The sequence below is a fragment of the Macrotis lagotis genome, chromosome 7 (assembly GCF_037893015.1).
Source record: "Macrotis lagotis isolate mMagLag1 chromosome 7, bilby.v1.9.chrom.fasta, whole genome shotgun sequence".
Taxonomy (NCBI): Eukaryota; Metazoa; Chordata; class Mammalia; order Peramelemorphia; family Peramelidae; genus Macrotis; species Macrotis lagotis.
In genome coordinates, this window is record NC_133664.1 from 56,238,578 (window position 1) to 56,464,903 (window position 226,326).

The 226,326-nt window shown below is 35.5% G+C and overlaps 3 protein-coding genes across 3 annotated transcripts in view; all 3 read left to right on the forward strand.

The window, feature by feature from the left end:
- The first annotated feature begins 7,927 nt into the window (after positions 1-7,927).
- LOC141494052 (transmembrane protein 236-like) lies at positions 7,928-9,944 on the forward strand. Its single transcript, XM_074195227.1, has 2 exons — positions 7,928-7,994; positions 9,388-9,944. Exons 1-2 carry the CDS (start codon positions 7,928-7,930, stop codon positions 9,942-9,944), a joined length of 624 nt encoding a protein of 207 aa, XP_074051328.1.
- Positions 9,945-32,933: 22,989 nt separating this feature from the next.
- On the forward strand, positions 32,934-154,364 carry MRC1 (mannose receptor C-type 1). The gene is made up of 30 exons (XM_074192943.1): positions 32,934-33,149; positions 57,843-58,244; positions 63,362-63,535; positions 76,448-76,612; positions 87,695-87,808; positions 91,625-91,771; positions 98,854-99,036; positions 105,774-105,931; positions 109,361-109,468; positions 110,855-110,970; positions 112,669-112,817; positions 113,993-114,192; positions 115,136-115,260; positions 115,775-115,862; positions 117,713-117,857; positions 119,162-119,203; positions 119,695-119,858; positions 121,296-121,363; positions 123,773-123,873; positions 125,779-125,921; positions 126,973-127,087; positions 131,053-131,219; positions 131,354-131,456; positions 136,249-136,478; positions 142,943-143,108; positions 145,165-145,314; positions 148,497-148,610; positions 152,335-152,502; positions 153,375-153,416; positions 153,768-154,364. The coding sequence occupies exons 1-30, from the start codon at positions 33,089-33,091 to the stop codon at positions 154,013-154,015; spliced, it is 4,356 nt and encodes a 1,451-aa protein (XP_074049044.1). The 5' UTR covers positions 32,934-33,088; the 3' UTR covers positions 154,016-154,364.
- A 13,853-nt stretch (positions 154,365-168,217) lies between these two features.
- The window catches only part of SLC39A12 (solute carrier family 39 member 12), a 102,649-nt gene continuing 44,540 nt past the window's right edge, over positions 168,218-226,326 (forward strand). The window contains exons 1-8 of the mRNA XM_074195228.1: positions 168,218-169,793; positions 171,241-171,583; positions 183,986-184,267; positions 189,932-190,139; positions 199,573-199,751; positions 211,232-211,403; positions 224,147-224,319; positions 226,274-226,324. Coding sequence (XP_074051329.1) covers positions 171,317-171,583; positions 183,986-184,267; positions 189,932-190,139; positions 199,573-199,751; positions 211,232-211,403; positions 224,147-224,319; positions 226,274-226,324 — 1,332 coding nt within the window. The 5' untranslated portion in view covers positions 168,218-169,793; positions 171,241-171,316. The remainder of the gene's footprint in view (positions 169,794-171,240; positions 171,584-183,985; positions 184,268-189,931; positions 190,140-199,572; positions 199,752-211,231; positions 211,404-224,146; positions 224,320-226,273; positions 226,325-226,326) is intronic.

The following is a 226,326-nucleotide window of genomic DNA, read 5'->3' on the forward strand; positions in this document are numbered from 1 at the left end:
TTTGTCTTATTAGCCAATCTGATAGGTATGAGGTGATATCTCACAGTTGTTTTCATTTGCATTTCTCTGATCACTAATGATCTGAAGCATTTTTTTTCATATGACTGCAGATAACTTCAGTTTCTTAAACTGAAAAATTGCCTGTTCATATCATTTGACCATTTGACAACTAGGAAATGATTCCTATTCTTATAAATTTGACTTAGTTCTCCATATATTTGAGGAATGAAGCCTTTATCAGAGACACTAGTTGTAAAAATTGTTTCCCCAAGTACTATATTTCTTTTAATCTTGGTTGCAGTGGTTTTGTTTGTGCATAAACTTTTAAATGTAATATAATCAAAATTGTCCAGTTTGTTGTTCATGTTCTCTATCTCTTCTTTGGTCACAAACTCCCTTTCCATAGATTTGACAGGTATACTATTCCTTGTTCTCCTAAATTGGCTTATAATATTATCTTTTATGTCTAAATCCTGCACTCATTTTTGACCTTATCTTGGTATAGGGTTTGAGATGTTGGTCTATGCCTAGCCACATTACAGTTTTCCCAACAGTTTTTATTGAAGAGTGAGCTTTTATCTCCGAAACTGAAATCTTTGGGTTTATCAAACAATATATTACTATAGTCATTTACTGTTGTCTCTTTTATTTCACTGATCCACCACTTTATTTCATAGCCATTACAAAACAGTTTTCATGACTGATGCTTTATAATATAATTTTAGAACTGGTATGACTAGGCCACCTTCCTTAATATTTTTTCAATAATTCCCTTGATATTCTTGAACCTTTGTTCCTTCATATAAATTTAGTTACTATTTTTCTAAGTAATTAAGTAATTTTTTGGAAGTTTGAATGGTATGGCACTAAATATGTAATTTAAGAAGAATTGTCATTTTTATTATCTTAAATCAGCCTGCCCATGAGCAATTGTGTTTTGCCTATTTATTTAGAGCTGATTTTATTTGCGTGAAAAGTGTTTCATTATGTTACTTTTAAAACTATCCATCTTGGTGGCATTTCCTTCTGAACTTCTCTCTTATTTTCTGATCATTGAAAAAATTGTCATGACTGTCTTCTTTCTTTTCTTGCTTTTTTATTACATAAAATTGAAAAATTCTTTTGAAAATGAAAACCAATGAAGTTAAAATTAGAAGGGAAATGTTTAACTGGAGAAAAATTTGCAGCAACCTCCCTGACAAATGTCTTCTAGTTATATAAAAATGAGATGCATTTTACAAAACTAGAGCATATGAGTAGAAAGTTTTCAAAAGAAGAGATAGATTCTATCTCATATCTATTATCTTGGTAAATGGGACATGTAAGCCTATCTCCTATTCATATCAAAGAAAGAGGAAATGGACTCATTTGTACAAAATTTATATTTATAGCAGCTCTTCTTTCGTTACAAAGAACAAGGAACAAAGAGGATTGGCATAAGTTTAGGGCAGACAGCCCCATTGCTAGCTTCTCTTTTCCTTCTAAATCCTCTCCCACAAATATAACAAGAAAAGAAAAACCTTTTAAGGAAATGGCAATCATGTCCACAAATTCTATACCTTGAGTTCATCATCTCTCTGTCTAGAGGTGGGTGGGCTGCTTCTTCATCAGCCCTCATGAATTGTGGCTGCCCATTGTATGGATCAGTCAGTAGATCATAAGTCTTTTAAAGTTGTTTCTCTTTACAATGTTCCATAAACTATTCCTTTTGTTCTGCTCACTTCACTCTGCGCAAGTTTCTCTGCAAAAGTTCTCTTTTGTCATATGGAACAATAATATTTCATTGCATTCATATCCTGTATTATTTATTCAATCATTCCTCAGTTGATAGTCATGGCCTATCCCATCCCCCCCCACCAGTTCTTTGCTGCAACTAAAAGAGCTATTATAGGTATTTCTGAACATATGGGGCCTTTTCCTTTTTATTTGACCTGACAAGAGATAAATGTAGTTGTAGTATCACTAGGTCACACCACAGTTTGGTCAGTTTTTGGTTAGTTTCAGTTACTTTCTTGAACAGCTTCACTAATTCACTACTAATTCATTCACTAATTCAAGCTACATCAACAGTGCACCCCTGTATCAGTTTTCCTGTTGTCCCTCCATTTTCCAATTTTGCATTTTTCTCACTGTGTTGAACCTCAGAGTTGTTTTAATTTGAATTTCTATAATTATTCATGATTTGAAGCATTTTAATATAGCTATTGTTATAGTTTGGATTTCTTTGAGAACTGCCTATCCTTTAAGCATTTTTTCTTTTGAGAATGACCATTATTATTATTATATAATTGAATCAGTTCCTTATACATATTGGATATTAGGTCTTTATCAGAGGATCTGGTTGTAAATTTTTCCCCCAAATTAAATTATTTCCCTTCTTATTTTAAGTGTACTGGTTTAATTTGTGAAAGAATTTTTTGATATTATGGAATCAAAATTTCCCACTTTATTTTCTATATTCCTCTCTATGAATTCTTCCTTGAGCTTTCCTTTTATCAAAATATATAAGGTTTCTTTGAAAATCAAATATATAAATAAAAAATTAAGGCTAAGTTTATTACAGGGATTCTTAACCTGAATTCTCCAAGAAGTCCATGGATGCATTTCAGGGGCTTTATAAAAGTGAATGGAAAACAATTAATATCTTTATTTTCACTTCTCTCTAATTGGAATTTGGTATTTCCTTTAGTTTTGAACAATTGAATTTTTGGAAAAAAAACACATTATTCCTATGAGTCCAGAGTCTTCATTAATTTGTCAAAGGGGTTGGTCTATTTGCCTGTCTCTCACAGACAGACACACATACACACACATACAAGAAAGGTTAAAAACCCATGATTGAATGTATTTCTCAAATTAAATTTGTAGTAATAAATATTTTGTTAGGCAGTAGTCAAAGAAAACAAACTGCTTACAAATAATTGTATTTGAAATTGTTGAGTTTATTATTACAGAGTTGTGAGGGCTAAAGGTGCAATCTCAGTTTTCTAATCATTTAAATTCAGCAACTTGGAATATACCCTGAATCTGCTTTATCGTGCCTTGATAATTTATTTATTTATTTTTATCAAAATTATTGCTGAAACTGATGCTTACCTGGGTAAATGTTTGAAAGTGAAAACATTATTACTTATATGTGCAGCCCTCTATCCTCATCTCCACTAGGGCTCTGTGAGAGGACAAGTATTTAGAGCTATCCTCCTTCCCTACCCATATACATATGTTGTGGTACAATGATTAGACTATATATTCTTCATATGTTCTTTGAGATTGCTGCTATGTCTTTGTTTTGATCTGTGACTCTGGATTAGAATTTTTTTCTGCGTGAAACAAATGGGTACAGACAGATCAAACTTGTATTAAAGAAAACAGCTATGCCTAATTGAGTTCATTAACCTCAGAGGGCAAATCTCTTCTAGGTATCTACCATAGTATTAGGGTACAAGGGTTCTAATCATGATAAGAATCTTAATGTCTACATCTCTTTTCCCTCTTCTTTGATCCTTCCTCACCCCTTCCAACTCACTCTTTGAACAATTATTAAATCACTCTAACTATTGTAACTGGACAAGTCACGACTATCTCTTGTCCCATGGGGGCCATTCACAGTCCTGCTGACTGCCTAGACAAGGTTCCATCTTAGTAAGATATAGGGATCTTAAGTACAATTTTTTTTCGCATTTATTCTCTTATTTCCAGTACCAAGTACAGCATTTGTCACATATAGAGACTGGGCTTGTGATTTCATGGTATGGAAACCTCTCAAATAAGAAAACTTCCATGGTTGATACAAACCTTCTTGAAATGTATAACCACTTGGCAAAGGACTTTCCCAGAGAGTGTGTGTCAGATGTTGATCTTTTGGACTCCATAGTCAGTTCTCTAATCATTACACCAAGAAGCTTCTCTTGATGATATTCTGGAGGAAAGGACACACCAAGTTTAGGGTACATTGTGGTTATTTCCTGCCATGACAGGAAAAGACTTTGGTTGGGCCAAATTGACTTCTCCCAACAAATTCCAACTATTAGATTTTGAAGAAGGAAGCAAACATTGGTGGCTGTTATGGTGGTTTACAAACTGTTGCTAAGTGCTAGACAACAAGAGTATGCAATTATCAGATGTGGGTTTACAACATTTTATTTCCTAGTCTGTCACTGTGAGAAAAAGGATACTGGTGATAAAATATATTAACAAAGACCTAATTCTGTGTTTTGAATTTGTAGGGGTGAGTGTTGGATCAATATATACTTTATTCAAATTATTTTAGCATAATGATAACCTTTAGCCTTTGCAAGCAGAGTGGATGATAAGGTGGTAAATCCTAATATGAGGAAGGGATGTAATTCATTTAATGTATACTGAGATAGAAGCTGGTTCTAAAAGTGGAATGATTTCTGTTGAGAAGAAAAATACAGAAACTCTTACTCTTTGACCCCACAAGTAATAGAGAAAGAACAACTTTGGAGTCTTTTCCCTCAAGATGCTCATCTCCAGTATTTATACATGTATATGGTTGCCAAAATCAACTTAAAATTAAGATGTCAAATTAAGATTAAATTAAATTACAATGAAGATATTCAAATATTTGACATTTATAGAATATAGTAGAGAACCCTGGAATAAGAGTAAGGGAAAGAACGTGATTCCACTAACAAGCTGACCAGATGACATTGACAAGTGGCTTAATCTCTCTTGGTTTTAGTTTTCTTATCTATAAAATAAGAGATATAGTTCAAGTAATTATGAGATGAAAACTACCACTAAGACTGGGTGGAGCATTTTATGATTAAGGTCTAGAGTTCAAATCTGTTCCAGCAGCAGCAATAACCAAAAGACTTTATTTTGGATTTGAGATTGTTGCCATTCAGTTCCATTCAATTCAAAGGTATTTTATTGATTTATTATGTGCAAGGTGCCAGAAGCACAAAGAAAGAAATGAAAATACTGTCTGAATTCAAGCAGCTTACATTTTTTACATCCTACACCTCTCTGGGCCTCAGTTACTTCACAAAAAGGCTTTTGGCTAGCATTCAATTCTATCTCTAAATCTATGATCTAGTTAGATTATCCTTACATTTCCTGCTAATATTTTTGACTAACCCTTCCCACTGGATAATATTTCCTTTCTTGGCTTTAGAGATATTAGTACTCATGTATGATTGGTTTATTGAAAGTATAAATGCAAAAATTTTAATTAAATATTTATTTGGTGATCTGACTCTATCTTGTTGATAAGGAATCTCTGACCCCTCTTTTTAGCACTAATTGCTTTACTATGGGAATATGAGTTCATACCCTTGACTCACTGGTGGGGGTGGGAATATCAGGACATGCCTTGTTTCTCACTGCCATGTTCAGGCTCTCCATCTTGTCTTCTCCAGGTGTTTAGCCCTTCCCTGCTACCTGCAAAAATATCTACATCTTCTCCATCTTCAAAATCCCTCATTAATTGTTGTTTGAAACTTTTCTCCCTTTCATGGCTAATCTTTAGAAGATTGTCTCCAATTGGTACCTCTCCCTACCTTTTAAATTCTATGCAGACCAGTCTTCAATCCATCATTCAACTGAAATTAGTCTCTCCAAAGTTACCAACAGTCTCTTTTTTGCTTTAGTTATTTTATATTATTACAATATTTTTGTTGTGAGAGTAAACATACCCCCCCCAAATAGATGAGAAACCTCAAGAATAGTGAGAAAGAAAAAAATGTACTTCAGTCTGTATTCAGATTCCAATGGCTCTGTCTCTGGGAGGAGTTGCCTTCTTTATCATGAGTCCACCAAAGAAGTTGCTTCAATATTTTTCCTACAGTTGCTTTTACTAACTGTATTTCCCTCCACTCTCATTCTCTCATTTATTCAATTTTCTCTCTCTCTCTCTCTCTCTCTCTCTCTCTCTCTCTCTCTCTCTCTCTCTCTCTCTCTACCTTGTCCACAACTGCATTGTATCAGAATACCCTCTCTCACAATCTTCCCTCTCTTCTATCACCTATTCCCCCCCTTCCCTCACCCCATACCCCCCTTATCCCATCCCTTTCATCTCATTTTTCTCTAGGGTAAGATAGATTTCTATGCCCTATTAAGTGTGTGTGAGCCTTTCTGGCGAGAATGAAGTCTCACTCATTCCCCCTCACCTTCCCCCATTCCACTCCAGAAAAAGCCTTTTCTTGACTCTTATGTGAAATATCTTAGCCCCTTCTTCCTCTTCTTTCTCTTCCTCCCAATACTTTCCTTTATCACCCATTGATTCCATCTTTTTACTATATTTTACCATTATGTTAAACTCCTTCCTGTGCCTTGTCTATATATGCTCCTTCTAACTGCTCTTATAAATGAGAAAGTTCAGATGAGTTATCAGTATCTTTTTCCCTTGCTGAAATACAAACAGTTCTACATCATGAAGTTCCTCATAATTAGTCCTTCTCTACCCCCTCTATGTTTCACCTGAGTCCTGTACTTGAAGATCAAACTTTCTGTTCAGCTCAGGATGTTTCAATAGGAAAGTCTGAAAGTCCCTGTTTCTTTGAAAATCCATCTTTTCCCCTGAAAGAGGATGTTCAGTTTTGCTAGGTAGTTGATTCTCAGTTGAAAACCAAGATCTTTTGCCTTCTGGAACATCATATTCCAAACCTTATGAGCCTTTATTGTAGATATTGTCAGATCCTGTGTAATCCTGACTATAGAGCCATGGTAGTTGAATTGCTTGTTTTGGGCAGCTTTTAGTATTTTCTCTTTTACTTGGGATTTTGGAATTTGACTATAATATTCCTGGAAGTTTTTCTTTTGGGATCTCTTTCAGAAGGTAACTGGTGAATTCTCTCAATTTCTATTTTACCCTGTGCTTCTAGGATCTCAGGGCAATTTTGCCATATTATTTCTTGAAAAATGAAGTCTAGACTCTTTTCCTGGTCATAAGTTTTAGGTAGCCCAATAATCTTTAAATTATCTCTCTTGGATCTGTTTTCAAGCTTGGTTGTTTTTCCAATGAGATATTTCACATTTTTCTTTTAAATTTTGATTATTTTTGCAATAGTCATTGGCTTCCTTTAGATCCATTCAGCATTTGAAGGATTACTTTCTTCAGAGAACTTTTTTAAGTCCTTTTCCAGCAGGCCAATTCTGCTTTTTAAGGCATTCTCCTTATTTTGCCTTTTGTGTTGCTTTTTCCATTTGGCCTAAACTGGTTTTTAGCATATTTTCTTCAGTATCTTTTTGTATTTCTTTCACCAAGCTACTGATTTGGTCTTCATGATTTATCTGCATCACTCTCATTTCTCCTCCTAGTTTTTCCTCTAATTCCCTTAATTGCTTTTCAAAGTCTTTTTTGAACTCATCTATAACCTGAGTCCATTTTCTATTTCTCTTGGAGGTTTTGAGTACAAAAACTTTGATTTTGTCATCTTCTGAATCTTCCAAGGGACCAAAGTAATTTTCTATGGTCAGATTCTTCTTTTTCTTTTGTTTACTCATTTTCTCAGCCTATGACTATTTTACCACACTTCCAAGACTTTGGGTATTTTTTGGGGGGCAACTCACAGGGACCTTAATTTCTCCAAGGTCTTATGAGAGGCCCTAATTGCTCTCTTAGCCTGGTATGTGGATGACCACAGGCCCTCCCCTCTGCCCTGGAGCTATAAGAAGAGTCTGGGGGCCCAAAGTATGGGGGCCCAAACTGCAACCTGGATTTCAATGTGGGCAAACAGATGAGTCCTGCCCCAGGGAGAGCAGAGGAGCCTCTGCAATCTCCCCCAACCTCCTTACTGTCTGTGGGCTGTGCTCTGGAGGTTCAGGCTGTTCTCACTGCAGGGCTGCTCTGAAGCCAGAGCTTGTTCTGCCCTCAGTCTGGTGTGGCAGAGTTCTCTCACCAACCTTCCAGTTGTTCCTGGTGATCCCTGGGCCAGGAGGTCTGGAAACTGCCCACTCTGCCATGGACCCAGGTGTCTCCCAGGGATTTAAGCACTTGGCCCGGCTGCACTTCACTGTGACTCTGGCTGGTTTTTTCCAAACCCGGATCCTGATGAAACAGACCTTTCATGCAACACTTGTAAGTTGTCTTGGACTGGGAAATTGTATCATTTAGTCTTTCTGTGGGTTCTGCCCCTCTAAATTTCAGCTAGAGTCATAATTTGATGACTTTTGTAGTTTTGGGGGGAATGAGTTTCTGGGAATTCCTGCCTTAATGCCAGCATCTTGGCTCCCCATTCTCCTAAATGTCTCTTAAATGCAGAATTTAATGGCTTTTTCTTAATCTTTATCCTTCTTGACCTCTTTGATACTGTCAATAATCCTCTTCTCCTTGATACTTTCTTCACTCCTCTTTCCTGGTTCTCCTCCTACCTGTCTGATTACTCGACAGTCAAAGACATTCTATTTCACTCCTCTATCCCTAAACTATTTCCTTATATGCTCTGGCAAGAAACTTTAAGCCACTCCACATTCATGCACAGACATGATGCTATTTTTTATGTTCAATAATCTCCAATAGTTCCTTATGGTTCCTTGAGCAAAACTGAAAAACTTCTTTGACTGTCTTTCAAAGTTTTCTTCTAATCTAACCATAGCTAACTAAACATATTTCTTTGTTTCATGCATAATAAAAATTCAGCTAACTATGCTCTTTCTGTTAATTTATCTTTCCTCTTCTGTTTTTATTCATCGTATCTCTGTATCTGGAATGTTTTTCCTCCAGCTCTTTGCCTTTTTATCTCAACTTAAATGCTACCTCTTTTTTATGAAAACTTTCTCTTCCCCCCCTTAATCTACTCCCATCATCCTATCAATAACAACCTTTCCTTGATTTCCCCCTCTCCTCTTGACATCTCAATAATGCATTTATTATATCATCTTGTACATTGGGGTGCCAAACTCAAATAAAAATGGTGGCCACTAGACTGTATATAAGGTTACTTACAAGCTGCATATATTTTTAGAAAGCCACATATTAACATTATTTATGTTCTATTGTATTTTTATTTATTTTGTGAAATATTTTCCAATTCCATTTTAATTTGATTACTCAGGAGTATGTGGACCACACGTGTCTCATCAGTTCCATGTTTGTCACCTTTGGTTTATGTTACAGCTATTCTTTTTGAGTTTTATATCCTTGTTGGACTTTCTAAAAATTCCAGTTTTAGTAATCTGAGAGTCAAAGTATATACCTTATCTAATTTTTTAATTTCCCCCAAAGCTTTGCAGGCAAGATCTTTAAGAAATGTTTGCTTGATGATTTTTGATATTATATTGAAATCATTTGATCAATAAGTTAATAGCCAATTTTAGATCTGTGTCCTACTAGATATATAGAAAATATGTTAAAAGTTCTACCTCAAATTACTGTATAATAATAACTTTTTAATTGACAGCTTAATATTTGATTTATTTCAGAAAATGAAGATCCACATATTCATACAACTAATTTGCAAGAAGTGAAAACTGTGACTGAGCAGGTAAAACCAAATGAGGTAGCTAAGAGGACTCCCATGCCCAGACCAAGAACAATTGCCCAGAACCATCAAGCTGGATCTGCTATAGCTGAGGAGCCACCTTTCAGTTCTGGAATTTTGAGAACCGTGGCCTGGCGAGACAAGCGAGCGGAGATTTTTGTGAATAGTTTCATCATGTGGTCTGACACAATTGAGATGCTGCGAGTGTCTGGGCACCCTGCAGTGTTTAAGTCGGGGTGGTTGTATCCTGTTTACATATTTAGCTATATCTCTCTGCTTCGAATCATAGTCATACCTCATAAAAGTCTCCTAAGTTCCTTAGGTGTCTTTTTACAGGATTTCCCTTTTATATTTGTTAGAATTAGTTTGATTGCTGCTTTGGGGCCAATCACTCCTGTCCTAGGTCTTTTAAAAAACATTCTAGTGACTCTTTCTTATTTATACTTCAACTACTTAACTACATTCAGGTTTTTCTCCACCAATGAAACTTCCTTTTAGACAGAAAATGTCCTAGGAGTAAAAGTAAAACCTTATTCTGGGCATTCCCATTCCTATTCCCTACTAGATCTGGGGGTCTGGTTAAAAAAGGAAAACAAACTAAACCCTAAAATAAGGATTTGTTAAGCAAAACTATTACTAAACAAGGATTTAGATGAAATATTTTACCTTCTTGGGGAAGAATTTTTTAAAATACGAACTTTTCAATTATTTGCAATATAATGGATGCTATTTACAAATGAAGCTTTATTTATTTTTTTTAAAATAGTTCCCCCAGGACCCTATCCTCCTGGAAAAGCCTTATTAGCAGTTTAGAGTTAGAGAAATAGAATTTTATTATTTTCAAGCGTAACTCATTATATTACAGTTGTACTGTTTTCATTAATATGGACTTCTCAATGGCAAGTCCTACAATGAAGTTTTAAGATATGCTATTGTTATATTATATCTAAGAAAATTAATGACAAACAGTTGGAAATCATCTTCTGTAAAATGTAGTGGCAGTATTGAAATAATGTGTAGTTTACATTTTTTATAATCTTGAAAATCTCCATGTTTCATTTACATATCATGTAAGCCAGGCAATGTATATGGTCACCTCCAATGCCAATTAACCTTTCCTTCAAAAAGCTAATATCAATGAGAAAAGCAAATTTAATTGCATAAGTATGTGTGTTCAATGCTTAACTATTTGGATAATGAATGCCTCAATTCCTGCTTAAAAATTATCAGATTGTTATTTTTAAATATTATGTACATGCTTGAGGGAAAAGAATTTTAAAATTTTGTCTCTGTATCTCCAGCACCCAGCATAGTGCCTTTCATCTGTATCTATTCTACCTTGAGAGTTTAAGTGACTTGCCCAGGGTCACACTGACAAGTATGGGAACTGTATGTGAAAACAAGTCTTCCTAACTTGTAGGTCAGCTCCTTATCCATGAAACCAGTTGCAGCTTTGCTTTGTACAAAGTAGGCACACTTAATAAATGCCCTTTGAATATTGAATAAATAATGATGTCATATTAAACAAGAACATGGTAAATTATTATTAAGATAAGGCAGGGTTCATTAGCAAAATATTGAAGAGATTTCTATAGCATGGAATTCTGTTTTGTGTGGTACAGGGGAAGGGAATGTTGGATTTTGTCTCAGAGGTCTTAGACTCAGTGGTCCAAAGTACTTTTTTTGGTTCATTTTGTTCAACCACTAAATGAATGAAGGTCTCTTTGATCTCTGAATCTATGATCTTAAATTCAAGTAGGTTTCAAATTGTGATTTTTTTCTTTGAGTTTTTAAAACTTTAAATTAAAAAAATTTTAAAACATTCTGCATTTAAGCTGTTTTAAATTAAAATTCTGCATTTAAATTTCAAAGTGATTTTTTTCTTTGAGTTTTTTAAAACAATCTAGCAATCATTTGTATGTGTCTTTAGAAGGCTTTAAGTCCAACTCATGAAAGTAATACCAATTCCTTATCATTATATGTGTTGATATGGTATATGTTCCCATGTAGACATTACATGATTAGAGGTATATAGCTGATATCATTATTATTGTGCATAGGTTAGGTTGTTTTCCTGGACTGATCCCCTCTTCTTTTTGCATGCATTGTGGGAGCAATTGGGATGACCCTTGTGTATCTTGAACCATGAGATAAAGACTTACTCATGTGTATGTAATACAGTACCCTTTCTCAGTCATTTGCAATAATGGACAGCAACGGATTAAGTAAAGCAATATGTTGCAGTGGAAAGTGTGCTGAATTTGGAGTTGGGAGACAAGGGTTTGAATCTCGCCACTTCCACTTAACTATGAGACATTGAATGTCACTTAATCTTTCTGGGCTTCAATTTCCTAACATAGTAGTCTCTTATGGGCTCTTCAAACTCCAATTTTTATTTTCCTAGATAACTTTCCAAATCTTATTTTAGTCATAAAATATAATACTTTTCCCATGTCTCCTCTGAGAAGGAAGAACAAATCTTCAAATGTTTCAGCTTTACTGTCAGCATTTTGCCTTTTCCTGTCCCAATCTTTCCTCTAGTGATGATTTTAATGATAATACCGAGATGTTCAAAAGACAAAAAAGTAGTCATTAGGGGCCTGAACTAGTCATTTGGTCTAAGAACAAGTGTACACATTACGCGTGCGCACGCGCACGCGCACACACACACACACGCATACACTTTCTTTTTTTTTTTAACTTTTTTTTACATGTTCTTTCTTTGTTACTTTTCCAAAACCCATTTTCACAAACCATTTTGGACCATGTTTCTCCACTCATCCTTATTCCATTTAATCCAACCAAGTTTTACAAAGTACCTGTTGTGGATCAAAGCAGTGTAATAGACCATGCTGATAAAAAAGACAAAAAATAGAGTCCACGAAGACTCTAGCTTGCACTCTCTATTTAAAGAGATACACAAATACATATAGTAATACAGATAAAGACACACTTATCATGGGCATAATCAACTGGGCATAAAGACACAAAAAGAGACATGATTATCTAGACATATATAGATCTATATGGAGACACATTGAGCAAAAAAAGCAAATAAAAGTACAATATTGGGACTATTGTTAAAACCCAGAAATGTAAAAGCAGACATACAGGATAGAGTTCCTTTAGAATATTGTTTGTTGTTACTGGAGTTTGAACAAGGGTGGGTTCAGTCTGGTCCCTGAATTATTACTGTAGGTGATAATAGCCCATGGCATCAGAATTCACATTCTTTCCCTCCTTTATTCTAATTTACCAAATCTATAAGGAATTGCACTGCATAACAAAAGCTATCTTTTTTTTTTTTTGACCTTTGTATCTCCAATACTTGGAGCATAGAAAAAAAACCCCACCTTATTATATGTTGAATTGGGATCTTTTCTCATAGCATTCTATTCTACAAAATTTGCTTTAGTTCATTTGAACTAATAAAAAGAATTATAGGGGCAGCTATGTGGTGCAGTGGATAGAACACTGGCCCTGAAGTCAGGAGAACCTGAGTTCAAATCCAACCTCAGACAATTAATAATTACCTATTGACCTTGGGCAATTTGCCTTGCAAAAATGGAAAAAAAAGAAAAGAATTCTAGTTTAGATAAACCAATATTTTATGCTTGCCTTCTGGAATTTATTTTTGTTTTTATATTTCAATGTGGGTGTGCCTGATGTTTTGGAAACTTTAAACAAAATGATGAAACCACTCAGTTTAAGAGGCTATATGAAATTGTTCCACTTCCTCATTTAATTAATAATGGAATACTATATTTTGTTTAAACAATAAGATCCTAGAGCTTAAAAAGTGCTTAATAAATTTTTGTTAAATTGGAATGAATTTCTAACAAAATTCTAGTCCAAATAAAGTTACCTCTGCACATTTGAACTAAAGAGAGGTAGTTCAGTTATACAAGTATTAAACTCTACAATATTGAAATAATGTAGGAGAGTATATTAGTGAATTATTGGGTCTTAAATTCAGTGAGATTAGATGAAAAACTGTATTATTTAGTTTATATTGTATCCTAACTTCTGGGAAGAGTTTTTGTGCCAGTTCCCAAACCAAAGCTAATATGATAAGTAGGAATGTGAGAATGAGAATGCATGGATGTAATTACAGTACATTTACTAGTGCTTATGATATATTTTGGTGTGTTTTGGACCCAGCTAAAGGATTACATTCAATGAGGAATCTGAAGCAACAGGGTTAAGTGACTTGCACAAGGTCAAACAGCTAGTAAGAGTATGAGACCAGATTTGGATTCAAGTCCTCCTAGCTCTAGGTCTCTGATTAAAGATCAAACAGTCAAGGCTACTGGCAAGAAAAGTCAGTTTGCAAATTTGTCATCAAGTTGTTTATATTTCTAAGGTCAAGTTTAACTAATTGGTTAATTGAATATGCCTTGATCATCTTCTTTAGACAAATTAGTGATAGTAAGTTAAGAATAATAAGCCAATATTTAAAAGTGGGTGTAAACCACTAGTTTTATGTCAGTAGCATGTAAACCTGCCTCATCTTTTCATAAAGTCAAAGTTGTCAAAGTCTTAAGTTGGTTGCTACATAAGGGAATGTGGGATAATCTTTCACAATTGAACTAGAAATAGGACCCTTCTTCATGCATGTATCAATTGTTCTTTCTTGTTTAAAGACTTTTTCCTGCATGTATTTTATTTATATGACTACAAATCCAAATTACTTCAGTAATGAGAAATTATTAGGAAAAATATATGTAACATTGTATCTTAAAATACTTTGCAAATTAATTATGTTTGGATTTCAAAGTAGGCACAAAGAGTCAGGTACAATTGAAAACGACTAAAGAACAACACACCTGAGTTGTAACTATTGTACCTCAGAAAATTTTGGTTACCGTGCAGGGCAACAATGACAATATCTCAGAGGAAAGTACCATCATGGGTGCATTCTTGCCACTAAAAGGGGGTAACCCATCCCTCAGAGAATGAGATTCTTTTCCCTCAAAGATTTTGAAGGGGAGGACATGGCTTACTGGAATAGAACATCATGATACCAAGATCTTGGAACCCATATGGTACTTGTAGCACAAGCTGAGGCATAGGGAATGTTCACTATGGGGAGTGAGTGTACCCATCTTGGATAAGGGAATAATTTCCAATTTAATTTCAGTGCTCTGAGGGCAAAGTCCTTTTGCCTCATTCTAGTGGATCTAATTCACAGAGAAACACGCACACACACAGACATGCATGTATACTGACAATAATTCCTACCAAAACCAGATTAGAGCCATAGTTATGTGTGTCTTGGATATCAAACCCTAAGAGACATAGGATGCAAAGAGATTTTTTTTCCCCTCCTAATTCACACCTTCCCTTTTTATCCTTACTTCATTGTTTTGGTTCCTGCAGAAGCTTTTCAATTTCCTATATTTAACTGACCTATTTCTTCTTTTGTGACTACCTCTATCTAGCACCAGATCGCCCTAAAACCATCTTGAGGCTAACTGACCTGTAGGGGAGTTAAAGGGATGTCTTCTCAAGCATGTGAAGACTTTCCCCCGTGGAATGAGTATATGATAACAATTTCTTCCAGTTCCAATGTCATGAAGGCAACTGAAGCAAATGGTGTGGTGTGTTAGAGCTTTGCAGAGATCATCCATTGCATCCCTGGCCTTCATCAGTCTTCTTGACTTATGTCTTGCCACTGAACTTTGATAACTCTGGAAGAAAAAAATTAAGATGATGATTTTGTGCAACTCTACTTCCCTTCAATCTAATTCATGCATAAGTCAATATATCATCTATGTTGCCATCGGTCCTCTTCAAAACTGAAAAATGAATGAAATACCTTATTAAGAACTCCATCAAGCTCTACTGTGAAAGGTGCATATTCTGATTTTCTCACTTTATAAAAATGGTATAATTTTTAGTATTCATGCTGTATATCCATTTTGTTGTGGTTGGCACTGTATAATATTCATCTAAACCCAATTTCTGCTAAGCTGTTTTTCTAGTTTTCCCTGCAGTTATAAAATAGAGACTTCTTTCACAAGGAGCTCATGTTCTCAGATCAATTAATTAACATATTAAATGACTACTGTATATCAGACACTGTCTGATGTGTTAAAATACTAAATTTGCTTATTTCTGTCTGTTTCCCTATTCTCTCTCTCTCTCTCTCTCTCTTTCTTTTGTTTTTGTTTCTGTTTTTGTTTTTGGAAGGTTTTGTTTTAGACTATCTTATAGTTAAATCATCAGAGAGAGCTTTTGGGGAGCAGGTTTTCCTTTCCACGCAGATTGGCACCTGCTCTGTACTCCACTCTTAGGAAGTTGTTTGGGTCACTGAGAGGTTAGGTAAGTTCCACAGGATCACACAGCCAATATATGTCAGAGGTGGGACATGAACTCAGATCTTTGTGACTGAGGTCAGCTCTCTATCCATTACTCCATACCTCCCTCTCTTTGATATTTTTAAACCATTTCTAAATAATTTTTGATTACCTTGTTTTGCAACATAATTTGAAGTCTGTAAGTCTGAATAAGACTTCTTCATTTCTACTTTGTTTCACCATTTTGATTTCATCATTCTCAGACATTAATTAGTTTTGTGTTGCTGGGCAAATCACTTCAGCCTCAGTTCCCTTGTTTGCAAAATGAGCATCATCATCATCATCATCATCATCATCACCATCATCATCATCATACATGTTTTGTGACATTGGAATTAAATGACATAATTAAAGCAATTTGGAAATCTGAAAGTGCTATATAAATGCTAGTTATTATTATTATTTTCCCTAAAGTTCTAGTCCTTTTATCCCTCCAAAGTTATTTTGCTTCATTCTCTATAAAATATCACCTTGCTGGTTTGTTGCAGTACTAACTCTATAACTTAATTTATATAGAATCATCATTTTTATTATTTTGTTATGACAGAATGACTAATGGATATTCTTTTAATTTTTTGTCATTTTTTATTTTTAAAAATGCTTTGTAATTATATTTATATCACTCTTGCGTATATCTTGGTGAAATCGTAGACATTTTATTCAGTTTTTTGTTATTTTGAACAAGATTGTCCTTTCAATTATTTCCTCTGGAACTGTTATTGTCACATAGAAATTCTGGTGATTTTGGTGGATTTATTGTGTATCCTGCTTTCTTATTAAAGCTGATTCTTTGCTCTCCTATAGTGTCTTTGCTGATTCTCTGAGGCCTTGAAGGTATAACATATTTTTGACAAATGAAGGTACCTTTGTTTCCTCCTTGTGAATATCAATCACCTGCTACGTGTTGGACTTAGAGGTGCTGGGATGTATACATCAAGTAGAAAGTTTCTGTCTCCAAAAGGCTTACATTGTATTATGGTAAAATATATAGGTACACAGATAAGAAAATACATTTTACATACAAAGTAATGAAAAGGTAGCACTTATATCAAGAAAGATTTGTAGTACAAGATGGATACTTGCAGTTAACTAAGAGTTCCAAGAGATTGAAGGTATTGCAGGGGGAATTTTTTTCAAATCTGTTTTTATTATAAACTTAGAAACACTAGGGGCGTCTAGGTGACACAGTGAATAGAGCACTGGCCCTGGAGTCAAGAGAACCTGAGTTCAAATCTGACCTCAGACACTTAATTACCTAGCTGTGTGGCCTTGGGCCTTGGGCCTTGGGCCACTTAACCCCATTGACCTTGAAAAAACTAAAAAAAACAAAAATACCCGAAGAAAACAAAAGAAGCACTAGCATTCCAGTCTATCAAGAAGAATCTCAATAAAAATGATTATATCTGAAACTACCTAAATATCTTATAACAATAACATAGTCCAGGAGGAAAGAATAGAAAAGATAGTCCTTTTTCCTCCACTCCTCTCATCCCTCCCTCCCTCTCTGTCTCTCTGTGTCTCTGCCTCTCTCTCTCTCTCTCTCTCTCTCTCTTTCTGTCTCCCTCCCTCTCTCTCTCTTCTTCCCTAGTGTTTTAGCTCAGTGTCTGTTTCATAGTAAATGTTTAATAAATATTTATTGACTTAACTATGAACTATTTTGTTAAGTATAATTTGTTTTTAAATTATTAAATTTAAGAATGTAGGGTCCTCTCTGAACAAAGAAAATATCCTATTAAGTCAAGGGAAGATTTATGCCTTTTCAAAGGTAGGGTAGTGAGGTGGGACATCATGTCTGGGGAATAGGAAATAGGCTAGTGTGACAGAAAATTTAAAGAAGAATCATGTGAAGTCAGTCTGGAAGAGGAGGTTAGAGTCAGATGGAAAGACTTTAGATACCTAACAGAGAAGTTTGTATTTGATCCTGAAAATTCTTTATTGATAGGATCAGAATTGTGCTTTAGGAATATCATTATCAAGGGCTGAGGGCAACTTTCATTCCTAATTATTTTTTTCTTAAAGGTGATGTTAATTCTTGTTGTTTTTGTGCTATGTGCATTTGACAGTGGCTTGACTTTTATGTATCCCATGGTTTCTCTACCACCATTAAAACAGGTCCTCATTGGATGATCCTAAAATAATGTCAATATTCCACAATCATACTTTTGATTTTTAAGTGGCAGAACATTGGAAATTAATTTTTGAAATTAGCTTCCCCCTTAAATAAATAACATGTTAAGCAGAAATATTTTCCCCTATCTGAGTAGTTTCTCTTATTGCTCTTTAATCATCATTACCCTATTCAAGGACAAATAATTTAGTGTTATAGTTTCTCATACACTTCTTTTATTTTAGGTTTTTGCAAGGCAATGGGGTTAAGTGGCTTGCCCAAGGTCAAAACAGCTAGATAATTATTAAGTGTCTGAGGCTAGATTTGAACTCAGGTACTCCTGACTCCAGGGCTGGTGCTCTGTCCACTGCACCACCTAGCTGCCCCTTTCAGACAGTTCTTACTTGAGGTGATGGTTTTTTGCAAAAAAAAATTGAAAAAAGGAGTTGGGATAAAAGTCATCCAGAAAATGTATGATCTCAAATGGAAAAAGACTAAACAGTGAGGGACAATTGAATGGACAGTACACATACTCAATTTGTACCCTCATGATACCAAGAGAAAATAACAAAGATTTTTATTGGCAAATCTGTGAAAGGATATAGACAAGAATTTCACAGGTTAGAGAGATACTGTATGATCTGTAAAAGAGGGTACATTCACATTGATGAAATCACAGATCCATTTGGATATTTATTTGTTGAATTTATATTCCCATTTCATACTCAAGGTTCTGGCAATAGTGAGTTGAACCAATATCTATGCCTTTTTTTTAGACTTGCTAATATCAGAAGAAAAATAAAAAAAAAAGGCCCTTGGATCAGTTGTGGAATACAGTTTTGATATCTCAGGTGCTTTTCCTCTTTCATAATCTGTTAATTTTTTATTTCCATGTATTACAACTATAGCCACAATAACTACAGCCATGTTGATGCTAGCTTCTTCTGTTGGGGAACATCTGTTAGAAACAGGATGTTGTTGGTTGAACAGCTGGTGATTGTTGCAGTTTTCTCATAATGTTCTGTTTCACATCCAATCTCAGTATCAGAATGACTACTGGTAAACTCAAGAATCTTTCCCTTTGGAGAAGACCTAAAATAGATTCTATGCTTCTTTTCTCCCTGAGGAATAACTATGTACTTTATTTTCCTGTTTGTCTATGTTTCAGCAACTCTAAAACATATTAGTCAACTCAACTGCATTTTCCCATATATTTTTACAAAATAAAGTCAGACTTTGTATAGAACAGTGGCATTGAATGCCTTGAATTATAGAGCATTATTATTTTTGTTGGTTTTGGTATTACCCCCAGTCAGTAATCTAACATTTATTTCATAGCTACTGTGGGCCAGCACTAGGGATACAAAGAAAGGCAAAACCAAACAAAAAAACAAGGAATTCATGTCCTCATAAATGTCCTCAAGGAATTCATAATCTAATGGAGGATATAACATGCAAATAATTACATGTGACCAAGTTTTATAGAACCAAAAAGTTAGGTATGTCTCAGAGGGAAGGAACTAAGATTAGATTGAATGGAAAGGGAAAGATAGGGAGGGAGAGCATTCCAGATATGGGCAGAGCCCTTGAAAGTGTCCAAAGTTGGACTTCCAATGCCAAAATGGCAGAGTGAGGATGGAACCTTCCCTTAAGAAGCCTTCCTAAATTCCCCTCCAAATAACAAAAAAACTGTCCCAGAAATGATCTAAGAGCAGGGAAGCAGCTTTCCAGATCAGCAGGAAAGGTTTGTCTCACTAAAGGAGTAAGAGAGAGGAGGGGAATAAATAGGAGAAATAGCATGGAAGGAAATACATTATAATATAGTTATCATAACTATAAATGTGAATGGAATGAACTCACCCATAAAACAGCAGCAGAAAGCAGAGTGGATTAAAAACCAGAATTATTCAATATGTTGTTACAAGAAAAACATTTGCAGCAAAGAAGTACATACAAGGTAAAGGTGAGAGGCTGGGGAAGAATTTATTATGCTCCAGTTGAAGCAAAAAAGCAGAGGTAGCAATTGTGAGCTCAGACAAAGCAAAAACAAGAATAGATCCAATTAAAAGAGATAAGGAAGAAAGGTATATCATGCTGAAAGATACTACAGACAATGAAGTCATATCAATACTAACTATATATGCACCAAATGGTATGGCATCTAAATTTCTGAAGGAAAAGTTGAATGAGTTACAGGAAGAAATAGATAATAAAGCTATATTAGTAGGGAAGTCAACTTTCTCTTCTCAGAACTAGATAAATCTAACCAAAAATAAATAAGAAAGAAGTTAAAGAGATGAATAAAATTTCTGCAAAAGTTAGACATGAGAAATCTCTGGATAAAATTAAATGAAGAATAGGCAAGAATAGGTATGGCATCTATTTATTAGAGCATTTATTATAAATTATAAACCTCACTACCCAGTGCAAAAAAGCAGAGGTACAAAATACAGCCTTTTCAGATCATAATACAATAAAAATCACATTCAATACTGAGCAATTGATAGAGATTAAAATGTAACTTGAAATTAATCTCATCCTCAAAAATGAGAAAAAAAATCAAGGAAACAATTAATAATTTCATTTTAAAATTGCAATGAGACAACATACTAAAATTTATCAGATGCTGCCAAAGTAATATTTGGGAGAAAATTTATATCTCTAATTACTTATATCAGTAAAATAGAGGAAAAAGTAGAAAATTGAAATGGGCATACAAATTAAAAAACAAAACAAAACTAGAAAAAGTGACTGGGGGGGTAGTTGCTGCTACATCACCAGAAGCAATCAGTAAATCTCAAGCTTCTGAGAAAGAATCCTAAAGAGCAGGTTGAATTTAGCTACATATAAGAAGAATCCATCCTCTCATGATACACCAGAGGAGAAACTGTATATCCTCCTAAATTTAGCAAATTAGCAAGGAATCAGTGCCTACATTTGTTATCCTATCTGATACCTGTGAATATTAGCATTCTGTCCATTTTGCTATTTTACCTCTCCAATATAGTCAGAATTAGGTTTAAAATGTGGAACTCAAATGGAATTGTATAATATTGTGTGAATTTTAGAAATATGAATGTTATGAGATAGGTCTAGTTAATATAAAAGGTTAATTAAATGGTGCAGTGAATAGAGTGCATGGTTGGTAGTCAGGAAGACTTATCTCCCTGAGTTCAAATCTGGCCTCAGACACTTACTAGCTATGTGGCACTGGGCAAATCATTTAATCCTATTTGTCTTGGTTTCTTCATCTATAAAAATGATCTGTAGAAGAAAATGGCAGATTACTTCAGCATGTTATTCAAAAAATAGCAAATGAACCATGAAAAGACACAACTAAAATGACTGAACAACAATGAAAGTTAATATAAAACATTAATCATATTTGAATTCTTAAAGGGTTTGATTATAAGAAATTGTGTGCTATATAAAACAGTCAGGCCTGCAATTAGGTTGAGAGTTATTGAGAAAAGTACTGATATGATTTGTCCTCAATTTCTTGGCTATAGGATGAAGTTGGAAATGTAGTAGTTATAACTGCTCTCATTTTTAATTATACTTTTAAATTATTCTTAAAGTTCATTGAAAAATCCCAAGTTTTTGTTATAAATGAATGAAAGAAAAACCTGCTGGAATGAGAAAAAATTTTAGAATTGTAGAATTTTATTCATGAATCCTGCAGGATATGAGTACCTCACCTGGCATAAGGCACGAGGTGGCATTCAAACATCAGGTATTTTATAGCTTTCAGAAACTCTTTCCCCTCCCTCTTGGATTTCCATAGGCTCTCAATTACAATCTAGGTCCACCCATTCCATGACATGCCCTTAATATGATCCCCTCCACATCATATGATGCATGATATGCTATTGAACCCCAATCATCACAGGGGGTATGTGGGATAATATTCAATCACCTAATTGCATGAACTCAGTTGCATTAAGTCAAGATCTCTAGGTCACTCTTGACCATCAGCAATGCATCAATGTCCTAATCTTCCCATAACCTCTCTAACAGTGATCATCTTACCTTTTTCTCATCTAGGCTAATCTAATAGGTATGAGATGATACCTTATTGTTGTTTCAATTTGCATTTCTCTAATCAATAGTGCGTTGGGTCATATTTTCATATGATTGTATATAGCTTTAATTTCTTTATTTGAAAACTGTCTATTCATATCCTTTGATGATTTATCAATTGGGGAATTACTTGTGACCTTATAAATTTGATGCAATTGTTTATATATTTTAGAAATGAGACCTTTATCAGAAGTCCTGGTTGTGAAAATTGTTTCCCAGATTTCTGCTTTTCTTCTAACTTTGGATTTTTTTTAGGTTTTTGCAAGGCAAATGGGGTTAAGTGGCTTGCCCAAGGCCACACAGTTAGGTAATTATTAAGTGTCTGAAACCAGATTTGAACTCAGGTACTCCTGACTCCAGGGCCAGTGCTTTATCCACTGTGCCACCTAGCCGCCCCTTTTTCTTCTAACTTTGGCAGCATTGATTTTATTAGGGCAAAGATTTTTTAATTTAATATAGCCAAAATCAATTATTTTCAGTTTATTATATGCTCTAATTCTTGTTTAGTCATAAATATATCCCTTTTCCATAGAGCAGATAGATGGAATATTTTTTAGTCTATATTAATTTATGGATCCTGTACCCATTTTTACCTTATTTTGCTGTAGGGTGTGAGGTGGATCTATGTCTAGTTTTTGCCATACTATTTTCTAGTTTTCCCAGTAATTTTTTGTCAAATAGTGAGTTCTTATCCCAGAGGCTGATGTCTTTGGGTTTGCCAAATAGTAGATTGCTGTAGACATTTCCTGCACCCTCTTTAGAACCTATCCTAATCCACTGATCCATTACTCTGTTTCTCAACCAGTACCATGCAGTTTTTTTTGACAAGGCAATGGGGTTAAGTGATTTGCCTAAGATCACACAGCTAGGTAATTACTAAGTGTCTGAGGCCGGATTTGAACTCAGGACTTCCTGATTCTAGGGCCAGTGCTCTACTCACTGAGCCACCTAGCTGCCTCCTCCCACCAATACCATGCAATTTTGATGACTGCTGCTTTATAGTATATTTTTAGATCTGGTAGACCACCTTCCTTTACATTTTTCTATCAGTTCCCTTGCTATTCTTGCCCTTTTCTTGTTCCAGATGAATTTTGTTACTTATTTTTTTTTCTAACTTGGTAAAGTAGTTATTTGGTAGTTTGGCACTGAATAAGTAATTTAATTTGGGGAGAATTGTCATTTTTATTATATTAGTTCTACCTAAACATGAGCATTTGACATTTTTCCAATTATTTAACTCTGATATTATTTGGGTGAGGAGAGCTTTATAATTATGTTCATACAATTTCTGGGTTTGTCTTGGGGGGGGTAGATTCCCAAGTAATTAATGTCTACAGTCATTTTAAATGGAATTTCTCTTTCTATCTTTTGTTCGTGGGGTTTGTTGTTCATATATAGAAATGCTGATGATTTATGTGGGTTTATTTTATATCCTGCTACTTTGCTAAATTTGTAATTGTTTCAAGGAGTTTTTAGTTGATTTTCTTGGGTTCTCTCCTATACTATCATATCAACTGCAAAGAATGAAAGTTTTGCTTCCTCATTGCCAGTTCTGATTCTTTCCATTTCTTTTTCTTCTCTTATTGCTACTGTTAGCATTTCCAACACTATATTGAATAGTAATGGTGATAATGAGTATCCTTGTTTCACCCCTGAATTTACTGGAAATGCTCTGAGTTTATCCTATTAAATATAATATTTGTTGATGGTTTTAGATAGATACTATTTATTATTTTAAGGAAAACTCCATTTATTCCAAAACTTTCTAGTGTTTTTAATAGGAATGGATGTTGTATTTTATCAAAGGCCTTTTTATCATCTAATGAGATAATCATATGATTTCTGTTGGTTTTACTATTGATATGCTTAATTATGTCAAGTGTTTTTCTAATGTTGAATCAACCCTGCCTGCCTGTTATAAAACCAACTTGATCATGGTGTATTATCCTGATAATAACTTGCTGTAGTCTCATTGCTAAAATTTTATTTAAGATTTTTGCATCAATATTCATTAGGGAGATTGTTCTGTAATTTTTTTCATATGTTTTGGTTCTTCCTGGTTTAGGTATCAGCACCATGTTGGTGTCATAAAAGGAGTTTGGCAGAACTTCTTCCTCTCCTGTTTTTAAAAATAATTTATGTAGAATAGCAATTAATTGTTTCTTAAATGTTTGGTAGAGTTCACTTGTAAATCCATCTGTACTGGAAGACTTTTTCTTAGGGAGTTTATTGATGGTTCCTTCAATTTCTTTTTCTTAAATGGGGTTATTTAAGTAATTTATTTCTTCTTTTGTCAATCTGGGAAGTTTCTATTTTTGTAAATATTCATCCATTTCACTCAAGTTGTCCAATTTATTGGCATATAGTTCGGCAAAATGGTTCCAAATTATCTCTTTACTTTCCTCCTTATTTCTGATTAGTTCACCCTTTTCATTTTTGATTCTGGTAATTTGCTTATCTTCTTTCTTTTTTTTAAAAAAATCGGATTAACCAGAGGTTTTTCTTTTTTTTTTTTAGCTTTTTCATAAAACCAACTTTTTGTTTTATTTATGAGAGCAATGTTTTTCTTGCTTTCCATTTTATTACTCTCTCCCTTGATTTTCAGAATTTCTAATATGGTATTTAATTGGGATTGTTTAATTTTTTTCTTTTTCTAGCTTTTTTAGTTGCATACCCAATTCATTGATCTCCTCTTTCTCTATTTTATTCATATAGGCATTTAGAGATATAAAGTTTCTCCTCAAAACTGCCTTTGCTATATCTCATAAATTTTGGTGATGTCTCATTATTATCATTTTCTTGGATATAATTATTGATTGTTTCTATTATTTGCTGTTTTATCCACCCATTGTTTAAGATAAAATTATGTATTTTCTAATTAGTTCTTGGTTTATCTTTCCCTGATCCTTTATTATATGTAATTTTTATTGCATCATGGTCTGAGAAGCATGGATTTATTATTTCTGCCTTTCTGCATTTGATTTTAAGGTTTTTGTGCCCTAGTACATGGTCAATTTGGTGAAGGTGCCATGTACTGATGAGAAAAAGGTATATTCATTTTGTCCCCATTAAATTTTCTCCAGAGATCTATCATATATAAGTTTTCTGAGATTTCATTCACATTCTTAACTTCCTTTTTGTTTATTTTGTTGTTAGGTTTATCTAGTTCTGAGAGAAGAAGATTGAGTTCTCCCATTATTAAAGTTTTGCTGTCTATTTCTCCTTGTAATTGAGTTAGCTTTTCCTCTAGGAATCTTGATACTATGCCAGTAGGTGCATACATATTTAGTTATAATTTAGCTTCATTACCAATGGTGCCTTTTAAGAAGATGCAGCTTCCTTCCTTATCCTTTTTAATGAGATTAATTTTTGCTTTTACTTTGTGATTAAAATTGCTACCCCATATATTTTTACTTCTGCTGAGGCATAATATATTTTGCTCCAACCTTTTACCTTTACTCTGTGTATATTTCTCTGCTTCAAATGTGTTTCTTGTAAACAACATATTGTAGGATTGTGGTTTTTAATCCATTCTGCTATCCACTTCCATTTTATGGGACATTTCATCCCATTCACATTTACAGTTAATATTACTAAGTCTGTATTTCCCTTTATGTTATCTCTCTCCATTTATTTTTATCTCTTTCTTTTTCTCCTTCTCCTCACCAAAAATTTACTACCTTTCCCCTTGACTTTTCTTTTAGAAACTTAACTTTCAGTTTGTTTTCACTTATACCTTTCCTTCCCTTTTTATCAGTTCCTTCTTCCCTTACCTTTCCCAGTTCCCCCTCCCCTGTAGATTAAGTTAGATTTTTAAGCCCAAGTGGGAATGTATCTTATTCCATCACTGAGCTAAATCAATTGAATAGAATTTACTCAGCATTCACATTCTCCCTTCTTTCCTTCTAAAATTATAAATCTTTGTGCCTTTTCCCTTGGTGTTATAATATTATTAATGAGGTATCATCAATCACAGTTTGATTATTTAATTGCTTGATAAGCTCCTATTGTTATCAAGATATCACCATTTACTTTATTGCTTGATAAACATCATTGATTCAAATTGCATCAAATTATAATTATAATCATTTTTTACCTTTCCCCTTTCAAGTATCTCTCAAGTACACACAATCCTCCATACAAGCCAAAGTATCATATAAAGTTATATCATTTTTAAAACTATTTGTGCAGCTTGCCCCAGGCCTATTTTCCTTCATACGTTACCCTGCTCCCCCACCCCAGGTACTTAACCCCTTGTTAAGTTCTGATCTAATTAATTGTAAAAATCTTGAAGATCTCTGTGTACTGGGAGGCTCTGGAGGTCTCACTGAGAACTTTACAAATGATTATAAGTAACAGAGACACTGTCTCAGGTCCTCGCAATTTATGATGCCCTCATTGGATGAGGTGCTTAGTACCTTGTGATTAAAGTATTAAAGTATAACAAGACACTTAGGTTAAATATATATATATATATATGCATATATATATATATATATAATATATATATATATAGTCAAAGTATAATAAGACACTTGAGTTAAAGTTAACACCCCCTGCTTTTTTTTTCAGGGCTTTTTGTCTCAAATATAGTGTTGGTGAACTTGGTCCTCTTCAACTGAGAGGCAAGACCCAACCATACTCATATCCATTAGGTTCATTCTCTTCAATTATATTCTACCCTCTAATTTTTCCTTAGAGAAGTAAAGTTCTAGAGAATTAGAAATGTTATAGCTTCCCTTTTAGGGATCAACATTTGTTTAAAACAAATTTGTTTTTTGTCACCTTTTTCATTTACCTTTTTAATGTAACTCTCCAGTCGCATATTTGGCAATTGAATTCTCTGTTCAGTTCTGGTCTTTATATCAGGAAATTCCGGAAGTCCTGTATTTCATTGAACATCCACCTTTTTCTCTGACAGTATATGCTGAATTCTGGACTGTAATCCCAGGTCTTTAGCTTTCCAAAATATGTTATTCCAGTTCTTCTGATCCTTCTATATTGAAGCTGATAGGTCCTGTGTTAATCTGATTGTGTTGCTTTTGTATTTGAATTATTTTCTTTTGCTGCTTGCAATATTCTCTCTTTTATTTGAGGATTCTGGAATTTGGCTACTATAGCCCTTGGAGTTTTTATCCTAGGGTCTCTTTCTGGAGGGGTTCTGTGGATTCTTTCAATTGTTATATTGTTATATTGTTCTTGTAGATTGGGGCAGTTTTCCCTTATAATTTCCTGCATGATATTTTCCAGGTTCTTTTGTTGGTCCAGGCTTTCTCATAGTCCAATGATTCATAGATTGTGTCTCCTGGATCTGTTTTCAGGTCATTCATTTTCCCAGAAGATACTTTATATTTCCTTCATTTTTTCAGCTTTTTAAATTTTGTTTGTTGGAATTTATAGTTTTGTGGATTCATTTGTTTTTAAATATTCAATTCTAATTTTTAGGATTTTATTTTCTTCAGTTATCTTCTGTGTTTCCTTTTCCAGTTGGTTATTTTTACTATTAATGGAGTTGATGTCTTTGGTCAATTTGTCACAATTTTCCTGCATGATATTCATTTCTTTTTCCATTTTTCTTCTTCCTCTCTTCTTTGTTTTTTTTTAAATTGTTTTTTAAACTCTTTGATGAGCTTTTGAATTTGAGTCCAATTTATAGAGTGTTTTGATACTTCTCCTGTGAGGGATGTTTCACACCTTTCTTCGTACATGGCATTGCTGTCATCTTTATCTGTGAAGTATTTTTCTACAGCGAGTGCTCTTTTAGCTTTTTTTTGTTCATTTTTAATTGTTGTAGTTCTGCTCCTAGGGTATATGTAGTATAGATCCAAGCTTTTATTTTGCTGGGGCTGGGGTCTGATCCCTGACTTGTTGTTGGCCAAGATGTTGCCTATGCAGTCCAGGCCTTGCCTTTGCAGAGGTTTGTTTCCTCCTTTATGTCCAGGTTCTGACTTAACAGAGGACTGTTCCTGACCCAGTCTTGTCTTTTACCCCAGTGCTCTCAGGGTTCAGACTTTGTTTGGGGTTGGGGTCCTCCCTGCTGGCTTGCTATCTAGCTGTGGGTCCTCTGTTATTAAGCTGGATTGCACTGTGACTAAAAGCCTCCTTCTGGCTTCCCCGCCTCCTGCCTCCTGGACTTTGCTTCTCCTTTCCCTCCAAAGAGACAGATCTTCATCAAAGATCCTCCATAATCTCTAAAGGTGAAAACTTCTTTGAATCCCCCCCCCACCTTCTTTTTGGTGGGATCTGAAGTGTGAATGTCAGAGTAGAGGCTTCATTTGTCTTTGGTAGGGAAAGGCTCTGGGAGCAGGTTAGCTTCACGCTGCCATCTTGGCTCTGCTTCAGAAATCCCTTGTGATAAAGTTTCTAAAAAGGAAAAGAAAAGAAACTTATGGTTGCATGGAGCTGGGGCCATATTGATCCAATAGCATGAGAATATTTGGATCTAGCTTAGATAAAGGAAGAGAGGGGAGAAGTCAGAGAAGCAGCAGCCCAACTGAGTTAGCAGGAAAAAGAAGCCCTGCCTGGGAAGACCCTTGCTCAAATAAATTTCCATAGAGGGTAGAATAAGGGTGGTGCTTGAGGAGTGGTTTAGCACTTGGTTTCAGGTATTCTCCAATGTACATGCCACAGTGGAGGTCCCCAAGGAGTAGCTAATTCCTGAGGGAATAGCATTCACTGAGCATGAGCAACATTCATTAGCAATACACCATTTGCTCCAAAGGGTGTGACCAAGATCAATCTTATAAAGTCCATTTTGGCTTAGGAAATGGAAATCACAAAAAGTCATACAGAAAGGAGACCCCTCCCCCCGAACAGAAAAATTTTCAGTACTAAAAGATTTTAACATATCTCTGTGCATAGGGTTCCCCTGCTAAAAACTGAAGGAAGGTACTGAAATTAAGAGGGGTTGGGGAAAGCTTCTTGGTAGAAGTTTGGTTAGATGCTTCTTTATAAATAAATAAATTTTTGAATTATTAGATCAACATTTTAAATTATAGTATAAGGAAAAAGTATCTGTATAGCCATTTTAAATGATTTAGATACCTGTATTATTTGAAAATCTATTCTTCCATTAAATAGTAAAAAAAAAAGAAATAGAGAATCTTGAATACAGATAGAGTAATTCATTTAAAAATTATTTGTTTCAGGGGTGGCTAGGTGGCGTAGTGGATAAAGCACCGGCCTTGGAGTCAGGAGTACCTGGGTTCAAATCCGGTCTCAGACACTTAATAATTACCTAGCTGTGTGACCTTGGGCAAGCCACTTAACCCTGTTTGCTTTGCAAAAACCTAAAAAAATTATTTGTTTCTTTAAAGGTTAAAAATACTCAGTTAGTTGCATATTGCAGAGATTTTCTGCTGGAAGGGTTCATGTAGTTCAATTCCTTAATTTTACATAAAAGCAAACTGAGGCCCATAGAGATAAAATAACTTATCTGAGGTCACACAGTTAAGTGACAGGTGATTCTCAAAACCAAGTCTGAAAATCTAGCCTGGTAGGTTCCTCACTATACATCATTGCCCTTTTCATATACCAAGTTTTTTCAACATCCATTTTTCTTTTTCTCTTTTTTTTTCAATTTCACTATCTGCTCATTTATTATGGACTGCAATCACTTCTTTTTTGTGATTTATTTTATTTTATTTTTTTAGAAAGATTTTATTTATTTTGAGTTTTATAATTTTTCTTCTAATCTTGCTTCCCTCTCCTTACCCCCACAGAAGGCAGTCTGTTAGTCTTTACATTGTTTCCATGGTATACATTGATCTAAGTTGAATGTGATGAGAGAGAAATCATATCCTTAAGGAAGAAAAATAAAGTATAAGAGATAATAAAATTGCATAATAAGATAATGCTTTTTTTCTAAATTAAAGGTAATAGTTTTTGGTCTTTGTCTAAACTCTACAATTCTTTTTCTGGATACATATGGTATTCTCCAATGCAAACAGCCCCAAATATTCCCTGATTGTTGCATTGATGGAATGAGTGAGTCCATCAAGGTTGAGCATCACTCCCATGTTGCTGTTAGAGTGTACAATGTTCTTCTGGTTCTGCTCATATCATTCAGCATCAGTTCATGAAAATCCTTCCAGGATTCCCTGAATTTCCATCCCTCCTGGTTTATAATGGAACAATAGTGTTTCATGACATACACATACCACAATTTGTTAAACCATTCCCCAATTGAAGGGCATTTACTTAATTCCCAATCTTTGCTACCACAAACAGGGCTGCTATGAATATTTTTGTATAACTGATGTTTTTACCCTTTTTAATCATCTCTTCAGAGTATAGGCCCAGTAGTGGTATTGCTGGATCAAAGGGTATGCACATTTTTAACTTTAAGTATTTTTTTTAAGGCTTATGCAAGGTAAATGGGGTAAAGTGGCTTGGGGCATAATTCCAAATTGCTGTCCAGAAAGGTTGAATAAGTTCATAGCTCCACCAACAATGTACTAGTGTCCCAGATTTCCCATATCCCTTCCAGCATCTATCCTTGTCCTTTCAGGTCATATTGGCCAGTCTGAGAGGTGTGAGGTGGTGCCTCAGATATGGTTTAATTTGCATTTCTCTAATAAATAATGATTTAGAGCAATTTTTCATATGAATATGGATCACTTTGATTTCCTCATCTGTAAATTGCCTCCACATATCCTTTGACCATTTTTCAATTGGGGAATGGCTTTTTTTAAAAATTTGACTCAGTTCTCTGTATATTTTAGAAATGAGTCTTTTGTCAGAAATATTAGTTGTAAAAATTGTTTCCGAACTTAGTACATTTCTTTTGATCTTGATTACAGTAGTTTTGTCTGTGCAAAAGCTTTTTTAATTTAATGTAATCAAAATCATCTAGTTTGTTTTTAGTGATATTCTCCATCTCTTCCTTGGTCATAAACTGCTTCCCTTTCCATAGATCTGACAGGTAAACTACTCTTTGATCTTCTAGTTCACTTACAATATTGTTTTTTATGTCTAAATCCTGTATCCATTTGTATCTTATCTTGAGGTGCTGGTCTCATCTAAGTTTCTTCTACACTAACTTCCAATTTTCCCAACAATTTTTATTGAAAAGAGAGTTTTTATCCCAATAGATGGACTTTTGGGATATAATCATTTCCTGCTCTTGCACCTAGTCTATTCCACTGATCCAGTGTTCTATTTCTTAGCCAATACCAGACAGTTTTGATGACTGATGCTCTATAATATAATTTTAGATCTGGTAAGGCTCATTTTTTCTTTTTTTAAATTTATTTATTTATTTTGAATTTTATAATTTTCCCCCTAATCTTGCTTCCCTCCTCCACCCCCCCACAGAAGACAATCTGTTAGCCTTTACATCAACATCCATTTTTCAAAGAGAATAATTTTGCTAATATGCCAAAAAAGCTTAAAATATCTAATTCAAACAATAAATGCAAAGTTAGTGAAAAAAGTGGTCTCTATAGGAAGGAACACAAAAACATAACATAGAGTGCCTATGTATTTTAAATGTGGAAGTGATTTCTGAGGTCCCACTTGTATCATCTTTTTTTGGCCTTTGATTTTTCACCTCAACATGTTTCTTTGTACTTAAATTTCCTCTTCTCCCTTTTACCCCTTCTCAAATCCTATCTCATTCATACCCATTCATTGTGCTGCCAGAAAAAAAAGGACAAACCTTTCTCAGAGTCTTTTGAACAGAAATAAGACAGTAAAAGAAGAGGAGAGAGAAGGAGAGGGAAAGAGAGAAAAAAAAGAGAGGGCAGAATGGGTCACTTTGTTTCCTAAACTTAGAAAATTGTGAGACAAGCATGTAACTATGGAAAAATTCAGAACTCTTTTGAGTATGATCCCATGTCTCCACCTCCTCTTGACTAAATATCATTTCTTTTTTTTTAGGGTTTTTTTTTTGCAAGAGAAATGGGGTTGAGTGGTTTGCCCAAGGCCACACAGGTAGGTCATTATTAAGTGTCTGAGGTCGGATTTGAACCCAGGTACTCCTGACTCCAGGGCTGGTGCTCTATCCGCTGCTCCACCTAGCTGCCCCTAAATGTCATTTCTAACACTCTAAATAGAGGAGTAATTTAGTCAGCCAAGCACAACTGAATTTGAAACCTAAGGAACCGTCTCCTCCCTGTGCCAACACTTCAGCTATACAGGGATTATGATAATACTATAATACCTCTGACTGCTCATCTATCTCTCTTGATTTTTCCCCCTTCTTCATTTTACTTTCATCCTTGCCTTCTCTCTTTCCCCACAATTTCTTTTGCTGTTCACCTATGTCCCTTACATTCTTTCCTCCTTGCTTTTCCATCATCCTTCTCTTTTTCTTGAAACTATCCTATTAGCTTCTCTCTTTGTCTTTTTATGTCTCTGTCTCCCCCTCCACCTGTGTCTCTGTCTTTGTCTCTGTGTGTATGTGTGTGTTTCTTTCTCTGTCTTCTTTCTTCTCTCTCCCTTTTGCTGTCCCATCTTTTCCCTTTTTCTCTCTCTTCTCCTGTATCTCCTCTCTTGACCTGTCCTGTCCTGTGCTCTCCTCTCCTTTCTCTTTTTCCTCAACTCTTCTTATTCAGTTCTTTTTCCTGCCTTTCCATCTTTCTACTCCTCTTTCACCTGTACCTACCTTTTGTCTCCAGATTTCTATCTCATCTCTCCTTTTAACTTTTCACCTTCTTATTCTCTTTTCTCTCTTTAACTTTTCTTTCTCAAACCTCTTCCCATCTCTGTCTTTGTCTCTCCACCTCATCACTCCCCATGCCTTCCTAATCCCTCTCCTGCATCTGTCTTTCTCTCAGTTTCTTCCTTCTCTTCCTTTCTATCTGTGTTTCTCAATAGTTAGCTTACAAAGCAAAGTTGTAACTGAATTCCTGTTTTTCCAAACACCCTCATGTGACAGGATATCTCCTTATTGGAGGTTTCCCCTCAATTCACTAGCTCTTTAAAAATCAGAGCTAACCCTGCAGTTTTTTCTTTGACAGGCTGTTCTGAGAAGGGAAGGAGGTTGGGGAAGTGTTTGTCCCATCCCATTAAGGTGACTGCTTTCAGGGCATTTGGCATCTTTTTTTCCCTCTATTTCCCTGATTTCTTCAGAAGAAAAGAATGAACTATTGACCATGAAGGTTTCACTGTTTTTGATCTTCCTTTCTTTCATTTGTGGCTCTTCTCAGCTTCTAGGTAAGACTTACGAGATGTGTGTGTGTGTGTGTGTGTGTGTGTGTGTGTGTGTGTGTGTGTGTGTGTGTGTGGCGGGGGGAGTCACTTCAGTGAGTGTGTCCCAAGAACATCCATTCTTAGGTCATCTTCAAGGGATCAACTTAGAGATTTCCACAGTGTCCTAGCTTCAAAGAATGTATTGCTGACTCATATTCTTGAGAGAAGGTTTGGGTTCCAGTCTTGGCTCTGACACTGGCTGGGAACCCTAGGGCAAATCATTTAACCTTTTGGAGCTTAGTTTCCTCGTCTATAAAATCCGATGATCGAATTTGATGGATTCAAAGATCTCTTACATTTTCTAAACCCATAGATTCATTCTGTTTCACAATGTTGTAAGGAACTTGGTTTATAAACTAAGGACTATGTGAATTCAGGTTGTTATTATTCTGTTCTATATTATTATTTAGTTATAAGATTTCAAAATGAGGAAAAAAGATAAGTAATAGATAAGGAAATTGATATACTGAGGAGTAAAATTATCTCTCCAAATATTGCATTACTATTGAAGCAAAACTGGATCTCACATCATCCTGTTTTCCTCATTTTACACATGGGGAAAATGAGACCCAGAGAGAGTGTGACTTACCTAAGATCACCAAGCAGACACATCTCCCTCTCCCCACCATCTGTCTACCTCTTTTGATTAGAATTAGAAGGTGGGGAAGGGAACAAAACTCCAAAGATTCAAAGAGCTTACTTGTCCTGCTAGAGCAGAGAACTAGATGGGAGAGAGGAAGAATCAGTGATAAAAAGGGAAAGTGGAACCTGCTCTGCCCGTCATGGGTGGTACCTCTGGAATGAAACTTCTCAAATCAGCCTGGCAGCTGAAGGGCATGAAAGTATCAGTGATTCTTGGCTAAGAGGAACAGTCAGGTGATGGCATGGGTTGGGCACTGAGGCTGGAGTCAGGAAGATCTGATGGAGAAAGTAAACCTTCTAGACCAAAATCACAAGAAACAAAGAGACAATAAGAACAAAAGCCCTCAGGGATCTAGTCCAACCCCCTTCTTGTATATAAAGTAATAATGACAGTGATGATGGAAGACATTTCTATAACACCAACATTTTCTATAGAACATGTAGCACATAAATGAATTTCTTTGGTGCCTCACAACAAACCAAGGAGGGAAGCGTTATCATTCCCATTGTATATAGAAAAGGCAACTGTTATAAAAAGGTTCAATGACTTATTGAACCTAGTTGAACATCTGGTAAGTGCTAAAGGTAGAATTTGAACCCAGGTCTTTCTGACTCCTAGTTCAGAATCCTAACTATTGATGAGTAAACAGACAGAGAAGGAAAGCTATTTGCTCAAGGCTACATTGAAAGTAGTAGACAAAATCAGGTCTTCAATCATTCAATAATCCAATTAGTATAGAAGCTTTGATCAAGCACATGCTATATGTTAGGCAGGGACAGCTTGGTGCCACAGTGGATAGAGCACTGACCGTGGAGTCAGGAGGACCTGAGTTCAAATTTGGGTTCAAATATTTAATACTTACTTAACTGTGTGACCTTGGACAAGTCACTTTACATTACCTTGCAAAGATATATATATATATATATATATATATATATATATATATATATATATATATATATATATAGTGGGTTTTGAGTTATCTGGAGGAGGTGAAGGTGAGGAGAGAACATATTGCAGGCAGGAGATACATTCAGTGAAAAGGAACAGGGAAATGAAGCATAGAATATGTAGAAAAGGATTAAGCTGTTAGCAGACAGGAAAAGTTAGGTGGAGAACTTTCAAAACAAAATAGAATTTTTCCATTTGACCACAGAGGTAATAGGGAGCCAATGGGGTTTATTAAGGGGAAGGGTGGGAGAGACATAGTCAATCCTGCCCTGGAGACGATCATTGTGGCAGCTGAGGGAAGGATGGACTGGAATGGGGAGACTCCAAATTCATTGCTTTTGCCATACTGGAATTGGGTACTTTTTTCTAAGAAAGAATATTAAAGACTAACTTAATAACCTAAAAGCGTATTAAATGACTCTTACAAGGAGAATGCTGACAACTGTTTTCCATTTCCCAGAAGGACATAAATAGAGGAAATGAGTTAAAATTTCAAAAGAGAGTGTCTTGTGTTTGGTTGAAACAAATTCTCAATGAAAGGAGTGAAGAAAAATAAAAGAGGTTGCCAATTCAGTATAACAATAAATAGAAGACAATTCTTCTTACTTTCCCTAAGACAATTGCATGGAGTTGGTTGTGGGGAAGGTTAGGGAGAGCGTGTCTGAAAGACTTGGGGTTGAGGTGTTCTGAACCAGTAACTTGATTGCTCTCCAAAATTTGCATGGATGTAGGCCCTGAAATATCAAGGGAAGAAAGAGAGGGCTGACTGTCTCTTCTGACCAAAGTGTGGGACAGTTTTCTCCTTGTGAGCGACCATATTCCCTCTGGCACGGTATCTGCAAATTCATTGAGTATAGTCTTCATTTGATTATCTGAGTGGTTTGTTCCAATATCAAGTACTTAACTAGTTAAATATCTGTGGAACTTCATTTGCTATCATTCCTAGGGGGGCATGGGGGGAGGAGAATTTTCCAGGAACCAATTTGAGTTTGGGTGAGTGAATGACTGGCGTAAGAGAAAAGTTAATTTTGTCCAAGTATGGTTTGAAGGCAGTCCAGTGCAATCTTATTTTATCATTTAGGGTTGGCTAGTGCAAAAATTATCTGCCAGATTGGAATTTTGGAGACTTACATTCCCCTATTTATGGCATGGTGTCAATGAAAAAGGTGCTGAACTTGGAGGTAAAGGACCTGGGTTCAAATTCTGACTTTGCCACTTAATAGTTATGAAATAGCTCTTCGTCTGTAAGGGAAGAAGTTGCTTTGCATACTCCATAAAGATTTGTCAAGCTCCACATCCTCTGATCCTATGGTTGTACCTAGTGACCTTAGTAAGTCATTTCACTGCTTTGGACTGGTCTTCCCCAAGCTATCACATGAGATGAGTTTCACCTCGATGACCTCTAAGGTCCCTTCCCAGCTCTAAATTCTATAGTCCGAGTTTTCAAGATGACAAATCACCAGGTCCAGCTGTCTTTGAAAGATTAATCACTTCCATGCCTCTTAAAAATAGTATTAATTTGTGATAAGGAAAGGCACAGTGAGTAGAGTGCTGGATTGTCAGACTACTTCCGACATTAGGTATATAACCATGGTCAAGTCACTTAACCTCTGACTGCCTCAGTTTCCTCATCTGTAAAATGAAAATAATAATAGCACCCACTTCTCAGGGTTGTTGTGAGATCAAATGAGATATTTATAAAATGCTTTGCAAATCTTTAAGTATTTTTAGAAATGTTTTTTACTACCTCTATCACCACCACCATCACTGCCACCACCGCCATCATCATCAATTACCACCATCCTAATACCCCCCATCATCAATACCCCTTTCCCCCACTACTGCTACTACTAGTACTACTACTACTAGTACTACTACTACTACCACTACAGAAGCATGGAGGGGAAGAGTGTGGTGAAAAGGATCAGGAGAGCTAGGGTTTGAATCCTGATTAGCACTAGTTCCATGTGCAGTCACGGGCAAGTCACTTATCCCCTCTGAGCTTCTGTTTTCTCATCTGGAAAACAGAGATAACAGCTCTGTACTACCTGCCTTTCACAAGGGAAGTGTTATGAGAAACTTGCTTTGTAAACCTATAAGTGGCATATAAATGCAAGTTATTACTATTATTAAGTATTTGTATCCTTTTATACTCATTTTCCTCTCCTAATTAGTAAACATCTAGAAAGTGCATTAACAAACGTTGTACCGTTTCCTCCCTTTAACTGCACCTGTTATTTCATTGGTATCAGGTGCTCCTATTCAGAAACTTTGTCTAGCCAAGCATATGGGCATCTCCTCTTCAAATTACTGGTCCCCCTTGCCTGGGGACCTTGAGAATTTCATTTGCCAAGGATCACAAGCAGGTCTTGAATGACAGTCTTCCTGATTCTGAGTCTAGCTTTTTTTTTTTTTTAGGTTTTTTGCAAGGCAAATGGGGTTAAGTGGCTTGCCCAAGGCCACACAGCTAGGTTATTATTAAGTGTCTGAGACCAGATTTCAACCCAGGTAGAGGCTAGCTTTTAATTTATTACTCCAGGCTGTTTCCTCTTCCATTCTAAACTTATTATTAATATCTGTTGATAAAAATCATGCACATTTTCATAATTTAAAAATAAAAAAGCTAACAATAGCTGATATTTTGATAACATTTTTATGATTTCATTTGATCATCATAATAAGCTTTGGAAGTTGGCTTCGTTCCCATTTTATATAGGAGGAAACTGAGGCTCAGAGAAATTAAATGAAGGACAGATAGAAAAGATCAAATCCAAGTTCCTTTAGAGTCCACTCCTTTCCAATTATACAATGGTACTTATTTCCTTATTTTTTTATTTTATTTTTTATTTTTTAACTTTTTTGTTTAATATTTATTCTCATTTTGTACAAATAATGTTTTATACATTAATAAAATATTCTTGTTTAAGAGTAAACAAAATACCCTCTCCCCCCAAAATATAGACTCACTTGAGCAATAAAGAGGAGAGGAAAAAATTACAATTAAAATAAAAAAAATAATAGTAATAATTTTAGGTATGGCCAAGTGGTGCAGTAGATGGAGCACCAGCCCTGGAGCCAGGAGCACCAGAGCTCATATCCAGCCCCGTATACCCAACAATCATTCAGCTGTGTGACATGCAAGCCACCCCAACCCCACTGCCCTGAAAAAAACAAAAAAAAAAGAAAAAAAAAGACCTAAAGTAAAATAAAATAGTAGGGGCAGCTGGGCAGTGGACAGAGCACTGGTCCTTGAGCTAGGAGCACCTAGGTCCAAATCTGGCCTGAGACACCCAATGATCACCCTGCTATGCAGCCCCAGGTGGGCCACCCAGCCCCATTTGCCCCACACCCCCCTCCAACAAATAATTATAATAAAAAATGTGCTTCAGTCTGTGTTCCAACACCACCAACTCTGTCACAGGGGGATCACATTCTTTATGATAAGTCCATCATGAAAGTTAATTCCATATTTTCCCACCATTGCCATTGCTGATCGCATCTCCCTCCTTTCGTATTTCTCCACTACCATGTACTATATTTTCTCTCTCCTTTCACTCTGGCTCTGCTGTAGGGTAGCTGAGTGGTGTAGCAGACAGAACCCTGGTCCTGGGGCCATGAGGCCCCGAGCCTCCCTACCACCCCTCAGACCCAGCATCCATCTGGTCCTGGTCCTGGACAGGCCATCCAATCCCAGCCCCTTGCAAGAAGTAAAAAAAGAAAATGTGTTATATCTGACCACTCTCCCACCATGGCCCATCCTCTCCTCCATCATTCACATCCCCACCTTCCCCCTGTCCCCCTTCTCTCCTCCTTACTCCAGAGGTCTATAACCCATTGAGTATATATGCTGTTTCCTCTCCTAACCACTTCTGATGAGAGCGAAGATTCCCTCATTCCCCCTTGCCTTCCCCCACTTCCATATCATTGCAATAGCTCATTGTAATAAAGAAAAATCTTATTATATGAAATATCTTGGCCTATTCCCCCCTCTCCTTTTTCTTTCTCCCATTATATTTCCCTTTTTTTTCTATTGACTCCATTTTTATACCATATTTTATCTTTGAATTCAGCTTTCTCCTGTACTTCAACTATAAAAGCTCCCTCTACCTGCTCTATTAACTGAGAAGGTTCATATGAGTATTATCAGTGTCATTTTTCTATGCAAGAATACATGCAGTTCATCATCATCAAGTCCCTCATATTTTCCCCTTCTCCTCCAATCTCTATGCTTCACCTGAGTCCTGTATTTGAAGATCAAACCTGTTCAGCTCTGGCCTTTCCAACAGGAACATTTGAAATTCCCCTGGTTCATTGAAAGTCCATCTTTTTCCCTGGAAGAGGGCATTCAGTTTTGCTGGGTAGTTGATTCTCAGTTGCATTCTAAGCTCTTTTGCCTTCTGGTATATTATATTCCAAGCCCTACAAGCTTTTAATGTAGTTGCTACTAAGTCCTGTGAGATCCTGGTTGCAGCTCCATGATATTTGAACTGTGTCCTTCTGGCTGCTTGTAATATTTTCTCTTTGACTTCGGAGTTCTGGAACTTGGCTATGATATTCCTGGGGGTTGGTTTTTTGGGATCGCTTTCTTGGGGGGATTGGTGGATTCTCTCCATTTCTATTTTGCCCTCTGCTTCTAGGATATAAGGGCAATTTTCCTGTAGTAATTCTTCGAAAATGATGTCAAGGCTCTTTTCCTGATCATGACTTTCAGGTATTCCAATAATTTTTAAATTATCTTTCCTACATCTGTTTTCCATATCAGTTGTTTTTTCAATGAGATGTTTCACATTTTCTTCTAATTTTTCATTCTTTTGGTTTTGAAGGATTGAGTCCTGATTTCTCATAAATTCATCAATCTTCCTGATTTCTATTCTTTGTCTGAAGGATTTGTTTTCCTCAGAGAGCTTTCTTATCTTTTTTTCCATCTGGCCAATTCTACTTTTTAAAGCACTCTTCTCCTCAATAACTTTTTGAACTGTTTTATCCATTTAACTTAAGCTGGTTTTTAGCATGCTATTTTCTTCAGCATTTTTTTGGATCTCCTAGACTAAGCTGCTGACTTCATTTTCATGTTTTTCCTGCATGTCTCTCATTTCTTTTCCCAATTTTTCCAATTTTTCCTCTATCTCCCTCATTTGATTTCAAAGTCCTTTTTGAGCTCTGTCATAGCCTGAGCCCAATTTCTCTTTTCCTTGGAGTCTTTAGATGCAGGAGCTTGTGCTTCCTCATCTTCAGACTGAGTATTTTGATCCTTCTTGGGCTCACAGGCAAAATATTTCTCAATGGTGTTCCTCTTGTTTCTCTGCTTGCTCATTTTCCCAGCCTAAGCCTGTTTTTGGGTTGCTTCCTGAGCTTTTGGGATACTCCCACAAGGATCTCAGTGTGTGAGGCTCTGTTCTCCCTCCTGGTCTGTGAATGACCATAAGTGCCCCCCTATACCATGGGACTGAGGTAGGGGGAGCCCTGCTCTTCTATGAGGGGGCCTAGACTGCGATCAGGATCCGAATGTGTTCAGAGCCACAGAGTCCTGTTCCAGGGACAGAGGACAGAGCTGAGCAGTCTCTTTCTCTTCACTCCCCTCCCTAGGTTCACTGGGCTCATGCCCTGGGGGCTCCTGCTTACTGGCTCCATCTGCTTCTGTTTCCTGGACCTTGGTTGCCCTGGCCATGTTGCTCTCTGTGTGCCCTGAGGGCTGGGCTTCATGTGCTTGCTCTGGCAGAGGTCACCTGCTATGCCCCCCAAGTTGTGCCCAGTGCTCCCCAAGGCATAGGTCAGGAAACTCCCCCCCCCAGCCGAGGCTCCCAGTGCCCTGGGGCTGCCTCCAGGAGGCTGAAGTTCTTTCACTCTGGCAGGCCTCCCCTCCAACCCTGGGGAACAGAGCCTTTCTACTGTTTTCCAAGTTACCTTGAGTAGGAGAACTGCCTTATTGGGTGCCTTTGTGGGTTCTGTCTCTTGAAAATTTAGTTAAAGTCCTTAGTTTATAAGATTTATGAGAGAGAGCCTAAGAGAGGATGCTCTCTTGTTGCCATCTTGGCTCCATCCCCCTTTCCTTATTTTTTTAATGAAATATTTTATTTATTTTGAGTTTCACAAATTTACCCCTATTCTTGCTTCCCTCCCCCCACCCCACACAAAAGGCATTCTGTTAGTCTTTACAATGTTTCCATGCTATACATTGATCTAAGTTGAATGTGATGAGAGAGAAATCCTATCCTTAAGGAAGAAAAATAAAGTATAAGAGATAGCAAAATTACATAATAAGATAATGATTTTTTTTCTAAATTCAAGGTAAGTCTTTGGTCTTTGTTCAGATGCCACAATTCTCTCTCTGGATACAAATGGCATTCTCCATCACAGATAGCCCCAAATTATCCCTGATTGTTGCACTGAATGAGCAAGTCCATCAAGGATGATGATCACCCCCATGCTGTCAGGGTATACAATGTTTTTGTGTTTCTGCTCTTTTCACTTATCATCAGTTCATGAAAATTCTTCTCTTCCCTGAATTCCCATCCCTCTTGGTTTCTTTTTTTTGTTTGTTTGTTTAGTATGACTTTATACATTACTAAAATATTCTAGTTTAAGAGTAAACATAATACCCCCTCCTCCACAAAAATATAGAACCTCATGAGAAATAAAGTAAAAGAAAGAGAAAAAAAATGTGTTCCAGTCTGTGTTCTGATACCATTAGCTCTGTCTCAGGTGGATCACATTCTTTGTCATAAGTCCATCACAGAAGTTACTTCCATATTTTTCCACAGTTTGCTATTGCTTATTGTAATTCCCTCCATCCATTCCTCCCCACTACCATATATTATATTTTCTCTCTCCTTTCACTCTGTTCCTCTTCTAAAATGTGCTGTAGGGTAGCTGAGTGGAACAGCAGACAGAGCACCAGCCCTGGGGCCAAGAGGCCCCAAGCCCACATACTACCCTAGAGACCCAGCAACAACCCAGCCCCATGGTCCCAGACAGGCCACTCAATCCCAACACCTTGCAAAAAATAAAGAAAATGTGTTATATCTGACTATTCTCTCCTATGATCTACCCTCTCCTCTATCACCCACATCCCCTGCTTCTCCCTGTCCCCCTTCTCTCCTTTTTACTCTAGATGTCTATGCCCTATTGAGTATGTATGCTGTTTCCTCTCTGAGCCATTTCTGGTGAGAGTGAAGGTTTCCTCCTTCCCCCTCTCCTTCCCCCTTCCATATCATTGCAAAAGCTCATTGCCAAAAAGTATCATTTATATGAAATATCTTAGCCTATTCCACCTTTCCTTTCTCTTACTCCCATTACATTTCCCTTTTAGCCATTGACTCCATTTTATACTGTATTATATCTTCAAATTCAGCTCTCTCCTGTGCTTCATCTATAAAAGCTCCTTCTACCTGCTCTATTAAATGAGAAGGTTCATATGAGTATTATCAGTACCATTTTTCTATGCAGGAATACATGCAGTTCATCATAATTAAGTCCCTCATAATTTACCCTTCTCCTCCACTCTCTATGCTTCACCTGAGTCCTATATTTGAAGGACAAACTTTCTGTTCAGCTCTTTCCGTTTTAACAGGAACATTTGAAATTCCTCTGTTTTGTTGAAAGTCCATCATTTTCCCTGGAAGATGATTTTCAGTTTTGCTGGGTAGCTGATTCTAGGTTGCATTCCAAGCTCTTTTGCCTACAGGAATATTATATTCCAAACGCTATGAGCCTTTAATGTAGTTGCTGCTAAGTCCTAACTGCAGCTCCACTATATTTGAATTGTGTCCTTCTGGCTGTTTGTAATATTTTCTCTTTGACCTGGGAGTTCTGGAACTTGGCTATAATATTCCTGGGGGTTGGTTTTGGTTTTTTGGATCTCTTTCCAGGGGAGATTGGTGGATTCTCTCAATTTCTATTTTTCCCTCTGCTTCTAGGATATCAGGGCAATTTTCTTGTAGGAATGCTTTAAAAATGAGGTCAAGGCTCTTTTCCTAGGCATGACTTTCAGGTGTCCCAATAATTTTTAAATTATCATTCCTGAATCTGTTTTCCAGATCAGTTGTTTTCTCAACAAGATGTTTCACATTTTCTTCTAATTTTTCATTCTTTTGGTGTTGAAGTATTGTGCCTTGATTCCTTGTAAATTCATTGGCTTCCTTTAGCTCCATTCTACATCTGAAAGATTTGTTTGCCTCAGAGAGCTTTCTTATAGCCTTTTCCATCTGGTCATTCTTCTCCTCAATAACTTTTTTGAACTGTTTTATCCATTTGACTTAAGCTGGTTTTTAACATGTTATTTTCTTTAGCATTTTTTGGATCTTCTTGATCAAGCTGCTGACTGCTTTCATGTTTTTCCAGCATCTCTCTCATTTCTTTTCCCAATTTTTCTTCTATCTCCTTTACTTGATTTTCAAAATCTTTTTTGAGCTTTGTCACAGCCTGAGCCCAACTTCTATTTTTCTTAGAGTCTTTAGATGCAGAAGATTGTACTTCCTTATCTTCAGATTGAGTATTTTGATACTCCTTGGTATCATAGACAAAGTATTTATCAATGATCAGGTTCCTTCTTTTTCTGTTTACTCATTTCCCCAGCCTGTGCCTGGTTTTAGGGTGCTTCCTGAGCTTTTGAGTTTTATTGGGACACCCCCATAAGGACCTCAGCGTGTAAGGCTCTGACTGCTCTCCTGGTCTGTGAATGACCACAAGCACATCCATCTGCCATGGGACTGAGGGAAGGGTGTCTATTCTATGGGGGGGCCTAGACTTTGATCAGGATCTGAATGTTGTCAGAGCCCCAGAGTCCCAGGGACAGAGGACAGACTTTGGAAGTCTCCCTCTACTCCCTTGCCTTCGGTGGGCTGAGCACTCAGGGCATAGCTGCCTAGAGGCTCCTGCTTGCCAGCTCCATGGGCCTGCTTCTGTGTCCTGGATCTGGGCTGCCACAGTGCCACAACTGTGCTGAGGGCCTGGGCTTTGCCCTGGCTCTGGCAGAGGTCTCCCTGCTGATCTTCCAAATTGTACTTGGTGTTCCCTGGGGTGCAGGTCAGGAAACTGCTTCTGCTGTTGGGAGCCACTGCTAGGCTTCCAGGTGCCCTAGGGCTGTTCCCAGGTGGCTGAATTTCCTTCACTCTGGCAGGGCCGCCCCTCTAACCCCATGGAACAGAGTTTTTCAACTATTTTCCAGGTTACGTTGGCCTGGTGAATTGCCTCATTGGATCTTTTTGTGGGTTCTGACTCTTGAAAATTTAGAGTAATAATTTAAAAATTTTTGAAATATTTTGGAGAAAGCATCTAGGAGAGACTCTTCTCCTGCCAACATCTTGGCTCTGCCCCCTATTTCCTTATTTTTTAAAAAAAATTCAGACCATTGATAACAAATGGAAATGGAAGGGGTGATCACAAAGAGTCAATTGGGCTTTAACAAGAACAGGTCATGCCAGACTAAGCTAATATCCTTTGTTTACAAAGTTATTAGGCTAATAGTTTATGTTCTCACTGTTATTGATCTGTGCAAAGATCAAAACGAAATAAAAAAACCCTATACACATTTCACACATGTATGAATAGGACTGACCTTCAGAAAACTGTGAATTTGCTCATATTTTTCTTGGCATCCTCAATCTCTTCTTTCCCTGTAGCTTTTTCTTTTCCATGATGACTCTCTTTATTTCCTCTCACTTTCATGGACCCCCTGTCCTTCTGCTCTCATTTCCTCAGCAAAACAGTAAAAAAATCCATTGCTTATATATGTTGATTGACTAAAAGATGTTTATTAGGAATGAGCTTTAGGCAGTTATTAATTGTTTCATTTATACTCCTGCATGTTAAGCCTTTTCTGTCTTTCCCATATGATTTGGGTTTTCCTAACCTTAATCATATCCTTTGCTCCAATACTTCTAGATACTTACCTTTTCATTTGCTTTATATTTATTTTAGTTAGTAATTAATTATACTTATTTTCTGTAGCTTCCCCCTTTTGGATATCCTAAGACAACTGATCTCAGACTTTTACTCTGGACCCCTTTATATATTTAAAATCATTGAGGACCATCCTCCTCCAAAGAGCTTTTATTTATGAGGGTTATGTCTATAATTATTTACTTTACTTATATTAATAATTGAAATATTTTAGTGTTATGATGGAAATACTTTGCTATTGTGGAATTATGGACCACCTGAAAGGATCTTGTAGATCCCTATGGGGCTCTAGACTACACTAACAACCACTGTTTTAGAATATATTTTTTGCTATTTTATTTCAGTCTCTGATAAGTTACACAAATAAACAGCAATAAAGCATGCATTTAGAATGGAGTTTCAATAAAAGACCTAAGTCCCCTCCTCATAAATGTTCCATAACTCCCCATTGCTTAGTGAGTAAAACCACCTAGAATAGCAATCAAAAAACTTTATAATTTGACCCTTATCTATGTTTTCAAGGTAGTTTGTCTCTGTTCTTCTTTATATGAAATGATCCCTTTTGCATAATTGGGGCACTGTGTAATGTGTGATGTCATGAAATGAACATTGAACTTGGAATTATTTGGTTTGATCTTACTTCAGGGCTCACATTCAGCTGTATGAATGTAGACACATCATTTAACCTTGCTCAGTCTCAGTTTCTTCATCTGCAATTTGAAATTAGCTATACCTTCAAACTCTAGTTTTCTCAGTGGATAGAGCACTGACCCTGGAGTCAGGAGGACATGAGTTCAAATTTGGCCTCAGAAACTTTATCTTACTAGCTGGGTGACCTTGGGCAAGTCACTTAACCATGACTGCCCCATATCCAGGGCCCTCTCCAGTCATCTTGAATTCCTCTCTGGCCACTGAACTGAGATGGCTCTGGAGGAAAAAGTGAGACTAGGGATTTAGCACAGTCATCCCACTCAAATCCAGTTCATGAGCTTTTCATGGCATCACCTCCCTGATGTCATGATCTTTGAAATGAAGAACAGACAATATTATAAAGCTTCCCCTGATACCATTTCAGATTTTCTTCTCTGTTCTAACCCACAAATTCTTCACAAAATTCCATTGTCAAACATTTTTCTCCTTTTACTCTCTTTCTTGGACAACTGACTCGAGAGCTTATGGCCCCTATTTAATCTATGCCATCCAGTACTTTTATGTCTTCTAATTAGGTACCATAAATAAGTCGGTTTATTTCATCCCTTGAATCTTCCTCTGCTTTTTTTTCTTCTTAAGTGGCAAAGAATTTTGCATAGCATAGATTCCAGAAAAGAATTCACAATTAAAAATAAAAGGATGACTGACTGTTGCATTTCATACCATTGACACATTCTATAAGGAGAATTGAAATGTTCTGGCAGGATCTGAATCCTTAGGGGAATCCCACCCAAGCTACCTATCGATTTTTATATCCAAGACTTCTTGGCAAGTCTTGACCCCATAATGATATATATATATATTATATATATATATATACATATATATATATATATATATATATATATATATATATATATATGTACTTCCATATTATGGAGAGCAGAATTTTCTGATATTCCAGAATTGCTGTATATTATAATAATTGGATCAATAGCAACCACAGCAGTAGCAACAACAACAGATTTAAAACTAAGAGAGTCTTTAGCAGGCATTCTGTCCAACCTGCTCACTTAACAACTGAGAAAGCTAAGGCCTAGAGAAGGGGAATGCCTTGGGCAAGATCACAGTGAGTAAATGGCAGTCACTTAGAATCAGGTTTTCTAGACTCCCAGTCCAATGTTCTTCCTACTTCTCTATGCTTTTATATTTGTAATAGTCATATATTCAGAAGAAAATTTGTTGTGATCTCCCCCTCTCCATCTACTCTGTACCATTTGGACCTTATATTCTTCACCTAGCAGTGGGTTACATAGTCATTGTCTGAATTCTAAAGAGACAGTATTAAGTTCCCATGATTTACCAGATACCATACTTGAGACCGGAGATAAGAATGTAGGAAGAAGACAGGAGCATAAACCAATTCTATTGTTATAGGACATTTGTTCTTATCTTCCAAAGTGGATCTAGAGATTGTATGGTCCCTCTTCCATCATCTTCCTAAATTATCCTATACCTCCCCCCCCCAGTTGTATAGGTTCAAAGGGGAATCAATATAGGGGATATGAGCTGGAAGGACCTGATGGAAGCTGGTAGACAGGGTCAGAATTGCTAAGGTATCAGATTATAGTTTTATTATTTGGTGATCGTGGGAAAAGTAGAGAATGACTAGGACAGCTAGAGGGCACGGTGAATAAGAATGGTGGACCTGAAGTCAGTAAGATTCATCTTCCGGAGTTCAAATCAGACCAGATTAGCTGTGTGATACTGGACAAGTCACGTATCCCTGTTTGCCTCCATTTCTTCATCTATCAAAAGAACTGGAGAAGGAAATGTCAAGTCACTCCAGTATCTTTGCCAAGAAAATCCCAAATGGGGTCAAAAAGAGTTAGACACAACTGAAATGACTGAACCAGAGCCAGAAAGTTAATTTGACATTTGTGTATCATATCCCTTAAGTGTTCTAACTCATGACTTTACATTCTCTGTTTTTCAGATATAAAAAATGTTATTTGTTGAATTGATAGTGAATAAATAGTTGATCTCAAATCTTAAAGACTTATGTATTCTAGTTTTCGTTTTGACACATGCTGGCTATGTGTCTTTGGGCAAGTCACTCATTCCTTTCAGTGCCTTAGATACTTTAAATTAAAAGGAATGTGCAGATATGCATTGATAGAGGAAGTTCTTCCCCAGGCACTGCTTTGACTGATCAAATTTAGAATTGGGAACAAAAGAAAAAAAGAAAAAGAAAAGAAAGGGGAGAGAGAGACAGACAGATGGAGAATTATTAGGTTCTTAAGAGTCTGCTTAAGAGACTCCTCAATTACATTCCTAACCCACAAATTGAAAAAACTTATCTTTGTTTTTTTTTCCACATATAGGAAGGAGCTATTGTATCATGTCATGATTACTTTGCAATTAGTATAGAGGTGTCTTAGAAGCAACTATGAAAGACTTTAGAGCCAGAGGACCTGTATTACATCCTATTCTACCACTTACTATCTCTGAGACCTTGACTTGTCTTCTCTTGGACTCAGATTCCTCCTCAGTAAAATGGAGAGGTCTGATTACCTGTCTTCTAAGGACCCTTACACGTACCCTCCATCAAACCAGTTCTAAATCTCTGAACCTAACACAAATATGAACTGCTCATATCAAAGAAAAATTAGATTAAGCCCGTGTTCCTTAATAATAACAGCAAATATTGTCTTTTTTTAAATCCCCTGAGAACTTTAAATTCATTTTTTTTCAGGAAAAAGAGAATGTTAAATTGGTAACTTCACTTATTGAAATGTCCAAAAGCAAAACTGCTTTGATTGGCAGTAGGCATATAATGTGTGAATTTTCCACCTTTGATGATATCTGTTTATTTCTTTGTATGTTCAAGAATTTAATGGACTGGCAAGGGATTACAAATCACGTCTTCCATAAACATGAGATTTACCCTGATAGAAACCCAAAAGGTGATTGAACAACATAAATATAGATGAGATGAGTGTAGAACAATTTTTGCATTCAAAGTTATCATCTCTAGTTCATCTTTTTATAGGAATAGGATCTAATCCTGTGATTGCTTTGGTATGGGGAACTTCCAGTATAGGAAATCCACTCCACCAATATAGATTATTACCTTTCTGCAACCTAGAGTGACTTAAAAGTTGTTATTCTACATGTTTTAAATGAGAAAATTTAATTTGTAAAGTGCTATATCTGTAATAACTAAATTACAATAGTAACTGTGTGACCTTAATTAGTTCTCTGGGCTTCAACTTTCTCATGGATAAGGTAAAGGAGGGCAGGGTGGTACTAAATTATACTTAAGGTCCCTCCTGCCTGACATAAAATAGACACTTAAAACCTGTTTAATTATTTGAATTATATTTATTGGTATGTTTTAGGTTTCATGGATAAGTATTCTTCCCCATTAAAAGCCATTTACATCTAATCCAATGTTGATGTGAGCAAAAGGAGTATCTTTGTAGATAAATCCTAGATCTATGATTTCATTGATGGAAGGACTCTGGGATAAGGCACCTCTCTCTGCACATTTAGGTCTGCTCTTTCTCTGCCTAGATAAGATTGAGAAGTTAACAGCCTTGAGGTCCTATATCAGTAGTTGCTAAAGATGAAATTTGAACCCAATTCTTTCTGGTTCTGAGCTCTCTTCTCCTTTTCTCTCTTCTTCTCCTCCTCTTCCTCTTTTCTCCCTCCTCTCTGTTCCACTCTTTCATTCTTTCTCCTCTCTTTTTTCTCTTTTCCCCTTCTCTTTTCTCCTCTCTCTCCTCCTCATCTCTGTTTCTGTCCATCTGTTTTTCTATCTCTCTCTCTGTCTCTATCTCTTTTCCCACTATCCAACTTCCTCTTATACAGGATAGCCCTAACATCTTGGTTCAGTTTTAAGCCTAAAACCACAGAAAGACTTTTGGTTCACCCTGGATTTAGAACTGAAATTAAATAATAATGGTTTACATTTTTAAAATGGTAGTAGCTACCTTTCTATGACTTTCCTTTTCTATAATAGAGAGGCAGCGAGGTATATTAGTGGATGTTGATATTTGTCCATCCTTATCAAGGAAGACCATGACATCAAAGAAGTTATGTCATGACAGGTGGGTGAATGGGATTTGCTGAGGGTGCGATGCTAGGTCATCAGTATCACTTTCTCCTCTAGAGCCATCTGAGTCCAGTGGTCAGAGATGAATCAGGACTATTGGAAATAAGTGACTTGTCCAAGGTCACACAGTTAGTTAGTATCAAGTGTCTGAGGCTGAATTTGAACTCAGGTCCTCCTGACTCCAGGGCTGGTGCTCTGTCCACTGTACCATTTTGTTGCCCTCATCAGTAGATGAGACTTTGAACTTGGATTCAGGAAAATCTGGTTAAAATCTGGTCCCAGAGATTGATTGGCTGTGCAAATGTGGGTGAATCACTTATTCTTTCTGAGTACCAGTTTCTTTACATGTAAAATGGGAATATGTAAACCTTTTACTAGGTTGTTGTGAGAAGTAACAAATATTAAGTGCTCTATTAACCTTTACAGATAGGGGCAGCTAGACTTAGAATCTAGAAGACCTGATTTTAAATCCTGTTTCTGATAATTATTAGCTATGTGACCCTAGGCAAGTCATTTAATCTCTGTTTGCCTCAGTTTTCATATCTATAAAATAAGTTTAATAATGGGATTTGTTTTCCCCACATTCTTTCCAATACTGATCATTTTCCTTTTTTATCGTCTTAGTCATTCTGATATGTGTGAGGTGGTACTTCATAGTTGTCGTTTCTTTCTTTTTTTTTTTTTGACAAGGCAATGGAGTTAAAGGACTTGCTGAAGGTCACACAGTTAAGTAAATATTTAGTGTCTGAGGCAGAATTTGAACTCATTTGACTCCAGGGTCAGTGCTCTATCCATTGTGTCACTTCGCTGCTCCCTCATAGTTGTTTTAATTTGCATTTCTCTAATTAATAATGACTTGGAGCATTTTTCCATATGACTATAAGTAACTAATTTCTTCATTTGAGCACTGTCTATTCATATCATTGGACCATTTCTCAATTGGGTAATGACTTGAAGTCTTATAGATTTGATTCATATCTCTATATATTTTAAGACATGAGTTCTTTATCAAAAACATTAGTTGTGAAAATTATTTTCCAGCTTTTGGCATTCCTTCTAATCTTCGTTGCACTCTCCCTTAGTTCTTGACTCCCATCTTTCCTACATTGAAAGTTTTATGGAATAAAGTCTCATCTTGAACTCAGTTAAAAAAAAATCACTCTTGTAGCCTTGGGTTCTTCATACAAGAATCAATTCAATCTTCATGCTAACCTTCCTGATAGTGTTAATATAAATCCATGTTGCTATTTGCTTTTCTAGTTTAGTTTAATAACTCTTACTCCAGAGTTGCGATCAGCAAATGGCAACGGTAGAAAAATATGGAAGTAACTTTTGGGATGGACTTATCCTAAAGAATGTGATCCACCACAGAGTTGGTGTTGGAACACAGACTGAAGCACATTTTCTATTATTATTATTATTTTGGGGGGTGCAGGGCAAATGGGGCTGGGTGGCCTGCCTGTTGGGTGTCTGAGGCCAGATTTGGACCCGGGTGCTCCTGGCTCAAGGGCCACTGCTCTGTCCATCACCCCGCTGCCCCTACTATTATCACTATTTTATTTTATTTTTTCTTTTTTTTTTGGTTTTTGCAGGGCAGTGGGGTTGGGGTGGCTTGCATGTCACACAGCTGGGTGATTGTTGGGTGCACGGGGCCAGATATGGGCTTGGATACTCCTGGCTCCAGGGCTGGTGCTCCGTCCACTGTGCCACTTGGCCATACCTACAATTATTACTATTATTTTTTTAATTTTAATTTTAATTTTTTCTCTCCCTTTTACTTTATCACTCAAGGGAGTCTATATTTTTTGGGGGAGGGGTATTTTGTTTACTCTTAAACAAGAATATTTTATTAATGTATAAAAAGCATTATTTGTACAAAATGAGAATAAATATTAAAGCAAAAAAGAAAAAACCCAACTCTTCCTCCAATACTTATACTTGTCTTTTTTTTCATTTTTTTGAAAGTAAGATTTATTTAACAAGTTTCAGTTAGTGAAACATATCTAAGAGGAAATCACAATACAATGAAAGATTTAAATCAAGGCCTCAGAATTCAACACAAACACCAAGACCAAATCCTAAAGTATTTGTCTTGCATCTCAAAATTGTTCCCATTAGTTTAAAAGAAAGCTTTAAACATATGTGTCTTACAAGATAGTGAATGAAATGAAACTATAACAAACATGCCAAATGTTTCACTTTTGAATCAAAGTCACAAATCCTATATTTGTTTTATAAAAAAGCATGGCTCTCACATGCATCTCAAACAATGTTCCATATAATATGGTATAAGAGCAACATTTAACATAATTGGAAAACTAACTCAAATATACTGTTGTAGGTAGGTAGATAGGTACATTCCTTCTAAATAACTACCTTGAGGACTGAAGTTATAGTCTTTATTCAACTTGTTAAGATATCCTAGATGAATGTTTTCCTATGTTCAAAAATATTGAATCTAAAGTTTTTAAACAATCCTGTTTTCACTTACAGTAAATATAAGTCACAAGCTGGTATTGTGAAACTGTTAAATTTTATTTTTATTTTTTTTAATTGACCAAGAGTCAGTGACAAGGATTACATCCCTCATCCATCACTCCTGTTGGATGTGTTAAGACATCCCTCCCATTCCATTCACTTCCATGAGTAATACAGTTCCCGATACTGTGTAGCTACTGTCATCACTTCTGATTCCCTATGGCATGCTTAATTGAAAATCACTAGTTTCCCTATAAAACTTGATGATATCCATTCATACTGTTGTGACCACTGGAACCTCCTCCGTAAACCCCATTCGGCTGCTGATTAGTAACTGGATTGGGGCTTTTATTTTCTTTTTAAGGTACCCAGGAAGTATTGGTTTGTCCCATTGGCCTTTTAAGATGTTTTTCTCTTTTCTTCCTTATTGGGGCCATTCACAATTGCGCTGTATTTTTGATAGTCTTTTGGGAGCTGTCTGTTTTGGAATTCTTGATATTTTATTTGAATAGCTAAAATTTTGGTTTTTTTTTTAAATTTTAGGGGATTTGCCTGATATGCCTGTTATCCACAAGCTTATTTTGTTTTTCTATTTTTTGCCTGACCCAGAGTAAACTTGTCTTACTTTTCTGCCTTTAGGAGATTGCCTGCAAGTGCCCAATTTAGTGCCAGTCCATTTGAGGCTGAATAGCTATGGAGGCAAGACCTGATCTGGTCAGGATGGAGGATTTGGTGGCCACTCATGAGAAGTGACCCTGGGCTCTTTGCCACTTATCTGCCTCATGCTGGCCTTTGTTTCGATCTCCTGATAAAATTCTAAGTGGTGGCACCTGATATCTCCTATTGCTAATTCTCTTGTTTAACTGCCTGGTCCATGCTTTTACATTGCTATTATAAAGGCTCCCTGTCCACACCCTTTACACTGGTCTGGTTTTACTGGTGATAAGTAGTCCAGGTGTGAATAGACAATAATTCACAGCTATCTGTCCAGGTCCCCCCAAACCTCTATCTCTTAAATAAACAGCAGACAGGTGCAAGTATTAGTTGAGCAATTATGTCCTGCTCTCTGGGCCAGCTCAAATCAAAATTGTGGAGTAGACAATTTGTCTGTAACATCCTCTTTTCTCTCTCTCTTTCCGACTTTTCTGAATAGCTCCCTCCTCCCATCTTAGGCACTAGATAATCCTCTCTGTCTCTTTCTGCCCTTTTGCCAGTTGACCTTGGGGCCTGAGCCAGATAAGGTGCAAGAGAGGGGAGGACAATTAAGGGAGGAAGTTCAGAAATCAGTTTGGAAAAGCCAAGGAGGAACAGGACGTTTTAAGTTGGCAAGAGGTCAAGAGTCCAGTGAGGATGGTAAATAGGAATCTATTGAGTAAGTTAGGAATCTGATGGAGGGTCTGGCTCCCATGCTAAGAAGTTGGGCGAGATGTTAGCATCTATGAAGGAGCATAGGGCGCCAGGAGCAAGAATGGAATTTGAAGTGGAAAAACTGTTTCCTTCTGTGGCCAATATTCTATATCTTTTCTGGCCGAGGCCAGACCTAATTTTGGAATGTATAGCACAGAAGTGTCTAGTTGGATTAAGGGAGTAAAGGGCAAGCAGTCAAGCTTCTTATTAGTTTTGCTTCCTAGTGTGATTTTAAAATATCAATAATTTAAATTTTTTCTCTAGTAGATGGATTTTTCAGTTTTAGAAGAGGAAAAAAAGGGGAAATAGAATTTCACAGTAGAAACTTCTCTTCTGCTGTAACATTTTCCCCATAAATGAGTTACCTAATAAGTATTTATTTTTATCTATTCAATTGTCCAAGGTCCTTTGTAATCATTTAAACCCTGCCTCAATTTCCTCATTTGTAAAATGGGAATAATAGTATCAGCTACCTTCCAGGTTAGTTGTGAGAATAGAATAAAGTGTTTTATAAAATTCTAGCTATTATTATAATATAATAATATAATATAAGACACAGGATATTAAAGGGAGGGCAGCTAGGGAAAGTAGTGGATAGAACACTGTCCCTGGAATCAGGAATTCTCTTGTTGAATTCAAATCTGGCCTCAGACACTTAATAGCTGCATAACCCTGAGCAAGTCACTTCACCTTGTTTGCCTCAGTTTTTTTAACCTCTAAAATGAACTGAAGAAGGAAATGACAAACCTCCACAGCATCTTGGCCAAGAAAATGAGGTGATGAAAAGTCAGACACCCTTGAAAAGAACTGAACAATAGCAACAACAAAAACCTAACACAGTCCGTTACACACAAGAGATGTTTAATTAATGTTTGTTGTCAAATGAGCTCCCGTAAGTGTCATTCTAACACTTTCTGCTCAATTAATCTCCTAATACCACTGTGATAAAACATACTTTTCCATTTGGCTATAAAGTCTTTCACACCTGGCCCTTCACACGTGGGACTCTACTTCCTATATACTAGTCTTGGATCGACTGTCTGTCATTCCTGGACAGATGTTCCTTCTAACTGGTCCCTTCGGAATCCCTTCCCTAAGACACAGCTCATACATGACCGTCTGCCTGCAATGTTTCCTGATCTCCCAATTGCTTGTGTCCTCCATTCAAAAATATCTTTGGATTAAATTGTGTAGTGATAAAATGTTAGATTTGGTGACAGTAAGACTTGAGCTCAAACTCCACCTTAGACACCCGTTCTGTGATGCTGGACAAGTTTTCTCAGCCTCGAATTTTTCATTTGTGAATGGGTAGAGCATCTATCTCACAAAGTGGAGAAAATATATAAAATCTGAAAGGAGCTCACCCTTTCCAAGGTATAAATTCAGGCCAAACAGGAGGCACTATTGCATTTCATTGCTTCTGTTAGTTTCTCCTTACACCTGGAAAACTTGATTGAGTATGAAAGGGACACGTCCTAAAGATGGAGGAGACTGAGGCATGTGAGTTATTAGTAGTACCAGTAGTGGTACTTTTACTACTACTATCACTTCAACTGTTACTACTACTACTGCCACCACCACCCCTGCCACTAATAATGATAATGTTACTAAATTGTTAATATTTAATATAAGTCAATACCATATCAGTATGCAATGGAATAATATTAATAAGAATAATGACTACAAATTATCAATTATCTTATAAAAATAGCAAAATCATAATATCAATTATATGATTATATAATCACAATTGTTTTCTTCTTCCTTTTCTTCTTTTTTCTTCCTTTTTCTTTTTCTTTTTCTCCTCCTCCTCCTTCTTTTTTCTTCTTTTTCCTTCTTCTTTTCTTCTTCGGTAAGTGCTGTGCCCACTTGTCTCCCTAATGGAATGTAAGCTCCTACAGAATGAGGACTTTTTGGCCTTTAAATCTCCAGCACATAGGAGATGCTTGAATAAATTCTTATTTCATGATAATAACTCCCAATCACCTCTAGAATTTTATTAATATATTTGTAAATATTTATAGTACTTCAAAATTGGCAACATTTTTGCAACTATCAGTCCACTTTATTGTAAATCTCTGTGAAGTAGATGCTATTATCATCTTACAAATGAGGAAACTGAGCCAGGGAATGATGAAGTGACTAACTGAGGGCCACCCAATTAGAGTCTGAAGTCAGACTTGAATTTTGGTTTTCCTGACTCCAGGAAACTGTATTGTGGTGCTCCCTGGCTACTGCTGATTGAGTGATTGATTAATTAATCATCTCTACCAATCCTACTTTGCTGCCCCATCTGGGCATGGATAGGAGTATGACCCTAGGTTCTCAGAAGCCTGACCATTAGTTGTGGCTGTTCCCAATAAGCTGGGAAATTGCTGTCTTCTGAAGGCCAGCTTAGCTAGTTTGGAAAATGATCCTGGGAAGGAGGCTGCTGGGTGATGAATTGTGAGACCCTAGCCTTGACTTTTGAAGACCCTCTCCTAAGTCATAGAGGAGTGGTGAGCTACTTCAGAAGTGGAGAGAGTTGTTACAGTGAAATCATTTGTGGGGAGGTGAAGGTAAGGGTTGTAGTCCTTACTTGACTGACATTGGAGTCTGGGGGAGGAAGAGGAGAAAAGAATGAAGCTTAAAATTCAATCCTGCCAATGTACAAGCATTTACTATGTGTTAAGCTCTTAGTAAGCATCAGAGATGCTAGGAAAGGCAAAACCAGGAGCCTGGAGCTCCTGCCAGGAGTCAAACAATGTGGGAAATACAACCAGTAATCTTTAAAAAAAGCTAAACCAAAACAAATTAAGATCTTCCATCACTTGATTCAAACTTGGTCCACATATTTCCAGGAAAACATCTATTACATCTGAGCAGGATTATGGCAGACTCTTTTCAAAGTTCTCCCATAAGCCTCCAAATGAAGGAAAGGCAACAGTTTAATAAATATCATCAGTCACAGAGATGCTTCCTTTATAGTCTTTTGATACAAGATGAAAAAGAGGCTTCCCCACAGTTTACCTGGACTTTGATGAAAGAAAGCAATAATTTATTATTCAGCTTTCATTTGTTAAATGGCTAATATTTGCAAGCCCCTTTCCTCAGCGGTAAAGCATTTAACTACATCTATTATTTCATCTGAGTTACACCACGGCTCTGTGGGTTAAATATTACAGCAATAACTATCTCCAGGTTCCCGATGAAGAAATCTAGGCTCAGATAAAGTAACTGATTTTCCCAGGGTTCCCCAGCCAGAAGAACCCCAGGTTTCCTGACATCAAGTCTAGTAATTTTCCCACTCATGATAATAATTCTTAGCATTTACATATCACAGGAAATTTTGCAAAGCATTTTACAAATATCCCATTTTATCCTTGTAATAATCCTGGAAAGTAGATTTTGTTATTTTTATGCCCATTTATGGATGAGGAGATTTGGGCAGAGAGAGAGATTAAATGACGTACCCAAAGTCATGCAACTGGTAAAGTCTGAGATGGGTATTTTAACATGGGTCTTTCTAAGTCCAGGAAGAACACTTTCCCACCTTGCTGCTTACACCATACTACTTCTCATTGTGTCTTAATGACTTAAAATAATGCAATTGTCAATAGACTTGACCAGCCATTTATTTCCTGGTGAAAGTTTATGGTAATAACTCTGCTATCCTATAAGTAGGTATTATAAGAATTTTGGCAATCTAGGGGGCTGTGTAAATTCTTTCTTTTGCAAAGCAAACAGGGTTAAGTGACTTGCCCAAGGTCACACAGCTAGGTAATTATTAAGTGTTTGAGGCTGGATTTGAACTCAGTTCCTGACTCCAGGGCTGGTGCTCTATCCACTGTGCCACCTAGCTGCCCATCTATGTCAATTTTTTTATTTTAGATTTTTCAAGGTAATGGGGTTAAGTGGCCTGCCCAAGGCCACACAGCTAGGTAATTATTAAGTGTCTGAGGTCGGATTTGAACCCAGGTACTCCTGACTCCAAGGCTGGTGCTCTATTCACTGTGCCAGCTAGACACCCCTATGTCAATTCTTGATAAGAAATATCTGATATTTGCCATCTTTGACAGTGGCAAAATGATTTTGTTCTGAGAACTGGCCCAACTTGAGGATAATTTTCTGTTTTATCTACTAAGCCACATAAGACAATGGATGGAGTGCTAGACCTAAGTTCAAATCCTGAATCAGATGTTTGATAACTGTGTGACTTGGGACAAATCTTTGACTGCCTCAGTTTTCTTATCTCTAAAATGGGTATAAATGCAATGATGATGATAGTTTTCTGGAGCAGTCCCTTTCAGTTCTGAATTTGCTTTTGGCAGGTCAGCAGACAAACTGCCTTCTCTACTCCACTCAGTGATTTAATTCTTAATTCCTCCCTTTCTTCTTCTTTAAGGCTACTAAGACTTCCAGAAAATCAAAGGACATTGCTTCTGAGAAGGGTTGAGAACCTCTGCCTCAGTATATTTCCTTTGTCAAATTTACCAAACTAAACCCAAGTTTTGATTGTTTTGTTTTACAGACACCAACCAATTTTTGATCTACAACGATGATCACAAGCGCTGTGTGAATGCGATAAGCACCAATTCTGTTCAAACAGCTCCGTGCAACCCAGACAGCGAATCACAAAAATTTCGCTGGGTGTCCGAGAACCAATTGATGAGCATCGCATTAAAATTCTGCTTGGGAGTAGCCTCTAAAAGTGACTGGGTTCAGGTCACTCTTTTCCCCTGTGATTCAAACAGTGATCTTCAGAAATGGGAATGCAAAAATGACACCCTTTTTGGAATCAAAGGAGAAGATTTATATTTTAACTATGGAAATAAACAAGAAAAGAATATTATGCTTTATAAGGGATCAGGGCTGTGGAGCAGATGGAGGGTCCATGGAACTAGTGACAATTTGTGCTCTCGAGGTTACGAAGGTAAGCTCCTGAATTTATTGTCACCTACCTACTTACTTATGAAGGCAGTGTAGTAGGGTGGGGAAATGTGCTGTTCCTGTAATCAAAAGCACTGGGTTCAAATTCTTGTCTGCAACTTATTACCTAGTGACATTGGGTGGGTCAATTAGCTGACCTGGGCACCAGTTCCCTCATCTTTTAAATAAGGGGTTAAACTATAAGACCAAAGAAGTCTTCCACTTCTAGAACTGCTGTATAATATGACTCTATGATTATTTTTTAAATTTGCTCAATCAAAAACTAGTTTCTCATTCCTAATTGTAAAAAAAGTTTTTGGCTGTCTTGGAGGAGGTACTTCTTTTAAATACAGTACTTTGCACAGCACCCCTTCACTTAAATCCAGTTCACTTGCATGTTATGTCATAACCTTCATGATTATCATAACCTTCCAGAATGAAGAACAAACAGCAACAAGAACACTATAAAGGCATCATGGAGGAATGGGCAGATATCCAATCTCAGAGTTAGGAACACTAGCAAAATGAATCCCATTTCTCATGACTGTGGGATGTTGGGCAAATGACTTACCCTGTCAAATGCATAAGTTGTAAAATTGTTGTCCATCTTCATTAGTGGAGTGAATTTACACACTGGGAGTTCCCTATACCCATGAAATCCCAGATCTAAACCAAAAATGAAATTATAGAAAGAATTATTAATATTTCTACTTAATTGATCATTACTACCAAACAAAGAAACATTAATGAGAGGATGGCGGTGCTACATAGAAAGGAAGAATGCTTTTAATAAATATCACGAGTAGATACTTCCTCACCAGAGAGTGCTTCCTCATTCAGACAATGATGAGATGAGTGAGGGTCCTTGATAGTTGAACTTTAAGTCTGGCTGACTAATTTTGTTTTTCCCCTCTTCATTTTTTTCTAAGAAAATTTGTTCTGTTTTTGAGAATATAAGTTGTTCATAAAATTATCTGACCATAACAAGTCTTAAGGCATCTTCAACTGGCTTAAGTTGACACTATTTTCATGGTATATTTGTTAGTTTTTGTTTGATTGACTTGTGGCCTTTTTGGTGGTAGAGGCAAAGACAAGATTTGGTTCTTATCCACAAGGAGGATAAACTTAAGTATTATAGGGATTCGGGAGAGAGGGAGAGGAAGATAGAAAAAAAAGAAAAGAGAGAGATGTAGATGGAAAGGAAGAGATTTGTAGGAAGACAAAGGAGATTTTCATTTGTGTTGGGTTTTGAAGGAAACGGGATTTTGATAGAATAAAATGATTAATGATAATTTTCATTGATACAGATAACTCAGACAAGAAAATTCCCTATATCACTGCAGATCAGTGATTGCCTAGACTCTTAAGAGGGCAAGTGACTTGCCTAGGGTCCCACAGACAGTATATATTACAGGCAAATCTTGAGTCCAGATCTTCCTGGCATGGTGAACAGTTCTTTTTCCAATCTGGCTCATATTACTAATGATGTTGCTGTTATTATTGCTATTATTGCTACTTCTACTACTACTACTACTACTACTACTACTACTACTACTACTACTACTACTACCACCACTACTACTACTACTACTACTACTATAAGTACTACTACTACTTCTACTGCTGCTGCCATTTCGACTTCTGCTACTACGACTACTGCTCTATACTACTCTTTATTACTACTATTTCTCTACTACTACTACTGCTGCTGCTACTACTACCACTATTACCACTACCACTACCACTACTATAACCACTACCACTACCACTACTACCTACTACTACTGCTGCTGCTGCTACTACTACCACTATTACTACTACTACTACTACTACTACCACTACTACCACTACCACTACTGCAACTACTACTACTACTACTACTACTACTACTACTACTACTACTGTTGCTGCCATTTCAACTTTCACTACTACTACTACTACTACTACTACTACTACTACTACTACTACTACTACTACTAGTACTGCTCTCTACAACTCTATTACTACTACTTCTCTACTACTTCTGCTGCTGCCACTGCTGCTACTACTACTCCAATGAAAATGATAACTAGCATTTATATAGAACTTTAAGATTTGTAAAGCATTGTGCAAGTGTTATCTCATTTGATACTCATAATAGTCCCATGAGGTAGATGAATGGTCTGGGGATGACAGAATGACTTACCCAGGCTCACCAAGCTATTAATGGTCCAAAGCAAGCTTCAAGCTCCGATCTTTCTGATTCCAAGTCCATTGTTTTTTCTCTATGGCATGTAAGTGCTTCATTATAAGCAGAGGAAATAGTGTGAACAAAGGCATTGAGATGGGAAAGTTGTTCATTCAGGTATATTTAAAAATGAAGTGGCCCAGTTTGGTTAGCACATAGAGCACATGAACTGAAACAGTGTGAAGCAAGACCAGAAGCAGTGAATGAGACGAATTGGCTCTTATTGCTTTGATCAAGTAGCCCAGAGATTAATCTTGTGTTCATCTTAACCAGAGTTAATTTGTTATATGACTCGGTTGAGATGGCAAGGCCCAAAACAATGAATCTTCTAGCGTTTCTATCTCTTCAAGGCAGATGATATTAAATTCCTACAGGAAAGTCAAAAGGTCATGATCTTTGGCTTTGCTTCCTAATCCCATTATACATTTCAGTGTAGGATATTTATTCACTGTGAGGTACACTTGAGAACAACCTTAGGGTTGAGAAATTAACACTCCATTTATTTTGACAACTTGAGATTTCAGGATTCTTTGGATATGAAAAATGACTGATGATCATAAATTTGGGGTGGTGAGAATGTAAGTTCCTTAAAGGTTGATTTTCATTTTGTTTCTGTATCCTAAGCACCTAACATCCTAAACAACTTGGATACAGGTGAATAGTTAGGTGAGATTTCATGAGACTAGACAATACGGGTTTGGATTGAAACACTGATGAGTTTGTTTTCTCCTGCTTACTTTCAGTGATAAAATATAGAACTGGAAACTACCCCAGTGGTAATTATATCAATTCTTATGTGTTTTAAAGATATATACTAAAAACTATACTATTGGGGCACCTTAATTTATTCTTCTCAGAATTAGATAAACAATGATAAAATGAAATAAGAAATAAGTTAACATGTGAATGGAATTTTAAAAGTTTAGATATGATAAACTTCATAAAATTGAATGGAAGCAGAAAGGGATATAGGAAGTATACATTATCCTCAGCAGCTCGTGACAACTTCACAAAAATGACCATGTCTTAGGACACAAAAACCTCACAAACAGATGCAAAAAAGCAGAAATATTACATGTACTCTTTTCAGATCATAATGCAGTAAGGAATTACATTCAATAAAGGGCCTTGAAAGATTAAAAATTAATTGGAAACTAAATAGCCTGATCCTAAAGATTGAGTAGGTCAAAGAACAAATCATGGAAAAAATAATTAATGTCATTAAAATAATAATAGTAACCAAAATATACCTAAACTTTTGGAATGCAGTCAAAGTAGTATTTGTGGGAAAATTTATGTCTCTAAACACTCGCATCAGTTAAAAAGAATGAGTAGATTAGGGAATGAGGCATGCAATATTAAAAAGTTAAAAATCCCCATTAATTACCAAATAGAAATTCTGAAAAATCAAATGATAGATCAATAAAATTTGATGTTAATAATTCAATTGATTCTATAAAAATGTTTTGTAACCTAATTGAAAATTATTTTTTCATACTACTATATATATCTTTCAGTTTTAAGGTACAGAAAAAATGCATAGGAGTTGAGGGAAAACGTTCAGGTAAAAAGACTGAGAAGGAATTCAGCTCATTCTTCTGAGTATAGATTAATAATATTCATAAGTATATAGTATACATGTATATGCACAAATATAGGCATATTTCTATTTTTATAAACCTCCTTTTTTTGGATGAGTCAAGTTAGTGATTCCTTTTGATGAAGTTGTTTATATAGCTTTATAGTATGGTAGTATAGTAGCATTTACTTTGGAGTCAGAGAAAGTTTAAATCCCACCACTGATAGTAACTGATACTTGTAGGCAATTCGCTTAACCTCCTTGAGCCTCAACTTCCTCATCTGCAAAATGACATAGCTGGACTTAATGCTTTGGAACACTCTTCTTTCTTTCTTTCTTTCTTTCTTTCTTTCTTTCTTTCTTTCTTTCTTTCTTTCTTTCTTTCTTTCTTTCTCTCTTTCTTTCAGGCAAGGCAATGGAGTTAAGTGACTTGTCCAAGGTCATTCAGCTAAGTAAAGTCTTAAGTGTCTGAGGCCAAATTTGAACTTGGTCTTCCTGTTTGCAGTGTTGATACTTTATCCACTGCTCCACCTAGATAATCCTCATCTCTGCCTTCTGACTTTTTTGAATTTCTTCTAATCCAAGGTAAAGTCACACCTACATGAAGCCTCTCTCTCTCTCTCTCTCTCTCTCTCTCTCTCTCTCTCTCTCTCTCTCTCTCTGTTTCTCCCCCACTCCCCTTCTCCCTCTTTCTCCTTCTCCTTCTCCCCTTCCCCTTCCCCTTCTCCTTCCCCTTCTCCTTCTCCTTCTCCTTCTCCTTCTCCTTCTCCTTCTCCTTCTCCTTCTCCTTCTCCTTCTCCTTCTCCTTCTCCTTCTCCTTCTCCTTCTCCTTCTCCTTCTCCTCCTTCTCCTCCTCCTCCTCCTTCTCATCATCATCATCCTTCTTTCTTCTTCTCCTTCTCCTTCTCCTTCTCTTTCTTCTTCTTTTTATTTTCTTCTTATTCTTCTTCCTTTTTTCATCCTTTTTTATTTTCTTCTTCCCCTTGACTTTTCTCCCTTTCTTTGTATTTCCAGTGCTTAGTACACATTTGGGACATGGTAAGTGCTTAATTAATACTTCTTAATGTTCTTTGTGTACCTTTCAGCTCTGTGTCACAATGATCCTGGTCAAAAGTCCCAAGAGAAAGAATACATATTTTGGAGGGGGGAGGAAGGGAGGGGAGGTTCAACAGAATGAACAAGAATCCAAAGAACTTTCTTCATGAGAAGCAGAAAAATATATTTGTTTGTTGTTTAAGTGTTTTAAAATCAAACTCTGTTCACATTCTCAGGCTAAGGACTCTATATATTTATCCTTCTTAATCTGTTTCCTTAGAAATGTATACATTACTGGGAAATTCCAATGGTGCAGCATGTGTGTTCCCTTTCAAGTTTGAAGAAAAGTGGTATGCTGACTGTACTTCTGCTGGCAGATCTGATGGCTGGCTCTGGTGTGGGACTACATCCGATTATCAAGCAAGCAAAATGTATGGGTTCTGTCCACTGGAATGTGAGTAACTGTGCATGATTATTGAGTTATAACTTTTCAAATTTATCCTATAAGACAAAAACATTAATATCTCCCACCTGTCTAGTACTTTTTACTTTTCCAAAGTACAAAAATAGCTATTGTCTCCCCTTATTCCATGACACTCTTGAGTAGGCATCATTGTTCTCTTTATATCAATGGGAAGAACCAAGGCAGTTAAATGTCTTGCCCAAAGCAATGTGAGTTAGTTGGAAAAGGAAATGGTAAATCACTCCTGTACCTTTGTCAAGGAAATCTCAAATGGGGTCATGAATGAAATGAATGAACAAGAACTTGTGAGTTAGGGGCAGAACTTCTAATGGAAGCTAGGTTTTCTGACATCTAGTCCAGTGTCCTTTTAGGGAGATCCTGTTGGGGTAACACTGTCATCACAATTATCCCCTCCCTTAAGATTAAATCTCCCCATCATCCTTGCCCACTAATAATTACCTGGAGAGTTTTGACTGGCTCCATTTCTGACCTGGATCAATTCACCCCTCTTTGGGTATGTCCTTGATCATGGGGCTCATCATTTGGATGTTAAATATAATGTGGACACCCAATTGGCATGGCCTTCTGCAGCTCAGAACTACCAAACTTAAGACACCTGTCATCCGTAGCTTCCCTGAAAACTGAGGTTACAAGCTTGTGCCAGCACACCTTGACATCTTTATTTTAATAAAGGGCCTCCATATCGAACTCCTATTCCCAATCTTAAATTTTGTCAACTTTTTTCCTAAGGCAGTAATACAAATGACATCATGGAAGTTATAATATACAACAAGCTCCCTTACACTTAATTTTAGAAAGAGGAATGAATTTATTTCCCTCTTAATGTCACATTGAACTACCAACTACCATTTATTTATGTTTTTAATATTATATGTATATATATATATATATATATATATATACTGATAAAGGAAAAAATGAAGGTAGGATTTTCTTGAATTATACTTTTTTGTGTCACAAGCAATGAAATGAACCCAAATGAGAAAATGCAAAGAATATTAGAATTATGCTAATTGTATGTTGGTATAATAATAATAATGATGATGATGGTAATGCAAAGTTTTGTGCCAATACTTTAAAAATAATATTATGTTAAATTTTACCTGTTTTAAAGTTGTTTCTACCTAGTTAAACAAGAATATTTAATATATTTCATTTACAAATAACTTCTCAATTCTTAGTCTCCAAAAAAGAACAGCAGGTTTTTATTTTGGCCTTCATTGGTTTTAGTAGAGGAAATGAATTAATTTTTTAATGTATAGATAGACCTTAGGAACTCAAAATTTATTTGATATTATTTAATATCTTATATTGTTGCAAAATTAGACATCTCTTACAATATGTCAATGAACTGGGGGACTAGTTTATATCTTCATCAGTCTGGCCCTTCTCTCCATGCTCACTACAAGGATAACTAGCTTGAGACTGTTTCACCTCTAGTTTAGATAACTAGTTACTCCTAATTAGTTTTCCTGTATCCATCCTCTTTAACATCTTTCACACAGGTACCATAATTGTTCTTTCTAAAGGGCAAGACTGATTTAAGTTAACTCCCATCCTTAAGAAGTTTCAGTGGCTCCCTATCACATCTGTGATAATAACAACACAAATTTGCATTTAAAGATTGTGGATTTATAGTCTCAGCCTACCTTTCCAGGATGATTATACATTACCCTTATTTCAGTCAACCTGAACTAATTGCTAGTCCCTTTACACAATATTTCTTTTTTCCATCTCCATGCCTCTGGTTGTCTCCAGTGTCTGGAATGTTCTCTCTCTCAACCTTTATTTCATTGTGGCCCCAATCTCTACCTTGGCATCTCAGCAGTGCCCTTTAGGGCTCTCAAGTCCCCTTCAAAGTTCACCCCAAGACACTTCCTGTGATCTATGTATATATGAATATCTATCTATCTGAGAGATGTATCTGTGACTGTATATATATATATATACATTTAAATATGCATATATATGTGTATCTTATTAATTAGAACTCCTTCTTTGAATGACATATTTATTTTGTTTATATTTTGCATTTATTTATTCATTTATTTCTATATATGTTGTATCCTAATAGTGAAAAATAAGTTTCTTGAGGGTAGAAACCACCTCTCCCCACCCTCATCCCCCTGTCTCTCTCTTGGTCTTTGTCTCTGTCTCTCTGTTTCTCTGTCTCTCTCTCTTTCTCTCTCTGTGTCTGGTATATAATAGGCACTTAATAATTACTTGTTAAGTGATTGAGATTTTCAATATGTGAAATGACTTTGTGTCAGACAACGTGCCTCGGTCTCCGTATAATTCTTCATGGGACTCCTACATAGTTCTGTCTTCTAGGCCTAAGTTGACCAATTTTAATTCTATGATGGGTCTTCATATATCTTAAAATTGTATAATGTTTCTCCCGTGTCTTCTCAGGGTAAATGACACCACTTTCTTCAGGTGGTTTTATTGTAACACAATCTTAAGTCTGCTTACTTTCCCCATTATCTTCTTATGGACATGTTCCACTTTGCCCATTTCTCTTATAAAATATAGTGCCCAGAACTAAGTACTCTATTTCAGATATAGCTTAAATAAATAAGGGTGTAGTGACATAGTTATCTTAGGACTATAGCAATTAGCAAAGAGGATATGGAAAAAAAGCATAATGAGGCTTTTTCCACACCTCACATTAGGATATTCCTGTAAGTCTATGTTTTAGCTCCTCTCTCTCATTTTATTGTTAATTTATCTTTATTCTCAATAGTTTTTAGAGTAGAATTATCTAATAGCTACTATAACTGTAAATTGAGTCTGAGTCAGAATAAAACACAATTGGGAAATATTTAACAAAATACATAGAAATACAGTAGAAGATAAATAATGTTATTATATAGCTTTCTAAGCCAATCTGCAGACTGAAATTTCTATTTGAATTTTATACCACTGATTCATTCACTTTATTATTATTATTACTGAAGTGACATTCTAGTTCATCAAATATTAGTTATTTTAATAAACTGGAAAAAGATCTTTGGCCATTCAGTAATTATTCTTGTTCTTCTATAATTTTTTTAAGAAAGATTTTATTTACTTTGAACTTTATAATTTTTCCCTTAATCTTGCTTCCCCCCCCACAGAAGACAGTTATAATTTTAACATTAAAATAACTAAATACAGAATTTATTATCAAATGGAAACAATAACAAAACATGTTTATGTAATTATTTGCAATAGTTTGATCATACTATAGTTTACAATCAGAGTTATTTCAAATTCCTAATAGAAATTGTAGGTATTTCTTTTTCATCCATCTGCAAACTCAGTTTCATATCATTTAATTCATTTCAGATACTGAATAAAGTTTCTCAAAAATCTTACTCATATTTCTCTTCTAGATAAGAGTCAAATTCAATCTCTTTGGAACTTAGTTCCATCCTTTCTCTTTGTCCTCTCTTCGGAAACCACAGGAAACTATCTTTCCAAAATACATTGTACTTGCCAATTATTCAAATTCTCTTTATAAGTTTTTTTATAGTAATATATAGTTTGAGGCAATATATTGTCAGTTCTGTTGAAGAAGACATTTCACATTATCTTCCTCCCTTTATTCTTCAGAGGTTTCAGAAAAAGAAAACCCACCTTTTCTCTTTTTACTCCATAGGGAAAAGCACTTTACAGTAGACATTTTCCTCAGCTGACAAATCACAAACTGCTTGTCTCGACATTACATTTGGTTCTTAAAGAGTCAGTTGAATTTTCCAAAGTTTCTGTGGGAAAAACTTTAGAAGATGTAAAACTAGACACTAAAGACCTGAAGAGATTACAGAATTCTCATTTACTGATTTAAAAAAAGAGAAATGCAATGACTTATTCAAAATCACCCATAGAGCAGAATTTGAATCCCTAGACTATCCTAAAACTGTTTATTGCTTTTTCTTATATACCCCATTATTACTACTGTTATCATCTGCTTCCCCCCCCGCCCCTCCCCCAGACACTGGGCTTCTCTTAATATAGCTGAGAGATACGCATTAGCTTTTGTGGCCAGTATTGCCCTATTGTATTTTTATTCATATAATAGGTATAACTCTTTGTCCGACCATCTCTTCTCCAGCTTGCATTCAAGAAGGTGATTTTTTGAACCCAAATAAATAATTTTATATCTTGTTTTTCATCTTCTTCAATTCAGTCCACTTCCCCTTTTATATTAAACTCATTGATATCATTTGATATCTTGACTTGGTTATTCATCATATTAATTATAATTCACAATTTTATGTCTTTTGCCATAAGTTTACCTTCTGTGTCTTTTTTTTCAAGTTGTTGGACTTGATGACCTCTAATTCCTTTCCAATTCTTAATCTATGATCCAATATGATCCAAAATGTTGCAGATATTCAGCAAAACAGGGTCACAGAGAAGGGGCCTTAGAAGATATACAAGAGACCTTTCTTCAGTTTAATATTATCTTATTCCACCATTTTTTTCCTAGATCATGATTTCCATAAGTCTACTAATAAGTTGTCATTGAGAAAGGATTTAGGCAATATTTAAGACATAAATAGAGAAGGAGAAAAAGGAACTACTCCCTCCCTGTCCTCTAAACTGTCTTTCTTTTGATACCAATTGTCCTCTTCCCCTTCTGTGATCCATAGTTTTCTTACCTCATTCTAACCTGTTGCTTGGATTTTTTTTTTATAAGCGAGACAGTTCCCCTTTTCATCCACCCTGACGAGATTAAACACTTGGCTAATTTTCATTTCCCATTTCTTATATCCCAATTTCCTTTTCCAGGGGAATCAATTCCTTCAACTTGCTTCCATCTCAAACAGTGAGTCAACTGCTGATCTTAAATGTAATTTCCCCTGTGACTAAAACCAAATTTTAATAAAAGACTGTGTCTTCCATGCCTGAAATGAACACCTTTTTCATTTCATACCAAAAGATCTTTCTTCTGGACTAAACTTGGAAGACATATTCCTAAAGAAGTCTTCTCCAATCTCAATCTGTCCCCAAGTATTAATCTTTTGAGGAAAAAACTTTTTCTAAACGTCTGATTTTCTTCCATCATTTTATAATTCGAATTTTTTAATTTTATTTCTTTTTTATCTCCTTCTCTAAGTTGCTTAGAGGTCAATTGGTAAGTTGCCTTTAGCAAGTAGGATCTTGTACAGAAAGTGAGAGTAAGAAGTCAAATCAGCAAACATTTATTAAGTGCCTCAAGTCATTCTATGATCATGACAGAATCCTTCATTTTCTAAGAAAGCCATAATATCAGGGAAGTGATGACCTGACGAGGACATGAATCAAATTTGAGTAAAGATGATGCTGTGCTAAGTCACCAGCCTCACTTTTTCCTCCAAGTCATCAGACTTCAATGACCAGATATGAATAAGGACATGGAGATGGTCCTGAATGTGAGGCAATCAGGGTGAAGTGACTTGCCCAAGGTCACACAGCTAGAAAGAGTCAAGTGTCTAAGGCCAGATTAGACCTCCCTTCCTTCTGTCTCCAAGACCAGTGCTCTATCCACTGTACCACCTAGCTGCCCTTAGGTCATAGTAATGAGAATAGACTCAGTATCAGGAGCAAACAATAAACATGAAGTTAGCTACATTTACAATTGCATAATGTGGTGATTTTATAGATGGATATTCTTCATTATTGTATGTATGAAAAGGAAAGTAAATGTGAGAAGCAATTTTATAATGAAATTTGAAACTGTTATGTGGCATAGTGGGGAAAAAAGAAATCAATATGGGGTTGATTTGAATCCAGGTTTTGAACTTTGATATGGTCTTGGGGAAATGATTAGACTTCTCTTTGGACCTTAAAGTTAAAATTAAAAATCAAGCAGCTGATTTTGATCTTTAAGGTCCTTTATGATCCTAAAATTATTATTCATGTAGTTGTTACCTGCTTCTGATTGACAATGGAAGGTAGGAGCTATGTAATTTTTTTCATCTTTGTCTCATAGGTGCCTTACACATACAGTAAGCACAGAGTTGACCTGTAATGGTTCTGATGCCAGGTGGATACAGATAGTCATTGTAGTCTGTTTTTTCATTCATTCATTCATTCATTCATTCATTCATTCATTCATTCAGTAAACAATTTTATAGCTCCTTCTATGGGTCAGGGACCTATGTTGGGTATGAGAATTACAAATACAGATATGAGTCAGGTTTTATTAAAGAGTTTAAAATCGGGCAGCTAGGTGGCACAGTGGTAGAGCACTGGCCTTGGAGTCAGGAGTACCTGGGTTCAAATCCGACCTCAGACATTTAATAATTACTTAGCTGTGTGGCCTTGGGCAAACCACTTAACCCCATTGCCTTGAAAAATCTAAAAAAACAGAGTTTAAAATCTACAGAAGAATTTAGAAAATGCATTTTATTAACCAATACAAAGCTTCAACATATGCAGATATGTCTAGCTGTAGATGCTTTCCCTCTATTATTTCCTATTTGGCCTGTATAGAACTTCCTTTGAATGTATGTGTTTGTATCTTGTCTTCCCAATAGATTGCTACCTCCTTGAGAGTAGGAACTTTCTTTTGCTTCTTTAGGATCTCCAGTACTTAGCACTAGGCCTAGCTCATAACTTAATAAGTATTTACTAATTGATTGATTATGGATATATTTCTTGTTAAAATTCAACATAACTACCATTTTGTGCTATATGTTATTTTAATCGAGTTTTGAACTTTATAAAAATTTGTCACCCCAGTAACTGAAAGAATTGCATTTATAATCCTATCCTTTAAAATCATCCAATGAATGAAGTTTTGATGCATATGAGACAATCTTTATGTAACCTGTGCAAGAAGTCTAATAGAGATGGACAAGGTGAACTTGCAAGATCTCTTCCTCCTGTCTGAGAAACTATCACCTAGATAATTAAATTAAAATTTTAATATTCAAAATTTACAAAACTGAGTTTAAAGGATATTTAAGCTTTCATGTGACTTTTGAGGCTAAATTATAGTTTTTCTGCTTCTTAAGCTATTAATTTTTAAAACTGCACTAAGATTTTTTGGTTAGCCTCTACATAAATATACATACATACATACATACATACATACATATATACATACATATATTGGTATATAGACATACACACATTCACACATTTAACATATATAGCTTCCCCTTTCATGTAAATCTCCAGAAATCCTTTCTCTGAAGGTTCATTTCAACCTAAATTATAAATGCACCATAAATCTTTTTGTCAAAAAAAAAACCCTGAGACCCTTTCCCTTTTTCCCAGAATAAGGGAATCTCCATTTTTATATTAAATTTCATTTGCAGAGAAGTCCTGCATTAATGATGTTTTGGTTTTGACTAATGACATCTAGAGTTTATTTGATTTCAGATTAAGTTTGTTGCCTCTAAATCACACACATTCCCACTTCTCTGTTATCTAAGTGTGACAACTAAAATAAAAAATATTAATTACTTTTATCATCTATCAAAGTCTTCAAATGTATTTTACCAAATGATACTTCTGCTACTATTATTTTCCAAAAGACCTTGCTGTTTTAAGTTCTGTGAGATGTGAATCTACTTGCAGGAGTTGAAATCAGGAGCCTGTATGACTTTACCTTAAACCACAAACCTTTAGGCAAGTCCAATACAGGAAAAAGAGGAACTGGAAATTGACCTGATGACATCTAATGTATATGTTTCTTTGTTTTCAGTGTTGTTTATTAGAATGTTTTCCTTCTATTTAAACAATTATCTTTCTCCCCAACTATATCATGAGAACAGGAAAAGGAAAAGACCCCTTTCTCCTAAATTCTCTTTAGTTTGCAACTTTCTGGGCATCTGGTTTAGAGAAGGCTGAATTGCACATTTGTGGGACACTTTCCCTTTTGCTCTAGTCAGCAAATGCATGAGTTTGCTCTTTGCTTTATTTAATTCCTCTCTCTAGAATGCGAAGTCAGGATTCCCATTTTTTAAATTAAATTAGGAGAAGGGACATACCCTCAATTGTTATTTTGGACACCTCAGATGACTGTGGTGAAGTTTTTGCATTTTGGAGCTTTCTGTGTGTAGCTTCAGAAAGAACAGGGAACTCCTGACTCTATAGGCAAAATTATATACTTACACCATTTATTGACTTCCTTTTTGAGTACTTCAAACCCTCTTTGTGGTCTATTTCTTTATAATTATGTCAAAATTTCTATACTTTTTCTACACTACTTTAATGGACAATGGAATCCTTTCAGCTTCCTGAATCTGGCTCATTCTATGGTTTATCATATTTCTGTTTATGCTCCCTGCATCTTAAGAATGCATTATTAGGGATCCTTCCCTGAGACTTCCTAATCACTAGAATTATTTGCTTTCTGTAATTATGTTCTATTTATTCATGTTTTTACACTTTGGTAGAGGCAGTTAGATGACTCAATGGATAGAGTTTAAGACTTGGATACAGGAAAATCGAATCTGGCCTCAGATACTTACTAGCTTCATTACCCTGGGCTAGTCATGTAACTATATTTCATTTTCCTCATTTGTAAAGTGACCTAGAGAAGGAAATGACAAAACCACTCTAATGTTTTGCCAAGAAAACCAAAAATAGGGTCACAAAGAGTCCAAAAGAACTGAACAAACCTTCTTTGTCTTCCTTCCTCCAAACCCTCCTCTCACCTCAATCCTTATCCAAGTTCTTTGAGAGAGGAAATGATTTTTTTTTATTTCCTATTTTTGGATGCTCTAGCACCTAGCAAAGTGCATTGGAATTAATACTATTTAGTAAATGCTGCTGAATTTGATTGAACAATTTTTCCTGGTGTAATTGCTTTTGATATTTCAAACATCTTGCAGATGAGTTATATTCTCTCTAGGCATAGTTCTTAGCTTCATATTCTCTGCTAATTCCTTGCCCAGTAAGTACTCAATACAAGTTTTTTTATAACTTTAAACTTCATTCCTTGGCATTCATTTTGCATTTCTCTTCCTTTTTGGTGTACTTTGGAACTTTTCTCTAAGTTTCATGTCACTGAATGAGGCCCACAGTCACTTCCCTATTAGACATACACAACCAATTCAGGGACAGAATGTGGGTCAGATTGGAGAGAGCCATGTGAGCAAGGGAGATTGACCAATTTCTCTGAAATGTTCAGGAAATATATGAAAAATGGTGTTTTAAATGTGAACATTACAGATGCTGACAAAGACTGAGCATTCTTATAAAGATTTTAAAATGAATGGCAATAATTTGAGAATCTGGAATAAAAACAATGAAAAGGCTTAATTTAAGAAAATAAGTTTTATAGATAAAATGAATCAGCATTGAGCAATGACTGAAAGATAAGTTTTTTGCACCAGAGAGCAAAGGCCTTTAAATATATTTAACATATTCACAGTTTAAAATCATTGAAGGAAGCTGTGTGGAAATGTACATGGTGAATCATGGAATAAAAAGTGGGATTTTGTTTGAATTGTGGTAAAAATGACCCTAGGAACTTTGTAACTGTTGTGAGAACCATCTCTTGGTTAAGGAGAGAATAATTTATATTATCATTATCATCATTATATATTTCATATATATTATATATTTCATATATTATATATTACTAATATATACTTTATTTTCCTTATATAGGTAAGGATCTTTGGGACATTCATGTACATGTTTTTAAAGACAATACTACAGTAATTTGATAAATATTCATATATATATATCATTTTGTTGTGGAAAGGAATGGACTTATGAGCAATTATATGTAGTTAATATTCAGATAAGATCTTGATATGGTACTATTCTGATGTCACTGTGATATTCATGGAATTTTGAAGGCAATGCTATCCAGACTAACAAATTCCAACTAGCTAGACAAACTTCAATTCGAGGCCCATAAGAGTAATCTGTTGCCTGAGGATCAGCTTTCCTAAAAAGAGTCTCATCATAAGAAAACTGGTCATCATAAATGCATGCCAATGTATTTTACCACAACTCTCTCCTAAGATAAGAAGAATTTGCCATCTGCACCAGTGGTAGGAGTAGTAGCATGGATAAAATCACACAAGCTTTAAATTATTCAATAAGCATTTATTAACCACCAACAATATGCTAGGCACAGTATCTAGGTGGTGAATTCATACCTGACCTCAGACATTTACTAACTGGGTCACCCTGGGCAGGTGCCTTTCCTATTTGCCTCAATTCCTCATCTGTAAAAATGGAGAAGGAAATGGCAAACCAATCCATTATCTTTGCCAAGAAAACCTATGGAGAAGTCAAGATCATAGATAGGGTCAGGAACAGTCAGACATGACTGAACCACAACAATATGCTAGATATGTTACTAAGTATTGGGGAAGCAAAAGGAGGTAAAAGACAGTCCCTGCCCTCAAGAAGCTTTCAATCTAATGACTGCTGAATGAAATTGTTATTCCGTCAACTACATGTGTACCACCAAAGATGGCTATTGATTATCATAAATGTATCCTGCCACTTAGTAAGAGGATGTTTCATTAGATGATTCCCTGTTCTCTTCAAAAAATTATTTTTAATTTCAGAGATGCCTAATAAATAATAGATAAGTCATTTTTGCATTAACATTAAGTAGGTAAAATTTACATTTGACTTATTTAACTTCAAGTTTATAAATTGAAATCTAGAAAAATAGATATTTAAATGATGGACCATAACATTAAATACTACTTTGATAATCAAGCTTCTAGGGCTGAGATAGCAGATAAAACAGCAGGCCATGAAGTCAGGAAGGCTCATCTTCATGAGTTCAAAACTGACCTCACTAATTGTGTGATCCTAGACAAGTCATTTCATCCCATTTGCCTCTTCTGTCAGTTTCTTGATTTGTCAAAGGAGCTGGAGAAGGAAATAGCAAAACATTCCAATATCTCTTCCAAGAAAACCCAAATGGGCTCATGAAGGGGGACATGACTGAAAAACACAAAACCAACATCAAGCTACTATAATAATGTGGTTTTCAAAAGCATCTGCTTAACATCTTGGAGATTCTGGCTTAACTGTGTTTAATGGCCACTCATTGAATTCATTTGAACACTGTCTCAAGACTAAAGCTTTGATATTTAAATATTATGGAATAAAACCAATTCTAGAGATTCCCTCAGAGTTGGTTTGGTTTTGTGATTGCTCATTAATAATAGACTTAACAACCATGGGTCTACAAATGTAAGTTGTGGTGTTGACAGTGAAGTAGTGGATATTAAATTAAAGGGATTGTATGGAATTAGTAAAGCCCAACTCTTTTCCATTCCCTTTCTACTCTTTGGTAAGCTTATCTCCTTACTTTCTAACTCACAAGTATTAGTAGATAAAGTAGAGAAAATTGATTACTTTCTTATTCATTCCTGATGGGTTCCAGGGAGAGCTGAGTGGTGAATGACCCCTTGTCAACTTCCTTTGTCTTTTTGATATTAACTTCACCTTAATTCAACAATCATTTGTTAGAAGCTACAATGTGCAATCAGTCCCTGCCCTTGAGGAACTTCCGTTGTACAGAAAAAAATTGTGAAAACTCTGTTCATTTTCATTGATTGCCCCTCATGCCTGGAATCTCCTATCTTCTCTGGATTCTTTCAAATCTCAAAGGAAGTCCCACTTTTTTTTTTTAGTTTTTGCAAGGCAATGGGGTTAAGTGGCTTGCCCAAGGCCACACAGCTAGGTCATTATTAAGCACTGGCCCTGGAGTCTGAGGCCAGATTTGAACTCAAGTACTCCTGACTCCAGGGCCAGTGCTCTATCCACTGCACCACCTAGCTGCCCCAGGAAGTCCCACTTACTACAAAAAAGCTTTTCTTTTTCCCTACTTACTTTTAGTGTCTTCTGTCAGAGAGTATCTCAAATGTATCCTTGTATATTTCTTATTTGTACATAGTTTTGAAATATTGTCTCTTCCCTTTAAATCTTTTTTTTTGCAAGGGGGGTTAAGTGGCTTGCCCAAGGTCACACAGCTAGGTAATTATTAAGTGTCTGAGGTCAGATTTGAACTCAGGTATTCCTGACTCCAGGGTCGGTGCTCTATCCACTGTGCCAGCTAGCCGCCCTTTCCCTTTAAATCTTAAACTCCTTTGGAGTATTTCTTTGTTATCCCCACTGCTTAGCAAAGTGCTGGTACCAATTGGTATTTAATAAAAGTTTCTTAATTTGACTCTTAAAATGTGCATAATACTTCCTTCACAAAAACCCTTTGAGGGGCGGCTAGGTGGCGCAATGGATAGAGCACCGGCCCTGGAGTCAGGAGTACCTGGGTTCAAATCTGGTCTCAGACACTTAATAATTACCTAGCTGTGTGACCTTGGGCAAGCCACTTAACCCCATTTGCCTTGCAAAAACCTAAAAAAACCCTTTGAGATTGGTATTGCAAGTTATATTTATATTTCCATTTTAACTGATGAGGACTGTGAGATTCTGAAATGTTAAATAATTTGTCCATGATGACACAGCTAATAGGCATGAGAGGTAAATCCAAACCTAAATTTTTCTGTCCTTAAGTCAAGAACTCTATCCACTAAGGGAGAAGATCTGTTAAATACTTTAAAAATAACAAAAAAGGTATGGTAGCTAGGCAGCACAGTGGATAGAGCACTAGCTCTGGAGTCAGGAAGACTTGAGTTCAAATCTAGCCTCAGGTGCTTAATACTTAGCTGTGTGACCTTGGGCAAGTCACTTAACCCCACTGCTTTGCAAAAACAAAGCCAAAAAAAGAAAAAGAAAAAAGAAAAAAATATTGCCTCAGGCAATATTGCTTGTAAATGGATATGTTCTTCCATGTTAAATTAAAATTTTTAAAAATCTAATTATGTTATTTTTAACATTTTATTACAAGTTGGTTTGATTTCTTATGTGTCAATTATAGGTACATTCTAGTTATAACTCCAAGTTTTATTTATTTTCTTTTTGTAGTTCCTGGCAGTGAAAATTTGTGGACCAAAGATCCTTTGACCGGTATCTCCTACCAGATAAATTCTAAATCTGCATTGACTTGGCATCAAGCACGGAAGAGCTGCCAACAGCAGCAAGCTGAGTTACTGAGCATTACGGAATTACATGAACAAACATACCTGACAGGTAAAGTAATAAAGTCAGTGATGAATGGAAGTGGATTATTTGATTTCTTTCTCTCTTTTTTAAGCTTATAAAGTAAGTCATGAAAGAGATTATCACAAAATTGGCCTCCAGTCATAGACCAGAGAAGATCAATCAATCTTGTCCATTGTGTTCTGGAAAGACTTCTTATGAAATGTACCATTTTTGATGAACAGCACAAAGCTAAAAGCTATCAGGATGAATTATGTTACAAGGGTGCAGTTCACAGAAACACTGATAGATAAAAGAAAATCAATTCAGAAAGTCAGCAGAATCTTTACATAATATGGCAGAGAATATAGCTCTGGGTTGGATTATCTTTGGACCAATAAAAACCTCATTTCAATATTTCTTAAGAAGTTTACAGTACATTTCTGGCACAGCTGTTGATTTGCAGAATATCTTCATGAGTTTTATCTGATAATCTTATTTAATATTAATTGGTAAGATAAAGTCACTCAAAAAATGAGTTCCAACCACAGAGCTACTCAATTATCAGTGAACTGGAATATACTATAGTTGACTCACTCAAGAAAATACTTGATAAATAACAATCATTATAAAAAATATAATAATGTTTTGAGAACCTGCCATGCAGAAAACACTGCTCTTAAATAATAGATAGCTGTGGATAATAATAGATAGCTGGACCTGTGCTGTGATATTAATGGGAATTCCCAGATTCAAAAACTCTATCAAAGCAGAATACGATACTAAAATTTTTTCTTCTTGGACATGTGTATCCCTCATTTGATACTTAAAACATCCCTGTAAAGCACGTTAGCCTTATTTCACAGTTGAGAAAATTGAGACGAAGATAGGAAATGGCCAGTAAATATCTGACAAAGCATTCAAACTCAGATCTTTTTTACTTCTAAATCTAGCCCTCCATTCTTTGTGCCATTTCTTTTTTAAAAAAATTTTTATTTATTTAAGGCAATGGGGAAGAGAGTGACTTGCCCAATTAGGCAATTATTAAGGCAATTAAGGCTTTAAGCAATTAAGGCTAGCCAATTATTAAGGATCTGAGCTCAGATTTGAACTCAGGTTCTCCTGACTCCAGGGCCAATGCTTTATCTACTGCGCCACCTAGCTGCCCCCTCCCACTTTGTGCCATTTCTGAGGGGTTTTGATTCTTGGCTTAGAATATTGTGTGATGGCAATGTTGGGGCAAAAAAAAAAAACTTTGAATGAATGAATGAGTGAGTGATCAAAGCATTTATTAAACATTTACTATATGCTAAAAATTGAGCTAGGCAGTGGGTATGCAAATATCAAAAATAAGACAGTTCCTACTCTCAAGGAACTTTTAATCTACCAAGGGAAGAAAATGCCTCCTGAGGAGTGGTAGCTTGGAAGGGGCATGATTTCTCTATTGCTCCACTGGGACAAGTTACAGCATTGCCATGTCTTACAAGGAAATTTCCCAGCTTGTGGCTTTGACTGAACATATTCATCCACAATGGCCAACTTTCTGTTGACAAATAATTGATCCTATCCTTCGACAATAGACCCCAAATTGAATTATTTTCAGCCAAGGAGTTGTTGCTAGAGACTTTAATAACCCAAGGTCACCTCTACCCAATAAGGTTGAGAAGCAGGACTGCAGTGGAGGACAAACAGCTGCCATTCCTGAAAATAAGCTATTCTTATAAACCAAAGTATATTTTTCATATTTGCACTGTGGGGGAAAACAACAGCACCGTTTGCTTTAGAATTATTAATAAATAATACCATTTGTAACATTTTTTCAATTAAGAAACAATAATAGTATTTTAAACAACTTATTTAAATAAATTAATTAAATTAATTAAATAATAAGCTTAAATAAAAACTATTATTATTATTATTACTATTATTATTATTAAGAGTTGGGGTTGTATAGGGAATAGAGAGATTACTTCTGGGTCTGGTAGATCTGCCTCTAATATATCTATCTCTATATCTCTATATCTCTATATACCAACCAAGTCATCAAATTCTCAGAGCTGGAAGGTAAGTCTCTTATTCTAGAAGGTACAGACCAGATCCCTGTATGTGTTGATAAAAGAGTTGATTAATGAGAATTCCCTTCAGGATGAAATCCATTTCAAAGTCAACTCACATTAATAAGTTGTCTTTAGGGTTTGCAATGCATTTTTCTCATAACCATTCCTGAGGAGGCCATTGGTTGGAGGCCAATCATCACTTTTTTAAGTCTTTAACAGCAGGTTACAGATTTAGGAAGAAAAAATGGATTTAAAATTTTTATTTTATTAATGGTAGATTTTACTTGCAAAAGAGAAAAATAATGAATCTTGAAAGTTGCTTTACTAGTGAATATAAAAACTTACAACCTCAGATTTAAAGTGAAGGAATAAAAACCCCATCAGTGTCTTTTATATAACTCTATTAGATGGGAAGTGAAGGAGGAGGTTGCATTCTGTTTTAAAATGTATGACCCATCATTATAATTGGGTTGAAATAGAGGTTTTTCTTTTGCCTTCAGACAGAAACATGAGTAAATGTCGCATATTTATGGCTTCTCTCTAAAAATGTAAGAGTGGAGACAGTGTTTGAACAGCCACATTTCAGCATGGTTTTTGTCAGTGTGCAAATTTTGAGGTCATAGATGTAGAAAGGAAAATAAATTCTGAAGTCATCTAGTACACCCCCCCTCATTTTAACAGATGAGGAAACTGAGTTTCAGAGTGCTTAAGTGACTTCTCTCTATCCAATATACAGTTCCCCTCTCCTCTTCTATATAGACTATCTTCCTGCTTTAATTTGTCTTCCCATTATTTAGCATAGTACATGATGCATATAAACTTTTAAGAAATGCTATTTGACTGACTAGTAGTTGTCCTATCAACTTCAAATAATACCCATTTTATAGTACAATTTACTGCCTATTCATTGGTGCTGCCATGTCCCTGTATTAAGGAAACACTGGCAAGGAAGTGGAGTAAAGGCTAGAGTTGCAGATTTCTTTTAATGTGAAATGAATTTTGAGTTATTTCTATAAATCACAATAATTAGCTAATATTTATTTTGTGTAGCATGGTTTTTCCTCCCTTGCAGGTACTTCACATTGCTCCCACAGACTTATAATATAGTTAGCATGCTTTCAGAGATAAGAACAAATAGGAAGAATGGAAAGTACAGAAAATAGTCCTAAATCATGTACACAGAGAGAGGAGAATGGGCGGAAATGGTTTATAACACTCTCAGTATTTAGAGCTAAATAGGTAATACATAGACATACTTCTATTTCTATGTGTGTGTGTGTGTGTGTGTGTGTATATATATATATATATATATATATATATATATATATATATATATTTGTTGTTCAGGTATTTCAGTTTGACCCTTTGTGACTCTATTTGGAATTTTCTTGGCAAATACACTGGAGTGCTTTTTTATCTCACTTGATAGATACGGAAACTGAGGCAAATAGGGCTAAGTGACTTGTCCAAGGTCTCACACCTACTAAGTATCTGAAGTCAAATCTGAACTCAAGGCTGCAGTCTATCTACTGAGTTATCTAGATATCCATATATATGCATACATATATATATATAAAGAATGTTACATTCACTTTACATAGGTATCCATATCCATATATATATATATATAGAATGTTATATTCACTTTACAGAGATATCCATATACATATATAAAGAATGTTATATTCACTTTACATAGGTATCCATATATAATGTTACATTCACTTTGCATTAAACCCATAATACATATGTATTATGTATCTTATTATGTATCTTACATATTATGTATCTTGTTGAAATTCATTTCTTAGAATTCCTTTATCAAGCTGTTTACTGTACTGCCTTATCTTTTTCTATTCTTTTTCTTCTTCTGACTTATTGGAAAAATAAGGGACATGGATAAGAGATTGCTTTTCCTCTTTTCATTGAGAATATGAGAGAAGACACAGATACTGCAAGGAATGTGAACTGTTCCCACACTAAGAATTGATTCATTTCCTCCATCACGCAGTAGGCTACCTTGAATATCAGTTGAGCTAGCAGGAAATGCTTCCCGAATCAGGAGAAAAAAAAAAGAAATTGTGCCAGTAATAAGTAGCTAACAAGGCGTAGCAGAGCTTGCAACTGAGTTCACCTCAAATGTTTCTCTCTTATCCAAATGTTCCAGAATTTGAGTCTGCACAATTTAACTGGAATTGGAACTAGAGCAGCTTCTTTGTCAGAACTTTTAGAACTTCCTGCTCCAAGTTAGGCCAAATATAAGCTGTTAGTTTTCTTCCACTTATTTTCAAAATTTTTTTGACAGTAACATCAATATGGAAGACAAACTGGAGTAGAAAGATATCTTGCAGGGTCTTAGAGCCCTTATCTTTTACAAATATTATTTTGGTCATTTTTGTAAATGTTCTGATTCCTACTCTTCCTGTCTTAAAACTCAGTCCTTCCTTCATTTCCATTTTAGTGAATGTAGAAAAAAAATTCTCAAGAATACTCACTTAGCTGATAAGTTTGGAGTAGAATTTCATGTTTTTTATTTATATCAAAATTATATTTTATTGATATCAAAAAGTCTCTTCTAATGTTTTGTTGTGAGTTCTTGGGGGTCAGGTCAACAAACCACAAGCCTAGGCAGGTTCTATTAGCCTGAAATTTGACTTTAATCTGAACCATCTGGAAGAGTCTCATCTCCAAAGAGTTGACCACCAAAGTAAAATAACAAAAACAAAAACAAATGTTCTTGCCAACAAACAACTCATGAAATCATTTATTGAGGCAAGGAGAGGATGTAGTCTCTATTAGTTGAGGGAGTACTCATTATGCATGTATCTTATGTATCTTATTTTTCTGTTTTGTTTTTGCAAGGCAATGGGGTTAAGTGACTTCCCCAAGGCACAGAGCCAGGAAATTATTAAGTGTCTGAGGTCAAATTTGAACTCAGGTCCTCTTGACTCTAGGGTTGGAGCTCTATCCACTGTGCCACCCAGCTAGCTGCACTATCTATATATATTTTGAGCTAGGTACTATTATAATTACAGCTACATATTTAGAATTTAGCAAAAGGGTGTCATAGATCATTTTACATTTTGTTTGGAATTTGAGAAAGCCAATTTGATGCCTTTAGGGCTAAAATTAGAAAGATTCCTAGAATTTCACAATCTCCCATATGTGATTAGAACCCCTAACATAGGATGACCACACAGGATGACCACATAGGATCATGAATTTTTGAACTGGAGAGACCAGACACAATTGAGTCTAACTACGCCTCTTAGAGATGAGAAAACTTCAGATAACGGAAGTTAAATGACTTGCCCAGGGTCACAAAAATATTAAGAGTTGAGACAGGATTTTATCTCAAGTTTTCCTGACTCCAAATTTGCCACTGTATAAACCCTGGATCATCTAACCATTTCTAGTTAGCCTGTATACATTTCTTCTAAGTTAGAAGGTGATGGAGTATAGTTAAAATTATACATCTTCAGGATCTCAAGGACCAATTTTCAAATCCCAGGTCTGATACTGGGCAAATAAATCATAGGACCTCTTTCTGACTTGCCTCCTTAAATGAAGGAGGTTGGACTTAAATGAGGGGCTTGAACTAGATGGCCTCGACAATAACTTTAGTTTTAAATCCAGCCTCCTATTCAAAGGATTTCATCTTGGTCATTGAAATATTCATTAAGGTCTATTCTATCCTTCAGTCCATTTCTGAATCATTCATGATTTTGGAGTGGGAGTGAGGGGACTTTACAGTGAATCTTCAGTTCCTGAACCAGATTCATTACTAGATAAGTCCTGTGGCATAAAATGATGCAAGACTTGGAATTGCAGAACTGAAAAATTCAATATGGGAAGTGAAATTTGGTGTCTCCTGATTGTTTTTTTTTCTAGTTCCTTTAGACAATTTTTGTAAAGAAAAAAACCAAAGAGAACTCAATGCAAAAAAAAATTGCCAATGTAATATATAGCCCATAAGTGAATCATATTTTAGCATGAATATTATTCGTTATTTATATACATGTAATATTTTAAAAGATAATTATTTTTGATTTGAAGCCCCAACAAAGTGAAAGATATGTTTCATTTTTTTTAAAAACAAATACCAACAGGGGCAGCTAGGTGGTGTAATGGATAAAGCACAGTTCCTAGAGTCAGAAGGACCTAAGTTCAAATCCAGCCTCAAACACTTAATTGCTGAGCTGTGTGACCTTTGGAAAGTCACTTAACCCTATTCCCTTAAATAAATAAAAATTAAAAAAACAAATATAACTATTTTATAAGTTTTCCAAAGCCAAGTTGAATCAAATAAATTTATTTGTGTAAAAACCAGTCACAGCACAAGCTGTGGTGTGGAAGGACTTAATTGAAGTTCTTTATCTGTTTCAAATGGTCCAATATGAGAAGTGGATCTGATCTCTAGTGGCAGTCATTGCCAGTCATCACAGGTATAATGATTTTTATCATATTCAAAAAAGAGTTAATGGGTGCAGTGTTGTATGGAGAATACCAAGAATTCCCCTCCTTTTAATGAATTGTCCTTCCCTATAGTGCCATACTATAGGAAAAGGTTGAATTTTTGACATTAACAGGAATATGGACAGTCATTTTAAACTTCCATGTCCATTTTTTCAATTTCTAGGTGACATGGGAATTTTAATTAGAACAGATCTAAATTCAACTCCAAGGTAGTTACATGCACAATGACTAAAGCACTGGGCTTAGAATCAGAAAGATTCATCTTCCTGAGTTCAAATCTGGCTTCAGTCACTTTTTAGTGTGTGACCCTTTACAAGTCTCTAAACCCCGTTTGCTTTGGTTCCTCAACTGTATAATAAGCTCTGAAGGAAATGGCAAATCATCCAATATCTTTGCCAACAAAAACCCCAAATGGGGTCAAGGAGAGTCAGACATGATTGAAAAAACAATAAAATTCAGATCCTGCCTCAGTTACTAGTTACAACCTTTGCCAGACAGTTTCCTCATCTGTAAAATGTAAAGACTCTGATACTGATCTCTAAAATCACTCTCCACAACTACCAGTTATCTAAAAGTGATAGCAACTTGCAGAGGCCCCATATTCTTTACTTAAAAAGATGACTTAAACAGCTATACCCTACTTTAGAAGTGGTCACACATGGAGACTATTTGAGTCTGTGTTCTACAGTAGAAAAAGTCTTAGTTTTAAGTCAGAGGATCCAGGTTCAAATTCCACTTTTGAATCTTATTTCATGTGTGATCTTAAGTCATTTACTAAGCTTTATGGATCTCAATTCTCTTTTCTGTAAAGAATAATGCTTTTTGTTTCCTTCTAGTTCCAGATTTGTGATCTTATTGGAAGGAAAGGGCTATATTCAATATTAAATAGTATTTTCCAAAACCATTATTTTTCTCAAATTGGGTTTGCAAATTACTATAACATCGATTCAACCTTCATTCAACAAATATTTATTGATTATCTTCACTATGCAAACAACTCAGCTCCATGAATCACAAGAGTGAACAGACTCGCTAATCCAAGTTTTACAGTAATCATCAGTAATTATAAGCAACTTTGTGATGATCAGATATAAAACTTTGAGGCCAAAACTAGCAAAGGTTGCTAACTAAGACTTTCATGAAATCCTTGAGAATTAGACATGTAAAACACATTAGAGACATTCTCAACCGGCTCCTTTGTTTTTATAAATTAGGAAGTTTGAGACGTGGAGAGGCCAGGTGACTTGTTCAGGTCACACAAGTAAAAAATTGAAAATCCCTGATTTGATTTGTATTTGAAAATATTTATGTAGTTTATGCAGCATAAACTACATAGTTTATAGCGAACAGAGCATCTAGCCTGGAGTCAGGAAGATTCTTCTTCCTATGTTCAAATATGACCTCAGACACTTACTAGCTGTGTGACCCTGGGCAAGTCACCTAACTTTGTCTCAGTTTTTTCATCTGTGAAATGTTCTGGAAAAGGAAATGGCAAACTATTTTAGTATTTTTTGTCAAGCAAAAATCAAATGGAGTCATTGGTTGGTTGGGTAGTTCCTGTCCTTTGATATTGAAGAAGACCAAAACAGCATCGCTATGCTAGGAACAAATTGCAGTGTGTCCACCTGTGACTGATCATACCACTGTAAGCTTGGAATGCCCTATCACAGGTCGAACACAAATAGCCCATGTGAACACCTGGGATGGATTCCTTTAAGTGGTACATCTCATGTTCTTTGAGCTACTTCCATTCCCTTCCTCATAGAGTGCAGCCCCCTCACTGATGAGAGCCCACCATCTTGGATCGTTCTGTGCCAATGTCTCCCATCCATGCTGCAAATCAATTCTAAAGTTAAGAGTGACCTTTGGGGTGTGCCGGTATCACTTCTGACCCCCTTGTTAGTTCTTCATTAAATATTCTTTTTGTCAAGTGTATGTCTGGCATTCTAATAACTTGACCAGTTCAGCATAGTGTGCTTTCTGTAGTAACCTTTGAATACTAGGCAGTCATAAAGGGTCAAACATGACTTAACAACAATGTGGTTTATACTATATGTCAACTGCTTTGATAAAACTGCTTTATCAAACAACAACCAAAGAACCACTTGGGACAAATCCAGTGACCTTTTTGGTTCTCATTCTCTTTGATTCGGTGCAAGCCATAAGACAACATTAGTCAGTGTCTACCCTAAATCTCTGTTTATTGATTGCTTTCATATTTTGGTTCTTTCTCTCCTTCACCAATTCATTCATTTTTGACTTCCCAACTTCTTAGCCTCTATCTCCTAAGTCTTAAATTATCCAGGTCCTGCCCCTGGTCATTTTTTCTTTCTTTACCTTCTCCTCAGAAGAATACTTTTGAATGTTTAATACACACACACACAGATATATATATATGTTTCTCAATTATATTTCCTTCAACATGGGGAATATTTTCACCAGTTTCCAATTCTTTGGTGGACTGGTTGTACCATTGGCATCACAAAGTAAAAGCAGACAAAGAAAACTGAGGCTTATGACTCACACAGTTCTAGAAACTACATGATACTATGAGTATGCAGGTATACTAGACTGTGACAATCAGTCAATCAATCAGCAATAAATTCTGAAGCTATAAAGAAAGAGAAAATAGCTCCTGCCTTTTTTGAGGAGCCCACATTCGAATAGATTGTCAAGTAAATAGTTTAATCAAATTATAGTGAGAATTATACTGACTCATATAGACATCAAAATGGAGAAATGTCCTTTATAGATATATTTATTGATAAATATCAGTAATAAATAATAATTCACTTACAAGGGAAGGGGAAGGAAGAAAAGGAAATAAGTGTTTATATAGCACCAACTACATACTGACCACTGTGCTAAGTGATTTTTTTACAAATATTATTGCAAATATTATTTATTACAAATGTTATTATTACAAATATTATTTCAGCATGTATCTCATAGGTTGTTGGGTGCTGTTAATGTCATATAGCTTGTAAGTGTCTGAGTCTATGGCTGAACTAGTTTCTTCCTGATTTCATGTTCAGTATTTTTTCTACCAAGCCACCAATTACCTTGTAAAGCTTGAGCTGTTTTCCTACTTATCTCCTTTTGCCTATTTTAAAATAACTCATATATAACAATATTTATTTGAAAGTTATCAACTATCCTATAGCTATTAATAAATAAAGGGGGAATTTTCCATGCCTTGAATAACTATAAGGTTAGTCTACTGGAGGAATCAATTTTGATCAATTTATTTTTATGTATAAAATCAAAGTGCGAAGTCACACTCAATAATGCTTATTCTAAATTCATAAAACTAAGAAAAAAGCATAGTTAGAGATTGTGAAGATTTCCTTTTTTTTCTAAAATGCTATTTCCTTGTCTTAAGTGTAAAATAAGCATTTTTATTTTAGTAATTTCTAAGCTTGGTAGAAACCATATGCTGAGCCTTCTGAAGTCATGGAAACAAGATCTAAGCCTATGGAGGATTTAAAATATGCTGAATTTCTCGGGTAGAGGGGAAAGTATTTTTTTTACATGCAGTTCATTTCTCTTTACTTTTGAAAATCTGTCCTACCTGCTCACATTACTACTTTTTATTATTATAGTAAGAAGGATCAAATATCTCTTGGTTGAGGCATCTAAATGATAGGCAGATGAATATCTCTAGATAACCTAACATCAAACAAATACATTTTAAAAAAGTTTCCAATTGAGATCCCTTCCAGGTGTATTAGTGATTATTCTATTTCTTTACTTTCTTTAAAGATTACCATAGTTGGTATGAAAACATGTCCAAGTGAGTTTAGGGTCATTGTGTTAAGTTTCTACTGTTTTTACAGAAGTTTCTTCGAAACTGAGACTTTATTATTGGGCTTTTGGTTTTCTACTTCAACCAGAATAGTTCACAAAACATTATGTGGTATATAGAAATTCTGGACTTGTGGTTTCAGTGATGGAGGAAAATTCCCAGCAGTACCTATCCTCTTATTACTTATATTCTTAGAGAATTTTTAGGGTACTGAATAGTAATAATAATAATTTAATCTAATTATTAATTAATTTAATAATAATAGCTAAGGATAGGTGTAATTAATTAATTGATTGATTATTTAATAATTTATTTGGTTGATTAATAATTTAATAATAATAATTATAGCTAATGATAGATATTATTTATAGAGTACCAGGTAATGTGTTAATTATTTTATAATTTTTATCATTTAGTCCTCAAAATAGCCCTGGGAAATAGTAATGTTTTTTATCTCTATTTCACAAATGAAGAAACTGAATCAAATAGAGGTTAAGTGACTTGATTAAGAACAAAGGAAACACAATCTCAGAAGTAAAATGGCTTGCCCAAGGTTCCTACATTTAGTAAGTGACCAAGACGAGATTTGAACTCAGGTGCTCTAATTCTAAATCCAATACTTTCTGTACTGTATCATAACAGAGGCTAAGGAGCTCAAAAGAATCACATATTTTAATATATTGAAAGAAAATATTTCTATTCTCATAAAAATACCAGTAAAACAAACCTCAATTAACTTTTGAATGTGGCTACTTTGGTTTCCTCTTCTGAATATCAATTACTTTTGTTTCGTAGGTTTGACTAATTTATTTGGCACAGGGCTCTGGATTGGACTTAACAGTTTGAGTTATACCACTGGATGGCAATGGGCAGGCTTCAGTCCATTCAGATACCTGAACTGGCTTCCAGGTAGGTGACTTTCCTTTTGTAATTGATGGTGTTAAAAATCCTCAATTCTAAAACCCAAAGGATTAAAGTCTTCTAGACATAACCTTAACTGACCTAATTCTCAGGAAAAATGAACAAAAACTGAAAAAAAGTCTCGTCTCTCTTAAGGAGTGTGGCTACTAGTCCGAGTTTAAAACATAATAGGAATTAACTTTGTTCAATTCTCTGGGGGGTCAATAAGTAAAAATTCCTGGAATGGACTTGATTCATTCATCTTGCTCCTCAGTTGAATATTTTCTCCTCTATTTAGGATGTAACCTTCTAGGGGACATAGATTTTTGCTTTTATAGTGTGCTTATGACTTGATTGTCCAGTAGTGTCATATGTAGATAGCATTTTTAAATAATAGTTCTTGTTACCACAAGCATTGTACTCAATATACACCACCTATGAACAACTACAGCATAATCATGCTCAAACCATCTATCTAAGAGGTGGCATTCTATCAAGTCTTTTATGAAGTACATTTAGCAGACACAATTAGAGGATTTGAGAGCTGGAAGGGATTCTAGAGAAGCTGTCTAATCCAAGTTCATCATTTTAGCTAAAAGGAAACTGAGGCTCAATGCTATTAGAAGTCTTTTCTCTGTTGTGTTATCCAAAAGTTAAACCCATGGTCAGTGTCCATGGCCCCAATTCGAAATCCAGACTTCTAGACTTTTCTGTCCCCTTTAGGATCTCAAGACAAGAAAGTTTTGTAATTTCAACCATTTTGTCATTGTTGAAGTTTATGATGCTTTACCATAGGAAAATGTTTTCTGGCATATGTATATATACAGATAGTCTATGGCTAGGACCAAACAATCAATCAAAAAGAATTTATTAGGCACCTCGTCTTTACCAGGTGTTGGGCTAGGCAGTGAGAACCCAAATGTAGTTATCTGATCATTTGTGAGACAAAGAACTACACATTAAATTTGGGGGGTGGGCAGTTGATTCCATACACAGATTGCTTTTTAAGAAAAAAATATTTTATTTGCTCTCAGTTAAATGTTAAAACAATTTTTAACTTTTTTTTTAGGTTTTGAGTTATCACTTTTCTGTCTCCCTCTCTCCTATCGAGGCAGTAAATATTCCAGTATAGGTTAGACGTGTGCAATCATGTAAAACATTTCCATATTAGTCATTTCATACAAGAAAAGTGGAACAAAAAAGGAGAGAGAGAGTGAAAAAAAGCATACTTCAGTCTGTATTCAAAAATATCAATTCTTTGTCTGGAGGGGATAGCATGCTTCATCATTAGTCCTTTGGGATTATTTTGGATCATTGTATTGCTGAGAATAGTTAAACCATTCACTTTTTGTACAATATTGCAGTTACCGTATACAGTGTTGTCCTGGTTCTGTTCACAGATTATTTTTTGAAGTCAAAGGATCCTTCTGGGTTGTCTGTGTTTATAAGTTCAAAAACAGTTCATATTGCAGATTGCTTTCGACTTTTGGCAAAAAAAGGAAGAAAGAAAAAGATAAATATCACAAAGGAATTCCATGCTTTCCTCCTTTAGGAAGAAATACTTTGAATATGAGAGGAAATGCACTAAGACTTTTTTCTCCAAATGTATTTTGCTAAACAATATTAAATTTTAGTAAGAAATTCCATTTTCTTATTTTCAATCTTCTAATTAAACTGGTTTAATTTGGCACAAGATGAACCATTTCCTTTCATTTCCACAAGTTAATTATCAACATAATGCCTCTATTACTAATTCCTTTACAATTGTTTTTCTAATCTATAACATATTAAAACCTATTACAGAGAAATTATGCAGTTACATAATTATATATGTAGATATATAATCAATACCCTGTAGACAAATATTGATAGTGACACTTTGACTTATTATTATATAATACTAATATTGACTTTGGGAAGGAATCATTCAATTCAAAAGGACATGGGTTTTAATTTTAAGCAATGTTATTTATTTATGATTTTCAGTTCTGTTTTTGATGCTTTGTAGTATGCTTCATATGGCATTTCATTTGGGTCAGTGCAAATGTAGAAGATGATTTGGAACATCATTAGCTCTTTGACACTATTGATTTTAGTTATTAAAATATGAAGATTAATGTCAGGTTAAAAACAATAATCAGGAGAACAGAACAGAAGAAAACAAGGATTTGCAAAGTATATAAAATGTCTTTATAGAGTTGTTCTTCTGTCCCTGCCAAACATGAATGAAGCAGTATCTTTATTAAACAACATTTGACTAGAATTTTTAAAAGATGAGCTGGGCACAGTTTTGCATCCAAGGACAATTTTTATTGTTTTATTGATTCAAATCAGAACTTCTAGAATCTAATAATCTATTTTATTTGCTGCTAATTTCACAATGATTAGCTAATCGCTTTGCCTGGATCTCAATTTTATTCTAAATAATAAACTGTATATAGTGCCTCCTACTTTCCTTTCAAGTGATTGTTGCAAAAAAAAAATAAGAGCATAAACATCCTCAGTGAAATGACAGGAAATTCTTAATATTTTTAAAAGAAATTATGCCCCCTATTGGACCAAGTTCTTTAGGGAATGATGGAAAACTAATTCAATTTATGCTTGAGAAGTGTTCATTGTTGCCAGTTATGATTGGGTAATCTAATTTAGGGAGTTTACTTTCCCAGAATTTTTTATTATATTAATTGCTAAATTGGGGTTTCCATAATTCCATTTTCCTGAAGCCTAATTCAATCCAACAGCCATTTACTAAGGGTATACTTTCTGCAAGGGATGGAACCAGACACTGTGGATTCAAAAAAAATTTCCTGCCTTCAAGGTGCTTGCATTCTATTAGGCTTATCTTATACCAATTACAACCTCTAGGTATTCAGATATTATTATGACAATGATAAGCATTTAGAGAACACTAAATCCTATCTTTCCAAGGGGTTGTGAATAATGTATTGATAACTAAATTTACAGAGTGATTTGTTATTCTTTCTAGTGTATATTTAATAAACCATGCAGTAGATTATTGTACTGTCAGTATTTCTTGAAAGTTCTTACCACTTCTCTCAATTTATCTCAGTCCAGATATCCGGTTATTGTTTAACCAAACAGTCAGCAAGGTCACACATTTTTAAACATCCTTAAACTTATCTTTAAGAACCTCTGTAAGCTTTATATGAATTAATCAAATAACCTTCATAAATCTCTGGAAAATTTTTATATAGCAGGCATTTTTGTTTTGGTATTAGAAGGAAAAAAAAGCCTTAGTCACCACAGCAATGTCATTGAGTATCAATCAATAAATCAACAAAAATATTAGAATCTACTGCTTTATAGAGTAGATGCATCCTAAGAGAGTTAATTGTGAAGTGAATACTGTTTTCCCACTAAAATCCATTATGAAATAGAAGATGTATTCTAGTGAGGAACAGGGTATACAGTTAATTGAGTGAACTGGTGGTATAGAAAATGGCAATACTCAAAAAACCATTTTTTCCAGTAATTTTTTAAAACATCACATTCCTGACTCTTCTGTAGCTTCTATCATCCATTCTTTCTTGCCTCTCCTTGGCCTCTCCTTTCCCACAGTCTTCCAGACAAAGATATTTGTTCTCCTGTCTGATAATGTCACCTTTCTTCACTTGTCTTCCCAGCTATTCTTGCTGGTAGAATAAATCAAAAGCTCCCTTCAAGTTCTCTTCCCCCCTTTTCACTATTCCCCCTCATCTGGGTACCAATGTTCTCTGCCCTCTATTTTAGGACTCTGATTGGTTTAGAACTGTCACCAATATTTGTCATATCTAAATATCTTATTTTATTCCTTTTTTCTCAAAGGAAGTCCAGCACTTGAACCTGGAAAAAGCTGTGTATTCTTGAATCCTGCAAAAAATGCCAAATGGGAAAATGTGGAATGCTCTCAGAAACTTGGATATATTTGTAAAAAGGGGAACAACTCATTAAATACATTCATTATTCCCTCAGGTATGTGAATTATTTATTCTAAATTCCCTGGAAAGCTTAATTTTTAATTGTGAGTAAAATGAAAACTTATTGTAAATTCTATGTAGTAATTTGGAAACTTATCTGAAGGTATCTTGCCATCACTCATAAGTTTTCTTCTCTTTCTTTCCAATCTGACTTCAAATTTTTTAAAAAAATTTCAAAAAAATTAATTATTCATCTATCCAACTATATGTAAAGGAAATTTTGCACAATCTTTTTTTGGTATGATTTTGTGTTCCATACCCCTCACATGTTTTTTACTTTTATGTTCAAGTACTCAGAATTTCTTCATCTGATCATTTTTTTCACATTAACTTTCACTGTCTCATAAGCACTAACTCTACCTTTCATCATCACTATGTTCTCCATTTCCTAAACCCTTCAATTCATTCCCATGCCAATCTTATTCTGACTTTATTCTATTTGTACTCTCCAGGGCAGTTAGATGGTACAGTGGATAGAGCAGGTGGATGGGAGTTAGAATCTGGCCTCAGACACTTGCTACTTAGCTGTGTGACCTTGGGCAAGTCACTTTACCTGGATTGCCTCCCATCCAGGGCCATCTCCAATCGTCCTGCTTCCTTTCTGGCCACTGGACCCAGATGACTCCAATCATGTGCTTTGTCAAGTCATCACCTCCCTGATGTTGTGATCTTGGAAAATGAAGAACAAACATTATATTATTCTTTATACTCTCCCCACTTTCCTATTTCCACTCAATTGTGAATCAAATTCAATTCTACTCTATCCTTTATTCTTGAATCCCTGAATTTTCAAGCTATTGCCCATAGCACACCAACTATCTCTTACTATCTCTCAAAGTCTGTCCAACTTCATATTGTTGTTTCCATGACACTTTTATTGATCTCATCCTCTTCCATCCCTTTCTCCTTTTGTCTTCAAACTTTTCCAAATCAGCATTTTTTTATCTTCTCATTATGTGGTCAAAATATTTAAATTTCAGTTTCAGTATTGGACCTTCCTGTGAATGGTCTGAATTTGTTTCTTTAAGTTTTAAAATGATCTCTTTGTTGTTCAAAGAACTCTTAAAATCTTCTCCAGCACCACCATTTGACCGCACCGTTCTTAACCTTAGATTACTTTTATTCTGTGCTTCCAAAACTCCTATTCACCTACAACTGAACAGACTTGGAAGAAATTATGCAATTATGAAACTGTTCTGAATCCATTACAAATGTATATTATTTAATCTCAGCTAGTCCTTCAATATATTGAGGCAATGATTCTATTCCTCTGTAATCAATTTGCTACCCACAGGGCCTTTTTAAAATTTCTCATCTCTCTTGATATCTCCTTCTCCTTTCAACTGATGACATTGCATAATTCACTGAAAAAACGCTGAGGTCATACAACAAGAGCTCCCTCATCTGTCTGTCTTTGTAATGTATCACTCAGACATTCACCTATTATCTACCTTATTGTAGCCTTGGATGAAGAAGTAGTCCTTGCCAAGGCAAATAAGCCTATCTATATGCACTTCTGATTTAATCCCCTTATCATCTAACCCCTCTCTCTCTCATTAATTTGAAATCTTTAGCTCTCTATTGGTTGTTTCTCTGATGTCTTTAAACATACCCCCTCCCCATTAAAAACAAAATAAAATTCTCACTTGATCTAGCCTTCTTTATTAACTCTTTTTTTAAAAGTTTTTTTTGTAAGGCAATGGGTCAAGTGACTTGCCCAAGGTCACACAGCTAGGTAATTAGTAAGTGTCTGAGGTCACATTTGAACTCAGGACCTCCTGACTCCTGGGCTGGTGCTCTATTCACTGCACCATCTAGCTGCCCTATTCTTGATCTATATCTCTTTTCCTTCTTAGCTACACTCCTTGAGAAAGATCTCTGTCATTGGTTTCCTCTAAGCATTCTGCCATTTCGCTTCTTTTCTCATTCGACTGAAACATTTCTTTCTAAAATTACCTCTGATCTCTTAATTGCTAGATCAAAAGATCTTTCTTCAATCTCATCCCTTTTAACCTCGGATGTATTTTTTCACTATTAATAGACCTCTTGTCCTTGATGATCTCTCCTATATAGGTTTTCATGACATTGATCTTTCTTGGTTCTCTTCTGGAGGAAATCTGGAGCAGTAGGACTGCTTCTTCTAACTCTAAGAATTCTCAAGGGTCTATTCTGGACCTTCTATTTTGATCAGTTTTATCTTGCTTGATCAACTCATTGGTTCAATTATTTTAACTATCAATTTCTATGCAGATAAATACATCTCAGACAAGTCCTACTCTCTGCTCTCATATTACCAACTGTCTAATGGATATCTCAAACTGAATATCCCAAAGGCATTTTAAAATTAACTTGTCCAAGACCAAATTCATTGTCCTTTACAAACGTTTCCCCTTTACAAACTTCTCCGTCAATATTGAGAATACTACAATTGTCCCTGTTACCTAGGCTTGCAACCTAGGTGTCCTCCTAAAAACTCACTTAGCCCGCACACCTAATCTATTTCCAAGTCCTCTTGGTTTTGCCTTCACACTAGCTCTCATGTCAACCCCCTTCTATCTTCTGACCAAGTCTTTGCTTCATCATAACTGGACTATTGAAAAAAAAATCCTGATGTCTTTCCTGCCTATTTTTCTCTTCACTTCAGTCTACCTTGATCTCTAAAGTGATTTTCCTAAAGCACAGATCTGACCATGTTACTCCCATCCTCAGTAAACCCCAGTTGTTCTTTGATTATATCTAGTGTTATATATGGTTTGAGGGAATAGTTTGAAATCTCTAAGAAGCAGTTGGTGTTGTATTATAGCCCGAGAGAAATACTAGAATTACATAAAAAGATATCAAATCATCTGCATAATGATAATTGTGCCCATTAGATTTGATGAGATCATCTGGTGATGTACTATAGTGAGGAAAGGGAAAGGAGCTAAGACTAAGCTTTGGGTTATACCCATAGTTAGTATGGCATGACATAAATAAAGATCCAGCCAAAGGAAACTGAGGAAAAAAAACCAGTTATCCTGTCTCAATAAGTTTTTTCTTCTCTATAACAAACAATTCTAACTCCTTTATCAGATCCACATCTGAGGAGCTAAGACCTTCAAGCTTCCTGCATTTCCTTCTCTAGATGTTATAGATAAGAGTGTCACGTTTATGACTTATGGGCACATGCATCCACAATATTGTCAAGTGCAAACTGAAGCAAATTAATAGGGAATATTTTAAAAAATAAATTAAAAATGCAGTTAAACAAATAATTAAAAAATTAAAATAATATCATTTAAAATTTGATAACATTAGATCATACCATTTAAACAGGTGGCACAATGGCTAGAGCTCTGGCTTCAGAGACAGGAGGACAGGTTCGAATTTAGCCACAGACACTTGGTGCTTGCAAATTGTGTGATCTTGGGCAATTCACTTAACCCTGACTGCCTCATATCCAGAGCCATCTCCAGGACCCAGATGGCTCTAGAGAAGAAAGTCAGGCTGGTAACTTAGCTCAGCACCCCCTCACCCAAACCAAATTCGCATTCATGTCATGGCATCACCTCCTTGATGTCATGGCCTTCTTTTAGAATGAAGGACAAACATCATCATCAATATTACTGATCAGATAATATCACTTAAAATACGGCTTAAAACTAAATCAATATGTTACTCTGAGAGATGCTTGTATATGGATTAGTGGTCCCCATTTATACTAGAGTTTGACACCACGTCTCTAATTTATCAATTGTTTTTCCTAAAGTAAGTCACCTAGAAATGAATGTAATATTCCAGATTGGGTCTGACCAGGGCAGACTACAATGACACCTAATGTCCTTAATACAGAACTTTATGTCTTCTAACTTGGCCTAAGTTTGCAAAACCTTTTTGGCCACCATGAAATATTGATGCCTCATGCTGAGTTAATGTTCCATGACATTTTTGTTTTTCCAGATGAAGTGAAGTCTAGGCATGCCTCGCTTGTCTCATACTTGCAACAATGATCTTTATTTCAAGGATAAGATTTTACTTTATCACCATTAAATATCATCTTCTTAGAGGATAGTGAATAAATACTTCATCAGTCTGTTTCTTCATTAGTACTCTTCCCTTTATAGCATCTTTTTGATTACATACTTTGCATAATTTATCCATATCCATACCAGCCTCACTTTCTTCTCTAGAGCCATCTGGGTCCTGGAGATGGCTCTGGATATGAGGCAGTCAGGGTTAAGTGAATTGCCTGATTTTATCCTTAATAAAAATGTTAAATAGCACAGGACCAAGTGCAAATCCTCAACTCAGCCCATTTATTTCTTTATCCTTATGTAATAAGATTCTTATCACTGCTGACTATATAGTAGTGATTCTTACTATATTATAAGGAAATATATATATATATATATATACATGTATATGCATTGATATATTTGTATATGTAGTCATCTCTTCCACATAGCAGGAATTAGTGATGTGGTGCCCCTGTGATCTGGAAAAGCTGTGTAAAAATTATTGTCCTCCCTTAATACCAGAAAAGAAGTCTGAATTTCCCTTTTACTTTTATGAAAAAAATTCCCCAGGAGTACTTTATTTTAAAATTTGGCATATTTGGTCACAGATTCTGTCTTCCACTGATCTTCATATGTTATCTGCAGTTTCCACAAAACTCCTCCCAAATTTCCATCGAATGTCTCATGCCAGCTGGTGATATGCTGAAACTGTGATGGGGAAGGGATAAGTGTACATATATTCTTTTCAGTATCTGGGATACTATATTCTTTGCATGAGCTTGGGAATCACTGTGCTCCAGCACTCTCACATCTGTTGTATACCTCTAGTAATAGAGAGTTGTTTTGTTTCATTTTGTTTTTATTTGCTAATGTCTGACACTGGCTTTGATGACATCTGCTTCTTGAGAAGATTTTTCTTTGGGAATCACTTCATCATCCTTTGCTTTCATCTTGCTAAGTGACATAAGGGAGGAAGCATTGCATTTGATGACCTGAGTTGGACACATACAAAGTTTCCGACCAAGCCAAATTACTTAACCAATCTGTGCCTCAGCTTACCCATTTGTAAAATGAGTGAATTAGACTCAACCTCTAAGATGTCTTTCAAATCCACCTCAGTGATTCAAGGATATTTCAACAGTGTGCCTTATGGCATAGTGACCATACAGGTTGAACTTGTAATCAGGAAGACTTGAGTTTGAATCCTGCCTCAAGCCTTCTTTAACTTTCTGAGCAACAGTTTTCTCCTTTGTAAAAGAGTTATAATAGTTCTAGAAATGAGATGAGGATGAAATGAAATAGCTTATGTAAAGTTAATTAGCTGGGGTACAGAAATTCAGGCTCTCAAAGGGACACTAGCTTGCATTTACAAATAGAATTTGTGACCAGATCAGCTAGGAAAAGAAATATAGCATAGCATTGTATCCTCTCTGCAAATATCCCATGGCCCCACTTCATGGGTGTTAAGACGAACTCGGAGTCACTTTTGACTCCCTCTAAAAAGCCTCAGTAGCATAATTTTTTCCTTTGTTTTGTAGCCCCAAAGATTTCTTTTCCTTCTCAATGAATACAATTACAATTTTTTTGACAAATAGACATATTCTTTTCATTTGCCTTTTTAAAGTTTAAGCAACAAAGTTAATGTTTTCCACAAGAGGGCTCCAAAGTTGCATTAAATTCCTTTTGAATATATGTAACTTCGATAAAAAGAAAATGATGAATTTTAGTTGTGACTACTATGTTACATAGTCCATAATCTTTATCAAACATTTAATCCTGTCCTCCCATATATGGAGTACATTGCCAGGAGTTTAGAATATAGAGAATCTTAAAAAGATTGGAGAGACAGGGCATATAAATTAAAAGATGAATTACAATTTGAGGTAGCATTTTCATTCATTCATTCAATAACTTAATCACTAATCAATTCTATATTTGTCTACAGGTGTAGAAACTATCAGGGGCTGATGGAAATACAAAAATTAATGAGATTTGGTCTTTGCATTTGCTTCCCTTGCCTTATCCTCTATCCCCTGTTCTCAATGGGCTGTACTGAATTAAATTTTTTTTAGGTTTTTGCAAGGCAAATGGGGTTAAGTGGCTTGCCCAAGGCCACACAGCTAGGTAATTATTAAGTGTCTGAGACTGGATTTGAACCCAGGTACTCCTGATTCCAGGGCCGGTGCTTTATCCACTTTGCCACCGAGCCACCCTGAATTAAACTTTGGAAAAGGTTTCTTTTTGACTATTTAGGAAAAGGGTTGCACAGAGATAGAAGAAAACTAACCCTGAAGTCAAGAGGACCTGAGTTCAAATTTAGCCTCAGATACTTAGCAATGATTACCTGTGTGACCTTGGGCAAGTCACTTAACCCTCATTGCCTCATATTCAGGGCCATCCTGAGTGGTCCTGATTCATCTGGTTATCATACATAGCTCTGGAGGAGAAAGTAAGGCTGGTGAATTAGTAAAGACCCCCACCCCACTCAAATCCAGTTCATGTGCCTGTCATAGCATCACCTATCTCAACCTGATGTCATGGTCTTCTTTGAGAAGGAAGGCAAACAACAAAACACCAGCAAAGGGGAAGCTGGCACAGTAGATAGAATGCTGGTCCTGAAATCAGGAAGACTCATCAAATTCAGCATCAGATTCTTACTGTCTCTATGACCCTGGACAAGTCACTTCAACCTGTTTGCCTCAGTTTCCTCATCTGTACAATTGGAGAAGGAAATGGCAAAACTACTCTAATATCTTTGCCAAGCAAACTCAAAATGGGAGTCATGAAGAACCAGACTCAATAACAACAAAATTTAGTAAATCAGATTTCTATAGATTTCAAATTAAACTTTGTTGAATTTAAGGGATAAAGTGCACCCCACCCCCATTATTTTAATTCCAAAAACTTCACCTGCTTTGTGCAATTGAGTCACACAATTTTCTATCTCTTTCTGAGATTTCTTTCAGTAGCTCAACCTGATTTCTTTCCACAACTTTATGTACAAATGTACAGTGTTTGAAAATATTGTTCACTTAAATCTTTCTTTTTCTTGATCTCTAACTTATTTTTTTTAACTTTCTAGAAAGTGATGTTCCCATTGCCTGTCCAAGCCAATGGTGGCCATATGCAGGTCACTGTTACAAAATTGATAAGGAGCACAAAATACAAAAAGATGCCTTAACTACCTGCAGAAAGGAAGGAGGAGACCTGGCGAGTATCCATAGTGTAGAGGAATTTGACTTTATTTTTTCCCAGTTGGGATATGGTAAGAAATCATACAAATTCTACTCTTCTATTTATTTTTTTAGGTTTTTGCAAGACAATGGGGTTAAGTGGCTTGCCCAAGGCCACACAGCTAGGTAATTATTAAGTATCTGAGGCCACATTTGAACTCAGGTACTCCTGACTCCAGGGCCAGTGCTCTATCCACTGCGCCACCTAGCTGCCCTCTACTCTTCTATTTAATACTTTCAGAGTTGCAGTTATGGATATTGTTATATAATTATGAAATTCTAAGTCTTTTTTAGGATAAATGGAGGTAATGTGTATAATAGAGTATTAGGTTTAGACTCAGGAAGATTCAAATTTCCCCTTTGACATTTATTAGATGTGTGAACATCTATAAGCTATAGAACCTAGATGGGTTCATCTCTCATGGAGTCATCTCTCTGGGTTCAGATCAAGTCTCATACATTTTTGATCTGTGTGACCTTGGGCAAGTCACTTAACCCTGTTTATCTCAGATTCCTCTTCTGTCAAAAGAACTGGAGAAGAAAATGCTATTTATAGGTAGCAACTTTGCCAAACAAACCTAAATGGGGTCATGAAGAACTGAATATGACTGAAACAACTAAACAACAATTAGGTTATAGATGGGGGAACAGGGAAGGATAATCATTTATATGAATGGATTATGATTTAAGTACTTAGAGGCATATCCATTCCAGGAATTTCTATATATTTAACTAAATCATTTCTACAATGAAAAGCAGCAAGTTATAGAGAATGAAATCTAAGAGTCAAAATAACTTCAATTTCAGCACTTCATCAGACACATACTAACTGGGATATGTTGTTATCCTAGAAATCTGTTTAAATCCTCAGTGTCACCATGCAATGCTTTAAGACCCTTAAATTGCTAAATAGTAAGTGCTCTACATTGAGGGAGGTATTTTGCTTTTGAGGAATTATGTACCTAGATGAAATAATAGGTATGGATCAAAAAAACATAGCAAGCTTACAAGAATGAGAAAAATGAACCAAAAAGGGATTTTTTTTTCATTTTAATGTAAAATTTACTTACCAAATGCTTTCTGTGTTTTTCAGCTACATTTCACTCTTTTAGGTGTTTTCAAGTTCTAGTACCACATGCATATTATATGTGCTAACCGTGTACATTGTGAAATGTTTTGTCCATGCAAAATGTTTAAGGCTTATTTAATCAGACATCTAATTTTCCCAGAGAGGTCCATAAATTAATTTGCCTGAAATTTTGTTTTTTATATTTTTGTCATTATTGTTATTTCTCAGCAATGAGAGAAGTAAAATGTTTCAAAGAATGGGAAAAAGTGTATGGGGGATTAACAGTTTATTCTAATTTTTAGGTTTAAAATGGTTGATCTAGAAAATTTTCCCAAACAAAATATTTAAAGATTTTTTAAGTGCATATAATCAACAAAAGTTAAAACAATTATGATTGCTTATCCTAAAGTCATTAAAGAATTCAAATTAGTCCAGATGAATTCCATTCACTGATATCCAAAAAGCTGATGAATATTATTGCTCAGGGACACTCTCTAACCTTTGAAAAATCATGGAAAATGATACAAGCATTAATCTGGGGAGAAGGGAATAGTTAGGTGGTACAGGGGATATCTGGAATTAGAATCAGGAAGACTCATATCCCTAAGTTCAAGTCTGGCCTCAGACATTTAACTAACTGTGGAACTGTAAGCAAGTTACTTAACTCTATTTGCCTCAGTTATGCAAACCACTCCAGTATCTTTGTCTAGAAAACTCCAAATGGGGGCCATAAAGAGTTGGGCACAACTAAGATGACTCAACAACAACAGAGAAAAGAGCTTACAAGCTGGAGACCAGTGAAATGGATAATGATTCGTGACAAAAATCTAGAATAAAACATTAGAAGAGGCAGTAAACATTTAGAGAAGAAAATGGTGAACACAACGAACCAACAAAAACAAGTCTCCAAGACTAAGTCATCTTGATTAACCTTCTTTTCTTTTTTTTTTTTTTGACAGTGTTTCTGTAGAGGTAGATCAGAGGAAAGCTGTAGATGCCATTTATTTTAGCAAAACATTTGATAAAGTTTTTCATACTAATATTGAAAAAAAGATGAAGAAATGCATGTCAGATAACAATATAATGAAAAGGAATCAGAAGTGACCTCATTCCAGTGAGGTCATTGAACCAGTCAGTGGTTCAATATCAGTTTGGTAGGAAGCTTCCAGTAGAGTGTCTCAAGGATTTCTACTTGATTTGTGTGATTTATGAATTACTTGAATAAAGGCATCTTACAAAATTTTCAGATAATCTTGATGGCAGTCAGTTATCAAAAGAGACCTTGATGGACTAGAATATTATATAAATTGAAATTAAATGGTGAAAAGAAAATATAAGCTAGGGGAAGCATGATGAGACAATAATTTGTAAAATATCTGTGAGTTCAGTGTAGTGAGAATTTAATATGATTCAAAAGTACGATACAGTAGTCAAAAAAGGCAAATGTAGTTTTGTTCTGTATTGAGATCTAGATTGCTTCTGGGAATGAGAATAGTCCCACTGTACTTCTTGAATATTATGATAAGTTCATTTTTTGGGGAAAGACATTGATAAGTTGGAGAAAGTCTTTAGGGTCCTAATCAGAATGGGGAAGGATCTTGATTCCATATCCTGCAAAGATCAGTTGAAGGAAATGGGAATTCTTAACTTATATAGCTCTTTAAGAAGACTCAGTAGGGAGTGGCTAGGTGGTGGCTAGGTTGCACAGTGGATAGAGCACCAGCCCTGGAGTCAGGAGTACCTGGGTTCAAATCCAGTCTCAGACACTTAATAATTACCTGGCTGTGTGGCCTTGGGCAAGCCACTTAACCCCATTTGCCTTGCAAAAACCTAAAAAAAAAGACTCAGTAGGAAATATGATAACCTTCTTTAAGCATTTGAAAGGCTTCCAGGTGTAAGAAGGATTAGACATGTTTTTTGGTTCCCAAACAATAAAAATAACTGCAGAGGATGGATGGAAGTTGCTAAGAGGCAAAATTAAACTTGAATTCAAGAAGAACTTAAAAAATAGAGCTAGTATCATGTGAAATGTTGTAATTTTATCCACATTGGAGATGTTCAAACAAAGATCAGAAGACATATTGAGATGAACATTCCTTATGGAGTATGAATTGGAACAAAGGATCTCTGAGGTCCCTTCTAGCGCTAGTGTCCTATGATCCTGAATATAAATGAGTCCAGAAACTTACTTAATTCCTAACCCTCAAGCTATGAATGATGAGTCTTCTGAATCAATAGCTGTGTAGGTCATCTGTTTCCGTCATGCAGAATAAGAGGAAATGGGTCATCATCGTGGTAGAGGCCAGCTTCTTCCTGAGGCATAACTATGGAACAAGTTAGGAGATTAGAATAAGTAACAGGAATTAAGGAGATGACAGTTAAAGTTGAGCTAGATGGAGCGAGCCATGAAAAGAGGAGAATAGGAAATAGGAGGTGCAGCTAAATTTGAAATTGAACTTTAGAATTAGCTAATATTTTCTAGAAGTTAACTGCATGTTTTACTTTATTGATGGGCATTTACTTAAAATGATGATTTAGGGTTTTAAGAGCTATCTGAGGGATACAGAATTTTCAAGACTTGATGTAATCATTTCTATATTAACCATAGAAATATATATATATATATATATATGCACAAACATATATGTATAGAGTGTATAATTGGAAAGGAAAAATATAGTGATATTAATGATCATGATCTTCTAATTATTATATAGATAAACATTGTCTACTTTTGTTAAAATTAGGAGAGGGTAGCTGGATGGTGCAGTGGATAGAGCACCAACTCTGGAATCAGGAAGACCTGAGTTCAAATGTGGCCTCAGACGCTTAATAATTACCTAGCTGTGTGATCTTGGTCAAGTAACTTAACCCCATTGCCTTGCAAAAAAAAATAAAATAAAATTAGGAGAGGTCAGAGGTAGAGTGAAAGGACAATTTGGTGAGAACATTTTACAGCAAAGTGCTCAATCAATCAGTTACTGCTGAAAGACTACGTCTCAAGAGCAATTAGTCCTTAAATAGCACTATGAAATATTTAAAACACATTGTGTGGTTATTTCATTTTCACCTTACCACAATCCTGCAAGAAAAGTACTATTATTCACCCCATTTAACAGATGAGAAATCTGAGTCTAAGATAAGGACAAATGTCCAGTGTCATCCAACTAGTAAGTAACTGAAAGAAGATTTGAACTTAGTTTTTCTTGACTTCAAATGCACTGTAAAACTTACCCATTCATGACAACATCTCTTGGGAAAAAAACTGGTATCTAAAGTGCTTAACATTGGGGTTGGAGCCTACTACTTTATACAATCTTTTGCAGATGAGATAAAGAAAGAATTGGGCCCCCCTCTTGCAAATGATATTTTGTCATTCATGATTCAGGACACTGGAAACACCTGCTGCTCTTGGCCTTGGACCAATTATGGACTTCTCCAAAAATGAAGCTCAGTGCTATTTAGCGGAAGGGCTAAAACCACTGACGGAAATCCTGAAATAGGGAAGTCCTTTAACATTTTCAGGATTTAACCAATTTTTCCTCACTCTCCAGAGCAATATCTTTCCAATCTTCTGGCAAGTAGCTTTATTGCCAAGTTGAAAATAAAAAAAAATAAATTAATACATGGGTTTGTTGGCATAAACCTAGCTCATGACTGAATCTTCAGAAAATTAAACATACTTTTCAGGCTCTGCTGTGTTTTCCCCCCCAAATGCTTAAATTGAATACAGAGCTTAGATGCTGTTGTCTTAATGATGTTTGACCTTCATTATCAAAAAAGACTATGATATCATGGAGGTGATGCCATGACATGCAAGTGAATTGTTTTTAAGTGAAGGAGGGCTGTGCTAAGTCCACAGCCTCACTTTCTCCTCCAGAGCCATCTGAGTCCAATAGCCAGATATGAATCAGGATGACGACAGATGACTCTAATTCTGCCTGAAAAGGCAAAGGCATGTGGGCAAAGTAATAATGAAGTTAGTTTGCTTTGAATCAGGTTGAAAGTTCACACTCAAATGGTGCCCTCTTTTCAGGGAATCTCCAAGTAAGACACCTCAGGAAATCTGTGCTTGATCCTGAGCTGCTAAATATTTTGATGAAGGACTTAGAATAAGGCATAATTGTCATGTTTATCAAATATGCACAAATCAGAGCTCCAAGGAATTCTGAGAGATTTTGATAAACAGGAATATTGGGTTAAATATATTATGATTCTCCAGGGACAAGGAAAAGTCTTCCATCTCACAGATAGAATATGAGGGAGATAGTTTTATGAAAAAATCAGTGATTTTAGTGAGCTGCCAGCATAATATGAGTAACATAGGGATTGTTGGTTTTCATTCATTTATTTGTGTCTGACTGTGATCCCATGGACTATAGGATGCCATATTTTTCTATCTACCACATAGGGATATGACAGGCAAAATAAGTTTAATGGACACTCATACTGGATATGTCCATGACTGAGAAAATGGTAATCTTTTGGTTGTATACAATGACAAAAGCACATTTGGCATGTGGGTAGTGTTATGTGCATCCATTTCAGAAAGTCCATTGTTAAACCACAAAGAAAAGACAGGTTTCCTAGAAGACGGCAATGATTAGTCGATGGCGAATGATTTCTAGCTCTTACAATATTAGGATCAGTTGAAGGAAATGGAAATTTGTAGCCCTAAGAGGCAAAGACATGGGGGTGGAAGGAACTGGAGATGGGATTGAAGTATCTTCAAGTTTTAGAATTACTACTTTGTGGAAGAGGGAATATTTTTCACCTGCCTGACCCCAGAGAATGAGAACTGGTAGCAGTGGAAGATGCAAAAGGGCAAATTTAGACGATCTAAAGCAAAGCTTTCATGTGATTATAGCTATCCAAAAATGGAATGGGTTATGAGGTAATAAGAATACAATATAACATCAAACCATCCATCACATCACACCATCTCTCTCTCTCTCTCTCTCTCTCTCTCTCTCTCTATATATATATATATATATATATATATATGTATATATATACATATGCACACACATATTAATACACACATGCATACATGGGGCAACCAGAAAAATACAAATCCTTCACTTGAAATCTTCAAGCAAAAGCTGGATGACTGTGGGGTATTTCTTGAGAGGATCCTTTCCAACTCTGAGATTTGGTGGATTTTAGTTTAGTTTGTTTTTTTTTTTAAAAATACAAATCAGAAGATTTAGAAATGTTTGTTTAGTTGTCTGTACAAGTGTGGTTCTGGGGGTGGGGAACTGAGCATGATGTTTCATGAAAAAAAAATCCTATCAATTATTTGTTACCAAAAAAATGCTATGTAAGATGGAAGGTTGGCTCAATTCGATTTATTTACCAAGGACATAGCTGTTTAGTTATTGCTATTTATCTAAAATAGGACGTATAATTGCACGACTAAATCTAACCATTACGTTTCACCTTTGTAATTCAATGTGATTAGACTGACAGAATGGAATGAGAGGAAACATGAGCCATCCCTATAGTATCTATGTTAGATTAACACTCAGGTTGATAATCCTTTTTGACAGCAACAGGGTCCATAAATAGAGTAAACCTAATGCTGACAAACCAGAGTTACAATTGCTTCATGTCTTTCTTACCTTCCAGGAAGCAATTTTTCTCTTCTCACTTAAGCTTCTATAAAATGTGACTGTGTATTTTCTCTCTCTCTTTGTTTAGAGGATTCAGATACACTGTGGATTGGGTTAAATGATCTCAAGCATCAAATGTATTTTGAATGGAGTGATGGAACCCCTGTAACCTTCACCAAATGGTTGCCTGGAGAACCAAGCCATGCAAACAATAGGCAGGAAGATTGTGTCGTGATGAAAGGAAAAGTAAGGGGACACTCATTAATCTCTGTCTCACAAGAACCAGAGTTTGCCTCAAACAGACCAAGAAAAATGTTCTCTCTCTTTTTTGCTCAGCTCCTTCTGAATAGCTATTTAGGCTGGGTGGGCATAGGTCAAATTTATCCAGATCAAGTATTAACTAAAAGTTGACCTTCCATTTGGTCAACCTTATCCAGTTAGCCCCTAAAGAGGAATATCCAACAAGTTATAAAAATTCACCAACAGAAATGAATGGTTTGCATAAAAATTAACCAGAAATGGTGGGTCATATTGGCCATCTCTGACTGGATTCTGTCCATGAGGACTGTGCACACAAATAGAATTTGGCTCTCATTCTAGCAAGTTCTCCATGCAGTAGACACAGACTTTTAGGGTATGATCAATTCCCTGAGAATATGTCACATTAAATTTTTCGAGTCTGTCACTTAGCAAATTATGACATACATATGATAGACTGACTCAAAATAATCATATGATTATTACTTTTAAAAATCTAATAGTGGATAGTAAAGAAATAAATTCAATACTTTAAGGTCGGTATACTCAATGGTTGGATGCAATCAACTTGTTAAGAGTACTTTGTTCTCCTTTGTCACATCATTGTGAACCTGGACAGGGGGCAGTGTGGTACAGTGGAAGGAGTACTGAATTCAATTATAACTCATTTATAAAATCTGAGTTCACACCCATAATGTTTAATCCCATCTCCAATTCCTTCCACACTCATGTCTTCTTTTCTTAGGGCTACAAATTTTCCATTTTCTTCCACTGATACTAATATGGCAGGAATTAGAGATCATTTGCCATTTCTGTTAAAAAACAGGAAAAAAGAACCAACATCACAATTTTAATTTTATTCTAAATTAACTTTTTATCCATCACCTTTTTAGAGAATCTAAATCAATAAATAGATAGTCAATAAAACAAAAATACAAGCTCTGATATGTAGCATTTGCTGATTTTTCAGGAGCAAATGTTCACACTCAAGTTTTAGCTCTGGGAGCTGGTATGAATAGGCTCCAGAATACACCTGGTTCACATCCTAATTTTATTATCACTACCTTGGACAAGTTACCTAACCTCTCTGTGACACTGGAATGTGTTTAAAGTGGAACAATTGTGCTAGAGTATTTCTGGGATCTTCTCCAGCTATAAATGGATGAAACTATGAATCTGTGACCTGGTTTTGAGGTTCTTAGACTTTGTTGTGTAATTTACAGGGATCACTTCACTTTCCTAGAACTCTGTTTCCTCATCTGGAAAATGGGATGAATAATACTTACACTACCTTCCTTGCAGGATCAAAAGACTCTAGCAACATCTTTAGGGTGTCTATCTGCTTTTAAGACAGTTTAATACCAAACAAAGACTTTGGGTACATATTATGCAGGAGAACTGTTTAACCCTAAATTTTCATAAATGCATTCTTGCAATTATTGTTTGAATTTAACCAGTAGAGAAGGCGGTTGGATTCTCTGTCATTGTCTCTCTCTGTCTTTCTGTTTATCTCTCTGTCTTTGTCTGTCTGTGTCTGTTTCTCTGTCTCTATCTCTCTCTCCTCTGCGCCTCTGTGTCCTGTCTCTGTGTCTCTGTGTCTCTGTCTCTTTATGTCTCTTTCTGTCTTTCTGTCTGTCTTTCTCTCTCTCTATCACTATCTCTCCATCTCAGGTTTCTTTGACTTTCTACGTCTTTGTGTTTGTGTTTCTATCTCTTCCTATCTCAGAACTCTCTGTCTCTCTCTGTCTCTCTCTCTGTCTCTCTGTCTCTCTCTCTCTCTGTCTCTCTGTCTCTCTCTCTCTCTGTGTTCCATGTCTCTGTCTCTCTGACCCTATGTCTCTTTGTCTCTCTCTCTTTTTTTTGCCTATTTAGATTTTTTTGCCCATTCATTCCCCCTCTTTTCCTCATAAACAACACAATATCTCTCACCTCCTTGCCCATGTACAGATTGAATCTCCCCATAACAGGAATACTCTCTTTTTTTCATCTCTGTGTCTTAGTCTCTAAAAGCTCATCAAAAGTTGCCTCTTACTCAAAGCCTATCATGATCTTTATATTTTCCTCGTTACTTTGTATACATTTTGCATTTATTTTTCTGTAAACATATTATCTTTCTGCACAAACACAGCTACCTTGAGGGCTCAAGTAGTCGTCTTTCCACCCCAGCACAATGATAGACACATAGTAGGTATTTCACTTTGTTGAATGATATGATGAAATGAATGAACAGAGTCCATACTTTGAGGGTTAATTCACGAATAGCATTATATACAGCTTAGCTTCTGAATAGAGTGATGGACATGGAATCAGGAAAACATGAGTTCAAATTTGTCTTCAGATATTTTCTAGCTGTATGATCTGGACAGATAACCTCTTAACCTCTGCCTGCTTCAGTTTCCTGAACTGTAAAATGGGGATAGTAACAGCTTGGTGTGAAAGTCAAATGAGACATTTGTAAAGTTCTTTGAACATAATAGGCACTCTATAATCGAATATTTCCTTCCTTTCTCCTTAATATCTCCCTTAACGTCATTACGTAGCCAATGATATTTGGATGAAAGAGGGTGGCCTGTCAGGATATGGTTAGCGGAAGTACGATGATGCTGTAAGATGTTTGAGGGCAAGCCAGAGGAAATATTAAAGCACCAGCTGTTGGATGGGAACACCATGAAGCCTGGAAGAAGAAAGTTTGCCTAATGCTCAAGTTCCTTTACCTGAGAAGGTTCTCCTGTCTGGAATGGGACTATGGGAAGAATGGTCCCAGAATGCCCTCTAGTGGCCTTGTCAAGAATGCACTTGAAGTTGTCAAGGCAAGGCAGTACAAAAGCAACAAGCATTCAGGAAGTGTTCAAGGTTTTTACAAATAGTAGCTCACTTGATGCTCAAAACAACTTTTTGAAGAAGGTGCTGTAATCACCCTCATTTTACAGTTGAGGAAACTGAGGCACACAGTAGTTAATGACTTGCCCAAGGACACACAACTAGTAAGCCTCTAAGGGCAAATTTGAACTCAAATTTTCTTGATTTTCAGCTTCAGCTGTCTGTCTACTGGGGCCATCTAGTTTCCTCAAGCCAAAAAAAAATGCTCTTATGGAATTTATATTTTAGTTGGGGTAATTTATATTTTAGTTGCACACAAAAGAAAGCTGAAAAATAGAATATGAGTGAAAAAGTACCTAGTATATTGAAATTTGGAAGGTAAGAGACTTAGCCAGAAGATAATTGAAGATTGGCCATCTTGGTTCCCACCTCCAAAATGGAGGAAGTAATACATCAGTTGCAGACTTTGTGCCAGCCACTTTGAATTCTTTTCTCCTGAGGAACGTAATCTAGATCTTGCTTTTTTTCCTTTTCAAAGTCACAGTTGCAAAAAGATGGAGGGACTTGACCAGCTTTACTTTTCTTTGTTTTTCACAGAATGGATACTGGGCTGATCATCCCTGTGAGACTCCTTATGGTTACGTCTGCAAGTCGAAACCTCTCTCCAAACCACCTGTTGTGGAGGTAGAACAAGGGTGCAAGAAGGTGAGTGACAAATGTCTTAACATGAACCAGGATTATGTGCTTCGTTGGTTTGCATGATCCATCCAAGTGGCCCATGTTATACAATATATACTCAGTGGTGGCTGTCTTTGCCAGGGATCCTCCATGGGGGTTACAGGATCAGAAGATGTGTCTGGAAGAGGATTAAAAGAGTAATAAGGTCAATAAAAATGACTTTTATTATATAATATAATAAATAATAAATGTAATTACATATAATATATAATAAAAGGAGGATAACATGCCCAATCAAGTCCAGTGTGATTAAAGGGAAGAGAATAAATATTTATTAAATAGCAATTGTTTTAGACATTGTGCTAAGGGCTTTATCAATATCATCTTATTTGATTAAGGAACAAGGGCTAATTTTCATTTCTTGGGGGCATCAAGGATGATGGGATAGTGAAAATATTCTACCCTAAGAATTCAAAAGGGCAGTGAAGTGATTCTTTGGGAATTTGGTTGAAAGGGAAAGAAACTGGGGCGGCTAGGTGGTACAGTAGATAGAGCACCTGCCCTGGAGTCAGGAGTACCTGAGTTTAAATCTGGCCTCAGACACTTAATAATTACCTAGCTGTGTGGTCTTGGGCAAGCCACTTAACCCCATTTGCCTTACCAAAAAAAAAAAAAAAAACTAAAAAGAAAAAAAAAAGGGAAAGAAACTTAGTCTCAGTTTCTTCATTTGTAAGATAGGGAAGTCACAGCCTTTAAAAAGCATGCAGTTTAGTTGAGGTTGGGGAGAAAATGAATTTTTTTGAGACTATCGTATTCTATGTCTATCCCATAATGCAATGCTATAAAATGTTGGGATTATTAACAAAGTTTTACAATTTCTCAAAGGTCATCTAATCTGTTTTCCTCTCTTGTTTAACTCAGGGTTGAATTCTTTGCCCATTTGTATGATCTGATCAAAAATATGTGTGTGTATGAGTGTCTGATATGTATACACATAAACGCACATATATTCTAAGTCATCAAAACATTGTCCAGATTTTGATGGCTTATGTCTCTGGTAAAATTTAAGGCTAACTAACTTGTATTGTTAATGTTTTCTTCATTACTTTAAACCTGGACTATTAATAAAATGATAATTTAAGTTCTGATTTCTAGCCTTTGCTGATTGTCAGGCCATCAATGATCACACTGCACATTAATAATCAACTCGTGCTATTGGGTTCAAACTGGTTCTAAAACACTCTTGTGTACATTTTTAATTCTATCCCACATTGTTTATGTTCTTTAAGCAATTTTAGAAATTTCTCCCCCATTTAAATATGTTGGACCTCAAAGCTTTTCTTTTAAAAATACATAGTAAATGAATTTGAAAGTTTACTAATATTTTATACTATTACACAATTATATTAATAGGGATGGAAAAGACATGGCTTTTACTGTTATATGATTGGACAAACATCTTCAACATTTGCTCTAGCAAATCAGACCTGCATAGAACAGAAGGCTTATCTAGCTACTGTGGAAAACAGGTATGTGATGGTTTTGATGTTTTTGTTAAATTTATGAAGGAAGGAATGGGTAGCAAAAAGGCTCCAAAGTGTTCAACATTTCCCCATTAAAAAAAACAGCAACAAAGCTTGAGAGCAAGTTATAAATAATCTAACTTTGATTCATATATCCAATTCCATTCTTTATTTTGGTAAGTTCTTAATAATAAGGAAAAACTCTCAAAGAGGTAGCTTCTGCTACCAGTTCTTTCTGATTTATAATTTTAGAGATCTGCATAGGGCAGAAAGAGGTGAAGTGATTTGCTAAGGGACACATAAGTAGTATTTATCTCAGAGGCAAGTGAACCTTCAATCCTTGGTTCTACCCTGCCACTCTTTGTAACATAATTTTGCATGCATTTACTCACCAATATAGCTTTGTAGATAAAATGACTCCATTACTAACCTGCAGTGTAAGAAAAAGAAATAATAAGGAAATTTTGTTAATTCAGAACTCCTGAAGTGGATGGATTGGGTGTTTGTTGTAATTCAAATTTACAGAGAAATTTCAGATTAAGAAATGCTTCTGTTAGCTCAGAACACATTTCCTTTTGTACATGCAAAGAAAGTAAAGGTCAGAGAGATCATCTCCAGCACTCTTCCTCATTCACTTTCCATTTTTTGCTGTTGTTCAATTGTTTCTGAATCTTTGTGGACCCATTTGGGTTTTCTTGGCAAGGATACTGGCTTGCCATTTCCTTCTCTAGCTCATTTGGAAGATGAGAAAACTGAGGCAAAACAGGGTTAAGTGACTTGCCCAGGGTCACAGAGCTAGGAAGTACCTGAGCCTAGATTTGAACTCAGGAGGATGTCTTCTTGACTTGTACTCCATCCACTGTAGCACTGGGAGTCAATAAATTTTCATAGCTCTCCATCCCTGATTCTTCTTGGAGATTGCCTTTCAAAACATCAGTTAATTTAGGTACCTTTGTCCTAGATTTAAATGCAGCTATATTTTTATGATTCTAAGTGATTTTTAACAGTTTGCTATTGCCTACTCTGTTTGTACCATTCTACTTAGATGAAAAAGTAACTTTTCTGTGTTATATGTAAAATTTCATGTTCTAATATATTCAACTAAGCATATTGAGTGAGTCAATGAATGAATTTCATTCTATAATTTCCCCCAAAGACTTCTAGATTTCCTTAAAGGACATATTGTATACATAAAAATTCATATACAATTATTAACCAGTAGTGGGTGACACAGTATTAGATCTGAAGTAAGGGAGACAGTTCAAATCCTGTTTCAGATACTTATCCCCAATTCGCCTCAGTTTCTTGATCTGCAAAAATAAAGATGATAGCACTTAGGTTTTTTTTTTAGGTTTTTGCAAGGCAAATGGGGTTAAGTAGCTTGCCCAAGGCCACACAGCTAGGCAATTATTAAGTGTCTGAGACTGGATTTGAACCCAGGTACTCCTGACTTCAGGGCCGATGCTTTATCTACTACGCTACCTAGCTGCCCCAGCACTTAGGTTTCTTGAAAATAAAATGAGTTATTTATTAAGAGTTTCATTAGCCTTAAAGTGCTATATAAATGGGAGCTATTATTCTTGTTATTATTAGGCAGAAACCAAATTCTCAAAAGCATAATCAATACATCTTTTCCAGCTTTTCTTAACAGTTTATGAGAAATTCTCATAAAGTAATTGTATGTTTTCTATTGTCTCTTTTTAGATATGAACAAGCCTTTTTGACCAGTTTTGTTGGACTGAGGCCTGAAAAATATTTTTGGATTGGACTTTCAGATGTAGAAAACAAAGGGACATTTAAGTGGACCATTGAAGAAAATGTTCAATTTACCCACTGGAATTCATTTATGCCTGGTAATCGAATTGCTTTGAATTCATGCTTTTGTTTGAATTCAGTCCTTTTAGTTTGTGGTGCTCCATTAATATAGTCCAGGAAAAAATTTAAACGCATTTAAAATACAAACTCATTTTTCAGTCATTTCAGATACTTGTCATTTCATTATAAATTTCCTTTTTTTTAATCCTTTTATTTGCCTGGTTAATGGATACTTCCATGTTTACAAAATGCTTTTTGCATTCTATAGCATGTTTCCAGTAGGCTTCCAGAGATAGTTTTGTTTTATACTTGAGAACTTCAAGTCATATAAGAATTTTGAGGTATTTCAAAGTAATTTTTGGGGGGTGAGGGAGAAATGTGCACAATATTGGAAAGAGGAGTAAGTCATGACACATAGATGAAAAAATAATATAGCTATTAAATGTGATTTGGATTACAGATTTAGAGTTGTAATGAACCATTAAAGTTATCGCTTTTAAATCCCTAAGTTTACAGGTGAGTTAACTGAGGACAACAAATGCTATCTCACCTTAGGTCAAATAGGTAGCCAATTCAAGATCCTTTTTGCCATACTCTTCCCAGTAAAACAATGGTAATTTCTCAGCAAAGCATATTCTGGAGAACATGTTGCTTTCTTTCCATATAAATGACAATATGGCTTTAATATTCAATTACATTCTTTTTCATGATGTTTATTAATTAATGTTCATCTGTTTTATTTCTTCAATTAAATAATAAGCTTTTCCATCACAAGGACCATAGTCTAGACTTTTTCCCTCTTCAAGAAGTACATAATAGGGGAGGCTAGGTGGCACAGTGGATAGAGCACTGGCCCTGGAGTCAGGAGTACCTGAGTTCAAATCCAGCCTCAGACAATAATTACCTAGCTGTGTGGCCCTGGGCAAGCCACTTAAGCCCGTTTGCCTTGCAAAAACTAAAAAAAAAAAAAGTACATATCATAGATCATTTGCAGAATAATGAACATACAATGGGAATTCCACAAATTCCTTTTCCTTGGTTTACCATTTATGAATATTCAGTGGAATTTTTATGACCAAATAATATATATATATTTAGAAGTGCTAAGAAAATCTGATCAATTGTATGCTTTTTAACTTACATATATGAAAGTAATTTCTATCATGCTAAACTCATAGAAGAATTTGATCACCTCATTTTATTTTGTGTTTAGGTCGAAAGACAGGGTGTGTTGCCATGAAAACTGGAATTGCAGGTGGGTTATGGGATGTTCTAAAATGTGAAGAGAAAGCAAAATTTGTCTGCAAACACTGGGCAGAGGGAGTAACTCCACCACCAATACCCACAACCACTCCTGCTCCAAAATGTCCAGAGGGATGGATTTCCAGTATTAAAACAAACATGTGTTTCAAGGTAAATATTATTCATTAAACTGAAAAAATTAATAATATCTAAAAATGAAAAAATATCCTATAACACATTGCTTTACGACTTTTTTCTTTTTTTCTCTTTTTCTTTTCCTGAAATCTACTTAACTTGCTTCTTTTTCTAAATGAGAATTTCCTATTCCTCCTTGTGCCAATGTAGTTTCTCTTATTCTATCTGCCCTACTCAAAGGATCCAACATGTCAACCTGCTAAATGATAAACTGATCCACACTAATGAAATTTTAAGTAAGTTTTCCAGAGATAATTTCTCAATTTTTGCTGTCCGACTCATGGGTAACTATGATAATAATGATAAGTTAGTAGGTGAGTAACTTTTGGAAATGGCTCATTAATTCCTTTCCAAACACACCTATAAATAACTAATTATTCTCTATATCCAGAGGGATGACTTAAAGTTTCACCATGTAGTATCAGAATTGAATTAAACAGATTTTATAGTTGTGATTTAAATATTCCTTGTGCAAGACAAATGATACTTTCTGATGAAATAAACTTGTTGGTAGGTACTTATATTTTCAGGCTATGTATATACATGCAAGTGTATGTATGAATATAAATATATGTGTGGGCATATAGGTCTATATACACACATATATGTATAGATTACTCCAACCTACATAGGTATTGTGAAAGATATGCATACATGTGCCTAAATGGTGAAAAACATAAACAATATCTCCTACCCAATATATTGAAAATGTTTCCCAGATCTGTGCTACGGGCATCTTTATGGATTTATCCACAGTACAAATAATTGTAGGGAGTCAATCCAAAAACCCATATCATCGCTTTAGCTTATTTAGTTATATTTCCTTGCTGTCCCATGTCAAAAATGAAAGAAAATGGTTTCCTTTATTTGATGCAGTGTATTGTAAAAATAACTTTTTTAAAACATATTTTACTTCTAGGTTTTTGACAAAAGTAAATACATGAAGAAAACATGGTTTGATGCTCGTGACTTTTGCAGAGCAATAGGTGGGGATCTTGCCAGCATTACCAGTAAAGAAGACCAAGTTATATTGTGGCAGAACATGTAGGTATTATTACTCCCCAAATCCCCTTTTCTTTAATTGGTCATTGATAGTTGTGTCCATAGCACTCTTGAATTACTTTTGAAATTCATAGATCACATTGATCATGAAGAAATACCTTTATGTTAGGTTTCTCTCTAATAGTCCCTAACTGATATCCTATAATTATTTCTCCTTCTTCCCTTACACGCACCCAAGAATAGTTTTAAATGATAGGTTCTTTTCTGATTATGCTTAAATAATTTGTGAATAGATTTATAATCTGTAAACTCTGAGTATCTTTAGATTATTTAGAATAATTTCTTATAAACTTTCTGTTATTTAGAGTATGTCTCTGTATCCTAGAACAACCATAATTTATAAAGACCTATGCTCAGGTCTTGTTAGGTCAATTGATTCTGTATGCTTACCTATTTAATTTTTAGATATAGCTTTTAATTTGTGATTACTGTATACTGTTAGACTTATTTCATGTAACATCATATATTGTTTTTTATATTTACTATCTTTTTTTAGAGGAACTTCAAATTACCATGAAGTCTTTTGGCTGGGACTGACAATAGCAAATACTGATGAGGGATTTACCTGGTCTGATGGTTCCCCAGTGAGTAATTGCCTTAATCATTCTGATGCATGAAGGGCTTCTCTGATTTTATTATTTATTTGTGATGCTAAACGTTTGGATTGTACCAACTTAGGGACACATGGTTTTTATGACTATTTGGACCAATTTTTCTCCAATATTCAGAGAAGTCCTTAGGCACCTGATTAGTTCTCCTTCTTGGATAGCTATAATAAGTTTTCTGAGTATGGTTGGGTGGTTGGAAAAAAGTAAAGGGGACTTTGGCATCTTCAAGAAATTGATGTTTGTGAGATGAAATTTTTTATGTAATTTTTTCCTACTTCTTTGATTCATCCTTCCCTTGACTTTTTTATTTTGCATTTATTTTCTTTTTATTCATTTAATTCACTAATTAATTAATTTAATTTAATTAATTTTGGTTCCTTTTGCCTTTTAACAAAGCTTGTATTCCTAAATCTATCTCTCCATTTTCTCCCCAGAAAGCTATCACTTGAAAAAAAAGAAATTCAGCAAATTGACAAATATATCAAATGTGTTGGCTTTTCCATAGTTTCCAACCTCTATAAGGAAATAATTAATGGCTTTTTATTACAATACTTAATAATAACAATAGTACTTAATATTTGCATAGTTCCTTCAGGTTTACATGAATCCACACAATAAACTCTGCGAGGTAGGTATTATTACTATTTCATTTAATGGATGAGGAGACTGAGGCTGTAAGGTTAAGTGTGTAGTCCAAGGTCACACAACTACTTAGTGTGAAATATTAAGAATTCAGAAGCAAATCTTCCTGATTTCAGATCTATTTTCCTATTATTTCTTACCTATTATTCCCTCTAGTTGTCTTTAAGTCTAAGAAAATGGTTTACTAAGAATTCAAGGTCAAAAAAATAAGGTTTGTTTTGGTTCTACAAGTCTGGTTATATTTTTTAATCCTCTTATATAGGATTAAAATTCAGCTGATTTTACTGAGAGGATGTAGGGCAAATCTTAGAATCAATATCAGCATAGTTGATTAAACTGAAAAGTTGTGGGATAGGAAAAAGAATTCAGAAATGCTTTCTTTCCTACTAATTTGGAACTTGCTTCTGGACCAATGTCATTCTTTTTTTAAAATAATATTTTGTTTTTTCCCAATTGCATGTAAGAATAAATTTTAGCATTTATTTTTCAAAATTTTGAATTCCAACTTCTCCTCCAACATTCTTCCTTCCCTACCCCTGTTCCTTTAGATGATAAGCAATTCGATATAGGTTATACATGCGCAGTCAAACAAACCATACTTCCATGTTAAATACATTTCCATTAACATAGAAAGAAAAAAAACATAAAAATTAAGTGAAAAAAGTACCCTTGATCTTCATTCAGATTTCTTCAGTTCTTTCTCTGAAGGCAGATAGCAGTTTTAATCATAAGTCCTTCAGAATTGTCTTAAAACCTTGTATTTCTGAGAATATATTGTTGATCATCATATGATGTTCTGTTACTGGGGACAAGGACATTCCGAGAAAGAAAGGATATGAAAATAATTGAAACTTGCACTTTCCCTTTTGAAATTGGACAAAGCAGATAGGAATTGAGTCTATTGTATGGGAAACAGAAAATTCCTGGGTAAGGAAGGTCCCTCTCCTAATGCATGTCAGTCATTTCTCCAAAACTAAAGTTTTGGAAAGTTGCTTGGAGCCTTGAGAGGTTATTGCCTTTCTCAGGATCACTTGGGTCACTTGGACTGTATTTATCAGAAGCAAGATTTGAACCCAGGTCTTCCTGACTGAGGGTAATTTTCTATTGACTAAGACATTCTTTCACTAAAGCATTTGTATCAGATGCAAACTATAACTAATTATTCAATAATCAATTTAATATAGGTCACCTATGAAAACTGGTCCTTTGGAGAACCAAATAATTATGGCAATGTTGAATTTTGTGGTGAACTGAAGGCTGATCCCAGTATGCGCTGGAATGACATTATCTGTGAACTTCTCCGCAACTGGATTTGCCACATAAGAAAAGGTAAGATTACACTTCCTTGTTAGGGGATACGCTTTAGTCCCCTCCATAGTCCCCCTGATATGCATTAGGAAGAGGACTTTCCTTATCCAGAAATTGGGCATGTTTCCTATATTATAGGAACAAACAATTTTTTTTCTTTTTACAGATTTTATTTATTTTGTTTTACAATTTCCCCCCAATCTTACTTCCCTCCCCCCCCCCCGAAGGCAATTTGTCAGTCCTTACATTGTTTCCATGGACATTGATCCAAATTGAATGTGATGAGAGAGAAATCATATCCTTAAGGAAGAAACATAAAGTAAAAGAGATAGCAAGATCAGACAATAAGATATCAGTGTTTTGTTTTTTTTTCTAAATTGAAGGTAATAATAGTCCTTTGTCTTTGTTCAAACTCCTCAGTTCTTTCTCTGGATACAGAGGGTATTCTCCAACACAGACAGTCCCAAATTGTCCCTAATTGTTACACTGATGGGATGAGTGAGTCCATCAAAGTTGATCATCACCTCCCTATGTTGCTGTTAGAGTGTACAGTGTTCTTCTGGTTCTGCTCATCTCACTCAGCATCAGTTCATGCAAATCCCTCCAGGCTTCCCTGAATTCCTATCCCTCCTGGTTTCTAATAGAACAGTAGTGTTCCATGGCATACATATACCACAGTTTCTAAGTCATTCTCCAAATGAAGGACATTTACTTGATTTCCAATTCTTTGCCACCACAAACAGGGCTGCTATGAATATTTTTGTACAAGTGATGAACAAAAAACAATTTTTTTTTAAAATTCAAGTTGGAATAACTTGAAGTGTAGAAGGGAAAGATCATTCTTTCTGTAGATAAGAGTAAAGTGGCTGAGGCAGGTAATATTTTTATCCCTATTTTGCCAATGAGGAAATTAAGGCTCATCAAGATCTTGGCTAATATGGTTAGTAAATTTTTGGGGCAGGGAAGCCTAAAGGCTTGTCATTTTTAAAAATTTTAGTTTAATATGAATGTTTAAGAAAATATTATTCTGCAAGGAACTGTATCTGATGTTTCATAAATAAATACACCGTCCCTACTTTTCAAATTACTGAGCATCAGGAAATAATTATAGATTATTTCCCAAGCAATTCTCAATTATCGTGGCTCAATTTATTTATTGAAAATGTTATGTTCCCTCTTTTGTGAATCGCTGGGTACTCTATTTAACTCATAAAAATGTAAGGTGAATAAAAAGAAGAGAGAAAAAATGCTTAATTATTTAGCAATGTTGCTCTAGCCTATGAAGCTGAAGTTAATCACCTGTTTTAATTTTCTTTGTCTTCTAGGAGATGTGTTGAAACCAGAACCAACACCTTCCCCTGAAAGCAGTATGTATTTAATTATAGTTCTAATATTCCATTCAGCTATGTTTTTTTCTCTTCTGTTTTTCTCTTCAGTTTTTAAAAAAAAACTTAGATGTATAGATGAATTCTCTTTTTCCTTTTTCCTTGACTTAGCATATAATGTGACCCCTGATCATGCTTAGCAAGATAAGACCCACATCCATTACAACAGGATCCAAATCAATAGGGTTCTGTCATTAGATTCTTGAGGTTGTAGAGAATAGGAAGACAACAAATTTTCTAAAGGTTTGGAAAAAGTGAATTCATGGTGCTCAATGACCCAGTCCATGTAACCAGATCCCTCCTTCATCCTCTCCTACCTGTCCACCTAGCTTTTAGCTTTGGATCTCACTGTAACAATGTTGTTATTCCCCATTGAGTTATGTTGCTTCTCTCTCTTTGTGACTTTTGTGCTCAGTGGCCTCTCCCTAAGGTCCTATGAATCACATTTTGACTTTTGTTTCTTTATCTTTTAGACCCCCCAGTCACAGAAGATGGATGGGTGATCTATAAAGATTACCAGTACTATTTCAGCAAAAAGAAAAGCACAATGGAAGATGCACGAGCATTCTGCAAAGCAAATTTTGGAGACCTAGTTACCATATCGGGTGAAAGTGAAAAAAAGTTTCTGTGGAGATATGTAAGAAAGACATTTATTAATTCAAAAAATGAAGGAAATAGGTTGAGCAAAGATATGACCTAAATTTTATTCCAAATGCTTGGCAGTCAGTGGCATATCTTCAAGTAATATGTCATCCTCTAAGCCTGGATCTATATCTGCCACCTCCCAAGATAGCAAGAGAGGGAAGTTGGGTGGGGCAAGACTGGTGATGATGAGAGACCTGTTATGTATTGTTGGCATAGGGATGCCTCTGAACAGTCCCTAGAAGCAAATTTTAAAGCTACCTGAATACATGGATGCCTACTCAGAGCCCAACAATGTGTTCAGTGCCAGTTCTGTGCTGATCCTTCAGAACCTTACATGATGGTCCTTACATGAGGTTCCACTGCCATCTTACCTGCCTGTCCACTTGCAGGTTGCAGGATAAATGTTAGCAGGGGCTAAGTGCAGAGCCAGACCTAGGACTGAGTCATCGGGGTTTTCTGCAACTGGGCCCAGGGGGAACATTTCTTGGTGGGGCATACTTTCTTCTTAATGTCCACTTACTCTAGATTCTCTCTGGCCTCTGTAGACCTTTGTCATATAGCTCAGTCCTGTTTCCTTACTGACCCCACTCCTGGGTTTTTGTCCTATGGTACCCCTCTTCACTCTGCCCTCCGTATACCAATTCTAACCATTTTACACACACACACACACACACACACACACACACACACACACACACACACACAAACAATCTTCCTTGACTTTCTCTGTCCAAGGGTGAGAATTGCTAGTTATGACTTTAGGTGGGAGTAGAGTTCTTCATTAAAAACACATGATCATGTTCTTTCCTCTTTAAATCATGGAACCTAATATTTATGCAGCTCCTTTGCAAAGAACCCCTAAAAATATAACATGAAAATTTGATGCTCCCCAGAAAGTTAAGCAATAGCAGAAGCGACACAGGAAAATTATTTTCTCTTCGGGAAAAAGAAAAAGTCTAGTATCTTATATTTTGATGCCTCTAACTTGACTTTTTTTACCACCTCCATTTCTATGGAGACTAGATATCAAGAGCAAATTTCTGATATAAGATGATGGAAGGAGAATTTGGATCCCAATGCTTAATTATGGGAAAATATCTTTGCTAAAATGATAGCAAAGATGTTTTGTTGGAATGGGTATTAGAGAAGACAGAAAGTAGATCGTAGAGGACATTTAGAATTGGCTTATTTGCTTTGATCGAAATGCATTAGAAGTGTTATGCAGTATTTTTTCTTCTTCCTTCTTATATATAAAGCACTGAGGTTAAATTATTTAATCTTGTTTCTAAGCAGAACTTTGAATAGGAAGAAAAGTACCTATGATGGTTAAATATGATGTCTGATTAATCAAAGAGAACAGCAAAGGTGGTTGAATTCACTCCATTCTTATGTAATTAAATTAAACTAAATATTCATTTCTATATTTCAGGTTTCCTCACTTGATTCAGAAGCTACATATTTTATTGGCTTACTCATCAGCCTGGATAAGAAGTTTTCGTAAGTGATGCTAGTATTAACGATAATTGTAGTTACATGGCAACTTACAGTCACAAAATACTTTTGTATGATTCTCTTGTTTGGTGACCCTGTGGGGTAAGCAAGACAAATATTATAAACATTTTTTTCCTAGATGAAGAACTGAAGGCTTAAAATGGTAAAATGATTTGTTCAGTGACAAAGCCAGGATAGAAATTCAGATATTTCTAATTTTGAGCTCAATGTTCTCTCTCTTCTAGCATAATAGTCCCTTTGATTAGATCCAATGAGCAATAGCAGTTGCTCTCAGCAGAGTTAGGCTAAATTAGCTGTTAAAAATAAACAATTTGATAAAGCCCAGCATGTAATATGACTTAAAATGAATGAAATTATAATTTTTAATTTTTTTCCTGCTGCTTGATAAATATTCCATAATAGAGAAGAATGTTTCTTTCTGTGTCACTACATTTCTTTTCATTTTTCAGTTATGTCCAAATCTTCATGACCCTCTTTGGAGTTTTCTTGGTAAAGAAACTGGAGTGGATTATCATTTTCTTCTCCAGATCATTTTACAGATGAGGAAACTGAGACAAAAAGAGTTGAGTAAACTACCAAGGAACACACGCTAGTAAATATCTGAAGCCAGATTTAAACTCAGGAAGATGAGTCTTCCCTGCTGCAGGTCCATTGCTCTATCCATTATACTACCTAGGTTCTTTACACCAACAGACAACAAGAAAATCTTATTTTTCCCAGTTTGATAAAACTTCCATAAGTAAGGGAAAATGTTGTTTCTTTCTGTAGTACTCCATTTCTTTCTTTCTTTGTTCTAAGACAGTAATACCTTTTTCTGAAGGATGCACTAGAGAAGACATAGTGAATTTATTGGGAATCTCATGCCATTTTTGAAAAAAATAAATTCTCATCTTTAAAAGGCTTATCTGAGATGTCTGTCATGAAGTGTCATAGAAGAAAGAAATCAGTGTTTGTTAAGTGCCTATAGAGTTGGTTAGGTACTGGTGTTAAAGTGTAAAGTGTACTGAGTAAAGTGCTAAGCATTTACACAAATTTCTTTTCATTTTATCCTTACAGCAACTCTGAGAGATAGATGTTATTAACTATCCTCATTTTACAAGTGAGGAAACTGAGGCAGACAAAGGTTAAAATGAATATTCCAGCATCACATAGTAGTAATTGTCTGAGTCAGTTTGAGCTACTTTTTCTCTCTTCTTTTTTCAATGACCTGTCTAAAAAGACATATATTCTTTCCTGATCTATCATTATCTCTTATTTGTTCAAGTGTGAGCATCCTTCAGTACTCTGAACCAGGCCCTTCTTTCTCTATGCTAACTTTCTGGGTGATTTAATCTGCTCCCATGGGTCCTCCTCTAGAGAGATGATCACACATCTATTTTTCCTGCTCTAATCTTTTCACTTACTATATTCCTATGTTGACAGTTACTTGCCAGATATCTTCACCTAGAGATCTCATTGTCATCTCATATGCAACATGTATACCAAATTTCACTCATCTTTCCTTTCAAACCCATTGCTCCTTCCTGCTCCTCTATTCTTATTGATGACATCATCCTCCTCCTAGCCACGAACTTTGAGATATTGAAGCCATCTTAGAGTCCTCCTTCCTCGTCTCCAACTCCAGTCAGTTGCCAAGTTCCACTGATTCTATCTTCACAACAGTTCTTGAATACATCTCCTCTTCATTCATCCTGCTCCCCCTCCAGGTCGAGTTCCCAACACTTCTCCCCTGGATGAATCTAAGAGATTAGAATAAGCCTATGTAAGTCATCTCACGATATACTCTTATTCATAATTAGTTTAGATTTTGTGAGAAAATGTGTCAATGGGAGGGATTTTAATTGTTGTTGCTGTTTCCCCAATAAACTATATCTATAGAAGATTGGAGTTTTTCCATACTATTAGCACCCTATCCCTGCTTCTTTAGAATGTAAGCCTCTTAGCTAGGTGGTACAGTGGCAAAATACTGGACTTGGAATCAGGAAGACATCTTCCTGAGTTCAAATCTGGTCTCATACTCTAACCAGCTGATCCTGGACAAGCCCCTTAACCTTGTTTGCCTTAGTTTCCTTATCTGTAAAATGAGTGGAGAAGGAAAAGTTAAACCCAACTTTGCCAAGAAAGCCCCAATTGGGATCATGAAGTGTCAGACATGACTGGATGATAATAACATCAACAAGAATCATAATGATAGGTACCATTTCTTCTTTTCATCTTTGATAGCAATATTTATCTTTGATAACAATCTTCATAGCTATCATAGGGTTTTTAAAATCATATTTAAATCTTTCTAATATAGAGTTCTTATAATATTAAACTAAAATGGTCACTCTGCACCTATATTTATGACAGAAACAGGTTTTTAATTTTCTTCTGGTGTGTTTACTTTTACAGATGGATGGATGGTACTAAAGTGAACTATGTAGCCTGGGCTCCAGGTGAACCTAATTTTGCCAATGAAGATGAAAACTGTGTAGTTTTATATGGCAATTCTGGTGAGCTAAATTAGAACATTAAGGAATTTACTATAATTGTATCTAGTATTACTATTCACTTCCTTAACATTTTCTATTCTTTTTCTTTCTTTTTTTTCTTGACTTACCTTACCTCTCAAGTCTAATAAACTTTGAACACTATTCAGTATCTTTTGTTCCTGTAAGAAACAAAATGATTATCCACACAATTCCTGAACTGATAGACCTTAAAGAAGGAAACTATTTCCTTTCTATGCCAGAAATTCCAGAGCTTCTAAAATAAAATACATACTCCACTCTCTACTCCATGGTTCAAACCTGTCTTCCTAGATGGATTTCATATAATTCCCCAATATTCTACCTGTAACTCAACTAAATTGGCCTAAATGTTCTTCCTCATCTTTGACATTTCAGCTTCTGCTTCCTTTATGCTTACTGTCTTCCGTGTTTGCCATCTCTTCTCTCTTCACCTCTGCCTCTTTGAATCCCTAGCTTCTCTCAAGAAGTAGCTTAATTGTTATTAGGAGACACTAGGTCATTCCAAATCCCTGGAATCACAGGTTTTACTCCTCTCCCCTTATTTCTTAGAACATATTTTCTGTTGACTTAACTATTTGCGTGCTGTCTCTGCCCTCATCCCTACCATCCAATAGACTGTATACCCCCTGATGACAAGGATTGCTTGGTTTTTGTCATCAATTTTTGAGGCCATAATATATTGCCTGGTATCTATTAGAAGGTAACACATCATTAAATTAATTCTACAGATATTTAAAAGGAGAGAAAGAGAAGTGTCAAATACATTTTTCTTGTGTTAAATTAAATTTTGTTAGCAGTCTTCTACTTTTGAATATTCTTTTGGAACCAAGAAAGCTCACTTAAATCTGTAAAATAGCAGGGTTTTTTTTAAAAAATAGGAATGTTTAGTGTTTTATTTTTTCTTGTTATATGCAAAATTTTAAAGCAAATTTTAATTCATTAAGTTTCAAATTCTCTCCATTACTCCCTACCACCCTCCATTTAGAAGGCAAGTATGTTTAGGTTGTAGGTTGTATATAGATAGTCATGCAACACATTTCCATAATAGTCATGATGTGAATGAAAATATAAACCAAAAAAGACCCTGAAGAAAAATAAAGTAAAAATAAGTATACTTTAATTTATATTCAGATAACAGCAGTTCTTTCTCTGGGAATGGATAGCATTTTTCATCATAAGTACTTCAGAGTTGTCTTAGATCGTTGTATTGCTGAATAGTCATTCACAGCCGATCATCTTATGATATTGATATTCATTTGTTTAAAGTATATTTCACCTTGCATCAGTTCATGTGAGTCTTTCCAGGATTTTCTGATAGTATTCTGCTCATTATTTCTTTTTTTTAGATTTTTTTTTAAAGCAATGGGGTTAAGTGGCTTGCTCAAGGCCACACAGCTAGGTAATTATTAAGTGTCTGAGGCTGGATTTGAACTCAGGTGCTGATGACTCCAAGGCCAGTACTCTATCCACTGCACCACCTAGCCGCCGCTGCTCATTATTTCTTATGGCAGATTAGTTTTCCATCATAATCATCTATCACAGTTCCCCTAATAGATATCCCTTCAATGTCCAGTTCTTTGCCACCAGAAAAGAGCTGCTATAAATATTTTTGTACATACAAGACTTTTTTTTGTTTTTTTTTTAAATCTCTTTTGGAATATAGACTTAGTAGTAGTAGTATTGTTAGGTCAAAAGAGTATGCATGCTTTTATAGCCTTTAGGATACAGTTCCAATTTGTTCTCTAAAATAAATCATTCACAATTCCACCAATAGTACATTAATTTCTCATTTTCCCCACATCCCCTCCAATATTTACCATTTGTTTTTCTTCATTATTAATGTCTATTAAATAAAACAAATTTATCTTTAAATTATTTTCTTGATAGGACTTTGGAATGACATTAACTGTGGTTTTCCGAATGCCTTTATCTGTCAGCGACATAACAGCAGCATCAATACTACTGCTTCTCCCACACCAGCTCCACTTCCAGGAGGATGTCATGGGGGTTGGAAGTTATTCCAAAGCAAGGTATGATAGCCAGTACCAGCAGTCTTTATATAAAACTGTGTGGATGGTTTTAATCAAACTTAATGAATGTTTGTGGAACTAATGAATATGGAAAACTTCTTGTGGGGGTCAAGTGGAATTGTCCATGAAAATTTCTCAGTGGAAAGTGAGAGATCATCAGGTATGGTGGACAGACATCTGATCTCATCCACAATGATGGCTGAGGTTATTGACTCTATGAGCTCAAGAACCCTGAGGCATGGATTACGTTTGTTGGGTGTCTATCATGTTTGTTTTTAATATGGTGAGCCCTCCCAGACCAGAAGACCATGAGGTTACCTTAAAAAGGGGAAAATCAGCCTAGGTCAGAAATGGAGAAGATGGAAGCTCTTGGGTTGATCAGCAATGGAATTGTGTCTGTGAGTAGTTCTTGCTCTTCTACTTTGTGAAATGAGGAGGCAAAGAAAAAAAGAGGAAAGGAAAGGAAAGGAGAAGAGAAAATAACAGGAAGAAAGGATGAAGAATGAAGGATGAAGAATGATGCTTAAAGACTGTATTCATTATTTGTTCTAAGATAATACAGCATGAAGTTTTATAAGAAATTTATAGTTTTAATAGGGGTTAAAAGAACATCAGGGGCAGCTAGTTGGCACAGTGGATAGAGCACTGACCCTGGAGTCAGGAGAATCTGAGTTCAAATCCAGCCTCAGACATTAATACTTACCTTGGGTAAGTCACTTGCCTTGCAAAAAGCAGAAAATAAAAGAAGAACATCAACGAGTATTTTATCTAGCCCTCTTATCTTATAAATGTGGAAACTAATTCCTAATGAAATTAAATGACCCATCATAAGGAACACCAGTAGTAAATAACAGGGAAAGGATTCAAGTATAAACCTCATTCCCAAACCAGGGATATTTCAAGAGTATAACTGTTTCTGAAAAAGAGCCACCTCTAATTTTTATAATTCAATTCAGTTATGAGAAAATGTACCATTTGTAACATGCCTATAAGTAGACTTTTTTAACCATTAGCTAACTTGAATAAATATTGTTCTCCTCTCTCCTTTCAGTGCTACAAATTCTTTGGATTTAAAGGAGAAGAGAAAAAAACTTGGCAAAATGCACGGAAAGATTGCCTGACTTTGGGAGGAAATCTGGCTTCCATACATAGTGGAAAAGAACAAGGTACAATACAAGGGTTGATGACATGATAATTAATGAAAATAATTCTTTCCAAACAATTGTACTTATTTAACATGTTGCAAGTGATAAATAATAAATAATCATCATTCGGTTCCAATTGATTAATGAGTTCCATCTTGAGTATAAGGAAATTAATATTTTAGGCTACTAGGGTCTCAAGTAAAGCAATAATTTATAATGTAATAAGCTTATCTGACAGGATCTAATCTTATAGCAGTAACAAAATATTTCTCCAAGTACCTCAGAGTATTTTGTTAGCATATAATTCATAGAAGAATTAGTATTGATATTTAGGGATCATATCAGAGTATAGAAGGTTGTCCAAGATTCCATTCTAAATATGATCTATCCTGCTGTGAACTGTTAGCCTAGGAACAGGTCACAGAGTTCCCACTGAAGATATAAATATTGGAGACAAGAAACAGTTAGTAAACTAGTCAAAATGGCCTAATTTATTTACTGATGGATCACCTAAAATATATTTGTAGGTATTTTGAAAATGTTCATTCTTATGTCAATCAACCAGTTAATTAGCAAATCTTTATTAAATATCAACTACATGCCAGCTATGGTTTAGTTGCTGGGGATACCAAATGACTTCTTCCATGAAGGAACTTGTTTTTATCGCAAGACAACATGTACATAGATAAGTCCATAAAGTATATATAATATATTGTCTTTGGAAATGAAATCAAAATTTTTTGGGGGGTGTGCCCTAGAAACTGAGAGAATCAATAAAAATCTTCATATAGAAGGTGATACTTAAACTGAGTTTGAAAGGGAAGAAACAAGAGATTATAAGAAGGAGTGAACTTAAGGCATATGAAATGGGATATGGAATAATGGGTTTGGAACAGCAAAAACAATCAATTTGGGGAGTAATTAATATACTAGACAATAATATAAAAGCAAGTGACCAAAGACAGAAGAATTTTATAGACTTTATAGACTTTACAGTGGATAGAGCACCGGACCTGGAGTCAGGAGGAACTGAGTTCAAATCCGGCCTCAGACACTTAATAGTTGCCTAGCTGTGTGACCTTGGGCAAGTCACTTAACCCCATTGCCTTGCAAAAACTAAAAAAAAGACTAAATTGAATAATTTATATTTGATTCTAGTGGCAATAGAGAATCATTAGCATTTATTGAGTATGTGAATGAGATGGTCAGACTTAAGCTTTAAGAAAATCCATTTGGCTTCTATGTGAAGGATAAATTGGAAAAAAGAGGAGACTGAAGATGAGGAGTCACATAGGAGACCACTGTAGTAATTCAGGCAATACATTACTAGGGGCATGAGTAGTGTGGTAGCCCTGTAAGTAGAGAGATATGCAAGCAAAAATGAAAACATCTAAAGATTGAATAACTATGAAGGGTCAGCAAGAGTGAGGAATTAGAGATAACATTGAAATTGTGAACCTAGGAGACTGGAAGGATGATGGTGTTGTAATAAAATAAGGAAATTCGGGGGTAGGTTTTTTGGGAAAAGATAATGAGATCTATTTGGGGGGGTGCTGAATTCAAGATGCCTATGAAGCATTCATTTTGAAATATCCAATGTGTATTTATCAATCATGGTAGATTAGATTTTAATTTTGACAGTGTATCTTCTATGTAAAACCTACAACATTTGAGAGATTTTTGCTTGCTTATCTGTTTTGTTGAAAGTTGAATTTGCTAGTTTGGGAAAAGTAAACAAAGTGTTTTTTAATGTTTTTTAATCTGGAGCAAATTCATTTGGGGTGGGGCATAGCATAGAGGAAAGTATAATTATCAATGATGTTGGAAGACATCTCTCAGAATATCTAACAGGTAACCCCATGGCATCAAATCTTTTATCCTATGGAGGTTGCTAGGATAACAGCCCCTTCCATAGTGAATACAATTCCCTGCAGTCTTTATAGACCAAATATCCATGTTTTATTCAAGACCCATGATTTCTGGTTCCTGGGAGCATGGTAGGTTTCCTCAAACTATAATTGAGAATATGTAGAGATGGTCAAGACCACAGAATCATGAACTTTTTTCCACCCTTTTTTCCTCACACAAATCATGCAAAATTTGACTAAATATTTCTCAGCTGAATTTGGTCACCCTTAGGGTGAAGGGTAAACCAAAATGAAATTCTTCCCAGGTTGATCTTGCACCAGTAAATCTACCCCAGGTAGAAGGGAAGAAAGGGTTCTGGGAAGTTGATTTTCAGGAAATAGAAACAAACATTTGGAGGAGGTAGAGAGGAGAGAAACTGGTGAAATAGGAACTTGGGATGAAGGAGCCTATAATAATGATTTAATTTTGTGGAATTAGGCCTCTCCAAACTATTTATGGTCTAATAAGTCTGTTATTGACCTCCATAGCAGCCCAATAGATAAGTAGAATAATTGAGTTCTTATCTTGACTAGAAATTAGTGTTTCTGAACAGAACAAAATTGAAATCAGGTTAATAATAACCTTTCACAAAGAAGCTTTTTCAAGATTAAATAATATTTACTAGCTAGGCAGGCAAAAGGTTTATAAAATATGTATTTGGGGGTATTGGCAGAAGAGATTTAATGCTGAAATGTTAGTAGGTAATTTCAGATTATATTCCTATTGCTGGAACAAATTATGTTTGTACTTAAGGAATAAATCCAAGACCAACAATTAAAAAGCCAAATTGATAAACTTACTCATGAATAATGTAAATATTTTTTCCCAATGGCAAAATAACTTAAACTGTACCAAACACTTTCTGATTCCACAATGGGAGGGGAAGAGAAGATGGATTTTTGTTGACTGAAAAAAATAATTAAAAAAAAGTCACTATCTGCCTTCATAAGTAGTTATTTCTGCCTATGACTCAAACACAAATTTCCCTTTTTCTTTGGAAAGAGTAGTCAGAAGAAGCACTATGGTCTAAGAATAATCTCTATTCACAAAAAATCTGTGATCTCAGTTCAGTGGTTCCCTCTAGAAATTCTACCATGCCTGCCCATCATGTGCTGCTTTCATCCTCATGCAAGTTACCCAACACAGATCATCCCAGAAAACAAAGGTGTAATAATAATCATGATTCAACTTTGAGTGTTCTAAGGTTTACAAAGGAATTTCTCCACGACAGTTCTAAGGTAGATAGTCAAAATATTGTTGCTCTCATTTTACAAATGAGGAAACTGAGGATAAATGAAGTGCCCATTATCAGCCAGAGCCAGTTCATGTACCATGGGATCCAAGTCACCTTCCATAATTTTGCCTATGTTTTCATAGCTCATTTCATGGCTTCATTGAATCAACAGAACACACAAAAATTTGAATCTCTACATTTCTGCCCTTGTCCCAGTTCCCCCAATTCCTATCACCCTCTTCTCTCATTATTTTTGTGACTGTTTTCTTAATTGTATACATACCCATAACTCCCCAGTGGTATGTAAAACTTGAATATATGGTTTGTTTTATTTTTATCATTGTAATCCCCAGTGCTTAGCAGAGAGTAGGTGCTTCATAAATGTTTGTGTACTATATTCAGGGGAATTGGGCTTTGTTCTCTAAGTCCCTTTCAGCCCCACATCCTCAAATCCTTGTGATATCTTTGTGGTGTTGCCCTAATTTAGTCATCTGATTCTAATGGGTTCCAGTATCTGATTCCAGTGGTTTCTAAGGTCGCTATTGGAATGGTACTGTTGCCAAATACTTCTGTGGCCAATTTCCTTGTCTACTGTAATCACTCTGAGGATCTTACTAACAATACCCAAAAAGTAGTTTTTGGAGAAAGTTCCCTTAAAAGGAATGAGATGGTTGGGATACTCTACTAGTTTATTTTTGTGATAGCATAAAACATCCTAAAATGATCCTTGTAGATAACAATATAAACTAAGCATTTTGATGTTATTGGGAGTTATTTTTCCTTAAGTGACAATCTTCCCTCCTCTCCTCCATGACTAAAATCCTCTCATGAAACTTCCTTCCAGCATTTCTCACTTCTCAGCTAAGGGATTCTATCCATGACAGCTGGATTGGAATGAATGACATCAATTCAGAAAACAAATTCCTTTGGACAAATGGCCGTGGAGTCCAGTATACAAACTGGGCAAAAGGTTTTCCTGCTGGACGAAGAAGTCTCCTTTCCTATGAAGATGTAAGTATTCATTGAAGGTCCGCCTGCCTGGCCTTGCCTTGACTTACCTCTGATTTTCTCCCCTTCTCTTGAATCATTTGTGATGGGTGTTTATCTCTTTTTTTCCCCTCTATCTCCTACCTGCTCACATTTAGGTTGATTGTGTGGTTATTCTTGGAGGTACAACACTGGAGGCAGGAAAATGGGTTGATGAAATCTGTGAAAATGAAAAAGGCTACATATGCCAGATTGATTCTGGTGAGTTCAATGATAATTGCCTTTGCATTTCTGATTTTTCTGTTGATTCTTTTCTCTGAATAGTTGAATGTCTTCAACCTAGAGGGAAATGCTTTCTCATGATAAACATTTGACCAAACAAATAAAAAAATTTCATCATCAGAATTGTTTTCTATAAACAGAAATTGGCAATGAGTTATATAACTCTTTATAGAACTCATTAAATGATGTTTCCAGGTCTTTGTCACCAAGAAGTTGATTGGTAATTCAAATTGAAGACAATGACTTTTCCATTTTAATTGTTTCTATTTGATGCTTTCTTTTCAGAGAATTTTTTATATATTAGAAAATTAATTTGTCTGTTTCCTTATTTTATTTCCTTTAAGTATTGCTGCTGTCATTTTCAGTCTTGTCCCTATTTGAGGTTTCTTGGCAAAGATACTGGACTCATTTGCCATTTCCTTCTCCAGCTCACTTTATAGATGAAGAAATTGAGGCAAACAGGGTTAAGTGACTTGCTCAAGGTCACATAGTGAGAGTCTGAAGCCAGAGTAGAACTCAGAAGATGAATCTTCCTGATTCCAAGTCCATTGCTCATCAATGAACTGTCCTCTTGAAGTAAAGAGAGTGGACTAGCTTACCTCACATTTTTTCCCTCAAGTTGCAGAGGCAGAGTAACAGAATGAATAAAGTGTTTGACTTGGAAGACAGAAGAATTAAGTTCAAGTCTCACCACTGACCCACACTCTGTTATCTTGGGCAATTTGTTTGACCTTTCGGTGCCTCAGGTACCTCTCTAAGACTATAAATCGTAGAGCAATTGTTTGTCTGCCCAGCTAGAGTTCCTTCATCCCTTCTGCCTAACTAAAATTGGATTGTCTGGCTTTCTAACATCTTTTTATCCTATTTTAATCAAATAAGAAACACAATACTATTAAAAAATTTACCCCATTGGAGTTTTGACATAATGGGCATGACATTACTCTTTATGTCAGTGCTCCCATGCCTCCTATCATAGGAACTTGATCTATTGCTAACATGATGGTCCAAGATCTTGATAATCATGGGCATGCCTCAGAGTGGGCCAGGTGTGTCCAGGTAGGACTGGCATACCTAAATCATACTGTAGGCATGTCTGTGTTGACAATCCTTAATTCTCTGTTAAGTTCCTGTTAGAGTAGCTGCTCAGGATGTGCCAGGTTCCTTCCAGCTAGCTTATCCTTACGCAGGCAAATGTTGAAGGGGTGGGAGACAAGGATGGAAAGTTGTCCAAGTTCTTCATTTATTAAATCAAATACAAGTGCTTAAATATCCTCCCCAGGCCCTAGTCCACTCCCACTCCCATGGCACTCTATGATCAACCAATAAAATAGTGCTCCGGTGCTCGAGGACACCAGGTGATAAAAGTTTACAGTACTGCCATACACAACAGTCCCTTACAATTCTCCATCATTTAGATACATAACACTGTGGTATAAGTGTCAATCTATCCTATTTAGAGAGAATTCCTTCATAACAAAAGTATTTACAAGACTATTACTAGAGAGCATAACCAAAAGATTGACTTTCACCTTGGACAGCCCTTAGGATGGGAGATAGATGGGAGATACTCTTCTATATGTCCTATGTCTCCAGAGCTCTGTCTGGGAATGTGGGAAATGTTGAAATTGATATCAAGTATCAAAATTAAGGACACAAGGATTTCACCATATTATTTCATAAATATTTTAGTGTTTTTATTCACTCTACACTGAGAGAACATTCATTAATTATGTCTTCATTAGATCTAAGATTCTCAAAAGCACAAAAAGGCCCCACTTATAACTTTGCTGTTTGCCCTTAGGTGGACCTCTCTAAGTAATTTGCATTGTCTCTTCAGATTTTGTATCTAATTGCAAAATTCAAAATAGAACAGACTAGTTAAGTTTCCTTACATAATAATAATAATCATGGTCTTCTTTGAGAATGAAGGACAAACATCATCATCAAAATTTTCCCAAGAGTTATTAGCTGATTCTGCAATTAGTAGCACTGCTAATTTTTGCCTATCCCCATTTTTTAATGGTTTGGCAATTTTATAACTGTATTAAGATAACCATTTTTTGTTCAGTCATTTGGACATGTCTGATTCTTTGAGACTCCATTATTGTGTTTTCTTGGTAAAAGAGTTAGTCATTTCCTTTTCCAAAGAGCACCAGAGAGCTCTCCCAAATAAGAAAGTCTTGGACAGCTCTATGCCATTTTGACTGCAATCTTAGCTTTTTTATAAACACAAAAACAAACAAAAATAAGATAGCCCAAGTTACAGCTCTTCCTAATAGTCTGTGACACAAGGTGGCAGCATCAACAGAGAAAAGGAAAGGACGAATTTTAATTTATTCAGTGATTTTATTCCATATCTGTTAACCTCAAATTATTATCTTTGTATCTTTCACATTCCTGTTTTATAACTTGGACTGTCAAAACAGGTCTCAGAGTGGGCCAGAGGAAGGCCAGGAAATACATTTCAGCTAGGTCGAAGGGGAAATGAGCAGCTGGTAGTTGTAGAGAAGCACATTGTGACAAATTAAAGGGAAAGCTTCCAACAATTAAAGCAGTCCAGAAATGCCATAGGTTGCCTTGGAATAGGCAATGGAGGACTTCAAATAAAAGGAGAAGAATTACTTATTAAGTATGTTATAGGCAGGATTTTTGTTCAAAGAGCTGCAGAATTTAAACTTTTAGGTTTATTTCAATTAGAATGTGAATCTAGGATTCTTTGCTGGCCATCTGGCAGGCTAGAGGCTTTCTGAGGTGGAGGTCATGAAAGCTAGGAAGAAGTAAGCAGATGTGTTTGATCTTGAAAGTGAGGAGGAACAGAATTCAGGGAAATTCGGCAAACAAAGATCTGAAGTCTAAACCAGAATACAAAATGGTATTTAGCTTAGAGGCAAGGGCAAACCATCAGCATCAGCAGTCTTCGTGGTGATGACCTGCAGCATTCCCCTGTCTTTAACCATTGTGATTGTCTGGGTTCAGTTTTAGGGGAAACCTGATTTCTCAATAGGCAAAATAGGGTGCCCAAATTCTCATATTCTTTGACTTTTCATCCAGAATTCTGGAGAAAGGATAATAATATGGCTCATGACCTAGGGGGTTTCCAAAAAAGAAAAAAAGTTAAACAAGAGCCCAATATAGAAACATGAATCAGATATGAGATAGATCATTTATTCCTACGCAGAAAGGGGTATGTATTACAGAATAATTAGACCAGAATTTAATAGCTTACTTTAATTATTGTTGTAATCTGCTAAGATACCGTTAGTTAAACCTAACCAATGAATCATATAGTTTTGCAGTTCTGTTAATTAGGTAATTCACAATTTCACTTTCATTCTGGGCAGTCAAACTTTTCTCTTGGTTGTGATCAAACTGCCTGGTAACAAGGACTTCCCCTTGCTGCCCATCACTCTTACTACATGTACAACTTTTACCAGATTACTCACTACCATGAGGAGGGGGGGAGGAAAGAAAAGATAGTAGAAAAATGTGGAACATGTGAACTCGTAAATGGATGAATATTGAAAACCACCTTTATGTTTAGTTGGTAAAAATAATAAAGAAAAAATCACTACTTCTCCAAGGGATTCTACTGCTGCCACATTACTCCACCAATGTGTCCATCAGTACCTTAGAGGTATCATAGTAATAATAATCATAATTTTGGAGTTATTGTAGTAGTAGTAGTGGTAGTAGTAGTAGTAGTAGTAATCAACATTGATATAGTATTATGTGCTAGGAGCACAAGACCCTTTAATCAAAGAAATAAGATACCAAAGGGAGGGGACCTCTTGGCTTATGGCAAGGTAGGAGACAGGCAGTGCAGCTACCATATAGATAGATAAAGATAGAGTTCTAGATCCACAGAGCTTCAACTTAGCATTAAAATAAAGTATGCCTTCAATGGATACCAAAGAGCCATATAAGGCCAGGAACCAGTTTCCCAAGCTTCCTTATGGTCAGTTATAATGTCATATTTTTATTTTGGTGAATGGAAACAAGGGAAAGGGCACTGCAACAATAAGATTAGACAATCAGGTAATATCTATACATATGGGACTGGGTACCAAGACAATGGAAGCAACGAGTCAGATCAAACCCTGTGACATAAACACCAGATGTTGGAAATCAATGATAGGAATGGACTCTGCAACTGAGCTACAGTTTCCCTATATGCCTCTTGCCCAAGACCAGAACTTATTCCATATACATGTGCTACTGATAGAAAAACACACCCTGATGATTTGGAGGAGTAATAGATCACGGACTATGATAATTCCTAACACATGAACTCAACCAAGATGGGGGGGGATGAATAAAAAGGGAGAAAGTTCAAAATTATAACTGAATAGAAGATTCCTCTTTTCTAATGGGATTCCTCCATCTCCTGCCACTGAGTATTTCTTTCTTAGTTCTCTGACTTATCTTAAATTTGTAAGCCTTTCTTTTTGTCATTTGGGAAAAAAATAGATTTCTTTATCAGATAAACCTGGTCTTAGCACATAGTTGCTTTTTTTAAACCTTTTTAGATATGACTACCTTTGAAGACCAGTAATGAAGATCAAAATATCTCTATTTGTTATAGGAAAATGATCATAAAACATCTTGTACATTTTAATTCTGTGAAAATACAAGAATTGGACGTGTGTTAGGATGCATCTTTCATTCTAATAATTTCATGCCATTAGAGGGCCATGCACCCTGTGAGACCTCAGCTCAATCAATTTTATTCATCAAGATAATTAAAACGTTATCTCTTTTAAAAAACATCTAGACTCTACTCTGCCTCATGCCGTGACACCAACATCTGAAGACTTCATCAGGTATGGGGACAGTAGCTATTTGGTCGTGACAAAGAAAATGAAATGGGAAGACGCAGAGGCATACTGCAGGGATGTCTCCTCTCAAATTGCCAGTATCCTAGATCCCTATGCCAATGCATATATATGGCTGGAAATTGGGAAGCACAGTGAACCTGTCTGGATTGGTCTGATCAGTACCTTGGTAAGATATTAGAAAAATAATCAGGCTTCCTTCAATATGTCTAAGAACTCAGAATATTTCTCTAAGGCCTTACTGAGAAGTTTCTATATTGTATCCTGTTTTGAGAACTTTTTAGATCACATCCTGATTCTAATTAGCTTTAATTAATTACTTATTTTTTTCAGGTAGCACCATTACATTTTCCTTCTGTTTATTGTTATCATATATATTATTATTTATTGTTGTCCATTTTCATTATTAAATACCCTTGGGAAGATTTTGCTGAGTTATCTTTAAACTGATTTTACTTGTTCACTCCTTCCTTTTTAATGAATATGGCTCATAATCTTTAATCACATTTTAATTATTTTTTTAAAACGAATGTATTCTAAACCAGCATATTTCTTGACCACCTTGAGGTCTCTGGTCAGTAACCTCAGTCAAGTATTTGCTAACTAAAGTGCTCTTGTTTTTGTCATTGTGTCTTCATTATTGTCAACTGATTCATGTAAGTGAAATTAGTCAGACCTTTGTTTTTGTTTATTTGGTTTTTGCAAGACAATGGGTTAAGTGACTTGCCCAAGGTCATATAGCTAAGTAATTATTAAGTGTCTAAGGACATATTTGAACTCAAATCTTCCTGACTCCAGGAAGTGTTGCACAGTGTTCTATCCACTGTGCAAGTGAAATTTATTCATGTTAAATTAATGAAATTTGGTTCCCTTCTTCTTTCCATATACCATTGCATATACTCAATCACTACTTTCCATAGATCAGATGGAGTTGTTCTGAATGGACAGCATGCCCTTTTCTCATTTTTTACTTTTCTAGTTTTGTGCAATTTTTGGCCTTTGTTCTATGGAGTCAGTGATCTGACCAAATCCATACACCTGAATCAATGGTAACATCCATAATAAAGATGGATCTTTTCTCTGCCTGATAAACTTAAAAGCACTTCTTTTACTTTGTGATATTATTTGATGCTCTCCATTTCCTTTCTTTAAGATGGTATTCATGGTATGTAAGCAAGAGGCTTCTGTGTGGTCTACAAAGCTCTGATCTTTCTCATTCTTTATTCCTGATGATGATTTTCCAACATATCTCTTTTCTTCCTCACCTTTGCATTAAAGTAAGCATCAGAGGGTTTTTTTATTTTTAATCCACAATAATGATTTTATGAAGACTTGGAAGGCCACCTGAGTTCATTCTCTGCAACTTATTTTTATAGAGAATTTCCTGGGACATGAGGAGATTCAATTATTTGCACCAGATCATGTAGGCAGGATATGTCGGAGACAGGGCTTGAACATAGGTCTTCCTCATTTTGAGGCTGACTATTCCATGTTGATCCTCAGAGTGTATGTTGATTTAATTTGGAGAGTCACATCAAGTTTTGTTTTTTCCTTATAGAATTTCTCTACTTATAACAGAGGGTTGTGTATTATGCTGCAGTTTTTTTCCCTTGTAGTTCTTGTGCAAATGTTTATCATAAGTACTGAAATATGGGATTTATTTTTGGGATTTAATTTATGTGAACAAATGTCACATTAAATGATGTGATTTTATTTTCTTTAGTTATACAATAAAACTAAGTATCACATTTTTTATTTTCCTTTCAGAGAGAAGTTGTGAGCTAGACTTCCAATTAACCAACACTTTCTTCTAGTTTTATTCATAATGAAGACAAGATTTATATGATTCATTTTCTCCAATAATATATTCTTACTTTGGTCACTAAAATAAGTACTAAGTTCTTCAAATTTTCTCGTAATATCTCTATTTATAGCTAGGTCACGTATCTATTATGATCTTTTCTTGGTAAATGGTGGAAGATATTGGTCTGTACCCAATTTTTGCATGACTATTTTTCAGTTTTCCCAACTTTTTTTTAACCAAATGATGATTTCTTATCCCCCAAACATGTCTTTACACTTGTCAAATTTGTATTTGATAATATTTATTTGCTGCTGTAAAATGTATCTCTACTCTTCCACAGTTATCTTTCCATTTTTAGCCATTGCCAGATAGTTTTGATAATTATAGCTTTATATTATAGATTATAGTTTAAGATCTAGATTTCTGGACCTCATTCATTTATATTTTTTTCATTCATTCCTTTGATATTCTTGACCTTTTAATTCTTCAAATGAACTTTATTATTTTTTCTAATTAAGTAAAATTATTTTTGGTGATTTAATTGGGGTTATATTGAAAATATAAATTAGTTTAGGTAAAATTTTAATTTTTATTATATTGGCCCTGCCTACCCATGAACAATTATTATTCTCCAGTTATCTAAATCTGATTTTATTCATGTAGAAAATTTTTAAATAATTTTTTCATGTTGTTCCTGGTTTTATTTTGGTAGGTGTACTTCCAGGTATTTTATATTGTCTAGAGTTCTTTTAATTAAGATATCTCTTACTAATTCTTCTTGCAGGGTTTTGGGGAGATATATAAGAATGTTGATGATTTATGTGGATTTACTTATATTCTGTTACTTTGCTAAAATTATTGTTTCAACTAACTTTTTTAATTAAGCCTTTGAGATTTTTCAAGTATATCATTATTTTCTCTGAAAAAAAGAGATCATTTTCTTATGTCTTCTTTCTCTATTCTGATTCATTCTATTTCTTTTCTTTTCTTATTGCTTTTGCTAGGATTTCTGATACAATATTGAATAACGTTGGTGACGATAGGCATTCTAGTTTCACAACTGACCTTATTGAGAAGGCTTCAAGCTTATCCCCATTACAATTGATATTAGATGATTCTTTTTTAGTTAAATATTTTGATCAATTTATGGGAAAATCCATTTATATCTATACTTTTATATATTTAATAGAAATGTAGCTTTTTCTGCATTTATTGATATAATTTCATGATTTTAAGCTTTTATTATTGACATAAACAATTATGTTCACAGTTTTCCTTATGGTAAACCATCCCTACATTCTTTGTATAAATCTTACTTGGTCATAATGTATAATTTTTTTTTTGCAAGACAATGGGGTTAAGTGGCTTGCCCAAGTCCACATAGCTAGATAATTATTAAGTGTCTGAGGCCAAATTTGAACTCAGGTACTCCTGACTCCAGGGCCAGTGCTCTATCCACTGCTCTACCTAGCCGCCCCCATAATATATAGCATATTCCTGAGGTCTTTTAGCTAGTATTTTATTTAGGATTTTTTCCATCTGTAATCAATAATAAAAATTATTTATAAGTTTTCTTTCCCTGGTTTTACTCTTTCCGGTTTAGGGAACAGTATGTTTCATAAAAGGAGTTTATTAGAATTCCTTCTTTGCCTATTATTCCAAATAATTTATTTAATATTGGAATTAATTGATCTCTAAATGCCTAATAAAATCCACTTGTTAAAAAGTAGGTGCTTAATAATTGCTTCTTGGTTAGATAATGCACTTAGAGTACCAATAGCTAGATTAAAATTTACAAATAAAAGTAAAATGTAAGTGATCAGCAAAAATTTTTGTAAATTTTTTTTCACTATCTAGGATAATAAAGTCAACCTATTTGGACTCTCAGGTACCATATTTAGACCACACAGTCCTGGGTATGATTACTGAAAAAGGTAGAAATGGCATTAAAGAGAACAATGATGGGAGTAGATCAAGTGTACATAGCAATCTGATTTGTGAGGTGGTGAGAGATTGAGTCATGATCTATGTGAAGGAAGTCAAGATCTCAAAGGGTTGGCAAAAATCTTGAATTTTATTAATAGCAAAAAAAAGTAACTAATAGCTATCTGTAATTACCTATCTATATGTCTACTTTCTCATTTATACATTTGTATGGAAATAATATTTTCATGTATCATGCACATTCTCAAAAAGGATAGTTTTGTCTACAAAACTATTGACATTTGAAAATGATATGCTTGTCAATAGGAGTTGGCCACTGTTATGGTAGGGATTTAGCCTAGAGTCTAAATTAAAGAAATAACCTCGGCGGCAGCTAGGTGGCAGTGGATAAAGTACCGGCCCTGGAGTCAGGAGTACCTGGGTTCAAATCCGGTCTCAAAAACTTCATAATTACCTAGCTGTGTGGCCTTGGGCAAGCCACTTAACCCCATTTGCCTTGCAAAAACCTAAAAAAAAAGAAATAGCCTCTATGGACAGTAAAATCGTTTACATGCTCTTACTTATTGATATACAACACAGTATTTGTAATATAATTTGATACTGTTGTTGAGTCATTTCAGTCTTGTCTGACTCTTCCTGACCCCATTTGGGATTTCCTTGGCAAAAATCCTGAAGTGGCTTGCCATTTCCTTCTTCAGCTCTTTTCATAGATGAGGAAACTGTGGCAAACAAGGAGAAGTGAATTCTGTAGGGTCTCACAACTCAAGCCTGAGGTTGGATTTGAATTCATGAAGATGAGTCTTCCAAATTCTAGTTCCAGTGGTCTTTACTCTCTGCCATCTAACCTCAATAGGCCCTTCATAAATGCTGATTGATTGCTGATTGAAAGCCTTGAAATATTGTAGAACCCCCCCCAGGAAGAAATTCATAGACATTCAAAACATTCACATGACAAAAGACAAATGTACAAAGTATAGATGGACAACTTATTTATCAGTCTATCTATTTTACACACACACACACACACACACACACACCTTAGGCAGATAGAACAAATAGACAAAAAGTGAGATCCAGGATAAAACATGGGGAAGAAGGCAGATTAGATTGCCTTTGGAAATTGCTTAGCTTCTTTCTTAAGGAGAGGCTTAAGGAACTGAACTTGGAGGCAGGAACATGTACTTTCACATTCTACTTTAGACTCTTAACTGTGTGACCCTGGGGAAGTCAGTTAGCTTCTTGGTGTCTATTTCTTCATCTGTAAAATGAAAGGAGCCTCTAAGTTCCCTTCCAGCTATAAATCTCTGATCCTATCAAACTTTTCTTGGGAAAAAGGCTCATTTTTTTAAAGCCAATATTCTACTCAAGTTATTCTATGCTTGCAGATCAAAGCAAACTATAGTTGTAAAAGAATTAAAAATAGGTGCTAACCAAAGGTCTACTGGCAAGTGTGTGGTGTCATTGAACACAAAGCAACATAAAGCAAATAAAGAACTTTGACGAAAAACTCAAGCACAGTGGGATATATGATAGAAGACAACAGTGGATTGTTCATCCTGTGAGATTGAGAGATGATCTGAACCTGTCAGGAGAAAGTTAGGAATTCCTATTGCACATTGGATAATTCCCGTTTAATAAATTAAAGGAATATATGGGCAGGGATCCCACAAGATGATTAGTGGATGACCATCTGCATTATTGCAGTGGACATTCTCAGCCCTGAGATCACAGATTCATTTGAGCACTGATTACAGTTTCTAAAGTTACAGAACTTCCTCTTGAGTATGGAATATTCCATTATAGTCCATTTCTCAAATGCCCTGGAAGAGAGGGGAGGAGCTATTGATATCTGTCTGGGGTCAGTGGAAAGCAGAGGACCAAAGAACCTTGGACTAGAGGTTTCTCTGGTAACCAAGGTCATAACTAAATCCTCTCACTACTATTGCTTAAAAAGGAATATGATATCAGCTGTGAATCAATTTCATATGGACATTTAATCCATTTAATCTTTTTAAATTTTTTTTTTTGCAAGGCAAATGGGGTTAAAGTGGCTTGCCCAAGGCCACACAGCTAGGTAATTATTAAATGTCTGAGACCGGATTTGAACCCAGGTACTCCTGTCTCCAGGGCCGGTGCTTTATCCACTACCCCACCTAGCTGCCCCTTAAATTAATTTTTACCTTTAAACATGGATACATTTTAATAAGTATTTTCATAATTCATGAGCTTAAAATATTTTTCTTTTATTCTTAATTATCTATAATAAATATATTGTACATTTATTTTGTATGAGAAGATTATTTTGCTTTATCCTTCACCATTATTTTCAACCAAATTAGCATGATTACTATTTAATTATTTCTATGGAATCAATGGGAAACAAATCATTGATTGATTTATATTCTGTAACACTGTAAAATATTTCTTTAGAGAATGGAACAACTCTGTCTATATTGGATGTTAGCCTGTTAATGAACAGTTCCTGCTACATATGTCCTTTTAACAGAAAAATTATAATAATGAGGATATCTTGTAACTTTTAGGGCTTTAATTAGGCTGTGTTGCTAAAGACTTTGAATGAATTACTAAATTGTGAGAGAATAAATTGAATAAAACAATTCAAAGATATCCCAGAGTGTTATATATCACTTGATCCTATCTTGCTTACTGAATATGTGAATTTAGAATAATCATTGACTTCCTTGGTTCTCAGTTTCCATTTCTATAAAATGAGAGTTTTAATTAGATGACCTATAATTTGCCTTCCAATCCAAACTGCCTATAAATCTGGGGGGGGGGGAAGGTTTTCATTGATTAATATATTTTTTAAAGTTGATTAATTTAGTGTTATATGGATTAACTTCAGTCCATGTTTCTCCTTATAGAATCAAAGTGAATTTTCATGGATGGATAAATGGAGAATGAAATACACAAACTGGGCCCGTGGGGAGCCTCAACTGAAATCAGGTTGTGTCTTTATGGATTTGGAAGGATTCTGGAGGACAGCGCCTTGCAATGAAACTCACTCATTTCTCTGCAAAAAATCAGATGGTAATTAGACATTACAATGCTATTTGGAGGATTTCAATTTTCAAAGCAAGCAAGTACCTACTCTGGTCATTGGGTTGCTAGAAGTCTTGAACATTACCTAGGAACTTCTGAGCAGACAAAATATCTCTATCATTAAAAGATGTTAGATCAACCATCCTTTATCCATTCTTTCCTCAGGTTCCAAAAAGTGTTGAAATTAGGGTGAAGCATTTCCTATTCTAGTGTGGTGAACAGAAAAACCAACCCTGGAGCCAGGGAGACCTGAATTCAAATCCTTCTGCTAATACAGTGACCCTGGGCAAGGCACTTGGGCTGCCCCAGGCAACTCTTGAGAAGGATGAGTTGTACAAAAAGTCCCATGCTAAACTGCATTGAATCCACCCATCTAAGAGTTTCCTATATCAAAGAGGACACAGAACCAGCTTTTATTTCTACTTCTCACTTGATAGATTCTGAATTTCTATTAGTGAATTATTCAAACTTTAAAGCATCTCATTTCCAATAAGCATCTCTTTAATTTTCAGGGATCTAGAGTAATTTTGACAAAATAATGGAACACAACCCATTCATAGATTTCTCAGAATTAGGGAAACCACTCAAATTTAGAATGGTATCTTTGGCCTTTGTTTATAAAATCAGAGATGTAAAGGGATAAATATAATAAATCCTAACTTTGCACCAACTAGGAAGGACTAAATCTTTATGGGATCCCAAGTCCAGAGTGCCCATGGGGTATCTGATGAGGCTATGCCTTAGAACAGTAGCTGGAAAGCAAAAATCTTTGCAAAATTTCATTGGAGGGCCTAAGAATTAAATGTATATATTGCTGTGCAAGTGTCTGATTATGTTATATCTGAATTATGAACAACTACCATCAAGCCTAGTGGAAATATCACTGGTCTGAAGAGGTAGAGTCATCAAAAGGATCTTTAGATTGGAGAGTTAGGGTTAAAAAGATTATCAGTTGCATTAGTGTTAAACTCAAATAGAAACTGCAAAAAAGAATCCCTATGGGATACATGTTAATTTAATTTTAAAATGTAACATTATATTTTATAATATTTTTATTCATTTTGTTAACTATCTCCCAATTGCATTTGAATCTGCTTCACATGGCATTTGGGAGCATAGTAGGTCTTATGTGAACCTCATTTATGATCGATATTTGCCCATCATTCTCAAAGAAGACCATGACTTTAGGGAGGTGATACTATGTCATGCAAGTGAATTGGATTTGATTGAGGAAGTACTGTACAAAGTCACCATTTGGACTTTCTCTTCGGAACTATCTGGGTTAGGGGCTAGATAAGGATCAGGACAACTGAAGATGATTCTGGATTACCTATTAAAAGCTAGGTCTTTCCCAGATCATAGTTTGACAAGGCAATGCCCATTCAGTCATAAAAGTTAGATGAGAGAGATAAGAGGCCAAGAATGGTCCCTTCCACCCCCCAAAAAATAATTAAGCCAAGAGAATAAGACCCTCAGAATTTCTCAAAGATTGAGAACTTCTTTTGCATAATAAAAAAATCAATCTGGGAAAGAAACACACTCAGGGGCTAAGGGTCTCATTTCTAGATAGGGAAAGTAAGTAGCAAAGTGAGAAGGCAACCCATCCAGGGTCACACTAGAAGTATTTTGTGGGGTCAGAATTCAGGACCAGATCCTCTGATTCCCCATTTAATTGTTCTTTCTACTAAACCACTCTAGAGACCAGGATTCTAATCCTATTTCAGATAATAATAAACATTGTGATCTTGGCCAATCACAAGCATCAAGTTTCTCATCTTGAAAATGAGGATGCTGTATTAAAGATCCTTTTGAGTTGTAAGGTTCTAGGTCCTCTTGATGTCACAGCCATATTTTTTGTGATTATGCAAAATCAATAGAATTGATTAAATATAAAAATTCAAAAAGTGATAATGATGAATTCAAATGATTGATGATTAGCCATATGACCATCAATAGATTTTCTTTCCTCTTAAATTGATCCTGGATTGTCTTTTGTTGCATGAACTTGAGATTTTTTTTGTTTAATTGTCTTCTTAACTCTCAGTAAAGCCCCCCACAGAGCCTCCACAATTACCAGGCAGATGCCCAGATTCAAAACAAAGCTCTTGGATCCCTTTCCATGCTCACTGCTACTATTTTGAATCTTCCTCTACAAGAAGCTGGGGTCATGCTTTGCTGGAATGTAGCCGAATGAGTAAGTATGAGTTTTGAGAGCTGGTTCATAGTTGTACACATTGGAGCAAAAAGTTACAGCTGTCCCTTAAATTCTTCAAATAATGAATTTTCTAATTTTCATTTTTTTCTTCCTTATAATAAATCCCTTTTAGCATAGAAAGCCACATTGCTTCCTTCAAAGTATGGCTACCATTTTTGTACAAATGCCAGAAATACGGAAAAAAATTGGGCTTCTCAAAGTCACAAAACCATTTTTTTAACGTGTCAACAGTTGTAGAGATGAACTCAGCAGGGCGTTTTAAACTTCCTCCCTTTTTATCTCTTTCAAAAGTCCCAACTAAGGTTACTCAACTAGGGTTACCCAACCAGGAGTTACCATACTTTAGCTAAATCAAGAGATACTTTCTTTTCTCACTTGCCATAATATTTTCAAATTCAATGGTTTTAGATCTTGAGAGTACCCTTGTCATCATTTAAGAGTTGATTAACCAATATTAGAAAACCATTTGTATCATATACCCATAAGTGAGGGTAGATGATACAGAAAAGAAAGTGCCAAAATTCAAAAAAGCAAAATAGAACAGAATTGTTTCTTAAATACTTTAAAATAAAAGATTGTCTTGACCTCTTCTTCAGCTGAATTGGGAAATTCCATCCTCATCATTCAGTCTAGGTCTTACTCTTTTTAAAATCTCCTCTCTTCTTTTTGTCTTACTCTTCCTTTTCCAGAGGACCTGCTTGCATAATTATTTTAATATATAAACTACCATGTAAAATTTATTCTCTAAAATATTTTTCATGCTGCTTCCATTCACTTGTATCACCTTTTGTAAATCACAGTTTCCTCTGTAAACTGAGGCAGTTGGATTACATGACCTCCATAGTCAATTTAAACTCTAAATCTGTTACCTTATTAATGTATATTCATCATTTAACATATTAGTTTAATTATGAAATTCAGATTTCTGTCCAAACCTGTAATTGGATCTTATGACTTTAAATTGGAAGGAAACTTGGAGATCATCAAATCCAAACATTCCATTTCATTTTAGAGATGGGGAAATTGTGATCCCAGAGAGGGGAAAATGTCTTGCCAAGGGCTAAGAAATAGGTGGTACATGTCAAAGAAAATATTTAAAAGTTGTCACTTTTTTGTTTAAAATTCTAATTCAGGTAGTGTTTAACCACTTGATTTAAATTTTACAAAATAAAAATAAGTTTGCTGTCACTGCTAAGGCATTTAATCCATGTATGTTGTGTTGTATGTTGTCTCCAATTTTTTTTTAGTCTTTGTTTTTCAAAAGTAGAATGGTTTAATTGAGGAAACATAAAGTGTTCTTTTTTAAATAATAGTGGATATTCATTAGAACAGTAATCTATTTGCAGAATTGGATTTAATTTTTAGGGGTACCAGTCAAAATGGATGAGTAGAACATCAATTAAAAACTTGTCACTGGAATGAATAGGATAAAATCTATTTTTATCTAAATATGGAAAACCAATCAAATTTGGATTGAGTGACCAATTTCACTATTGAACTAAAGTATTAATAAAAGAGAGATTTTTCTTTTGACTTCTATTTAGTTTTAATTAATGCCTTATTTGCTCTTTAATTGTTTAAAACCTATGTTCCATCCTAAGTAATTGACTTACTCTTGATGAGACTCTTTATTTGTACTTGAGCAGGCAATAATTAGGAAACAAACTCATTCTTGTGTCTTTCTAAGAAGGTGGAAAGATATCATTAGAGAAAAGTATGACCTGGAAAAAAATTAGGGTTAGTCCTATAGCAAGAGCCAAAAATAACTAGTGTTCAGCTTGCATTCTCCACTGATCTCCATCCATTTCAAAAGAAAATGCCCTTACCATAAACCCCAGCACAGTATATGTTCAGAAAGTATTTGTGGAACCCTTTCTGGGAAATTTTTGGAATTTGGATAAAAGTCACATAGGATTGGTAGCCTTAGATGGATTACTGAATGGTATGCTTTAGAGATGAGACCTGGATCTTTTAGCTAAGTGATTGAAAGAGGAAAGTTATTTGATCTCCCTAGGTCTCAGTTTTCTTCAGTGTCAAATGAAAATATTATCCTATTTATGATTTAGTCTCTATCCCATTAATTAGAATGTTAACTTCTTGAAAATAAGAATTGTTTCATTCTTTGTATACGCCAAGGCCTCACACCTGGTAGACTTTTAATAAGTAATAAATATTTGTTGATTGATTAAATGATTTTAGGTTTGTATATATAAACTCTATGGAAGTAGGAATGAGGTTCGTCCATGTTTGAGTCACAGTGAGTATTAAAACAATTTGGTTGACTTTGAAGATTCATGCAGTGATTTATTAAGAGATTAGTTCAGAGAGTTCATAGAGGTTAGGCTTGAGGAGGGATTTTAACACTATCCTAAGGAATTTAGGAGGATGTATAAAGTATTTAGGGAGGATTTACACCACTAGTGTGTGGATTTGCCAAGTCATTTTCAGGGTTGTTCATCTACCTTTGATGTCTAATTTTCACCCTATTCTTACCAAGTGAATCCAAGGTTCTTGGTCACACCCTAGTAAAACTATCTTGATATGCTAAACCAGGTTGAGGGTAAGTAACAGATCTCAAACCTGTTAATGATTTTGGAGAATGTCTACCTGAAGTGTGTGAAGACTTCTCTTGAAGGAATGGGTAAATGAGAACAATTTGTTCCAATGGCCTTAAAGACAACTGAAGTTGACCCTATGCAGAACACCCAAAGTTCATTCGGGTCATTCACTGCACCTTGAGCCACTGACTTGCCACCAAACTTTGAAGATTCTTTAGAGTAAGTGAGGCTGATTGTGCACCCCTGCCTCATTTAAATAAAATTCATGTACAAATCTGTGATGTCATTGATCATCTTTGAAAGGAAGAATGAACAGTGAGTATGGATTTGTAAATTCTAAAGGTTTAAGATATGTTTGTTGCCTTGTCTAAAAATGTTTTGCTGAGAAGGGTTCCATAGATTAAATGGACCGCCAAAAAAGGTCCATGACACAAAAAAAGGTGGAAAAAAGAGGATATTGTCATTGAGTGACTAGGAAGGAGGAACCAAGGACTATTTCTTAGTTACCTTGGTCATTAGACCCCTGTATTAGGAATAAAGAATAAGTCACTCCAACCAGTTTCACTTATCTCAATCATATTTGTTCCTTTGTCCACTTTACAGATGCATCTTTGGTTTCCATTGAGACAGCTGTGGAATCTAGCTTTCTGACAGACAGGGTTGAGCCACTTAAAAGCAAAACCAATTTTTGGATAGGAATGTATAGAAATATAGAAGGTAAGTATCATGTCTTTTTTGAGGTTAAGCATTGTTGCACGCAAAACACCTTGTTAAATTCTGGAGATATAAACAAAGGCAAAAATGTCCCTTCCCTAAAGGAGCTCACAGTAGAATCGGAAGACAGCAGGCAAACAAGATAGAAAGAAAAGAAATTGGGGGTAATGTCAGTGGAAAGGCACTATGTTCAGGAAGAATTAAGAAGAACATTTGGTTCAAGTGAGTCTTTAATTGTGACTAGAAGGAAACCAGAGAAGTCAAGTGGCAGAGATGAAGAAATAAAATGAAAAAATAAAAGAAAATATTAACTGCCTTATGGAAAAAAAAAACTGACCTGGAAAACAGGTCCAGGAGAAACAATGTCAGAATCACTGATCCACCTGAAAATCATATTCAAAAACGGGACCTGGGCAGTATTTTCAAGAAATTGTCAAGGAAAATTGTCCTGAAATCCTGAATCCAAAGGACAAAATAGGCATCTAAAGAATTTCCCAATCAACTCCTAGATACCAAAGTAAAAACTCCAAGGAATATTACAGCCTAATTACAGAACCATCAGGTCAAAGGAAAAATACTGCTGGTGGCTAGAAAGAAACAATTCAAATATCAGTATTACATAATTATATAATGTTGCAACTGCAATTTTAAAGGATCAGAGGCATATGGAACATGATATTCCAGAAGGAAAAAAGAGCTAGGACTACAACCAAGAATCACTGTCATGGCAAAATTACATATAATATTTCCTGGGAAAAATAGTCATTCAATGAAATATAAGTATTTTAAATGTTCATAAGAGGAAGATGAGCATTGAACAAAAAATGAGCTCCAATAACAAGACTGAAGAAATGGGAAAAAAAGGATTCAATGGAGCCAAACTGTTTACACTCCTAGATAGGAAGATGATACTTGAAATTCTTAAAAATTGTTCCTCTAATAGTTCAGCTAGAAGGAATATACATAGAGAGAGAGGAAATAGGATAAGGTGAATTGGAGGGAATGGCATATTAAAAGGGGATGAGTAAAAGGAGTACTTTGGGTACAGAAGGATGGGAGAGGTAGAAGGAGGTAAATTAATTCACATGTAGAGTCATTAAAAAACCTATTAAAGTGAAGAGAAAAAAATGAGAGGGTGAGCAATGGGCTTTGTTTGAACCTTCTCTCATCAGAATTGGTTCAAAAAAGTGAATATATACAGTAGTTGAATTTAGAATCTATCTTGTGTAACAGGAAAATAGAAGGGGGGGAAGATTGAATATAGGGGCTGAGACTGACAGGAGAGCAGATTGGGGGAGGCAGTAGACAGAAGTGAAACACTGTCAAGGAGGGAAAGGGTGAAAGAAGAGAGAAGACAAGAAAGAGGAAAAATAGGATGGTGGTAAATACACAGTTAGTAATAAAAAATGTGAATATGAATAAAATGAACTGTTCCATGAAATAAAAGTAGATAGCAGAATGGATCAAAAATCAGAATCCTACATTATTTTGTTTACAAGAAACATTCTTGAAGTAGAGAGACATACACAGAATAAGGGTAAGGACATGGATCGGAATACATTATACTTCAACTGAAGTAAAAAAAAAGCAAAGCAAGGATAGTAATCTTGATCTCAGAAAACACCAAAGCAAAAATAAACCACATTAAAAGAATTAAAAGAACAAAATTTCAACAAAATTTCATCTTAGGCAATGAAGTAATATCAATACTAAACATTTTTGAAGTATTATAGCATCTAAATTTTCAGAGGACAGGTTATGAGAGTTATAGGTTCATGATGAGACAAGAGAAATAGAGCATTTTGAAATGTAAAATAGACAATTTTGATTAAATTAAATTTAAAAAAAACTTTTGCACAAACAAAATCAATGCAACCAAGATTAAAGGGAAGCAAAAACCTGGAAAACAATCTTTACAGCAAGTGTCTCTGATAAAGGTCTCTTTTCTCAACTATATAGAGAACTGAGTCAAATTTATAAGACTACTAGCCATTCCTCATTTGATAAATGATCAGAGGTAGTAAATGAGCAATTTTCAGATGAAGAAATTAAAGCTATCTGTAATCATATGAAGTAGTGCTCTAAATCACTTTTGGTTAGAAAAATGTAAATTAAAACATCTCTGTAACACCTCATACAAGATTAGCTAAAATAAAAAAAAGAAAAATGATAAATGTTCGAGAGAATCTAGAAAATTGGAACACTAATGCATTATTGGTGGAGTTGAGAATTTATCTAACCAGTCTGGGGAGCAATTTTGAATTATGCCCTAAGGGCAAACCATTTGATCCAACAATACTACGCTAGATCTATATCACAAAAAGGGTAAAGGATCTACATGTGTAAAAATATTTATAGTAGCTTTTTTCTTGGTGAAAAAATATTGGAAACTGAAGGGACGCCTATCAATTGAGGAATAGCAGAACAATATGTTATATATGAATATAATGAAATATTAGTGTACAATAAGAAATGATGGACAGATTTCAGAAAAACCTGGAAAGACATATGAATTGAAGTAAAGTGAAATGAGCAAAACCAGGAAAGATTTTTCCCAGTGTCATCAACATTATATGATGATCAACTAGGAATGACAGCTCTCAGCAACACAATGACCCAAGACAAGTAAAAAAGACTCACAAAGGAAAATGCTTCCAAATGAGGAACTGGACTCTGAATGCAGATTGAAGCATTATTTTTTTCACCTTATTCTTTTTCATGTTTTTTTCTTTTGATCTTTTTATTTTTCACAACAATGATCAGTATGGAAACATGTTTTACATGATTGCATATATATGTTTACATCAAATTGCCTATATTTTTGGAAGAAGGGAGGGAGGGAGAAAAATATGGAACTCAGTACCTTGTAAAAATGAATGCTAAAAATTGTCTTGACATGTAATTCAGAAAAAAAAACCTTTAAAAAAGAAAGTTGTATCAGGTGACAACTCTGTGTCTAAATTCACCTTCCTGTTATCTACCCAGACTAAAACATTCTTCCCTTGTCATTACTCAAAGTTAGAGTCAATAGATCAATAGGCATTTCTTAAGTGCCTATCCAGTCATTGTTCTTAGTTCCAGGGATACAAAGAAAGTCATAGGATGGTTCTTGACCTCAAGGAATTCACTGTTTAATGTGGAAAAAAATACATCAAAAGAAGCTAAAAAGTGAGGAAAGACAGGAAAAGTTAGCTGCTCAAGGGCAAAATGAAGTCATTCAGCCTGGTGGAAAAAATGATCTGAGGAACTGTGGTTTCCAAGTTGACATCACCATTTGATCTAACAATACAACTGATAGCTCTGTATTTCAAAGAGATTATTTAAAAAAGGGAAAAGGACCTACACATGAAAAAAATACTTATAGCAATTCTTTTTGTGGTGGAAAAATATTAGAAATAGAGGGGAGTGGTGAGTTTTTGAAGATGATAATGTTCAAACAAATATCTGGATGAGGAATGATAAAAGTTCCCTTGGTGCCATTCTTAAGTAAAAGATGATCAGGGAGGAGCTCTCCACCCCTCCACTTTCCAGTCAGAAGGAAGAAAGGACCCCTCAGAGGCATGAGCCTTTGAGGAGGAGTGTGTTTCTGAGTTGAATTCATCCCTAACCATTCTTAACTCTGAAAGTATGAGACTATATCATTAAAATAAAATTGCAAACCTAAATTATAGTATATTGGGGGGGTGATTATTGCTGATTATCTCTTGCTCTCCCCTCTAACAATCAGGGAATTGGCTTTGGTTTGACAACAAACCAGTATCTTTTGTCAACTGGAAGATGGGCGAGCCCTCTAGTGAACAGAATGAAAACTGTGTGGAACTCTATGCTACAAATGGATTCTGGAATAACCTTTACTGCTCTAACTACAAAGGATATATTTGTAAAATGAAAAAAAGTAAGTATTTCTTTTCACTTTAATATTAAGATACTCAACATATTGCTTCTACTACTCATGTAGTCAGATAAAACACAGGGACTAGTAGAAGGAAGCAAAGTGCAATTGCTAAGTATCCAGTAGAGTTTGAACCATATTGGAGGTGCATTGGGACATTATAAATGTAGAATGGCCCTGGGGATAAGGTTGAACATAATCATGCCTAAAGGGTTCAGTCTGTTGATCTCCTGAAGCAAGCATTTGTCTTTTGTTCATATTACAATTTAGGTTTGTAATTTTATTTTGATGATATATTCTCATACTGCTAAAGTCATGAATGGTTGGGAAGCACCATTCTGGGAATGTTTATAGCTCAAGCAAGACCATAACATCCTATTTATCCGGGATCTGATGCTGATAATAGCTTAGAACATGATGCAGTGATCCATGTATTAGGAGGTTTTTGTGTCTGATCTTTGCCACTTATTGGAAATGGTATGACTGTAGTTGGACAAGTTTTTAACCTCTCCAAGCCTCAACTTCATCTGTTATAGAATAGGGATAATAAATTCTTTCATACATATTTCCTATTAGGAAAGTACTTTTTAAACTACTGAGTGCTAAATAAAGGCAAACTTATTATCATTAGTATAGAAAAGTTCCATAATAATATGATGTTACATTCAATGAGTACAGGTAACTCATTGATTTGGGATATGGGATTTTGGATATGGGGAAAATAAAAGGAAGATGGTAGGTAAATACAGACAGAACAAATTTATAGTAGAGTAGTCGAAATATGGAGTCATTAGCTCTTATAAAACAATTATCAAATAAATATGTATTAATACGAGCTCATGGAAACTTTAAACAAATGTCTTTTTTTTTTAAAGTTGTTGATGTTGAGCCTACTCAGTCAATGATAAAACCAAAAGGTAAGGACATCACAAAAATTTCAATGCAAAAATGATTAAGATTTCTGTATAATTTTGATATTGTCAAGTTCCACTCTTATGTTAGTTTTAAAATGCTAATGAAGTAATTAATCAGTGTCTGTGGAACAAAAATAGTCCTACAACTAGATGACATTATTAACATTTTCCATGTTGTTCTGTGGCATGTGGACTGTTACTTGTCTTTCATTTATGTTTGACAAAGGTGGTGTGGGAGAATAGCCATGAATTCCACCGCTATAATGAAATACCATTGTACTCTTCTTCCCAAGTCAGATTCTTTACCCCTTTGCTTGTGTCATTTTTCTTACGGTAACTCCTGCTTCTTTACAGATGGACCAGAGACTAGAAAAGCTCCCAAATCTCACAGTTCAGCTGGAATCATTGTATTTGTGGTGCTCCTGATTCTGATAGGGGCTAGTGGTGCTGCATATTTCTTTTACAAGAAAAGACAGATCCGAGTACCACAAGAACAAAGCTTTGACAACACCCTCTATTTTAACACAGGATCCCCTCCAGGAGTTAGTGACACAAAGGATCTCATGGGCAACATTGAACAGAATGAACATGCTCTCATTTAGTGCAATACCATAAGGATATTTATCTATTATTGTGTTTGATAAATTACTCTTTTTGGATAAAACTTTCCCAAACCTTGAGCCAAAGTGATTGTTTCCATGTAAAATTGTATTATTCATTTGAGTAGTATCTGTCTGCCAACCCTGGTGGAATAGTTGTTCCTTTTCTAAATCTAGCAAGATTTTTTCCAAGAGAGTAAGTATAAAATACTCAGAAATTAGACTTACTACATTGACCCGGTTTAATTGTTGTTGGTTTCTCCCTAAAATATAATTAGTAGAAAGGTTGTCAGACTCACGTAAATCTCTCTCACACACACACACACACACACACACACACACACACACACACGTCTTATAAATTTTATGGATCTCTTAGCAGAATTGCATGTTTAATTACTTTGAAACTGTAATAAATCCTCCAGGAGAAAAGGATGATTAGACCATATTTCATGACAACAATTCAGATCATAATACTTGAAAGAATTGCAATTCAGACGATTTCAGGTGATGTGAAAAGTTCAGGCATGGTTTTGGGGGGATAGTTTTCATTATCAACAGTCATTTCATTAGAATTAAATAATTTTGAATTTTATTTTCAACTAAGAAAACATGGTTTTTTAACAACATGAGTGTTGCAAATTTTATAACTTTTATTCTGAGTAACTTTAAAAATATTTTTCTCAGGTGTCAGTGAGTGAGAAACAAACACTTAAAAGTTTGCTGCATCCTATCTCTTTAAGTGATGTGAAATAAAGAGCCCAAATGAGGTCTATTTTTAAAACTTTTGTATTGGTGTTAAGTTCTGTGATTATGACTTTGTGTGTTTTTTAAAAAGCTTTACTTGTCCAAAGTAACACTACTGATAAAAGTAGTTACATTGCCATTGAAAGGCATTTATTGACCTAGGAACTCAATAAATGAAAGCAATAGATATGTCCCTGAAAAATTACACATAAAGTAAAAATGTATGCCTTATTTATTTGCATTTGTCTTCTGTTTTTCCTTGATTCTTCAGAATTATATAAAACAGAGGCAAAACTCATTAGACAAGAGATTATCATGGGATCAGAGGATCATAGACTTGAGGTGGTTAAGTCAGACAAGAATATTAAGTACCAGAGAGGATCATTGACTTACCTAAGTTCACAAGGGTTCTAAGGAGCACACTTGGAATTCAGTGATCTGACTCAATATTCATTTACTTCATCTTGCTGTTGTAGAATTGTAGAGAAGTCATTTACTGGAACCTTTTCATTCTTGACATGATGAAACTTCAATGTTAAGTAATAGGGAGGCACTACTAACTAGTGATGAAGATATGACTGCCTGAATCAAATATTAAGATCTTGCCTTTTAAATTCTATCATTGCTTTAAAAATATAGCTAAATGTCTGTGCTCCTGTTGATCTATTTTATAAAAGAATTTACCAAACTAGTTCACAATGAGTTTTATATACATTCCAAAGTTGACCAACTCTGGTTCCAGCCAGGAAATGAGCAGATAGTTATTGTCGCTTATTTTAGTTCAAATCTAAAAAGTACTTCAGAAATTACCTAGTGCTTCCCAATAATTTTACCATGAACAAACTGAGGCCCAGAGAGTTGAAGCAACCTGACCAAGATTAGTGAGGGGTAGAGCTGTATAAGTTCCAAATGATCCAAAACACTTCCAGGTACCCCATCACAAGTACCAAGTTGACCATATTATTGAATTGACATATTTTAGATAGTAGGGGAAGAGATACTCATCTTGAAAATTGCAAATACTGATGCCCAAATTGTAATTTGTCTACTGAAATTTTACATGAAATTTCTGGATCAAAGTTTTCTCTCTGTAACTAATATTCTCTTTAATAATAAGAAAATTATTCAACCCTTTGAGCCTGGAAATTTGCATTTCATCTTTTTTAAGAAATTATAAAATCCACAAATTTAAATTCTACTAAATCAATGTTTGGTGAGAAAGCTGTTTTATATTGTGAAATGAAATCTGAAGATGATGATAGGTCTATTTTAATATTTATATTTGAGTTATTCAAAAAATGTCATTGAAAAATATTAGGGTAAGATGTTTGGGGTGGGTTTTGGGGGCTACATTTACAATTTCTTGAGCATAGGGAACTTCTTGTATGAAAATTTCCTCTACTGATGCAAATCAGCCATTTGTTTGAAACTGGTAGTCTTAAAGAGCTGTTGGAAAATTTAGAGGGTAATTGAATTGAACAGGGTCTAGGGCAGGATCTTCACCCAGATTTTCCTAAATCTAGGCAACCTTTGGTGGTCTAATACCACTTGTCAATATTTTCATTAAATTAAAAATAACTCTATATTGTATTTCATAAGAATAGAATAGAAGCTCACAAATCCCTACAAAGTAAAAGACCACTTTATCACCTACAGAATTCACTGATATTCTACTTCATAATTTCATATTCACTTAAAAAATGATGACATTTGGTTGAAACTAAGAATCACATTCTTCCAGTAATGTAACTTGTGGGAGTTTTATTTTCATAGGAAATAAATTGTTTTCTGTGTTCTAAAAGAAGATGTGGATGTCAGTCATTACAACAATCACAACACTTTATTACACTTGAAGGTTTTCAAAGCACTTTATGAAATGGTTTGCTTTTATTTAAGTAAATAGGAAGAATTTTAAAAAGAAACAGCTTTAGTGAGCATATTTCTCTGTTTTAAATCTCATTTGATATTAAAAATCAAAGGATCATCAAATAGTTATTTCTTCTGTAATTATTTCTATTCTGGATTCCCATACTTTAAGAATTTAGTTATATTTAAAATTTTATGTTTCTGCCTTTTGTTTTTATAGCACATTTATTTGCAAATATAGTATTCCTCCCTTCCAGTTTTACTCAGATAGCCCATTTCTTATAACAAACATTAAAAAAGAAAGGTTTAAAATTTTCAATAAAATCAATCAATAAATCCATTTTCCATGCTAGAATATACACTATTCTACACCACATACTCATCTCTTCAATGAAGAAGGGGAAATTCATTTTCTCTACCCTTTCTCAAGCCTGGTCTGGATAAGTCACAAAATTTTAAGCTTTACTGCATTGTTCTTTGCTTTTAAATTATTGTATACCTGTAAATTATTTTCTTGTTCTTACTTCACTCCAAATCTATTTATATGTTTCCCTGGATTTTTCAGTTTTATATTTTAAGATGGCCCAATATTATTCCAAATATTCTTATTCCACAACTTGTTTAGTCACTCACTAATTAATGGGCACCTACTTTGCTTCCAGTTCTTTGTTACACAAAAATGTGCTACTATAAATATTTTGTTGCATTTGAGATATTTCTGTCTTTGATCTATTTGGGATAGCAGTGAGATCTGGGTCACTGATCAATGGATTAAAATTATGAAAATTTGGGTCACTCTTTTTAAAGCATTCATATGATTTTAACCTATTATCATTAAAAATCTCACCTTCAAGATTTCATTTTACTCAATGCATTTTATAGGTATGAAAAAAGAAGGGTGAGAATTTATGTTTTCTGTGCCTTCCAGTTATTTGGATGGTTAAAGAAGTCCCAGCAGAATATCATTTGAAAAAAAAATGTGGCTATTCCTTTCTCTTAGTTTCATCAAGAATGCACTCAAGACAGTGCAGTATGTTTACATAATCCTTTTCCCAAATGGTATTGATATGGGACTTTCCTTATTGGTGGAAATAAAGGCCCTCTTCTGCATGAAGAATAAGATAGGATTGGTGAGAAGCTAGAGGTCACTATTTCACCAGATGCCTGTGAACCCACTTTTGAGAGCTCTTCACGTGGGTGTCTTCTTTTTTTATTGTTTTTTTATTAAAGATATTATTTGAGTTTTACAATTTTCCCCCATCTTACTTCCCTTCCTCCACCCCCACAGAAAGCAATCTGTCAGTCTTTACTTTGTTTCCATGTTGTATATTGATCCAAATTGAGTGTGATGAGAGAGAAATCATATCCTTAGAGAAGAGAAAAGAAGTCTAAGAGGTAACAAGATCAAATAATAAGATATCTGGTTTTTTTCTGAATTAAAGGGAATAGTCCTTGAACATTGTTCAAACTCCATGGCTCTTTATCTGGAGACAGATGGCACTCTCCTTTGCAGACAGCCCCAAATTGTTCCTGATTGTTGCACTGGAATGAGCGAGTCCTTCAAGGTTGAACATCACCCCCATGTTGCTGTTAGGGTGTACTGTGTTTTTCTGGTTCTGCTCATCTCACTCAGCATCAGTTCACAAAAATCCCTCCAGGCTTCCCTGAAATCTGGTCCCTCCTGGTTTCTAATAGAACAATAGTGTTCCATGACATGCATATACCACAGTTTGCTAAGTCATTCCCCAATTGAAGGACATTTACTTATTTCCAATTCTTTGCCACCACAAACAGGGCTGCTATAAATATTTTTACTCATTTGTACATTTTACTCATTTACTCATTTGTACAAGTGATGTTTTTACCCTTTTTTCATCATCTCTTCAGGGTATAGACTCAGTAGTGGTATTGCTGGGTCAAAGGGTATGCACATTTTTGTTGCCCTTTGGGTGTAGTTCCAAATAGCTCTCCAGAAAGGTTGAATGAGTTCACAGCTCCACCAACAGTGTAATAATGTCCCTGATTTCCCACAACCCATCCAACAATGATCATTATCCTTTCTGGTCATATTGGCCAATCTGAGAGGTGTGAGGTGGTACCTCAGAGAAGCTTTAATTTTCATTTCTCTAATAATTAACGATTTAGACCAATTTTTCATATGGCTATAGATTGCTTTGATCTCCTCATCTTTAAATTGCCTTTGCATATCTTTGGACCATTTGTCAATTGGGGAATGGCTTTTTGTTTTAAATATATGACTCAGGGGCGGCTAAGTGGTGCAGTGGATAAAGCACTGGCCCTGGAGTCAGGAGTACCTGGGTTCAAATCTGGTCTCAGACACTTAATAATAACCTAGCTGTGTGGCCTTGGGCAAGCCACTTAACCCCATTTGCCTTGCAAAAACCTAAAAAAAATATGACTCAGTTCTCTGTATATTTTAGAAATGAGTCCTTTTTCAGAATCATTAGTTGTAAAGATTGTTTCCCAATTTACTACATTTCTTTTGATGTTGGTTACAGTGGTTTTATCTGTGCAAAAGCCTTTTAATTTAATGTAATCGAAATCAGCTAATTGGTTTTTGGTGATGTTCTCCAACTCTTCCTTAGTCATAAATTGCTCCCCTTTCCATAGATCTGACAGGTAAACCAGTCCTTGATCTTCTAATTTGCTTATAGTATTGTTTTTTATCTTGGTAAAGGGTGTGAGGTGTTGGTCTAATCTAAGTTTCTTCCATACTAACTTCCAATTATCCCAGCAGTTTTTAATCAAAGAGGGAGTTTTTATCCCAATAGATGGACTCTGGATTTATCAACAGCAGATTATTATAATTGTCTCCTGCTTTTGCACCTAGTCTATTAAGTGGGAGTCTTCTTTGAGCATAGCATTATGAGAAAAGATGTAAGAAGGTAACTTTACTTAAGATTGTGAAAAAAAAGGATCTGGGAAGAGTCTTTGAAAGGAATGGGTAGTCTCCATTATGTCCCTATTCCAACCTTATTACTTTAGAGACTTTGGGGAGTTTCCCTCTGTGGGAAATCTAGGAATATCTCTTTTGTTTGAACTGAGTTATTTCACTCTCAATGAAAGAACTCCTTTACTCTGGTGCATATTCTCCTATGTATAACTTCTCTGATTTTGGTTTTGTAATATTTGGAGAAATTGGGTAGTGTTTGTTTTATTGTATGTATATATATATATATATATATATATTATATATATATTATATATAATATATATATATATATATATATATATATATATATATATATATATATATATATATATATATATATATATGTTGTTTTATATGTTCAATGGGCAGGTAGTTGGTGCAATGGATAGAATAATGGGTTTGGAATCAGAAAGACTCATCTTTATGAATTCAAATCTGACTCCAGACTGACTACCGATGTGACCCTGGGCAAATCACTTATCTTTGCATAACTTTCTTCATCTGTAAATCAATTAGCAAAGGAAATAGCAAATTACTCTGAGATCTGACTAGAAAACCTCAAATGGGGACACAAAGAGTAGCACACAATTGAAAAATGACAGAACTTAATGTGTATTCATTTTGAACTGGTATGAGAATGGGAAGGATTCAAGTCTTGGGTATAGTGATCCAGATCCTTTCTCCCCCAAAAGTTATGTTATCTTGAACCTAACTCTATATTTGTATGCTCTATAATAGTATATGTTCTGTACTAGTAAAATTTAAGGGAGGGGATAAATATAATTCTAGTCTGGTAATCAAGTCTCCCAACAAGGAGACCAGAGAGGTAGTTTCTGCTCCAGCATCCTGCTTCTTCTCCAAGTGGTGATGAAAATGTCCCTTAGAGAAAGGTAGAGGGAGAAGAGGTTACAGATATTTATTCTGCCTCCCCTTGAATCACATGAGAACAGCTAGCTCCCTTGCCACATTTGGAGCCTCCCTACATATGTGATGATTGACCACATTCTTCTTAGTACATATAAATATTTTGTGAAAATTAGAAAGTAGGCATAAAAGTTAATGATTTCTTCCATTGCATTTTTTTGATTAGTGATAACCCTGATTTATTTCAATTTATTGAGTACTTTCAGCACTGAGTCACACTGCTTTAATATGGATCTCTCTATATGCTTGGTGGGGACTTGATTCTTTTTCCATCTTTTTTTCTTTCCCTTGGTGCAATTTCAACCTCCTCCCAGTTTTTCAGACAATAAAGTAGTTATAGTGCCTTTAATGGAAAAAAAAATGGCTTCTGATGGAAACCTTGACAAGTAATTCCCAAGTTTTGTGTCTTTGTTGTCTTTCAGTCATATTCTTAAATGTTGTCAGAATAATGTGACATAATTGGGTCTCATGTCAAACGTACAAATGTTTTATGAATATAAATAGAAATATAATCTTGTGGTTTCATGAGTATGGAGAAAGTTCCTTCATCAGAGTAGACAAGCAATTGTGAGACTTCCATGAAGTACTTATGAATATATTTTACTCATTCTTTTTCAGTCTCCTACTCCCTACTGAGATCTTTTTTCTAAAACAACCTTGTTCTTGACTGTCATAACGCTTTATTTGGCAAAGAAATCAAGTGTTTGCTGACTGATGCTGTTTCTTGTCTCTTTTCACCTCCTTACATAATGGTTACTTTAAATAAAAGTTTCTTGAGTTATCTGTTCCTTTATCCAGTACCATTTTTCTGCACACATAGATTGCTTAAATCAGTTGAATTGGAAATTCCTTTGATTATCATGTCTTCTGAAATTTTTATTTTTTATTGATTTTAGTGTTAATTTTGATCTTTTCTTTAATATGTTGATTGTTCATTTGTACCTACTGAAATGACTCTCACTTTGAATATAGTCAGGTGTTTAGGGGTTTTTTGTTTTATTTTTCTGTTTTGGTGATGTTATTTGGTGTTCACTACATTTAAACAAACAAGAATGATTATGATTTTTTAAAAAAGCACCTTTCTACAATGACTTACAATTTATTAAATGTTTATAAGGCTCAAAAATAGAATATGAACAGAGCTGGAGATTTGCATCATGATTTCTAACTTTATATGCCTTATATTCTAGGGTGCCAATCAGTTATGAATAGTAAATAAAAAAGTTATTCCAAATTCATCATTTCTTAGAATGACTAAACTTATAATTTTAATTTTGTCAAAAAATTTTCAGTTCTAAAATATTTTGTTTTTAAGAAATTTAAAAAGAATCTAAATCAATTTATTCAGTTGAAGATCAGAATGATAAATAAGTATGATTCTGCCTCTATTGAGTGGCAGATAGAAGGAAATATAGGACTTGGGATGCATGGTATTCATTTGAAATCATGAGAAAGAATATCTTTTTTATGGAGTGTTTAAATTCTATTTTTGGACTGTGGGCAAAATTGGATTACTGACTTCTAGCAAAAGGCAGATTGGTTAGAAGTTCAGAAACATTTGATTTTCTTAATTTAGGTGTTTATTTTTTAAATTTTTTAGCATATTAAAATATGCATTTTTATGCAGATAACTTTTTTTAGAAGTTGAAGAAATAATGAAATCTGTGACTTGCAGCTGTCTCTACCACCCAATTGGAAGGCTAGCCCCATGAGCTCTGAAGCCTTACTGGAGACAAGCAGATTGATTCATTACTGCCTAATTTCTAGAGTTTTCTTTAAAAGATGTGATTCATTCTTTACTTCTCCCTGAAGGCAGCTCTTTAAACAAAGAATGACACTGCCATTGGTAAGACTCCCTGACTGGGTTAATTATTCAAGATGTCCCATGGAGGTTTTCAAGCATTGACCTCATTCTTGACAACTTCCTGGGAATAGATTTTTTGTCAAAAGTTCCAATTTTATTCAACTATAACTTACCCTGTGTGATGAGTGAAAACCTTTTTTTATTACAGCATTCTCCTTATGGGTTTAATTATAGCATTTGGCCTCACAGTTCTCTAGTAGCATTGAGAAATCTCACATGGCCACAAGGTTCTCTTTTTTTCTTTTTTTAATTTTACTTTACTGCCAACTGGGGTCCAGGCTTCCCTCCACGATTATACGCCATGTTTTTTAGAGTCACACTACATTGAAATGGCATTTTCCTAATAAAACCCAAGGTCTAACTTGTTTATTCACTGGAAGGAACTGACCAGGAAAACAAACGTAAGGACTTCTTTGGTCTTGTGCCCTCCTCTCTCCAGCAACAGCCAAGAATAGATCTGACCATGTCACTCCCACCTCAAGAACTTTTGGGGGCTCCATATTTCCTCTCAGATAAAATATGTACTCTTTTATTTGGCTCTAAAAATCGTTCACAATCTTGCTTCAGTTGGCTTTTCCAAATTTATTTTATACTGCTCCTCTTTATGAACTCTAAACTCCAGCCAAGCTGTCCACTACATAACATTCTATTTCTCATCTCTGTGCCTTTGTAGTTTATCCCCTGGGGCTGGAATGCTTTCCTTTCTAATTTCTGCCTTTTGGAATCCTTTTGTTATTGTTCAGTTGTTTTCTGATCCTTCATGATCCCATTTGGGGGAATTCTTAGAAACTGTACAAGAGTGGTTTGCTATTATTTCCTTCTCCATCTCATTTGGCAGGTGAGCAAACTGAGGCAAACAGGTGAAGTGACTTGCCCAGGGTAACCCAGCTAGTAATATCTGAGACTAGATTTGAACTCAGGAAGACGAGTCTAAGAAATTTGAGTTGAGTCTTGAGGGGAAGGATTCTGGTAAGTCATCATGGAAGCTGTACAGCAAGACGGCTTCTTTACTAATCTTAAAATGTCAGGAGAAAGTGAAGATGACCTCCACACATTGGGGGATCTCTTGTGATGAATTTGTGAAAAGCTATGTACAAGGTGTTCATAGGATAGGTGGCCTATACTCAATATCACTGAAGAAAAACTTCCAAATCAATGATATCCTAGATCCATCTAAGGATTCGAGAAAGCCTAAATATATTTCTCTTAAACTTGCACCTTTACTCCTATTTTTGCTCCCCAAGCAGAACAAGGGTCATCTTTCTTTCATATCAGTCCTTAAAGTCAGTCTTTGTTTTCTCATCTCTAACCTCCCACCCCAGTCTTCCCTTCATCAAGTCAAATGTCCTCTTTTTATGGCATGACCTCCCAGCTTGTTACTGTATTCTGGAAATAAAGAAACTTGCCAAAAATCCTTTGTAAAATATGGTGCCCATAGTTCTGCACCATATTTCATATGTAGTCTGACCTACTCTAGGAAGTAATGACTCTAGTGCCAGATTCCAAAGCTCCATTCTCTACTTAATTTCCAAAGATTCTTAAAGCAGGCAACTGTGCTAAATAAGGATTTTGATGGGTTTTTATAATCCTTTCAGAGGATGATAAAGTATTGCTAATTGAAATTTTAAAAAAAGAAAGAATTTTTTTTTGAAATTTAGCTATTTAGAATTAAAAGCTTGATTGTTGTGTACTTTATATAATCCCTTTCAGCCCCAAATTGTGATGTCTCAAAGGATTACTTCTTAACTTCAGGATCAAGCAAAATCAGAAGCTAAATTAGGTAGGAAAAAATTCCCACTATTTCCTAACTAATAAATTATCTTTGAAGCAATACCCATCTCTCAGTCATTTGATAGTTGTAATTTTTCAGTGTTTCCTCATCTATAAAATTAATGTATTGCACTCAATACCTCCAAAGTCTACTTCAACTATGGATCTATGATCCGATAATCTTACAAAGGAGAATCAGTAAGCAAGACAGAAAAGTGGTAAAAGAAAGGTTACCTCTCTCCCAGTAAAATACAAATGAGGACAGAGAATGTTTTGTTTTTATCTTTTAATCTCTTACCACTGTAACAGTGGTAGACATTTCATAAATGCTTGTGATTTGAACTGAGTTGAATTGAAATGGCATGGGAAGAAAATAAGGAAACTGCGGTCATACATGCAAAGGGAAAAGAGAGTTTCAAGTTATATCAAAAGTATCCAAAGCAGCAAAGAAATGAAAGAGACTGAGGACTAATGAGGAAAGCCATTCAATTAACTATTAAGTACCTACTATTTGCAAGACACTGTACTAAGTGATAGGAATAAAAGCAAAAAAAACCCCAATAAAAATTATTTCCTTTTCTCAAAGAACCACAGACTAATGGAAGAGACAACAGGTAAACAACTATGAAAAACAAGATATATTCAAGATAAATGTGGAGGGTTATCAGAATGAAGACACTAGAAATAAAGAATCAGAAAAGATTTCTTATGGAAGAGGAGAATTCAGCAAAGACTTAAAGAAAGCCAAGGCAGTCAGGTATTAAAGATGAAGAGGGAGAGCAGTCCAGACACGGGGAGTCAGCAGATGAAATGGTTGTAGATGATCAGCAAGAGACCCCTTAGGGTATTAGGTCACAGAGTATAGGGAGGAGAGTAAAGTGTAAAAAGACTGGAAAGGTAGGAAAGGTTATGAAAGACTCTGAACATCAAGAAGAGGATTTTATATTTCATCTTGGAGGTAATAGGGAGCTGGTGTTTGTTAAATAAGGGATATCCATTTTAAAAGAAAAATGAACTACAATAATAAAGGATTTATAAACCACCTACTGTGTTTCAGACTTGGGAATACAAAGGGAAATATGAAAATGTCCCTGATATCCAAAATTTTACAGTCTACTAAGGATAATTATAATGCTTAATTATGCAAACAGATAAGTAAATGCAAAATAATTTAGAAAGAAAGAAAGCCCTAACAATGAACAGATCAGGAAAGCCTTCCCAACAGAAGAGGTGGTGCCTACACTGAGGTTTGATGATAGCATTATAATGTGGTAGTCTGCTATATATGTAATGAATCACCAATGCTCCATATGCAAACATATATGGTGTTTGACTGTCTCACTGCCACCGTCAAACCTTTAAGATAATGAACTTTAAGATGATAAACATTGATTTGCTTCTGTTGGGAAAGCTACACACACACACACACACACACACACAAACAGTAATTTGATTAATAATATTAGTTAGTATAATATCCATCTTGTTCCTTGAAGAGACTTGGAGGATAATATTGAGAGAGTTCAACTGGATTGCCATTTCTACTCCTCCATATTGGTTCTACCTCCCTAGAAGAATGCTTCAGTAGTTTTTCTTCCCTTTCACAGCCTCTCTTGTATGTTAGACTCAATCAGGCAATAAAACTTCATGGAATGTTTGGAATTGAAACCATATTTTCTGATGCCAATTTCAATATTCTTTCTATGGTGTTACTCCTGGTAGGTGTGGGTATGTTTAACACCATACATATTTGTGTGTATGTTTATACTTCAGTACTCCCAGCCATGATTTCATTGATGTGGGTGCTTCAGTCACTGAATCATATTACAAGTCATCCTTGCCTTTCCACCTTGTATGATAGGCAATGTATTTTGTGCTGAGAAAATGAAGAAAAAAGATGAATTAATCCCTACCGTCAATGAGCTCATTGTTAGTAGAGGAGATAAGGTGTACACATACTATAAATGCATATAAATAGATCAGTTAGTTTTGTTAACCTTGTGTAAGACTGTGTATGGTTCATATAGGTTTTCTGTGTCCATATGATTGTTGAAATGTGGTTCATTTGAGGCATTGATAGATACTTCTAGAATCTTACCTACTCCTCTGCATGGGAGGCTTTGATTCCTGTTTGGGGAAGAGCAGAAGAGGGGGCTTCCTCTCTGAGTCAGAGGTATACCAGACTAGAAGTGTTTATATCTCTGCCTTTTTAATGTTGATAGTTTAGGGATGTAACTTTTTAAGACATAAATATTTTATTTCTTTTCCAATTACATACAATAGTAGTTTCTAACCTCTCATTTTTCTAGAAGGTTTTATATTTTACAATTTTTCCCCCACCCTCCTTTCCCTCCCCCAACCCCCTACAACAGACAGTCTGATAATCTTTATATCATTTCCATGCTATACATGATCAAAATTGAATGTGTTGAGAGAAAAATCATATCCCTGAGGAAAAAATAAAATATAAGAGATAGCAAAATGACATGGTGCATAAGATAACTTTTTTTTAAATTGAAGGTTATAGATTTTTGCCCTTTGTTTAAACTCCACGGTTCTTTGTTTGGATACAGATGGTATTCTCCATCATAGATACCCTATCCCTGATTATTGCATTGATGAAATGAGCAAGTCCATCAAGGTTGATCATCACCCCCATGCTACTGTTATGGTGTACAATGTTCTTCTGGCTCTGCTCATCTCTCTCATCATTAGTTCATGCAAATCCTTCCAGGCTTTTCTGAATTCCCATCTCTCTTAATTTCTAATAGAACAATAGTATTCCATAATATACATATAGCACAATTTGTCCAGTCATTCCCCAACTTTTAGACATATGTGACATTTTTAAAAATTTAATTTACTGCTTTCTTGGAAACTATCCTTTAATCTAAGGGAGAAGAAGGTCAGTCCAAGTTTATATCCTTAGGCTTCACTCAATCCTACCAAATGCTAATTAGCCCCACCCCTCAACACACCAATTCACAAAGAATGAGTAAACCAATTTATCCAAGCAAATAGCAAACAACCAAAGAAATTAGTCAGATGAGAATAAACCAGAATACATTATCAAGTGAATCAAATCACTACCAGCATTGAGATAAATCATCCAAAAGAAGTGTCCTAATCTCACTCAAAGGGAAATTCTCTGATGTCTTCAGAGAGGCAAGATAGAAAGTAGAGAGATGTTGAGGAGCCAACATGCTCTTATATACTTGCTTCTTCCTCACTGTTTTCTTTTCACATCTCTTTCCAAAGATTGTTTAGAACCATTTGTGCCTTTTTTTGAAGTATGAATATTACTCTTCTCCAAAAGTTTTATGCTGACACTACAACTTGCAGAAATGCAGTATTGTAATTTTCTCTATCAATCTGGAATCATCCTTAAGCAACATCTTATAAACCATTTCATTCTTATTTGTATAACTATGCCTATTCCCAAGAAGAAAATTTCTATATATTTAAAAAATAAATCTCTAAACCTTTAAGGTAGGATTTCCATTATTGCAGTCTAACTGTGTATCTTTGGCATATCATCTTCATTACTACAGTCTAAAGCTGTAACTTTGCCATATCATCTTTACTACCTCTCTGTAGCACTATGCTTTCTTGAAGGAGATTAATACATATGTGTTACTTGTTGAATGGATAAATGAAGAAATGAAGAAAATAATTTTTTATTTTCAATTTTTTTTCTTATAAATCTAATTGGTCTAAAGTGTTCATGTTCTTCCTCCCTCCACCCCACCCCCATCCCGAGCTTGGTTTGGATTTTCGCACAGTCTGTAATTAGCATTTCTTTGAGTTCACCATAATCACAACTTAGTAGAAAATGCTTCAAGTTTTTCAAAGCACTTTATATGCATTATCTCACTTGGCCCTCTCAACAGCATTGTGGCATAGGTAATACAATTATTATGCCCCTTAGTACACAGGGCACGACTGGATACAAAGTCAAATATCCTAACACCAAATTCAATTCATTTTCTATTGTATTACTACTATAAGAATGTTTATATAGTAAATGGATATCTCTAGGCATATATAGGTTTTAGTATTTCAAGAGATAATAATGTTAATAATAATTACTGTATTTATATTATTCTTTAATATAAATTTTACTTTACAAAATTACTTTACAAAAATTGCTTCATTTTACCTTCACAACATCCCTGGAAGGAAGGTGCTATAATTGTCTCCATTTTACAGATGGGGAGACTGAGGCAGAGAGTGATGAATTGATTTGCCTAACTAGTAAATGTCTGAGACCATATTTGAACTCATCTTCCCATCTCTAGTCCCCATACTCTATTTACTGCACCACTTAGCTATATGAGGTCTAGGAGTCATTGCTAATGTGTACTTTTGCTACTGATAACAGATCACCTAGTAAAATTTCCTGCCATAGTTCCTTCACTGCAAAGTCACTCAGCTTATAAGGAAAAAAGGAAATGAACAGTTTTAAATATTTTCTAATTATGTACCAAGTCCTGGGGGTCCATATATAACATATATTAACCCAGCCTCTTCCCTCAAGAGGCTGAAATTCTAATGGAGGGAGATAATAAATAAAATGGAACTGAAAGAGGGAGGGGAGATAGAGGTACTCTGTTTAGGGACATGGTTTTAGAGTTCATAAAATCAGGAGCCAGTGTTGGGAGGGTGTGGTATAAGCTTCTCTATAAAATGAAGTCTTGAGATGGAACTCACCAATTTGAGAAGATGAGATAGGGACATTTGTTGATGGATATTCCAGTGTGTGACAGATATCACAGGTGATGAGGAAAGTTCCAGGATGAGCCAACAATGGAGAGAACATAGTTTTTAAGTTTATAGAATAAGGAACAGGGATGAGTGGAGAATGTAAGAAGAATTGATTAATTTTTGTTATATTTTGTGGGTACCAGTGAAGCAATTTGGCTATCTGTCATCTCCTACTCTAGTCACAGGACTTACCTGCCTCTCTTTCTGATGATACATTTTCTCAACTATAGCCCTTGGACTATTTCTTAAGTATAGGATATTTATTAGAAATTGGCCATACACACATGCATGGGAGATTATTTTTATGGTGGAGTCAATATTTGAAGGTAGTCTATGTTTTCATAAAGACATATTTTTAAATAAAATGTATATTGGTTCCTAAAGAGATTTGAAAGGAATTGGGAAATTCAGCGGGGAAAAAACAAACAAAAAACAATACATATAACCTGAAATAACCTGCAACTAAATGTGTTTTGAAATTGTTGCAAAAATTTCTTCTACAAAACTGGGCCGTCCTCTGGCTTTTGATTAGGATTTTCTTCCTTAAAGAACCAGTGAAAAAGTGAGCTCTAGTGGTCGAATCACAGCAAATTGGGGAACGCTGATACAAAATGATAGCTCATTAATTAACGGACTGCATTTATTTAACTATCCTGAAAACTTGCCAGGCTGAAAGAATGTTCTAACTTTTATCCACCTTCATTGTTACCTTAAGAGCAGCTCTCTCCATAGCAACTGAAAACTTTTCAAGGTCTCAATAAACTAATCCTCTCCAGCTCCCAGTGCACCATCAAGGAATGTTAAAAACATAGGACTCTGTAGCCGTGAAATACGTTCAGGGATTCAAAGGTCTCTAAGCTTCAGATACATTATCATTTGTCTTCTCACTGAAGGTAAGCACTAGGTTTGGAAATGTTTGTGTCTTCCTCTGTCATTTAAAAATGCTAACATAAGTAACTTAAACTCTTTTTAAACACTCAAAGTAATCCCAGCCTCTCAGTTTCAACATCACAATAACTGTTAGCTAGGTTTCAGGCCAGATTCTAACATAAGACGCTGCTAGTCTCCTGCACTACATTAACAGCTGGATTCCACAAATTTTTTATTTTTTATTTTCTTCAGGAATTTAGTCAGCTCTAAGGTTACTTTTATTTTTTTCAGTGACAGCTAGTGACGTGGATTTATCAGATTATTGAGATATTAAATCATTAGTTTTCTTAAGATACTTTATTATTGATTTTTATTAATTCCTAAATAACAAAGAAGAAATTCATTGTGGAAAATAATAGTTAAGTGGTTTTGGTTTGAATGGGGTCTGGATTTTATATTTACGAAAGGGTGGATGTTATAAGCTATTCAAAATGGCTTCTTTGACCTGCCTCAAAACAGTTGTAAAGATAGATTCAGTCTATTTTCTTTTACTAACTTTTCCCTTCCAGTCTCTAATGTTTGAATCAACTGTAATTTTCTAACCTCCAAAAAATGTGATTTCCACCCCCCCATGTTGCCAGAAGTTGGATTTGTTTTCTATTTGATTTAACTTTAGATACTTATTTCCAGATTGATTAGAGTGAGAAGTGGAGAACCATAAGGAGTGAGAACAAAATTGAAAAAAAAGGGAAAAAATCAAGGAAGGAGAGAAGGAAGGAAGGAAAGGAGGGAAAGAAGGAAGAAAAGAAGGGAGGGAAGGGAGGAGGGAAGGGAGGGAGGGAAGGAAAGGGAGGAAGGAAGGAAGGAAGGAAGGAAGGAAGGAAGGAAGGAAGGAAGAAAGAAAGGAAGGAAGGAGAAAAGAAGGAAGGGAGGAGAAGAGAGGGAGGGAGGGAGAGATAGAAACAGAGACAGGGAGAGATAGAAACAGAGAGAGAGAGAGAGAGAGAGAGAGAGAGAGAGAGAGAGAGAGAGAGAGAGAGAGAGAGAGAATCTTAGGACATCTATCTTTTATAGTAAGCTCCTTGAAGACAAGAACTTATTGCTTTTCTACCTTCTGTTCCCACTTCTCACTATGTCTGAGCCATAGCTGACATATAAATAAAGGTATGATAAAATATATACATTCCTGTGTATAATCTGATGTACCAAAAATGACATAAATAGATAGATGACATTATTATTGAATTACTATTTACTGAGGCCCAGACAGCAAAATCATGCTTCCTCTCAATATGTCTCCATGATTTTTAAAGTACCAGTTATCTTAGTTGCCTGCTGTTTGAGGTTAGAAAGTCCCGACAGACCCTCTCTTGTTTAGTGACAGCTTGTCTTTGCAAATCAGCTTAGTTGCACAATTAATAACCTTTCAAACACATTGCATTCAAACTAATTAAAGCCCATTTTCCTCAGGTTTCAAGTTTAAATTGTGAACTTCAGTTTGCCAATCCCCATCCAAGAGAGTATTGGGCTTCCGTGTGGAACAGAGATGCATTTAAGGACCAAGCTTCCCATGTGGGGGGTAGTGTCCTTCTTTCTCCTCCCCATGGTCATTCCAGAAATTCTACAAGAGAATCCCACAACCCAGGACAGCAAGCATCCTCAGAGCTCGGGGCAGCTAATGGAGGTGTTACATGTTCTCTCAAGTGATAACTACACCCACTCCCAGAACTACTCAAGAAGACTCATCCAAACCTTATTGGAGAAAACTGGATGTCCCCATCGGACTCATGGGATGCAAGATGATTGCAATCTGGTTAGTGCCATAGAGCTATATCTATCACAATCAAAATTGAGCAGGGACAGTCTGTTATACCAGGGTACCCAGGTTCCATGAAAATTCTTGGGATGGCTATAAATCTAATTGCTTACAATTGAGCCTAGGTGAACCTTTAAGTGCTCAGAATCTATAATTTTAAAGAAAGTAGATACTTGCGCTTCAAGGGAAATTTTTCAGGAGGCCAGCAGTCAACCTTCAAATGTGACCCTCCAATGGATTTTAATTTTTGCTGCCAGAAGCAGAGGTATTTATTTCCAAATATGAGCTTTTTTTCTATTTTATTTCTTTCTCCTTCCTTTCCCTCTGCTCCTTCTACTTGAGCCTGCAATCTACTTAGGAATGCTCAATTTGCCAAATACCCTGTTTTCTCGCAGGAAATTAGCATTCATTGCTGTAAGAATATGGGCTAGAAAAACAGGGTGGGGGAAATGCAAAAATGTGTGCTTAAAGATAAAAAAGGTGCTTGTGAAACTTTTAAAAATAGCTATTAATTTTTCTTCTTCTGCAATCCTCCAATGTTGATTACCTTTTTTGTGTGATGGATCTCCTCAGCAGTCTAGTGAAGAATACTATTAATATCTTTAAGTTCATAGGACTATAAAACATAATTAATGATGTTGAAATATAGTCATCATTATATTTTTTAAAAATTAACAAATTCATAGACCCCAGGTTAGAACATAAGCTAAGATGAGATCATGATTTTAGTCCAAAATGAATTAGAAAATCCAGCATGAGTGGGAATGGGGGCATGTACCTGGGAGGCAAAAACAAACCTTTCCCAATACTTAAAGGAAAAGTTCAAATGTTTACTGACAATGTGTACTGTTTTTCATGGTAAGAATGTGTTGTTGATACAGAGAATTGCTCATCATTGTGGGTGAAAGGTAAATAATTGAATATTCACTCAACTTCTCCATGATCCTCAGAGATTGCATATACTATATAAGCATTAGCATATGTTTCTGGATAAACATTTGGAATATAGTTTTAGTTTTTGCTTTGCATCATTATAAAGAGAAATCCGAGCTCCCTGGTATTATCTAGAAAAATCACAGATTCTCATTGTTCTCTGAGAGTTCACTTGAGTGGCATATTCTTTCTTTTAATACAATTTTATTTAATTTTGTTTTGATTTTAATAAATTTATTCATTTTCCAACTACATGTAAAGATAGTTTTCAACAAAGATTTTTGCAAGGTTTTGAGTTCTATATTTTTCCTCCTTCCTTCTCTCCCTTCCCTACCCTCTGCCCTTGTCAGATATTAATCTAATATAAGTTATACATGTATAACTATATTTGGCATGTTCTCTTTTAATGATATACAAAAGCTTATTAAAATGGGTGACAAGTTGACTTGGAAGAAATTTTTTTAAATTCTAACTACTCCTCCCACCCACAAAATTTGACCCAAAATATTATTTTAAATGCATTATTCTAAGATACTCCACATATTTTAGATGACTTTTGCCTCAGTTTGAATGAACATCTGGTCAGGTAAATTCTATTAGTAAGCAGGGAAAGCCATCATCTCATGAGTGACTTTTCTTGCAGTCCAGTTTTTTTTTCATTCCTCCTGAAGGGAAACTCAGTATGAGGAAATAACTGGAAGAGATGGTGAACAAAACAAAGCACAGATTTAAAGATTCCCTGCCCAAAAGTACTTAAATTCAATTACCTAAATAAAGGAAGGCAAATATTCTAAATGTTTCTTTGTCTACAAAGCTGGAGAGAAACTGGTGGCTTATGAAACATGAAAGAGAGACTTTTGGCTCAGTTCAACCACTCAAGGACCCACAAGGGTTTCCTTTCTCTGGAAATTCAGTTACCTCCGGAGAAATTGCTATATGGCAAATAAGAGGCTTAGATGATGTGGCCAGCTTCCTAAGTCTAAGGATATGTTTGAGAATTTGTCCTCAAGTTTGGCAGTCAGTTAAGCTCAACTTGAAATTAGAATTGCATATAAAATCCGGCATTTTATCTATGTGAAATGCTTAGAGGAATGTGTAGATTTTTAAAAATAAATCTTTATTGCAGTGACTCTGAGAGTCATAATAGCTAACATTTATACAACACTAAGGCTTTCAAAGCACTTCGATTTTTTTTTCCCTTTGATCCAAATAACTCTATGAGGCAGGGCTATTATCCCCATTTTGCAGATGAGAAAACAGTCTGGGGGAGATTAAATAATTTTCCCAGGATCAGATAGTTAATGTCTTTGAGGGAGAATCCAAATGTTGAGTTTCCTGACTCCAAATCCATCTGAGTATCTACTATGCCAACAACCTGCCTTGTATATCTGTCACTCATGGTTATTATGCCACTTCTCACACACAAGTAATCATTAGCAATATGCTACACACTTTGGTAGGCCTCTTTATTGTCCTTTAGGGTATCTACCATTCTGATCCTTCTCAGAGATACTGGTGTTTATCAGACACCTTGAGGAAAGGATAAGGGGAAGTTTGAGACAGGCAAGTCAAACCACTTCTACCATCTCAACCAACCCCTCTGAGACTTGGTTAACCTAGGACCCTAAACTCAGGAGATTGTGAGTAGTAATGCCCTCCAACACCCCCCCCCCCCAACACACACATAGCCATCTCCATAGAAGGCTGATCAATTGCCATCTATGTGTTAGGCAAGTCAGACTACTTAAAATATTGAGGTGCCTAGGAGAGGGTGAGAGGTGGCATATATGTGGCAAGTACAAAACCATACTATTACTTACTGCTGCAACCACCACCACCACCCCTTAAACTTCCTTGGAGATAGTCCAAGACCTTGAACTCAAGAGTCTTAGGAATAACATAACCCTTTATACAACCGTATTTCCAGTCTGAACTTTACAACTATGATTTAGGAGAGAAATCTCTGTGGGAGAGTGGACCTGCCTTTCTCATCACCACTAATGGCAACAAATCAAAAGGTGGAGTGATCCCAAGGCCCCTGGAGCAGCACCACTGCCCATACCATCAGGCAACCTTCCAGCCCCAACTTCACAACCATAGTCCTGGGAAACAACATCCATAAAGATGCAGCTAGGAACTTCTTAAGATGCTATCACTTCAGCTATTGATGACTTAGAAAAGAATTTTTGCCATGAAAGTCTTTGACACTGTTAAATAGTTTGACATCAGAAACCAATAGGATTAAAAAGAGGAATTATCACTGCTTTACCACTGTGCTCTAAAGACCTTTCTATCTCATTTGCAACTGAAATATGTATTTCTATCTCATTTGCAACTACTATATGTATTGTCTCTTCCTTTAGAATGTGAACTTCTTGGGAGGAGGCACTGTCTTAATTTTCTGTCTCCTCAGCATTTAGCACAGTGTTTCATACAGAGTAAGTATTTAAAGCATGATTTTGCATGCATTCATTCATTCATTGCATAAATAACAGCCACGTAACTATTGGGAAAGTATTGATTAAAAAATAGATGGAGTTTGTGCCAAGGAGTAGCTTATGATCATTGAAGGAGCTACATAATTTTTCAAATGAAATTCAACTGGCTTTACTTCTACATAGTTCTGGACTCTGATAATTTTTCAAGCACAGTGACTATTAATGATATTTATACACTGAATTTCCTTCTGAATGCATGTCAGATATGGACATTTTCATCTATTTTTGGTATACTGACTAGTAGGCCAGTCACTTTTGCCTATCTGTGTATCCCACAGAGGAGGCCCTAGAGAATTCCAGGTTTTGATTCAGTTGGAACAATATCTTCCCTGTTTTCAAAGCTCTGTCTTCCATTTCGGTTGTGTACAGGACTGCCTCTATAGTAGGGATAAAAACCTTTACTGAACATATGTCTCATCTTATAGCTCATTCTCTATTGATAGTCAGAAGATCCTTAGAGAGAGTAACTTCTGTTGATGAATCTATCAAGGAATTTTGTTTTATAAAATATACTTCAGGGGGAAATATTTGAAGAAAATCCTTAAGGATATGTTTTATTTGGTCAATTTGTTTTTTCCTATTCCTTGAAAACAAACAATAAATGCAGAAGTAACTCATATTATTTAGAGCTTTCAGGAGATTGTGTGTCTGAAGACATAGTGTGCATAAGAAAATAATCAGCAATGTTCTATTTCAGCCTTCTACTTTTGTTCAGGATGTCATCAGTACCTTCACAAAATAATTTTAGGCAAATTTTATTGATTTGAGAAGTAAGCACATGGATCAATAGTGGCTGATGACTTTTCAGTCACTATTTTTTTAAATTGATAATTCTATCTGGGATCTTTGCATTATTTTTAGCATGAATTTCTTTAATATGTATTTGGACTGCCCTGACCCTCCGTACAACTTCATTCTCTTAAGTGCCATTTCTGCTTGTTGTTATAACACATCAGAAACTAATTCCCAAGGTGGTGGTTCTACCATCATGTATGAGAAGAGTCATCTGATGATATGTAAAGAACCAACTTGGTGCAATCATTTAAATTCTTAACACAACAGACACTATAGAGGAGTTACTCACCTAGATTGGCAGAGGAAGCTTCTTTATTGGGAGCTACTTTTACCAACTTTATGAACACTCCTTATGTCTTTATTTATTCCGATCATGATTCAGTGGAAAGAGTGATTTATTTGCAATCAGGAGAGTTCTATTTAAAATCTGTCTCTGACACTAGTTACATGACTCTGGTCTTGGACAAATGACTTGCTTACTTACACAACCCTGATGCTCAGTTTCAAAATACCTAAAATGAAGATTAAGATATTGCCAGTAATTATTTCAGAGAATTCCAAATAGGATGAAATGAGATAATGCAGGTAAATAAGTTTCAAACTTTAAAACTTTCTTATTATTCTCAAAAATGAGAATAGGTAGATCTGTTCCATCTTGCCTCTATTTGCTGTCCTTTCAATTTCATCTTCAAATATTGCAACCATTTAGTCTATTATTAGTGGATATTCTATAGATTTTTTTTTCTCCATGCCACTGTCTTTTAATGTTTCAAGGCTGTAAATAGTTTTATTTGAGGATAATTTTAATATTTCATTATCATCTTTTTCTTTCTTTCTTTTATTGGCAAGGCAATGGGGTTAAGTGACTTACCCAAGATTAATTATTAAGTGTCTGAGGTCAGGTTGAACTTAGGTCCTCCTGACTCCAGGGTCAGTGCTCTATCCACTACACTACCTAGCTTCCCCTCCTCATCTTTTTCCCATCTATATTGCAAATGAGATTGCATTTTAAATTAGCATTGCTTTTATCTGTCAGTTCACTAATGAGATTTCTCAGTCCTCCTTATTGTAGCAACTGTTTGACAAGCTCATTTTAAAATTTCTATAAAATCTGATGAAAATGAGATCTGATGCTTACTCTTATCCACGTCCCATTTTTCTGAATCACAGAGTACTTACATATAGCAAGAAGTATCACAACAGAAACATTGTTCTAAAGACCATAATAGTATGAAGTGTTCTCTTGTATTTATTCTTTATTGTTATTATTCTGTGACCTAAAAATGCAGAAAGCTGATTCTGAAATGTAGCCACGAATTTCTATTAATTTAAATAGAGATTCTGAATCTAGATGGAGATCTAGTGAGCAAATATCTTTAATAGTCATTGTATGGAAAATTATCAGAGGCCAGAATTGTGCAGAAGTAGAGCCAACTGAGTCTTTTGCAATGCTATGCATGCAATTTTATGCTTTTAAAAATAATATTCTGATAAGGGCTCCATTAGTTTTACTAGATACTGCCAAAATGTTAAGAATCCCTGGCTTAAGATATATTTTATTTCAATTTTTTGCACCTATGAAATTTTGTTCTCCATGTTCAATTCTTTCTGACTCTCTTCCTTAAAAAACTTACTCATGAAATATGGTTTAGGATACTTCTGAGAAATCTACAGGAATTTGCATATTACATTTTTAATCTTGAATCATCATTTCCAACAGATATAACCCTATCTACTTCTGTGTCTCCCTTTTCATTGAAGTCATCTAGTTTGGAAAATCATTTTGTTTATGATCATTATATGCCCTGCAAGAAAGAAGACAGTGTTCCTTGAAATAATTCTAAATTGTCTTTTAGCACAGAATGGAACCAGTTCCACCAAGGTTTTTAATTTAACTTTTCAAGGAAAATCTGTATTCTCTATTAGTAACTTTGTTATTTTTCTGGTTTCATTCATATCATTTAGCACAAAATGCTTAATAAATATTTGTCAGTGATGATGATGATGATGATGATGATGATGATGATGTCAAGGATATGAATATGGATCTCATTGAATCCTGCAATATTATATTTTTCAGTCCTGTTCAACAATGTTAGTGTACTAGACTCTAGGGGAACAAAATCAAAATGAAAAAGAATTTCTTTGATATTAGCTTTTAATTCTATTGTAGGGATTTAATACATAAACAGATAAATATATACTGATTTCTTATGAAAGAAGTTTGCGGCAGAGAGGTGAAGGGATGAGAAAGGTTTCCTGTTGAAGGTCTAATATGACTTAAGCCTTGATCGATTCCAAAGATGCTAAGAGGTAGAGGTAAGGAGGAAATTTAGTCCAGGTCAGTCTAGGCAAATACATAGATTGAATACTACCCTGGGGGAACAAGTCTACTGCATCATACATAGAACAAAGGAGAATATTGGAATTAGCATTGAATAGATCATTAGCAAATTTGGAAAACTAGTTTCATTTGAATGGTGAGATCCAAATCCTGGTTTTAAGTAGTTAAGAAATGAGTGAGAGGATTAAAAAAGTCATAGCAATGACTATTAATCATATTTTTAGTAAATGAATGAAAAGTTACAAAGTGATAATTTAAGGGAATGATAGAATCAAAGTTGTTTTTGAGAATGGGGAGACTTGGGCATCTTTGTAGGGAAAAGGAAAGGATAAGAAGAGACTGAACATTAGAAAGGATTGGTAACATGCTACCACAGGAGCAAGAGTCGATGGAAACGAAGGACAAAATTATAAGGAGTGGCTTTAGACGAGGAGAGGGACTGTCTTTTCATCAGAGAATTGAGTAAAGTATGTGACTATAGGGGAGCTTTGAGAAATGGGATGGAGTAAAGAAAGGGAAATTTCTCTACTGAGTTATAAGGTCAAAGCCACTGTTGGGAGTGACAGAGAGGGAGATAGATGGTATAGGAATATTGTGTAAGTAAGAAAGGTTTGGGAACAAAATAGTTGGGTGTGGCATAGACATTTAGGGAAGGATAGCACTGTAGGACAGTGAGAGTCCTGGTAAAATTAAATTTGCAGTAGACTCAGCAAGTATGATTAAATAAGCTTCTCCAGAAATATCTAAAAGTGCAGCAAAGTAAGATTGTGGTAGTAACCTGTGATTGATATTTAATGGTGATAGACTAAAGGGTCAAAGGATTCAAGTGTGGAGGGAAATGTACAATAGTCAGAAGATCAGCTCTGGTTGCTGAACAAAGGAATCACATTAAAAATATCATCAGTTAAATAATTATTTTTAGATAGCCTGAAAATGGATTTTTTGCATGATCTACCTGATCCTTCCCTTTCTGCCCTTTTACCACTGTCACTGATGAAACAGTGGCCAAGATTGAGAGCCATAAAAATCCATTTCACAGATGACCCTGGCTAAAGATCTTATTACCTATATACTAAATTTATGCTGATAAGCTTTTCTGTACTAAAGTGAGGTGGTCCTTGGGCATCCAAGAGAGACTGTCACTGTTGTGCTATTGGAAGCCCTTCTAGCTTGGTAAAATCTGTAGGAGCTTGTACCTCCTGGCAAGATCTTTGATATTCTTCATACCATGGAACATTGAAATTGGGCTTTTGAGGAGGACCTACAGCTATTTTTGTCCTTTACTAATCACTAAATTCTAGGGAGAATTTTTTTATAGGAAAGGAAAATGTTCCAACATAGTTAAAGATTTAATAGGAGCAAGGAATTTTATTGAATAAGTGATAGGGACTTTACTATTCAGTTTTAAATGTTCCAGACTTTTAGGTATGTAAACTTAGTTTAAGTAGAGCCTCTTAGAGAGATGCTGAATATTGTTATTACATCTTTAGGAGTGAGGAGATAGGGACTTGGAGAGATTTAACTATCATGGCTGAGAAAAATTGTATGAGATCCAGAGAGTAAGAATAAAGGGAAATTTTTTGAGACCGTGAATGACATAAATATCAAGGAAAAAAGATTCTGAAGAGAAATTTTTAGAGAAATGAATTTTATTCTTATTTTGTGGAGAAAGCTTCTTGAAAAACAAATCTGAAGTACCAAACCAAACTAATTCAGAAGTTGCAGCCTCTGGTTGGGAGTGATGCTGGGTATGACTTTTCCCATAACTGACACATCATTGAAGTATTTAAATGTGTTTGTATTGTTCATGTTTACTTAAGGTTATGAGACCAGTTGAGATGGAGAGATGAGAGAGGTTTATGGGAAAAAGAGGCTTATTTGGAAATGTGGTTTATAATAATGATCCATCAATATTTAATTAATTGATGAGAGATTGTGTTCTACTAATTTATGATAAAATGCCAAAATATGCTCCTTGATTGCTTTCAAACAGAATGAGAATCAATAAGAAAATTAGACAGTAGCAATTAGAAAAGTGGTGAGGTTGTTTTTACTGTCAATTATTCCATCACACAGTCCATCACATCCCACATTTAACAACATGTGGTATTATTGCCCCTAAAACTTGCTACAAAAATTAAATAATGAAATGAAGTAATACCTTGTATGTGAAGAAATTCTCAGTGAGCTAATGCAATAATAAAGACTTCTTAATTTTTTTTCTTTCTCCTGGGACTTTCACCCAGCATAAGAGCAAGTAATCATGCAAATCTGAATTAATGGATGATTGAATCAGTCAAACTCAGATTCAGCAGTGGGATAAAGATGGTAGACCACTCTACCAATATTTTAGCCTTCCATTACTTGGTTAAAAGCAAGTTTCCTAGCACTTTAAGCAATGTCTAGGAAGGTTTTGTTTTTAGGAGGGCCCATGGTGTTTTGGGCCATTGCTCAACATTTCAGTATACAAGATATTGACAGTGGCATACCAGAAATTCTACCACTCTAAAAATCCCAACAGCTTTTTCTCAGATCCACAATCTAGTGAAGAATTCTGAAATGGTGGCTATGTTGATTCACCTACTGCCAGAACCAAGGCAAGGAAATTGTGTCTTCCATGCAAAGTTTGAAAACTAGTCACTGTACATAGGAGCCTTGAAACCTTCCCTGGAGTGCTTGTGATCTGATATATCATGAAATAAAGACCACTGGAAATTTCAAAACATTTGCCCTTATAAAATATCAAAAAATATCTTTTATTGGACATCTCAAATATTGCAAGCTAGGTGGCTGCCTGCCTTCCTGACCCCTTGCTTCAGTTTTCATCTAGTTTCCATTTCCTGAGAAAAAAAATCAGTCACTTTTCTTCTCTTAGCAACTACCTAGCTAAAGAAAAAAAATGAATGTAAAAAAATACATATCCTGTTTATTTGCATTGCTACTAGAGTTAAGTTAAACTTCATTCCCTTCCTCCCCTCAACATCATAATGAAGCAATCATCTATCTTTCTTTTAGTTAATACAACTATTTAAAAGTAGAGAATCTAACAATTGGAGAATTTGTTATTAGTCATATGTATATAATAAAAGCAGAAATTTGGGGAACACATAAGACAGTGAATGCTTCCTCCTTATAGCTTTCCCTGAATTTAGACCTTACTGTCTTTTTCCTTTACTTGCATAGAGTCCAAAGGCTGTTGGGACTAGGAGAAAAGAGGTTAGGAAAAACCTTTTTGCTTTGAGATCTAGGTAGCTCTTTCATATTTCTTTGAGAGACCCTCTTGCCCCACCTTCCAAATAGAGTTTGAGGTTGCAGGATTCCAAAAAGATTGTGTAAGAGTTCAAAGGAATTTCTAACTCTAAATCAGATTATTGTCTGAGTCAACGGACTACAGTTCAACTCTAGACATAATAACTAAAATGATAGAAACATTTCTGGGATAGAATTTAGGTCCTTGCAGGCTTTATTTAGCTTCCTGGCTAATCTGTATTACAAATGAAGTTGAACCCTAGAGGCAAGTCTCTTCTGGACAAATAAGCTAAGTTAAGAAAAATCAGGATTGTAAAATGATAGTTTGATAGTTTTCTCTCCTTATAAAGAGAAAATAACTAAGAAGCTTTCCCTAGTCCGGTACTTATCTCCTTTATGAAACAAAACAAAAACAAATTAAAACTGAACAACTAGGTTCTAAGTTAAAACTATGTGTATACAACTCCTTTTGTGGAGAGTAGATAAAATCTTAGCTGAAGAATCCAGCTGAAACCACAACTACACACACACACACACACACACACACACACACACACACACACAAACACATACAAAACTCAGAGCAAAACTTAGCCATGATCCTAAGATTAGTGGAACACTGCTTAGTAGAGACAACATACCACATAAGACCAGTGTAGGACAGTGAAGTAGTATGAAGAAATGATCTGAATATATTTCCAATCCTACCGTACAGAAAGCCCATATTGGCTCCCCATTCTTGTATCATGGCCATACACGTTCCTTACATATGTATCTCTCCACATGTTACCCCTTTATGTGTTCACTTGTCTTAATGACAGTTTGTAGGAAAGTGTCCTAGATTTTTGGGTACGGTAATCAATTGCTATTTTTCCTTCTGTATCATTTTATTAGATGCCTTTATTTTGAATTGTGTCTTCTGACTGACTAGCAAAATCAAACACATTGATGGGGGCTCATGAGTTTTTGTTTTGAATAGTTTAGTAAGTTTATAATTCCATTATCCCCTGACATCTCCTATTTTTTTCAGTTGCATTGCTGAATAATTGGAGTCACCCTGTTTTATAAAAAATGTAACTAATTCTTTGTTTTGGATATGGGTGACAGTTGTTTCCGCCTGATTCGTGTGGTGTATTACAGCTGTTCCGAGTAGGTTGCAAAGCAGACAGAAAATCAAAGCCCTACAAACTGTCACCAGAGGAGAATGGCATTAAAGACAGGCTGTTAAAGTGTCCCTATTGTGAGACGATCCCATCTAAGAATTAAGATAGCAAATGGTTCTACTCTGATGCAAGTGAAGGGGTATCTCTTTTGTTCCTGGGAGAATAGATTATATTTTCTTCATCAAAGGAATTTTTGTCTAGTTGAGAGATAACCCTTTCTATCTTGACAGGAAAGACCTGTTAAGGGCTAATATTTACCCTATGAGTCAATGAAATAAAAAAAAAAAACTATAATAATGCTCTGAAATAAAAAGAGGGCAAGGTATACTAAAAACTTTGATAACAGCATATATGTTATATATATATATATATATATATATATATATATATATATATATATATATCCCCATATAAATGTATGAGGATAGTACTAGATCTGTGATTTCATTGATTTAGGGAAGGCAAGGACATTCCCTTGGCAAATATGTATCGCAACCTCCTCTGTAACTTAAAATAGTCTTAGAGAGTAGCCTAAAGCAGTGATGACAAATGTAAATAGAAACTGGATCCTTCCTAGCCACATGTTGACTTAGAAAATCACAGATTAACATTAACTTTGTTGTATAGTATTTTTATTTATTTTTGTTAAACATTTTCCAATTATATTTTAATCTGTTTCCTGATAACTGTAGGAGTTTTGTGGCCACTTGCAGTCCACCAAGTTTGATGCAAAGATTAAGTGACTTTTCCAGAATCATACAGATATTTATATCAGTGGTGAGACTTGAACCTAGGCCTTCCTGGCCAAAGTTAACTCTATATCCATTATGCCAAGCTGACTACACTTTTAAACTCTCTCTCTCTCTCTCTCTCTCTCTCTCTCTCTCTCTCTCTCTCTCTCCCCCTCCCCCATTCTCTCCCTTTCCTCTCTCTCTCTCTTCATTTCTCTTCCTTTTTTCTTTTTCCTTTCCCCTACTCTCTCGTTCTTCTCTTTCTTTCCCTCTTTCCTTCTCTCTCTCTCTTTCGTCTCTCTTTCTCTTTTTTCCTCCCCTTCCACCCCCCCTTCCTTCATGAAGCGAAGGGAGGGATAGAGATAAGATTTTCCAGCTAACACTTCAGTCTCAAGAATTAGGTCCTGCTCACCCATGTGTTAAAAAAAAAAACAAAGCAACCCAAGTTCATGACAGGAGAGCATAGCACCAGTGTTAATTCACCGAAAGAACAAGAATCTTTGAGTTTTGGTTCAGGCCCCTTGTTTGCCCCCTTTAGGCCTCCTGCCTTCTTGTATAACCTTCTCAAGGTCTAAGATCCCTGGCAGTCTCATAGCTGGCATTCTGTGGACATTTCCTAGGCATTACAGAATAATGAATATGTAGACATGTGTGGCTGTCTTCCTTTCTTTCCTTGTAACCCACAGTGTTTGGAACCAGATTCCCTGTTACTAATAGCCGGAGGAGATTTTGAAGACCATCTGAGTGAAGAAGTGTTTCAGAGAATTTCTCTCCTCCTTCTGTATTACATCATTCATCAGGAAGAGATCTGTGCTTCAAAACTCAATCTAAGCAGTAAAGACTATCAGTTTTACCTGCATAGCTTACTTAACTTAAGGCAGGATGAAGATTGTTATTCATTTTCTCAGAATGAAACAGAAGACATCTTGGCTTCTGTAAGGCAACATTTCAACACATCCAGAAACCAGGTAAGAAAACCCAAATGTACCAAGGGCAAGTTCCCCTCTAGGGAGGAGCTTGGAATTCAAACAGAAATGTAGAGATGAGAGGACACTTAAAGATCATTTAGACCATGCCGTTCATTTTGCAGAGGCTTGGCCATTGCCCAAGATTGCACAGGTAGTAAACTTTATTTTTTTTATTTTTTATTTGGCAGTAAACTTTAGAGACAGATTCAAACTCATTTTCTCTGACTGTAGCACCCTGATTTATTCGGTTGTACCATGAGCCCATCTTGGCCCAGAGCTTATTCTTAAATTTCAAGAATATCTATTCAAGATGTCCTAAAAGTCTTAGTGTGACTTAAGCTTGAGTAGATTAGTCAGGATGTCCCCCAAAGCCTTAGTGTGGTTTTAAGCTTGAGTAGCATAATTGGGTGTCTAACTCTCCATGACCGCATTTGGGATTTTCTTGGCCAAGATACTGGAGTGATTTGCCATTTCCTTCTCCAGTTCATTTTACAGATGAGAAAACTGAGGTAAACAGGGTTAAATGACTTGCTCAGGGTCACACAGCTGGTATCTAAGGCAGGATTTGAACTCAGGAAGATGAGTCTTCCTGACTCTGATCCTGCACTCCTAGCTGCCTCCACCACCTATGGTTTCTTGACCAAATTCATTTCTATGTCTTTGGCTTCAATTTCCTCCTCTGTGATGTAAGCGAGTTAGGCTAGATGAACTCTGAGTCCTTTTTCCAGCTCCAGATCTATGATCCCATAACCTGGCAGCTAAATGAAGATGAATTGGAGAGAGACAAGACAAAGGAGGGGAGTGTTTACTTCAGAGGCTCTTTCCTGGCTTCTTCATATCCATAAAATTCAGATTCAGTTCAGACACTACCATAGTCGTGTTTACCATGGAAGGAGGGTTGAAAGCAGAGGATTTCTATCTCCTTCTAAGTGAGGAAAAGCAAGAAACAGCTGCAACCACCGCCTCCCCCCACAAGCTTCTTCCCAGATCTATCACTCATTATCTCATCTCCAGGTTGCAAAAAGACAGGTGCTTTGGAGCAATCAGCACATCTCTCTGTAGCCTCTCATTACTGTCCCATCTTTGCTCAGCTCCGCAGTTAGGTACTTTATGTCCCCTGCATTCTCCTCCATTAGGTATTGTGCAACCTCAGCTCCAGAGGCCTTCCCCACCCACTCGACATCAAAAAACTGACTTTTCAATTAACCTCTCCTTTGCTTTCTGACTCTCCGTAGGTAGTCAGGGGGAGGGCTTGTTATCTCTACTTACGGGTGCTCTTCCAAAGGCAGCCACCTTCCATCACAGTTGGGGGGGGGCTGGTATAGCGTTCTTTCTGTCATAAATTATTCACTGGCAAGTATGGTTGGATTTGAATCTGAGTGCCAGAGCTGGTTTCCAGGAGCTCCAACTGTATCTCAGCAACCATTCAGAGGCCCTTAAGAAATATGGGGAAAACGATCTTCAAATTGCAACAAATGCTGCTCATTTACTCTCAGTGTTTATGGAGTTAAAAATTCTTGGGTTAATTGTAAAATTAAAAAAAAAAAGAAAATGAAGGACAGGGTGGGAGAGCACCAAAGAAAAGGAAAATCACAACTTCAAAGTGTTAACCTATTGAATTAGGAAAAAACAGGTCATTTTCTTCAGTTTGGGGGGTTGTAAGAAAGAGCATCTTTCTCGAAAGGATCCCTCCTTACTACATAAAGAAAAGAGAATACTATACACAGATGTCATAGTGTAGAAAATGTGCAAACAGTACATTGACTCAGATTAACCACTGGAATTTCAGGCTTCCCATCCCCTGCTGGAGATCTGTCTTGTGACATTACACTAGATGCAAACTAGGAACCCAGTACTCTCCAACTGGTGGTATGTAGCCACTCTGGATTGCTAGATTTTTGGAGTGGCCTTAAGAACAGGGGGCAGCAAGGTCATATAGTGGATAAAACACCGGTCCTGGAGTCAGGAAGACTTGAGTTCAAATCTGACCTCAGACATTTCATAATTACCTAGCTGTGTGACTTTGAGCAAGTCACTTTATCCCATTACCTTGAAGCCCCCTCCCCCCAAAAAGAACATATATGGATATGACAGTCCCAGTGACCAGAGAAATAAAGCTTCCTTGTTCAGACTCACCAAAGATCATAGATTTAGAGCTGGAAGTGATCTTTAGAGGCCACCATGCCCCTCTTCCTCATTTTACATATGAGGAAACTGAGGGTTGGAAAGATTGTGACTTGTCCAAAGTCACACAGATGAGGAAACTGAGGGTTGGAAAGGTTGTGATGTGACTTGTCCAAAGTCACACAGTTAGGTGAGATCTGAAGCTCGGTCTTGTTTTGGAGTGTAGCATGCTGTGGAGTCCAGCAGGATACTGCCCAGCCTGTTATCGCAACATTCACATGACCAGATGGATTGAGAATCACCTGGCTATTATTGTTTTATTCGTATTATTAACAGTGAAGCTAAGTCATCGGGAAGCAGTAGGAGTCTAAAATATCAATATCTCACTTCAATGTTAAGAAGACCCGGCATTGAGTTCTGCCTCTGAGTAAGTCCCTTAAGTTCTTAGTTCCCCTCAGAAAAGTCTCTAGGTCTCTAAGATACAGAATGAATACTGAGGCATAAAATAGGCACAAGAAGATCCCTACTTTCACAGAATTTGCAATCTAAATGAAAGATACTCACAGGGACAATGATGCTGACAAAAATCTCAAAACCTTCAGAAATGGTGACTGATGATGCAAGTGGTATTGATATAGAGTCCTGTAGATGAGTGGGACTTTTTACTAATTTGAAGAGAAGTAAATAATTTCAGCTTCAATGTTAATGCCTTTCTAACCCCTATAGATAATGCCTCTATCTCTTTCTAAATCATTCCATAGGAGGATAGAGAATTCTACCTTGGAGCACTTTGGTAAATATTTAACAACCAGCTCTCCAAAAAAAATTTTTTTTTGCCCAAAGTCACACAGCGAAGTACTTATTAAGTGCCTGAGGTTGGATTTGAACTCAGGTCCTCCTGACCCCAAGGCTGGTGCTCTATCCACTGTGCCATCTAGCTGCCCCATCATACCAGAGACTTTTAAATTTAATCTGCCATTCATCATTTCTCCATCTATGTTTTAAGTCTAAACAATCAGCAAGACAATAAATCAAACCCATGATTTTTGAAATTTTAACTGATTCCCTCACACTCCTCACTCTATCTTTCCCCATTCACGCTCAAATAAAGCCCACCCTTCTTTCTTTCCTCTGTTATAGCTCACCTTTGAATCCCTCTACTGTTCCTCTAATAATGAAACACAACCCCTCTTTGTGAGTTCTGTGTGAGCCATGGACCAAAAAGTGCTACCCATAAATGCTAGGGGTTAGTTTGCAGACTTCAGTCTTCATTTACTGTATAACCTTCTAAAGGCTGGGATAATTCTGGGACAAAACACAACTTTCCCTTAAGGACAAATCCCCTGGCCATTTCACCAGGATGCCATCTTTTTTAGTGTGTAGCTTCTAGGAATTTGGAGGGTGGTGGGCAGAAGGAGAGAGTGGCTGTGTTTTCTCCAAAGAGACAAGTCCTCTAAGACAGGTAAATTAACTCCTTAGAAACTTTAACACACAAACCACACTGATGTAGCTTTTACAATTTACAAAGTACTTTCCTCACAAGAACTCTATGAAGTAACTATAATTGTGATTCTCCTCATTTTACAGATGAGGAAAATGATTCGCAGGTTAAGAGACTTATTTGCTATCCCAAAGCCAAAAAAAATGACAGCACTGTGATGTATACTTGTATCTCTCAGTACTCCAAGTTCAGAGGCCTAATCTAGATACCTTTTAGCATTTTAGTGGCACTGATGAAAAATTGGTGTGAGGGATACATTCTTTCCAATGGATCGGCCACAGCCTATTTGTATCTTATCAGCCTCTATGTCTTCCTGAATCTTCCATATATGCCCCACTCGATGTGATGGTTGCCCTTTTCTAGTTCTCTTGACATTTTCTGGATAATATTCATCCTTATTTATATATTGTATTGCATTTTACAAAAAGTCCACTTTACAATGCCCTTTCTTGGAAAGACTGTGAAGTAGGTAGTATGAACAGTTTTATTCTCACTATTCATTTATTCATTCAAACAGAAGCAGTCCTTGCAGTTAAGGCCCTTCTCTTTTGGAGGAAATGGATCTGTAATTTCAACACTGTGAAATAAGGAAACCCTCCCTGAGATAGATCAACTTCTGCTCCTTTACTTATAGTCTCAGAGACTTCTTACATCAAAGGGATCCTTCCCCAGATCATTTGCACCATCAAGAAGATAGATGAACATTGAAGAGAGAAGGAATCACCTTCCTGGATGCAGTGAGAAACTGCAAGGGCTCTTGGAAAGAGGGTTAAAGAATTGAAGCTCAAATAACTATACAAAGATTCAACCACAGTCAAGTGGTTGAAGTTATCATTGCCACATTGCTGAAAGCATTGCTGAAGTAAACAGTTTGCCAGTTAAAACTAAAAGCTTAAACTGAATTTGTTGAAAAGTGGATTGGGACTACAATTTCTTTACAGATAAGCAAATTAAAATGTACATGTAGAGGAGATTGGCAAAGAATTGATTTGGGAACAAAAAGAAAAGACATTGCTTTAGTTTAGTTCTGACATACTGCACTTGAACTGACATGCATATAGTTAAAAGGAGATATTTAAGCATCTGTAAATATTATACTAGATCTCTCAGAAGGGTTGAGTCTAGAAATAAATCATGTTCCCAAATTCTTAATGCAGTTTACAGCTTAAAACTATCCTAAAACTTCCAGAATATTTTATATAGATTTGAGAATCATCGTCATTATTCGCCTTACATATAATATGTAATTGAAAATATTCCTTGAATTGTTTTAGATAAATTTGATATCAAATTTAGATTAAATTATATAATAATCATATTCATGAAAATAGAGATTCCCCTTCAGTTTTCTCTGAGAAAGAGAATATAAAAAGGAAGATTCTAGCCAGAGTCCAAGTTTTATTGATGCCTATGATTAAGGAGAATGGGAACAAAGAGGAGTCGACTGAATAGAGATGGGGTAAGCAGAGAAGCAGGAGAACCAAGAAAGTTCTAGACCATAGGAATCAATAAACTAATTAGTCATCAATTCCCAAGCAGGTAATACCTGTATACAATATGCCTGTATACAACTGTACAAGGTACTGTGGCTACAAAAGCTTAAATTAAATGGTCTCTGCTCTCAAGAAGCTGACACTTTTCTAGGGGGACAACATATAGATATGGGAGGATGCGTTCACACAAAATTTGTACAAAAATAATGCATAAGTTTCAATATAGAGGCATGAAGATAGATGATGGAGTGTGATGTGTGAGGAAGAGTTAGCAGGCCCATTTGGCTAAATCGTTGAGTGCATGGTGGGAAATAAGGTGTATTAGGGCTGCAAAAATATGTTGGAGTCAGCTTGTCAAGGACCTTAAATACCAAACAGAGAAAATCAAGGGAAAAGAAACCTCTAGAAAAAGTATTAAAATATTAAAAAGAATTTTAAAAAAATGGTCTAAAGATGTCTCTAGCCTTCTCAGAGACACTTCCAATATTTAGCTTAAATGCTGAATGAAAATTATGAGTATTCTTCCAACATGTATCTTGATTTCAGTGCATGGAGACCAAAATTCTACAACAGAGATCTGGAATAATAAACAACAATGGTGCTGACGAAAAAACCCTTCCTCGGCTGGCTGCTACAATCATTTCTTTGTCTCTTCAAGGAGTCTGTCTGGGTCAAAGAAGCTTGCCTTCCCCAGATTATTTTATGGAATACATTTTCAGTTCTCTAAATAGTACCAGTACCCTCCACCTACCAGGTAAGGATGCTTTATTAGAATTTGTCTTCTGTATCACTCCTACCATGGAAACCAGACTGACTAACCAAAGATTAAAGGTGATTACAGAATGATTGCAGCTAGGATTGAGTCACCATTTATCCTCTAATGTGCATAAAACATAGGAAGGGTTATAAAACAGATACTGGCTTGCTTCCAGATTTGAGTAGTTCTTGAGCCTTAAATACAATATGGCATGAATGTTGACTTGAGATGGAAACCAAAAGATTCTTCCATCTCTTTAAGATTAGTGCTCCAAGATGTCTGACATTGTGTCGTAGTTGTGGTCAGTTGTAGTCTCTGAGATTAAAAAAATTTGCAAGTATAATAAATATACTTTAGGGGGGAAATCAACTAAGGATATCAGGTGCATGACCCATGGGCCATAGGGAAGCCCAATACTCCTGAGGGTGGTTTTAACCAGATTAACATTCAGTATATATATATATATATACATATATATATATACATATATACATATATATGTATATATATGTATATATGTATATATATACATATATATGTATATATATATGATTTTAACATATTGATAAATCAATAAAAAAGAAATGTATAAACACACATGGTTTTCTAAGTCAATATATATCCTACAAGGAGCCATATGCTTTTCTAAAACAAAATACAAACTATAGTTTCAGAATTTGAGAGATGGGAGGGATCTTAGAGACCATCTGGTCAAAATTCTCTATTTTATGTATAAGAAAATGGTCACCCAGTAATTAGTGAGATACCTAAATAGCCTAAATACTCACTGACAGTGATGGTCCTCTGTGCTAGTCTTCTGTAGGAAGGGGAAGGGGAAGGGGAAGGGGAAGGGGAAGGGGAAGGGAAAGGAAATAATATTTACATGGTATCTACTACATGACAGAATCTGCTAAGCACTTAACAAATATTATTCCATTTGATCTGAACCACAATCCTTCAAGGTAGGTGCATCTTATTCCCCTTTTACTATTTAGAAAACTGAGACAAACAAAAGGGACTTGCCCAGGGTCTATAAAGCATCAACCATTAAGCATCTAATGATGCTCAGTCTTCTGACTATCCCCATGTCACCTCTATATTCAGTAAGAACAGTATGTGATTTGTAGTTGGAAGCTTGAGTTACAGCCACTTTTTGACTATGGAGTTTTGGGAAAGCCACATCACCTCTCTAGGCTGTTGCTTCATCTATGAAATGGAAATAATATTTATAGGAAGTGCAGTATTTCATAATGTGTTGTGAAATAATGTAATAAACATAAAGATGCTTTGTGAACATAAAGTTTTGGAGAATATTTCCTGAAAAGGCCTTTAGAGAATTTCAAAATAAAGTTGTACATGAGACCTAAAGGGAAGGTAATTACCAACTTGGTAGGTTCAAGAATTTCTTCCTGAAGGAGGTGCCATTGGAGCTAGGCTTTAGAGAATGGAATTTACCAGACAAAGAGAGGAATGGATGGCATTGCTAGGATAGGTTCAGGGAAGGAACTTGAAAGGTTTGGACATGACCATAAGATAAAGAATGCTTCACCTTGCAAAAGGCATGAAGTCTTCCATGTAACAGACATGAAGTCTGGGAAAGTAGAATATTGCTAAATCAGGAAACAACCTAAATTACAGGAAAAGGAGTTTTGATATTATTTAAGAGACACCAGGAAGTCACTGAATGTGTTTAAGCAGAGGATCTATATATGACCAGGCCAATGTGCGCGAACAATTGTGGCAATGATGTGAAGGATGGCTAGGAAGGGGAAAGAATAGAGACAAGAAGGGCCAGTAGGTAACTAAGGTTATATCTGAATTCAGATCTCCTTGGCTCTAGTTCCATCACTCTATCCATTGTGCCAGCTACCTGGTTTCATGGTACCACTGAGAAGTTAGGATGAATGGAAAAGAAAGTTTAGGGAGCTTGTAATGAGGAGGCCAGATGGTCTCAGTCTTATCTTGTGAAAAGGAAGTTAAGTCATATGGTGTGCGTGTGTGTGCGCATGTGTATGTGTGTGTGTGTGTGTGTGTGTACATGTGTATTTCTGTATGTGGGATGCAGTAGGAGTGTTGTTAGAAGTAAGAACAGAGAAGAAAATGTGGGAGACATTCACCAGGAAAAGTAAAAAGAAATGGTCAGTAAACAAACATATATGAAGTTCCTACTATGTTCTAATCAGTGTGCTAAGAACTGGAGGAAACAGAAAAAGAAAAAAAAAACCCAAAAGCTTCTATCCTCAAAGAACTCATAATACAATGAGCAAGAGGATAAGCAAGTCATGGAAAGGAGGAAATAATTAAAATATGGAAGGTAATAGAATTGAGAGGGTGGGAAAGGCTTCCTATAGATAGAAGATTGTATATTGAGACAATATTTGAATTTTTAAAAAAATTTAGTTATATTAATTTAAAATATTTTCAAGAGATATTGAAAAAAACAGGAAAATCAGGCTATGGAAATAGAGAACATTCCTAGATTGAAATGGAAGGAGGAGGATGGAGGAGAGGTCTTATTGAGTGATGACAAGGTCCCAATTGAGGTTTAAGCTCTCTTTTAACTCTTAAATTCTGTCAGTCCATGATCCTGTGAGGTTCTGAACCATTTATTTGAAGTGAAATAAGCTTGATTTTACAATTTTCTCCAGTGATGCTCAGCAGCCCAGAGTCACAAACAGAGGAAGAATGTATCACATTTATCCAGGAGTTCACAGATTACATTTGGGGGAAGACAACTGAGAGGTATAGCTATTTGACCACTGAAATGACAGACCATGTGATACAGGTTGGATATTGGATGTGATACAGTAGGAGATAGACTCTAGGGATGATGAATTTCAAAAGAACAGGCATCATAAGGATGAATAGTATGCTTTTAGTGCAAATGAGAAACAGAGACAGATGGAGAGAAAAGAATAAAAGGTGGAAACAATCATGGAAACCATCATGGAAAATTTCTGAAAATGGAGATAATGGGATTTAAAGAGTGACCATATCTTCTTTCTGTTGTTGAAGTGGTTGGCAGAAAATGAGGTCAGCTGAGATGGAAAAGTTGAAAAATAGTGTTAGAGCTTGTCAGCAGGAATATTGAAGTCCTGAATAATATTAGGAAGGGGATGTATAGGAATGGAGAGGGAAACTGAGAGCCAAACATTGAATTCAGTAAGAAAGTTTGGAGAATACCTAGACAGGATAATAAAGTGCTTGGGGCAAAAACAAGAAAATATGCCCTCGAATCAATTTTGTGATTCATTTTGTGAAACTAATAAAATAATTATGATTAATCTAGTTGAGCTAGAGGTGTATCCTTAGTGACTTCAGTGACTTAGGGGCTAGAAACTTACAATAGAAAGGCTCTCCACCAACATAAAAAATTTATATACTTTTGTCCCATAGTCACACATTTTGGAAAGGGGTCAAAGAAGGGTAGGCTGCTATTCTATTGTATATACATATATATATGTATATATATATATATATATATATATATATATATATATATACATACATATGATCTAGAAACAAAGACATCTACAGTAAGAAGGGATGGGAAAGGCTTCTTGTAGAAGTAGGATTCTAGTTTAAAGAAAGCCAGGATGGTCTGCAGGCAGAGCAGAGGAAGGATAGCATTCCCATGATGACAGATGGTTGGAGATACTGCCCAGAGTTGAGAGATGAAGTGGAACAGAAAGGCCAATGTCAATAGATCAAAGAGTGTGACATTAATCTTTTCAGGGAATTTAGCTACAAAAGGAAGAAAAGATATAGGACAATAATTAGCAGTGATGGAAGGATCAAGTGAAGGTTTTCTTCAGGATGGAGGCAGCATGCGTGTTTTTAGGTAGTGTTAAATGAATCAGTAGATAGGGAGACTGAAAATAAACAGAAAAATGGGGTAAAGAGAGGACACCCCCCTGGGTAGGAGACAGGATGGAATAACTTGCTGTACCTTGGTATAACTTGAATGAGTAAAAAGGAGTTTAATTTGGTAAGGAATAAAGCCACTACATTATGTGAGACAAAGGTATAGGAGGAGAGAGTGTCAGAAAGCACTTGAGTAACAGGAGATGAGGAAGGGGGAGAAGAAGGAATTTTATTATTTTTGTAAAATATGAGACAAGGATTTTAGCTGAGGGGAAGGAGACAAAGCCATGAGAGGTCTGAGACAAGTTAAAGATTTGGAAGAGCCTCCATGGAGAGTGGGATAGTGAGTTGATTAGTGAGTGATAACAGAATCACCTAGCAGCAGTGAGGGCCTAGTTGAGGTTATCTAACATAAATTTGTAGCTCATCCAGTCAGATTGGTTGTATGTTTTCTCTACCTTCATTTAGCAGCAAATATAGGAGGTAAGGTGATAAAAGGTGGAAGTAATTAAAGGCTTGGTATAATCAGTGATAAAAGGAGGCCAGGGATTCAGGAATGAAGGAGAGAGTAGAAATGAAGTGGCTCATCAAAGAATCAAAATGGGAAGAAGAAGAGAAAGTGGTTAGACCAAGGCAGATGGCCTGGAAGAGAACTGAATGGAGTAGTGACATCTTTAAGGGTGATCTAAAGTGAGGATCCCATTGAGACTACTAACATAAACTTGTAGTGGACCCAGGCAGCATGGTTTGAAAGCTGGGCTTCATTATTTTTAAGTTTCTTGCAGATTTGGTCACATTTGAATTTGTCATCCATTGCTATATGCATGTGTTTTAAAATGCACTTAATAACAATCTGGCATTTAGAAAATCCAAAGGGTAGGAAAGAAAATGGCAAAAGCCCAATATAGTTACATAATAATATGTACTTGTTAAAACTTTTAAAAAAGATTTTAAGTACATTTTGCTTTACAAGGAAGAGAATGAATGGGTATGTGGGTGTTTAAATCATTGACTAAGAGTATAATCAAACCAGATTTCCATTATGTTTAATACTTTTCAGTGATGAAAAATATAATAAACTCCAGAACAGAAGTAACCAGAAGAATCTGTTCATTTAAGCTCTTCTCTTGGCCTACCCAGATTATGAGGCATGTAGGTGGCATAGTCTCAAAGTTCAAATTTGACCTCCACAAGCTGTGCAATTGTGGGCAAGTCAAAGAATGTCTGTCCATCTTAGTTTCCTCATCTGGAAAATGAGGCTAATAATAGCACCTACCCCCTGGGTTATTTGTGATGATAAAATGAAATAATTTTGGTAAAACACTTCACAAATCTTAAAACACAATTTTACTATCATTGTTACTTTCATTATTATTTTCAAAAATTTATTAGACAGTTTCATTTTTGAGTAGGGCTATCCTCCAATGCAAATTGTAAAGGATCTTTGTCTTGTGACAACTCACCCCTGGCACCCATGCATTGTCTTCCTTTTACCAACTTTTTTCTCTATACAAACCAATACTTCCTGTTTTCCCCCACTGACTCATCCCCAGTAATCCAAAAATTTCTTTCTATCAGGAAGAAAATAATCCAGCAAACTAACTCAGTCTAAGACTTAGAGTGAAAGGAATTGATTTCAAATTCTGGACATACCCTCTGGACCAGTGGAGGATTAACAACCTACCTGGGTCTCAGTTTCTTTTCTGAAGTGAGAAGTGTTGGACCAGGTGATCACCAAGGGCTCATGCATCTCTCTATCTATGATCTATGATCCTGGAGTAAGCTAGGTGGTGCAGAGGATATAGCACCAGCTCTGCAGTCAGGAAGAACTGAGTTCAATTGTGGACTCAGACACTTACTGACTTTATGGCCTTGGAAAAGTCTCTTCAACCTGATTGCCTCACATCCAGGGCATCCTGATCCATATCTAGCCATTGAACCCAGATGACTCTGGAGGAGAACATTAGGCTGGTGATGTAACACAGCCTACCTCACTGAAATGCAATTCATGTGCTTGTTATGTCCCTGATGTCATAGTCTTGTTCAAGAGCAGGGCAAATATCACCAGCATCATGATTAACATACTGAGGGTGTTCAGGGAGCACTAGGACCTCCTTTAGGGGCTTACCAAGCCCTTTTAAGGCCTGTTCTTCTCTCTTTGATGTCCACCTTTCACCTGTTTCTCATCTGTAACTCCAAGAAGTTATATCATGCTCAGTGACCTCATCTTGGTAAAACCATCTTCTGATAAAACCTAAACCAGTTGAAAGCATCCAACAGACCTCAAATCTGCCATTGAGTTAGGGGGATATCTATCCCCACACAGGAGACTTTACTCTGTAGAATGGACTAATGAGAATGATTTATTCCAATGGCCATGAATGGTAGCACTGTGGAGCATTTAGAACTTAGTAAGACATTGATTACACTAAGGTCCTCATCTGCATCATGGGCCATCACTAATCATCCTGAGCTATGTCCTGCCCACTGGACTTCAATACTCAGGAAGAGAGAGTGAGGCTGATGAGTTTGTGCAACTTTGTCTCACTTAAATCCATTTTACACATAATTCAAGTTATCACCCAGGATAGGATTGGTCTTCTTTTAAAATGAAGGACGTCATAACGTCAATGTTCATTTGAGGAGGTTAATTACTTCATGTGATTTTTATTACAATAGCTAACATTTGGAGTCTAGGATGAGGTTAAATGAAGAGGTGGAATTTGAGTTTGTATGGTATGTGGGCAAGGAGAATGCTTGAGTCATAAGGTGTTCTCTGGTAAAGTAAAGATCCTAAAGACTAGAGATAGAAGAGTTCAGAACCCTGTCATTTTGCAAATGAAGAAAGTGAGACAGAGAAATTTAGAGCCCCACCCAGACCATGCAGGTAGCAAGCAGCAGAGCTTTTATTTGAACTCTCTATTCTGACTCCAAATCCAAATTCTTGCCTCTTCTTTCTTAAATGAACAGCCATCCGATGACATAACTTCCCATTTGAGACAACAGCTTCACAGTAATTGGAATGTTAAGAGAATTATATTCCCTAAGTGGAAATTATAACTTTTATGTTGATATTGCTCACCCCCACGCCATGTATATTACTGTAATATCTGCTCAAGTTTCCTGACTTTCATTTCCCCAAAGATGGTCTTAGACAAACTCATTTCAATTTGCTTATCTTTTCTCAGCCAGCACTGGAGATGCACAATTTAAAAAATTTGTTTTTTCTTTGTTTTTGCTTTTTTGGGGAAAAAAAAACTCTGCTCCAAGGAAAGGATCATTTAGTATTTATTGGTTGACCAGTTTATATTTATACACATCTAGGATGATTAATTTTGCAGCCTCAAAATATCTATTATTTGAGCATAACAAGAAAGATCTGGCTCTAGATTTTGCTCACCTGGTTATAGTCAATATGAATAATTTTTGGAAATTTGTCTTTTCAAAAAAAGATGGGCTTATTTTCAACTGGTAAGACTTTTCTGTCTAAGAATGCTGTCATCAATCTGCATTATTGAGATGATCATATACTGGCAAAATAGGCCTTATCTATAGGTATAACTATCACTGTTTTTAGAGTGGTTCATTTAGAACATCAATAGTCAAAAAAGATCTATGTAAGGGGAAAAAATTGAGATGTAATAAAAATGTTGAAAGGGAGAAAAAAATCTATGTAAATTGTCTGATTTTCTACCACTTGTAGCTATATGTTAGGGCTAGATTGCTACATATTGCTATATGTCTTTATTGAAAGGCAATCCAATGTGACTTCCAATAGTTTATAAAAGTTTATTGAGAATAAAAACGGGGGCAGCTAGGTGGCACAGTGGATAGAGCACTTGCGCTGGAGTCAGGAGTTCCTGAGTTCAAATCCAGCCTCAGACGATTAATAATTACTTAGCTGTGTGGCCTTGGGTAAGCCACTTAACCCCATTTGCTTTGCAAAAACCTAAAGAAAAAGAAATAAAGAAAAAAAGAATAAAAACTTATGGGGTGGCTAGGCGGCACAGTGGAAAGAGCTCCAGCCCTGCAGTCAGGAGTACCTGAGTGCGAATCCAGCCTCAGACACTTAATAATTCCCTAGATGTGTGGTCTTGGACAAGCTACTTAACCCCTTGCCTTGCAAAAACCTAAAAAATAGACTATTGTAACATGAGAGAAAGAAACCTGGAGACTCAGGAGTGAGACTGGAAAAGAATAAAGAAGAGAATAAAACATATGACAAATAGAGAAGGATTCATATTCTAATTTTAAAAATATGACATTAAATAAAATCTGTCGATGATGGTTACTGACCTTGGCTTTTAATCCTAGGATATATTATTAAAGGGATGATTATTGAACATCTAGAAAAGGAAACAGTGACCAAAGGAGTAAAAAACATGGCTTCTTAAAGAAGAACATGTCATGGAAAAATAATTTGATTTTCATTTTTTGACAACTTTACTAGACTGATTTGGAGAATGCTGCAACTGAAGTTTATTATTTTAGTAGATCATATGGAGCTATGTAGGTTAGATCAGGACTCGGCAAACTATGGCCCAAGGGCCCAGCCTGTGAACCCAAGAATGGAAAACAGACTTTGCTCTCAAGTTGTGTGGTTTGCTGATCCAATGGGGCTATATAATTGTGTAGTTAAAAACATTCAGAATTGTATGAATAATCAGACTCAAAGGGTGGACATAGTGAGAGATTCACTTAGAAATGTGTTCCATGGGGTTGTTCTTGATCTCACAGTGTTTGAAATTTTTTCAATGGTTTGTATATAGACATAGATAGAATACTTCTGAAATGAAGCAGAGAATGAAAGGCAGCATGTCATAATAGGTGAAGAATAGACCTTGGAGTTTCAAGACCTTATTTCAAGTTCTACTTTGAATTTATTCTGGTTCTAGAAGACTGGACAAATAATTGAACTTCTCAGTGTCCAAAGACAATTTTTTAAAACTATCGTTATGTGTTGAGGAGGGGATTCTTCATCAGGTATAGATGGAATAGATTCAAGTGATCCCTTCCAACTCTGAATTTCTATGATTTCGTCATCTCAGAATCTCCTGGGCTAGCCGACTTCTCTCATCACAGCTTTGTGATATTCGCTAGTGTCTTATTTCTTTTATAAAATATCCCCTGAGATATGATCACCAACCTACAAGAGCAAAAATATCTTAGTTTTGTCAGTTTTAGAATTAGAAGGGCCTTAGGGAGAGTCTAGCCCAATGATCTTAATTTTTAAGGGTTTTTTTTGCAAGGCAAATGGGTTTAAGAGGCTTGCTCAAGGCCACACGGCTACATAATTATTAAATGTCTGAGGCTGGATTTGAACTCAGGTACTCCTGACTCCAGGTCCAGTGCTCTATCCACTGCGCCACCTAGCCATCTCCAAATGATCTTATTAATAAACATGCGAAGATTGAAACCCAGAAAAGGATGAAACTTGTCTGAGATTCACATAATAGCCAATTTAGGATTTGAACTCAGGTCCTATGATTACATATGTTCTTTCTCTAGATTAAAAGCAGCAACAGCACACTTTTACTCTGACATCACTTTTTCCTGTAACTTCTAGAAATAGACCAACTTCTCAAAGTTCTTTGGACCAAAAATCCCTGCAACAAAAGAGAACAAATATTTCCACCCAAAAGGAGATGGAGAAACTTGACCATTCAAGACTGGCCCTATCTCAACCTTTCAACTTCTGCTGGACTGGATGGAGATTCAAATGATAATACTGCATCCTGGGACCAGGTACCAGCTTGTTCTTATCCCCAGTGACTGTCAAAGAGCAGAAATTACATGATCAAGTCAAGGGACTGGGGGGGTGGAGGGGGGGGGAAGGCAAATTTAAAGGCTATTCATTGTGTTTTTTCTGTGAAAAAATATACAAATTCCACAAAATTGGTAACCAATATTGGAAAGTATAAGAATTCTTTCTCTTTTTCACAGGATCTCTCTCTGCAGATGTACATAAGACTTGAGTTATTAGGAAAAACCATATGCAAGCATTCTTTCCTTTGGGCCAAGATGCACACCTATTATATTATCTGTGCCATAGGATATGACTGTTAAGAATGTTGAATTTGGAGACATAGAAGCCGGATGTGAATCACAATTTTCTTTGTCCCATTTATATGTTACCTTGGGCAAATCACTGCCCTTTTAAGGGGAAAAATGAGAGGGTAGGACTGGAAGATATCTATCATCCCCATCCAACTCAAAAATGTATTATTTCAGTCAGAAACTTTAATGGTCCCTAAAGCAACATCAAACATTTCTCCCTTAAATCTGATTTTTTATGATTTGGTTGTAGTTCATGAGCTCTTAATCTTTTGTGAATTATGGACCCTTTTGGCAGTCTGGTTAAGTTTATGGAGTTCTTTCCAGAATAATGTCTATTGTTCACATTCCTGATTGAGGGAAAGAAATGGTACATTTCATTTTGAAACTAGTGAAAATAAAGATGCAATTTCCCCCCTTCCAATTTCATGGACCCTTTGAAATCCATCAGCCAACTGTTAAATTTTTCAGGATAAGCATGCTTTGGTTATCAATAAATTCTACAAATCAAGATGATCTATCATTATGTTAATAGCCTGAACTTAAGAAAGGAATGGAGAAAATGATAATAGGGATTAAATTTAAAATGTGTTGTATGCATATTTTTGAGAACAAGTTGTTAAATATTTATAGGCACACCATATTTTAGATCTCAGGAAAAGAATCCTTGTTCTAGTGTACAATTATGCCTTGGAGGTAATCCTTATGAGAGAATTCAGCTAGCTAGCCTTCCTTCTAGCATTTTGTGAGAGGGAGGTTTCTATTTCAGTTTTTGCCAAAGTCTTCCTTGGCTTCTTACTCAGTTCATGGAAGTGACCCTGGGTTCTTGAAGTCTGTAGCAGTGGAGCCATTGTCTAGAAAGTACTATCTTGGGGAAATCTTGTCAAAATCTAGTGGGAAAAGGTGGCCATTATTGGAAGAGTCGCTTCGATAAGTTTGGAAAAGCTCATTCCCCTTTGACCAAAAGATGCTAATTTTTTGTTGACCATAGCAGCTGTAGAATACTGACAAACAAGATCCATGAAGTATTGAGATGAGGCACTTTGTGAGATCTATTGCCTATAAAGAACAATGGATTCAGTTGGTCCTTGGGTCAAATGTTCATGATGTTAGAAGACCATGAGCAGAGCCAGTGGGCAACCTAATTGTCATTGTCATATGAAGACATAAGACTATGTATACCATAGTAAGATTTTCTATGTTCTGGTTTATAAGACTTTCTTGAATCTACCAAAACTAAAAAACAATTGACTTGATGAGTTTTCCTTTGAGAAGAGAAGTGAACTTTGCTTCATAATATTTAGAGTCTTGAAGGAATGAGAGACTTAAAAAATTCTCTTTAAATATATAAGTATACTATTTTCTCTATATGTCAGACATATATGTGTGATACTTGCATGTGTGTATGTATGTATTTAATGAGACATGGTGGGGGAGAGAGACAGGCAAATACAGCCTGAGAAAATGATAGAGAACAGAAACAGAGAGAGAGAGAAAGAGAGAGAGAGAGAGACAGTGACAGAGAGAAAATGAGAATAATAATAGAAAGTTATGTACATTTCTGTGTGAATCCAGAAGGCTATGAGTTGAGATCCTACCTCTGACAACTCACTATCTATGTGACCTTGGGCAAATTATTTAACTTCTTAGTACTCTAGGCAACTCTCTATGACTATAATTTGCAGATAATGTTCTGAGCTGTATTGGTAGAAGAAGTTTGCTTATCTGGGAGATCTTATAATAGTGACACATCATAGGTTTAGCAGCTATCTCTATATTTATATGATTTATCATTGAATGTATTTTCACTAGGGAAATTTGTTAAGATTAGTGATTCCCTTAAGGGACATTTCTTGTACTGAAAGAATCTTATATCTTCTAATGGTTCTCCTGTGTTTTCCTCTGAGTTGAGACTAGGAAAGAGGCCCTCAGAGATCCATAGGGATTTGAACCACTTCTAGTTTTGAAGGTCCTAATCATAATTGTTTCTAAGTTGTAGCTATGAAAAAAGTGAAATCGGACACCAAAACCACATTGGATGTATGCCTGTATGTGTACATATGGATTACAGAGCTATGAAAAAATAATGAACTAGAGACCAAAACCACATTGTAGATGTGTATGCCTGCATACGCATGTATGTACATAGCTATGAAAAAAAGAATCAGACTAAAACCTCTATGTTTGTGGGTTACATGCAGGCATGGATGTATATATGTAGATGTCTACAATATACATTGTGATTTAGAGAGTACATATGTATTATATTAGAGAATAAACATACACATAGATTTATAAATATATGCCCACCTAGATAGATAGATAGATAAATAGATAGATAGATAGAGAGAGATATTTGGCCCGTATCTGTGATTTCATCAGTACTTAGAACTCTGACAATTTCCTTTCCTGAGGCCCACATGGTCCAGTTCAGAAAGCCGCCTTCAGGATTGAGAGACTGATTGATTTGTCGAGGTTCCCACAATCATTCTGTATAAAAGACCAGACTTGAAGCTCTGATTCTAGTTCTAGGACCAGCTCTCTAGCCAAGATGCTCTGCTCATTCACTCACACACAATCATACATATATAACACATAATCATATGTAGTTCCTCTAAACTTTTTCTGTACAAATTCCCTCATTTTTTAGGAAAAATCCAAACTTCCTAACTTTTTGTGTAATCCAAACACTGACATTAAACAATTCAATTAATTAGCTTTAAAATATTTATTAACCACCTATTATGTGACAGGGACCATGCTAAGCTCTGGGAAAACAGAAACAAAGCAATTTCAGCCCTCAGACAGCTTATATTCTTTCTGGTGGTAGAGGGTGAATGGGATACACAATGAATGCAAATGAGTAAACAACAGAAGGTAATTTGAGGAGGAGAGGGCTACTACCACCTGGGATCCATTACAAGCATCACCTATTATTGTAGGCTAATTCTACTTGGAAGGATAAATCACTAAGTAAGGCTTTCTATTGATAGAAAGAAGCACAAATTTTCTAACTAAATCCTTTGAGCAGCATGTCCCAAATAATGATCAAATCTCAAAATCAAGACCTTTCTTTGTGCACATGCTCTGGTTCAATTTTTAAAGTATGATGCCCCCATTTTGCTAATATTACACTAGACTGAAACAAAATCTCACCACTCCTATGCTCTCTGAGGCTAAACTGAGAACCCTGATCTCTTGCTGCCTGCAGGACAATATGTAAAAACTTCATTGCATGAAAGGAAAAAAAATATAATCTGCTTAATGAATCAAAGAGAGGTGATGATTGATTCATGCCTCTATTCAAAGCTCTGGCAGACTCAGAATAGTCGGTGTCACATCTCCATATGGAGAAGCATGGTCATGCAAACACTTTCATACCATAGCCCAAGTAATGCCCAGTTCCGCCCCCCCATGCCCCCTTTGATTAATTCTGTGACTAAAGCCTTTGGTTTAAAGGCGAGTTCTGAGCAGCCTGCCATTTTGAATTAGGATAGAAGGCTCTAAGTCTTATGCAAAAAGCAGCAGACCTAAGCCTGGCATATGCATATCTTTTGAAGTTACCCATAAAACTTCTCATGGAATAGAACTTCATATGGAATCCTTCAAAATTAGTACTCCAAAAAAGGTCTGGTTTCATCCAGTGTTCAGAAGTAGTCTGATACAATAAACAGAGAGCTGGGCTTGGAGTCAGAAAGATCTTGGTTTGAATCTTATTTTTAACTCCAATGTGTGACTAGGGACAGGTCATTTGAGCTCTCTGTAAATGGGGATAATATTACAGCTGATATCTTCTCACAGACTGATTGGGAAGCTCAAATGAAAACACATCCATGGGGCATCCTGAAAGTCAGAGAGCAGTTTTTAGTTATTAAAGTTTAAAACTGAACAGAGATTGTGACCAAGCAGTTTGGCAGATATGCAACTCTTTCACCAGCAGGTTGATTACAGTCAGGTCTAGAGAGTAACCTTAAATGAAGAGAACAAATGGAATATCTGGAAGTCCCTGGTGATCATTTTTAAGCTTTAAACTATATTTTATGTACCAGGATGCATCCTAAAATACCACATAATTATCAGCTATCATTACCCATATATGTATTTCATCTTCCCATGTATCATCACACCTTTACATAAATTACTATGGCTAAAGAAACATCCACCACCTGGTGATTATTGACTTTTTGTTGATGAAGATCTCTGAACTAAGGGTGATTTTCTGATAAAAGATATATCATCAGACAAACATTTTGTTGGTAGAGCCCTTGTGAAACCAGGGCCATCTCCAAATCATGATGAAACTTCCAAGTTGCCATGGAATAAAGAAATTATAACAATATGCATTTGATTCAAGATAGCAGGAGATTGATACTTCAGTGCTGGGTGTTTTTGGAAGGCATTAGGGGCACCAAAATTAGGATGGGACTGTGTGGACTTTGATATAGGTGGAAACTGACCACTGAATAGAAAAGAATTTGTTAGCTGGAGCAAAAGAAGTAGAAGAGGCAAAGCAGCACCATTGTCTTGGCCTTGCATCTCCTTGTCCTGAATAGATGATTGGTATGAATGATGTTTTCAAGGTCCCTGCCTCAGGTGACTGCTGCGAAGGTCCACACAAATACAGGATAGCCCCATTCAGGGAGACAAGGAGACTGACACTGTAATACCAGATCCAATCACTGGACTAAATTATTTCAGTTGAACCAGTTTCTATTTCTAAAGAGAAAGATATGGCTCAGCATCACTGAATAATCTATCAAAGGACATTTTTACTCTTTATCATTGTCAGTTTGTTTTATTTTTTTATGGTTCAAAGCATAATGATTATCCTTGTGACCTCAAATAGCATTCATGTTAGTGATGTCAGGAGATATTGAAAACAATAGTGGCCTAAATAACTCAGGCACAGTAAATAAAAATCAAGGATTGAATGATTCAAAATAGAAGTTGTATTCTGGTAAAAGAAGTTATTCTAGAACTTAGAGCCTTGCTTTCAGGGTCAGCATTTTTCTTTAACTGTACAAAAATACATCGTTTCCTACTCCCATTTGCCTTATCATCCCTTTCCTTAGAAGCTAGACATATTCCATTTGGAGAGTTTATCTAAAAGGATTCATCACTGAAAGTTTGTCCCTCATTTTTATTTTTATCCTGATTTTTATTTTTAGTGTGCATTTATGTTTATTAGCAACAGATGGTACAAAAGAGAATTTCATGTGGGGTTCAGGCCAAGTTAGTGCCTTTTTGATTGCAAGATACTTTTCACATATTATTTTTTGCATGATTAAATCACCCTTAAAAGTTTTAGGCAAGAAATTTCAACTTTCTAAACAGTAACAAATATTTCATCATTATAATATATTATGATGAGAAATTCATTGATGCATTAGAATTTCTTATTTCCTATAACAATGGAAAGATAACACAGTCTAAAGAAGTAAAGACCAGCCTTGTAATCAAATAGAACTAAATTCAATCCCCTTGTTTTTGAAATATAGGGACAGCATGACCCTGGGCAATTTGCTTAATCTGATGATACTCTAATCAACTCTCAGAGAACAAGTAACAGAGATGGAATCAATCTGAGTTTGAAGACAGTTTCCTCTTCTGAGAGTCCTTGGTATCAATTAAATCATATCATAGAACCAGTCTTCCTCCCATAGACTAACATTTTAGCAAACAAACCATCAAGGTTAAAACTTATTTTATGGGAACTGAGGAAAAGAGAATTGCAAAGGTCATCATTGCAATATGGAATATGATGTTTGATATGACATCTATTTATTCTAATGAAAATACATTTAAGTTCAATTCATTTATTAAAGATTTATTCACAAAATGAATTAAAACTAGAAATGGCTAAGATAAAAGTCATAAAAATTTCTTAGAAGCTGGTTTTATTTACTGGTTTTGTTACTTAAATAAAATACTCATTCCTAGACAATATTTTCCAGTAATGGTGAGCTGGAGCTCAATCTAAGATGACTGGCTATTAGGAAATGTCATCAGTGCCTAGATGCTCTCTTTTGTAAAAATTATTTTTATTTATTTGTTCTATTAAATTTATTTTTTATTATCTTATTAAATTTTATTTTATTAAATGTATTGACTTTTAAAATTTCATTAAATATTATCTATATAATCATTTTAAAAAATTTTGAGCTCTAAATTCCCTTTCTTCTTGCACCTCCCCTCTCCATGAGAATATGCACTTGGATTTTGATTATACATGTGAGGTTATGCCAAACTATTTTTATATTAACTATGTTCCAAAAAGAAAACACAATAAAAGGAAAACAAAAAACAATAAAAATAAGATTAGATGCTCTCTTTAAATGTGGCTATGTCTTGGTTGTAGAAAGCACAGGATCCAATGGCAGACCAGACAAACCTAGGATACATGAATATCTAATTGCCTCCCCAACCCTAACTCTCAAGTTTCAGAAGCCAGGACCTTACCCAAAAGCAAAGAAGGAAGTGCAATGGAAACCCCAGACCACTGGAGTCAATACCAGACCATTAGCTTCTGGGAGCTTTTCTTGGTATTTTCTACTGTATTTTACTAATATATTCTCCCACATAGTGAAAAATGAACTCATAAAAGTATGATAGTCATAAACCAGCATAAAAGCAATGTAGACCTACCTTAAATATATTCTTCTGGGTGATTTTGGGGAAGGGGAGTCAAGATATCAAAGGAGGGAACTTCCCAAATTCCCCTCCAAACAACTTTAAATAATACCTCAAAATAGTTTCTGGAGTAGCAGAACCCACAAAAGGAAAGAGTGAAACAATTTTCCAGCACAAGACAACTTAGAAGGTTGGCAGGAACATTCTGTCACATGGGGGTAAGAGTGGAATGCAGTCTTCTGCAATTTGTGTCAATATAGGTTGCAAACTCTCAGCAGACATTGGGGGTGAGATGGGGTGACTGAATCAGTGTCGGCCTCCAGAGATCTCAGCCCAGAGATAAGGAGGTCAGACAACTAGTCAGCAGGATTTGGGGAGTCAGACAACTGGTCAGCAGGCTATCACAGGGATCCCTTTGCTGACATTGGAGGCAGGAAACTATTGCATTGTCCATATGCCATTCTGAGTCACAGTTCCAAAGCGAGGAGGAACACTAACACACCAGAGCTTGTAGTTGCAGAGGAATGGGGAACCTGGTCACATTTCCAAGGCTGAAAAGTGTACTTTTGATCTCTCTCACATCCAAGACACAACCCAGGGGAGCATATCTCTTCTTAGATCATAACACCATGGAAAAACCAAAAACTTACAGATGCTCACAATTAGCTCTGAAAATACCCACTCAATGGGGTGGCTAGGTGGCGTAGTGGATAAAGCACCAGCCTTGGAGTCAGGAGTACCTGGGTTCAAATCCGGTATCAGACACTTAATAATTACCTAGCTGTGTGGGCTTGGGCAAGCCACTTTAACCCCATTTGCCTTGCAAAAAAAAAAAAAACGAAACAAAAGAAAAAAAAAAAGAAAATACCCGCTCACAAAAAATGAAGATTGAGACAGCAGAACCAACTTTAGCATAGAGTTAAAAGGCAAGAAATAGGCAGAAAATAATGATCAAACATCAAAAAAGAACCTTACAATAAAAAGTTACTATGTTGACAGGGAATATCAAATCACAAACTCAAAAGGTGGCAATAAAGTTAAAATGACTACAATGAAAGCCTCAAATAAAATGTGAACTGATCTCAAGCCAAAAAAGTAACCCCAGAAGAGCTCAAAAAAATTTTAAAAATCAAGCAAAAAACGTAGAGGAAAAAATGGGAAAAGAAATGATAGTGATAAAAGAAAATTATGGGAACAAGCAATAGCTTGGTAAAAGGAGGTACAGAAAATACTGATGAGAATAGCTTAAAAATCTAGAATAGGACAAATAGTAAAAGAAGCACAAAGTGGAATTGGTCAAATGAAGAAAAGATATATTAAAATTCACTGAGAAAAGAATTCCTTAAAAAAAAGTAAAATTGGAAAAATGGAAGTATAAAAGTTAACTGAAGCACAATTCCAGAAAAATTAGAATTGGGCAATGGGATAATAACTCCATGAACTATCAATAAAAAATAAAATCAAAGGAATGAAAAATAGAATAAAAGTGAAATATTTCATTGGAAAAGTATCTGACTTGTAAAATAGATCAAGAACAGATAATTTTAAAATTCATGGGTCTACCTGAAAATCATGATTCAAGAAAAAGAAATTAGACATTATATTTCAAGAAATTATCAAGAAAAAATATCTCTGATATTCTAGAATCAAAGAATAAAATAGAAATGGAAAGAATCCTCCACTCACCTCTTGAAAGAGATCCCAAAATGAAAACTCCAAGGAATGTTTTAGCCAAATAACAAAGCTCTCAGGTCAAGGAGAAAATATTTCAAGCAGTCAGAAATAAAACAATTCAGGAATCCTGAAGCCACACTCAGGGTGACACAAAATTTAGCAGCTTCTACATTAAAAGATTGGAGGGCAAATGAGCTAGAATTACAACCAAGAATCACATACCCAGCAATACTGAATATAATCCTTCAGGGAATAAATGGATACTCAAGCATTTCTGATAAAAAGACCAGGGCTGAATAGAAAATTTGACTTCTAAAACAAGACTCAAGACAAGAATGAAAAAGTAAACAACAAAGGAAAATAACAAGGGAATCAATAAAGTTAAGCTGTTTACATTCCTACATGGGAAAATACTTGTAACTCCTAGGAACTTTTTTATTAGGATAATTGGGAGTATACAAAGACAGAGGGCACAGGGGTGAGTTAAATATAATGAGCTGAGATTAAGTAAAAAATATATTTTTTAAAAGGGTTGAGAAAGAAGAATGCACAAGGGGGAATAAGGAGAACTCGAATGGAAGAGATACAAAAGAACTACAGTGGAGGGGGACGGGGATGAGATTCCTTTAAGCTTACTCTCATTATCACTGGCTCAAGGAGAGAATAAGATATACACATTCAGGTGGAAATAGAAATCTCCTTTACCCTACAGGAAAACAGTTTGAAAAGGGAATGAAAGAAGGTGGAGGGGGATATTAATAGAAGGGAAGATTGTGAGAATACCATAATCAGAATCAGAGCACTTATGAGGATGAAGGGGAGGAAAGGAGAGAGAGAGAAAGAAAGAGAGAGAGAGAGAGAAAGAGAGAGAAAGAAAGAGAGAGAGAGAGAGAGAGAGAGAGAGAGAGAGAGAGAGAGAGAGAGAGAGAGAGAGAGAGTAGAAAAATGGTAGGGGGGAATAAGATGGAAGGAAACAATATTAATTATTAATATTAATCATAACTGGGGAAATTTTTGCAGCAAGTTTCTCTGATAAAGGCCTCACTTCTCTAATACATAGAGAACAAAGATAAAATTATAACACTAAGTTCACCAAAGTGCATGAATAGACAGTTTTCAGATGAAATAATCAAAACCATATCTAGTCATATGCAAAATTTCTCTAAATTATCATTAGAGAAATGCAAATAAAAACAACTCTGAGGTACCATCCCACACCTATCAGATTAACTAATATGATGCAAAGGAAAATGGCAAATGTTAAAGGGGACGTGGAAAAACTGAAACACTATTGTACTCTTGATGGATTTATATACTGATTCACCAGTACTGGAGAGCAATTTGGAACTATGCCTAAAGAGCTATAAAACAATAAATACCTTTTGACCCAGAAATATCTTTACTAGATCTGTATCCCAAAGAGATAAGAAGAAAAAAATATCTATATGTCCAAAAATATTTATAGTACCTCTTTTGGTGGTAGCAAAGATTTAGAAATTGAGGAGATGCCCCTCAAGTGGAGAATGACTAAGTAAGTTATGGTATATGTACTATAATAAATAATGAAGAGGATGCTTTCAGAAAAACTCAAAAAGACTTACATATACTTATACAAAGGGAAATGAGCAGCACCAGGGGAACATTGTATACACTAAAATCAATATTGGATGATGCCTAACTTTGAATGACCTACTATTCTCAGGGATACAATGATCTGAGACAATTCTGAAGTACTTATGAAAATGCTATACATCTCCAGTGAAAGAACCAATGTAATGTGTATGCAGATTGAAACATACTTTTTTTTAAAACTTTATTTTTCTTGGGTTTTTTGACTGTTTTCTTTCAGAATGACTAAAATGGAAATATGTTTTGCATGACTGAACATGTATTACCTATATCAAATTGCTTTTAATTAAAGGGTTGGAGAGAATTTTCAACTCAAACATTTTTTTAAATGTTAAAAAATTATTTTCACATGTAATTGGGGGAAATTATTAAATAATTTTGCTAAAAATGAAAGAAACATAAGAAAAATCTTTGCTTGACTGAGCTGGGTATAGTGGAAGCTTCTGAAATTCATGATGTGTGGCTGCAACTATGTTTTTCTATCCTTGAACTTATTACTCATAGGTTTTTTTCTATGCTTATCTGGCTGTGTCTGCATGATGCCAAGAACTAGAGAAGTCAGTCAATTTAGTTAGAATCAATAAATTCAGTTAGACAAGTAGTTTTTTTAAAAGTCAAATTTCTATCTCGACTAAAATAATTCTTTTTTCCATCATGGGAGAGAAGTAGAGTACAGTTAATTAATATTACATATTTTCAGCGATGCTTTTATACAATAGCAATATTTTCTGTTAACCTTTATTCCCTCCCCTGCTTTTGATATTTCATATTACTTTGAAAGACTAAATACCAGAGATTGCTAGCTGAAGACACTACTCTTATTACTTCAAAGCTTGCGTTTAGAGTGAATTTATCTAGTGCGCCAAAAAGTTATTCCCATCGAAAAACAACAACAAAAGCATCGGCTTCGGAAACGAGGCCAGAGTTCTAACCTACTTCATGAGGTTTCTGCTCAGAATCTCATTAAGCTTGATTGCAAAACACGAAAATAAAAGGGGAGGGAGCACAAATGTTCAGAAATAATTACAATGATGAATATGACAGATTAAATTTTGACTAGTGGACAAAGCAAATCCTCTTTGTTCATGGAAAATATGTTTTCAAGAAGTATGTTTGATAAACCTTATTTTTTTATTTTAAGAATTCCATTTAGTTCTCATTCATTCTTACAGAAAAGACATGCATACTGAGTTTGCTCCAATGATGTGGTTAATAACAATACACATTTTCCTGCCTAGGCTTGTTTCTCTGCCAAAGAGCTTGTGGAGATATTTTTACCGAACAGTCATTCTCCTATTTCTAAGGAGCTCTTCCAGCAAATCAGCCCAGCCATCATTCAGCAACTACTCAGTTGCTCTTGCCAGCTCACAACATACCAGCCAGCCAAGCTGCCACCAACAGCCCTAGAAAGTGAGTTGTATCTCTTGACTGTGGAGTTTTATACTGCGCTAATTCACTTGGTTTGTATACATTTCACTCTCTCTAAAGACTGCAAGTATGAGCTACCTTCAAAGAAAAGAACAGGGTGTTCTGTAGCACAGGGCTTGAGAACACTCAACCTACGTGGTACAGAAGGGAGATTTGGCACATTCAACTCCAAGGGCTTGATCAGTGTCCAGACATTAGAGTAATGGGGACCAAGTTTCCCTTTTGACTTATTTCGATTTCCTTCATAAATATATCTTATGTTTAAAATGGCAAAAATAAATTATCATTTTCAATATGCCATAAAAACATCAAGAAAACAGAATTTTTTGTAACGTAAGAGTAGGTCATTTTTTTAAAAAAGAATATTTTATTTATCTATTTTTATTCATTAGATGGCTACCCAACGGTTTCCATGGGGCAAAGAGGGGAATTGGAGGAAGAACTGCATTACTGGAGAACTCTAGTTTTGGTAGCAAATTAAATTGGTCTAATCAAATTGTTAAAACTTGCAACAATGAGCAGCTACATGGTGCAATGGATAGAGTGCTGGGCCTGGAGTCAGGAAGACTCATATTCCCGAGTTCAAATCTGGTCTCAGACTCTTAATGGTTGTCTGACCCTGAACAAGTTGTTTTCCTCAGTTCTTCATCTGTCAAATAAGCTGGAGAAGAAATTAGCAAACTACTCTAATATCTCTGCCAAGAAAACCTCAAATGGGATCACAAAGAATTGAATGTGACTAAAATGCGTGAACAACAAATAATGAATTTACCATCAGTGCCTCTGAGTGTCTGAATTCTCCATAAAATAAGGCTATTTAGGAATAATTTAAAAATCTATAGTGCTGCTCTATGGGTTGAGTTTAGAACCATGGGAAGTTCATAGTATCTTCTATGTCAGATTTATATTATCTAATGAAGACCTAGGTTCATACCCTATATCTGACATCTACTGAACATATGACTGGATAGGTCACTTAAATTCTCAGTATTCCAGGTAACTCTCTAAGGCTAATAACTAAAAAAGGTGCCAACCTGCTTTGATGAAGGAAGTTTCCTCAATAGAGAATTGTAACTCTGGTCCCCATTCCTATCTGTGTTTTTATCTATATGGTGCTGACATCTAAAATAATTAGGCAGTATGGTATAATGGATAGAGAGTCAATCTCTAAATCAGTAAGATTTAGATTTTGAGTCCCGTCTCTGGCAGTCATTTAAACTGAAAATGTTGATACACATTGGTAGTGGGAGTTGCCAGCAACTAGGAAATCAGAGCATATATGCATACATATACATAAAGAACACATAGATATATACATATACAGATGCATATTTACATAAAATGTATGTATATAAAAATGAGTACACATACACTGTTTAGAATTTTACTGAACTGATCTTGATAACTGACCTACTAGAAGCATCTCTGTAGAATAGTTAGGAAAAGCCTGAAAGAATTGCTGAGTTGCTACAACCCATTATAAAAGTGCTTGAGAATATATTTGATCGAGGCAACAATTATTATAAGGAAAATGAAGGTTAAAATCATTATGGACCTTTGAATGCTTTTACACTGGCTCCAAAGATTTTGTAAAATATTGCAATGACAGAAATTCTTATTCTTTAAGAGAATATTTTATATAACTTTTATATAACTAAGATTTATGAAGTGGGTGCCTCAGAAAACACAACCCTGTGAGACAGGCAAGTGTGAAGTTTATGTTCCCCACTTTACAGATGAGAAAACTGAGACTCTAAGAGATGAAGTGGCTTGCCCACAGTCATATAGATAAACAGTTTGGGAGGCAATACAACGAACCACATCTTATTCAAGTCTACTAATCTTTTCACCATGCCATCTGTTGACTATCAGCGATTCAGATATAACTTGACTACTAGAAGTCCTACATTTTTTAAAAAACCTTAAACTGGTTTATTTCTCCCAGTTAGCACACTTCTGAGATTCCTGAAAATTGTGCCATTCAGAGTACAGATAATTTGGGAAAATATGTTTAAGAAAAACAAAATAGGAAACTATAATTCAAAAATAAAACAAAATTAATTTAAAAACCAAATTAACATTTTTGAATTATGTACTGTTTTAAAATGACATGTATCAATCCTGTCTTCAATTACTACAGACAACTAAGAGTTATTCTCATTTCCATCTGCTTAAGAAATTATAGGAAGCTTGAGACAAAATGAATTGGAAATAGAGATTAGGGAATTGTAAAGCTAAATGCAGCTCTCAGATGCCTATAGGTCAATAGTTTTATCAAAGTTTGCAAATCTCAATAAATAGTAAATTGTTATAATATTTAATTCATATGGGGTTCCTTATACTGAAAAACTGATCTTGTAAGTTTAGGTCACCACCAATGCCATCTTTGTTATTCCTTTGCCTTTTTGGAAGCTTCTCACTTTGTTTTGGCTCATGTTGATATTAAATAACAATCTCAATATATGATCGTGGTTTTTAAAAAATTAGTTGGTTTATTAACAATGATATTATGGTACCATAAGGAGTACTAGATAGGGTTATACAATTTGCTGGCAGTTGGTATATGGAGAATTTTGGAAATTTGCCACCTTTAAGATGAATCCCTCAGATCCAGCCTACCCATTAATTTCTTGACCAAATCTGAGCATCAACTTCCATTTAGTCTGAAAAAATTGATTTTTACAATATTAACTGAATTTGACCACAGGGTTCTTTCCTGGAAACTACATTTACTTTCTTGGAAACAATAATTTAATGTAATGATTAGGGAGCTAGTTACAGTGTACTGCAAGGTATCTTTTGAAAAATGGCCCATTGGACCCCATTTAAGGTAATGTTGCAAATTCCTATAATGCAGAGAAGAAACTTTTGTCAAATGTCTTTTCTTTAAAAGCAGCATGCTGTAAAATTGTAAGTAATTTTGAGTGTTTCTCTCAGTGGATTTGAGGGGGACTGGTCTGAGAGTCTTTCCCTTGGAAAGGATTAGAGATGAACAGGAAAAAAATATTTTCATAACCAATGAAGTCTTTGACCCTGTCTTTTTGTTGTTATTCAGTTGTTTCAGTCATATTCAACTCTTTATAACTACATTTGAGGTTTTCTTGGTAAAGATATTGGAGTGCTTTGTCACTTTCTTTTCCAATTCATTTTATAGATGAGGAAACTGAAACAAACAGGTGAAGTAATTTGACCAGCGCCACAAAGCTAGTAAATGTCTGAGTCCAGATTTGAACTAAGGAACAGGAGGTTTCCTGACTTCACTGTGCTATTTAGCTGCACCTTGACCCTGAATAGCCTTTGCTGATTTGATGTGTATTTAAATGATCATTTATTGAGCTATTTTCTAACTTTATCCCTAGTTTTCTACCAGAGAGAGGAATGTGAATCAGGTCCTACTGCCATTTTTTTGTCTACATCTAATTTCATGTTATCTCAAAACTCTTATTTGAATGAATTACAGTAATATTTCTAACAGACCATTGTCCACAGATCTAACTAGTTCACTACCAAGTACATTCAGAGCGTCTTTTCTTCTAAAGATCTTTAATGTTATCAGACTGAATTTTCCCTCCATTGATATAAATCATAATCCTTTATATGTTAGTCAATAATTCCCAGACTTGCTATTGACAAAGTATTCTGTGGTCTGGCAGTCCATTTATATGAAATCCTTTGAATTTAACTAAGCGGTTCCCCAGACAACAGACAATATGTCCATCATTGGACCAATGTTCAAATTTATCCAGTTTTTCCAACACTGATATCTGTTGACATCTGTCCAGTATAGCCATAGCTTTGGAAAGCATCTCCAGGGTTACTTTTAACCTGTGCTAACATATCAATAGGACTTTCCTGGAAGGAACATATATGATGGAGAATATAAAGATATAGATATACCCACACATATTTGTATGTATATTTATATTTGGTAAAAAATAAAATTATGATTTTCATATTGAGCCATATTATTTGTGTGATGAATTTACTACTAATTTAGTTTTTAGAGATTCATTTTTCCAGCAGACTCTGGTTTCAGAGTCAGATGTAATGGAGCTCAAGGTGATTATTCAATCTTGACAAAAGATCATTCTTCCATTTTACTACACCTGCCTATGTTAAGTGAAGTGAATTAAAAACTATAGATCCTGTTCCTGTACCCAAAGAAAATAAATGATTCCCCCAAATTGAGAATTTTTCCCTGAGAACTATTATGCCTATTATCCTGCATGCATAGACTTGCATGAGAAACTACTCAAGCCTTAGAATTGATTATGTTGTGATCCACCTTTCCTCTCTTCCCACTTGTGATTTTGTTATATAACCTCTACCTTCACTGCAGCAAGGCAGGAGTTTTTGGAGTTTTAATCAGAATACCCAATTTATATATCTGTCCCTCATTCTGAAATTAGTTAATTATACTGCTACTTAATTATTGGCACCCTGTCTCCAGCCTGCTCTGGAAACTGTTCTGTTTCACCATTCCCAGATAAGAGGAGAATATCACCCTCCTAAAAATGCCAGCTTTGGACCCTGACCAGTTATGGCCCTAAAGATACAGTAATTTAGATTCTTAGGAGGTTAGGGTCAAACTGATGAACACTAACTCAAGAGCCAAAGAATAATTTCAATTCCTCACTAGAAAAAACATTAACATTCTATTTATCTCTACCCCTGTCTTTGCCTACATTTTGGAATATTTAACTCACAGTCAATTATTAATTTTAACATGTCATAAACACCAACAGGCCATATTACCACATAACTCATCCCATCAAGAAAACTTCATGTGACAAAATATACAGTACATCCTAACACAATAGAATACAATCCAACCAAACACATACAAGATATCACTCCATAAAAATGCAAAACTTACAACAAAATGTAACACATAGCATGAGTTAACAGTACACATTTATCTAGATGCCAAAAGGTAGGCATATTAAAGGATGGTTGACTTCTTCTGGTCAAAAGAGAGCAGTGGAAGGGGGTGTGCCATACTGGTTTGCTACCAAAAGGTGCTATCATTCCCTATAGGTAACCAACTTTCACCTTTACCCCCTCATTATCCTATCCTGCTCCATTTTTCTTGCCTGACTAGTTCAAAGAGTCAAAGTTCAACAGAAGTCTAGAAGGTATGATTTGAAATATACTGAAAATTATCTAAAATAGAAAATACCTCTCTTTTCAATTCATTCGACCCAATATCTTGCAGCTTCACTCCCTAATCCAATCATAACTGCCCCTAAAACTCATAAGATTCAAGGGTTTTTTTTTTCATGGCCAAATGATTATCAAAAAAAGATTGTGGTTAATTCAATCAGATAGTATAGGAAACTCTAGTGAACAATCGAAGAGAAATAATAACATTTAAATAACAGTCTGCTGCAACTTGTGCTGATTTTCCTTCCCTGCATCCCTTCTCCTACTCTGATGTAAATGGAAAGGAATGGGATTGTGAAGGTTTATATATCCATTAAACTTTTCTTCAACAAGTGCTCTGAGGAAATAAGGAAGGAGGTAATTGTGTTGTGGAATTCCTTTTGATCTCAAAAAGACCAGCTGTGATGTTGGGCTTCACTGCTCTCTATTTCTTCCCACTGCTCTCTTTTTATCCAGGCTTCTTCCAATTCTGCTTTTTTTTTTTGCAAGGCAAGTGGGGTTAAGTGGCTTGCCCAAGGCCACACAGCTAGGTAATTATTAAGTGTCTGAGACCGGATTTGAACCCAGGAACTCCTGACTCCAAGGCCAGTGCTTTATCCACTGTGTCACCTAGCCGCCCCTCCAATTCTGCTTTAATCTGACTTACATCACACGTATGATCTCTTCCATGAGTGGTTTTCCAAAGACATTTTGATTCACACTTTACTTTCCCCTACAATGCCATTGGTCTACTTTCTTCATGACAGGAAAAGCATGAAGTTTCCAAGTCATATTCCTCTTCCTCCCTTACCTCAGCTATGGGGGGAAATCCCATCTCTTGCCAGAAATCTCTCTGAAGGCAAAGGAAGAGGAAACATTATAACTCAGAGAAGTTTATGCATACATCTCTTAGTTTCTCAAGTCTCCCTATGGACTCTTCACTTTGGTAGTCCTGGGGAGGCTTAAAAATATGATTCCACATAGGGGTGGGAGGAAGTCATGTGGTACCAACTCCTGGAACTGATCATTCAATTTTCAATATGAACATCTACACCTCAAAAATTAGCAAGTGCTATAAATCCTTGCTTAATTATTCACTTTGTTGATTATCTAGACTTAAAGTGGTGGGTGAAATGTTGGTAATGTCCATGAAACTTAAAGTGAGTTGTGGCTACTTTTTTCACTAAAGTCAGTTTGATAAATATTTAGTAGCGTATCCCTAGTTACAAATAACATGATAAATATGGCATATATATATATATATATATATACACACACATTTAACATTCACATATAAGAAAAACAATTCAAGAAATACAAGTGTTACATAGAATGATAGAACAAATCACATAGCATGAGTTTTCTGCATTACCATATATAACAACACACTTAACATATCATAGATAATCACAGAAAATATGAAGACATGAATGAAAAAGTGTTGGTCCTTGAAAGTGCAAAACCTGCAGTCAAAACAAGGGGCTAATAATGTCTTTGATTATTAAAATTCAGTCATGCCCATGCCACTATAATAACATGTAATATGTAGCATATGATATAAACTATATCATAACATGGCATAAAATAAATCAAAGGCCATCATAGAGCAATTTAAACTATAACATAAAATATATAATACAAAATGTAATGCTCATATCCTGGTTGAACTGAACCAATTAAGATGCAACATTTAACGAATCAAACTATAAAGCCTAACAAATAATACCGAATATGGGACAGGCATAAAGAAAGAAATGGCATAAAGAAGCATAATAGTATATTATCCTAATGTAAATATCACATGTAATATGTAAGATATAGAGCAAAATATTATATTTATAAATCAATTTATATAACACAATGCATAAACAAACACCATTTACTAGATGCACCAGATCATATAATACATAAAATGTAATACCATTATTAGATTTGTAATCTTTTTATTTTTTAAAATATTTGTCTCCTTGATCTCCAGGTAGTCTCTAGTATTTTCATATAGAAACATTTCTCCTATCTCTGCTTCCATTGACCTTCATTTGCCTATTTTTTTCTATGCATCTATCCTTGTGAAAATCCAATGAGATAATATTGGTAAAGCCCTTAGCACATAGTAGGCATTCCATAAATGCTAACTATAAAATTATGAATATGACTTTGATCTCTGCTTTCTCTATGTTCTCATGAATTTATCTTCTTAACATAGCATGATAAGTTAATAAATTATAGAAATATAAGATACAGTGACATAATACATCATAGCAACAATATACACAATATAGCAAACTACATATTACATATATCACAATACAAATCAGATGCTTTTGAAGCCTTGTGTACCATAAGCCAGATCTAAGGGCCATTGAAGGTGTGCTTTACCCTGTTAAGGGTTAAGAAAGCTTTTAATCGATGGACTGCAATTCTATGACTGCCAGAAAATAGACTCCTTGTTTCAATAACATGAATCACTTTCATTCCTTTTCCTGAGACCTATAATTGTCAGGAGGAATGGCTAAGAGGTGTGTTATGCACATCACATTCTTCAAATTAGCTGTAAAGGGGGGCGGCTAGGTGGCACAGTGGATAAAGCACTGGCCCTGGAGTCAGGAGTACCTGGGTTCAAATCCGGTCTCAGACACTTAATAATTACCTAGCTGTGTGGCCTTGGGCAAGCCACTTAACCCCATTTGCCTTACAAAAAAAACCTAAAAAATTAGCTGTAAAGGAATATGGTGTCAATAGAAAATTAATAATGGAATAATTCAAATGAAAATGAAATAAATGAAAATTGGTAACGAAGTAAATATTGCCATATTTCGCTAAGCAGAAAAAGGCCCACTTCCTTAACATCTTCTTATCAAAACCTTTCATTGTTAACACAGTTCTAAATATAGTGTTGCAAATGTTATATCCTAATGTTTCCAACTCTAAAATAGTCCCTTAGACAAAGAAACACATTCTCTTTCTTCTCTAGTAGCCACAGCCTTCTCATTTTTCTGGAACCAATGGTATCTAGAGTCCTTCTTCATTTCTATGTGTCACTGTTTTTGTTTTGGCTTCCGGGATGAATGTCCAAGAAAATTCCTAGTTTTCATTTCACATATGTCCCATTTAATAGGTTCAAAGGGAGTTGCATGTATTCCTAAGTCCAAACTCAACCTAAATGTTAATTAACTACAAAAGATAAAACACAAATAAATATGATAATGAAAGTATTATAGTTATTTACAATCCAACATCACTTATCTTAACATTTCTTAATTAGGGATTCTGGTCCTCAAATCTAGTTTATCTATTAAAACCAATTCAGATCCAATTTTGACTTATCTTGAGTGGTCCATTGAACCTTCAGTTGCCACATCACACTTTTCTAAGACTATTCACCCCCTTAATATTTACTTCCTTCAAAAAGGGACAGGTAGAGAAAATGAGAATGTGATCTTACCTGAGCTTTGCTAGTTAAAATCAGTTTTACAAAGTCTGTGGTGTTTCTATAGCAGATTTTTTCAGAATCATTGAATTCAAATCTTCAAATAGGATCCCACTTCCCAGTTTTAGAAATAGATACCAGATACCATCAGTGTTACCAGTTTTCAAATGGATACATAATATTATTGATCTAGATATTCCTTTCAGTGAAACAGATCTCAGTGCAGCCATGTCTGTTCATCTCTTGTAACTTTGATCCATGTTATTCCATAAGTTCATTTCACTATGCCCATCCAATGAAGTCCTTCTTCCCTTCTCCTGATATTGTGAGGATACCAGGGGAGCATTCTATTTATCTATTTATCCATTTCAACCATCTTTTCTTCCTATCATTTAGTTCTTTGCTGCTCTCTTTTACTCCTAGTCTTCCAAGTCTTTAAATTTCTTTTGAGATTATATGTTGTTGTCTGCTCATACCCATTCTTATTAACCCTATTTATAATGCAAAACATAAAAATAAAAATTTATCACTCCTTATTACAGCCTATTAAGATTAACTCAAATACCTGTCCAAATGATGCATATGGATAAAATACCCCAGGGCCATGTCTGAATTTTGGCATTCTATGTGGGTTGCCTTCAAAAATCATCACAGAAAATTGAATCAATTCACTGTGTACCCCTGCAGCATAGATGGGACCTTAATGAAAGTCAATCAAATAGGTAAAATCAATTTCACCTCAACTAGCAAAATGAATACAATTAGAATTTTTGTAAAAGCTTATTTTCCATAACATTATAATTTTCAACTTTCAGATCAATTTAAACATATTATGTATGTGTGTGTATACAAAAAGTTCTGATTAACTTAACCAAATGCAAAATATAGAAAAACAATTAATCATCATGTAGTCATTTGCCAACTCATGCTCTGATCTGAAAGCTTCATTTAGTTGCTTCCTTTTAGACAGAAATTCGCAATGCAGAGAAACTCATATCCTAATTAATAAGTAGCCCTATAATGCAATTAATTTAGGCTCTGAATTTTACTGTCCTGTGCTGTACAGGTATAAGAAGGTAAGTCTGATAACATTTTCTAATACAAAACCTCATTTTTTAATTCAGAAGACAAGGATCTTCCATTTCAATGAGTCCTCCTCCCAATTAAATTCAGATCAAAATGCATGGACCCATTTGATTATTTTTCCTCCACTAAAAATGACAGCATCCCCCTGATTCTTCAACTGTAGAGAGAAGCATTATGTAATTTGTAAGTTCCCACTTCATTCCCACTTTTCCATTGCTAAAGAAAGACACCATACTTATCCCAAACCAAATTAACTCTGACACACTGATATTCCTACATTTAAACACACACACACACACACAAAGACTCAGATTTAGCACTGAACTCTAAAATCATTCCTAAAAAAACATTTACTTAAGGGACAATAGCAAGGAAGGAATTTAGCCAATTTTCCTTAATTAGAATCTGTCAGTCATCCAGTACCTATAAAACAGAAAGTTTTCACTAGAAAACTTCTCTCCAGCTCCATCAAATCCTCCCCATCCTGCCAGGATGTTCACCACTTTGGAGAAAGTTCCATTCAGTGGAGAGTAATACCTGGAAATCTTTGCTTGTGGTCATAGAAACCTTGCAATCATGGAATATGGGTTCTCCAGATTGTTGCTGAGGAAAAATCACTGTCCCACTTGGTTCATGCTATATATCCCTTTCTAAATTCTTTCCACAGTCATCTTGACTCTTGCCTGAAATATTGCTTCTTGTTCTTCTGTGGACTTTGACCAGTGATTTATTCCAATTTCTCTTGTGAATAAAGCATCTCAAATTTTTAATAAGCAACTCAAAAAGCAAATTTTATGATATTGGGTCTCTGGTAACCCCAATCTCTTGGGCTTCCCCCCAGTGTTTCCCACATCCCAGCAGGATTCCAAAGCTTCCTTAACCTACTATGTTATTCAACTATGCAATATATTTAATTACTGGATTTGTCTCTTCAAAATTCTTGCTCCTCAGACTTATGGCTTCCCTTCTTTAAAAGAAATTTCTTAATTTCTTTTATTTTTCTCTCTCTTACTGGGACAGAGTGCCAGCTCATTAAAACTGATGAAGAAAAACTTCATCCTCCTCAAAAGTAGATGTTCCTCTACTTGCTTTTCACTTCTGACCTTACCTTCATCCTAGAACATTCTGGAATGTTCCAGATTGTTCTGCTAGTCACCAAGTGTTATTAAATAATATCAACATTACATAACATATTCCCCTGGAGGCTTATTGGACATCCCCAAAGTCAAGTTAAAATGTAATTGTTGATTCTTTTCCTGAGAAGTAAGTGTCTTCAGAAAACACTTGATGCCTAAACTCCTTACTTTCTCTGACTAGAAAAGATGGAGGGTAGACATCCATGAGCTTCTTTTCAGGTACTCTATTTAAGGAGGCCTAGCCATACATACCTTATAACTTCTCACCTGACGATTCCTCTGAATTTTTCCAAAATATTGAAAAATTTAACTTCTTAAAAGATCAAATCAGCTCTGAAACTCATACCTCCTCATTATCTCCCATGGAAAGGATAGAGTAGACATTGGGTGAGTCTAGGGCAGACACCATTTTTCACCTGACTGAAGGACATTATTATGCCCCCATGCCCAGAACTCCCCTTCCTTTCAAACTTGTTTTTTCAACATCTTTTATTTTTGAGAGCAGGGACTTTCTTTTGTTTTTCTTTTTATCCCTCCAGGGTTCAGTTTATTACTGACCCAAGTAAAGCAAATATCCTCAGAAGTCTCCTTATGGTATTCTTTCCTAATTCTCCTTAGTCATTCTCCCCTACTCAGCCAAACCTCATGAAAATTTTGTCAGTAAAATGACCCATTATCTGTTCTAAGTTCATTACTAGCTGATGATCAAAGTAAGTTCATTTCTTTTGCTTCTTCCTGATATTCTAAAATTGCTAAAGCAGAATATAGAGATCACTTTTTATCAGTTAATATTCACAAGTAGAAGTCTGATCTCTGTTTTTCTGATTAAATTCTTGTTCCCTCTATAATAGTTCCTTGGATAGTTTGTGCCTTTCTCCATCTTGCTTTTTTAAAACCTTATTTTCTTGCTTAAGGTAACTTGCTGGTTTGGATTTTTTTTGTAATCTATCCAGCTCCTGATCCCATTTTCTTCCTTTCCACTGTTAAGTATTTCCTCCTTCCAAATGTCTTTCCATATTTCTGTTGACCTGTTCTGACTAACAAACCTGCAATACTATTTTCCCTTTCGTTACTTAAGTTGTAAAGGCTTCAGTGTTTATCATATAAGCTTTCTACTTGCTTAAAACTTGATCCAGAGTAGAGGGTGGGATACTAAATGAGGCAGAATCTCTTTTTTCCCTAGGGTCTAGGATCTATCTTACATATACACTTTTTAAAGGTAGTCCATTTTCCTCATCTGACACAGGAAGCCCTACTGTGGGAGTGTATTACAATTAGAAAATATATTATCCAGCATTTTTACAACAGATATTACATTCTTAACACTCTCCAAGTCTCTTAGTTGCTTCATAAATTCAAATAATATATAAATAAATTCAAAAAAGCATTTATTAGTGCTTATTATATGCTAGGATTTCTGGTCCATTCAGCTCAAAGGTTTAAAGTTGGCACTCAGGTGACCCCCCTACTGATTTTTTCCCAGGTCTTAGTTCCTTGGGACACATAATAACTTAATTCTTTGAGATACAGAAAATGAAATGGAGTTTAATTCCTCCATTTGGTCTGGCCCTACCAAATAGATGGTCTTGGAGGATCAAAGAACAGCTCCCTTGTAAATCCCTTACTTCCTCTCTTGATGTTATCTAATCTTCTCCTGAACATTCTGTTTTGAGCTAACTATTGTTTCAAAACAACCTCTTTTATGGAGGTTTGTCCGACATCCCCAAAGTGGGACTGAAATGTCATAGTCCCTGGGAAGTGGTAGAAACCCTATGAACCATTCATCTACTGGAAAGAAATGGAAATGCTTCATCTTCTTCTCCATTTTCTTATTGAATATTCTATCTCTGGTCTAGTGTTGAATCTTGACTTTATGCCCAATAGGAGAACGAATAGGGAGTAACTGACATTTTCATCTCCTTTTAATCTAGAATATGGCTATAGCACAGCTGCTGTTTTGCTCATCACGGTGGGGTCTTTGTTCGGAACGACTCTAATCCTTTTCAGCAACTGTGAGGAAAACTATAAGCTTGTTTTACAACTCTTTGTGGGTTTAGCTGTTGGAACCCTTTCTGGTGATGCCCTGCTCCATCTGATTCCTCAGGTAACTACCCTATTTCTTGTTTTCTTTTAAAAAATGTTTAACCCCTGGAGAAGTCATTTCTCTTTCTTAAAGCCTCAGAAGGTTATTTAGATAAATGGCAAATGGGCCCTGGTGAATAGAAACCCTTTGGCCCTTTTTCACAATGGTAAGGGAGGAGAGTAAAGTCAATATGAAGCCCTTTAATACCTTACTCTGACTTTTCTCAGTGAATAAGACAGGTCTCTGAGCATATTGGAAAGCAAAGTCTTGGCCCTGTCCCTATCTGGAGTTAGCTATACAGCCTACTGGCAGCATTGTGAAGCCCTTAGAATTTTTCACCAGGAAACCTGAAGAAAAGAACTCCCAGGATTCTCTGCCTAATGCAAATTGCACTTGTAGACTTTCTTATGATTACCCCAGGATGGAAAGTTGCCCAGAGAGAAAGCCTTGTGGAATAATATGAAATATGTCCTTTAAGAGCTCATTGAAACTTTTGACCTACTGACTCTTTAATCAATCAACTAATCAATCATTAGGGGTAACTAGGTGGTTCAGTGGATAGATTCCCAGTCCTGAAGGCAGGAGGACCTGACAACACTTGTTAGCGAAGGCACTTAGCTCTGGTTTCCTCACATCCAGGGCCATTTCCAGTCATCCTGATCCATATCTGGCCGCTGGACATGGATGGCTCTGGAGGAGAAAGTAAAGCTGGTGACTTGGCAGAGCACCCCCCTCTCTCCAATCTAATTCATGAGTTTGTCTTGGCTTCATCTCCCTGATGTCACGGTTTTCTTCAAGAATGAAGGACAACACTTCATTAGTCAGCAAACAATGACTAAGTGCCTAACATCAGATTAGTGGACTTCAAGAATAAGCAAGATACTAGGGTAGGCTCTGCCAGCTCCTTACTGGAGCTAATGGCATCAAAGACCAATGCTCTGGTAGATCCATTTGTAAAGAGTTTGCTCACACCTTTCTATAGTGAACTAGCCCAGGTGGTCATGGATACTAATCTACTCCTACTCATCCCACAAAAATACTAAAATTTACCTTTGGTCATGGACAAAGTGTGATTAACATCTGCTAGCATAGAGAAATGGAGAGGCAACAATTGTGATTAGAGGTTGGTCTTAGAATCAGGAAGACCTGGATTTAAGTCTCATTGTGTACTTTGATGTCAAGCTTAAATTAGCCAACTTCCCTTTGTATCCAGATTTGGCTTTGTCATTCTATTTCTAGCCTAAAGAGACTAAGTTCCTATATATTACTGTAGAAAAAGGAGGGCAAAGTAGACAAATGTGAATAATACCCTTCCAAAAAAGAGAATGAGTGAATGCATCCATTTTCTGCTTAAATTCAGTAGGAAGTGATTAGCCTCACAACTTTGTTAAATGCAACCAGGAAAGATAAACCATTTGACATGTATCACTTTTCTTTACCAATAGAATGTAAGCTCCTTGAGGGCTGGGACTTTCATTTTTCCTGGCATTTATTAGCAGAATTAATTACTGGAATTTAATAATATTTGCTGGTATGAATTAAATTAAGTAGAATCATCATGTAGCAAGAAAGGAACCTCTTAGATTTAAATCTATTCCTTTACTCAAAAGAACTGATTGGGAAAATTGAAATAGCACCAATTTGGGGGAGAGAATTCCCCAGCTAAAGCATTGGGAATGTAGAGAAAAAAGGTAATACCTTTGACTGTAAAGCTGAAGAACAATTCTCCTTATTATAGATTCAATGTCTAAACTAATTCCTTAGTTTTCAGTATTGTTGTACTTAATACATACTGAAGCTTATGGTATAACTGGAAACATTTCATCAGAACATACTGGTCTTGGGAACTCAAAGGAATGTTCATGAGCTTTCCCAATATGTAAATTGGATGTACTGAACAACTGTTTCTATCATTGGTATTTAAATAAAACAAAAGCCATTCATTTTTGCCTATTTTATGTTCCTGTATTTCTAGATTCTTGGCTTACATAAGCCGGAAGCACAAGAGTTGGGGCATTTCCATGAAGG

What these genes read in the sequence shown, in the direction of transcription:
- MRC1 (XM_074192943.1), top strand. Translation starts at nt 33,089, where the DNA reads ATGAAGGTTTCACTGTTTTTGATCTTCCTTTCTTTCATTTGTGGCTCT. An exon ending in GTGCTCTCGAGGTTACGAAG is followed by an intron (nt 58,245 to 63,361) that starts GTAAGCTCCTGA and finishes CTGTTTCCTTAG; the next exon opens with AAATGTATACATTACTGGGA. An exon ending in CCTGGTCTGATGGTTCCCCA is followed by an intron (nt 115,863 to 117,712) that starts GTGAGTAATTGC and finishes AATTTAATATAG; the next exon opens with GTCACCTATGAAAACTGGTC.
- LOC141494052 (XM_074195227.1), top strand. Translation starts at nt 7,928, where the DNA reads ATGGACCCAGGTGTCTCCCAGGGATTTAAGCACTTGGCCCGGCTGCAC. An exon ending in CTTCACTGTGACTCTGGCTG is followed by an intron (nt 7,995 to 9,387) that starts GTTTTTTCCAAA and finishes GATTTATTTCAG; the next exon opens with AAAATGAAGATCCACATATT.